The sequence below is a fragment of the Culex quinquefasciatus genome, chromosome 2 (assembly GCF_015732765.1).
Source record: "Culex quinquefasciatus strain JHB chromosome 2, VPISU_Cqui_1.0_pri_paternal, whole genome shotgun sequence".
Taxonomy (NCBI): Eukaryota; Metazoa; Arthropoda; class Insecta; order Diptera; family Culicidae; genus Culex; species Culex quinquefasciatus.
The window spans coordinates 216,050,609-216,326,385 of record NC_051862.1 but is presented as its reverse complement, the minus strand read 5'-3'; the positions used below and the strand labels follow the sequence as shown (position 1 = coordinate 216,326,385).

General features: G+C 38.3%; 14 protein-coding genes across 27 annotated transcripts; 7 read left to right on the top strand and 7 right to left on the bottom strand.

Annotated features, from left to right (window-relative positions):
- Window positions 1–34,327: 34,327 nt before the first annotated feature.
- Window positions 34,328–35,239, bottom strand: LOC6036034 (dynein regulatory complex protein 10). The gene has a single exon (XM_001846084.2). It carries the CDS (start codon window positions 35,237–35,239, stop codon window positions 34,337–34,339), a length of 903 nt encoding a protein of 300 aa, XP_001846136.2. The 3' UTR covers window positions 34,328–34,336.
- A 5,563-nt stretch (window positions 35,240–40,802) lies between these two features.
- On the top strand, window positions 40,803–42,498 carry LOC6036033. Its single transcript, XM_038255751.1, has 4 exons — window positions 40,803–41,708; window positions 41,783–41,980; window positions 42,043–42,174; window positions 42,256–42,498. The coding sequence occupies exons 1-4, from the start codon at window positions 40,848–40,850 to the stop codon at window positions 42,481–42,483; spliced, it is 1,419 nt and encodes a 472-aa protein (XP_038111679.1). The 5' UTR covers window positions 40,803–40,847; the 3' UTR covers window positions 42,484–42,498.
- A 39,723-nt stretch (window positions 42,499–82,221) lies between these two features.
- LOC119766497 lies at window positions 82,222–102,075 on the bottom strand. Its single transcript, XM_038251082.1, has 2 exons — window positions 101,363–102,075; window positions 82,222–82,378 (listed from the first exon to the last, which is right to left on the bottom strand). Exons 1-2 carry the CDS (start codon window positions 102,073–102,075, stop codon window positions 82,222–82,224), a joined length of 870 nt encoding a protein of 289 aa, XP_038107010.1.
- Window positions 102,076–127,286: 25,211 nt separating this feature from the next.
- On the bottom strand, window positions 127,287–164,838 carry LOC6036029 (UDP-glucosyltransferase 2). 3 transcript variants are annotated; one of them, XM_038252171.1, is made up of 3 exons: window positions 164,568–164,838; window positions 127,743–129,032; window positions 127,287–127,685 (listed from the first exon to the last, which is right to left on the bottom strand). In XM_038252171.1, the coding sequence occupies exons 2-3, from the start codon at window positions 129,008–129,010 to the stop codon at window positions 127,397–127,399; spliced, it is 1,557 nt and encodes a 518-aa protein (XP_038108099.1). In that variant the 5' UTR covers window positions 129,011–129,032; window positions 164,568–164,838; the 3' UTR covers window positions 127,287–127,396. The 3 variants fall into 3 exon arrangements, with proteins under 3 accessions (XP_038108099.1, XP_001846132.2, XP_038108100.1); XM_001846080.2 differs by lacking the exon at window positions 164,568–164,838 and adding an exon at window positions 145,971–146,071; XM_038252172.1 differs by lacking the exon at window positions 164,568–164,838 and adding an exon at window positions 145,976–146,057.
- LOC6036028 lies at window positions 129,817–132,170 on the top strand. The gene is made up of 3 exons (XM_038252170.1): window positions 129,817–130,293; window positions 130,350–131,476; window positions 131,541–132,170. Exons 1-3 carry the CDS (start codon window positions 129,925–129,927, stop codon window positions 131,917–131,919), a joined length of 1,875 nt encoding a protein of 624 aa, XP_038108098.1. The 5' UTR covers window positions 129,817–129,924; the 3' UTR covers window positions 131,920–132,170.
- LOC6036026 lies at window positions 137,250–160,810 on the top strand. The gene is made up of 6 exons (XM_038252165.1): window positions 137,250–138,060; window positions 153,159–154,777; window positions 154,836–154,976; window positions 157,363–157,499; window positions 157,556–157,695; window positions 157,757–160,810. The coding sequence occupies exons 1-6, from the start codon at window positions 137,601–137,603 to the stop codon at window positions 159,364–159,366; spliced, it is 4,107 nt and encodes a 1,368-aa protein (XP_038108093.1). The 5' UTR covers window positions 137,250–137,600; the 3' UTR covers window positions 159,367–160,810.
- On the top strand, window positions 163,937–167,712 carry LOC6036025 (non-specific lipid-transfer protein). Its single transcript, XM_001846077.2, has 4 exons — window positions 163,937–164,258; window positions 165,812–166,326; window positions 166,387–166,603; window positions 166,699–167,712. The coding sequence occupies exons 1-4, from the start codon at window positions 164,214–164,216 to the stop codon at window positions 167,554–167,556; spliced, it is 1,635 nt and encodes a 544-aa protein (XP_001846129.1). The 5' UTR covers window positions 163,937–164,213; the 3' UTR covers window positions 167,557–167,712.
- LOC6036024 (UDP-glycosyltransferase UGT5) lies at window positions 167,584–191,176 on the bottom strand. Its single transcript, XM_038252173.1, has 5 exons — window positions 191,029–191,176; window positions 177,222–177,487; window positions 171,894–172,686; window positions 168,421–168,527; window positions 167,584–168,357 (listed from the first exon to the last, which is right to left on the bottom strand). The coding sequence occupies exons 2-5, from the start codon at window positions 177,471–177,473 to the stop codon at window positions 167,962–167,964; spliced, it is 1,548 nt and encodes a 515-aa protein (XP_038108101.1). The 5' UTR covers window positions 177,474–177,487; window positions 191,029–191,176; the 3' UTR covers window positions 167,584–167,961.
- A 3,730-nt stretch (window positions 191,177–194,906) lies between these two features.
- On the top strand, window positions 194,907–206,957 carry LOC6036021 (transport and Golgi organization protein 1). Of its 5 annotated transcripts, none has more exons than XR_005277078.1 (10): window positions 194,907–195,083; window positions 195,290–195,852; window positions 197,382–198,258; window positions 198,457–198,809; window positions 198,932–199,896; window positions 199,956–200,057; window positions 202,975–203,177; window positions 203,237–203,833; window positions 205,727–205,845; window positions 206,330–206,957. XR_005277078.1 is itself a non-coding variant. In XM_038252167.1 (10 exons), exons 1-9 carry the CDS (start codon window positions 194,978–194,980, stop codon window positions 206,398–206,400), a joined length of 3,837 nt encoding a protein of 1,278 aa, XP_038108095.1. In that variant the 5' UTR covers window positions 194,907–194,977; the 3' UTR covers window positions 206,401–206,421; window positions 206,452–206,957. The 5 variants fall into 5 exon arrangements, 4 of the variants coding, with proteins under 4 accessions (XP_038108095.1, XP_001846125.2, XP_038108096.1 ...); XM_038252167.1 differs by lacking the exon at window positions 205,727–205,845 and having other exon boundaries at window positions 206,330–206,421; window positions 206,452–206,957; XM_001846073.2 differs by lacking the exon at window positions 205,727–205,845 and having other exon boundaries at window positions 197,406–198,258.
- A 3,790-nt stretch (window positions 206,958–210,747) lies between these two features.
- On the top strand, window positions 210,748–212,410 carry LOC119766950. Of its 2 annotated transcripts, none has more exons than XM_038253631.1 (4): window positions 210,748–211,225; window positions 211,280–211,727; window positions 211,779–212,224; window positions 212,286–212,410. In XM_038253631.1, exons 1-4 carry the CDS (start codon window positions 210,865–210,867, stop codon window positions 212,309–212,311), a joined length of 1,281 nt encoding a protein of 426 aa, XP_038109559.1. In that variant the 5' UTR covers window positions 210,748–210,864; the 3' UTR covers window positions 212,312–212,410. The 2 variants fall into 2 exon arrangements, with proteins under 2 accessions (XP_038109559.1, XP_038109558.1); XM_038253630.1 differs by having other exon boundaries at window positions 212,282–212,410.
- LOC6036020 (xanthine dehydrogenase) lies at window positions 212,391–223,407 on the bottom strand. Its single transcript, XM_038253629.1, has 3 exons — window positions 223,054–223,407; window positions 212,652–216,563; window positions 212,391–212,557 (listed from the first exon to the last, which is right to left on the bottom strand). The coding sequence occupies exons 1-3, from the start codon at window positions 223,135–223,137 to the stop codon at window positions 212,507–212,509; spliced, it is 4,047 nt and encodes a 1,348-aa protein (XP_038109557.1). The 5' UTR covers window positions 223,138–223,407; the 3' UTR covers window positions 212,391–212,506.
- Window positions 223,408–230,489: 7,082 nt separating this feature from the next.
- Window positions 230,490–233,132, bottom strand: LOC6036019. Its single transcript, XM_038256566.1, has 2 exons — window positions 231,121–233,132; window positions 230,490–231,053 (listed from the first exon to the last, which is right to left on the bottom strand). The coding sequence occupies exons 1-2, from the start codon at window positions 233,028–233,030 to the stop codon at window positions 230,618–230,620; spliced, it is 2,346 nt and encodes a 781-aa protein (XP_038112494.1). The 5' UTR covers window positions 233,031–233,132; the 3' UTR covers window positions 230,490–230,617.
- An 8,177-nt stretch (window positions 233,133–241,309) lies between these two features.
- Window positions 241,310–241,953, bottom strand: LOC6036017 (cytochrome c oxidase assembly protein COX20, mitochondrial). The gene is made up of 3 exons (XM_001846069.2): window positions 241,797–241,953; window positions 241,547–241,734; window positions 241,310–241,486 (listed from the first exon to the last, which is right to left on the bottom strand). The coding sequence occupies exons 1-3, from the start codon at window positions 241,854–241,856 to the stop codon at window positions 241,366–241,368; spliced, it is 369 nt and encodes a 122-aa protein (XP_001846121.1). The 5' UTR covers window positions 241,857–241,953; the 3' UTR covers window positions 241,310–241,365.
- A 116-nt stretch (window positions 241,954–242,069) lies between these two features.
- On the top strand, window positions 242,070–272,721 carry LOC6036016 (paired amphipathic helix protein Sin3a). 7 transcript variants are annotated; one of them, XM_038256657.1, is made up of 11 exons: window positions 242,070–242,410; window positions 258,134–258,601; window positions 258,673–261,296; window positions 261,357–261,515; window positions 261,598–261,838; window positions 261,902–262,347; window positions 262,413–262,742; window positions 262,810–263,016; window positions 265,150–265,419; window positions 271,143–271,646; window positions 271,710–272,721. In XM_038256657.1, exons 2-11 carry the CDS (start codon window positions 258,292–258,294, stop codon window positions 271,953–271,955), a joined length of 5,337 nt encoding a protein of 1,778 aa, XP_038112585.1. In that variant the 5' UTR covers window positions 242,070–242,410; window positions 258,134–258,291; the 3' UTR covers window positions 271,956–272,721. The 7 variants fall into 7 exon arrangements, with proteins under 7 accessions (XP_038112585.1, XP_038112589.1, XP_038112584.1 ...); XM_038256661.1 differs by lacking the exon at window positions 242,070–242,410 and adding an exon at window positions 247,701–247,936 and having other exon boundaries at window positions 261,357–261,500; XM_038256656.1 differs by lacking the exon at window positions 242,070–242,410 and adding an exon at window positions 247,702–247,936.
- The last annotated feature ends 3,056 nt before the right edge of the window (window positions 272,722–275,777 follow it).

Here is a 275,777-nt window from a genome sequence, read left to right as displayed (position 1 = left end):
AGATCCTCCCAATCACCCTTCTAAGCTGATCTAAGGTGTCCGACATCGGGGCTCTCTATCGATTTCGACTCAGGCCAAACTAGGGCCCACCGAAGATTCCCATCGTGCCCGCGTCGCCGTCTCTTCCAAAGTGAGGCGCTAGACTAAACTATAACATTAATTTTAAATAGATTGAAAAAGATTTATGTCTACTCGGCGATGGTTATCTAAACATAACAACAAAAAGGTACATTGTCTCTAATGATGCTGCTGCTGCTTTCTTGTTTCTTCTTTCTAATGCCCCGAAGCGCGCGCTTCTCTTCCTGAAGCTCTGGACCATGTGGCCTCGTAGCCGCGGTCGATCCTCTGGGGCTGATGTTCTTCTTTAATCGCAGCATCTCTAATATCTCCTGGTCGGTCGGCGGCGGCGGCATCGGTAGCGCTACTCTACTTCTCGGGAGTATGTTTCGGGAAAGTTGTTTATCATCGCGGATTACGGAATTAATATCTCGAAAAATTTCTTCCCTGTTGGCCGCAACGCGGCATAATAAATGATCGCCGGGCGCTTCTGGTGGGCCACCGATTGGCGCCCCGTTTTGCTGAACCTCTGGCCAATCAAACAATCGACCAAACGAACCCCCTCCCGAAACGCAGTCGGAATTGGCTTATTGAAACGTTAAAATGTGGTAGCTGCGAGCCGGCTGGAACGGAAAACGCGATTTGATTTTGATTTCTGTTTTTCTGTGAGTAGGGATTTTCTACTCTGCACGCCACCCATGAGATATGAGCTGAGTCGATGTCAATCAAAACAGAGTGTGATTTGATACTCGTAAGTGATTCATCTCAAGCTGACAAGGAATCTCTGAAAGGATATCCTCACTCAATAGTCTTTCAACTGGAAAGTGGTCAAAATTTTATAATTAAAGCGATTTTTTATGAGACAAATGAATTTTGTGTTTTATGCTTTTTCAATAAGTCGGTAACTGTTTTTTTATCAAAATGACCAAAATTACCAAATCGACCAAAACTATCAAAATAGTCTAATCGCCCATACCTGGAGTTTTTTTTAAAAAGGTCCAATAAACCAAATTTTCAGTTTTTGATTTCTTGATGTTTTTTAAAACCCCTGACTCAAGGCGATTTCAAAAACGCCCAAGAGCAAAAACTGAAAATTTGGTTTATTTGACCTTGTTTAAAAAAACTCCAGGTACGGTTAAGAGGGTAAAAATTACCAAATCAACCAAAATTACCAAATCGACCAAAATTACAAAATAGACGCAAATGACCAAAATGAAAAAATGACCAAAATAACAAAATCGACCAAAGTGATCAAAATGGCCAAAATTACTAGCAAACTAAAATTTTGAAAAATCGACTAAAACAGACAAAATGGCCTAATCGACCAAAATTACCATCAAATCGACCAAAATGTAAAAAAAAAACATAAAAAATATCAAAATTGGCCAAAATAATTAAATCGACCAAAATCGACCAAAACGTAAAAAAAAACATAATAATCGACCAAAATTGCCAAAACGATCAAAATTATTAACTCAACCAAAATGACCAACTCGACCAAAATGGCTAAATCGATCAAAATGACCATATCGACCAAAATGACTAAATCAATCAAAAGGACCATAGAGCAATTCCAGCTCAAATCAGGAATTTTTCTGAAACTTTTGTACCCGACCCTCTCCGATTTCAATGAAACTTTGTAGACATGACTACGCTTATATGAGCCATATTTGTGTATATGGAGCCAATAGTACTCGAAAATAACATTTGAGGAGGGCGTAAGATATTTAAATATTTTTGTATTTTGTAATTTAAAAATTACTGTTCTTGAAGCCGTTGCGTCGTATCAAAAAGTGGTCAAAGACAAACTTGTAGGAAATTGGACGGGCTTTTTGAAAAAAAAAATACACTGAAGCAAAAATACACGCCACATCTATGAGATTTTTTTATTTTTAAGTCTAAAACTTAAATTTAAAGGTGATGTCACAATTTTTTTTCGTTCAAAATTTTTGAGGAAATAGCCTAAAGTATAACCAAAAGACTGACGAAAAATGCAGGATGGTATGTCTCTCCTAAAAAAATACAAAAATCATTTACTAAAACTGTTTTTTTTTAAGTGGTCTAAACGTCAAAATTTTTGAAAACCGGTAGTGGGAATCGATTCTCCAGACAATTTTACATAAAGTCTCCATATTGAACATTGTCCTATGTCCAATCCTTGGGAAGATACAGCGGTTTTAAAAATGAAAATGCTGAAAAAACGAGTTTTTTGGTGGTTTTTAGAAATTTCTATATGACAGACTTGGTTTTTCAGACTCGTAAATATTTTTACCGGAAACCTCGTCCAATTTCCCATAAGTTTGGAATTGCTTCATATCGACCAAATTTTCCAAAACGAGCAAAATAATCAAATCAACCAAAACGATCAAACTGACCAAAACGATTAAAATATACAAATCGTCCAAAATTCCCAAATTAATTAATATTACAAATTCAACACAAAAGATCAAATTGATCAAAATTACTATAATGACCAAAACGACCAAAATTACTGACTCGACCGAAATGAATGATGCTTTGAATTTTTGGCATAGCGTAAGCAACTCTTTGATGTTGTTTAAACAAAAAAATGCAAAATGATTTCAATAATATTGATTTCACGCAATCGATTCAATGATTCGATGATCACAGACAAATGTGAATCAGTTCAGAGCGAATCGCCTGCCTGAGTGAATCGCAAATCAATCGATCAGAGTGAGAGGGAGAGCATTAGATTGAGTATTCAGTATAACGATTTATGTGCTAGTGATAAACGGTAGGAATTCAGATCAGATTTGCATCGCGTCCAACTTTTACTCACGAGTAAATGAGAGGGGTTATAAGTAATCAGGGCAACAGGTTCACCGAAGTTGATGCCTTGATTAGCAATTCCGTTGCACCAAAGAACTTCCATGATTGGAATTTTAAGAACATGAAACATCCTACCAAACATGAATTTTGTTGATTTGAATACAAATGTTTTTAAGATACTAAGATTTCTCTATCAAAATTGTGATTCTTTATACACCTTCCCGATACATCAACCCCCCTGTCTGTCGGATATATTCCGACTCTTTGTGTCGAAATGCCATGTCCTGCCGTCAGTCACATGCCATTTTCATCCCGATCCCGAGTTCGTGCAAAAGAAGTTTTTCATGTCGTTCGACGACGACGACGACGAGGAGCACGATCTTTTTATCCTGTCCCTTCAAACTGCTGCTACTCGCTGCCACGACCCAGAGATGTGTTTTGTCATGCCAGCCGTTCGATGGTGGAATAATACACTGCCCTGTCCTGTCCTCCGCGTTGAAGGAAAGTGTCTGACACTCATCAGAGGCGCGAGCGTGACGACAACGCGACCAAAGAAATGAAAATGTCTTGATTTTCCAAACCGTTGGCGCGTTGCCAGTTGAAGTGTGACAACCGTCAGGGGAATTTGTGACACCTGGATTTGGTGGGGGAATGTTACAAGGTGAAATTCATTTGAGACTAAATGTTTCGAGGGAGTTCAATCAGTTTCGACCATCGCTCGTTGATTGATCCTTCCAACCATCTAATTTTAATGTTTTGAAGCGCTATAAAAATAATGATTTTAAATTCCAACCGTCTATTCAATCTGCGCTCGTCTAATTTGACCGTTTTATCTCTCTCTCGCAGCGATCCTTCAATCCCGGTTGCCCCAACTGTCCGGACTCCCTGTAAGCCACTCTCGGTCTTTTAGTGGCTATTGATTTACATAAAATTGATTTCGATTAAATTACCACGTCGCATCATGCCAACCGGGGAGCCTTTTCACTGTCCATCGAAAAGGTCTTTATGAGGACTAAAACACATCAAAACCAGCTCTTGATTTGCCGGCAGAACCTGCGCGAGGGTCTGTCGATTCATCGATCCCTTTGGTCCGGCGTGTCTAGCAAAGAGACAGACAACACACATCTTGTGGGCCTGCCAACCTGCTGCTTACTGCCACCACCGGCATCCCTTCTGGTCACCTCGAGCGAAGAAGGAATTCTCCAGGAAACTCCGAAACTATAAATTGAGCCCGAAATTATTAATTTTTCTAAAATCAAGAGCTAAAAAAACAAATTTAAAAATTAATATTTTAATTTTTGAAGCAAAAATTATCACAGCATCAGACAGTTTTCCCATCATTTTCCGTTCTGTGGTATTGTTTTATGCAAATCGAGATAATGCATAGAAAATTTGTAAATTTGTACAATTTTGACTTTATATTTCAAAAAAGTTTTCAGTATTTGAGAAAACTTTTAATGTACGTTTCTAAACCTACTATGAAGAACGCATATGGGTCATTCCATCTGAAGCGGAACAGCATTTGAAAATTACCCTCTCCGATCCTGCTCAAATTTGGCAGGGCTGTTGATAATATCAAAACATGCAAGAATCCCGAATTTCATCCAAATCGGACCACCCCCTCCATTTTTGTACCTCTCCAAAAAATCGACTTTTTGGCGATTTTTGACCAAACCTCCTAGTTTCAAATGACGATAACTCAGGAACCACAAATCTTAGAGGGTCGGTCTTAGACTCAATTTTGAAGGAAATTGGACGTAGAATCCATTTCCGTGATCAAAATGTTGATTTATTTATTTATTCTACCTGTATTGCGCAATTGAAAACTATAAACGGCTGTATCTCAAAACACCCCAACTTATTTTTTTTATTTGACCTCACCATTGTGTTCCCCGGCCAATTTTACATAAGAATCACTTATCGACAGAAATGAATATGTTTCGTTCCAGAGATATCGAATTTTAAAGTTTTGTGTTTTCGAGATTACCTACATCAGCTTCATTCGCCGCATCTGCTAGAAGCACACAGGTGGGCCGATCAATAACTGCTACCTGGTCATTTATTGAAATAATATTTCATCATAAATAATCTTTATCAAATTGGGCAAAAATTAACTGTATAACACTGTAGGAAACTGAAGTTTAATCGCGAATAATCGCGAAATGTCTGCTCAAAAAAATTAATGAAATGAATTTCTGTGCTAACCCACAGGACAGAGCAATAACGACACACAGTAAAGGGCAGAATTGGATTCCGACGAAGCGAGCAGGAAAATGCAATTAATCTTGTTTGTAACACTGAACAATAAGTGCACGATACATTATTGAGTAAAAAATATGAATTAAAATGAATCAAATTTGTTGATACGTTGTACTCTAGTGAAGGACCATCACAAGGAATAGAAAAAGGATTTCTGGAAAGTATAAAATTGAAAAATGTAAGCAAATCACAAAGTTTGATCTGCTTCAAAGCGGCTAATTCCCCAAATTTAGTTGCGATGATTTCGACACCATCCGAACAACAGTGTTTTTTCTTCTATCACGGCTGCTGTCCTCACGTATGAAGATTTTTTAAAATTAAATGTATCTTGACCAAAATCATCTTTCAATCAAATCGAGCTGGCTAACAATATAAAAAATGATTTAATATGATCAATCTATTAAACCATAAATCAAATTTGTCAAATTATGTTAAAGTGTCAATAGTAAACTATAGTAATGATAATAATAATAATAAAGCAGATTTTGGGGTTTTTGCTGAATGGCACTATTTTGCTACCGCCCATGATAAAGGCCCTAGTCATGGCCTCGGAGGTACTATGAAACGGTTAGCAACACGTAAAAAACGGTTCATTCAAAATAACCCAATAAATATTCCTTTCACAAAAATAGATTGATCAAGGTGGGTATCAGCCATTTGAATAAATATTTGCGTAAATTTTTAAAATTTAAATTAAATTATTCATCTCCCAGAACATCAGGTAGCCGTTATTGATCGGCCCGCCTGTATGCTTCTAGCAGATGCGGCGAATGAAGCTGTTGTAGGTAATCTCGAAAACACAGAACTTTAAAATTCGATATCTCTGGAACGAAACATATTCATTTCTGTCGATAAGTGATTCTTATGTAAAATTGGCCGAGGAACACGATGGTGAGGTCAAATAAAAAAAATAAGTTGGGGTGTTTTGAGATACAACCATTTAAAGTTTTCAATTGCGCAATACAGGTAGAATAAATAAATAAATCGACATTTTGATCACGGAAATGGATTCTACGTCCAATTTCCTTCAAAATTGAGTCTAAGACCGACCCTCTAAGATTTGTGGTTCCTGAGTTATCATCATTTGAAACTAGGAGGTTTGGTCAAAAATCGCCAAAAAGTCGATTTTTTGGGGAGGTACAAAAATGGAGGGGGTGCTCCGATTTGGATGAAATTCGGGATTCTTGCATGTTTTGATAGTATCAACAGCCCTGCCAAATTTGAGCAGGATCGGAGAGGGTAATTTTCAAATTTGCACTTTTTCGTGCACAGTTGAGATGGAATGACCCATATAGTTTACAATTTATTGTGTAAGCTTTTCATAATTAAACTTTTATATTTTGATGTAATAATTAAAATTATTGGACTAAATTTAAATCGAAAATGTTGAAAAAAAATGTTTTGTTTACAAAATATTCATGCATCGAGTCAATTTTAAAATGTCTTAAAAATTAAAGCTAAATTGTAACGCTTAGCAAATCTTTTTTTTTTAATTGCTCTGATATCTAAAATATCAAAATCTACAAGTCATTGCATTTTGTATGTAAGTTTACCTCTTTTCATGTCATTATTTTATTAAATTTAAAAAAGTGAATTGTTTCATTTTAGAAGTTATATTAGGGGTCTATCAAAAATTACGTAAAATCAAATTTAAGGTACTTTAAGACCAAATTCCCCTCTCCCACGTAAAAATAATCCCATCGAAATAAAATCTTAAATAAATGAATTGTACAGCAGTCTTTGGATTGACATGTAGAAGGTTAAATATTTCAATACATTTAGAATTTCCGAAACACCCTGAACGTAAACCAACCCAATTTAAGGCTATGTCCGTATTTGTAAATTAAATATTCAAATAATTAAATAATTAAATTACAAATACTCTAAAATGCCTTAAAATTATCCCCTAAATCCTGACTAAAACTTTTTAACACAATTTACCTTTTTCTTAGTCCGTAAAGTTTTTAGCTAATCCAGTTTTAATTTCACAGTTAGTGAAAACACCTTAACTGGAACTGAAATTGGTAAATATAAATCATCCTGAAAGATACTAGAGACATACATTCAGCTGGGTGCTCTTATGCCCCAAGTTGAAGGTCAGTAAATGAAGTTAACCCTCTACTGCCCAAATTTTTTTTCGAAAATTTTTATTTTTCCCGTGTTCAGGAGGTCATTTTGAGCAACTTTTGTTCTACGATAAACTTTACTTCTCTTGTTTTATGTTTTTCTTGTTTTATTTTTAGTATTTTAATTTGCATTTATCTAGTTTAGTTTATGTTTGTTTTTGGTAGTACAGTCATACCTCGGTTTTACACGCCTCGGTTTTGCACTGCCCCGGTTTTGCTCCGTTCAGCTGCCTCGGTTAAGCACGGCCCAGTGCTTAACTGAAGCACAGAGCTTATGGAATTTTGGCTATATGGGAGACATTGACTTTAATCGTATAAAAAATCATGCAAAAATCAAAAAGTTATAGTGTTTTGGAATCGGGATGATGTCAGTTATCCATTATAATAATTATTTCATGAAAATTTTCACAAAAATACGTATTTTTCCTGTATTTCGAAAATGCATTTTTTTCTCTAAAGAATCCAAAAATATATTGTTATTGCAATATGGGTATCAAATGATCAGGTTTTTTCATACATTTCGGATGTAATAACAACATTTTTAGAAAATACTCCAAATTTTCACAAAACAACGTTTTTTCGAAAAAATACTCCAAATTTCAATTTTTACAATATGGGTATCAAACGATCGGGATTTTTTCATACATTTCGAATATAATAAAAACATTTTTAGAAAATACTCAAAATTTTCACAAAACTACGTATTTTCGAAAAAAATACTCAAAATTTTCGTTTTTACAATGTAGGTATCGAACGATCGGGATTTTTTTATACATTTCGAATGAAATAACAATATTCTTTGAAAATACTCCAAATTTTCACAAAACTACGTATTTTCGAAAAAATACTCAAAATTTCCGTTTTTACAATGTGGATATCAAACAATCGGGATTTTTTCATACATTTCGAATGTAATAAAAATATTTTTTGAAAGTACTTAAAAAATTTCACAAAACTACATATTTTCGAAAAAAATACTCAAAATTTCCGATTTACAAAGTAGGTATCAAACGATAGGGATTTTTTCATACATTTCGAACGTAATAACTATATTTTTTGAAAATGCTCAAAATTTTCACAAAACTACGTATTTTTGTAGAAAAATTTCAAAATTTCAGTATTCACATCATGGGTATCAAATAATCAAATCATTTTTTTCAAAAATACGTAGCTTGGGAAAATTTTGAGTATTTTCATTTTTTTTAATGACTTTCGAAATGTATGAAAAAATACCGATCGTTTGATACCCACATTGTAAAAACGGAAATTTTGAGAATTTTTTTCGAAAATACGTAGTCTTGTGAAAAATTTTAGTATTTAAAAAAAATATTGTTATTACATTCAAAATGTATGAAAAAATCCTGATCGTTTCACACCCACATTATAAAAAAGAAAATTTTGAGTATTTATTTTCGAAAATACGTAGTTTTGTGAAAATTTGGAGTATTTTCAAAAACAATTGTTTTTAAATTCGAAATGTATGAAAAAATCCCGATCGTTTCATACTAACATTGTAAAAACAGAAATTTTGAGTATTTTTTTCGAAAATACGTAGTTTTGTGAAAATTTTAAGTATTTCAAAAAATATTGTTATGAAAAAAAAATTGTATGAAAAAATCCCGATCGTTCGATACCCATATTGTAAAAACGGAAATTTTGAGTATTTTATTCGAAAATACGTAGTTTTGTGAAAATTTTGAGTATTTTCTAAAAATGTTTTTATTACATTCGAAATGTATGAAAAAATTCCGATCGTTTGATACCCATATTGTAAAAACGGAAATTTTTAGTATTTTTTCGGAAAGACGTAGTTTTGTGAAAATTTGGAGTATTTCTAAAAATGTAAAAATGTACATCCAAAATGTAAGAAAACCCTGATCATTTGATACCCATATTGCAAAAACAATATATTTTTGGTTTCTTTAAAGAAAAAAATGCATTTTCAAAATACAGAAAAAATACGTATTTTTGTGAAAATTTTCATGAAATAATAATTTTAATGGATAGCTGAAATTATCCCGATTCCAAAACACTATAATTTTTGATGTTTGCATGATTTTTCGTACGATTAAAGCCAATGTCTCCCATATAGCCAAAATCCCATATGATCTGTGCCTCGGTTGTGCACGCCTCGGTTTTGCATCCCCCATATGCGGTGCTAAACCGAGGCATGGCTGTATTTGGCCTATTCTTCCACCTCCTATCATTACATTTTGCCTATCTAATTTTTTCATGTTTTTACAGTCACTTTTCCAATTTTTTGCTTGTTTTTAACATTTTCTGCTATAGAATGGCACCATTATCATTTAAATTGTAAACAAATGCGTAGAAGCATGGCCTAGGACACTAGAAAAATTACTGCATACTTCTTTCTACTTAAAACATAGGACATGTTAGTGAAAAAACACAGCCAAAGCTGACCCCTAAAAAAATGACATTTTTAAAAACATTGGCAATTTGATCAAATCTGTAATTTTTGCGATCAAAAACATCGTTACAACTTTTTTTTTCGCGTGTTAAAAAAAATCGCCAAAAATTCCGCGGAGGCAGTCTTTTTAAAAAAGGTGGAACGATGTTTTCGGTCGCAGAAATTACAGATTTGTTCAAATCAAGTTCTGCAAAATTTTAGGATCATCTAGACATTCTTACAAATCACTGGAAACAAGAATCGTCCCGATTGGTTGAGTAATGTCCGAGAACCAGCGAGTTGAAGTTACATGCGTTGGGCGTTCCAGTGTTAAAGATCAAAAATTGGTTGAAAAATAGCTTTTTGGCGAGTTATCAAATCGAAGCCCGTCTAAAGGCGGGGTTGGGTTGAAGAGGATTAATCAGATCTGTAAGTGTATTTCGCTATGATTTGTAATAAAATGTATTTAAAATGTAGTATTATTAATTAGTATTTTTCATTAGAAGCCTAACTAATCAATTTTCTTTTGTTTACGTGGCGAGCTAAAATTGGTTCAGCCTTTCCGTAAAATCAGATTTTTGGAAAAAAAATACTGATTTTCGCGAAAATTGACAAAAAAAAACATTGTTTGGAATATTCTATTTTGAATAAGAACACCCTCTTATTTGGATATTGACTATAATAGATTGACGTGGAATCGCCGGTTATTACTCAAAGAATGGCTCTAATGTCCGGGCGGTTTAAAAATCCCTGATTTTTCATTTATCAGGAAATTCAAGATGATGAAAAAATAAAATTATTGCGCAATTTTTTCATAAAAATATGTATGCTATTATTTATACATCGTCAAAAACAAGCAAAATATCAATGAATTTATTTTTCTCTAATTCCTCAAGCCTTTTCCGATCTGTGTTCCCAAAATTCAAAATTTGTTAAAAAGCCTCTAAAAAATTTCAATGCAATTTTTTTTCGGAATATATATTTTTGCCCTACGAATTTTTGGGGAAATTTAAAAAGGAAGGAGTGGGGCAAAAATTTCAAATAAAATTGCATTAGAACAGCTGTTACATGACAAATGTTCTCACACTATATTTTGATATCTTAGATTGATTTCGGATAGAACAGATACAGATCAACTAAATTAGTGCATCAATTTCCCAATTTGAAGCTTTTCAGTGCTTTAAAAACTGCTGTCCCTTTTCAGAATACAAATGGTAAAAACTTGAAATTTCCCAGAGAATCGCTCCCCGGAGATGATGACGACGATAATGATGATGCTGATGAACCACAAAAACGTCTCTGGGCATCTCGGCTGTGGCGGTCAACCCGGGGTCTGGCCAGGGCACCACCGACCGTTGATATCAGACAGCCCGACCTGCTACTGTTTTGCAGTTTTGCTCGTCCGAAGATCTGCTCCAGGGTTGGAGGGTTGGAGTAAATGGGGGAAAGCTGTTTAGTGCCAGGCTGAGGAAATATGCATAAACGCGACGCGCCGGCAAAGTGAAGTCGAAACGTAAGGCGCGAGACGTGGACAGATTATGAATTTAAATGTGACAAGAGCCACTTGTGTTACGCTTCAACGTGAGGAAGGGTGCGGTCAGTTTAAGATGGTGACTTGGGAGCTTGGGGCAAGGACTGTCGATACTAGGATGAGTTGTTTTTTGTGTAGTTGTTTGAAATTAACCGGAGAAAATTATAGAATTCTTTAAAAAGTACATTCAAGTAAACATTTAGTGATGGCTTTTATTTCTCTAAATAGAGAAACAGGAAAAAAGGCCTTCATAAAATTAATAGAATTTAACTACCTTTTTGCAACATAAAACACCAAAAAGCATCACCTGCACCAATGTCCACCGTACATTTACCTGCCCTCACATAACGTGATCATCTCGACAGTTTCATAACTGCCAAACTGCAATTCGTTGTTGTTTCCAGTAACACGCATGCAACCAGACAACCAGCACCAGCAGGTGGCATTGGCAGTAAGTTGAAATAAAAATCGTTCCCATTTCGACTGCCAGGGTTGTGCACCTTTTTCGTTTTCACTTTTATTATTTGAAAAAAAAACTGCAAGAGAGGAATTTTTTGGTTGAGCGGGCCATCCATAAATGATGTAGTCTGCCTATTTTTTTCTAACGTGATGGACGTCAATTTAGTGCAAGCAAATCGACTTCATTTTCGGATGTTCTTAGAGTTACGTAGTGCCTAAGAAGAACCCCAAGTGGCACTCAGTCAGCGAAAATTGCCGGTATTTTGCCTAAATTGCGAAAACGTGCTTTGCGCACAAGCGCGCACTTAATTCTGCGCGTCCGACTTGCAAATGGGTCGGAACTTCGATATGCGTGATCGCTGGAATTCGGTGGCCGAACGTCGATGAACACAAAGATCCCCCCAGGGGACGGGGACCATTGGCAGCTGATAAATTCTGGTTCGGCCGATGGAGAATGATTTGAGCGGTCGCCAAGTTATTTAGGTGGATTCACAACTTGACATTTTAGAAGTTGATGTCAGTAAACGCTTCAGTTTTGGGTCTCCTGACCACGATCCAATCCACAGGATTGAATTTTAGTGAGTTCCGTGCCAATAGATAAAACTATAAATTTCGGGTATAAATTGAAATCGGTTATAATATTGAGATTGGGTCATACACATTTTCAATAATTTGTATGACCCAATGTCACACCTGCTATCGGAACTTTTAATGATAGAACAAAAACATCAAACAAGAGGAGTGAAGGTTTTCTTTGAACAGAAGATTCGCCACTTGACGCTCCTCCACCGTCTACTAAACCTAAACATCTAACGCCAGTTCACCGCTCATACCTTGCGGTCCCGCATATCAAACTCAAACGCGTGACGGTAATTAAAAGCTTCATAATTACAACTTAATTTTTACAATCTTTTGTTAATAGGCACTCTCGCACTCCCCTTTGCTGCCTAAACCCCCTTAAATCCCCTACCACCTCCCGCTCAGACGCCAAGAATTCGCTTAATTTCACCTTATCACGGCAGATTTTGTCGTTTTTTCAGCACTCCTCCAGTCCGGATCCGGTTTTAGCAACAGCCACAGCCGGCCCAAAGGAAGCCGGGGTTCAATGCATTCCATATCGCCTACAAACAACTGAGCATAATAATAAAAACACTCGGCGCGCAAAAAAAACTGGTTGAAATTAATGCTGGACTCAGTAGAAAGCCCCGGTCGTTGTCTTAAGAACCCACTAAACGGCCTCCGACTTGGCGAAAAACGGCAGCCAGCCGGGCCGCGCGGCAGCTTTCCTCGGGGCGCATTTGCGAAAACATGCTAATAACACGTTTTTCGCTGAGAGAAGCTTGCGGATTTCGAACCAGAACTTTCAAAATCCTTACCCTTTTTTATCCTGTTGAAGATTAGGGTGTCATAAAATCTTTAAAAAAATCTGTTATCAAAAACATAAAATAAAAAAAAACCGTTTCGAAAATAAACATAAATTCAAATAAGTCAAACTTGGAAAGATAAAAGTCACCCTATTCATCACTATTTATACGGCACATCTCCAGCAGGAGCAAATTCCACAATTCCAGCCTCTTTGGCCCAAAAAAATCAACCAACAAAAAACAGACCAAACCTAATAATATGTGTTCGTAACGAAAAGCTGCTCCGTCTTGGACGTCGTGATTTCGGTTTTCCAATGTAGCACCTTGGCCCCCCGAGGAAAAACAAAACAAATCAATATCACGTTTGGGCAAATATCCATCCACAAAGTGGGCAACACGTGCTACGGACTGCGAAGAAGCACTTATGGGTGATATTTAAATCCGTTTTTTTGGCCGCGAGGAGTGGTGCCAGCGATTTCCGAGGAAAATTGCTGGATCGGTTGCGTTTTTTGAGGGGTGGTTGAAGTCTGGGTTTACTTTTGGGAGATGGAATAGCAAATTTCGATAGCAAAAGAATAAATTACAATACTTGTAACAGAAAATATATAAATTTTCATTGACTTAAACCTGCTCTGCACTAAATTGATGTTTAAATTTAAATTAAAAAAAACTGCATGATTTTATTTTTTCTATAAATCAAACAAAAAATATTTAAGTGATATGTTTTGCAAAAGAATAATAAAAACTAACTTAATCCACCTATGTGGTTGGAGCCTTCCTCACTCGTTACCAACAATGGGTGATATGGTGGGGTTGGACACAAATTTCATCTATTTTTTAGATCCGATATAAAAATGTACATAAATATCACTAAAATGGACATATCTTGGGACAGGGTTGCCAAATCTTCAATGTTTTGGACTCGTTGGAAAGGTTTTTCGATAACCTAACCAACGATGGGTTCGATGATGGATCCGGACATAGTTTTCATGCATATAAGTGAGATCCGGATATATGTGAAAACACATTTGAACACTTTTGAACTACTTATCTAAATTTCAAACAATTCAATAGCGATGTATGGGACCCTAAATAAAGTCGAATGCAACCGGTTTGATCAAAATCGGTTCAGCCAGTGCAGAAAAAACTTGGCAAGAATTTTGGGAACATACACACATAAACACACACACACACACACACACACACACACACACACACACACACACACACACACACACACACACACACACACACACACACACACACACACACACATTTGTTCAGTTTTAGATTCTGAGCTGATATGAACAATGTGAACATAGGTCTACGAGCTGTTTTTCAAAAGTTTTATTTTTCGAGCAAGATTATAGCCTTACCTCAGTGAGGAAGGCAAAACTCAATTTTGATTATAAATAAGACCACACTTGGATTTTTCTTTAAATTTTATATTCTGAGCGGACGTTTTTTTCCAAATTTTAGAAATTTATATGTAACAAACGTGAAATTATATAAGAACATCACATTGATTGTTCAAAAACATTTTTTGGTTAAAAAAATAAAAATGAGCTTAAATTTTCACAACTGGATCCACTTGAAATATTATAAAATGTTTTATTTCAAATTAAAGAATAAATTTAAAATATTTAAATAATAGTTAAAGCAAAATAAAAACCTAAAAATTTCCAATGGCATTTAAACCATTTGTTGAAATATACGGCTTTCAAATGACAAATGAGTCGAAACATAAAAAAAAACAAGTATAAATTCAAATTTACAAAATATGATTCAAATGGAAATGATTGAACGAATAAACTAAGTAAAATACATTATTTCAAACCTTGTTTTTATTGTATACTATTTTCATAATTTTTTATCAGTCTAAAACGAGTTCAAAAATTTCCAACGGTTCTGGTTAAGTCTAATGTTCTAAATTTTTAAGCAAACAAATCTAATCTAATCTAATCTAACCCTAGCGCAGTTTCTACATTTTTAAGCAAACAAAATCTCAAAATAAATTCAACATTACACTGTCCTGTTATTTTAAAAATCAACAATTTCACGAGAATATTTTTTTCCTAATCAAATACCAAAATTAATTTTATGTTTTTTTATTCTTCAAATGCAATTCGGATTTGTCTTAACTAGCTAATCAAAAAACACATTCAAAATATTTTTTTATAATTTAATAATAGTTCAAAGTGATCCAATTTGATCGAAAATTAAATGTAAACAATTGAAACTTAGTTTAAATCAGTTAACAATGATTGAGTTCCTAATTAAATTTTAAAAATTCAATATCTGCTTTTTTCTTATCTTTTTTTGAAGAAAATTCTGCTTTAGCAAATTTAATAACTTTTTTGTTGCCTTCAGATTTAAATACAAACTTATTATTTTTTAAACATTGAATGTCGAAACACTACAATTTATTAAAATCATTCGAGAAAATCCAACGCATCTTTAATATTTTATAATTCTGGCAGGAATACAGCCGTTTCACATATATTCCAAATTACTTAATCAGAAAAGTAAAAAAAACATGAGGGGGAGGAGGGCAAAACAAAATAAACAGGGAGTTAAGGTAATAAATTATGATTCAGTATCATCAAATATTTGCAGCAGTCAATAAACTCAAAACAATTTTGATTTTTTTTTCGAAAATTTATCTTTTCATTACTCTTTTGTACATTTTCTTCAAAATTTGTATGCACCCCCACTACCCCCTCAAAAACAGGGGGCGCTAAAATGTTTAGCATGTTTGGGCTTGATCAAAAATATTTTGAATTTTTGTGAAATTCCGATTTATAGAAACGCAAAATTATTTTTTACTTCGATACTTAATTATTTTGAAACTAATGATTTTAAAAAAGTGCACTGAAAAAAAAACAATTCTCGAAATCGTGAATTAAATTCACGAATGCGAGAACCACGAAGGAATATATTCACGTTTATGGTGCAAATGCACCATACTCATGAATAAATTTCTTCGTGGTTCTCACATTCGTGAACTTAATTCACGATTACGAGAATTGATTTTTTTTCTGTGTGAACTATTGTAAAATGCATTTAAAAACTCCTTTTTTATTCATACACTTTAAAAAATATTTGGAACGGCCTGAACTAAAAAAAGTTGAGAAAAATGTAACTCAACACAAAAAAAAGCTTGAAAACCCAAAATTGTACTAAATTAAAATAAATTTACTATTCAACTATCAAAAAGTTAGAAAACACAACATTCCTACTCTGATAGTGATCTTCATCAAAAAGCGCAACCCAGACCCTACCAAGCGAGTGCAATACTGCGTTTTGCAATATTATTCTTTCTCTCTGCCTCTCTTTCAAACCCAATCTACAACACCCGACTCGACGGGGCAATTCCGCGAGGCACTTCTTCAGAAGCAGTATAATTAACTTCCCTCTCCTGTGAAGCCCTTTCCCCCTTTTAAAGAACTCGAATCTCCCTTGGGTGCCTCCTTTTGACGGATGCAAATTACGGTGCAGCGGCAGCCAAAGCAGCAGCAGCATTTCCAGTCAAAAGTCTTGCCTTGGATCAGCTCCGAAAGATCTGATTTTTGCGGCTGCAGCAAATTCCCTACTCGGTTTGCAAATAGGCCCGAGCGTTAAACTGCTCCCCTTTTCCAGCGCCATAATCAAGTCATAACGTTCGTTGTTTGTTCAAGCGTTGCAAGTCGTTTCGTTCTAAAGGAAGGGGGGTGCCTCATATCTCGATATAGTGCCGATTTAATGCTCTCGATTTCGCTATACGGGCCAGAAGGCGCGCGCGCGACCGGCGGCATTTTGCAGCAAATTGATTCAATAAAGTAATCGTTTTATTGAGCAAACTTTTTGATTGGCCATAAGCCGTAATTACATGCACTCTGGTGAGCATAGGGTTTTTGAAGAAGGAAAAAAACACGCTGCCTGGAAGTGCATCTAACTAAACAACATTGTAACCAATATCGCGGTGGAGCGAGCAAAAATCATGTTTCTGCGGCGTTGGATTAAGTCATAAAAAAGTGACGTTCCGGCACATCTTGAAAAAATCTTCTTGGATTCGCAAGGGTAAGGGGTGGAAGCAGAGGAATGATGTACAATAAGGTTCTCAGTTAATCGGCACCGCGGCCAAGATGCTATCGATGGAGAGATTACATTCTTGCCGATGCTGCGCGATGCTTATCGTGGCCCCAAGTGATGAGCTGAAGGGAGCTTAAGGAAGCCAGAGATGTGAAATTGTCTTTACTAAGCTTTTAGATTTTTCATATAAAACAATACGTTACCAATTTGAATTATTAAAAAAAAAATACCTCAAAAAAAGTTTTTAAAAAAGATTTTGAATTGCTGAGTCATTAGTAACTAATTTTCTAAACATTACGTTAGGAAAACTTAAAACATGAAAATCAAAGTTACATGCCTGAAAGCTAAACACAGCAATCTGGAAACAACATTTTAAAATTTACTGAAAACTTACCTTCAAATTTGAAAGAAAATTTTCAAAATTCGTAGATATTCTATGCAGCTCTTATTTAAACAGTTCTTAAATTTCATAAATCAAAATTTGAACACCTACTAGTTCAACATACATCAAAAAATTTGAAAAATAACATTCAATATTTTAATATTTTCTCTAATTTACAATACATTGTCAGATTTTTTTTAAAGACAAAAATCTTTGACAATGGACTTTCCTAAACTTGTTTAGGCAGGTACAAATATTTTTAAAAGCTTTTGTCACCCCCCCCCCCCTTCAAAATTGGCCCGAAAAATCAGGGGGCAAAAAAATATTTTTACAATAAACTTCAAAATTTCAATGAAAATTCAAGGGCAACCAGCTGAAATCAAATTAAAATACATTCTCCTGCGTTTAAAATCATTTTTAGCATGTTTGGGTTTATTTAAAAATCTTAAGATTTTTTGAAAATTCTCGATGCAAAATCTTTTTTTTAGATACAATTTTTGTTTTTGTCAGATCTTAGATTTTTTGAAAACTAATGATTGCAAAACAAACTAGTTCAGAGCATTTTAAAGCACTTTTTCATTTAAATGTGAAGATTATGGCTTGTTATTTAAATTTTTATATTTTTTTATTTTTGCCCCCTTGACCTCGGCCAGGGCCGAGGACAAAAACTTTTTTAAATATTTGCATCGGCCTTACTTTAGTTGACAATTTAAGAGCGAGTCCACGAGCAGAGCATACCCATCTCGCATCGACCTCACCAATCTGCCTGAAATTTTCAGGGGTTGTTTGTACATATAAAACTAGCATATGGACAAAATATGAGTACTCTAGGTCAACGGGAAGTGGGGCAAATCGGGACACAAAGTTTGAAGGTTCAAAAACGTCAAAAATCTTAAAAAGGCAGTAACTTAGGCAAAATTCAATTAAATTTCAAAATTCAAAATACATCTTAAAGGGCTGAAAAAATGCAACAAAATGCAGGGTAGAGCATCCCAATTGGTTAAATCTATAGGGAGTTATTGGCATTTTAGTGAAAAAATAGCATAATTTTCAAACTCAAATAAAAAAGTGTTCCATCCAGATATCAACTCGGTTCGACCTACAGCTTGTAGGGGACATCTGGGACTACCATCTGAGACTGAGAATGCTTTGGGTAAGGCAGTTAAACATATTAAATTCGAAAAACCTACAAAAAAATAAAAAATAATTTAAAAAAATAACTAGAAAACAGGATATATTTTTTATTTTTTGGCCAGTTTTCCACTAAAGTTTTTTCCAAATTGAGATTATTTTAAACGTAATCAATTTTTTAAAAGAAAATTTTACCTCAAGAAGTTTGACTAAACGCATTTGATGTTGAAATTGCACAGTGGCTAGATCGCAAAATTAAGTTAAGTTTGTTTGGTTGAAAATTAGGGTGGTTCAAGTTTTAGAGAAAAGTGATATTGGGCCTGATTTTTGATGCTTTGCTCAGATGCTTTCTTTTAATTTGGTCTTAGAAGTCGTAGATCAAGAGATAAAATTTTAGTGTCTTCGACAAAATTGCTTGAATTGGAAGCTTCACAACATTCTAGAAGACAAAACAAATCCCAATAATATTCCTGAAAAGTTAGATTTGAAGTTGCCTTTTTTTAATTTGCAACATCGCTTCTGAAGACACCAAAGCTCTAAAACAACACAATTTTTCGGAAAAAAAACATTTCCCACTTAATTTTGCTACCTGGGCCACGGTGCATTGATAAAATTAAATAAATTTTAAATTGTGTTTTGTTCATAAATTCAAAGATATTTTGAAAATTTGTGACAGTAGCATAACTAAAGCACATAGAAAACTGTTTGCTTAAATTATGCGAATTTGAAAAAAAAATAAATCTAGCTTAATTTTTTTTAAGAAAGACATAACTGAAAAAAATTGCTTCCAGGTCTTAGAAACTTAAAAAAAACTGATTTAATTCAATTTAATTTCGGAGCACTCCAAATTTGAACAAAACTGAAAAATTCATATTCTGACAAAAAAATAGTTTCATTCATTGACTGACAGCGTTAAGGATCATTAGTCGAACTGAACATTGTTTTGTCCAAACAGTGATTCTAATAATGTCCAAAATGCAATTGATATTTTCTCAAATAATATGGGCAAAACTTTTAAAAACACTAAAAAAGTTTAAAAAATTCTCCCATTTTCCGTTACTTGTTTTTGCAGTCGAGTTATTGCAAATGGAAGAATTTTTAAAACTTTTTTAGTGGTTTTTCGATGAAAAATAGGTTTTTTTTTTTTGAATTCTGAGTACGCCATCGAATCGGGCGTCTAATTTTACATAAAGTCCCTGTGACACCAAATTTCTATCTCATCACCGTTTCAGGCTGCAAATTAATGAAAAACACCTCTTTTTCACATGTTCAACAATGAAAGGGGTCGTACCGCCCCTCCGTCACGAGATATCAAAAAACGGGCCTCGGATTCGTGATCAAGGACACAAATTACCCCATAGGACAAAGTTTCACGCAAATCGAAGAGTTGGCGGAGAATTACCCATATAATTCATCAATAGATGTAAACTATCATCACTGGAAAACCATGCGGAAAGAAATTAATTTCATCTAATTTGAGGCTGCTCAATATACCAATAGATATCTTACGAAAGCTAGAGGAAGCATCACAGAACTCCCTTCGAAATAGGAAGGCTCAATAATAAGCAAACGCAACTGGCGCGAAAGAGAAAATAAATCGTGAAATCGATACCCTGTAATAATAAATTATAAATAATCATTCAATTTAATGATATTATTTATGAATACACAATAAGAACCGCTCGCCGGGTTTTGTTCGCTGCAAGCTGTGAAGCCGAAGTTGCTGGAGCTCGATTTGCGCACCCCCCTTCGACCAGCAAATAATGTTTTCAGATGAGGGAGCCACGATTAGACGGGGCTTCGGGAAAAATACACATGATTACTGGCGGGCGCGTGGCCATAAGGCCCAGCTGGGTTGGACCGTACCGGTCAATTGGGTCGTATTAGGTTTCAATTACTTCATATAGAGTTGTTCGGTTATGACATAATGGGTTTGTGGGTTTGCAAGTGCGGATGAAGCAATTTTGCACAATTATGTCACATTTGTCAGATTCTCTTTGATCACATTTTCACAAAGTTGAAAGAAAAAATGCTTTTTAGTCACTGTTCTATAACCATTATTTATGATTAGTAACAAATTACCACAAGCAACATCACATTCCACACAATCCAACGATTGCTCAGCGTGTAATTACTTCACTAATTACCATCACCAACCGCTGACAAATCAATGGCTTAGCCGGTTTCTCCGCTACGCAACCTCGGACAGACCGATTTGACGGCTGGATCTCCAGATCTAATTGAACATATCTCGGTTGACCTGGCACGCGCACGCCTCTGAACTCCATGCACCTTTCAGCACTTGGCCACAATCTGCGGGCTTCAATCTGCGTTGTAAAAATTTATATAGCCTACCAGCAGCTCGTAGACTTACTGAACTACGCCGGGGTTGACAATCGCGACTAATTATATGCACGATTCCATCCGAGGCGCAACCAAGAGATGACCATCACTCGCCATCATCTCTGCTGGTGAATCGACGAAACATGCAATACTGCAGTCTGCTGGTGATTTACAAGTGACTGTCCAAGCCCAAAGCTGGCGGCAGCAGCAGGTTCAGGTCCAGCAGAAGCACTGTGTGTGTTGAGTGATCAACTGATTTTGATCGGGAAATTGGCCCGCTCTGAACAACTCAAAAGGAAACCGCCGCCGGGGAAGGATTTGGACACGGAAGGAAATGTTTCCATGTAATGCACACTGCTTTAATATCACTTTTTTTAATTGTCGAGGTGTCTTTCAAGCTACACTGCTATGCAGTGTGCTAAAAAAAATCAAATCAAGCATTTGACTTTCAATCTTTGACTGATTTTTTTTGTCATAATAAAGCCATGTCTGTGAGTTCCCTCCGTGCGCCACCATTTAATCGCGCAAAAATAAATACAAATACGCGTTTAATTCTTGCACCGGTTCCCATCGTGACCATGTGGTGCAGGCGCGCGCGCAAGACCATCAAGTCGACCCAAAGTCGGCACCCAACATAACCTTCAAAGAGATCCGCGCCCGATAAAATCAATATTCTACCCATTCCAGACCGATTTCTGGCCGCGGCTCGTCTGTTCCTCCGCCGAGAAGGTCTCTCACCACTAACAATGGAGATTCACCACCACCAGCCTTCCCTATAACTTCTTGCACGTCTCAAGTTTTGGCCTTAAAAGCTTCTACATTTTGCCAAGAATTGAAAACGCGCCGGGATGCTTCGGCGAGCTGATAAGAGAGTCCTTCCAGCCAAATGGCGGTGGCGGGGCTTGTACAATTCAATGGATGGATATTGGATAGCGAGTACATACTGAGAGGTAGCATACCGTTTACCGCCGCGGATTCGCCGCGGGATCAAAAGAAGCTGCAGCAGCACGGAAGCCGTTTCGGAGGGCGGCTTAAATGTTTCTTTGTCGAGCAAGGCAGGCAACGCAGAATCTTATCGCGTAAAGAGGCCTTAATTCCTTTTTGGACGGGATGTGTTGTGTACTGTGGAGTAGCCGCGGCTAATGTTGAGCCATTTTGAGATGAAAATCTGTGGGAAAGTAATGTTTTAAAGCATTGATGGGAAGTGGTTTGTTTAGCGTAGCGTTGAAAAACTTGTTCGACATGGAAAAAAAATCAATAGTGGGTGGGTTACAATGCAGCAACAAGTTTAGGTACTTCATTTCAATATTAGGAAGTTAATTAAATTTGACAATGTTTATGACGTAAAATGTTGTACAGATTTTAAGTTTGTTAAAAAATCAACCGGAATTATGCAGTAATTTGTTCGATCCTGGGAATCATGAGGAAGTTCCAAACTCAGGTTCGTAACTTTTTCAAATTCCTCACTTTTCAAAATCAATATCGAACGAATTTTCTTTGAAAAAAAATCAAATTATTAAATATAAGTGTAACAAAAGAACCTTAACAACAAATTTCATTTAAAAATCCAACCATCTTACAATATTTTTAAACAATTAAAAAAATAAACTTGACAATAACAGAAAAAGTAGAATTATTTTATCAATAACAACAAATGTATAGTAAAAATATTTCATAAATCAAAGCACTTATAATGTCAATTCAGTGGAAAGATTTGAAAACATCATTAATAGTTTTAACAATACATTAAAAAAAGTGCATTCTTTGTGACACCTTTCATACCACAAGTTGCAGCTTTTTAATTTTTTTTTATGGTTTCATTTTGTTACATGATTTTCAGCTCAATAAATGACACTACCCGAACAGACGGTAATAACTAAATTCATAACATTTCAATAACAAATACTATTAAAATAACAGAAAGTGTTATGGAATATTCTTGCAAAATCCATTTTTGCATAAGAGGCTAATAACAGTTTATGTTATCATAACAAAATTTGTTATTGGTTTGATATTGATTGAAAGCCAAAACAACTTGGGAATAAAATTATTTGTTATGGAAGAATACCTCCAACTGTTATTGAGATGATCGGATTAGTTGTTAAAATAACAAAAAATAATAACAAAGATTTGTTTGTTTGTAATTCCCGAGAAATTTCAAAAATTCTCGTTAAACGGGAAATATTTTTACACGGGAAATTTCGATTAATTAGACGCTTAGAAATAAAAACCAAGATTTTACATTTATGAATTCAATGCCTCTGTGCTCTCTTACGCTAACTAGATAGGAAAACCAGCAAGCTTAGTACAAGAGCGCAAGAGGCATCGAATTATTGACGAAATTTTTATTTTTGCAAAAAAAAAACTTATTGTGGTAATTAACATCAGAATTTCACAATAATTCATAATATTTTCAATGCAGAAAAATGCATTTTAAATTGTTTTCATTTGATTAGAAATCCACTTCCACCAAAATTTGGTAGTTTTTTGAGAAAAAGAGTGTTTATGCCACCCGATTTTTTGCAGAATTAAAAAAAATATTTTCAGAGACTTTTTTGTTTGTTATTTCAAACATAAAATATCTATACAGCAATTCCCCAAAGAAACAGCATGGAAAAAAACAAAAGTCCTCGGATCGGGCACAAATTTTTTCTGGGTGTTCCTTGGCCGAAATAATTAGACCCGTATTTTTTTGTTTGGCCATTACGGTGACCAACGGCGTGTTAGGGTGGTCTGAAAAATTGCCATTTTCGTCGATTTTCGCAAAAAAACACTTTTTTCGAAAAATCATAACTCCTCGCCATTTTAACCGATTTCAATTGTCTTATACGCAAATGAAAGGATATAAGTTGGCCTTTCAAATAAAAATAGTAACAAGTTTCAAAAATCTAGCCTAACATATGAAAAGGGCGTATGAAACTTTAAAATGCCGTTTTGACGGTGTCTGGACCAAAAAGCCTATGTCTGGAAATATTTTTTTCGGATTCCCCGGACATTTTTACATAACATTTTAAAAATGGGAGGAGTTCATTTTCAGGATTCCGAGATATGATTTTTTAAAAATAAAATCCGTGTTTTTTGACGCGCCGCGCGCAAAAACCGGAATATGACGAAATTGGCAAAAAATCAACTTTTTTCACTCAAACTGCGATAACTTTAAAATTTCAGCAATGACCTATACATGTCTGGGTACCAAAAGTTGCGTCTTTTAATTACAAAAATTTTGGTACCCATACATCTATAGGTCATTGCTGAAATTTTAAACTTATCGCAGTTTTAGTGAAAAAAGTTGATTTTTTCCAATTTCGTCATTCTCCGGTTTTTGCGCGCGGCGCGTCAAAGAAAACATATTTTATTTTCAAAAAATCATATCTCGGAATCCTGTTACTGAACTCCTCCCATTTTTTGGTATGTTACGTAAAAATGTCCGGGGAATCCGATAAACATATTTCCAGACATAGACGTCCAGACACCGCCAACACGGCATTTTAAAGTTTCATACGCCCTTTTCATATGTTAGGCTAGAGTTTTGAAACTTCTAACTATTTTTCTTCGAAAGGCAAACTTATAACCTTTCATATGCGTATAAGACAATTGAAATCGGTTAAAATGGCGAGAAGTTATGTTTTTTCGAAAAAAGTGGTTTTTGCGAAAATCGACGAAAATGGCCATTTTTCAGACCACCCTAACACGCCGTAGGTCACCTCAACGGCCAAAAAAAATACGGGTCTAATTATTTCGGCCAGGGAACCCCCAGAAAAATTTTGAGCCCGATCCGAGCACTTTTGTTTTTTCCATGCTGTTTTCGTGGGGAATTGCTGTATATATAGGGGAGAGTGGGGAGACTTGATCCCCTTTTTTGTATCGCACATAACTCTGTCAATTTCTCACAAAACTATCAACTTTTTGCATGACATGAAAGCTTAAACATTCAACTATGTTTAGCTGATAACGGTATTTCACCAGATAAACTCTTCGAATCATGCCAAGCGTTTTAAAAAAATATTTTAAACCGGCATTTTCAAAATGTTGGGGGTAATTTGATAACCCTTTCAACATTTTGAAGAAATCTTAAGCACAATGTTTCTTATTCATCCAAACTTTTAATTTTCTATAAGTTACAGCAATTTTACATTAAACCTGTACGTTTGTGTTCAAAATATAACAAGTTTAGCATGCAAAATATTCAAAAACTTAAAATTTTCTTTTTTAGTCGAAAATTGAGCATGTTTACAAAAGCTGGTAATTTTTGTTTACAAAACTTTTGAAAAATGTTTCAAACTGCAGTAAGTTATGTACAACTATACTAAAGGAAACTATGTACGAAAACCCAGCCCAATTATTTAATCTTGAGGCTGATTCCATTGACTGTAAAAATGCAGGGATCAAGTCTCCCTAAACGCACTTTTTTAAAAATTGATTGTAAAAATAGTATGACGATAAATTTAACGTCAAATGCGTAAGGGTTTTGGAGTTAATATGTTTATCAAACAATTCATGTATAAAAAATATTAAATATATATTAAATATATATAAATATGTAAGTAGTGCAACACTGCAGAATGAAACATAATTTTAACTTGACTCTAGTCATAATCGTTGTAATTACGCTCACATTATGTTTTATTAGTTATGCTGTCGTTTAAATTTTACTGTAACCCTTTCATTTTGATAAACTTTGTCAAAAATAACCAAAAAAACTGATTTCTGAAAATCTATGTCAAATGCATGCCACCACAATCTTACAATATTTCAGGAATTAAATGTCGCTTAATACTCTTTTCATTCTTAAATTACTAGATTGAAATGGGGAAATGCACCTTCGATTTTAAGCTACATGCTCATAACGATTTGAACACATTCCAAACTCGATTATCCGAAGGTTTGTATGGGACTTCAGATAATCAAATCATGAACAAAAACATTTTTTAGAGAAGTTTATGTGTCATACCTAAGCTCGACAATCAAAAATAAGACAACAAAAAAGGATATTTTTTCGTGATTCGATTATCCGAAGATTTAAAAATTATTCGTACGGGAACGAATGACCCATAGGGTAGAAGTTCCCATAATAAAATCTAATAAAAACATTATTATTCAAAGTGACATATTTCCGAGGTTTTCGCATATTCGAGTCTTGACTGTATTGCCAAAGATATTACAAAATAGTTCGAGAACTAGAATATAGTTTTTCAGACTTTTCCCGACTATTTGACAAATAATAACAAATTCCAGACTTTTTCTCAATTTTTAGTGGATTATGGCAAATTCCCTACTTTTTCCCGACTTTCTCGATTTCCCGACTTGAGTGGCCACCCTAGCTAAAAGTAGTTAAAAATCTACGTTAATTTTTGTTTAAAGGGCTTTGCATGTTGTATTAACATGTAGTCGTCTATTAGTTAAATATTGAATTTTTTTTCTCAATACGGGCTTACTGCTCTGATTTGCTCTCTATCCGAACATGAACGCAATAAATTTCCCTTCGACCGATCAATAATGTATTAAAATGTTGGTCCAGCCGCCAGCCGCTTCGTCGTCACAGGGTCTCACACAGGTTTTAAATTTATAATGGCATTGTTTGCTCAGTACCGCGGTACACCCAGCACAACAGGTCCCCGGCCAAGCCAACGCGCGACGCAAGTGTCCACCTAATCCTAGCGGTCCACGACCACGTGTGTGACAGGTTACGAGCGTGCGGACAAATGCCGTGGCGATTTATCTCCGACGACCGAGGGGACACCTTTGGCCCACCATTCAGACTTTATTTTTACCCCCTTTTCAATTATTGAACCCGTAATTGATATTTTAGATCACCTCGAGGGATTTGGGACGGGTCTGGCGGGCACGGTCACCAACCAGCCAATCGATCGACGACAGCCGCGCCAATAGGTGCGAAACCGTGGCCCGAGACCTGCGAACTCACTTGAGCTGGTTTAATTGTTGCCTTTTGATTTATGGGCCCCGCGGAATGTCCCCGCGACAGTTGGTAATTTTTCTTATTTCTTACACTTCATGGTGGAGAAAAAAAACCGGCGAGAAACGATCGATCGGCTGTTGGCTGCGGAGCATTAGTGAAATAATAGCTCTTTCGCGTTGAGGGAAGGGGGTTGTGGGACCTCAACTTGAGCTATTGGAGGTCTTAGGGAAGGGTGAGTGATGCTATTTTCAACTATGACCAAAAATTGGAATAAATTTTTCTCAGTTCCTGAATAAGAACTCACATGTTTCTATGGATGTTGCACAAATCAGGAATGCTCATGGTTGCTTAAGATGGTTTCATATCATTTATACCGAAAATTTACAATTTTATTAATTGGCAGGGAATTCACTAAAATTTTATTCCATGGATTGGAGCGTGCTCAAAGAGCCCAAATCTATCATACCATTACGAAACTGAAGCGTTTACTGACATCGACTTCAAAAATATTGAGTTGTGATATTTAAGATAAAACGAGTTCCCTTTACCCTACCCATTTCCGCTCTAACTCTGGCGCCTTTCTGCACCAAATCAATGAATGAAAAATCTTCACGTGCAAATCGCTTTGCTCAGACTAATTTATTACCTGAAGGTCCTCGCGGAAGAGGCAACTTGGCACTGCTGCTCGTTGAAAATTTTGAAGAAATCACAAAACTCAGCATCATTTTTCACAGCTGATGAACTCAGAAGCGCAGGTGGGTGGAAGGCATACAATGTTCGCGCTCAAAAGTTCGAAACCATTGGCCATCAGGATAATCGATTCGCAACGGTTTAATCGAACGGAAAAATAAGACAGGAAGCTTCCGCCAAACATCAAAACAGCAAACGAAAGCGAAGACGACGGCTTGGAACAAAAGGGACGTATTTTGCCTCAATTAATGAAGCGGAAAAAGGTATCTCCAATAAATCGGAATCGAATGAATCGGGATAAAAAGGAGGAAAAGAAACGAAGAAACAAAATCACCAAACAAGTGCCCACCGAATTTATGAATGAAAGGGATTCGGAAGTTCGAGTCTGGAGCCGAAACCGTTGTGTACGAGAGGAGGTCCCTTCAAGATTCAATTTATCACACATTTAGCATCATCGCGGTAGCACTTTGGACTTGTTCGAAAATTTTCCTGGCGGCTTCATGAATGGAATTGGTGGGACCTTTGAGCATTTGCCGCTCGCAAACAACCTGTTCGAATCAATCGTGAAACGGTTGCATTTGCATTCAACTTTGTGTGTGAGTTATTTTGTTTGTAACTTTGATTTCTGCTACTTCAGGCAGCAAATATATCTTTAAACTAATTTATAAAGGTTATTTTAAAAAGTTACATATTTGGTAAATGTTGAGAAATATTCATAATAACCTAAATCTGCTCATAAAAAATTAAAAAAAGTATATAAGTCTTCTCAAAACGTTCAGCTTACATTTTAAGAATATTATACCACCAATTAAACCACTTCTTTATGACGCACACCACTTTTAAAAAGATGACGAAATGACCCATACTTACACATTTATGACGCCCAAGATGTCCAATACTCATGTTGTAATCTCTTACGCAGACGTCATAAAACGAACCACTTTGACATGACAATGCTGCAAATTAGCATCCCCGTTCATCCTGATTCCTGTGCCAAACAACGTGCTACAGTCACGAGACTTGAACGCCGCCACACCGTCATCCAGGCGACGAACCTAAATTTGTGCTCCAACGTCATCAAACTTTTTGATGTCCCACTCCAAAAAAACGAGGACAAATGACGTACCGTCGTAAAAGTGGACCCAAATTTGATGGAAATTCAGGGGGTTCGTTTACGATCCTTACAGAGACGGCGAGGATTCATTCAGAAAAAAATCAGTCGTTTCGTTACATAAAAAGGGACGTTCAAAACGGCGGCTAATTAAATTGTTTAGAACGATTGCTTGTTTTTTTTTTCAGCGAGCTGCGCTGTAAAATTACTTCGAAGGGACGATAAATTTCCCTCTCACTACCAGCACTGGGGTCCGTGTTTTGCAAGATTTATGATGATATTTGTCATTCAGTGCATTCGGGTCTGCCCGGGCAATGGTCTCTTCATTGTAGAGCAGTGTAATTTACAATCCGCCACTAAATTTAACTATCATTTTCACCTCTCGCGTTGCCCGCGTTAGAGGTCTTTTGGCGGCAAACTTCGAGCGTCGGCGACGACGAGGCAAAGTTATTGGCACCCCCCGAAGGAGACTCCTTAGGGGAAGGGGAAGAGGGAGTGGGGGATCTATTTGGTGCGCCATCTCGCGATCCCAATGAGTAATAAAACACCCAGAAGACTGAAGAATCAACGTCCCCGTCGCCGCCGACGACGCCGGGCATCGATTGGGGAAGGGTTGCCAAAAATGTTTATTTTTTGTTTTTTTGTCATTTTTGTCATTTTTGTCTTTTTTGTCATTTTTGTCATTTTTGTCATTTTTGTCATTTTTGTCATTTTTGTCATTTTTGTCATTTTTGTCATTTTTGTCATTTTTGTCATTTTTGTCATTTTTGTCATTTTTGTCATTTTTGTCATTTTTGTCATTTTTGTCATTTTTGTCATTTTTGTCATTTTGTCATTTTTGTCATTTTGTCATTTTTGTCATTTTTGTCATTTTTGTCATTTTGTCATTTTTGTCATTTTTGTCATTTTTGTCATTTTTGTCATTTTTGTCATTTTGTCATTTTGTCATTTTTGTCATTTTTGTCATTTTTGTCATTTTTGTCATTTTGTCATTTTTGTCATTTTTGTCATTTTGTCATTTTGTCATTTTTGTCATTTTTGTCATTTTTGTCATTTTGTGATTTTTGTCATTTTTGTCATTTTTGTCATTTTTGTCATTTTTGTCATTTTGTCATTTTTGTCATTTTTGTCATTTTGTCATTTTTGTCATTTTGTCATTTTTGTCATTTTTGTCATTTTTGTCATTTTGTCATTTTTGTCATTTTGTCATTTTTGTCATTTTTGTCATTTTGTCATTTTTGTCATTTTTGTCATTTTGTCATTTTTGTCATTTTTGTCATTTTTGTCATTTTGTCATTTTTGTCATTTTTGTCATTTTTGTCATTTTTGTCATTTTTGTCATTTTTGTCATTTTTGTCATTTTGTCATTTTTGTCATTTTGTCATTTTTGTCATTTTTGTCATTTTTGTCATTTTTGTCATTTTTGTCATTTTGTCATTTTTGTCATTTTTGTCATTTTGTCATTTTTGTCATTTTTGTCATTTTGTCATTTTTGTCATTTTTGTCATTTTTGTCATTTTGTCATTTTGTCATTTTTGTCATTTTTGTCATTTTGTCATTTTTGTCATTTTGTCATTTTTGTCATTTTTGTCATTTTTGTCATTTTTGTCATTTTTGTCATTTTTGTCATTTTTGTCATTTTTGTCATTTTTGTCATTTTTGTCATTTTTGTCATTTTTGTCATTTTTGTCATTTTTGTCATTTTTGTCATTTTTGTCATTTTTGTCATTTTTGTCATTTTTGTCATTTTTTTGTCATTTTTGTCATTTTTGTCATTTTTGTCATTTTTGTCATTTTTGTCATTTTTGTCATTTTTGTCATTTTTGTCATTTTTGTCATTTTTGTCATTTTTGTCATTTTTGTCATTTTTGTCATTTTTGTCATTTTTGTCATTTTTGTCATTTTTGTCATTTTTGTCATTTTTGTCATTTTTGTCATTTTGAGACTTGAATAATTTTAGAACAATTTCCCAAAATCTGGAAACCCTACCAACCCTTTACCAAATCCAATCCAAACACGCCGCCCCAGAGCCATCGACTTCGAGTGTAAAAGTATTATTACACAACACACACTCACTGCCGGGAAGATTTATGGCACTATTCCCGAACATTATTCACTCCAAACGACGACGGCGGCGTCGGTTCTTTCTCCTGATCCGGTCCTGCATCAGGCCGCGGCCTTTCACACTTGGCCACATCTTGGCAGATTTTCCTCCGATTTTCCCGACCTCCTCTCTCTCTCGAGACGGTGTCATGGCGGCTCATTGTGGCGTTTGTTTATTGAATTTATGATGATCAATATATTTGAGGTTATGTTATTATTACTCCTAACCACTTTCCGAATGCCGCCCCCTGTGTCCTGGGGGACGAGGGTTGGTGGGAAACCCTTTCTATTTATGTTGCAAGCGTTTATCGAAGCGATAAATTTTCATAAACTTTAAACGGCTCTCGGGCGCAATCTGCGTCTCGCGATGTCTTCATTAGAGGGCTCTTTATATCTACAATTTAGCTAAATTGTCATTGCGGCACCGTGGCGGTGATGGTGGCGCATCGTACTTTATTGCACGCGGTATCAACAAGGTGGACAATGTCTGGACATTCACGTGAAGTGATGCGCTTAAGATGTTACTTTAAGCTTGATGAAGGGTGAGGGTTTTATTGTGCTGTAACATTTGTGAAGAAATTCTGGCTGAGGTTATTTTACTTCAAATTATCGTGAAATGATTTTAAAAAAATTTAATATTGGAAACACACTTTTAAAATGAGTTCACGTAATCGTTAACAAAGTTAATGTGATCGGGAACCAAGAAGAAACTACTAAATTTTTATTGTGCAATTTTGAGTTTAGCACCGTTAAAATTAACAGTTTCTTTTTAAATTCTTCAAATCCCCCGGAGCTATATGGGCGTAGCCTTGGAGTACAGTATGGAAATTTACGATCTCAGATATTTTTATTACCACTGGGCAGCAATCAAATGTCTAAGAATATTGAATTGAATATTGTGTCACCCCCTACAGCGTGGTACAGAATTGTAATGCTATGCTATGCTATGCAAATTATATTTTTAAAAGGGACCGTACTTTTATTACGTAACGCAGTTGGAATTAATACATACAATTTTGTTTAATGTGTATTGAAATTTGGTTCCATACACAGCACCATTGAAACTGAGAAAACTGTCTAAATATTACAACACAACAGCATGTCATGCCAATAAAAAACAAAAGTTCACACACAAAAAAAACTCTTTCTTCCCTCAACAATCGATCATTCCACACACTGACGCACGGCGTGGATGCCATATCGCATGCCGACATCATCGCGCTCACTCTTAATTTGGTTTGCAATTTAAACATAAATATAGATTTCTGGCCACTTTATTCGATAATTACATAGGCTGGTTGGATTCGATTCGCGCACCTTCCCGCAGTAGGGTGAATTGGGGTATCTTGAAGATTTTTATCATTTTTGTTTTCAAATTTCAGTGTTTTCTAAAATGATTTTTGGATTTTTAATAATATTTTTGAAAAGGTTGACTAATTTTCTCCAACCTGACCTAAACTTTCCTTCAGTTGGTCGTTTTTATCACCTCTCCAGCATCAACAATCGGGGGAAAAAGGTCCAAAACACTAGTGCGTTCGACAACGCACTATGATGACCACCGGTTGATTGCCAGGCTGCCCGGCGGGGAGTCTATTTACAAGCGAGTGGACACGACCGCAGAACAAGTGGTCACCCCGTTCCGCTCTCTCTATTGGGCGACCCGTTGGGGTCTTTACCGAGGGGTCATTTCGGGACCGCGTGAACCACCAAATCCACCGAAATTAATAGCTTCGGCTGTACGTTTAATGATAATTTGGTGTGCGAGGTGGCCTCTCTCACTCGGGGTATGATTCCAGTAGCATTATAATAATCAGCAGTGGGGCCATCTCCATCTTGTTTTCCGAGGGGTCCTTCTTACTGAGCGAATAACAGCGATGCCTAATTTTATGTTCACGTACGTCATGGGGAGAGTTCAGTTTGGACAATCCGGCCGAGGTCGCCCGAGATATATGGGATTGATAATGACTTGGTAGCCGGTAGTTAAGGTCTTCGGGTCGTCCCTCGGAGTGTGTATTATAGAGATCGAAAAGTCGTTAGCGCGCCACCGGGTCAAATAGACTTGGAACGGGGGATGACTTTCTACATGACGAGCCTGAATCTGCTGGGAGTTTTTTTTTTTTTTTTGTGGCAGGAGATCTAATGGGTGAGATGACTTTTAGAAAACGGAGAAAAAAGAGTTCGGTTCGCCAGAAATCTTCACGTGGGTGCCCCCTAATGCTACTGATGTGGGGTGATTTTGTATGATGTTGTCTCGAATTGGATTTGAAATGGCCGGAATTAATCGCAGCGCGAGATGTTATTTTTAATAAACTTACGAGGAGCCTGAACTCAGTTTAATTTTAATCGGATAACTTTGAGCGTGGAGGGGAATTCCTCGTTTAATGAGGTTGTATTTAACGGTTATGTTGTTTGGACGGCGACGCGCTGTGGCGAATTTTCTGCCCAATTTCCGACGAAAAACGGCTGAGTATGTGATGACGATCAGCGAGAGAAGAAATGTTTGTTTTGATTCGGGAGAGAAGCCCCTGAGGGGAATGATCAGGAGATGCTGGAAGTTATATTCGGCGTGATCAGGTAGACTATATATTTGTTTCTCTATCGTGACAATTTAAAATAAATCAATTTCTTGATCAATAATTCGTAACACGATATTTTGAATTAATCTCTCAAAAACCGCTCACGTCAAATTCCACACAACAATAAATCCACCAATTCTGCGTCTAATGAGATTAATGCAAGTAAAGCTCCCCGGCACGAGGGGTTCGCTTAAGCCGTTACGAACCCACGTGTTGTTCGTACGTACGTACGAGAACAAACAACGACCTCGTCGTGCGGTGCGCGCCAACAAAAGCTTACAAGGATTAGACACGCGGTGGCCCAAGTCCCCAAAGGTCTCCCCTCGCGGAAGGGGAGCGCGGTGGCAAGTTTGTACTGACTGGCCTTTCGGGGCACAGAACCATCCAACGTGTGTTCGGACTCGTGGTTTAGGTTGAACTTAGACCACGGGATCACGCGTCGATACTGTCTGTAGATTTTCGGATAGTTTGAGTCAAATGGGCAAGATTACTTTTCTCAAATGAGTGTGTTGTCTATTGAACCCCAGCTGCCCATGCAGGAACCGCCACTTGCGGCGGGGGAACCTTCACGGACGCGGCAATGCCCGCCGCATAAGTGACCGCAGACAGTGGCGTGGGAATGTTTATTTATTTTCATTTATTTTATTTATTGATCAATTTATCTGGTCGGCACCCCGGCATCCAGAATAGGACTTTTTATTCGCTGCTTTTTTTTTTTGTTTCATCGGTTCTGCTACGGCCAGTCCGTGGTAACTGACAGTTGTTTTAGCGTGCACGATCGCCATATGAATTGAAGGATATTACCTTTTTTCCTGCCTTCTTGCGATATGTGTGTGAGTTGCTCTTTAAGGCGACTGCCGCCGAGGTGCGATAACCAATTTATCGAAATGTCTTACCTTTATTGGAGCTGTTAACTCGTAGCCGCCGGACTTTATGACAGTGGTGAATGATTTATAAAGTATTTTTGAATCCGTTTATTCAGAACATTGCAAACATTGAAGATCCTAAAATCAAATACATCATTTCTTCGACTTCTTGGCTTTCCCCTTCTTCGCTCCTTTCTTCGCTCCCTTCTTACCCTTCTTTTTCTTTCCCTTACCAAATCCCTTCCGAACCATAACCCCACGCCACCAAGCCTGAATCCTCACCGCAAATTTTTCGCACATCCGCCGATGTTCCGCTTCCTCGCTCAACGTACGCTCCCTAACCTCCAGCTGAGCCACTTCCTCCTTTCTACGCTCAACCTCCCCCTTCATCTCATCCCACTGTCTCTGCTTGGCACGTGCCTTCTGCAGTCTCGAATCAATATCGTCCTTTTCCCGGTCAAACCGTTCCATCCAATCGTTGATGTCCGTCTCGACCTTCGCCAACTGCCAGCTGTAATGGTCGTCGATCTTCCTCGCAGCATCCATCCCACTCCCAACGTAACGCTCCAGCACCTCAGTCTCCTTCCGAAACTCCAACTCACGAATCTCCATCGCCTTCACCAACTGCTCCCTTCTAGCAGGTTCCCACTTGCCAACAAACCGATTCCTACCAATCTCCAACTGTCTTCTCCCATGAAACTCCTCATTCAAATCGTTGAAAACCTCCCGCAGCACCTCCAGCTGCTTCTCCAGCGATCGCACGTCGATCAGCAGCTTCGAAAAGTGCCAATAGCTGTACGGATTGTCCTGGCCCTGGCGCGAGTCCAGCTTGCTCAACCGGCGCAGCAGCGCCGGGTCCGGTTCGTCCACCGTGAGGTATTGGACGGCGTCCAAGAAGTCCACGTGCTGGAGCAGAACTTCGCCGATGGAGTACGATTCGGACGGGTCCAACAGGTCATCGCGGCGTGCGTTAAGGTTCAGCACTTTGAACCTGGTTATGGCGTTTTGAAGCAGCAGCGATAAGGCAGTTTGTTCTGTCTTGTCGAGGGGTTCCATGGTTTGTGGGTTTGGTAAAACTGGCCTGCTGGGTTGTGTGTTTTATTGTTTAGTGTTGGTATTAGCAATTTCTTTTTTTTTTTTCAATCCGTTCCAAGGTTATTGAACACAATGTTGTGAAACGTATCTTACATCTATTCGACGAGATTTACCGAGATGAATAAATATGAAGAGTGCTAAAAAAACAAGCTTTGCAACGATTTGCAACCACATTTTTGTACATTTCCGAAAAAAATCTTTGGATGGGATGTTATGTCGAACGTCCGTGTGTAGTATTGAAATACAAGTCCTGAAAAATTCAATTTTATAGCACTCATTCAAGCGTGTTTGTTGTATCGAATAAGTAATACTTCTAGATTCTGTTCTGAAAAAGTATATAGTTTCGCAATGGAGTTGCAAAAATATAAAATTTCAACCCTCCAAAATTTAAATTTGAGACAATTGGTCCGAATCTGACTGCAACGTTATCTCATCTTTGGCCATACCAGCTCATATTCATATTCGGTTCATTTATTTAAAAAAAAATTAAAAATAAATCTATTAAAAATTATCGACACAAGGAGCCAAATTAAAATTTATTCCATCTTGGTTAAACATTGCAAATTTCATTTGCTTATAAAAAAGGTCTTGAACAATTTTGTTGTTGCACTTTTGGTGTTTTGAAAACCGCCTCGAGTCAGGGGTACTCAAAACACCCAAAAAGAAAAATACACAAATTTTGGTTTGTTGGATCTTTAAAAATAAAACTTTAGATTTGCTGCTTTACGATTCATGATGAGACAATTTAGAATGCTAGAGGTTTTTGAAGGGTTTTCTGAGTGTTTTGGAATTGAAAATAGTAGTTTATGCAACATTTTTTGCATTTCAGAAAAACACCCATTGATTGAAATTATAAATCAAATAATCATGAATTTTGTCAAACAAATCGTTTGAATCATAAAAATGTTGAAAAGTATTATTTTTCGAAACGAGTGCTAAAAAGTAGAACTTTTCAGCATTTATTTTGAAAAGTGTTTCTATTCGATTTTGTTATTTTTGGCACAGAAAAGTAGGCTATTTCGTCGTTCAAGAATGACTGGAAAAGTAAGTAGTTTCACGACGGAATTGCAAAAATATTTTTTTCTCGGTATCTGTAAATTTTGCCCTCATTTTTCAACTTGTGATTTCTCAAAAACTGTTGGTTCATTTATCAATAATAAAAAATGAAACTTTTGTGAAATTTCTGCTCAAAACTAAAACTTTTTAGAAATTTTCAAATCCAGCCAAAATTTCACAAAAGTTAACACTGCAAATAGAATCATGAAATAACGAAATATCACGAGTTGAGAAATGAAGGCTAATTAAGTGAAACTGAAACAAAATATATTTTTTACAACCAGCAGTCTGATTAACTCAAAAATATAACATTCGTTTCGGAGGGGGTGCATTTCTCCATGGAATATTTTTGAATTGCAAACAAAGGAAAAATAACAAAAAATCTTAACCCTCTACAGCCCGAATTATTTTACGAAAATTTATATTTTTCCCTTGTACAGGAGGTCTTTTTTAGCAACTTTTGTTTAACGAAAAACTTTTTTCTCTTGTTTTATGTTATTCTTATTTTATTTTAAGTATTTTATTTTGTATTAATCTTGTTTACTTTATGTTTGTTTTTAATTGTATTTGGCCAATAGCACTTAATAAAATTACAGTTGCTTATCTAAATTTTCACGTTTTAAAATCACTTTTTGCTTCACATTTTTTTGCTATAGAATGACACCATCATCATTTAAATTATAAAAAAAATGCGTAGAGACATAGTCTTGGACAGTACAAAAATTACTGCATACTTCTTTTTAGTAAAAAACTAACTTAATCCACCTATGTGGTTGGCGCCTTCCTCACTTTATCTCGAGACAGGGACAATGTTTTGGACTCATCGGAATGGTCTTTTGATTACCTAACCAACGATGAGTCAGATGGTGGATCCGGACACAGTTTACATGCATTTAAGTGAGATCCGGCATCAAAAAAGTACATAAATATCACTTAAGTGGTCATATCTCGAGACAGGGTTGCCAGATCTTCAATGTTTTGGACTCATTGGAAAGGTATTTTGGTTACCTTACTAACGATGGGTTGAATGATGGATCCGGACACAGTTTACATGCATTTAAGTGAGATCCGGCTTCAAAAAAGTACATAAATATCACTTAAGTGGTCATATCTCGAGACAGGGTTGCCAGATCTTCAATGTTTTGGACTCATTGGAAAGGTCTTTTGATTACCTAACCAACGATGGGTCGGATGATGGATCCGGACACAGTTTACATGCATTTAAGTGAGATCCGGCTTCAAAAAAGTACATAAATATCACTTAAATTGTCATAACTTGAGACAAGGTTGCCAGATCTTCAATGTTTTGGACTCATTGGAAAGATCTTTTGATAACCTAACTAACGATGGGTCGGATGATGGATCCGGACATAGTTTACATACATTTAAGTGAGATCCGCCTTTAAAAAAGTACATCAATATCACTTAAGTGGTCATATTTCGAGACAGGGTTGCCAGATCTTCAATGTTTTGGACTCATTGGAATGGTATTTTGATTACCTAACCAACGATGAGTCGGATGATGGATCCGGACACAGTTTACATGCATTTAAGTGAGATCCGGCTTCAAAAAAGTACATAAATATCACTTAAATTGTCATAACTTGAGACAAGGTTGCCAGATCTTCAATGTTTTGGACTCATTGGAAAGATCTTTTGATAACCTAACTAACGATGGGTCGGATGATGGATCCGGACATAGTTTACATACATTTAAGTGAGATCCGCCTTTAAAAAAGTACATCAATATCACTTAAGTGGTCATATTTCGAGACAGGGTTGCCAGATCTTCAATGTTTTGGACTCATTGGAATGGTATTTTGATTACCTAACCAACGATGAGTCGGATGATGGATCCGGACACAGTTTACATGCATTTAAGTGAGATCCGGCTTGAAAAAAGTACATAAATATCACTTAAATTGTTATAACTTGAGACAAGGTTGCCAGATCTTCAATGTTTTGGACTCATTGGAAAGGTCTTTTGATAACCTAACTAATGATGGGTCGGATGATGGATCCGGACATAGTTTACATACATTTAAGTGAGATCCGGCTTCAAAAAAGTACATAAATATCACTTAAATTGTCATAACTTGAGACAAGGTTGCCAGATCTTCAATGTTTTGGACTCATTGGAAAGATCTTTTGATAACCTAACTAACGATGGGTCGGATGATGGATCCGGACATAGTTTACATACATTTAAGTGAGATCCGCCTTTAAAAAAGTACATCAATATCACTTAAGTGGTCATATTTCGAGACAGGGTTGCCAGATCTTCAATGTTTTGGACTCATTGGAATGGTATTTTGATTACCTAACCAACGATGAGTCGGATGATGGATCCGGACACAGTTTACATGCATTTAAGTGAGATCCGGCTTGAAAAAAGTACATAAATATCACTTAAATTGTTATAACTTGAGACAAGGTTGCCAGATCTTCAATGTTTTGGACTCATTGGAAAGGTCTTTTGATAACCTAACTAATGATGGGTCGGATGATGGATCCGGACATAGTTTACATACATTTAAGTGAGATCCGGCTTCAAAAAAGTACATCAATATCATTTAAGTGGTCATATCTCGAGACAGGGTTGCCAGATCTTCAATGTTTTGGACTCATTGGAAAGGTATTTTGGTTACCTTACTAACGATGGGTTGAATGATGGATCCGGACATAGTTTACATACATTTAAGTGAGATCCGGCTTTAAAAAAGTACATAAATATCACTTAAGTGGTCTTATCTCGAGACAGGGTTGCCAGATCTTCAATGTTTTGGACTCATTGGAAAGGTCTTTTGATAACCTAACCAACGATGAGTCGGATGATGGATCCGGACACAGTTTACATGCATTTAAGTGAGATCCGGCTTCAAAAAAGTACATAAATATCACTTAAGTGGTCATATCTCGAGACAGGGTTGCCAGATCTTCAATGTTTTGGACTCATTGGAAAGGTCTTTTGATTACCTAACCAACGATGGGTCGGATGATGGATCCGGACATAGTTTTCATATAGATAAGTGAGATCCGGCATCAAAATTCCAGCACCTGATTCGCAACTCTGACACTTTTTATACGTAACTTTTGAACTACTTATCGGATCTTCAAACAATTCAATAGTGCAGTATGGGGCACCAAAACAAATCGAATGCAACTTGTTTGACTCAAATCGGATCAGCCAGTGCCGAGAAAACTTGGCAAGAATTTTGAGCACCAAGGGGAATACGCACACACATACACACACACACACAGACATTTGTTCAGTTTTCGATTCTAAGTCGATAGGTATACATGAATATAGGTCTACGAGCTGTTTTTCAAAAGTTCATTTTTCGAGCAGGATTATAGCCTTACCTCAGTGAGGAAGGCAAAACACAGCCAAAGTTGACCCCTAAAAAATGTCATTTTTTAAAACATTGGCAAAGTCAAATAAAACAAATTTAACTTCCAGCTCCAAAATATTGTAAAATTTTAAGAAATCTTCTTTCAAAAATGATTGAAGATAGATTTTGGGCAAATTTTTAAATCGAAGCCCCCCTAGAAGCGAGGTAAGGTTGTAGAGGGTTAAAATGCTCATAACTTGAAAAAACTTTTAAAAATATTTGTACCAGCCTCACTGATTAAACAACGTTTCGAAGTTTTAACGTTGTTTTAACAAAAAATGGATACAAATAATAAAATGCTTGTAATTTAATATTAATACAAATTACAAAATTGCCAACTGTTGCTTGGAAAAAATGTAAATTTACTCGACATGGAAATCATGAAACACATGAAAACTCGGTTGATGTGAACTTAAGATTCGGTATCTTTATCCCACGTAAAATCATGTTTTTACGTATGATTAGTTGCAAATTTACACCAAAACGTCTTTGAATTTAAATAAACAATGACGTGCAAAATTGTTACATTAATGATGTTACATTCATAATTATTTTTTTCTGTGTACACTCACTTCTTCCAGTTTATAAATACACTGGAACTTCAATCCCAAGATCTAAATATAGCCACATGCGTGTCACCGGCACCCAAAAGTGGAATGCCGTGTGTTCAAATATAGAACCACCACGCAAGTTTAGAATAACAACTAACCGAAACACCCAGCATACAACATAGGGAAGCGACCTCTACAACATTGACGACTGCCGATTCTTCCTCACGTTCGCCGGCTTCATTCGGGCCAGGCCCGTTCCGCCTGTTGTTGTCCTTTCGTTTTCGTCCCTCATTCTCCCGTACTTTCCCCTTTCACAAAAATGTGCGTTCATGTCTCGTTTTTGGGACACCGAAAAATTACGTCCCTCCCGAAACACAGTACTGCACACGGGGCGCCGTTCCTGGCCGGGCTTCTCGGGCGGTTGATCAGATGTGCGCGATCGCAGTTGGCATCTGTTTTTGTTTGGCAGTTGAAGTTTCGAAGTGCAGAGAGCGTCATGTCGTCGGCGCTAGACCGCTTCCCAGTTGAGGTGATCAATGGTTGCTTGGATTGGCGTTGAGTTTTTCTGAAATGAAACGCAATTGTTTTTCGCAGGTAATGTGCTGCATCTTCGACCAACTGTCCGGGCCGGAACGACGCCCACTGCATCTGGTGTGCCACGGCTGGTACCGGATGTTGACCACGAAACACTATCTGCTGGGGCGCCGGCTACGGTTGAACCCCGATAACGTGGAGCTGTTCGAGATGAACGGCGAGGATGTGCGCAAATTTCCGTGCGTACGCGTACGCGACGACGAATCTAGTCCAAGATCTGTGAACAGAAGGAACTTTCTCAGCCTACTGCGCAGGGTGGTGTTTGGGGAGGATGTGCTTGAAAACGTGCAAGAGCTAACGCTGGAAGGAGTTCAAAGTGATCTGCTGGCTGAGCTGTTTGGTGGTTGTTTAGTGCGATTTCCGAATCTGAAGGTGTTGGTTGTGAATTGTTTCGAGTTTGATGCGTTGCATGATGTGAGGAAGTGGAATCTCTCAACATCTCTAACATCTCTGGAGATTTCTGTTAGCAAACAAGAAGAAATTCAATTGATTGAAGCGGTAGCAGAACAGCTGACAGTGTTGTGCATTGAAACTACAAGATTAAACCTACTGCTCAAGTGCTGTGATGTTGGAAATTTCAACAAATTACGAACGTTAAAACTCAAGTCAGACACGTTCTTTCCAGAGCGATTTTCTAGTCCAAATGATATAAGTGATAATTTTAGAAAAACTTTAGCACAAATAACTACGCTTAGCATTGTGTTTCGTCACAACGACTTTCTACTTGGATATGCGCCACTTTTGCATTATTGTACAAAACTGGAGTCTTTATCAATTTTTGGAGCTGATTTGTGTGTTGCGGCCTGTAATGTGATAAGACAACTGAGTTGCTTGAAGGTGAGTGTTTGCAGCTTTCAATTTATATTGTCTTATGTTTGTAAAAAAAATCATAATTTTTCATACCATCTTAGAAACTGGAGCTTCTGGTTCGCATCGAAAAGGATGACTATCTGCTACCGTGGAACTTACCAAATCTAGCAAATCTTCACACGTATGTTGAGAATTTGGCACCCCTCGGAGAGGACCTACCAGCACTGGCAACGATTCGCATCTCAAACCACACAATCCGCGAGGGACGATTCAGCAATCGACCCGTTGAGAGATTTTATGTGAGTGACTACTTGATCGAACGTTTGATGGATTGATTTTAATTTGGTTGATTTATTTTCAGCTCAAAAGATACTTTAGTCACTTTGAATCGATTCTCAAGCTGTTTCTGTACGATGTCTATCTGGAGGAGGATTTGCTGCTCCAGTTCCCAAAGATGAAAGTTCGCGAAATCATACTGCGCTGCGTGCGAACGGTACGACTCCCTTCGAAAGCTTCAAACAAAATATCTCCACATCTTCAATCTTCAACTCGTTCCAATTCTCTCCCCCCGCAGAGCTCGCTGATCCTGGACATCATCTACGAGCGGGCACCGGCGATCTTCTATCTGCGCTTTTGGGACTGCTGCTTTCTGGTGAGCCCTCGGGCCAAAATTCCATCCTTCGAAGCCCTGGGCCGTCTGCTGCCGCACGTTCGCATCTCGCATTCCAGTAGCAAGATCATCGCCACCAGCAGCTCAACCGCCGCCCTGGACCACGACCTGCCGACCATCCTCCTCAGCTGAGGGGAAAACGCATGTCCCGGGGCGGATCGATTCATCGATTTTTAAGAGAGCGATCACAATTTTCAAGAAAAAGTTTCAGCTCCAAAAAATGTTTACAGTTATTCCCGAAAGTCCGAAATGCCTTTAGGCTGAAAATCACTGATCACGACACGGGGATCGCGATCGAGAAAGGCTCTCTGGGTTCCGATGTTCGACGGCAGCATTATCGAAAAATTAGAAAATCAATCAAGGCCTTGGAGGCGTACGGAGGGATTGATTGAAGCTAATTTAAATATTTATTAGGTGCGCTGCCGAAAGGTGTTTTTAGTGCGGGGCGCGCTACTGGATTCGGCAGGGACGCCAGCGGGACAGATCCTGCTGCACTAGAGTTGTTTCAATATTTGTGAAATATTTCACAAAAATAACTGCAAACAAAAAGAAATACAGGTATACACAAAAAAATAACAAAAAAGACAAAAATTACAAAAATGACAAAAATAACAAAAATGACAAAAATGACAAAAATGACAAAAATGACAAAAATGACAAAAATGACAAAAATGACAAAAATGACAAAAATGACAAAAATGACAAAAATGACAAAAATGACAAAAATGACAAAAATGACAAAAATGACAAAAATGACAAAAATGACAAAAATGACAAAATGACAAAAATGACAAAATGACAAAATGACAAAAATGACAAAAATGACAAAAATGACAAAATGACAAAAATGACAAAAATGACAAAAATGACAAACATGACAAAAATGACAAAAATGACAAAAATGACAAAAATGACAAAAATGACAAAAATGACAAAACTGACAAAAATGACAAAACTGACAAAAATGACAAAAATACAAAAATTACAAAAATTACAAAAATCACAAAAATTACAAAAATTACAAAAATGACAAAAAATGACAAAAATGCAAAAATTACAAAAATTACAAAAATTACAAAAATTACAAAAATTACAAAAATTACAAAAATTACAAAAATTACAAAAATTACAAAAATTACAAAAATTACAAAAAATACAAAAATTACAAAAATTTAAAAACATACAAAAATTACAAAAATTACAAAAATTACAAAAATTACAAAAATTACAAAAATTACAAAAATTACAAAAATTACAAAATTACAAAATTACAAAAATTACAAAAATTACAAAATTACAAAAATTAAAAATTACAAAATTACAAAAATTACAAAATTACAAAAATTACAAAAATTACAAAATTACAAAATTACAAAATTACAAAATTACAAAAATTACAAAAATTACAAAATTACAAAATTACAAAATTACAAAAATTACAAAATTACAAAATTACAAAATTACAAAATTACAAAAATTACAAAAATTACAAAATTACAAAATTACAAAATTACAAAATTACAAAAATTACAAAAATTACAAAAATTACAAAATTACAAAAATTACAAAAATTACAAAAATTACAAAAATTACAAAAATTACAAAAATTACAAAAATTACAAAAATTACAAAAATTACAAAAATTACAAAATTACAAAAATTACAAAATTACAAAAATTACAAAATTACAAAATTACAAAAATTACAAAAATTACAAAATTACAAAAATTACAAAAATTACAAAATTACAAAAATTACAAAAATTACAAAATCACAAAATGACAAAATTACAAAAATTACAAAAATTACAAAAATTACAAAAATTACAAAAATTACAAAAATTACAAAAATTACAAAAATTACAAAAATTACAAAAATTGCAAAAATTACCAAAATTACAAAAATTACAAAAATTACAAAAATTACAAAAATTACAAAAATTACAAAAATTACAAAAATTACAAAAATTACAAAAATTACAAAAATCACAAAAATCACAAAAATGACAAAATAAGAAAATAACAAAAAATAACTACATAAATGACAAAAATACAAATCGACAGCACTGCTTTGCAAACTTTTATCCTCGTATCGTCCGACCTATCAAAGACCTATAAAAAGTGGCCGCCACGATGGACGAACGCTGCAGCTGCCCAAAATCAAAAAATCAACCTTAAGGCTTCCAAGTTACGCACGCTATGCCAACATTCTGCACTCTTCAAACCCCCTAGCCACCTCCTTCCTAACCTCCCCAAAAAAAATCGTGCTTTAACCACTCTCCCTCTACACTAGTAGTAGATCCTTTGATTGATATGCATAATTCATTCGTCGGCGCGGTAGCTTTAAGGTCTCTCTCTTCGAGCCCACCACCGAAATTAATAGCGCAGGGTAGATCTATGCTGGAAGATGAAAAAGTGGTGCGCGTCGAATGCAAATCAGGCCGGCCCCACTTGGCTCCCCGAACCCGCAAACTTCGAAAATCGTGGTTCGGTTGGGGAAGCATTTGATTAGAAGGAAATGGGCGCTTTGTGAAGTTGGGGGGACAGACAGACAGACAGGTCCGTCCGTCAAAATTTCTGAAACGTCGAATGTCGGCCAAAACGGTAGCCGATCCTGTCCATTTTGGACCCCTTTTGGCTCTCTCTCAGTCTCTCTCGGTGAGGTAAATTGTTTCGATAAATATGTCAGAGGCACGTCGTGGAACAACGCAGAAATTGATGTTTTTGGATTTCTTTTTTTTTTTTCGACAAGGCCGAGACAAGTACTCGATCACAACGGCAATTTCCTGATGGGCTACGACGCTCACAAGGTCTCGTACGCGACCATGCCAAGGGGGTAAGATTAATGCGTGGGTCCTCCCAGTTTCCGAGGACCGTCCCGCGATGGGGGTAAGTGATGGTCCCTTCGTCATCATCAACGTCACCGGTCCTGGCCAGACACATTTGGCGTGTGACGACACTGGCTGCGCAACGACGTATCACGGTAGCGATTCTAAATTAACGCGCCGCGCCAATGTTCACCGAGGACTGGGCTGGGACCATTGGACCGGTTCTGGGCAAGTCTGTCGCTGGGGTGCGCGACTTCGCAACGGTTCAATTTTTCATGATGACGTTGGGACAATGAGGAAAAAGTATAACTTTTCAAGTTCTGAAAAGTTGATCTTTTTAACATTCAAATGGATGTTGAAATAATAGTTTATGCAACAAGTTGCAAAAAGAGGACTTTTCAGCACGAGGTTCACCGAGTTGGGTAAATACGAAGAGTGCTGAAAAAATAAAGTTTTGCACCGAGTTCCATACAACATTTTTTGCACTTCAAAAAAAACACCCATTGAGTGAAATTTGAAGTCAATTTTGTATGTATTTTGTCAATAAATCGTTTAAATCAAAAAAATGTTGAAAAGTTTTCGAAACAAGTGCTGAAAAGTAGAACCTATCAGCAATTTTTTTTTTTAAGTGTTGCTATTCGATCTTGTTATTTTTGGTACAGAAAAGTAGGCTATTTCGTCGTTCAAGAATGACAAGAAAAGTAAGTAGGGGAACTATGCCCTTTCTCAGCCTATTTCTATTATCGGCCTATCAGCACTTTGATCATGAATTACAGCTTTTATAAAGTGTTTTTGACAATTCTGAAGTAATAAATAGCTCAAATAAAAGTGAGCAAGCAACTCTCCATTGTTGATACATCTGAAAATGTTGATTTAATAGCGGAAAATGGCAAAAGTGATGAGAATGGGTCGAACGGCTTAGTGTGATTAAAATGGATATATTTCCCCTAGTTTCACGACGGAATTGCAAAAAGCATTTTTCAGTATTATGTTTGGCTATGAAAATGATCGTTTCGTCATTCGAGAATGGCAAGAAAAATAAACAGTTTCAAAACGGAATTGCAATAATATTCGTTGAAAATATATTTTTATTTCTAAAAATATCACAAAAATCTAAAATATCTTTTAAACCGACTTCTCTCCCACTGTGCTCCCCAACTCTCCACAGACAGGAAAAATCCCGTCCAATCTGCATCTCCATTACCCAGAGAATAAATCTTCATCCCAAAATCCAGCCAGCCAGCCCCAACGTAACACGACCCTGAAAAACGGTAGCACTTGTTGCAGTCGTCAGTCCGTAAAAAAGAAAAACATCGAACTGCATCGCCAATCCAACCCTAGCTTCTTCCCTCAGCTAAATTCTCCTTCTCGATTTGCAAAACGAAAGCAAAACCAAGGAAAAAAATACAATTTAAAATTTAAAACTGATAAATTATCGAAACACAGTAGCGACTTTCGACGGAGCTAAACGATTTTGAATATAAATGAGTTTATCTCTTTTTGCTCTTTCTTCGATTTCCATGCCTTATTCTTCGGAGGCAACTCCGCCACGGCCCCAGGAAGGATCCCGTCTCGGATTGCACCCAAGAACCGACTCCGAGCAGTCCCGGCAGACTAATGTATTTCATTAGGCAGAGCATTTTTCCTAGAGTGTCGTGAAATATTTCATTTTGGATCGTGAGAACTCGCGCGACTTGGCGAGACCCGCGCCGCGTTGTAATCCTTTTAGGAGGAGCTTGCGAGACTTGGAAGTTGATGAAGGTCTCGCTCTCCGTGGCGAGCAGTGCTATTAGAGGTGATGGATTAGAGCCGTTTTGATGATAAAATGTTTGACGAATACCAGTAGCAGCTGTCTGTTGTTTACGAAATATTTTTGATTGACCACTCGGAGGTTGAGTGAGCTGATGGATGGGATTAGCATTTTGGATGCCGCGGTGTTCGGTATCAAATGTTCCCGCGGGGTTCTTCGCGGGCAAATCGGTGTGTTACACATTATTCGGTTGTGAAATGTTGAGTTTCAAGCGGGAGAGAGATTAGCGCATGTCAGAAAGGTAATCAAACGCCACATCGATGGGGAAATTTCTATGTCCAGTTTTTCATTTTTGGGTATTAAGATCGTTTAAAGCTGATAGCTGGTTGAAATGTGTGTAATCCTTTATGTCAATTTATTCAAATAAGTATAAATGTCAAAATATCGGTAGTATTAAACAGCCCACGTAAGCTCTGTACATCAAAACCATCATATCTTGGGTTAGTTTGCAAAAACCTTTGACAAAAAAAAAGTTGAATTGTGGAAGGTTTTTTTGAGTAATTTTACCTAAAAAATGTGTAAAAATAAGAACCTGATGAAAATTCATCAGTTTCTGATGTAATGTCACACATTTTCTTTGACAGCTTATTTTTTTCAGTGTATAGTAGATAAATTTTCGATCAGTTTTCCATCAATTGGGGAATAGTAAATTTCAAAAATGGTTTTAATCAATCGACTGCACGTCCCGCAAACACCCTTCGCTAAAAAACAATGAAAACTTCGTTTATTGTTAAGTCATGTTGCTAAAATATCTCGAGATATTTAGAGTTTTTATTTATTAGGTCCTAAAAACATATGAAACACAATAGTTTATAGGACCTTTTCAAAACAAAACTCTAGATATCTCGATTTACTTTTCAAAAATACCTAAACGCAATTTTTTAAAACACCGTTTTTAGATAATTTCTCAACCAGTTTATAAATTATTAATGCTCTCAAAAGACAAGAAAAATTTACTAGGGCCTAGGCTCTGGTGAAGGTCGAGAGAGAACAAAAGAAATCAAATTACAATATATTGAAGTAAAACGGATAAGAGAGTGCTTGATATTTTATAAAAGTTATGCAACCACCGAAAATATTGAATTTATGAAAATATTTTTTCCTGAAGTCTTTTCCGATCTGTGGTCCCAACATTAAAAATTTGCAAAAAAGCATAAAAGTACCCCATTTGATTAAAAGACAAAAATAAACGTGCATTGTAAGTTGCTAAAAGAAGATGTTTTGATGGAAAAATCAAGTTTTTGCAACTGCCAAACAATTTTTTTTGCAACTCCAAAAAACGCGTTTTGCCTTCCTCACTGAGGTAAGGCTATAATCCTGCTCTAAAAATGAACTTTGTATAAAAACGTCGTAGACCCACCTTCATGTATACATATCGACTCAGAATCGAAAACTGAACAAATGTCTGTGTGTATGTGTGTATGTATGTGTGTGTGTATGTGTGTGTGTATGTGTGTGTGTATGTGTGTGTATGTATGTATGTGACCAGCAAACTAGCTCATGTTTCTCTGCACTGGCTGAACCGATTTGACCCGAACCTGTTGCATTCGACTTGGTTTAGGGTCCCATAGATCGAGTTTTATACAGATTGAAGTTTCGATAAGTAGTTCAAAAGTTATGTATAAAAATGTGTTTTCACATATATCCGGATCTCACTGAAATGTATGTAAACCATGTCCGGGTCCATCATCCGACCCATCGTTGGTTAGGTTATCAAAAGACTTTTCCAACGAGTTCAAAACATTAAAGATCTGGCAACCCTGTCTCGAGATATCCCGACTTAAGTGATATTGATGTACTTTTGGAAAGCCGGATCTCATTTAAATGTATGAAAACTATGTCCGGATCCACCATCCGACCTATCGTTGGTTAGGTTATCAAAAGACTTTTCCAACGAATCCGAAACATTGATGATCTGGCAACCCTGTCTCGAGATATGCCCACTTAAGTGATATTGATGTACTTTTTGGAAGCCGGATCTCACTTAAATGTATGTAAACTATGTCCGGATCCACCATCCAACCCATCGTTGGTTAGGTTATCAAAAGACCTTTCCAACGAGTGCAAAACATTGATGATCTGGCAACCCTGTCTCGAGGTATGGCCACTTAAGTGATATTTATGTACTTTTTTATTCTGGATCTTAAAAATAGATGAAATTTTTGTACAATTCCATCATATCAGCAATTGTTGGTAATAAGTGAGGAAGGCTCCAACCACATAGGTGGATTAAGTTAGTTTTTAAATGAAATTTTATGTCAAACATCCATGTGTTAAGTAAATTCCTCGTTCAAAACAAAACAAAAACATTGAAAAAGTTTACTTTACAGCATTGGTATTGAAAGATATATGTTTTCCATTCTGTTAATTTTGGTGGAGATAAATAGGCCGTTTCGATGATAGAGAATGACAGGAAAAGTCAGTAAAAAAATAAATTTTCTGCAACATTTTGTGTTTTTCCCCTAATTTTTTTTAGATAATTTTGTAAAGAGGGGAAATACAAAAACCTGAAATAAAATTTGCAATGGCCTACAAAATCGTAATGTTAGGCTCTTTTTGAAAAAAAACCAAGGTTTTTTATTATTAATAATATTATAAGAAAATCAACAACATTTGTTTTACATTTTTATTCTTTGCATTGAAATTCGAATAAAAAGTTAATAACAACCAGAATCTCATGCACTAAAAATTATCTATTTTCTGTATTTCTCTAACTACGGGATCTATTTATACATTGCCATTCCATTTTTGGCAACATGAATTTCAAACATTTCTGTTTGCCAAAAATCAAAAATACTAAAGTACCTACTGTCTACAAAATAAATCACAACAAAGTTTTACCATCAGATTTTTGCAGGTTTAAGTCCGGTAACAACTTTGGAATAAAAAACAACAACTTTCTTGGTCGCTGTGAACCTTAAAGAGTTTTTAATGTACAGATATTGTACAATAAAGTGAAATTATTTTCACGATTGATTTTATAAATTATCTGTACGGATTAATTCTTTTTTTAATGGTTTTCTCAATTTACTTTATTTTTACAGGAGGTGTTTTACAACCTGAGTTTAAAACAAGAGTTTTTAAAACATAAGTTATTTTTGATTCAAAATGAGATTTTAAATAATTGGTTTCTTTTTACTTCTTCTCAAGTGGATTTTTGTTTCAATCTCGGGTTAGTTTTCAAAACGTCGTAAAAGCCAAACCCCTCAAGTGGGGAAAACCGATGAACAAATTTTCGACCATTATTTTAATTCTTATTAATATGTAAGTGGGTTTCAAGGGCATATTTTTAGTCAAAATCATTGCTTTGACTATTAGCTATGGTTGCCATATCAAGTGAATTAAAATTTTTAACAATTAATGTGTGTTTTAGCCTTGTTTTACCACTCCAGGTTGATTCGACCTTTTACATGAGCAAATTGTTTCATACGTCCCTGTACTTGGGACTTTTTTTTTGTAAGAATGACAATACGACCATTGGCAAAATTTATTTATTTTATGACTAAACCACATTTAAATCAAACATTATTATTTTGAACATCGTTTCAACACCCCCCGCAAAGAGGGCAGTCGATGTTTTGTGTTTTTGGAGGAGATTGGGAGAAAACATCGCAGGGGAGAAAGGTCCAACTGACAGATTTTATTCTCCCTCTCTCGCGTTGGCTCATACGCTAGCTGAGAGCACGAACAAAATGACGAATTACCACTGATTTGTTTATCTTTTCGTCAGTGGTCTATAGGACCTTGAAGAACTCGGGGTTACTGGAGTTTTGATAGGGCGTTTATGCGTGATAAGATGGATGCGGTCATTATCGCTTGTTCCTAAACAGATTATGCAACTTGATTTTGTGTTGGTTTAGGCTGCCACACAAAATGATGATTTTGGGGGAAGCTAGCAGTCTCTTCCGGAATAAATGACTGAAACTGGGGTTTGCTGGCTGGCAAATTGGAAAATATTCTTCGCGCATCCTTTAAGTCATATAATCAGCGCAATGTTTTTAACGGGATAACAAATATTCATCTTTTTTCGTAAAAACTCATGTGCGCATAATCATATAGCAATTAAAACTGAACATACGTCCTTTTTCTATGAGCGTAAGTACATTTTTGAAATTATCAGTACTTACGACCTTGCATCACCAAGGACGTATGTGACTTCTCCGTATGAAAAGCACATTCGACCTTTTATATGCGGGCGATATTTTTGTTTAAATTTATTTTTTTGGAAGTTCTGCTCGAGTAGATCATTAGTAGTGCGTTAGAAGAGTGCAATCGTGCCAAAAACTCAATTTTGGACAACTGGCGCTTACGACCTTTTGAAAACTAACCCGAGCAATGTTCTTTTAACGGGAGATTTTAAAAATTTAGTTTTTCTATGAAATTGATAACTTCCAACATGGGATGCCCATTATCCATCATTGCTTTGACGGTTTTATTTTTTCTTTTTTCAACTTGACTTCTTCAACACCAAATTTAGTTTAATCTGCATTTTTTGAACTTAAGTTTTTAATTTTAGTTAAATTTTGTTACTCGCTGCAATGAAACTTTTTTCTTCTAAATTTGGCAATGATTTGTGACTGTTGCAAACTTTTCCGCCAGAAAAATGTACCCTCCCAGGGGCACATTGTCCGTGCCCGCCCCAATAAGCAACACACAACCTGGCCCCTGCTCATTACAAAGTTAGGCCCTCACCACAAATGACTCTTTCCGTGCCATAATCCCGAAATATATTTCACTCGCAACTGCTCATTTTTATATCATTATAACTACCTCTTTCGACAAAAAAAGAGCCATTGCCGCTGCTGTCTCTTCGGCCTGCGATGTTGTCCCGCCCGGGGCAACTCCAGATATTTGTGCTGACCAAGCGAGTGAGGCTGTCCAAAAGTGAAGCGAGAAAAAATGCAAAACGTGAATTAACAACGTCCTACCTTGTGGCTCCCCAAAAGAGGGCGAAAAACCAACTTCTGAATGAATGAGTACCGTGTGCGCATATGGGCTAATCTCCGGATCCCCACAAAACCCAGGTAGCCATCCGAAGTGGTTGAGCGTGATCCCGAAGAAGCCGTCCGCGCCGCAAGCACTTTTCCGTTGTCCGTTTTAAATTATATTACAATTATAATTAAAAAACCATCTACCAACCGTCCAAAAAAAAAAAACCCTGGACTAACATAGGGTTCGAGCCAGCAGCGCGTCTCATCTGGCACACACCCCAAGAACCAAGATCCGTGCGTGACTTGTCCTGGGCTGACGTCCGGATTGACCCAACACGGGTAGCCAAAATGAGCCGCGTTGAGCCGGAGCTGATCATGAAGAATGAACTCCCTAATCGATCGGTTTTGTGGTCGCGCTGTTGTTCCGGACGCAAAGGGGTCGAGCCGGGACCACATTCCTTCGACGGCGTCAGCATCAGCTACCTGAAACAAGCGAAACGAGATCGGCGGTTCATTCATGGTTTTTTTTTTCGGGATGGGGTGGCCGTGCTGCTGTCCGTCAGTTAGCCAGGTTGTCAGTGGCACTTTATCCTGTGCCAGCCGTAAACAGCATGACGGGGAGTGATTCACCTGGTTGGGGGGAGCTTGTCTGAGGAAATGCTAAAAAATAAACAAGTTGGCATTTTTAAAGTTGATGTCAGCAAACGCTTTAGTTCCACCAGGTATTATAGATTTAGGCTCCCTAAACACGTGCCAATCGACAAAAATAATTTTTAGTGAATTTCCTGCCAACACATAAAATTTTAAATTTATTGTATAAATGGTATGGAGTAACATATAAAGCAACCCTGCATTTTACGATGAAAATTCACTTAAATTTAATTCTGTCGATTGGAGCGTGTCCAGAAAACTCAAATCTATCATACCTTCTCGAAACTGAAGCGTTTGCTCACGTCAACTTAAAAATTGTCGAAATGTGTTATTTATATATGAGCAGTTCTCTCAGATTTCGATCATTCGTTTTTTTTTGCATTTTTTAATTCGACTGAAACTTTTTTGGTGCCTTTGGTATGCCCAAAGAAGCCATTTTATCTATATAATTTTCCATACAAATTTGGCAGCTGTTGATACAAAAATGATGTATGAAAGTTCAAAAATCTGAATCTTTTGAATGAACTTTTTGATCGATTAGGTGTCTTCGGCAAAGTTGTAGGTATGGATATGGACTATACTGAAACAAAATGATACACAGTGAAATTTTTTTTGATGGTTTTTTATTTAACTTTTTATCACTAAAACTTGATTTTTTTTAATGTTTTAAAGGACATCAAGTGCTAACTTTTCAGAAATTTCCAGGTTGTGCAAAAAATCTTTGGCCGAGTTATGATTTTTTTAATCAGTACTGATTTTTCCAAAAAATCCATTTTTAGGAGACTTTTTTAAAAATAGTCGCAGTTTTTCATTTTTTAAATTAGTGCACATGTTTGCCCACCCTTGAACAAAATATTTTTGAAAAGCTGAGAAAATTCCCTATATTTTGCATTTTTGAACATTGTTGATACGACCCTTATTTGCTATGATATTGCCATGCAAAGGTTAAATAAAAGGAAAATTGATGTTTTCTAAGTCTCACCCAAACAACCCACCGTTTTCTAATGTTGATATCTCAGCAACTAATTTACAATGTTAAAATATGAAACATTCGTAAAATTTTCCGATCTTTTGGAAAAAATATCTTCAACATTTTTAAACCAAGACTAATATTTTAAAAGGGCGTAATATTGAATATTTGGCCCTTTTGAAATGTTAGCCTTCATTTAAAAATTTGAAAATTCAAAAATAAAAAAAAACGTATTTTAAAAATATAACTTTTAGTGACAGAATGTTCAATAAAATAAATCGATTTTATTCCCGTGTACAGTCATCCCTCATATTCGGAACATTTTACAGATCTGCCAATGTTCAACAAATCATAGAAAATCGATAATTGAACATGATGATTTGCTTTTTCATTCATAAGAAAGCTTTTCTTACGATCTTTCGATTAAAGTAAAGCCTTGCTGTACATTTTTAGTTTTATATCAAGTTTTTAAAGAAAAAAATTGACCCTTGAAATCCACAAATTTGGAACACTTTTTTCTTACGATGTAAACAAACTTTTTTTTTCTCTCCAGGAGTACACATTTTTAACAAAAAAATACTTCACACTCAGAAACCAACAAAACTCAAGCTAAGTGATGTTTTAAACATGGTCTGATAACTTTTTTTTGTGAAAATATCAATTAAATTCAGGTATTCCACAATTGCGGGAGGCACAATAATATCCTACAATTATGGAACAGGCAATTTGGAGACAGTGTATTGCTGCTCTGGATAAAATATTCTTGAAATTAGTTTTTTTGTTCAAAAAGTACTATTTTTACTAGTGAAATAGGAAGAGAATGTTCAAACAAAGGTCCTAAAAATAGCAGGGACGACAGAAAAGTTACATTTTGCATCCTATTGACAAATTACCACAAAAAGTGTTTCGAATTTGTGGGTGTCCAGAACATGTGGGATGACTGTACCTTTTTTCCGAAAAATCCTAATAATAACCTACAATTTTACCGCAGACATCAAATCGATCAGAACATTCCATCTCAAGATGTATAATTTTATCCATTTATTTAACCATTTGGTATAAAAATTGTATTAAAAACTAACTTAATCCACCAATGTGGTTGATGCCTTCCTCACTTTTTACCAACAATGGGTAATATGAGTGGTTTGGACACATATTTCAGCTATTTTTTTGAATCCAGAAAAAAACACACATATAACTTAAGTAATCATAACTCGAGACAAGGTTGCCAGATCTTCAATGTTTTGGACTCGTTGGAAAGGTTTTCCGATTACCTAACCAACGATGGGTCGGATGGTGGATCCGGACATAGTTTACATACATTTAAGTGAGATCCGGCTTCCAAAAAGTACATAAATATCACTTAAGTGGTCATAACTCGAGACAGGGTTGCCAGATCTACAATGTCTTGAACTCATTGGAAAGGCCTTTCAATTACCTAATCAACGATGGGTCGGATGATGGATCCAGACATAGTTTACATACATTTAAGTGAGATCCGGCTTCACAAAAGTACATAAATATCACTTAAGTGGTCATAACTCGAGACAGGGTTGCCAGATCTTCAATGTCTTGGACTCATTGGAAATGCTATTCAGTTACCTAACCAACGATATGGGTCGGATGATGGATCCAGACATAGTTTACATACATTTAGGTGAGATCCGGCTTCAAAAAAGTACATAAATATCACTTAAGTGGTCATAACTCGAGACAGGGTTGCCAGATCTTCAATGTTTTGTACTCATTGGAAAGGCCTTTCAATTACCTTACCAACGATGGGTCGGATGATGGATCCGGACATAGTTTACATACATTTAAGTGAGATCCGGCTTCAAAAAAGTACATAAATATCACTTAAGTGGTCATAACTCGAAACAGGGTTGCCAGATCTTCAATGTCTTGGACTCATTGGAAAGGCCTTTCAATTACCTAATCAACGATGGGTCGGATGATGGATCCGGACAGCGTTTACATGCATATAATTGAGATCCGGGTATTTGTGAAAACACATTTTTATGCATAACTTTTGAACTACTTATCGAAACTTCAAACAATTCAATAGCGATGTATGGGACCCTAAACCAAGTCGAATGCAACTGGTTCGATCAAAATCGGTTCAGCCAGTGCTGAGAAAACTCAGTGAGAATTTTGGTCACACACATACATACACACACACATACACACACACATACACACACACAGACATTTGTTCAGTTTTCGATTCTGAGTAGATATGTATACATGAAGGTGGGTCTAGGAGCTTTTAATAGAAAGTTCATTTTTAGAGCAGGATTATAGCCTTACCTCAGTGAGGAAGGCAAAAGACTAATGATGCAAAATTACTTCTTTTAACATAGGGAATGCATGGACAAAGTACTCATCCAAACCAAAAAAAATAGTCACTTCGTGTAGTAGCGTAAGTAAAATAGCAAATGTATCAACATTTTTTACACAGAAAATACGTTTTATTTAGAATTGTTTATCCCTCTTCGGAAAATTCACATAAAAGCCCTTAAAAATATTTTTTTCCAATTTTTCCATTTCCTATTAAAAATTTATGAAAAATTGCCTAAGTTAAAACCTAGGAATTTGGGAGTGGCCACGACTTCCTGGATCTTGCTGTAGCATTACTCCTTTTGAACAGAATCACACAAAAATCAAAGAGTCGATTTTACAATGCATTTTTTAAAAGATCATAAGATTGAAAACAACACAGAAAAAATTGTAATAGTGATAGATTTTGTGTCAAAAAAGGTGGATATTTAATAGTTCAACCTAATACCGTCTAGGAACTGTTTGATTTGATTTGTATTTCGAGAGGAATTTAATTTTTTTTTTCGCCAATATAAGAAAGAACAAAAACACTAGAGGAAGTGCCCCAGAACAGAAGCATAATTTCTCGCAACGAAACAAAAAAATCGCAACTGCAATAAAAAGCCGTTCAAAAGGGTGCAATTACCCTCATCTGCAACCGCAGAAAATCAGTAACGTGTGTCCAGTTGGGTTGTGTTCTTGGTCCGGGGTAGAAATTGTTTTTGCACGAACCGTTCGACCGGTTCCTTTTTTTGACGATGGCCACATGACAGCCCAAGTTAAAGTCGACCATAAGGACTCTGGTCTTTTGGGAAAATCATAATTACCCAAAAATCGGGCTAAAAGTGAGAATAAAATACCAGTAAAACTACCCGAACGAAAGGAAATCGTTTTGCGAAACATTTATGAATAATTTAAACATTTCCTGTAGGCATCTAAATTCAGCGAAAAAGCCATAGCCCCGAGGAAGCAGCATCCCTGGCCCTGGACCGAACCCCCGTCATCATCTTCATCAGAAAATGACCACGGCAAGCAAGCAAGCAAACCTGCGCAAGTTAGGATGGTAAGATGTGCTGTGCTGTTGTTGGCTGCGAAGCTTATTAAAATGCAGAACAGTAGTGATTTCCCCCCTGCGCACACCAGCAGCAGCATCGGCAATGGCAAGTGCTGTTCAGTGCAGACCTTAAAGATATGCACCCAGGAAAGGGTCGTAATCTTGGCACATCGTATAAAGTCCCCAGACCCCGGACCGGCTACCGAAGAGCAGGACCAGCACTTTAATTCTGCAAGCAAAGGATCGCCTAGAGGCGTCTTACTTTAAAACAAACTAATAATACAGTAAACGATCAAATGACGTTTGTAAATATTATTCACCACAACCCCGGCATTCCAGCGCACATGCTGAGCTGGGCAGGCAGCTTTAAATGGTTGGTTCTGCGGCGCTCGGAACTGGAAGAGGCTAAGGAGAGTTATATGAAGTTGCTTATTGCGGGGAGACCGTAAAATTAGGTGCTTCTCTCGCTCTTGGAGGAGAAGAAGAAAAGCGGCTGTAAAACGGTCCAAACAGGAAATGAGTCTGTTTCCTGCGGTCATTCGGTCGCAGCATGGAAGGTTGAAGTCACGCATCACGGAGAAATGGCCGCTTTAAGTGGCTTGGTGACATATACTATGGCTGAGATGCTTAACTTAACTGTGAGTAATGTTTAGATTTAATTAAGTTTATTTTATGTCAATCTGGATACTTTGTACCATCATCTGATATAAATGGATGAAATTTAGCTTTAATTTTGTTTTTTTTTTTGCAATTTCAAGTTAAAACATTAGAATCATGAAAGCAATTCTCCACCAAAACCGGAAATAGATTTTATTCATATTCTTTGATTTGGTTCAAACTTTGTGGAGTACTTCCCTATGAGCAAAGAAGCCATTTTGTGTCATTGGTTCTCCCATATCACCCATTGTGTCATTGGTTCATCCATACAATTTTGGCAGGGTTCCATACAAAAATAGTACGTATTTATACGAAAATCTGTACCTACAGAAGGATTTTTCTGCTCGAGCGTTTTCGGCAAAGTTGTAGGTATTGATGAGGACTATTCTGAAAAAATGGGAACACGAATGTTTTTACGATTTTTAAAGTAACTTTTTTTTCGCAAAAATTAAATTTAAAAAAACCTATTTTTTAATTTTTGAGATTTTTTTACATGTTTAGGGGACAAAAAACTCAACTCTTGAGCCATAGAGAAGAATAGACAAAAACGTGAAATATTTTTTTTGGGAAAAAAACTTGAGTAATTTTTTTGACTTTAGTTTTTAATTGAAAATCAAATTTGCATTCGCATTTGCATTTTCACAAAAAAATGCAAATTTGCAAAGCTTGAAATGTACTGTTCAGATTTTTTGATAATGTGCACCGGTTTCAAGGTAAAGCCACTTTAAGTTCAATTTTAACTGCAAAATTCCCGTTTATCGATTTTTTTACTAAATACAAAAAAAATACAGCGAATAAAAAAAGAAACAAGAAAATTTAAGTTTTTAAGACTCATAAAAACCAAGGTTGTTAATCGATAAAATTATCGTCGATAATAATAGAACTAACGATAACGATCATGGTCAAAATCTTTCTAAAATCGATGAGTTCAACCATCTCTCGTTAAATTCTCAATGCATTCACTAAGAATATTTATCTTAAATGCAGTAAGTTTAAAAGTAAAAATACTTAGATTTGTTCACGAATTACCGTATGATTTTCGAAAGTACTCAAACTTTTCTGATTTGCAATATGGGTATCAAACGAAGCGAAATTTTGTTTGATTTTCCGCTTTGATAGAGGTTTCTTTTTTAAATACTAATATTTTCACAAAATACCGTATTTTTCAAATTGATCAGTAGTGCGGTGCCTGTGTGGACGCGCAGTCCTGTTTTTTCGTGTTATTTTCCATCTCTTTTGTGTCGCTGTTTGTGTGCATGGGGTGATTGGTCTTCTTCTTCTTCTTTTTTCTTTATTTTTAGTTCGCGCGTTCGTTGGCCAATGAGTTTATTTTTGTTCTCTTTACATAGTTTTCGATAGAAACGATCCGAATTCTTTTTTTTTCGAGACAAGCAAGTCGTATTGCTGGATTAAGTCCTTTCTATATCATCGATGATCGGAAGGCACGCCGTCGAATATGTTTTAAGGCTTATGATATAAAATCATTTTAATGAATAAAGCCCTTCTTACATCACCGTTGATCGGAAGGCACGCCGACGAAGAATTTCTGGAGGATCGCGGTCGAATTAATACTATATTTAAAATTCTAGATAGCTATCTTTCGGATTCGATTGTGAGTAGCGGGACTTCGCGGTTACTATGCCACGTATTTTTTGGAGCCTTTTTATATTTTAAATTTATAAGTCCTTCTTTTATCATCGTTGATAGGAAGGCACGCCGCCGGTTAAGTTCGCTTTAGGTATTGTTTTAATTTCATTACAATCGGTTACGTGGTGTCCTGTTTTCTTTTCGTTTATATTCGTTGATCGTAATAATTTATTCCAACTGGCAGCTTTAGTATTAACTCATCTACTATTTTTGACATTTGCTCGCGTTATCTTAATTGTACCAACAGTAAAAATATACTGATAAGTCCAGCCCATAGCACTACCGCTCGGTTGGCACGCGTTCGATTAAAACAAACTTTTAAATAATCAATTATTTATCTTTCCGCAGCCGGCTGCCTAAGATTTAAAATTTCAACCGATAAACAAAATGCTCATGGTCACATCACTGCCACTCGTGAATCCTGACCTCATACCCATCTACTAACCCCCTCAAAACTCATGTGATACTTTGTCGGAGAAGCAGTCGATTGGGCGGTCTCTATCACTCAAGTATCGGACTAACATTCCCATCCACTTCCCCGTGACCCTACCACTGGTCGTGGCCGGCGCCGGTATTGATCAGCATGATAGGGGCCTTTGAGAAGTTGCGAAGCGAGGAAAGATAGCACCCACTTATCTTCCACGGCTCGTGGATGTAACTTCTGGAGGTCCTGGTCAATAACGGAGTAGCAACTGCGGGTGGGCACCTATGCTTATGCTTATGCTATGCTTATGCTAAAATACCGTATTTTTCAAATTGCGAAATTTGTCATGCATTTTCACATTATTAGACTTTGCAATAAATTTCACGAAATACCATATTTTTAAAAGACCTCAGATTTTCATAATTTACAATATTAGTATAATACGAAGTATAGTTGTGTGCTTTTCACTTTTATCAAAGTTTTTTTTGTTGTAAAATACTCAATCTTTACAAACAACCATATTTTTTCTAAAATATTAAAATTTTCAAAATTTGCTATATGCTATATGCGTCCGAAATGTTTTATGCATCATAAAAAAATGACTCCATTTGATAACCATATTGCAAATTATGGAAATCTATATATATATATTAATAATTTCGATGGTTATGTTCGAACGCGAATCAGCTCAGTACGGAGCGTCGGATCGAGGTGATCTTTGTTGCGTTGGGTTCGTATAAGTCCAAGAAAGGTTCTTACGCTAAAAAGTGATAACTTTGACCACTCTGGAACCGATTCCGGAAAATCTGCAGATTGTATGGGAAAAGTTGCGTAAAATCAAATTTTGATCACAGGAAGCTGAATATGCAAACAAGCTAAAAACGTCAAGAAAGCTAAAAGGGCAGGACAAAGTTTGCCGGGAAAAGCTTGTTTGAGAAAAAGAAAAAAAAATGTTTGGTACCAATATTGGAAATTATGAAAATTTGAGTACTACGTACTTTGTGTACTTTGAGTACGGTACTTTGTGTCTAATAATGTGAAAATGGATAACAATTTTCACTTCGTTTGATACCCATATTGCAGATTATGAAATTTCGGGTTTTTTAGAAAAAAAATAAGGCATTTTGCGAAATTTTATATTTTTTAACAAAAAAATATTATGCATTGAAAATGCTCACAAAAAGCTTTTTTAAAAATAGTATTTGAGAAAAAAATACGATGCTTTGTGAAAATTGTAGTATTTTCGAAATATAATAAATCTAATTAAGTGGAAACATTTTGTATGCTTTTTCACTTAACTAACTTAATAGTTTTGTTTAATACCAATATTGCAAATTAGGAAAATTTGAGTACCTTTGAAAAAATACGATATTTTGTGAACAAATTTGAGTATTTATATTTTAAAACATACTATATATTCAAAAAATAACATGATACGATTGAACCAAGTCGATCTTAGAAAATATAGTCTTGATTCCAAAATTTTCGAAATATTTTTGTTTGAACAGATCATAAAATTTCACAAATGTTACATTTTCCAACATTGAAAATTAAAACAATAATTGCTGAGATATCTACACGGAGAAAAAAGAGTTACCAAAATCGTGAACAAGCGTTCATGAAATGGGAACCACGAACAAAGTGTTCAAATTTCATGGTACATTTTTCAATATCGTACCATAGGATTTGAACACTTTGCTCGAGGTTCCCATTTTCATGAACGCTTGTTCAGAATTTTGGGAACTCTTTTTTCTCCATTTAGCGTGTAGAACATAATTGTTCAACATAAGAATAAATCTCCCATAATCGATCCCCGATATCTCCGGATATCCAAAACATCACGCAGTAGTTGTTGTCCTCTGGGTTTTTAATCTGAAATTACATTTGGTGCGTGATTTGGTCACATTTTTATGCCGTTTCTTATCATGCCCGTCCTATCGCTCCGTCCCACGTGTTCCGGTTGTACTGGGGGTTTGGTTTCGCACGCATTTCGCAACGGCTCGTGCAGGTACTTGGGCAGACTTCCCGCTGGGGTCGAGGAGCCGCTGTTAAGCAGTGTTCTCAACATGGTAATTCATTCATGTTTTGGTGGATTCTTTGGCACTAAGGTTTTTTATTGTAGATCTTCAAAAGTTTTTCATGTTCAAAAGTTGATCTGGTTAGGCTGTATTGCTAGGTAATTCGATTAATCCTCTTACCCACCATTACAGGAATAAAATTGACACAAACATAGTTTACACAAATCACGAACATATCGAATTCATAATAATTATTGGTCGTATCGCCCGAAAGGACGGTTGTTTCACCACCTCAAGCGTTTCGAATCGCTTTTTACCACCACATCCAGTAGCAGCCGCGGCAGCAGCGAAAAAGAATACCTCGACAACAAAAACGACCAAGTTTACGCAGAAATAAAATATCGAAAGCCATAAAATCAAACAGATTTTATCGTGCGTGTAATTTTTTCCACCATCATCAACGTGTGTCCATTGGCAGGGGGTTGGCCCCGCAACTAGTGTCCGACTCCAACTCTGGAACTCTATCAGGTTTCGTGTCTCTGATTCTTTTTTTGTTTTTGCGCCTTTACTCGATTCTTCCTTTAGCACCGCGCGCGATGGCTGCCTTTAATTTGTCATTTAAACTGTCATATATTTATTATATATTTTACTACTTCACGACACACCAAGAAGAGCACTTTGTACTCGGCGGTGACATTTCCCGCGGACTTCGTGTGATCGCGCCAGATATGGGAAAGAGGTACAGGTAATCCGTACTGGCCATCGATCGATCGCCGCGGCTACTGACCGCGGACTTGCTGGTGCTGGTGCTGGTGGCGGTGGCTCCAGAGAGGAGCGTAAATATATCGCCAAAGGGCAGGACGAAGACGATGGCGACGACGAAATGAAATAATTAAATATACGCAGTTCATGCACGTCATTGATACCGGCTTGCGAGAGAGAGTGCTGGCCAAGTGTCTTCCTAGCGGCGGGTACCGTTTCGAGACACCGCGGGGTGGGATCCGATCCGACCGGGCCCAGGCAGGTCCTTCGGGGTAATTCGTTTTCCGGAGTCGCATCTTCTTCGCTCGCATGAGAAACGCACTACAGTCGGACTTCGCGCAGTGACTCTCAATGGATCGGGAAGAAGATGGTAGTCCTACAAGTTGATGGTAGTGTTGTTGTGTGCACGTAATATCTACCCTCTCGAGGGGTTATTTTAATTATTGCTTTTCTCTACCGTGGCATTTAACGATATTGCCTTAAACGCTCCTTCAAATTGCTGCTGTTGCTGTTGGTGCTGGAAATTGGAAATGTGAGCTAAGAAATCTCACATTTCGGTAATGATGACCGGAAACTATGTTGGTTTGGGGATAGGTTCAATTATATCGTGGTCACGTGACAGAAGGAATTTTAAAAATGGATTGACTCTTTTGAATCATTTCTAAAATAATGTGTCATTGATGAATTAGTGCTATTCATTGCCAGTTGTATTTCGATTTTTTTTTTTTACTTTTTTTTAAATGCGCTCACTAAAGTGCGATTCTTTGCAACTTTGTGCAGTTCGCTCTGGGCCGTGGAACACGGAAGCCCAAATCTGACGAAACTGAAGCGTTTACTGACATTAACTTCACAAATGTCGAGTTTAGCAATTTAAAACATTGCCAAAGACAGCAATCAAATTGTTCGAGAATTTAATTTTGAATCTAAAAATGGTTTTTGATTTTTCTTTAAATTAGAATATTCTGATTGCTATATTATATCGAACAACTTAATGTTTTTTAGAAAAAAAACATTGAGTTTTCATTGAATTAGCATAAGCATAAGCATAAGCATAGGTGCCCATCCGCAGTTGCTACTCCGTTATTGACCAGGACCCCCAGAAGTTACATCCACGAGCCGTGGAAGATAAGTGGGAGATATCTTTCCTCGCTTCGCAACTTCTCAAAGGCCCCTATCATGCTGATCAATACCGGCGCCGGCCACGACCAGTGGTAGGGTCACGGGGAAGTGGATGGGAATGTTAGTCCGATACTTGAGTGATAGAGACCGCCCAATCGACTGCATCTCCGACAAAGTATCACATGAGCTTTGAGGGGGTATGAGGTCAGGATTCACGAGTGGCAGTGATGTGACCATGAGCATTTTGTTTATCGGTTGAAAATTTTAAATCTTAGGCAGCTGACTGCGGAAAGATAGATAATTGATTATTTAAAAAGTTTTTTTTATCGAACGCGTGCCAGCCAAGCAGTATTGCTATGGGCTGGACTTATCAGTATATTTTTACTGTTTTTACAATTTAGATAACGCGAGCAAATTTCAAAAATAGTAAATAAATGACGCTTTACTCTTCATAAAATAGTTTGATAAGATAGTTTCATAAGATAGTTTGATGAGTTAATACGAAAATTTCCAGTTGGAATAAATTTTTACGACCATTTACGACGAAAATTATCGTGAAAAAACAGGACTGCGCTTTCCCAGAAGCACGGCACTTATGATGTCATTATTCAATTATAATAACCACTCACCCAAGCACACAAACAGCGACACAAAAGAAATGAAAATAAGCATGCAAAAACAAGACAGCGCGTCCTCGTGGTCAGCGCACTAATCAAAAAAAAAACATTGAGTTTTCATTGAATTAAGCAAAAAGTGCAATTTGAAGTTAAAAAAAATACAATTTTATTTAAAACGCTTTTCTCAAAAATAAAATATCGATTTATAAACTTATTACGGTAGGTACATGACACCTCATCATAAACAAAACCAAAAAAAATCTCACGCACCACTCCGATTCACCGTCATTATCCACCATCTTCCAGATCGTTGCGCAACAAAACTGTTGTTCAGTAAACCCTTAAAAACAGCCACTTCTTCCCTCGTTTCCAATCAAATAATGACCTAAAACAAATTATTTCGTCATTTATTAAACACAACGAAACCCTTACCCATGACATCGGTGACGAGTGGCGTCCGTTCTTTGAACAAAAAAAAATAAAGAAACAGAACTCGACTCAAATTTGAGCCATTCCGTCCCAGCAGTTCTAGCGTTCGTTCCATCCTAGCTTAAACGACTTCGCGGCCGCACCGGAAATGAAATTATCGTAATTACAAACGTTTTAGTTATAGCCTCTCCTCTCGCCGGCGCTGGATGATGGACGTGGCTCATAAGTTCGGGTTTTCGCGCTTGTCGTCCAAATCTCCGCAGGGCTTGACGTGGGCTTGACAGATCAACCCCGGGAAACCGGGAACCCGAGAGATAACAAAATGAGTTGATCGCTCGTACGGGGACCCCCAAATTACCGTGGACAATTTCTGGAGGCCGTTTTCTATCCCTGCTCCGAGTCTTTTGGTTTAATTTTCGAAGGCTTTTTGGTGGTGATGCGAGAGCGCCGGAATTTAAGATTTCCTGTGGCTTGTTGTAGCGGTAGTTTGTTCCGTCAATTAGTTATATTTGTCAGGGGGTTTGCGGCGGAGAACCGTACCGAGATGATGACGCCGAAATTCTGCGCACCCACTTGAAGTTCGTACGGAGTGTTCGTTAGGGTGATCTGCCTCGAGACTCAATTTCAATTTTAGTATAGATTCCGACGCAGTTTTAAAGCTTCAGACGCAGTGTCAGACATTTTATCGGATTCAGTTCACGTATCAGTCAGAGGCAGTGTCAGACGTAATTTTAGAAGCATTTTCAGAAGTAGTGTCCAACGCAGTTTCAGAGGCAGTTTCATGCACAGTTTCAAAAGAAATGTCAGAGGCAGTTGTAGAAGCAGTATCAAAGGCAGTTCCAGAAATAGCTTCAAAAGCAGTTTCAGACGTAGTTTCTAAAACTACGCCTCTAAGGCAGTTTCAGAAGCAGATCAGACGCAATGTCAAAGGCTGTTCAAGAAGCTGTTCAAACGTAGTATCAGAAGTGGTTTCTGAGGCTGTTTCAGACGCAGTGTCTGTGATGTTTATGAAGCAGTTTCAATCGCAATGTCAGAAGCAGTTTCAGAGACAGTGTCAGAGGCAGTGTCAGACGTAGTTTTAGAAGCAGTTTCATTAACAGTTCAGACTCAATGTCAGAGGCTGTTTAACAAGCAGTTTCAAACGTAGTATCAGAAGCAGTTTCAGAGGCAGTATCAGACGTAGTTTTAGAATCAGTTTCAGTAACAGTTCTGACGCAGTGTCTGAGGCTGTTTATGAAGCAGTTTTAAACGTAGTATCAGAAGCAGTTTAAGACGCAGTATCATATGCAGTTTCAGACGTAGTTTTAGATTCAGTTTCAGAAGCAGTTATGACGTAGCTAGATTCAGAAGCAGTTCATGCGCAGTGTCCAAGGCAGTTTCAGAAACAGTTTCAGACGAAGTGTGAGAGGGAGATTTAGACGTAGTTTAAGAGGCAGTTTTCAAAGACAGTTACAGATGCAATTTCAGAGACAATATCAGGTGTAGTTTTATAGGCAGTTCAGAAGCAGTTTCAGAGGCAGTGTCAGAAGCAGTTTTAAACGCAGTGCCATTTTTTTTTTGTTTGATTGCCATGAGTCCACTGCGACCATTTATTTGATCTATTGTCGACCTGCTGATCTATTTTTAGATCTGCAGAGGCTGCCAATTTGCTGTTCTTGGGAGGAAAGGTGGTGCCAAGCCATGTGGGTTTCAAACCACGACCTTCCGTTTATCAAACGACAGTGCCATAGGCTGTTTAATAAGCAGATTCAGAAGCAGTTTCAGAGGCAGTATCAGACTGAGTGTCTGAAGCTGCTTAAGAAGCAGTTTCAAACGTAGTATCAGAAGCAGTTTAAGACGCAGTGTCATATGCAGTATCAGACGTAGTTTTAGATGCAGTTTCAGAAGCAGTTATGACGTAGTTTAGAGGCAGATTTAGAAGCAGTTCATGTGCAGTGTCCAAGGCAGTTTCCGAAACAGTTTCAGACGAAGTGTCAGTGGAAGATTTAGACGTAGCGGCAGTTTCAGAGACAGTTACAGATGCAATGTCAGAGCCAATATCAGGTGTAGTTTTATAGGCAGTTCCAGAAGCAGTTTAGACGTAGTGTCAAAGAGATTGTTTAAGAAGCAGTTTCAGACGAAGTGTCAGAGGCAGATTTAGACATTTCCAGAGGGAGTTACAGAGGCAGTTACAGATGCAATGTCAGAGCCGGTAAGAGGTGTAGTTTTATAGGCAGTTTCAAAAGCAGCTTAGAAGCAGTGTCAGAGATTGCTTAAGAATCAGTTCAGATGCAGTTTCAGACGCAGAGTCAGAGGCCGTTTCAGAAGCAGCTTCAGAAGTAGTTGCGACGCAAAGTTTCTGTTATGTTTTCGTTTAATCTACATTCAGTGTGCATTATTTTTTCTCTACTGAAATTCGAATTACCCTAACGTTACAATCGTTCGAGCAGTGAAAACCCAAACCCGTGACAATTTTATGTACCGCTGCTCGGAACCACAATCGAACACGCTGGTGGACACGATTAACTCTGTTTATCGCAATCGCCGTTATAGGGTTGGTCTGTTTATGTTTTATCGTTTTTCACGAGAACTGCAAACCGTAAAAAAAAGTGTTCAAACTTGCGCGCTGATGGCCTCCTCTTCAAAAGGGACCATAACTTCGATTCGGCGGCCAAGATCTAGGCGCAAAAACGCGCAAACGATCAACTTTATGACCGGTTTTAATTTTATTGGTTCTTATCAGATTGGCGGAGCAGCATATCGACCGAGTGGATGCCATAGCGGGACCGTTTTATGGCACCGTAGCATAACGAGATGTGGTCTCGGGGCATGGAAAATGGCCGAAATGTGTCGTCCAACCGCGGGGCCAATGGCTCGTTTTGATTGGCCAGATTGGGGAGAGTTGATAAAAATGGGTTTCGGATCCATGGACCAATCACAACTCGTCACAAAATTGTAGGTTTCTAGACTTAAAATCATCATTTTTGTTCACATTAAAAATTTCTAAATTTAACATTTTGAGCAAGTTTGTTTATCTTATCAATTACCATAAAAATCCACATTCAGGAAAACTATTCCCATGAATTTAACTCCCTTCTACGAAACTCCTGGGACAACCTACACTCCACCGAGACCCATTAGAATCACTTTCCTCGAACAAATTCAATTCTCACGATTCTGCGATAGTCAAAATCGGTTCACCAACTGCGGCGTTCCGCTCAGCAGCAAAAAAAATATAGTTTACAAGTGTAATTTCGTTACACATTTCAGGCCCTCGCCGACTATCGTCGGAAATGGCCGCTTGAATAAATATTCGCATAAGCAATCAGCTTCACGCGCCTAGTAGGTGCCATATAAGACCCGGGGACTCTCTCGAGGGGGTGTCCACGCCGACCATAACCAAAGTGGAGAGGTCCAGCGCGACTCGACGCTCCGCCGCCGCCGATAGCCGTAAATGATTCAAAGAATAAAGTGCGACAATTTACACCGCTTTTAACACGTATTTGCAACATTCTTTTTGCATTCATTTGAGGCGGAACCGAAACAAGAATCGAGCTGAGCCACATGTGGCGGTGAGGTGTAGGTTGGTCAGGAAAACAAATTCGAAACTTCTTTTAAAAATAATTTAATTTTCATAAAATAAAAAAAATCTAAAAAGTACAAAATCTTATGGATGTGAACAAAATAATAACCTTTTTAATCAGTCACTATATATTTTAGATTGTTATTTATGCAAAAGAGGATTGCAAAATTCTACTTAAAATTTAACGAATGTATGAGAAATTGTCAGTAACTTTTATGTCCTATGATTTATGGCATTTGGTAAAAATTTTACTGGCATTGCTCAATTTTTACTATAGGTTAGATCACTTTGTTTGTTTTTAATAAAGAGCCTTCCCGTTTTTGGAAACATCCGATTTTATCTACTTTCGATTTTGTTCTTTTTTGGCAACACTCATAAGTTTTTTTTATTTTCAAAGCTCTTCGTGCTAGTTTAGAATTGTTAATTTATAAAATTATTTTAGTAAAATTATCATGATATTGAATTCAACAGCAACTAAGGATCTTCTTTGCGTGTGCCGTCTATAAATCATATTACTTAAATAAACATTATCTATCCTTACTTTATTAATAGTCCCCCCTTCATCTTGAAATGATTCCATCGTTTAGGAAAAAAAAACTAAAAAAAATCAATTAAAAAAAAAGTACTAAATTCCTATATTCTAGGAATGTTAATGTCCTAAAAACCCAATTACAAAAGGAAACAATATTCTTAGAATAAAGGCATTTTGTACTTTTTTTCAGTGTTTTAAATCTCATATAAATTCAACCAAACATTAATAAACATCCGTTAAAAATCTGTAAATTGGAAATATTTTAAGCAAAGGAACATTTTGCTGTGATGATTTTTCAGATTTTGTGGGGATTTACTGCTATTTTCAATTTCAATCTTTTTTGTTTGAAAATTGATGGTTCGAATGTGTATTCCCTGAAAAATGGAAAGTAAAGATCATGTGTCCTGTAACTTTAAATTTCCATTGAAAAAACTTGTGAAATCGATTATAAAGTATTTTGAATTCTTGTATAAAGTTTATTTATGCATTTTTTCAAAGTATAGTCTTTTGAATCCTTTTGTAATTATGAAATTTTGGAGTAACAGATAATTTATATTTTTTCTCTAAATTATTTGTAATTTTCCTAAATTGTGACATTAGCATAATTGCGACAATGCATAAAGCATTATGGGATATTTGTTGATTAGAATTTATGAAAATTAAGCTTAAAATTTGGTTTTAATCATTTATTCTCTTGCAGCCAAAATGTCCCTCCGGTATTTACACAACGAGCCCTCAAGCTAAGGCGAATACTAAATTTATTTTGACTAAAATTTATTTGATACCCTCTTGAAAAAAAATCAAGCTTATTTTTTAAAGTAAAAAATACTTTTAAAAAAATCGTATTCGTAATCGCACGGCGTGTTTTCTAGAACAAACTTTTCAGGAAAAAATAGTCATCGCTACTTTCAAATGTGTCTTATAGGAAATTTTCTCAGCTTTCTAATGCTTCTAAGAGCGAAATGTTTCATCGGAAAATTTCTGAGATATCTCTATTTTAAGTTTTTTGGTTTTAAATTTCTATATTATTTATTAGAAACTTTATACTAACAGTTCAGAAAACTTATCAAATTATGTGTTTCATTTGTCATTTACTAATCAAAATGTGCAAAATAAGACAAGAAACAACTTTTAGAAGGTTGCAAACCGCCAAACATTTTGAAAATTATGTTTTGTCTGAGTTTTTGAATACATGGGATTTATTCAGAAATTTTAATGATAAAACAGTGTAAAAATATATTTTTTACAAGAATTACTAAACTATTACATATTTTTGGTGTACATATATCACGTGTCTGCTCTAATTAAGCTTGTTTAAACAAAACTTTGGCAGGTTTGTGATTGTGAATGGTATCATTGAATTTTAATGAATAAATTTGATATTTTCTTTAACAAACATTAACCAGGAACAAAATACAAATATGATTTAAAATCGAAAATGTACTACATATTACTGTTGCAAGCTTCAAAAGTCATATTTTCATGAGTTTGAAATAAATATAAAATATAATATAATGTTTACTTTTGAAAATGCACTTAAAAAGTAGCAATAAAACTCGAGTCTTCCAATTCAGAATGCTGAAAACACCGTCATAAACTTTTTTTTGTTCGAACAATATTATTTATCATTTCAACAAAAAAAAATCAAACAGAAACTTCCTTTCCAAACTATTTGAATAAAAATTAGGAAATAAAACATTTTTTAAAAAGATGAGATTTAAGATGAGAGACTTAAAAAACTTCTAAAATATTGCTAATTTCTTGATTATTTAATGCAAAAAAAACTAAAACAATCATTTTATACAAATGAAAAGTATTTCTCCTAAAGCTTGCAACAGTAGTTTGCAGTTCAATTTCGAGTATTAAACATTAACATGTTTTGTATCCATGCAACTGGTTAATGTTTGGTTGAGGAAATATGATATTAGTTCATAAAAATTTTGAAAAACCCCATCAATCTCAAACCTCAAAAAACTCGGTTGTATCAGCTAATTCCAAGCTGGATCAGAGCATTTGTACACAAAAATTATGTAATAATCTATTTGTTCTTGTAAAAATAATATTTTAATGCGGTTTTATGATTTTAATTTCTGAATAAATCCCACATATAAAAAAATCAGTTAAAACTACATTTTCAAAATGTAAAGCGGTTTGCAACCTTCTAAAAGTTGTTTCTTGTCTTATTTTGCACATTTTGATGAGTAAATGACACATGAAACACATCATTTGACAAGTATAATGGACTGTTATTTAAAAGTTTCCAAAAAATGATTAAGGATTTTAAAACAAAAAACTTAAAATATAGATATCTCAGAAATTTCCCGATGAAACATTTCACTCTAAGAAGCATTAAAAAGCTGAGAAAATTTCCTATAAGACACATTTGAAAGTAGCGATGACTATTTTTTCTCCTTAAGGTTGCCCAGAAAACACGCCGTGAATCGTAAAAATAGTAAAATTTGTTGTTCAAAATTCGAGTTTTAAAAATCTCTTAAAATATAATTATTTTTTTATGTTTCAGGCTGGAACAAATTTTATTCAAAGTTTTTGTCTCCCCAACACACCCCACCCCCCTTTTATGTCAGGCCGAACAATCAGGGGTGCAAACAAATATTTTGAAACTTCAAAATTTAAATGGAAATTTAAGTGCAATCAGCTGTTTGGGTTAGTTAAGAAATCTTTTAAATTTTTGAAAGTTTTCGATGTTTAGTATCGCAAAAAGTTTGTTTTCACAAAAAAAAATTGTTTTCGTCAAATCGTGAATTATTTTTTAAACAACTGTACTAGTGTAAAATGCATTTTAAAATACTTTTTACTTTCAAATTTCACTTAAAAACAGTAAACTTTAAAGATTGCTACCAAAATTATTTTTTTCTTTTTATTACGGTCTTTTCAACCTTTTTTGGAAAACTAACATATTATATATTTTACAAAATAAAGATTGTTGTAGTTTTGTTAATTCATTTATCTTTTGGCCACCCGCTGCCCTTAGTATTGAAAATTGAGGTATAATCGTGATTCTTGATTTTAGCACTTTAAAATAGGTCAATAGCATTCAAGAATCGTCTGGCACGAACCTGGTCAAAATGAGTTTAAAGTAATGTTGCGTTAAATATTATGAATTTTAGCACATTTTTGTTAAATTTAATGCAAAATTTTTAGTAAGAAAAATCAAGGTAACATAAAATATTCATTCTCACAAAAAAATAAAAATGAGCACTAACCTAAAAAAATGAAAAATATCTAATGTTTGGATCATTCTAGTGCAATCTTCACGTTCAATCAAAGAAAGACTGCCCCATCGATTAACCACGCACCAGATACCATCACATTCATCCCGCCAAATAGTCCGGTCCTCTTTCGCAATCAACCGCGATCGCCCAATTACTCGTCGATTCTGCGAATTAATTTGATTTGATCACCCGCCAACAGCAGCAGGTGGCCTGCAGCACATCATTAAACGTTACGCGCCACCTCAAACTGATCAACGCCCCGTGCTTTCGGAAGTAACTTTCCTGCTCACGTTCAAACAATTGAATTAGACAGTCCAGACTCCAGGAGTCCACATCGATTTTGCGTGCTCCAGATTGCATCGGCGCAAAACTTCCAAACACGAAAATGAGGCCCCTCGTCAAAATGCCTCGCAGGTCACGCAAGGTACTTAGACTGCACTTTATGGGGGCATTTTCCACTGGCATGCGCAGCTAATCGCTGGGAGAAAACACAAACCGTCGGACAGGTCCGGGCAATTACCGGTCAGGAACGACACGGTATTGTTTCGGATCATCGCGAGCAGGATATTGATCGAAACGTTACGATTTCAGAACACACAGAACTTGATGACAGAGTATAGAAATTTTGCAAGCAGGGTGCGTGACGGCATGTGGGTCCCAAGGTTAGATTCCGATCTAATCCAGTGCGATAACCTAAATAGGGGGATTCTGAGCGCCCTGTAGGTAAGTGCACTTAAGGCGAATCAATTAAGTGGGTTCTGTTTGGGAAAGCAACATCTCACCGCAGCAGCGTCTCCGCGGTAGTCGCGGATAATAGCTTGTAGTTTTAAATAACCGTTTGGCGATGTGTAATTGTATCAAGATGCAAATCTGCTGCTGCTGAGGCACTGTAGAATGCTACCGGTTGGGGTTGTTATTGTTGCATCAATTAAACGGAGAAGCCCCCCCGCACTTTAATCGGGCCGATTGTATCACTTGCCCTGATGAGGCTATTAGCGAAATTGTTATGGGTATAAATTAAATCGTGTTTTGATTGCGCTGATGAAATGATTGGAAAGATGTGAAGTGAGGAAAAATATTAAAATGTAATATGCTAATTGAAAAAAATTACAGGATGAAACTATTTCTTGTTTTAAAACAAATAAAAGGCAATTTATAATTTAAAAAAAATGCTTTTAATGAACCCATAAAAGAATCTGATTCAAACTATACTTTAGCATAATTTCGTAGCCGGCCTAAATAGAAAAACTAAATTTCATGTATTTTTTCTTCAAAATTTTGAAAGAAACAGTATCACAAAATGCTTTGAATGCAAACAGTTGTGCTTCTGGTAAAAAATTACAAAAGATCAAAATTCTATTTAAATTGAGATCTTTTTTTATTTTTTTTTTTAATCTAAATTTGAAAAAAACCTGAAGATGCCATGTTTGAAAAAAAAACAAAAATATCCTTTACGCAATGTTTCTATTTTGCAATAGATTCTGTTACTTTTTTCACTATAAAATTTCATTTCAATCAATAATAACAATAATTTAGAGATCGACTGTCTGATTTTGGATCTTTTTTAACTTAATATGTTTAATAAAATCTTTAATTTGCACTATTTTGTAAACGCATTCTACCGTTTATCTAAGATACCTTCAATATTGGGGTAATTCTCCGCCAACTCACACAGCAGTTGCCCCGACCCCTCTTCGATTTGCGTGAAACTTTGTCCTAAGGGGTAACTTTTGTCCCTGATCACGAATCCGAGGTCCGTTTTTTGATATCTCGTGACGGAGGGGCGGTACGACCCCTTCCATTTTGCACATGCGAAAAAGAGGTGTTTTTCAATAATTTGCAGCCTGAAACGGTGATGAGATAGAAATTTGGTGTCAAAGGGACTTTTATGTAAAATTAGACGCCCGATTTGATGGCGTAATCAGAATTCCGAAAAAACGTATTTTCATCGAAAAAACACTAAAAGTTTTAAAATTCTCCCATTTTCCGTTACTCGACTGTAAAATTTTGGAACATGTCATTTTATGGGAAATTTAATGTACTTTTCGAATCTACATTGTCCCAGAAGGGTCATTTTTCATTTAGAACAAAATTTTTCATTTTAAAATTTCGTGTTTTTCTAACTTTGCAGGGTTATTTTTAGAGTGTAACAATGTTCTACAAAGTTGTAGAGCAGACAATTACAAAAATTTTGATATATATACATAAGGGGTTTGCTTATAAACATCACAAGTTATCACGATTTTACGAAAAAAAGTTTTAAAAAAGTTGGTCGTCATCGATCATGGCCGTTCATGGTCACCCGCGACAGACACGGACGACGAAACAAAGAGAAACGCAAAAAGTAACTTTTTCAAAACTTTTTTTCGTAAAATCGCGATAACTTGTGATGTTTATAAGCAAACCCCTTATGTCTATATATCAAAATTTTTGTAATTGTCTGCTCTACAACTTTGCAGAACATTGTTACACTCTAAAAAATAACCCTGCAAAGTAAGAAAAACACGAAATTTTAAAATGAAAATTTTGTTCTAAATGAAAAATGACCCTTCTGGGACAATGTAGATTCGAAAAGTACATTAAATTTCCCATAAAATGACATGTTCCAAAATTTTTACAGTCGAGTAACGGAAAATGGGAGAATTTTAAAACTTTTTATTGTTTTTTCGATGAAAATACGTTTTTCGGAATTCTGAGTACGTCATCAAATCGGGCGTCTAATTTTACATAAAAGTCCCTTTGATGCCAAATTTCTATCTCATCACCGTTTCAGGCTGCAAATTATTGAAAAACACCTCTTTTTCGCATGTTCAAAATGGAAGGGGTCGTACCGCCCCTCCGTCACGAGATATCAAAAAACGGACCTCGGATTCGTGATCAGGGACAAAAGTTACCCCTTAGGGCAAAGTTTCACGCAAATCGAAGAGGGGTCGGGGCAACTTTTCCCGATTTCGTGTGAGTTGGTAGAGAATTACCCATTGGCAAGTTGAGAGTCAACTGTATTGTTTTTTGGATGCTGTCAGTCGAAAAGATTCAAAATTTTAAAATATACCTAAAAACAATTTTAAAATTTGTAGCTTTGAAGTGCTCTCCAAACATTTTTTTAATTATATATTACTGGACTTTATTTAAACAAATAAAAAATCACGAAGAAATTAAAACAACACTGAAAAACTACCTTAATCCACCTATGTGGTTGATGCCTTCCTCACTTTTTACCAACAATGGGTAATATGAGTGATTTAGACACATATTTCAGCTATTTTTTTAGATCCAGAAAAATAAGTACACAGATATAACTTAAGTGGTCATAACTCGAGACAGGGTTGCCTGATCTTCTATGTTGTGGTCTTGTTGGAAAGGTCTCTTGATTATCTAACCAACGATGGGTCGGATGATGGATCCGGACATCGTTTACATACATTTAAGTGAGATCCGGCTTCAAAAAAGTACATAAATATCACTTAAGTAGTCATAACTCGAGACAGGGTTGCCAGATTTTTAATGTTGTGGACTCGTTGGAAATGTCTCTCAATTACCTATCCAACGATGGGTTGGATGATGGATCCGGACATCGTTTACATACATTTAAATGAGATCCGGCTTCAAAAAAGTACATAAATATCACTTAAGTAGTCATAACTCGAGACAGGGTTGCCAGATCGTCAATGTTGTGGACTCATTGGAAAGGTCTCTCGATTACCTATCCAACGATGGGTCGGATGATGGATCCGGACATCGTTTACATACATTTAAGTGAGATCCGGCTTCATAAAAGTACATAAATATCACTTAAGTAGTCATAACTCGAGACAGGGTTGCCAGATCGTCAATGTTGTGGACTCATTGGAAAGGTCTCTCGATTACCTATCCAACGATGGTTTGGATGATGGATCCGGACATCGTTTACATACATTTAAGTGAGATCCGGCTTCATAAAAGTACATAAATATCACTTAAGCAGTCATAACTCGAGACAGGGTTGCCAGATTTTTAATATTGTGGACTCGTTAAAAAGGTCTCTCGATTACCTATCCAACGATGGGTTGGATGATGGATCCGACATCGTTTACATACATTTAAATGAGATCCGGCTTCAGAAAAGTACATAAATATCACTTAAGTAGTCATAACTCGAGACAGGGTTGCCAGATCGTCAATGTTGTGGACTCATTGGAAAGGTCTCTCGATTACCTATCCAACGATGGTTTGGATGATGGATCCGGACATCGTTTACATACATTTAAATGAGATCCGGCTTCAAAAAAGTACATAAATATCATTTAAGTAGTCATAACTCGAGACAGGGTTGCCAGATCGTCAATGTTGTGGACTCGTTGGAAATGTCTCTCGATTACCTATCCAACGATGGGTTGGATGATGGATCCGAACATCGTTTACATACATTTAAATGAGATCCGGCTTCAAAAAAGTACATAAATATCACTTAAGTAGTCATTATTCGAGACAGGGTTGCCAGATCGTCAATGTTAAGGACTCATTGGAAAGGTCTCTCGATTACCTATCCAACGATGGTTTGGATGATGGATCCGGACATCGTTTACATACATTTAAATGAGATCCGGCTTCAAAAAAGTACATAAATATCACTTAAGTAGTCATAACTCGAGACAGGGTTGCCAGATCGTCAATGTTGTGGACTCATTGGAAAGGTCTCTCGATTACCTATCCAACGATGGGTCGGATGATGGATCCGGACATCGTTTACATGCATATAAATGAGATCCGGATATATGTGAAAACACATTTTTCTACATAACTTTTGAACTAGTTATCGAAACTTCAAACAATTCAATAGCGATGTATGGGACCCTAAACCAAGTCGAATGCAACTGGTTTGGTCAAAATCGGTTCAGCCAGTGCTGAGAAAACTCAGTGAGAATTTTGGTCACATACATACATACACACACACATACACACACACATACACACATACATACACACACACAGACATTTGTTCAGTTTTCGATTCTGAGTCGATATGTATACATGAAGGTGGGTCTTCGAGCTTTTAATAAAAAGTTCATTTTTAGAGCAGGATTATAGCCTTACCTCAGTGAGGAAGGCAAAAGTAGAAGAATTCTGATAGTAGTTTTATGCATCAAGTTGCAAAAACATTTTTTTTTCAGCACGAGTCGTACATTAATAATAATAAATACGATTAGTGCTGAAAAAATCAAGTTTTGCAACAAGTTCCATGTTGAAATGTTGAAAAGTATTACGTTTCGAAACAAGTGCTGAAAATTTGAGCTTTTTAGCATCCATTTCAGTCGTGAAAAGTAAAACTTTTCACCATTTATTTTGAAAAGTGTTACTATTCGATTTTGTTATTTTTGGTACAGAAAAGTAGGTTTTTTTCGTCGTTCAAGAATTACAGGAAAAGTATGTAGTTTCAATACAGAGTTGCAAATTTTTTATTAATAGCTCGCTTCATAAATTTTATTAAAACATTTCAAACAAATCAAAGTGTTTTATTCTTGCGTCTGAATTAGAAAAAAACCAATGGTACAAAATACAATATCAAATTATATTTTAAATTCGCATTAATTTATAATTAAAAAAATGTGTCCCTCAAGGTCAATCAAAATTAAAAACAAAATTGAACCTGCTCATTTTCATCAAAAATGGCAATTAATTTCAAATTAATGATTTTTCAAGGCAAATACTTTTTGCCTTCCTCACTGAGGTAAGGCTATAATCCTGCTCTAAAAATGAACTTTTTATTAAAAGCTCGAAGACCCACCTTCATGTATACATATCGACTCAGAATCGAAAACTGAACAAATGTCTGTGTGTGTGTATGTGTGTGTGTATGTGTGTGTGTATGTGTGTGTGTATGTGTGTGTGTATGTGTGTGTGTATGTATGTATGTGACCAAAATTCTCACTGAGTTTTCTCAGCACTGGCTGAACCGATTTTGACCAAACCAGTTGCATTCGACTTGGTTTAGGGTCCCATACATCGCTATTGAATTGTTTGAAGTTTCGATAACTAGTTCAAAAGTTATGTAGGAAAATGTGTTTTCACATATATCCGGATCTCATTTATATGCATGTAAACGATGTCCGGATCCATCATCCGACCCATCGTTGGATAGGTAATCGAGAGACCTTTCCAATGAGTCCACAACATTGACGATCTGGCAACCCTGTCTCGAGTTATGACTACTTAAGTGATATTTATGTACTTTTTTGAAGCCGGATCTCATTTAAATGTATGTAAACGATGTCCGGATCCATCATCCAAACCATCGTTGGATAGGTAATCGAGAGACCTTTCCAATGAGTCCTTAACATTGACGATCTGGCAACCCTGTCTCGAGTAATGACTACTTAAGTGATATTTATGTACTTTTTTGAAGCCGGATCTCATTTAAATGTATGTAAACGATGTCCGGATCCATCATCCAAACCATCGTTGGATAGGTAATCGAGAGACCTTTCCAATGAGTCCACAACATTGACGATCTGGCAACCCTGTCTCGAGTTATGACTACTTAAGTGATATTTATGTACTTTTCTGAAGCAGGATCTCATTTAAATGTATGTAAACGATGTCCGGATCCATCATCCAACCCATCGTTGGATAGGTAATCGAGAGACCTTTTAACGAGTCCACAATATTAAAATCTGGCAACCCTGTCTCGAGTTATGACTGCTTAAGTGATATTTATGTACTTTTATGAAGCCGGATCTCACTTAAATGTATGTAAACGATGTCCGGATCCATCATCCAAACCATCGTTGGATAGGTAATCGAGAGACCTTTCCAATGAGTCCACAACATTGACGATCTGGCAACCCTGTCTCGAGTTATGACTACTTAAGTGATATTTATGTACTTTTTTGAAGCCGGATCTCATTTAAATGTATGTAAACGATGTCCGGATCCATCATCCAAACCATCGTTGGATAGGTAATCGAGAGACCTTTCCAATGAGTCCTTAACATTGACGATCTGGCAACCCTGTCTCGAGTAATGACTACTTAAGTGATATTTATGTACTTTTTTGAAGCCGGATCTCATTTAAATGTATGTAAACGATGTCCGGATCCATCATCCAAACCATCGTTGGATAGGTAATCGAGAGACCTTTCCAATGAGTCCACAACATTGACGATCTGGCAACCCTGTCTCGAGTTATGACTACTTAAGTGATATTTATGTACTTTTCTGAAGCAGGATCTCATTTAAATGTATGTAAACGATGTCCGGATCCATCATCCAACCCATCGTTGGATAGGTAATCGAGAGACCTTTTTAACGAGTCCACAATATTAAAAATCTGGCAACCCTGTCTCGAGTTATGACTGCTTAAGTGATATTTATGTACTTTTATGAAGCCGGATCTCACTTAAATGTATGTAAACGATGTCCGGATCCATCATCCAAACCATCGTTGGATAGGTAATCGAGAGACCTTTCCAATGAGTCCACAACATTGACGATCTGGCAACCCTGTCTCGAGTTATGACTACTTAAGTGATATTTATGTACTTTTTTGAAGCCGGATCTCATTTAAATGTATGTAAACGATGTCCGGATCCATCATCCAAACCATCGTTGGATAGGTAATCGAGAGACCTTTCCAATGAGTCCTTAACATTGACGATCTGGCAACCCTGTCTCGAGTAATGACTACTTAAGTGATATTTATGTACTTTTTTGAAGCCGGATCTCATTTAAATGTATGTAAACGATGTCCGGATCCATCATCCAAACCATCGTTGGATAGGTAATCGAGAGACCTTTCCAATGAGTCCACAACATTGACGATCTGGCAACCCTGTCTCGAGTTATGACTACTTAAGTGATATTTATGTACTTTTCTGAAGCAGGATCTCATTTAAATGTATGTAAACGATGTCCGGATCCATCATCCAACCCATCGTTGGATAGGTAATCGAGAGACCTTTTTAACGAGTCCACAATATTAAAAATCTGGCAACCCTGTCTCGAGTTATGACTGCTTAAGTGATATTTATGTACTTTTATGAAGCCGGATCTCACTTAAATGTATGTAAACGATGTCCGGATCCATCATCCAACCCATCGTTGGATAGGTAATCGAGAGACATTTCCAACGAGTCCACAACATTAAAAATCTGGCAACCCTGTCTCGAGTTATGACTACTTAAGTGATATTTATGTACTTTTTTGAAGCCGGATCTCACTTAAATGTATGTAAACGATGTCCGGATCCATCATCCGACCCATCGTTGGATAGGTAATCGAGAGACCTTTCCAATGAGTCCACAACATTGACGATCTGGCAACCCTGTCTCGAGTTATGACTACTTAAGTGATATTTATGTACTTTTTTGAAGCCGGATCTCATTTAAATGTATGTAAACGATGTCCGGATCCATCATCCAACCCATCGTTGGATAGGTAATCGAGAGACATTTCCAACGAGTCCACAACATTAAAAATCTGGCAACCCTGTCTCGAGTTATGACTACTTAAGTGATATTTATGTACTTTTTTGAAGCCGGATCTCACTTAAATGTATGTAAACGATGTCCGGATCCATCATCCGACCCATCGTTGGTTAGATAATCAAGAGACCTTTCCAACAAGACCACAACATAGAAGATCTGGCAACCCTGTCTCGAGTTATGACCACTTAAGCTATATCTGTGTACTTATTTTTCTGGATCTAAAAAAATAGCTGAAATATGTGTCTAAATCACTCATATTACCCATTGTTGGTAAAAAGTGAGGAAGGCATCAACCACATAGGTGGATTAAGGTAGTTTTTCTAATAATCTTGGATAAAAATGCATGATATTTAATTCACTGATAGTATGCAGTTCGAGTAAGAATACTATTTTTAAAAGTTGTACCATTCCTTGTAAAAAAATGTTTTACCATTACTTGTCGAAATAAAAGTGGCTTTCCTATAAATAGTTTTCAAAAATATACGGTTCCACGCACATGTAAATCACATTAAGAAATATTTAAAATTCCTTAAAATGAGCACAAATTTACAACAACATGTAAAAAGAAAATATATTTTCAATGATTTTTATTTCTACTTTCATAAAGAAATACAAATTTTCTTGATTCTATGGAGGAGAAACATTTGCCTTTCAGTAAAATTTTCAAGTAGTGCAAAATGTTCAAAATAAAAAAAAAATCAAAAATTATTTCCAAAACATCAAAATTTCAGTTAAAATTTATTGAATCAAGTGAGCTCAGCAACCAAGGAAATTGTTGACTTCTTGTTCTTAAATTGTCAAACTAGCGAACCCAATCCTGTAACAATCTGATTGTAAAAATAGTCAAACTTTGTTGTACATAATTTTGTCGAAAGTACCCTTGGGGATGAATCGATATCGATAGTTTCCGTAGTTTTGAAGCTAATAAAATGTGTGTAATCCAAAAAATATTTAAAAAATATTAACTTTGTAACATTTTTTGATATTAATACAAATTGTTTTCTTTTTTAATGTCTTGAAAGCTTAGCTAAATTTAAAAAAAACACATCGAAAAACATCTATACGTTTTTGTAGAAAAAGGAATAGTTCTTCAGTTTTTTTATATAGGCTTTTATTCAAGAAACTAAACCTTGCTCAAATGAAAATTTCATAGGGGAAATTATGTAACTTTAAAGCATTTGTTGAGTATTTTTTTAAACATAATAATTCATTTTCCAATTTTAAACAGTTTTGGATTCTAATAAATTAAATAAATACTGTAACAAATCAAATCCTCGCATTTGTATTACAATCTTCCATTATTCAAATCGTTAAATTCCTGCTCATTTTTATGTTTTTTTTTAAATAAATATGCATGGTCATCAATTGAAAGAAAAACAATCAAATAAAATAATCAATTATTTACTGCCAAGTTTTTCTGCCTTCCTGCCACAAATCCCAATCACCCATTCTCTCCCCATACCTCACCCACAACCGCCCAACCAATCACAACCACGCACTCGGCACTTCATAAACCGCGCGCACAGCACATGCTTCAACATTACCGAAGTCACGATCCTCTCGCTGCGGTGCTTTACGATCACATCCCCGAGAGCGTGAGCTTTTTTCTCTCGCCTCTTGTTCGCCGTTAAAACTCGACGAAGAGAGCGGTCACCAGGCGGAGCGCGGTTCTCTCTCTTTTCCGTTCACCAACACAAGCGAGCTTGATCGCAGTGTGCGTGGTCTCCTCTCGCGGAGAAGCTTTGTCCGGCTGGCACCTGGCCAACCTGGCGCGATCCCTCGATACGGGAGCCAACAACAGGTTTAGTGGAGCCGCGAATCAGTGAGGCTCATGGGGCCTGTTTTGTTTCTACAATCGGGTCTCGTTTGCGCTGCAGAAGGTCACGGTCTTTAATGCGCCCCCGATGATCTCCCAGTAGGCGCTGATCGTTGAGCTAGTGAACGAGTCATTGGCGGCGGCACTGCCGCCGGATGCTTGATCCACGTTGGCCACGTGCTTTGACGTCCTGCTTGTTGGATCCTGATCGTGTAACGGCCTTCTTGGATCCGTTGAAGCTTGAAGGTTGTCGCGAGCGAGCGAGCAAGCTTGTTGTGCCATACCTGAACAGTTGGCGCGAAGGTTCCTTGACGTTTTTGTTGTCCGTTTCTTCACGGAGTCTTTCGACAAGTAATTTTCTCGTTAATCCAACCGGCATGACTAGGCTCGAGGCAACGTAAACAACAAGTAAAACTGCGTTGTTGAATTCCACCTGCCGCCGGCTTGTCCTTTCGACTTTATTTTTTTTTTTCGACTGCTTGGTGCAGGGTCCTCCCAAGTCGTGGTACTTTAGTGATTGATAACTGCAGCTGGATTAAGGCGCCTGGCGATGGAAACTTGCGTGTTGATCCCGCAAGAACTGGCCCCAGCTCTGACAGGTGCAGTTCTCTTAGTCCAACAATCTGGTAATTTACTCCCCCACCTGGCGGTCGATGACGTGAGCAGCCTCAAGACTCATCAAATTATTCCGTTATAATTTGCCCCAACCCTCCCGCACCTCCTACCAAGTTCTGTACAGTGATGTTTATTTTTCGACACACTTGCCTGGGCAGCGTGTGAGAGTGCAAAAGCCCCCGAAAAGAAGCCCCGCATTTTGCGTTCTTCAAGAAAGTCACCCAGGTGTGAAAGAAATAGAGTTACGGCGAAGGGGACGCACCCTCCCATGACCGTGGGAAACGCCAACTCTCCAAGACGATCCGCGGTGGTCACTCCTTGAAGACGGGTCTTTGTTCCAAGTTCTGGGGAGATCGACCGGGAGAGGAACGGGAAAATGCGATGAATTAAACATGATAATTGCACCACCGTGGACGAGGTGGTGAGGGTTATTAGGGTGTGGCAAGGGGGAGAGACTCTTCATTTTCTGGAAGGTTCAGCAAGGGATAAACCACAAAATGGGAGTCATGAATTATGCATGTCAAGTGTCTGGGAGAAGTCTTGAGAACATAGGCAAGTGCCCGTATAAGTTGCTAATGTGGTCGTTCACATAAGAAGATGTCCTTTGAGGGGGTGACCCTCGTTGATGATGATACACTTTGATGATTTTCTCACGCAGGTTACGGTGGTGGAATATGGGGGAGATGGGTATCGCATGAATCGTTGAGAATGACGAAATAACATAAATTGTTAAGAATCCAACAAATCTTTTTATCAGGGAAAAATAAAAATAACATTATTGAAATCCCAAAATTAGAAGATATGAAGCTTTTCATGGCTATTCGCTTTTAAGTGGAGCTAACAAACATATATCGATCTTACCAAGAAATCGCCCACAATAGCCCAGCGTATCACGGTAGTAAAACCAAACTCCGACGCACTGCGCACCCACTTCAAAGATCACTCAACTCCGCAGTCCCACAGCTTCGGACCACTTTTTGCTTTGTTTTTGCCCATGGAACCCATGCGCTCGGTCAGCAAACTACAAAAAAGTTCACACGCCTTTGAACTTGACCACTATCAACCGGTAAGCTCTAGTTTTACGACGACGGCTTCGAATCTCTGAAGGAAACAACACAAAAAAAAACAAAAGTGATCCCGTAAATTATGACCTAAACCCCCGAAGCCGACGACCCAGTTGCCATGGTTCCTCGGAAATCGCTCCCTAAATCAAAAGTCGATCAGTTTAATGGCTTCGAAGGACCTTTCCTAACCCAGCAGACACACCTGCGCGTTCCCCGAGTTCACCTTGATGATCCTCTTCCTTTTTCCCATCGAAGATGGATAGCGTGTCCTTTTTTTCGTAACCCTCGTCTAGGCCATCCTCCTCCGGGAAACCGAATCGATCCTCCACGGGTCATTATCGGCGCCACAGTTTCCCTTCGAAAGAGAAAAACTTTACGACTTTACAACATCCGAGACACTGCGAGCTCTCCGGTAAGGATCGTCGCACCAAAGTTACGTCGTTTCAAGTTCAAGTTTGCCGCGTTCAATGGCCTGGAGTTCGTCGCTTCTAAGCAAGCAAGCCTCTCTCGAACCAGTCGTCGTAATTGTGCCTTAATTATGTGATCTTTTTGCTCTTGTTTTTTTTTCTTGCAAAGTTCCGTGGCGGGGTGGGGCAGCAAATTCCGCCACGTAATAGCTCTGGTGGCGCGAGGTGGCGCCCGAGACGAGAGTGCATAAATTATGCATATCGAATGAAAGTGTTTTCACGCGCGCGCGTTCAAGTCTCCGGATGAGAGCGATGTATAATTAGTGACATTTTTTTTTCGCTGGTTGTTTTATGACTTAACCGATGATTAGTGTAAGCGCACGCTAATTTGTTTAGTGCTGAACTGTGTGGACGGGGAAAAGTGTTTTAATTCGATTGATTTGCGGCAAACTGGTGCGAATCATCATAAATCGTCGCGAAGAGAGCGAACACGGTGACAAGCTGGAATAACTTGTTTAACGTAAAGAGATTTATCATCTTTTAAACGAGCAATAGTTCATTAGCACTAAACAGCTGATTGTTTGATGACTTAGTTTGTGTTTGAGAAATTATTTTTTAAATCATTTTTAAACTTTTCTGAAAAATTATTGTCTCATGTATCTTTTAGATTTTTTTTTATATTTAAACATTTTCTAAAGCAAAACTATGAAAAAAAAAGATTTTTTTTTTTCATTAAAAACAAAAAACAACAGTGTTATCACATAACACGTCGAAAATCTAGTATGCTAAAATCATCGTCTCCAAAACCAGCTCCAAGTGAAGCAAAGCAAAAAATATATTTTTTTAAGTTTTGGGAAAACCGTGACAAAAAAATAAAAATTTCCGGGATTCAGAAATTCCCGGTTTTTGTTAATTTCCGGGAATTCTGTCCCGGGAAATCCCGGGATGGACGTACTAACTGGGTGCTCCTTGGCCAAAACAAAATTAGACCCTTAGTTTTGGTTTGGACTTTAGGCTGACCTATGCCATGTTAGGGCGGTCCAGAAAATTGCCATTTCCGACATATTTTTGCAAAACCACATATTTAAAAAAAATGTTACGCTACACTAAGGCTACCAACTGTACGGATATTTTCCTTACCATACGGATTTTCGAACCTCTTCGCGGATTTTTAATAGGCCGGAATTTTTGTAGGGAATTTTACGCATAATACGGATTTGTACGGAATTTTGACAACTTTTTAATCATTGAATTGCTTTTTTGATTTGGTCGAAGCTTTTATTCGCTAGAAATTTGTATTTTTCTGTGAGTTTGATTTAAAAGAGAGAGTTTTCCGGGGTTTCCTCAATTCAAACTTGATTATCAATAATTCCAGAGTTTTTGAACTATTGTCTTTCATATGTTGATAGGACTTTTAACACTGGAATGCCCAACGCATGTCCAACTTACACGGACGCCCAAGCCTCCCAAAAAAGTTGGAACGGTAACTTCAACACGCCCGTTCTCGGGCATAACTCAACCAGTCGGGACGATTCTTGTTCCCAGTGATTTGTAAGAATGTCTAGATGATCCTAAAATTTTGCAGAACTTGATTTGAACAAATCTGTAATTTCTGCGACCGAAAACATCGTTCCAACTTTTTTCAAACGACTGCCTCCGCGGAATTTTCGACGATTTTTTTTTTTACAGGCAAAAAAAAAGTTGGACCGATGTTTTTGATCGCAAAAATTACAGATTTGATCAAATTAAGTTCTGCGAAGGTCTAGAATCATCTAGACATCCTAGAAGAAGGAAGAATCATCTTGATTGGTTGAGTTATGCCCGAGAACCATTGAGTTGAAGTTACCGTTCCAACTTTTTTGGAGCCTTGGGCGTTGGAATGTTAAAAAAAAACTCAAGAATTGTTCTTTATGAAATTCCTTACTAAATATATCAAAATCAAAAAAAAAATCAAACCATCCACATTAACGACCCCCGGGTCTTTTGTGGTCTCTATTGCAAGTTTCTGCTCGAACCTAGAAGTCCGAAGGCTTGAATGGGGAGAGCACCCACACCTCTTTTTACTCCAAGGAACCTTCCACCCCAGTGTTTGAACTGACGACCTTTGGATTGCGAGTCCAACCGCCGCCAGCGATTCCACTGGAGTAGGCTTGGTTTGGTGTGTTGTTTGTACTTATGGCATGGAGACGACTACTACACCTGGAATGACTTAACGGCCTAACAACCAAGGCCGGGACCGACATTTTACTTCCTCATCCCATGGAAGGTTGCAGCAGATGGGAATCGAACCCAGAATCATCCGCTTCAAAGCGGACAGCGTAACCATTCGGTCACGCACTGCCCGCTAAATATATTTATTCATTTCCAAAGGCTTTCTAAAACTTATGAAAACATTTGAACATTTGAAATAACAAATTTAGAGTTTTTTTAAAGGTCCTATAAACTGTTGTGTTTCGCATGTTATAGGACCTTTTCAAAAAAAAAATCTGGAATAGTGTTCGTGAAAACACTTTTAACGATATTTTTCGTAAAAAACAAACTTGACATTTCGTAAACGTTTAACAAAAAAAATTGAAGAACATAATGATTTGATCCAAATCACGGTTTACTTTATGAATACTTTTAAACGTGCAAGTCATTATCACTCTGATAGCATTTTGTGAAATTTGTTTGTTTGTTTTTTTTTTTTTTTTATTTATTTAATTTAATTTAATTTATTTAATTTAATTTATTTTAATTTATTGACCTTCTAGGAAAATTTTAGAAAATTAAAGTGTCTAAACCAGATATTAGATCCGTATTTTGCCTTTTCTGACAGTTGGTTGTAATGTCGTCATCCGCGGAAAACTTTGTGAGGTGTAAGCTGCGAAAGCGAAGAACTGGACATTTCTGCAGAAAGAGTGAAGTCTTCCGAGTGTTGGTCCAGAAGGGATTTCTACTTTCTTTTCGTATGGATATCGTTGAAGACGTCGGGAAGCTGTTCCAAGGAAATTGGAATGTTGGGTTCCGAACCCTACGAAATCTACCAAGCCGATGGATCGGAATTTTGCTTGTGAAGGAGGTTTATTATGGATCGTTGAATCTGAATCTTGATTTGGTGAGATCTATCCATTTTATCTATCATTATTTGATAGAAGATTTTTTCCCTTATTTTATATAATATTCTATTGATCAAATGATATATCCATATTATCCCTTTCCCACCTTCCCTTTTTCCTATCCTCATTTCCTCCCCCAGCCAGTAGTTATTTGCAGAACATTTCAAGGAAAACTAGTTCGGAGATTAAAAAATCTAGCCTAACATTTCAAAAAGTCGTATGAAAACTAAAAATGCCGTTTTGACGGTGTCTGAACCAAAGATCATATGTCTGAAAATATTTGTATCGGATTCCTCGGGAAATTGCACTTAAGATATTTAATAATAATAAAATGTCGACCTTACGATCCTGAGATATGATTTTTAGATAATAAAATCTCGGTTTTTCGTAATTTAAAAAAATGGATTTTTTTATCCGTTACTATTTTTCAAACATAATTCTAGTTTTAACCAATACCTACAACTTGTGAAATTTTCCGCTCTTTTCTATAAAAATAATTTGGATTTTTAGAATCAAGAATAATATGTTGAAAGGGCTAAAAAACTTGTTTTGGACATTTTCTAACGTTGGCAAAACATTTTATACCTCCAAATTATTTTTATTGAAAAGTGTAGCAATTTTCAAAAACGTTTTAACATTGAAAATCGAACCTATAGTTTCCGAGATATCGAGTTGAAAAATGAGGGCTAATTAGCACCTAAAATTCCAAGCTCGAGAAAAAGGGGAAATTTCCATTCAAATTCCCCTTTTTCTCGAGCTTGCGTGTTTAGGTGTTAGATAAAACTGAGAAAAACTGATTTTTAACTAAATTTAAACATAAAAAGCTTGTGTCTCAGCAACCAGCAGTCCAAACAACAAAGTAAAAAAACGTTTGACATTTTCCCAGCATTTCGGAAATATGTATTTGGCAGGGGTGCTTTTTTGAAAAATATCATCCTAAAATGCATAACCTGAAAACGGCGCTCTTTAAAAATGGCAACTAACATTTACAGCGAAATCGAAAAAAAAATGTTGACGATTTTGAAAACATTCCATGTGGAGAATTGGAAATACACCTCAGTAGCAAGAAAGTTAAAATCAACTGTCTGACTGAATATTATCAAAGAATATTGAATAGAACTTTTGTTCAACAAGTCATTTGATAACATTTGTTCTAATTCTGTTGTTTTCTTTAACGAAACAATCAAAAATATAAAATTATTGTTCGTCCCCGTCGATATGCGAAAAGGTAGAGAATAACTCATTTACATTAATTTACAACAAATCAGTTCCGAACAACCGTATCAGCGCTGCTTTGCATACACTTTGTTCAGCATGATGGATATCAAAACGGCCCTCGAGATAATAAATTTAAATCCAGTCACACTTCACGCGAGCCAAACAAAGGAGATAGCGAGAACATATAGAACAAGTCACCCCAACAAGGCCCACAGCTGTGTAGTAAAAGGGACGTGTCGTGCGTGTGTTGTGTCCAACTCCAACTTGCCACCCTTCCCGCGAGACTCCGGGCCGTGTCCGAGAAGGTTAATCAACATTCCACACAATGTCACACACGCGTCAATCTGTTTACCACTCTGGCCGACCGTTCAGGTGAGGTATCACTGGAGTCAACTCCAGTAGCCAACAACGAAATCAACTTTTCGGTCAACCCCGGAGGCGATATTTTACCACCAACTGAACAACGGAGCCACTAAGTAGATGGACTCGATCAGGCTGAAAGGAGCGTTCGATCGACATCCCCGGGTCTTCGACCACAACAAAAACGCGATCACCCGCGTCGATCTTTATTGCACGTCAGCGAGGATCGACGATCTGCCATTTCGAAATAGATATGCCGTGGGTCTCAGCAGCACAAAAAAAGCAGAGAGATAAAGGGACCCCACGCTGGGTGCCACCACCTAATAATGTTGGGGCACGAGACACCGGCCAGCAGCAGCTGTTCAGAGAGGTGACTTCAGGAGGTTCACAGTTCGGTAGCCAATGTCTATCTCATTAAGCACGAGCGTGGAAAATTTCACCCCCTTTTCGATTGATTTTTAATTGCTTTCTGATTGGGTGATTTGATCGTATGGACACACAGAATGGGGAGCTGCAGGGTAAAACACTGCGGGGTTCGGTGATTTTAATCCCGGCTTAAATCGAAAACAAATGAAACTGTTTGAGATCCAGATATAAGCAATCGACTTTTGATTTTAGCGTTTTGTTGAGATTTTATACTTTTTCTTAATGTTATTTTTAGGTTTAAATAATTTTTCTGATATTTTTCTGGTATCCAGACTTATTAATTACTATGTTATCAAACAATTGCACACAAAAATCCAAGTTCAATGCCATTATGCAATCTATCTTACGCCATACAGTACATTTCTCCACACAACAACATCCGCCCGGAGTTCAACGGTCGCTTATCTCCCACCGTCGTTGATTAAATCATTTTTGCATAACTCGATTATTATGGAAAATTTATTCATATCACATTTCCATCACTTGCGGCAAGGAAAAAACACTGAACTCAACCGCGGTGAACCCTTTCCCCGCCCCTCTTTTCCCTACCAAGTTCCGTTCCATCATCCGACGTGAGGTGCGGTCGTTGTCATCTTCGCATAACTCCACAGCTTCATAAACCTCAACCTCAACTCGATTGCTATGCTGCGAAGAGCTCAGCATAAACGCACCAGCAGCAGCAGCAGCAGCAATTGAAGAAGGTGCACAACACGTGCTCTTGGCGCTTGAACTTGCCTCCTTCCACACTCGCACTCGCACACTTAATTGATACTGCCGGCGGTAATTTCCATTTAGAGCGAACTTGTCGGAATTTTCTCTATTATTCAATTGGCATCATAATTTCCCCGCGCACCATAAACAGCAGCAGCACCGCAGAAGTTGACTGGTGGTAGAAAGAAAAATGGGATCATGTTGTACGACTTGAAGAGGGTGTTCCAAAAAGGGTTAACTTAACCTTACTTTCAAAAGATATCCCCTTCTTTAAGAAAATGAAACTTCCTGGATTGAATTGAAGAATGCGTAATAATAAATAAAAATAATTTTTCAAAAATCTATTTCTGGAACACCCCAACTTTCTGCCAGAGGTATTCATCGGACGACGACTTTGGAGTGCTGCAAACAGCTCATTTACTGAATGGTTTTTCCCAAACTGGGAAAAAAGTGCAACCCTCCCCGCTTGCCTGGTAGATTGTTTATCTTCTCACTCTCGGTTCAAGGTTTTTGAGTGGTTATGATTTAATTGGCGTGGCAGCGGAAAACAGAAGCGGAAAAGCTCTGCGAGGTTATGCGATGTGAGCCACATGCCATTCGGTGCGGTGGAAAAACTTGGGTGATGAAACTGAGAGTTGAACGCCATGCAGTCACGTGGCTGGATTCCGCTTGTTACAGCATCAAGAATTGGCTTAAACTAGAGGTGGGCAAAAAAAGAGCGAGCTGCTCAAAGAGCCGGTTCACTAAAAAGAGCGAACGAACCATGGCTCACAAAAAAAGAACCGCGGTTCTTTTCTAAACTCTGGTCTTTTGAAAGAACCGTTCCAAGATTAAATGATTTTTAAACTTGTTATAATTATAATTTATCGAATTTCGAACAAATTGTATTTGTTTTTAAAATTGAAAATGCAACTCTCAATCCCACAATTTACTTTTAAATTTAATCCCAAAATAGCATTGCTGCCAAACACAACTTTAAAGTTTTCGAACTTATTCTCAGTTTCCTACTTTTCTTTGAAATTCCAAAAGTAAATGATTTTCTAAACAAAATGAAAAAGCCTTTCTTTATATAACTAATCGTACATTAAAGTATTATCCGAATACAAATTTTAGAATTTAAAATTGCATAGCTTGTAAAATATTACCAAAAATGTACTTAAAAGCTTGGAGATTATGGAAAAAAATTCTCTTGCCTGATTTAAGTTCACAGAAAAAAATGATGGTAATATTGATCAGGAAATGGTGACAGATTTTGTGGCAAAAAGATGATTAATTTTACCCCAGAAAATGATGAATATTCATCAGTTTTTGATGAGTATTCATCAGGTTCACATTTTTACACATTTTTTAATATAATATTACTCAAAAAAGAGGTAATATTCAACCTACCAAATTTTCAACATTCCAAAAATCAACTTTTTTTTCTGTGTTCAGTGTTTATACACAGAAAAAAAAGTTGAATTTTGGAATGTTGAAAATTTGGTAGGTTGAATATTACCTCTTTATTTGTGTAATATTACATAAAAAATGTGTAAAAATGTGAACCTGATATTCATCAAAAACTAAATATTCATCAAAAACTGATGAAAATTCATCATTTTATGGGGTAAAATTTATCATTTATTTATTCAAACGAAATCGGAAAAGTCCTGACCCTTTTAATTTCGTAACATAAGATTGAAGACAAAATTTTCAATAATTTATTCAAAAAAAAATAAACCACATCTCGTCTGTTGTGTGCTCTTGTGACAACGACCATTTCGACGTCGTCGTACTATCTTGTCGCACCCGCCATTTCGACGTTTCGAGAAAAACGCGTTTTAATGTTTGACCTTGAATATACAAAAACGAGAGCACGCAATGTAAACAATAACAAACACGTTTTGTTTGGCTGACCATTCTGTGCATTGTACCAAAGTTTGGTTTGAAGTTGGTTGCTGGAGTCCCGAGTTATAATTACAAATGTTTACGGTAGTTTAGCTTGTACGTGCGACAAACGCATCCTGACTTTCCTGACCTGAAATCCCTTTGGCCTTTTGTCGCACTTACATCAATTTTCATGGAGTGACAACATAGCACGACAAGATTGAAACTACTTTCATATATAAAGTGACAAAAATGCACGGAGTTTTTTCGGTTTTTGTTGAATATCTCAGGATTGAAATCGAATTTTGGGGATCTGTGAAGGTCTAAAGGTGAGGCATTGTGAGCTGCACAAAATGGCGTTCTTAACTCAATTTGGCCCAAAATGCACGTACGACAAGTTAGCACGATGGCGACGATTTAGTATTGTTCGAGAAAATCGATTTTTAAAGTTTGATGTTAATTTTTTAAGAACTATGCATTTTTGAAGCAATCGGTTAATCAACAAACAAACAAACGCTCCAAGTTTCAACTAATTTGGTTACACTAGTAAAAGATACAGTAAATTTTGTAAACAAAAATCTGAAAAGCGCGTGTCACAAGTGTGCTTTGAAAGTAAAATTGGACTATGTGTCACAAGTGTGCACAGAATTCCCATACAAACTAAAATAAGCTGGAATCAATGGTTTTTGATTGACTTTTAAAAAAATATGTAGCAGCACAAATTTGTAAAAAATAAGAAAAAAAAATCCACTTATTCCAGCAACATATATGATGTGTCACAAGTGTACATCATTCATCATTCACAAATTACATGAATTTTTTTTAATGCTTTTTAGCTATCATTTAATCATTCAATTAATCAGTTCTAAGTGTTCAAACATTAAACTTTAAAAATGTACTGAAAAATTATTTTTAAGACTATTTTAAAAATATCCCAAGATTCCGAGAATTCCCGAGAGGTTTACAAAATTTCCGTTTCCCGAGAAATTCGAAACCCTACATCAAATTTGACTATTGTCTTAATTTGTGCTATTTTCATATGGATCTACTGTATATTTTAAGTTACTTTCTAAATTAGGTATTTTTATTTTCTTTTTTTTATTCTTTTGGAGACAAAAATGGCATGTTTGCTGGAATTGTTTAAACAAACATTGGAAATACACACAGTTGAAATTAGCTAGGTTTTTTGCATTCCAAGATATTTATTTTTTGAAGGAAATTTTTGTCTGAATGTTTTGAAAATTATACTTAAAATATTTGTTATTTTCATTTAAGTTGTAGTATTCTACCCATAATTGAAAAATCGGCTATTTGTCACCAAATCTCCGTCAGGGCAATTTCCCATAAGAGTGGCATAATAGCCACGGCAGCCAAATCTTAACACTATTTTAGCGAAATTCAAGTTTCAGAAGATGCGTTGGAACATCCTCTAGCACCTGGTGCTAATAACTCGTTTTTGCCAAAAGTTGATATTAGCTTTTTTTCAATGGTGGGCAGTATTTCTCTAAGTGTTTTTATGCTGTACCTTTATTCTATCTTGGAATTTCACACCCAAATGTTTTTTTTTTGCCTCAAAGCATGAATCAACAACTTCGAAACCAGTTTTCCCTTCTTTCTGATTGACACCGTCTCAGCCGGGCTACCGGACAGCCGAAGCCTTTTAACGACTCACATATGCCACCGAAAACCAAGCCGGTTCATCCAAACTTCCCTCCAGAACACGCAAAAGTCTGGGTTGGTCGAAAAAAGGAACGTTTCCGAATCGTGATTAATTTATCTGCTGAATTAATAATTTATTAGTTCCACCAGACGCGACCGGTATATCAACCTCGAGGGTCGTCCAGCATCCCGACATGGTCCATCGCCAGACAAATGAGGCTAAAATTAATGTTCATCTCACCGGGCTTATCGGCCTTAATCTGCCTGCCGTTCGACGACCATCCACAACCATAAGGTGCCTCCCAGAACCAGTAGCACATGTTCCTGATTTGAAAGTCTAATGAAGCCAGGTCGCGCCCGGTCGTCGTCGTTGGGAGGAGGTGATCATTGAAAATAGATTCGTTTTTAATTAATTTGAAAACGACTTCTTCTTGGGCGCTCCTAATCCGCGGGAGCGCTCGCGTGAAAACAACATAACAGCAGCCACCAGAAGGAAAAAAAAGGTCGTGATCGGAGACCTTAAAACGGTGGACGACGGCCTGGTTTTATGCAAATTGGGTGATTGGGTTGGGGGGGGGGGTCGTCGCTTATCTAAATCTCTGTGTGGTGGGGACGCTCGCTCCCGCGTCTGTTGGACAACTGAATTCGGATCTTAATGGGTGCTCAACGATCGGCAGCTACCGTTTGGAAATTTCTCCAAGTTGTTCAGCCGAGAATGGGCTTTTCCCTCTGAGCTCCGGGTACATCTCAATTAAAAAGCGATGTAAAGGCAAAAGCTCCGTTTTAGTATCCTGGTTTTAGCTGGATTAGCTGGAGTTGCCTTAGACAGCTACGACGACGACCGAGCCGGGCCACGAGGGGCAACTTGTCCGATTGGCCGTTGATGTCTTTATTAGCGATTGAGTTGTTCAATGGATGTCCAAGTTGGCCACGACGAGACTTCTTCGGAGAAGAAGATACAGTTACAGGGCGCGCTCGGCCAGAGCCTTCTGCGATTGTCGTTCGAACAGAGGGGGTGGCGCGACGTAAAGCAAGGAACAGAATAAAAGCTTTGCCTGCTTTTTGGGACGACGAGCTTTTCCTCCTTCGATTCACTTCCTCTGATTATTTCCAACATTGTTGTTTTGCATCGTTTTCTGTTTTCGTTCGCGTTTTCGTATTCCCTCCACCTCTCCCAGCCATATTATGCATAATTAAGTAATTGTTTAATTATAATACTGCGAGTGAGGCCCCCTAAAAGGGAGGCAAAATCAGCGCCACAATTACAGCCTTTTAGGAGGCTCAATTTAGGCTTGAATTGGATCGCCGCGGCGGATCACCTTCGAAACGGAACGGCCGTCCGAAGAGAGCTGAAAATAATTAAACCGATATTTATCGGAATTTAAAGCCACGACCGGCGGCGGCGGGTGGACTTGGGCTGAACTTTCTCGTTTATTGTCGCCTTAATTAAAAGCAATGACCCACGAAAGGGGCGGCTGCTGCCGTCTGTCGACGACAACTCAATTCGGCGCGGGTCACGGAGATTTACCGTTTATTTGGGTGAGGAAAGCGAATATTTGCATATCGGAAGGCAGTTAAAAATGCAACTTTACGTGGAACCAATTATCGTAAAGAATGAAATTAAGGTGGAGGTAGTCTGGATAGAGGGTATGATCTTATCAAAGGTTAGAGAGTTCGAAAATTCATGGGTGTGGGAACTTTGTTTTGTATTGAGTCTCAGTTAACATTAATTTCTGTCAAAGTATCTATCACCAGGGTATAAGAGATCTCCTACAGACAATTTGGGATTTAAATCTAAGAATTGAAGATTTCTGAATTGTGATCTTTCAGTGATTTACTTTGCTATCAACACCTTTAGTCCTGTTGCAGCGTCACGAATTCAGCAGTTCTAAGAATTCTGCTCAGAACCCACCCATAAAATTACTACGATTTAACCACAATTGACCCTCGCGGGGCCATCTACAATCCGTGGCGCAGGAGGAGGTCAGATCTTCACCACAGCGGTAGCAGCACATTTCTCGCGCCCACGGCCTGCAATTTCCACATTAGCGTGGAACGCACACGTGCCATTCAGCGTAGCCGTTTGGAGGAAAGAACCTAAACAAATTTACAATTTACCACCGCATCAAAGCGCCTCACCACCGCGAACCGCACGCCGCAAAAGGCAAATAACATGGCTTAAGACCCCTGCCTGGTTTGGCGAGCGGGAGTGCAATACCACACTTCTTATCCTTGGCCGATCCCAGCCAAAGAAGGAGGAACAGAACTTCAACTCGCCCCGGCCCGGGAGTGCCCAGGATGGAAATTTGAAAATCGTGATCTCGCCAGCAATTGTTCCCCTAAGTGTTGGCAGTAGCAAACTCACGAAATTGGTTCACCGCGGCCGCAAGACACGCGCTCAGACCACCCCCTCCCTCTCCCTTCCACCATATCGTGAACCGCGTCTTCGACAAGTGTTGCAAGGTGATGAAAACGCATTCCTTCGTCACCTTGGCTGTCGCGAGGCGAGGAGGCTAACACGTGTCGCACCTGGCCGCACTCCTCCACGCTGAATCAGGCGGAACAAATTTATAACAAATGAGCTCTCGAAATGAATTGCACCGCGAGGTTGGTAGCGCGACACAGCCATTGGCACCTTGACGGAAACCCCCAAAGGGACAGACACCTTTTTTGGGCCCCTGCGCGGTGATCGCGTTTCGAGTAGAAGACGATACCGGCAGTAGATATTGACGGCTCCGGTTGATCCTGGTCTGTCAAAGCAAAACCACACACGGGTTGAACTTTTGCGAGAAGTGCACGAGCGCGCGTTCGATATCGGGAAACGACTCTGGAACCAGTTTTTGTTCCACTTTTCAACGATACGGGAAAGATTGGGTTTTAAGAAAGGAGACAGTGGATTCGGTTTGTCCCATTTCTTGGGTGGACTATATCTTTCTCTGAGTATGCATTCTTCATGGTGAGATCAAGTATTTTGGTTGATTAAAGAATACGCAAAATTGAACCATTAAAGAACTCTTCGGTCTTTCTTCGGGTTTGATCAGATTAGGTCTTGAACTTATTTATTTTGTTATAATAAACTCGGATTTTTGGTATGGAACCTAAGTCCGACAAAGATATGACCTCAAAAAGTATATGATATCAATTTCACTTAATTGGTTGTAACTTTCGACTAAGTTGTCCAAAATCAGTTCTTGAAAAGCGAAACTATTTTTTTTTTTTTTTCAAAGCTCTAAAAGTGCTCCAAACATCACATTTACACAAAAAATGCGCGTGAAGGTTGCACTGATTTGATAAAATAAATCGTAGAAGGCAATATAAAAATTTGGTTTCTTCGACATTGTTGCTTGAATTGGCATGTTCAACATATTTTTAAAAAGAAAAGAAATCCCAAAAATATTTCTGAGAATCTCAACCTAAATCACCACCTTTTTAATTTTCAAATGTTCCGAAACAGCACGATTTTTTTCTGTTAGAGCCTTTAAATTTCATTGATTTGTTTAAAACGTGACTTTTTCACATGTAGAAGTCATAACCAAGCATTTTTATTGTTTGTTTTAAGAGAACGGAAAATTTTATGATTGTTTCATTTTTTGACATTGAAAATCTAATAATATAGTCATAAAAGTGTGTTGCCTTTTTACATTTTTTTATAAAATAAATATGATTTTTACTAAAAATTGGCAACACTGCCAAATGAATTTTGACCAACTTGTATCATAGCTTAAAAGATGTTATTTTTTGTTATTTCAAAATTATATATTTCGAAAATGGGTATTATTCGCAGTTATTATGTTTGTGTGTGTGAGTGGCGCAGGGGTAGCGGCTTCGGCTGCCGATCCCGATGATGCTATGAGACGCGGGTTCGATTCCCGCCTTATCCACTGAGCTTCTATCGGATGGTGAAGTAAAACGTCGGTCCCGGTTTCTCCTGTCTCGTCAGAGGCGCTGGAGCAGAAATCCCACGTTAGAGGAAGGCCATGCCCCGGGGGGCGTAGTTCCAATAGTTTCGTTTCATGTTTGTGTAACGAGTCGAACAATAAAACTTTTTTTTAATCAATATTTTGCTTGAACTTTGCTTAAGACATCAACTCGATCGGAAAATTCGTCCTCAAGATACAGATTATTTTATATTTTTAAGGCCATTTTATATGAATGGTGCTGAAATCATATGGTGTACTCTCTACAACTAACCCAAGTAACATTTTTTCCAGGAGTTCTACAAGAGCTCTTCAAGATAGCTAAAGCATAGCAGTTTGGACCGCGGTAGGATAAAATTCTCTTCAAAACTTCTTCAGGAGTTTGAAAGAGTACTTGAAGAGAGTTTTATCCTACCGCGGTCCAAACTGCTATGCTGTAGCTATCTTGAAGAGCTCTTGTAGAACTCCTGGAAAAATGTTACTTGGGAATGATGCTAATATTCATCTTTGGTCATTGAAAAAGTACATAAAATCTATGAGCAAGGTAAATTAAGCAAACTAATAATGGTAGAAATGTTAAACACAATTACACTCACTTTTGGTTGGTTGGTCACTTTTTCGTTTGACACTTTTTTAACAAACGTTTGGTAGTGTGTGTGAACTCCGGGTAAAAAGGGTGTCAACCCCATTCGTTTGACAACAGTTGGTGTCAAACCATGGGGGTTTGAGTGTATTTGAAAACAGAAATATTTTATATAAAAATTCACATTCTTTTGAACAAACATAAAAAAAAACTAGCCAAGGTTGATATCCTAAACAAAGACTCGTCAGCTTATCGTCAGCTAACTTCACAAAAAGCATACATTCACCTTCGCAGAACCGATCCCGTTACTTTCCCGAAACAAACAACAAATCAGCTATTGCCCAAAAAAAGCGCTGCCTCCATCGAACGACAAGCCACAATCCCTTGGACCGGTAGCCGACCGACCGACCCCAAGAATTATTCAAAAGGACCCCGCCCGCCTGCTGCCAAAAAGGAAGCTCCAAAAGAACTCAGAACAATACACCACAAATATTACCCGAAAAGCACACTGCGCGGAGACATCTGAGCCAAGTCACGGTCTCCATAAGCACCCCCGGCTGCAGTCCTGGAGAGCGGCTCAGGATCAAAGCGAAATGGATTTTTGCGTCGTGGAGAAGCGCTGGTGGTGGTGGTGGTGGTAGGGAAATCAATCGGGGCAGCATCCGCCGTGCGGCGGAAGAATCGTCGGCGAAAAAGTGCCGCCAGATGATTGTTCAAATTCCATATATCGACAGGCCTCGCTCGAAAGGATACATAATGAAACGTAGAACGACGGGAGGACAGCGCACAAGTGTGTGGTTCAAAAGAATTGATTGCATCATTCCGGGGTCCACATATGGCCGATTCATCGTGCGGGGAGCGCGGGTCGGTTGTGGTGATCGTGAAATAATGTGGGACCAAGTCGCGCTCTTGCGCGAGATGATCGCTCAAGTCCGGTAGTCCCCCCCGACTAAAGTAGGGCTTATTTGGAGCTTATTTTTGGCTCGCGAGAAGCACTCACACGCTGCGCGACATGACGAAGAATGGGATCATGATCCGGGGATCAATTCTTGAAAGGTTTGAAGGGCGAAATATTTTTCATTTTTCAGCAGCAACGCGCTTTTTTGTCTCGGGTTTTTTTTTGCCAAGTCACAAAGGAAACAGTAATGTCTTTCGAATACATAATGCAACATATGCGCTGAGATGACGACGACGACGAAGAAGATGACGTCCAGGCTTTGTGTCGAGGTCAGCCTCAACGGAAGCCGTTGGAAGCAACATGGAACAAAATTGCAAATTACGATCATCAGTGTGATCGGTCCGCGCAGCGGCGGGTTCGTCGCTTATTGTCATCGACGTCGTTGGTGGACGAGCATTTTTCGAGATCCCGATCCCGAACGGCAATTTATTTCAACCCCGCTCATATATATTCATAAGGATCGCGAGGAGGAGGGCGGGTCGAGGGACTCGAGGTAGATGTTTGTAATTTTGATCTACATCGTGGCGACGACGACGACGATCGGTAAGAATGAAATCATTCATGGATTTGAGCGAGTTGCACGACGACAAAGACGACGGTGTACATCGTATGCAACACGCTACTTAGATATGTATCTGATGAACTTTTAACAGAAATAAGCCATGTGTAAACACATTCTTTACCAGTCGGTCCAAGCGGCGATGCTGAGCTTTTCCGCGATCGTTTACAAGCAAAGACTATGAGATATTGCGATCGGAAATCGGTCCGGACTAGATGCATACATCAATTAAGGTTGCATTTTCCCATAGAGTGCAGTTGGGCCTATTACAGCCTTGCTTGATCTAAGATTTATCTAATCGCGTTTTCTTCAGGGGGGCCCACACAGTCGGGAGCGTCTTAACCTTCTCAGACATTTAAATTTTACAAAAACATTTAACCATTTAACTGATATCTATTTCTAAAGTAAGCGAATTTTACAATTGACACTCCACATCGAATCTATATTTAACCGAATCGCGTCACAAATTTAACGACCCCGGACCCTTTCCAATCCAGTCACACTTTACTAACCCACAAAACCGTCTCAAATTATACCTTCGATAAAAAAAAAGAACCCCCATTCCATTCCAACCACGCACCACTGCTGATGGATCACTTCTCCAATCAAAAGGTCCAGCCAGCAAAGGGGGCACGAGGCACTCCGCCATCCGCCAGGTGAGTCGGGTTTCAACGCGTGATTCCCGGCCGCCGATTAGCCCGAATTGCCATAAAGATCGCGCGCTGGCCCCCTTCGCCAAGAAGCCGAGAAAAACATCTAATCCGCGGCACTTCTGCCCGATTTGGCCACGACAGGTTCCCCCCACCAGATCGTCGATAAGTGGCTGCGGCCGTTGCTGGCTGGTGGTGATTACACGCTTGTTTGGGACCACTAAAAACCTGATACTTTTTCTCCCTGCATGAGTTGGTACTGGGGATCGTTATCAGATTTGAGTATGAGGTCGCCTCGTTGGGCTCCTAAATCGGGATCCAGAAGCACTTTATTGACATTTAATCTTTATTTTATTTGACGACGCGTAGATTTTCGTTGACTGATGAGGGACCCGGCTTAAGTATGCTACGCATAGAGCTAAAAATTACAGCGATAAATATTCAGCGTGGCGTAAAATAAAAGCGTGCTGCTCAGGTCCAAGTCCCGGAGGAAGGGGGGAGTCGATAATAATGTCCGGTAGCCCGATTGAGTCTCGCTGATTACGGGCTGCCGCCATGTGATGGAAAGGTGGTATTTCTGCTTTTCAAAACCACCACCACCACAAGAGAAATATGAATGCCAATTCATCACTGAAATTGAGCCATTTCTGGCTCGGTCCCTGGTTATGGCGATCGCGGCCAAAACGCAAGTCTTGACGGTCAGCAGGCCGGCGGTGGTGTCCTACAAAGTCGTTTAAATTGAACTGGATTGTCTTTTTTTTTTGTTTTTGCTGCTCAGTGGAAACTGATACCGCAAAATTTTATGGAATGAGGACCTTTCTTTACGCTCTTTCTCCACGCTCGATATGGTTACTCCATCACTAAGTGAATCCCCGCCACAATTTAATGAATTAAAAGGCACGTGCCTTATATTAAATGAATAAATAAACAAATAATAATAATAATATGGCTTTGGTTGTGGATGATGGTGTGTAGGATTCGACAGACGTAAAAAATATGCAAAAACAACGACATTTTCTGACATTTGTCAGAGTTAGAATCAAAATCAGCATCAAAATCAGAATCAGCATCAGAATCATTAACAGGATCAGCATCAGAATCAGCATCATAATCAGCATCAGAAACAGCAACATGATCAGTATCAGAATCAGAATCAGCATCAGAATCAACATCAGAATCAGCATCATAATCAGCATCATAATCAGAATCAGAATAGGAATCAGCATCAGCATCAAAATCAGCATCAGAATCAGCATCATAATCAGCATCAGAATCAGAATCAGAATAGGAATCAGCATCAGCATCAAAATCAGCATCAGAATCAGCATCAGAATCAGCAACAGGATCATCATCAGAATCAGAATCAGAATCAGAATCAGCATCAGAATCATTAACAGGATCAGCATCAAAATCAGCATCAGAATCAGCATCAGAATCAGCAACAGGATCAGTATCAGAATCAGAATCAGCAGCAGAATCAGAATCAGAATAAGAATCAGCATCAGAATCAGAATCAGCATCAAAATCAGCATCAGAATCAGCATCAAAATCAGCATCAGAATCAGCATCAGAATCAGCATCAGAATCAGCATCATAATCAGCATCAGAATCAGAATCAGAATCAGAATAAGAATCAGCATGAGCATCAGCATCTGAACCAACATCAAAATCAGCATCGGAATCAACATCAGCATCAACATCAGAATCAACATAAAAATCAGCATCAGAATCAGCATCAGAATCAGCATCAGAATCAGCATCAGAATCGGAATCAGAATCAGCATCAGAATCAGCATCAATCAGCATCAGAATCAGAATCAGCATCAGCATCAGCATCAGCATCAGAATCAGAGTTAGAATCAGAGTCAGTCAGTCAGAATCAGACTAAAGATCTGACCACAACAATAATCCAAAGTTTTCATTCATAACATGCTTCAATTTGTAGGGGATTAATTTCATAAAAGCATGTCACTAGGCATCTTACATGTTGTACTTCAAACTGTCTCGCACACTGTCCCATCCCGCCACCACACACCATCGTCAGGGTTAATTCATAAACAAGGTCCCATTACACCCATTTCTCCTTTTAACACCAGATCGTAAACAAAGCCTCCCCGTCATCCATAACATGGGCCCGGACAAATATGGAAATCATATTTTCCACCTAATAATTTACTCGCATTCTCTTGTGGTTCACACTTTCTTTTATTACCCTTGCTTTTGAGGGCCGTATGCACCACTGCAAGTTCACAGGTGTTAATTTGAAGCCCACTTCCCAGGTTGATACCACCCTGGACACAGATCTAACACCTCTTCGCTTCGTCTAGCCCCGCAAAACTGCGCTCCGGAAAATATCGCGCAGCTTTTGTTCCGACGTGCGCGCGCGGACTAGGGCGACGACCATAAATTACGACCGGTAATTGTGCATAAATTGTCAAACAAATCGTCTGGCACGTCGACGCGGTGATCGTCACCTCTCGATACACCACCACCACAGCAGCGGCTTTGTCTAGACACGGTCTGAAGCTGGCCGAGGGATTGTGGGCCACATTCCTCGGAGAAGACTGCCACAGCCAGCCTGCTTTGATCGAGCGTGTGTGGGCGGATTCGTTATTTTTGCAAATATCTAGAAGGGGGAATTCTGACAGGTCGGTAATGAGTAATGGGGTTGACCAGTCGATGACTGCTTGGATGATTCCTTATTATTGGGACAATGTTGTCTTGCGATATTAGATTCGCCTACAGAGCCATCGGGACTAACTGTACATAACCTAAAATGTCGCTGTTTGTCTCCGTTTTGGTCTATAGTTAATTGACACCGTTGAAGACTCTAACTCCATTTCCACCATTCTTCAGAGGACACCAACAAATCACAGTCACGGCGCCACGTGCGCCACTGGAACTGGATCCGAACCTCACGTGAACGTGGCCTGGACCAAGGTGAAAGGTGATCCAATTTACGAGCTGGTGAAACCGATCAGCCCCCACACCAGAAACTGGTCACCGCCCTTATCCGAATGCGACATCACCCAACGATGGCCTCGATACCGGTAAGCACTCGAATCCCATCTACGGTACTGCTCCCGGTCGTAATTACAGCAAAAACAAAAAAAAACAGTAAGTTGATACAATTAACCACCGCAGAGTTGGCCATGACGATCGGAATCGGGCAAGTCCGGTAAAACTCGCGGCCATCTGCGATAGCATTCATTTGCCCACCGCGCCGCCGTCGCGGCCGGCCTACCTTGATCTTCCCCGCCGCAAATTCACGGACTAAATTTCGTAATAAATTAAAGAGTGATTTTATCAATAATAGCTGCAAAGAGCGGGGAATGCAGCTTTTTCTCCAGCAGCACTCATCGGAGGCATCGGAACAGGGGAAAAATTAATACACACAAATGAGTTTTGTGTTTCTTAACAAGAAAATAATTGAAATAATTCGGTAGATTTGACTTCGAGATAGAGGATGCAACGCGGCAGCAGTTAGTGCACACGGACAGTTGAAAGGGAGTCCCGAGCTTCGAGTCGGGATGTCTGGTTTTTCATCACGGTAAGTACTTTTGGTGAATTTGTAAACGGTATAAGGTCAACCGGAGGAACTGGTTAAGAGATGCGTACTCGCGGTGGGGTTGTGATCCCTTTAGTAGGGTTTCCTCATAGAAAATTGTTTCAATTTGTAAAACCAATTAAATTACAAACAAAAACAAAAGCAAAAAGCAAAAAGCAAAAAGCAAAAAGCAAAAAGCAAAAAGCAAAAAGCAAAAAGCAAAAAGCAAAAAGCAAAAAGCAAAAAGCAAAAAGCAAAAAGCAAAAGCAAAAGCAAAAGCAAAAAGCAAAAAGCAAAAAGCAAAAAGCAAAAAGCAAAAAGCAAAAAGCAAAAAGCAAAAAGCAAAAAGCAAAAAGCAAAAAGCAAAAAGCAAAAAGCAAAAAGCAAAAAGCAAAAAGCAAAAAGCAAAGAGCAAAAAAGCAAACCTGGGCAGAGGTAATAACAAAATTCATGCCATTTCAATAAAAAATACTGTCAAAATAACAAAAAGTGTTATGGAATATTCTTACATAATCCATTTTTGCATAAGAGTTTAATAACAGTTTATGTTATCCTAACAAAACTTGTTATTGGTCTGTTATGGGTTGAAAGCCAAAACAACTTTGGAATAACATTTTTTGTTATGGAAAAATAACTTCAACCGTTATTGGGATGATCGGATTAGTTGTTAAAATAACAAAAAATAATAACAAAGATTTGTTCGCAGAATAACTAAAAATTTTATTCTGTTATTACAATAAAAATTTTATTAGTCTACAATAACAATCCAATAACAAAAAAAATATAAAGACGAATAACAAATCTTGTTATAAATAACATAAAATGTTATTGGCCTAGTATTTTCAAATATCAAAAAATGTTTTTCCCAAGTTATTTCCGTCTGCTCGGGAAAAGCAATTGACAAAATTGACAAAATTGACAAAATTGACAAAATTGACAAAATTGACAAAATTGACAAAATTGACAAAATTGACAAAATTGACAAAATTGACAAAATTGACAAAATTGACAAAATTGACAAAATTGACAAAATTGACAAAATTGACAAAATTGACAAAATTGACAAAATTGACAAAATTGACAAAATTGACAAAATTGACAAAATTGACAAAATTGACAAAATTGACAAAATTGACAAAATTGACAAAATTGACAAAATTGACAAAATTGACAAAATTGACAAAATTGACAAAATTGACAAAATTGACAAAATTGACAAAATTGACAAAATTGACAAAATTGACAAAATTGACAAAATTGACAAAATTGACAAAATTGACAAAATTGACAAAATTGACAAAATTGACAAAATTGACAAAATTGACAAAATTGACAAAATTGACAAAATTGACAAAATTGACAAAATTGACAAAATTGACAAAATTGACAAAATTGACAAAATTGACAAAATTGACAAAATTGACAAAATTGACAAAATTGACAAAATTGACAAAATTGACAAAATTGACAAAATTGACAAAATTGACATAATTGACAAAATTGACAAAATTGACAAAATTCACAAAATTCACAAAATTCACAAAATTCACAAAATTCACAAAATTCACAAAATTCACAAAATTCACAAAATTCACAAAATTGACAAAATTGACAAAATTGACAAATTTCAATAAATCATATTGAATTAAACAAAGTCTATTAAAAGAACATCTATTTAATTCTGAAATAAAAAATTGATATCCGTTCGCGCAGGGACAAATAAACTGCATCGAAGCGCACCGATTCGCGCTTATCTGAGGTACTTATTTAGCTGCCAGCAGCAACAGCAGCCAACGAAACCCACTGATCGAACAAATGACCCCCGGTCAGCTTAAACCTCAAGTTGCGAACGCGCGCGCGAAAAAAAATGTCATTTGCTCGATTTGCACCTTTGGCTCCAACTTCACAGCCCTGCTGCTGGCAATGGACTCAATGGTGGTTCACATATTAATTACCACTCATTAAAACTAATCTAGTTAATTAATTTACGACGACGCGTTTTGTACTGGAGTCCAGCGATCCCATTAGCAGCTGCTGCCGCTTAAACTGTCCGACTTTGGGTTGACCAATAGCCGGTATGGTTTCGCTGGGATATGTAATCTGGCCGGGGGAATCGCGAAGGAGAAAATACCTGGCCCCATTTGTTTCCGCAACAGCTCTTTGAACTTGATTCTGGGCTTTGCGTTTAAAGATTCACGCCAACGTACAAAATACCTGCGAAGATCTTGACCGGCCAGCGGTTGAAAAATTGATTCCCTTTCCTTAAACCGAGCTGCGCCGCGATCAGCAACACGGGGAAAGGATATTAATGGTTTTGAACTCGCTTCTGAACTGACGGAGAAATCTGCGTGGCGTAATATGGAAATGAGTTCTTGGTTTAATTATTTGTGGCGGCGGTGCGCGTGACGGCGACCACAGCTACAAATGGCTTCAAGATGGTCAAATCAGGTGATGGGAAGTGTTCTGGGACCCAACGTGGTTATTAATGGTTCGGCATTAGCACCAAGTGGTACATGGGTTCAAACTTGTGGTTGTTAAGCTGGTTTTTTTTAGATGAAAAGATTTGCAACATTGAAGTTAAATGTAATAACTGAAAACCTTTAAAATAATTCTAAATTAGCTAAACCTTTGAAAATAAAATAAAAACACCGATTGACGCACGTGAAGGTAAGCCAACCCTGTCAATTAAGTCACTTACCCGTTGGACATGTTCCCCCAAAACCGTTGATCTGGTTCCAAAAACCAGAGATGACTTGCGACGAGGAGAAGGTAATTTGAAAATTTTACGACACGCCGCGGCGTCAAAAAGAATTGTCCTCCAGAATGGCGGTTTGTAGTTTCGGGAGGCTCAAACAGCTTCCCGACCTGGCCAGCAACCGGATTTTACGATTATGATGACGATTGGGACTGCCTTAATTACCACACTCACCCGAGCGGGCGGCCGGCCGGCCGGCGTTTCAGCAGAGCTCTTTCTACCAATTTAACTGTTCAAAGATGTTGATTTGAATTGCATTATATTATCAAGATCTAACTATTAAAATTTCAAAGTTACTTTCTTCTACGGTGTCCCAAAATGATCCAGATACCTCTTTGCGGGTGGAATAAAGTTCTCGTGCCGCGCGTTGACCGTTTTGTTCTTTAACTCTGATGAGACATTAAACCAAACTACACCGTTCGTCGTAAGAGTGAAATGAAAAGAAGAAAATAAACCAACAGATAATAACATCATCAAGAGGTGCAGTTCAATTTCTTAATTTTTCTACATTGCCAAATTTAAGCGATTTTATCGCTGCCGACCCGCAGACACCACTTCCAATCACTTTCATCTCCATGCAGTGACTTCTTCGCATTCGCCTCTCAATTAAAAGAATTTATGAAAAACCTAATTGGATTGCGCCAATTCCCGAGAACAAAATGCAAAAGAACCATAAAGTGACCGCGCGGTGGGGTTCGTCGCCACTTGCATTCAAGTCTCCATTTTCTCGTTTCATTTCCAATCAATGATGTGATTCGCATGAATGAACGCCCGAAATCTACAGCAGCAGCAGCATTCGTTCTTCAAAGAATTCACCTCTCGCTGGCGGTGCGACGACTCTCTCACAATATCTCAATACCATCAATCAAAGTCACTTTTAATATTGTCACTGTCAGAAAGTTGTGTGCCAGCGAGGGATATGCTTCGTTCGTAAATTGAGCTGTTTTTCCCATCAGCCACGACGACGACGATCTGAGCAGAGGGGAAAAAAGATCGTTCATGTTTGATATGGTACAACTCCATCCCCTTTCTGAAGTTTTGAACTCACTACAGTGTAAAACCGATGGTTTGATACTTTTTAAAATATTGAAAGAATGTAACTTTTCGAATTTTTACAAAAAAAAAATTTCCAATCTAGTTTGACGTCGTCAAACTACCGGGATCGCACTGTACACTACGATGGTGCCAGGCTGATGAACTCAACGACGATGGAAAGATTAAAAGCTCTCCGAGCTGCCGGGATATTGGACTAAGTGAGTATTTGTCGGCTTCTCAACTCTCTCAACTGAGTCAATTGCCGGGTGGTTTGCTTGATGGTGATTTATTAAAGGCCACGACGACGAGATTCAACTCCATTCCAGAAAGCAAAGAGATGGACACTAATCTAATCTTTCGGAAGCGCCTTCCAGCTTTTTTTTCTGAGGGGAGGAAACCACTTTGGGTTCATTGTGGCGGGTTGCAGTTGTTGTCTAGAATGGGACACCATAAAACAACTGTTTAAGTAACTGCCCCCGCGCAATCGTACTTACTTACTTTGGCTTTTCGTTAGAGTAGATGACCGCGGTGTAGGTCTCTTTACAGCCTTAAGTCATTTGGAACGCGGATTATGATGGAGTTGGTTGGTTTGAACGATGATGATGACATTGGTACCGGATTCGTACCGGTGTGGGATGGAAATTAGAGGTTATGTCAGCGATGTTTCGGTTGAGAGTTGATAAAACTTAGGTTCTAAAAATATTTAAATCTTGCTTATATTTAGATAAATCTTCTAAATCATTTTTGAATAATAAAGCCAGTGCTTATTCAATTTCAAGTTTTGCGTAAAACGTTCAATTTCCCGGTATTACAAAAATCCAAGAAAACGAGAAATTTTCAACAATTTCCCGAATTTTGCGGAATTTCCGGGGAATTTTAAATTTATTGAAAATTGTTCTGATCTTGGTTTTGATAAATATTTTACAGCAAAGTTGTATAAGAAAGCGACTTTAAAATAAGTGTAAGGATCATGATTGACTGCATGTAAAATATCAACCAACTTCAGGAAAAAAATCTTTTTTGGTTTTTGGATGTTTTTAAAACCGCCTTGGGTCAGAGCCAGAATGTTTAAAAACACCCAAAAGTGATTCTCAGGTAGTTTTTGTTGAGAAGTATTTGTTTTATAACAGTATTTGGACAGTGAGTAAAATGAATCCGTACTCCACAATCATAACATTTCTTTCAAACTTGCTTTTTGACCAGTTTGATGAAAATAAAAAAAAATCAGAAATTATGCTTTTCATTACAAAAATCTTTTCTAGAACAAGTCTTCAATTTTTTCATAACTAACCCTTTAACACCCGTGGTAGCACCTAAAAACGAAACTATTGGCACTACGCCCCCCGGGGCATGGCCTTCCTCTAACGTGGGATTTCTGCTCCAGCGCCTCTGACGAGACAGGAGAAACCGGGACCGACGTTTTACTTCACCATCCGATAGAAGCTCAGTGGCTCAGTCACCTAAAAACTGCTATTTCTTGAATACTATTGAACTTTTTCAACTAATTCATCTTGCACAATCCTATTTGAAATATTTAATGATACCATTTCAATTTTATTCCAATTTGATCAAGGTAAACAGAAAGTAAAAACAAATCATAATAAATAAGTTTTGAATGCATCATAAATTATTGTTTTCACAAAAAAAACTCGGATATACAAAAAAAAATGATCAATTCATAAGCATAAGCATAAGCATAAGCATAGGTGCCCACCCGCAGTTGCTACTCCGTTATTGACCAGGACCTCCAGAAGTTACATCCACGAGCAGTGGAAGATGAGTGGGAGCTATCTTTCCTCGCTTCGCAACTTCTCAAAGGCCCCTATCATGCTGATCAATACCGGCGCCGGCCACGACCAGTGGTAAGGTCACGGGGAAGTGGATGGGAATGTTAGTCCGATACTTGAGTGATAGAGACCGCCCAATCGACTGCTTCTCCGACAAAGTATCACATGAGTTTTGAGGGTGTTAGTAGATGGGTATGAGGTCAGGATTCACGAGTGGCAGTGATGTGACCATGAGCATTTTGTTTATCGGTTGAAAATTTTAAATCTTAGGCAGCCGGCTGCGGAAAGATAATAAATTGATTATTTAAAAAAGTTTTTTAATCGAACGCGTGCCAACCGAGCAGTAGTGCTATGGGCAGGACTTTTCAGTAAATTTTTACTGTTTGTACAATTTAGATGACGCGAGTTGGAATAAATTATTACGATCAATGAATTTAAACGTAAAGAAAACAGGACACCACGTAACCGATTGTAATGAAATTAAAACAATAACTTAAACGAACTAAACCGGCGGCGTGCCTCCAAATCAACGATGATAAATGAAGGACTTATGAAAAATAAAATATCAAATAAAAAGCTCCGAAAAACACGTTGCAGAGTAACCGCAAGGTCCCGCTTTTCACAATTGAATCAGAAAATTCAAAAACGTGCGCTAATGGTCTATCCTAAATGTCAGCGTGTCTTTCGATAAACGATTCTATAGAAATGAGTTTTCCACCGTGAAAATTTAACACATTATTTGGATTGGTTCTATCTACTGGTACAGTTGACAAACTAACGAAACGACAGCAAAATGGTCAAGAACGCGTATACTTAATAATTAAATAATGACCCTTTAACGATTATTTTCAATGAGATATGATTTGGATTTATCGACCGAAAAAACGAAACTATTGGCACTACGCCCCCCGGGGCATGGCCTTCTTCTAACGTGGGATTTCTGCTCCAGCGCCTCTGACGAGACAGGAGAAACCGGGACCGACGTTTTACTTCACCATCCGATAGAAGCTCAGTGGATAAGGCGGGAATCGAACCCGCGTCTCATAGCATCATCGGGATCGGCAGCCGAAGCCGCTACCCCTGCGCCACGAGACCGACCGCTTCTGTAGATTTTACGCGGTTTTAAATATTTATTGGGATAAATATGAAAAAAGCACAAATTCACTCATTCACACTCTCATACACACATAAACTAATTTACATTTTTAGACTTCAACATTACAGCTAGAAATATTTTTTTTTTTTTGCAATTTACCCGACGCCGTACCTTCTGATCAACGGTGATATAGGAAGGGCTTTTAAAATCACAAAACAATTAATGTAATCTTAATTAAAGCACAAAAAAACCCAATCACTGGAAAAATGACGCTCGAAACACGAATAATCCTGCAAGGCGTGCGCGCTGCCTCACCATCCAAATTTGACTCTTTAAAAGAACTTATTAAAAGTAAAAAACGCGTGAAATAAAAAAGAAAGTAGTGTTCAATTTATCAGAGTAACGAAATTAATCGAAAACGTATAGAATTTATTGATTACGATAATTACGTTTTGCGTGGTGATGTTTTGTATACTTATTAACCTTTGAAGCTAAAAATTAAAGTTATAATCAAAAAGATTTTTTCACGCAACCGTTCACTAATGAGCCGAAACAACATAAATAGATATCTTAAAAAAGCTTCTTGAAATAAAAACCTTGAACAAACATGTTTTGGCTTCCTCTCCGAGGAATGCCATATAAAATCACTTGAAAATTGGCCAAAAAATGTCACTGCGATTTCTCGGAACTGGCTGAACGGATTTGGACACTTCCGGTTGCATTCGATCCCTCTTAGCTTCCGATAAGTCGCTATTGAAAATCTTCCCCGTAGCCCTTTCCTGTCAAAAGATATTTAAGAAAAACGATTTGCAAACCTAAAACTGAAAAACAAAAAACGATGAAAATTTTTCAAAATTGCTTCATTTTTGCATAACTAGGTAGTCTGGAATGTCCTCCTTCCCGGGCTGAAACGGGACAAAAATCCATTGGAATTTGCCAAAGTTACAGCCACTTTAAGAAAACTGTTTGCATTCAGCCACCTTCAAATCGACTAAAACGAGGCCAAAATTAACCGAAATGTGGGCATGTTGCACATTTTTGGAAAGCTCTTTCAAAACCCAATCCACTGAGATACATATCTCGACGAATTATTAAGCTTAGTCGTTAATATCTGCGCTAAACTGCTATTTTTGACGATACCAATGCATTATCACATGCTGGTTCGCCCATCCGGCTAAAAAACCCACAACTATTATACTTCATTCGAAAGCATTTTTCATCGTGCTTCGAATGTCATCTTAGGAAATAAAATTCCCTTTGTGAATCGCGTCCAGCATGCAAATATTTCACCCGACCTCAAATCAGGTCCAAAATAGCCTCAAAAACGTCTTAGCCAAGCCAAGACAAGTCAAGTCATTCCGGGAAATGACAATATGTATCGCGTTCTTAGATACCTATCCTTGAGCCATCGATCGACTCCGTTAGCGATACACTTTTACCCTTTCTTAAATTTTCACTTTAGCTACGGAATGTGAGAGCGGAATGCGAGAGAGGAGAGAGTTTACGGAAATTATGACTTGTTCGAGCACTGCATTAGTTTTTACGCCGTGTCAGCATTAGACAGCTCGCATGCATTGTTCACATGGATTTTCGTCGACAGACCGTAGGCGTATTTTACTTTTACTGGGATAGAATAGCATTCAATTTAGTAAGTCTATAGACTATATACTTTATAAAGTAATATGCTTTCTGTCAAAAAGGATCGCAAAGTTATTACTTTAAATTGTTTTAAAAATCCATTTTAAATCCTTTGCGGTTGTATAAAGTGTCATGGTACCCAGAAATTTAAGCTTTATCATTGTGAATAATAATATTAGCAATTTAGTTGAATTTTAGAACTCAATCAACGAATTGTCTATATATATACAATGTATATTATACATGTACATTCTCAATATAAAAATTTGTGTATGAACCGAGAAGAGGAAGCCCCCATTCACCTAGGTGGATTAAGTAACGTTTTTTAATAAAAATAACATAACTAAATAATCACAAAAAAATATAATAACATTACATTGAATGATAATTGGCAACACTTTCTAAACAACATCTACAATCACATTCAAACATAGTTGTGTGGATCAGTAACTGTTGTTTTGGCTCAATCTCATTCACTCATGCACTCACGCTCAAACATTCGCACTTCTACATTCACAGAACAATTTCCTATTGGAATTGGCTCACCCGATTTTGTGGCGTCCCACCAGCATCAGCACCCAAAAACAAGTTTCGCAGCGTTAATATTTGGCGCGCCGCAGAGCCAAGTCATCGGCTAGCCAAAAAGCGCACACACGAACCACCGATAGTGAGAAAGAACCGCACAAAAGCATCTTCGGTCTTCTTCCTTCCTCCTCGTCACAAAGGCTCCCATTCACCACCCTTTTCGGGCCACACACACTGCACTGAAAACGCGTGAAACAGAATGGAGCATGTCGCACATTCATATTTTTCACAATTTCACAACTAATATTGCAAAACAAATTCAAATATTTAAGAGCAAAACAAACAAAAACGATACACAGTTTTTTTCTATACAAAAAAATGATCAATTCAATATTAAAAGTAAATTGGATATTTGTCCCTATTTTGGGTCTACCGAACCTAATTCAACGAAATTGTGCATTGTACCAAACCTGGCAGGAATCTGCCATTTGAGATTGATACCTGTAGTCATTATCTTCATTTTGGTGGGCAAGGATATTATTAGAAATAAAGCAAAAAAATATATCACTCTTCACATTTTTCTTGGCAAATCGCTAGGTGCCCATTAGGTCCAAAATTTTCACTACTTTTGCTTACCGCTTGGTGACACTCAGCGTCACGGTTTTCATCGCTCAGCACATGAATGAGCGCCGTCCCCCAAATTTTGCAACCACCGGCAATTTGTTTTTATTGGTGGGTTGCACAATCCCATTGCAAAAACAATCACTAAACTGCCACCAAATCAATAAAATAACTGACTAAAGTTGGTTCGTCCATATCGGAGAGAAATGGATATATTTTCGGTACATTTGACAATTCTACAAACTGTACCAGTGTGTGTGCGCTTTTCGAATGTTACAGTCTTTCTTGCATATTAAGGGCTTGTTGTTTGGCTACGCAATAAATGTTTAATTATGTTTAAACTCTTAAATGAATGATATAAATGATGTTCGTGCTTATTATGCACGTAATGCAGGTGAAATCAATCATTTTAATGTTGAATTGTGGCTTAAAACATCACAATTATTTAGCATTTTTGTCGACCGAACTTGTGCGGCTGTACTGTACGAGCTGGGGCTGAGCCGTACGTCAAAAATTCTCGCCACTTGCTTCGAGATTTCAACCAATCAGAAGGTAGGTCGAAAATATGCACATTGAAGGTCGGATCCTAGAAGCAATAGACCCATATTAGGGACAAACATGGTTTTGTTTTTCGGGCTTATACAGCGATAAATGATAATTTTATCAAATATGTGGATAAGTACGAGCATTAGCATTAACAAACCAAACTTATTTATATAGTATAAGCTAGGTTGCCTAAAGAACGCTCTACTTAGTAGGCCCAAAACAGGGACAAATACCCTTGAATAAAATCTTTTGAGCTCTTGCTTTTCCCCTGGTTCTTGATTTTTTTTTTGTACATTTTCAAAAATTGGTTCAAAAAAGTTAAGAAATTTTCGATTGATCGGAAAATCGGAGAAATTGTAAATTTCCCGGGATGCGGGATTTTTTTTAACGGGAGATCCCGGGGTCTCCACCCCCTCAAATTTTATTTCAAAATTTCAAGAGGGCTATAGGGATTTTTTTTATCAAAACAAAACCTTATAAAATCGTTTGAAAACTATTTAGGACACATTGCATAAGAGCAGTTCTCTGAGTCCTCGGAAAACAATTATTTTTTGTAATGTTTTATTTGGATGATTTTTTTTTATTTTTTTTATTTATATTTATTTAAATTTTCTTTTCCATGTACATTCATTCAGTTAAAATGTTATTGAGTGTCCAATCTTATCGATGACTTTTCACCTCAATTTTTAATACTAGCAATTGGTTAAACTTTGTGTGTACTTTTTCTTTGACCAAAGAAGTCATTTTGCATCATTTTTTCTCCCATACAAATTTTCATACAATTTTGACAACTGTCCATACAAAAAGGGTTAATTGATAATCTGTATTTTGAGAACAATTTATTTGACCTACTTGGTGTCTTCGGCAAAGTTGTAGGTTTGGTTTTTTTTTGGTTTGGACATCTCAGAATAAATAGCCTCATAAAAAAAGAACAATTTTTTTATTCAACTTTTCGCTCCAATAATTTAATTTCGAATTTTCGTTTTTTACAGTTTAAAATATTTTTACGTCTTTTTCCACGTTTGTCAAAAATCTTGATTTTTTTTTTGTAAAATTAGCAGCACTGCAAAATTTCTTCAGCAACGGAGAAGGACAACCATGGGTGGTATCTGATTGCTGCATGCATGCTCTGCTCATGCTCTAAAATTAGCAACACTGCAAAATTGTGACGAAAAGATGACATTTTTTGTCAGCTAAATTATATTCAAAAATCAGACCCTTATGTTTTTGCCTTTCTTACTATAGAAAGGTATAGGCTTTGATGAAAAATCAAGCTTCTTCATCAAATCAATTCTCGAGAAAAATTAATTGGAAAAATTTGCAAAAAATCATGGACGATTTGACAATACATTTTTTTGTGTGAAAAATAAAAGTAATAAATGAGAAATTGCCGAAGACACCGAGATCAGAAAATCAGATACAGATTTTTGAAAATTTTAATATCCTTTTGCCTTCCTCACTGAGGTAAGGCTATAATCCTGCTCTAAAAATGAACTTTCTATTAAAAGCTCCTAGGCCCACCTTCATGTATACATATCTACTCAGAATCGAAAACTGAACAAATGTCTGTGTGTGTGTGTAATACTGTGTATGTGTGTGTGTATGTGTGTGTATGTGTGTGTGTATGTGTGTGTGTGTATGTGTGTGTGTATGTATGTATGTGACCAAAATTCTCACTGAGTTTTCTCAGCACTGGCTGAACCGATTTTGATCGAACGAGTGGCATTCGACTTGGTTTGGGGTCCCATACATCGCTATTGAATTGTTTGAAGTTTCGATAAGTAGTTCAAAAGTTATGTATAAAAATGTGTTTTCACAAATACCCGGATCTCAATAATATGCATGTAAACGATGTCCGGATCCATCATCGGACCCATCGTTGATTAAATAATTGAAAGGCCTTTCCAATGAGTCCAAGACATTGAAGATCTGGCAACCCTGTCTCGAGTTATGACCACTTAAGTGATATTTATGTTCTTTTTTGAAGCCGGATCTCACTTAAATGTATGTAAACTATGACCGGATCCATCATCCGACCCATCGTTGATTAGATAATTGAAAGGCCTTTCCAATGAGTCCAAGACATTGAAGATCTGGCAACCCTGTCTCGAGTTATGACCACTTAAGTGATGTTTATGTACATTTTTTGAAGCCGGATCTCACTTAAATGTATGTAAACTATGACCGGATCCATCATCCGACCCATCGTTGGTTAGGTAATTGAAAGGCCTTTCCAATGAGCACAAAACATTGAAGATCTGGCAACCCTGTTTCGAGTTATGACCACATAAGTTATACATTGTGTTCTTTTTTTCTGGATCTAAAAAAAATGATGAAACCACTCGTATACCCATTTTTGGTAAAAAGTGAGGAAGGCATCAACCACATAGGTGGATTAAGTAAGTTTTTGTATGGACACCTGCCAAAATTTTCGATACTCGACTGACATCTGAATCAACTTGATAATTGTTTACGCAAAAGTTAGCGTAAGTTTGATTGTAGGCGAGGCTTTAGAATCAAAATCAACCACCTTTAAGACGATTTTATTTTCCAACATTACTGCTCAATTCAATGGGATTGTGCATGGTTTTTATCTCTAGACCGATTCTTCGGCTCCTTTTCAAAAAAATCCCAAGTTTTTTTCAGCGTTTTGGCTGAAGTGTCATAATTAAATAAGAAACCCCCCAATGTTATTACATATTTGGAAAGATAATTGATTTTCCAACATAGAAATGACATACATAATGAACAATATTATACCTGTACTTCTCCTGAAATGAAAATGTAGCGTGACGGGACAACATCGTAAAACTGGAATTTTAAAAGGCACACTAAAAAAATCGACACAGTTTTGCCAGATTGATTTTTTAAAACTTTTGCTCTTCTACACATTATTACAAATTGAAAAACGAATCTTTTGCTCCTTGAACTGAAAGATTTGGTTGAGATTTGAGTTTTTGCCAGCCATTTCTTTTCGTGACGGGACAACGAAAGGAGCAGATTTATGAAAAAACTCCTCTCCCATTCAATGACTTGCAGACCTTATTTGGTCAATATTTTTGGCATTTCAGACAAGAAAACGCATTTAAAGCACATTGCAATTATTATATCATAATTAAAATGAAATTTTTCATATAAAAAATCACATTGAAAATTGAAAAAAGTGACATTTTGGTGTAGCTTCGCTAAGAATCGGTCTCTACATTTATTTTAACATATTTTAATTTTGTAAAACCGTACGTCAGATATTTTCTCACATTGATCTGCTTCAAGAAGTCCCGCGAGTTGTCGGGAACATCTAAACGATATGGACTCGCCAAAGATCTTTAGGAGTAGGGGCTACCTTAACCTCAAAGGTCCTGGCATACAGGCTGCACTTGTGAGGTTTTTTTTCTGGAAAGCAGGGTGAGAAAAAATGTTTGAAAAATGAGAAAAAGTAAGTTTTTTTGGGTTAAACGGAAGCGTCACAAGATTTGAGATTAAGGTAGCCCCTTTCCTGAAGTGATAAGCGGAAACGCGCAGGAAGTTGGTTTTATTGTTACTCTAAAATCATTTTTCTTTCTTTTTTTCCCCCGACTTTTGAGGGTACGGGAGAGTCACAAAGGCGCGCAACAGTTGTTGGAGTGGCCAACAGCCAAGACAATGTGGGAAATTGGACCGTCCTCGTTGGTCGCAGCCCCGAAGAATGCAGGTACGTGAGAAAAGGACTTTCTGCTGTTTTGTTCCTTCATATTTTTTTGGAGGGGTTTCTCATCGGTTTTGGGCCAAGACAAACAGGTGCATTCTTTGGTGCAGGTTCCTCGTCTGACGCGCAGGCAAAAGACGCAATCACCAGCAGCAAAACAAAAAAAAGGTGGAAGAAGACTAAACACCAGCAGAAGATTGAAATCGCTGTTTTATACGTTTTTATTTATGGTGGTATTTTGATAGCTTTTAAGGATCGTATACGAATCATCAGCGAGGAAAAAAACAGAAAAGTGAATTTTATTGTTAAACAGCAATAATAATTAGAAAATTTGTACCCCAAAACGTTTAAAATCTACGATCGTCCGAATTTACGAGATTTTCCCCAGCACTAAATGAACTTTATGGATGTTTGATTGAACGCACTTTTCCCGAAACCCATTAGCGAGCTGCTCTCCGCTCCGAACGATCAGAACGTACGAACGAGCAAACCAAGAAAAAAAAAGTGAAGATCATCACCGATCGATCGCGTTCCTCGGAATTCTCTCACGTCAGCTCGTCGGTCGGTTGCGAGGATCAGATAAGGCCGTCCGAAAAATTGCCGAACTATGTCGAGAATGCTTTTGGTGGATTCACCGACCTTTAGAGCTCGATCGGAGAAGTGTCGTTCCTTTTGGCGGGAACCGAAAGGTTTGGGGGGACATCAAAGGCATATTTCACTAATAGCTTTGTGTGATGGTTGATTTTTAGGAATTTTTTCTGCGTCATATTTACCTTGGGAATTGTATCAAAACGAAAGTGACATATTTTGTACGGTAAGGGTTAATTTCAACATGGACAATGTCATACTCACACAACATAGAGCAATTCCAGCTCAAATCGTGAATTTTTCTAGTACTTTTGTACCCGACCCTCTCCGATTTTAATGAAACTTTTTAGACATGTTATCCTAGGCCTATATAAGCCATTTTTGTGTATATGTAGCCAATTGTACTCAAAAATGACATTTGAGAAGGGTGTAAGTTATTTAAATATTTTTGTAGGAAATATACAAATTGTAGCTTGTAGGAAATTTGATGGGCTTTCTGAAAAAAATACACTGAAAAAAAAATACACGCCAATTTTATGAGAATTTTCAATTTTTAAGTTTAAAAGTTAAATTTTAAGGTGATGTCACATTTTTTTTTGTTCAATTTTTTTGTGAAAATAGCCTAAAATGTGACAAAAAGACTCATGAAAACTGCAGGATGGTATGTCTCTCCTAAAAAATACAAAAATCATTGATTCAAACTGTTTTTTTTTTTTTGAAAAGTGGTCTAAACGTCAAATCCAGCTTTTTACGACACTGAAAAAAATATTCAATTTTCAGTTATGAGTAATGTAATAAAGCTTATATCTCTAAGCCCAAACATGCAATTGAAACGCTGTCAAAGGCAAACTTATTGGAAATTGGACGAGCTTTCCAGTAAAAATATTTACAAGACTGAAAAATCAAGTCTGTAAAATTGTCTGGGGAATTGATTCTCACTATCGGGTTTTGAAAATTTTGACGTTTAGACCACTTTTCAAAAAACAGTTTTAGTTAATGATTTTTGTATTTTTTAGGAGAGACATACCATCCTGCAGTTTCCAAGAGTCTTTTTGTCACATTTTAGGCTATTTTCACAAAAAAATTGAACAAAAAAATCGTGACATCACCTTAAAATTTAACTTTAAAACAAAAAAATTGAAAAATCTCATAAAACTGTGTCCCACTGTGCTTCCAAAAGTATCCCCCGGCATTTACCAACCATATTGATCGCGGTTCTGTGTTGCACATGGTGAGGGGAGCACCGACTACAATGATGCTGCTGAATCTCCGCGTTCCCGTTCATCTCCCCGAGAACCCCCCCAAGATGCATCATCGCGCGAGATGAAAATTGTTCCTCCTCCCTGCGGTGAAGTCTCCATCCTCCAGGTCGACTGCTTTTAATAAATGAAATAGAGTATTGTACACGAAGTCAAGAAAAGGGTGGCCCCAGGTCCATCAGGAGGCTTCCAGATTTCTGGGCGAAGATAGTGGAGGCCGCGGCGGATAATGGATGTTTGATGAGCGAAGAATAAGTGTTTCAGTGGCTTGTCTCCTCTGCGTCTTATGTTCTGTATGAAGGGGGGAAGGAAATTAACTTTAGCTGCCACCAAGTGCAAGTAAGAGGGGGAAAAGGGGGTGCTGATGAAAGGTGGTAAACCAAGAGTAGTAGCTAAAGCGATTAACTGCAGGGAGGAAAATGTTTTTTAAATGCACTTTTGTGTGGTAGAGAGACGTTTATTTGACTGCACAGTCGATTGTTCTGAACAGAGCATTATTAAAGTTCATCAATTGCTCTCCTACCTTATCCCAAAAGAAGCCAGGAAGGTCGTCATCATCACATTTTCAAAGGAGAAAAAGGACTCCTTCCTTCTGATAAAGTTCGGTAGCAGCCTGGAGCATTCTTTGCGCATATTGCGACGCTCTGTTGGCCAAACTCGATCAACGATCCTCACAATATGGGGGCCACGCCACGCAGACGCAGCAGCCAGCAATCTGGTTCGTTACGTTTCTCGTCGTGGCGGCCACAGTTTGGCTCCAGGCACAGATCAATATAATCAATCGGCCAGCACAGCACGAGGTGATTAAAATCTGGTAGCTTCTGGGTGCCCCGCTCCAAACAGGGCCACAAGACACCAGAAAAGTGATTAGCCTCGCACGAAATAACCATGAAAATTCCAAATTTCTCAATAATTGAAACTAATTTTGGTCTGGCCAAAGGAGCGAACCAGTTCCAGTTTTCGAAGGTCTGCTCGATTTCGGTCGACGCCGACCGCCAAGACCCCGCGAGGAAGCACGCTTCAAACCCGGGGAGAGCACACGCAAATGCGTTGCAAATGCGCCCTCGGAGAACCGTTTTAGCTCGTGTCCAAACAGAGCGCATTACTTTGGATGCGGTATCTTATTTAGAAGAGAATAAGACCATTTCACGCACGTGCTCTGTTGTGCGTAACTGCTTGGTGGGCGGTTTTAATTTGAAACGGTTCTCGGTTTTGGATTTTTTTTTTTGTTCCGGGATTTGGAAAACTCTTATAGAAATCTAGATAGAAACTCTTCAGGCCGCTGCAAATATTTTTCAAAATTTTCAGGTCGAATAATCAGGGGCAATAAAAATATGTTTTCAAAAAACTTCAAAATTTTAATGGAATTAGGAGTATAATCAACTGAAGTGCTGCAGTGCTGAAAAGTTCAACTTTTCGGCACTGAGCAATTCCAGTCCAAAAAATTCTAAGTGTAAATATAAGTATTCGGTGCCCTCTCCCCGTGCCCATACCTTCACACTTAGGAGACCCGGGAGGCGGAGTCTTGTCGCAAAAAGAACGATACACGCCTGTGGATCCGTTGACGAAGCCGCAAGGTTTAAGAGGGCCACATTATAAGGTGTTACGTCGATTCCGTTTTTTTTCCGCAATTCCAGTGCAAATCGGGAATTTTTCTGGTTCTTTTGTACCCGACCCTCTTCGCATTCAATGAAAATTTTTAGACATGTTATCCTAGGCCTAAATAAGCCATTTTTGTGTATATGGAGCCAATTGTACTCAAAAATGACATTTGCATTTTGTAATTTAAAAATTACTATATCTCGAAGCCGTTGCATCGTATCAAAAAGTGGACTAACTTGTAGGAAATTTGATGGGCCTTCTGAAAAAAAATACACTGAAAGAAAAATACACTCCACTTTAATGAGATTTTTCAATTTTTAAGTTAAAAAGTTACATTTTAAGGTGATGTCGCGATTGTTTTTTCGTTCAAATTTTTTGTGAAAATAGCCTAAAATGTGGTACGTCTCTCCTAAAAAAAATACAAAAATCATTTACTAAAACTGTTTTTTTTTTAATGTGGTCTAAACGTCAAAATTGTCAAAAACCGATGGTGGGAATCGATTTTCTAGACAATTTTACATAAATGTCTCCATATTTACCACTGTCTTATGTCCAACGTTGTGAAGATACAGCGGTTTCAAAAATAAAAATGTTGAAAAAATAGGGTTTTTGGTGGTTTTTGTCAATTTCTACATGACAGACTTGATTTATCAGTCTCGTAAATATTTTTACCGAAAAGTTCGTCCAATTTCCCATAAGTTTGCCTTTGACAGCTTTTCAATTTGACTCGTTTTAATATTTACGTAAGTTACTATCCAGGTTTTTACCACACTGAAAAAAATATACTATTTTCAGTTATGAGCAATGTAATATCTGTAAGCCCAAACAAGTTTAAAAAATATTTAAAGCTCAAAATATTGATTGATTGAATTTCTAAAAATATTTTAAATTGCGTTGTTTTCTATATGAATATAAAAAATAATTGAAAAAATATGATATTTTAATCCACTGTGCACCTCCACACCCGCCCCTGGTTTCGACCAAAAGGCTTCTGAAACACTCAGACAGATAAATCACGACATGCAGAGTTGAGATGGCTTCCGCCGGCTGTGTCTTCCTTTTTTTCGGTACCGATCAGATCACCCAGCAGGGCTTATAGATTTTCTTGTTCCTTATTTCGGTAAATTTTATAATGGTTTGAAATATTTATTTCAAATTATTATCAATAATTATCTGTTAATACTTAATTTTCATATGAAATTCTAAAATTGTTCAAATTTATTCAACAGTTAAATAAAGGTAGAAAAAATAATTAAATTCCAGTAGAAGTATAAAGTGGCTGGCCTCTTGATAAAGTCGTGCAGCAGCATCTTCCAACAAAGGCAAAACGCAGAAGAGGTGGATGAAATTAAAACCAAATTGTTTTCGGCTTGTTCTGGGGGCCACTCAACTTAAATCTTCTTTTATGATGTCGTTTTTTGTTTAAAGCGGAAAGTGGTGCGATATGGCACCTTCCCAGTACACGACCTTGTAATTAGTGAAAGCGTTTTAATTACTTTCAACTCTAACAAAATCATAGAAGTTTTATCTCAAATTTTGACGACTTAACTACTTCCTCAAAATCCAAATTAATCCATCAAACTAGAGCAGGAAATCTGCCTCATCACCCCAAATCTAGCTTTTTGACAGCCTTAAGGAAGTGTTCCTTTCCCATTTCAACTTTTTCTTATTTCCTCAATCATCATAGAATGGGAATATTATAATATTTTTAATATTTTTATCAATTTTTCACAGAACATTAGCAGGTTGATTTTCGTTGCTTTTTTCTTTCACCACGATTATGACTGCTCTCTTTTTTATCCCCGAGTATATCGAAAAAAACCCTCTTCGAACATATCTTAAGCTTTTAAAAGCCCAAAGAGATCCGAAGGATCTGATAGCAGCAGGATGCACTTTCAATCCACAGCGCGAAGCAGCAGGTTGCATATGCTTTTCCACCCGGAGTTCGCCCTCAATAAATTGGTTTATTGGTTTTGTTGTTGCACGACGACGACGACGACGAAGAGGGCCAAATGTTCGTTTACACGCAATATTTTCGTTGTTGGTTTCCTTGTTTCGATTCGAGACGTGGAAAGGGGGAAGCCAACGCCATGTGCATATGTCCTTAAGGGATCAGGAAAGGACGAGCCTTAAAGGTGACTTGCAGCACCCTCCGCGCACTCTCTTCTAGCCAGGCAAGGTAACTCTAATTGGAAGGATCTCGGTTTTTTTTCTGTAACAGTTTTTAAGCCACTTTCAGTAAAGAACAGGTGAACTTGTGGCGTCCTGAAAAAGAGGTATGAATGTGGTTATTGCTTTTAAGAGGGGAGAATTTTACATTTGGACTACATTCGGAATTGCATCGAAACAAATTGAGGTAAAAGAGGTCATCAGAACGCTGAAAAGGCGCGAAACTCAAATTTCAACGATCATTTTTGCTTGATTTGAATAAATTGAACAGTTCAATTTTCTTGTTTCAGATTCTGATTCGAGACAGCACGACTTGTTAATTTTTTAATTATTCCACAATATCAGCTCACTGTCACCACCCAAGAAGGTGAACTTTGCCACACATTTCCAGCTTGCAACAACTATCTCACATCGCTAATCGGATGCAAATCCAAATCCGCCCAGTCGAAATCGATCCCCTCGGTCGTTGTTTGGCGCAATTACAATCGAAGTACGTGTGAATTTTATTTATGGCGGCTGACCAATAAAACCAATCCATTAAATTATAATCACATAATTACATAAATCAACAAACTTGGAGGCGGGTTAGAGGTTGCTCCCAGTCGCGATGACAAATTAGTCGCTATCAATAAATCTCGGTACACTTCCACCCTCGAACGTGGCCTGAAGGTGATCCATTTCTTCCACAGTTCGCTGCAATTGAATAAAACTCTGATATTATTCATTGCATTCAGTTGAACTGCGTGTTTTGTGGTAATTAATGCAGCGATCTAGAATGGCGAACTGATTGATAATTTCTGAAGCTTATTTAACTTGATTGATTTCCTACAAGGTTCATTTCAGTGTTTTTTAATCATTTAAATTCCTCATTTGCTATCAATTTGCATGAGTCGTCTCGAATCTTAAATTAATAATTTCTAAAACGGACTTCAATATCAAAAGAAATAGCACGATACACTATTTTCACTCCATTATGCAAAATCGCCCACTTACTTTAAACTCCTGAAGGTAGACTTCACGCACGCCAAATTTTCTTGCATGAAAGTTGGCTACGATGCTTTTTTCATTGCTTGCAAGCTTGCAGACAGAAATAGAACGGATAACTTGAAAGTCGATTATGGGCACGGGAACGGATTCGTCGACGAAGTTCCAGAAGCTGGCGAAGCTTGGGTGGTACAAGGCACTTGCTGTGTTGGCGAGCATTACGATCTAGTTCAATAAGCAGGATAGAACGGAAAACCAATGTAATAAATGCCTTGGATGCATGGATTCCCATGGATCGTCGTGCAATACTTCACTTTTAGAACATTTTAGCAACTAAACTGTACACAGATGTTGATGGTCTACAAACCGTAAGAAGTTGCTAAAAGTCTACATCTGTGTTAGAGAAGCATCAATCAATTCAGGAGCGCTTAGCTTTTTCGAACCAGAAACACAATTTAAACCCCTTTTCTAACAGAAACCAAAGCAACTAGAATCATCGTTCCAAACACGAATATCGCATCCCATGAGTAGTACACCGCTATCGAAACCTCCTTGCCGTATGACTTCTCCAACCGCCTGGATGAAAGATCAACCGAAGAAGTACTTCAAGCTGAACGCATTGGTCAACACTTGCTGACCTTCGAAGGCGTACTCCGTAAGATTTTCATGCGTCTCGCCCAATCCTGGAAAGTAGCTAATCACTACGACTTCGTGGCCGCGATCAACCAGATCCCGCACGATCGGGTGAAACACCTTGTAGTGGCTCAGGCCAGGCCAAAGCTGGGTTGCACGAGGGCGAAAACGCCAACAGAAACACCTTCCAGGAAACTTGTGATGTCATCGTGTAGCGCAGAAAATAACTAAAGGTGTGATTTGATGAAACCTGTACTGCTAACGAAACGACACTGAGCAAGACCGCAGCGAGGAAGATTGAGACCTGATGCAAAACGTGATGATGATAGTGCAATTTTGATGAGAACTGTGCTATTAAGAGATAGTGTGTCAGCTACGTAAAGTTTTGTTTTTAATCGAAATAACGTTTTAGTAAAGGTGCAGATAATATTAAACAGAGACAGAGTCCAAGTAACGCACATCTATAACGGACGTAATATTGATGTATGAGTTATATATCGATGCACATCAAAGCGCAGAAATTCCAACTACGGATTTTTCAGCAGAGCAAAACATTAAAGTCAACGTAGATCGTAGATCTTCAACATGAAATCTTGTCGGCAATGATAAGTTTATTTACCGTACAGGATCTTCATTTCTAGGAGAATATTTATACTCTGTCCCAATTATATTCAATTTATACACTTTCACTATTTTGATGCCGGTTAAATCCTCTTTCGATGTAACAGTTTTCGTCTCCTTCTAGTGTTTATATTGAATATGTCGTTGTCTTTAGCAAGCAGAACATAACCAAACTTTTCGGCACCCTCAGCAAACGTCAAATCAATACAAACTACTGCCGGATTTTTATTTCCAGATCTCTCCCGGAAAAGATCCGGCAGCCATTTTGTATGGTTTGACGTTTGCGGTGAGTACCGAAAAAAAGGTAAACAAATCACTTCGTACATCAGCCAATAGCTTACTCAACCAACTTGCCTTCATAAAAACTGCCCCAAAGTGCTTAAATGTTATGTCGGTGTTCGATAAACATTGATTGGCAATCAAGAAAATTGGAGAACTTGTAAAAAAATTATAATTGGACTAGTCACTCTTAAAGGCATGTTTCGAAGATTGCATTGACAAATTTAAGTGGTTCAACCACAGAGTAACCCAGAGGGAGCACTGGCATTTAATTTATGGTTGCGTTACGCGGTACATCGTGGTACATCCCCCCTTCAGCAACACTGATGATTGTCTGCGAGAAAGATAACGTGTACTGCGTTACATTTTTATCGCAGCAACCAGGTTATTTAGCTGTCAAAAATTTTCACAATCTCTTAATCAACAATGTGAATTTTCAGACGACTATCGCGGACCACATCCAGTTAAATGGAAGTGTCGAAAAAGGACCAACTTAGAGCTGTCTAGGAACCCACCGGGTAGGCCAAGTTCCGCCAAAGAATATCTGTTTTGGATGTTTCATGCTGGCAACGCTGTTGCTCGAACTGACCAAGTTCTCACTGGAGTTGTGGTTTCGTGTAAAAAATTCCAAATTCCAATTCCAACAGAGTTCCAGTGGAATTTTCAGAAAAATAAGCTTTTTTCAAAGTGAAAAGTTGTGTGAAATTGTTTGGAACAGTTTCCGTGGCTGTAATATTTGTGGCCGAATGCTTGGTCAGAACAATTTCTGTGGACAGTTTTTGGGGGAACGACGTAACATACCACTAGAGAAATATGTTTAGTAGATGGAATCTTTTTACTTCTGTTTTTTACTTCTCAATTTTCATTTGTAGTCTTAATCTTGGGACTACGACTAACCTCAAGTAAATAACAAAATGATGACGCTATGGCAGTTTTTCCTGTTTTTTTCCTCTGTTTAATAAAAAACTGCGAAGAATGCATGGCATGCGTTTGTGAGTGAAGAATCCCTAAAAATAAATTGCTGTTCAGAGACAACCCCCTCCCATCTCCACCCTTTTGCCTTCTTAACACATTCATTTTCCTTCACAAACACATTTATTTGTAAGTAGTGCGGACAACCGCCAACTACTCATAAAACCATAAAACTTCGAATAGGACCATCTTCGTCAGATTGCGCTCCTGGATCTCCTGGACGTTGGGCAACCTGTCTTGGTTAGGCAATAAGATCTTGCCTAATCCACGGGCGGCAATTTGAGATAGCGCAACAAATACCCTGAAGGAAGCATAGTTTTTGTCCCACCTCATCATTTGGGTAATCCTGAGGGCACGCCTGAGGGACACTTCAGGCATATACTGGATTTTAACTTTTAACTGCTTCCCAAGGTCTTTCAAATTACAAATAAAAATCATAAAACTTGAATAGAACAAAATCACAAATCAAAGTCTTCAAAACCTGGCATTTGTCAAAACAAACAAATATGAAAAATCCTGAGTTTACTATGATTAAAAATTTTCCTCATCAAACCCGTAACGCTCAAAACATAACGCTGAAAGACACTACCTTTCCAAAGGGTATAAAAGTAACGGAGCCACAAAATTAGACTGCTTTTGTTTGGACTGTTCTCTCTGGGTTACTCTGTGGTTCAACATTCTATTATTTAAAATTTCCTAACTACGCGACAAATTCCCACAATCTACAATCTGCTGTAAGAATTATCAAAAATATATCTTGCTCGACTAATATGCTTTACGACCGCTTCACTTTGCTTCCTTGACCTCTCACATCACATTTCTTCCCGAAAACAATCTTGAAACCTTTTCTCATAGAAACCAAAACAGCTAAAATCATCGCTCCAAACACGAATATCACATCCCATGAGTAGTACACCGCCATTGACACCTCACTTCCGTACGATTTCTCCAACCTTCGGGATCCATGCGTGAGGACATTCTCGATCGACCAAACTGCTTGCTCCAAGGGGGATAACGTACGATGACGGAACGCTGCCGAAACGGCTACGGCCGAGTCGCGAACTCTGCAAGTTAGAAACACATATTAATTCACAAGAAATTTTAATTTTGTTGAAACTTACTCCTTCCGAAGACCTTCCTGGATGCAACCGTGCACGTAATCCGGATCGATCTTGTCGTAGTGCATGATGACTCCCATTCCTCGGTTGACCAACGCCATCGCATTCAAAAACTGATCACCGTAGATCGGCATAACTACAACCGGCACAGCGCAATGGACGGCTTCCGACACTCCGAGCAATCCACCGTGACTCAAAAAGAGGCGAACATTCGGATGACACAGGACATCCCTCTGAGGAAGCCACTTCCTTACGATCACGTTCTTCGGCATATCCTTCGCGTTTTCATCCTCCCATTTCCAGATAACCTTCATTGGAATCCGCTTCAGTGCACTCAACAGAGCTTCCCGTTTCGCGGCAGGAAGCGTCGATGCGCGTAGAATCGACCCGAAGGAAATAACCAAAACACCCTCTTTAGCATCGTCCAAAATGCGCTGAAGATCGTCAGGTAGCGGCTTCGACGGTCCGATATGAACTCCACCGACTTCAACGACCGCTGGAACAAGCGGTCGAGCTCCGCTCAACGTGTAGTGCTGATTAACCAACAGCAAGCTGGTATTCCGCGCAATATCCCGAACATCCGGCACTCCTTCTCCGAACCTTCCCGCCAATAATCGATTGTCGTTCCACTCCACCACCCGATACAGCAGCTTGGTCGTCCTCGTCACAAACCAATTCTCAAACCGCTCCAGGAAGCTCATACGCTCCGAAAAGGTACTAAACTCCGACGGGATGTACCCGGGACTGTCCGGAAGACCCACGCGATCGTAGTGCCACGGCATCAGAGCGCAACTGCTCATACCGACAAGCGGAAGTCGCAGCACGTGACTCAGCCCAAGCAGGCAATCCGTGGAGAAGAACTCCGTCAGCAGTAAATCGAACGGCTTCCGCCGATGTTCGGCCAGAACTTGGTCCAACGCCGGCGAAGACAGGGCAGCTTTGCAAGTCTCGTGTCCCCACATAGCCAGCGAGTAGAACTCCTTGAAGTTGTCCATGAAGGTGCGTCCGGAAAAGTCCTCCATGCTGAACGCGTTGGTCACCACTTTCTGACCCTTGAACTCGTACTCGGTGAGATTCGCGTGCGGTTCTCCCAGTCCAGGGAAGTAGCTGACAACCGTAACTTCATGGCCAGCTTCCGCGAGTCCTCGCACGATCGGGTAGAACACCTTGAAGTGACTCAGCCCGGGGTGTCCGAACAGACCTAGTATCCGATGACCGGAACCAGCTTGTACGAGAGCCGCCAGCAACACCAAGACAAGTCCCGATGCCATCGTTTAGTCGTCTAGTGGGGTTCTGTCGAATGAATAATGGGGAGGTGTTAATGCGACGAGCAGTTAAATAATACTAAGCGACTAAGCCGGCCGCGGCTGGAAGTGGTAGTCGCCCGTTGAAATCGATCAAGCTGAGTGTGTGTGACGGAGCGAAAAACGGGAGATTTGATAACGACTCGTCGGAGGGGACATGATAAGAGGCTGATGATGGGTGCAGCAGCAGAGTCATTTTGTGGGGTTTTGGGTAGGTTGGCGCCCTTCAAGGGCGGCAAATGGTTTTGATGTTCATTTTTGTCACCTTTGTCACTTTTGTCATTTTTATCATTTTTGTAATTTGTGTTTTTGTTAATTTTGTATTTTTTGTCATTTTGGTCACTTTTGTCATTTTTGTCATTTTTGTCATTTTTTGTCATTTTTGTCATTTTTGTCATTTTTGTCATTTTTGTCATTTTTGTCATTTTTGTCATTTTTGTCATTTTTGTCATTTTTGTTATTTTTGTCATTTTTGTCATTTTTGTCATTTTTGTCATTCTGTCATTTTTGTAATTTTTGTCATTTTTGTAATTTTTGTCATTTTTGTCATTTTTGTCATTTTTGTAATTTTTGTAATTTTTGTCATTTTTGTCATTTTTGTCATTGTTGTCAATTTTGTTCTGCATGAAAAAAGTTTAAAAAAAACTTGTTTGTCAGGCACTCAATTTCGAGCTCTAACGATGTACTGAAAAATTATTGTTTTATAAATTTTAGTGCCTCTGTCTAACCGTGTAGTATAACAGTTTTGTGTAAACAAAAGGACCTTCCCGACGTATCTTCTCCGCCATTTGCCACCGTGCAGGGTTCTAGGAAACCACGCGTCCTCCTCAACCTGTCCAGTAAAACCAAAGTTCCGACCGCATTACTATCACCCCTTTCGGATGTCCAGCCTCGCCTACGGTTCCTTCTGCGCCACCTGCTGCAATCTAATCCCGCCTGAAGCGGAACCGTTGGCCTGTTCCGCTTGCTCTAAACCGTGCTGCTGGAAGTGCGCCCGCGAGCCGGCGGAATCGGTGTCGCTGTTTAACGCCCCGGCCGTCATCTGCGTGGCCTGTGACGCCGCGATGGATCTTCGTGGAGGAGGGAAGATGGTGCCGAAGCCACCGTTGGAGCAGGGATTGCAACGCTGCCGGATGCATCCGGAGCGGTTCCTGAACCTGTTTTGCTTGACCTGCCAGGTGCAGATCTGCTGCGACTGTTTCGTCGTGCAGCAGGACCACAAGCGGCACACGATTGACTCGATCGAGGAGGTAGTTTCGGGTTGATTGTTTGTGATTGTGATTCATGGCTTGCTTTGTTTTGACAGGTTTACCGACAGAAGCTGCTGGAGACGGTGGAAAAGTTCCGGGAGATTCCGAAGCGGCTGAAGCTTGTGGACTGGGAGGCAGTCCGGCAGGTCGAGGAAAATTTGAAGATTATTCAGGAGATGGAGACGCGGATTTTGGGTGACATTCGGCAGCTGTTTCAGCAGCGGACGGCGATCATGCTGAACAAGACGGCCGAAAAGAAGGCGGTTCTGCAAAAGACGAAGGACTTTGTGGATCGGACGGAGATGCAGCACCGGCAGACGCTGGAGAGCATCCAGGGATTGAACACTAACGACTTTCTGCGGCTGCAGGCCGCTTTGAACGCGCGGTGCGAAAGCATCCTGAAGGATGTTGGCCAGCTGCAGGTGGAACCGGTTCGTTGGGATGACATCGATTGTGATTTGCTGCCCAGTTGTAAACTGCAGCCGATCTCGCTGAATCTCCCGAACGGTGATGCTGCCAAGGAAAAACACGTCCAAATCCAGCTGATTGACGATTGTGGAATAGTTTGGAACACGACCTTCTTCATCGGCGGCCAATCGTTGGCCCTGGAGATGAAGCCGAACCGGCAGTTGGACGAGTTTCACTTCAAAGCCATCGTAGAAATGTCCCACTCGAGTCAGATCAAGGTTTCCGGCAAGAGCTTCAGCTTCAAAGGTTTCCTCGCTAAAAACGAGCTAATCTCGCTGCCCAAGCTGACCTCGGGTGGGTACCTGACCGACACCGGAGACCTGGTCATGCGGCTCGGAATTCGCCCGGAAAACATCCTAGAGGAATCGGACCTGCTGAAGGCACTGCTTGTGCAGCAGCGGAAGCTAAACAGCCAGCTCAAAGTGGAAAACGCCACCCTAAAAGATCAGAACTTTGTCCTCCGCGGAGACATGCTTCGTGTGAGCAGTGAGTCCCAGCAGAACAAAGAAACGCTCGAAACACAAGTGGTCGCCCTCACCCGGCGGCTCAAAATGTTCCAGCACAACTCGTACGTCCACCACCAGACGCTGCAGGTGCGTCCCCAAACGCCCATCAGTCCGGTGAGCCAACCGGAAGACGACAAGGAAAAACTCAGCTCGGACATGCAAATGTTGCGCACGAAGCTGGACGAGATGAAAACTTCCATGAAGGCCATGTAATACTCCGGTCGTGAGCGTCCTATCACCAACCAGTAGCTAACATTTCCGCCCCCTTTTCAGGAACCCCTTCGCGATCGGCAGCTTCGAGATCTACCGCTGGTCGAAGGACTCCAAGTTCTACTCGCCGCAGGTCGCATCCCACGTCGGCGTCACGATCTACATCATCGTGCAGCCCAACTTTGCCTGCGAAAAGTCCTCGGACGTGAACGCGTACGTGTGCTGGGCCAAGGGACCAAAGTTGCGGTGCCAGATCTTCATCGAGGTGGTGAACGAGTTCGAGGACGAGTGCGTGCGCGAAGATCGCGTGTTTGACTTCTCCAAGGGGACTAGCTTCACCTGGAAGAGCGTCATCTCGCACTACAATCTGTTCCGCAGCGACGGATTTCTCAGTGACGATCACCTGAAGATCAAGTTCGGCGTTCGACCCGCCGTTGAATAGTTGTTTTCTTTTTTTTTTGTATTTTGTTGACCAGCAGTGGCAATTGAGGAAATTGCAATCGAACTGCGAGTCTTTTTTTTTGTTAATTATTTTCTTTGACTTGATTTATTCACGTTCGAGACTGTGAATTGTTCTTGTGAATTGATAATACTGGAAATAGTCGATATTTCCTTTCGTGAAGATGTTTTATGTTCCCTTGACGAAATAACAAAATAAAACCGTAATCTGTACATTGATCGGACGAGAAGAAAGTGAGAGTATTTAATTTAATTTGTCCGAGGAGGTTAGCCTTAAAATGTGATGGTTTAATTATAAATTATAATCAAACTTTTTTTATTTTGTAAGAATCGGGGATGAAATGTGTACCGTTCACAGAATCCTCTCCGCGGTAAACACAACGCTGTAGGGCTGGCCGCATTAATTTTTGCAATACATTTTCGTTTTCGGATGTACTACAATTATTAATAATGACAAGAAAAGTGCTTTTGGCGTAATCTAATCACAAGACTTTCTAGCATGCTTTCATCGGACTGGCTGCGTTTGTGTTAGTTTAGATTAGATTAGATTAGTAAGAATTGGGGATCTAAGAATGTATTTTGCTTGACAGCTCATTCCAAGCTTAATCCATAGTAAAATATGGCGCTGTATTTTCATTTAAAAAAAAAAATAAAAAAAACTAAACCAGAAATGGAAATTTTGAAACACTATCATTTTTAAATTGTAAATTTGTGATTGTGCGAAAAAAAATAATATTTTTTTTTGAAAAGATTTAATTTTTAAATTCTTTAATATTAAAATTCAACAAAAAATATATTTTAAAAGATGAGAACTCAAAATTTGTGATACATACACTCAAATTTTAACATTCTTATTCTTAAATTATTGAATTTTTCAATAAAATAAACACTAAAATTGACAATATATTTGAAATCCTTAAATTTTATAGCTCTAACATTTTTAAATTCTTACATTTCAACATTTTAAAATTTCAAAATCATTAAATTTCAATAATCATTTATTTCAACATTCTTCTTCTCTTTTGAAATTCAAAAATTCCTAAATTCTTTAAAAAAAAAATAATTTCTGAATTCTAAAAATAGAGAACTAAAACAATCCTTTAATTTTATAACTCTAAAATTTGAAATTTCTTACATTTCAACATTCAAAAATTTTGAAATTTTTAAACAATAAAACTTAAAAATAAAAATAAAACTAAAATCTTAAATTAAAAAAAACTTCCATTTAAATATTGTTCATTTGAAAAATTTTAATTCTAAAACAAAAAAAAACTTCAATTCTAAAACTCTAACACTCTAATATTCCGAACACCAAAATTATGACACTCTAGAATTTAAGTATTCTATAATTCTTAAATTCTTTAATTTTAGAGTTATTTAATTATAAAATTATTTAATTCTTGAATAAAAAATCTAAAATTGTCAAATTTTAAAATTGTGAAATTTAAAAATTCTTAAACCCTATTTAAATATTTTAAATTTATGAATTCTCAAAATCGAGAACTGATTTTTTTTCCAAATTCAATCTTTAGGACGCGTTGGAAAGATCTTTTGATTACGCATCCAACAATGCCTCGCATGATTTCCGGTCCGGACATCATGTTCATGTTCAAATATCTGAGATCCGCCTTCAAAAAAGTGTAAAATAACGCTTAAGTGGTTATAACTTTAGATAGGGTTTTCAGATCTCAAATATTTTGGACGCATTGAAAAGGTATTTTTATGCAGAAAGATTTTTCAAGTTTAAGAATTTTAAAAATTTTAATTCTTTTAATCTAAAATTATTATAATTTTAAAATTTTGATATCTTCAAATTTCAATTTCTATTGAAATCTTGAAATTTTTCTACATTTCTGGAGTTTTTTTTTTTTAAAAAAAAGGTCATATAAACCATATTTATAGGTTTATAGGACCTTTTAAAAAAAACTCTGGATTTGAATTTTAAAATGTTTGATCTGAATTTTGGCAAGAGATAATGTTTCTCTCTGGTTTATTTTATGTATTCTGAACAAAAATAAACAAAAATCGACCTTTTGATTTTCGGCCATCAAGATCCCGCGTTTTGAGATTCGGCTTTATGAGGCACCTCTGGATTATCACAATAAAAAAATCAAATCAAATTATTCGCTCTACAGCATTGCCTTGGCGTTCTCGATTGCGTGATTCCTACTCGAAACTAGGTGTCCGAAGGCTTGATTGTTGAGGCAATTGCAAACCTCTTTATACACATTAGCTTCCATCCACCCCGGGATTCGAACTGATTACCTTTGGATTGTTAGTCCAACTGCCTACCAGTGACTACACCGAGACAGGACCCAGGGAGACGACTCCTACACCTGGATTGAGCTAACGACCTAACCCTCTAGGTTAAGACCGGGGCCAACATTTACTTCCCCGTCCGACGGAAGGCGTGGTCAGACAAATCTCGTCTCGAAAAATGCCACAGGGACCGTCTGGGATCGAACCCAAGCCGACTGGGTGAGAGGCAATCACGCTTACCCCTACACCACGGTTCCCGGTATCACCATAAGTACATTGAATAAAAACAGTTCGATCAAATTAAGGGAACTATACCCTTTCTCAGCCTATTTTTATTATCGGCCTATCAGCACTTTGATCATGAATTACAGCTTAAATAAAATGTTTTTGACTGTTCCAAAGTAATAAATAGCTCAAAAAGAAAAATGAGCAAGCAACTCATCATTGTTGATACACCTGAAAATGTTGATTTAATAGCGGGAAACGGCACAAGTGATGAGAATTGGTCGAACGGCTTAGGGCATCTCCACCGCAGGGACCTAATTGCGTTGCAAAACTAATTTGGCACCCGCGTCAAGCCCACCGCGGTACTTGTGCGAGAGCTAATTTAGGTTCGAGTTCATCCGTGTTCATCCGAATCTAAACAAAACTCAGGTTAGCTCCGGGATCTACCGGGAGCAAATCGTCTGACGGATGGTTTTTTCAAGCAAAACAATGTGATTGGGCCAATGTGAGTTTGTAAACATAGAGTTTATCCTGCTCACGTCAGTAAATGTTTACATTAGGAGTGATGATTGATTTTTCGATATCAATTATTCGAGTTTGGAGATATTTTCCCTTCCGTGCTGCAAATTTACGCATGAAAAATGACTTTTGGTAATTTGGGGTGATGCAGTTTAGTTTTTTAGGTCAGCTTGGGGCTGTGTTTGTTTAATTTTGGTCAACGCATTGTCGATCTACTACCGGACATGCAAGAGACAAGTCATTTGTATTGAGTAAAAAGCAAAATTCAAGCATAACATTTTAAATAAGCCAATACGGATTTGAAAACAAGCAATCCCAGCAATCCTGTTCTTAATTTCTTGAATTCTTAAATTCTTAAATTCTTAAATTCTTAAATTCTTAAATTCTTAAATTCTTAAATTCTTAAATTCTTAAATTCTTAAATTCTTAAATTCTTAAATTTTTAAATTCTTAAATTCTCAAATTCTTAAGTTTTTAAATTCACAAATTCTTAAATTCATACATTTTTGAAAGCCTGATTATGAATTCAATTTTTGATAAAAATGGTGTTTTTGAATATTAGAATTTCGGGTTTTCGTAAATTTATATTTTGGAATTCCTTAATTTCAGATTTTGTAGCATTTGTTATTTCGACATGTAATTTCTGAATAAATTAAATACTTTAATATTAAAATTATTATTCAATTCTGCATACTTTTTATTTAGAATTTCCAAATTATTTTTTTTTACTATTGAGTTTTTCAGTCAGTTAATAGATATTTGTATGATAACTTTTAAGTTTGTTTTCACTCACTTCATTTCGATCCGTGTGGATCAATAGGACAGCACACTGGACTCACAATCCAGAGGTTGCTGGTTGGTACTAGAAATAGTTGCCGACAGCTATAAAGACAACTTCTGTTTTTACTCATTTCGACCAAAAAACTATATCTGTCCATTTAATTTCAAAATTCTGCATGAGATTCGGCGGGGATTTTCAATATTATTATATCGAATACAATATTATTAAAACGTTTGTGAGTTTCAGTCGCATACAAAAAGGAAAATTCTTGAAATATATTTGAATTTTAATACATAATTCAAAAATGTTTAAATTTTCTGTGATGATTTGCTTATATCAAATATAGGTGGTTGATTATTTTTTATTTATAAAATACTAAAAAATGGTAAATATCACAATTTTTCAATTTAATAAATTCGTTTTGAACCAAATTACTGATTTCTTGAATATCCATTCAAATTTGATAATCAAAATAAATTCAACTTCAACCAAACAGAGACAAATAATTCTAAAATCTCAGAAAACATTAACCACCGGCAGCTCGGGGACTTCTCGAGCACCTATCTTGGCTACTCGACGGATCCCCGATGAACTTTTTCTTCGCCGAATGAACTCGAAGGCTAATTTAGCTTTAGCTTTGCTACCCGCGGTGCGAAAGTTGGGGTGCAAACATGTCGGGAGCAAATCGGATGAACTCTTTTAAAAATTTGAAAATGATATTTTATTGATGTAAGTAAACAATTAGGACATATAATGCAACTGGAAGCATGTTCTATCATGCTAGAATGTAGTTTTATTGATTTCGATAAATAAAACGGCTAGAATTTGAAAATAAATAAATTAGATCCCCGCGGTGGGCTTGATTCGGTAGCCAAATTAGCTCCCAGCGGTGCGAAAACGTGTATTAGCTACGGAGCAAAGCTAAAAATGGGGATCCAACCGATAGGTTTGCCACGTAATTAGATCTCTGCGGTGGAGATGCCCTTAGTGTGATTAAAATGGGTATATTTCCCCTAGGGACCACCCGTAAACCACGTGAACACTTAGGGGAGGGAGGGGGGGAGCGTATGGTGATTGACAAGCGCTCCATACAAAAATGAGTTTTTTTGTATGGACAATTGTCCACGAGGGGGGAGGGGGGGTCAGATTACCAAAAAAAAGTAGTGTCCACGTGGTTTGTGGATGGTCCCCTATGTGATTTTTTCATGAAACGATCCGCTTCTTGAGCGTTTTTATATGAAGTTTTGCGTTCTTTCCGAGTTGCGTGCCTTTCCAACATCCCATAATGTAAAATTTAATTATTGATTTAAATCAATTGAATTTATATTCGCAAATCATTTTGAAATAAACAAAACAGAAATGTTTGCACCTATCGCTTCTTGGCCCAACCCAGCAGTCGTATAACACTTTGCAGCGAGCCCAGCAGTTTTCCGCAAGCGCCGCCGCCGCCGCGCAACTGTCCTACACGCTTTCTTCTTTTGACATTTTGTCAAATTGCGTCTTGGCCCGCACTTTGCCCCAGGCGCGCTCACACCCACTGGGCACTCTCGCGCTGGTTCTCCGCTAAATCGCTCTCGCGCGGGTCGTCGGCCATTACACATTCGGGTTTGTTCTATTTGCGAGAAAAATATTAAACTTTTGTAATCTTTCCGCGCGCTGGTGAAATCTGAACCTGGGGAAAGCCGCGTCGCGTTCCGGATTGTGCGTTGTTTGGCGAGCGGGGGGCGAGTGATGTTGTTTTGAAGTGCGTTTCCAAAAGAAAAAGGGGGCCCACAAAAAAGTGCGTGAAATTTCTCGGTGGTGAAGCGAAAAAAAAAGAAGGAGTGTTTGTGTGTCTCTTCCGAATTTGTAAATCCCCCCGCAGAAGAGAGGAGGATGCCATGAAATCGGTCACGGTGACGGCGACGACGATGAAACACGGAGGAGGAGGCCCCGACGGAAGTGGCCAACCAGCGGACCAGAAATTGGTGGCACTGGTGAAAAAAAACGGCGAAGAAAACTGCGGTAAATATTGTTCCCCGGAGGAACAGCCCAAACAGAGGCAGCAGCAGGGGGACAAGGCGTCGAAAAATCACGTAGACAGTGCCGCGAAAATCGCGACGACGACGACGAAAACGACGTCCGTACACCCCTGCACCTCCTCCTCATCCTCCACTTCGTCGACGACGACGACCGCATTTGCTAAAAATAATGATAAATGCGAAACAACACCGGCGAAGAAGGATAACATCGGCAATAGTTTGGTCAACAGCAGCGGCAGCTCCTCGGTCAATTCGACGGGGAAATCCGTGGCACCGACGACGACGACGCCAGCGGTGGCCCCCATCCGGAGTGATAATGGTAAATGCTTTCACCTGTTTAGAAACAACTAGAACAGTCAAGAATGATCCAAACCTAGCAATTCATCCGGATCTGATCCGGGAATCGACGGCAAAAAGGGGTAAATGTTGTCTTTGTTGTGGTTTGAACTTCCCACCCCTCGTACAAGAAATGGCGCTCTTCTTGCGGATATCGATCTTTCTAAACATTCCGGTATTGATTTTGTGGCTGCTTCCGGAAGCAAAAGCTACGTTTGTGGGTTGCGATTTCATTAAATATTAAAGGGCGTAATGAGTTAAAAATGGGGTGATTACGGGTTAAAATGTCATAAAGTTGGGAATGAGGATCAAATTGGGTTGAAAGGGTTAAAAGATCGAGGGGAAGACTTTTGCTATTTTAGTGCTTGGTAATTTTGATTTTTAGTTTATATATTAGCACTTTCACGTACTTATCGCTTCTTAAATCTGGAATCATTAGATAAGACAGACAGTAGAACTGAAGTTGGAGACTCCAAACTTTTAGAAGCCGGATTTGAAGTCACTGAAAAAATTACATGAATCCGCACTGCGGATTCCGTTAAATTGTTGTTAAATTTCAAATTGCGCCATTGTTCAAACTTTGCTCTTCAATATTTATCGTAAAGAATGACATTGTCTAAGATTTTTGTGTTGCAAATATTCAGTTCAAATGATCGAAAAGTTGATTTTCACAACATTTACAACATGCTCAAATTCAATGAATCCCCTCTTCGGTAAAATTTGCGCAAAAGGCCTGGCCATTTTAAATTACGTTATTTTGACAATTTCTTTGAGATCAGTTGTTTTCATCTGATTAGTTCAAAGTTGGCATGAAGTTTGCTGGTTTTTGGTGGTATTCCATAGCCGGAAACATTGATTGCAAATTAAGCACCACTCACACCTAAGACAATGAGACAGTTTCCAATTTTCCAAAAAAAGTTTGCGATGTTTTTTTTTTAGAAACTCATACACTTTTGTTTCATTAAAAATTTAAGAAATTGTTTTCAAAATAGACTCAACAACAATAATGTTTCCATTCCTTGCCTAACTTTAAAGTCGATTAATCTAACAAAAAGGAAATACAAAAATATGGTGTCTGGTAAATGTTTGCTCGGAAACTTGCAAAATGCTTAAGAAACAAGAAAACTGTCCAAAACGTCCGAGCTATGAGTCTTGTTGAGTTAACAAACAAAGTTTCTTATACAAGGTCAACGATGCCAGATTACCACACCAGCACTCAATCTGAAGACTTTAAAATTGCACATATTCAATGTTTATAGGAAAATGGAAAATGGTGACGGTGGGTCTAGGAAGTCAAATTAAGAAGTTAATTTTTTGAGTGATTTTACAGCCTTTCCTCAGTGAGGCGAAGCGGGCAAAAAGAACAACAAGCACGCAAATAGCAGACGTAAAGTGCGTGAACTGTGGTGAGAAAAACATAGCAAAGGTTCGTGGCTTCAAATGCGAGCTCTCAGAGAGCTCTGACGATGCAACACATTTACAGCAGTCAAGCTTTCGGAATCTGAAGTTTATTTTAAAAGCACCGCGGTCTTAACCGGTCCACATTTGCCGTCCACAAATGCCGTTAGAGCAAGTCAAACTGTCCTTTTCAAATATATATATTGGCTTTTTTATCCTATTTAATTTATCTTGAAACGCAAAAAAAAATAATTCAGGTTATTTCCAGCAAATAAACAATCTGTCAAGTTTAGAGATATCCTTTAACGGTTAAAATCTATATATCAATCAAAAGACTCTGATCATCCGGAATCCTTTTTCGATTTTTTGTTACTCGTAACGGTAACTCAACTATACCTCTTGGGATACATGTTGGAGAAATTTAATACACTTTTGGAATCTGTTAAACTTAAATCTAAAACAATTCTAACTCATTTTAACTAAAAATATAATTTTAATGATGTTGTTTTGTTACGTTTTAAGAACATTTTTTTAGAATGTAATAATATTTCAAAAAAAAAAGTTGTAAACAGGCAAAAAAAACAAAAATAAATAAATAAAAAGTTACTGTAACATCAAGAGTTACTATATACCATGCCAAATGCATCTTTTCTGACGACCCCACTATTTTTAGGACCTTTATTTGGACATTCTTGTTCTATTGCACAAGTGAAAAAGTTAAAAAAATACTGCCCCCGGGCCTTTTGTGGTCTCTGTTGCAAGTTTCTGCTCATTTCTAGGCGTCCGAAGGTGCAAATGGACCGACGTTTTTACTTCCGATAAAAGGCCAGGAGGATGAGACCCATAGCAACTTAGGGATCGGCAGTCGAAGCCGCTAACCACCGCGCCACGAGGCCCTCATTTTAACCCATTCTAATCTCAGCCAGTCTGATGAAAGCATGCTGGAAAGTCTTGTGATTCGATTACGCCCCAAGCATTTTCGTTGTCATTATTAATAATCGCAGTACATCCGAGAACACCTAATACGTACAAATTTAAGCGAACAGCCCTACTGCTTTGTGTTTACCGCAGGGAGGATTCTAAGCACGGATCACATTTCACAGTATCTACAGGGGAGGAAGGATGCGTGGACATACCGTACCAAACGCTCCGAATCAGTTGTGATTGGGTGTGTAAGTCAATGCTGGAAAAGGGATCTATCACTGAATGGGATTGCTCGAGATATTTGACAGGCGCTTTCTGTCAGCGATCGTTTCCGAAAACGAAATTTGATCGCTGACACACAGCGCGTATCAGGATCGTCATTGCTTGGCGACGGTCGTTAAACCACCACTCAAGCAGCCGCCCGAACGAGACAACGTGGTCTTTCTCTTTCTCTCATTTTTGTCTCTCTCTTTCTTGTTTTTGCTGTATGGTGACAGATGTCATATGATTGCGATCACTGGAGAGATGATCGGAATCTCGGTAGAATGTCAAACGACCGTTCTCTGAGTGAATGTTTTTTTTTTCTAGAGGGAAGTCAATGACTGTGTGAGAGACTTTGTGCGTGGCACTCATTCGTTTGTGTTTGATACGAACGAAAGTAGAATGTCAAAAAATCAGGTTGTCGTGGTGAAGACGATTTTAGTGTTCTGTCACCTATACAATCAAAGTCGAAATTTCGTAAGCGTTTAACTCTTGAGTTTTTTTTTTTAAAAAAAAAGGTCCAATAAACCAAATTTTCAGTTTTTGCTTTTGTTTTGTTGAGTTTAGCAAAACGTCATTCGTGGACACTCGTGGAAATACAATGTCCAGGGTTGTTACGGACGGCGCAGATCTGGCGCGGATTTGCTGGCTAATTTTGCTCAGGCGCAGATTTCGCGCGGATGGCAATTTTGATAAATACATTAATTGAGAGAGATAGAATTACTTTCAAGTTATTAAGAAAAAACTTATCAGAAATTACGATACTTTGTTTTTTCCTTTGAGTGCAAGAATTTCACAATTTTTATTAATTGAATTTTGTTCTGAAAATGTTTGTTTGTATTTTCTTAGTACTAAACTGCCGTTCTACGCATAATTGTCCCATGTTCAAAAAAGTGCAACTGAGAAAAACGCGATTGAAATTTTTCGACCGATTTCTGTGTTTCTACGCATAATTGTCCCGTGGGTTCCTATTCGCCCTATGTGTCCCTAATCGCCTCAGTTAGAAGTTTATCACCCTTATTTGTGATCCTCTTGCTATACAACAAATAAACAAGACATAATGCTTAGTAAAACTAATGATTCCGTGTAAGAAAAAACTTGGTGGGACAATTATGCGTAGAAGTTTAACGATGGGACAAACAGACTTGGTGTTGTTGTTAATGAGTTTCCGAACAAAGTATCAGATTTTATGTGTTTTTCTTAAAGTACACATCAGACTAAACTTAAAAATGTCATAAAGTCAAAATTGTCCAAAACTGACATGGGACAATTATGCGTAGAACGGCAGTAAACGTCGAAGAATGACGATGAAGATTTTGTAGAAATTATTTTTAATATGTTTCTTGTCATTTCTAAACATCTCCGGCTCTGTATATTTAATTTCTTTTGAGTTTTGAGTCATGATTTTTAACCTTATTTATTTTTAATGTTATACTGGATTTATTAAATTTTTAATTTTGTAAATCAAATATTACAATTTTTTCCCGAAGATATATACATTAGAATGTGTAACAAAAACTATTATTGGGGCTTGTTCTGGTGGGCGCCAAATATGAGCTTGATTGGACGTAACAGAAGCTGGCCTCCACTTTCGAATTTTGGAATGGTATTTAATCGGTAGAAATAATTTTTTTCTAAATTTAAACATTCTTGGTGAAAATAAAAAGATCAGAACATTCCAAATTCAAAGCTTCAGAAATTCAAAAATTCGAAAAAAAAATGTTTTAATAGTTTTCATTATAACAAAAAAAAAATCAAAATACATATTATTATTTTTTCGAAATTTCTAAAATCGTAATTTAAAAAATCTGAAATTTCGAAATTCAAAATTTAAGCAAACTGAAATTCAAAATGCCAAAAATTTGGGTAATCGAAAATATGAAGATTTAAAAACAATAAAAATTAAAAAGTCAAAATTTAAAAACTAAAAAAAAACAATGTAGAACAAAAAATTCTTAAATCTAAGATAATCTTAGTAATCTTTAGCTTATAAATGCTAAAATTCTTAAATGCTGAAATGCTTAAATTCTAAAATTCTAAAATTCAAAATTTTTAAATTTTTGAATTTTTAAATTCTTTAATTCTTTAATTCTTTAATTCTTTAATTCTTTAATTCTTTAATTCTTTAATTCTTTAATTCTTTAATTCTTTAATTCTTTAATTCTTTAATTCTTTAATTCTTTAATTCTTTAATTCTTTAATTCTTTAATTCTTTATTTCTTGAATTCTTGAATTCTTGAATTCTTGAATTCTTGAATTCTTAAATTCTTAAATTCTTAAATTCTTAAATTCTTAAATTCTTAAATTCTTAAATTCTTAAATTCTAAATTTTTAAATTCTTAAATTCTTAAATTCTTAAATTCTTAAATTCTTAAATTCTTAAATTCTTAAATTCTTAAATTCTTAAATTCTTAAATTCTTCAATTCTTCAATTCTTCAATTCTTAAATTCTTAAATTCTTAAATTCTTAAATTCCTAAATTCTTAAATTCTTAAATTCTTAAATTCTTAAATTCTTAAATTCTTGAACTCTTAAATTCTTAAATTCTTATATTCTTAAATTCTTAAATTCTTAAATTCTTAAGTTCTTCAATTCTTCAATTCTTTAATTCCTAAATTCCCAATATCTTAAATTCCTAAATTCCCAAATTCTTAAATTCGTAAATTCTTAATTTTTTTTAATTTTTAAATTCTTAGTTCTTTAATTCTTAAATTCTTGAATTCCACAATTTTTGAAGTCCTATTTTATGTAAGAGATTTTGAAATTATGAGAAGACATTATTTTAAATATCGGAAATTAAATTTCTTTCAGAGTGAAATTTTAGCGAGGATTTTGGATTACAAACTGTATAAAAATTCTTAGATTTTGAATGTTTAGACTTTCGAAATTTAAAATTTTATCATATTATAATTTTAGATTTAGATTTTATTTTGAGGTTATATTTTTTTAGTTAAATTTTTAGGTTTTTAAATATTGTATTTTCTATTTTGAAGATTTTTTTCATGACCCTTGCCTTGACCGCCTCTTGAGGATTTTGCCTTCCTCAGGTTACTGAGGAAAGGCTATAAAATCACTCGAAAAATGAACTTCTCAATTAGACCTCCTAGACCCACCTTCATGTATACCTATCGACTCAGAATCAAATTCTGAGCAAATGTCTGTGTGTGTGGTGGGATGTTGATCAAAAAGTTGTCACTCGTCATTCGATTCGTCTTGAGGTTCCATAAGTCGCTATTAAAAATTATGCAGTTTAGTTAAGTACTTCAAAAGTTATGCTGCAAAAACGATTTTAGCAAAAGTCCGGAAAATTGTAAAAAGGGTGGTTTTTGTAAGAAAACCCGTCATGCTATACATTTTCAGAAAGGTATTTAAAAGACCTTTCCAACGCGTCCAAGACAACCCTATCAAAAGTTATAAGCACTTAAGTGTTATTTACGCACTTTTTGCATTTTGGATAGCACCCTTTAAATGTGAGGAAGGCGCCAACCACTTAAGGGTGGATTAAGTAACGTTTTTTTAAATGGATTTATTGCTTTCATTCTTTTGGAGCCTTTAAACATAAAACGAGTTTTTTTAATCAAATACTTTCTGAATTAGTTTTTCTTCATTAAAAAAAAATTTCTGAGATGTTGGTCGCGATATTTTTTATATGGCGTAGATTTCGCGTGGTTTCGGATTTTAGGTCGGCGCAATTTGGCGCGGATTTTTTTTCGACTCTCCCGTAACAACACTGAATGTCCCATCCCAAAGGGTCCCGGAATACCAAAACACCTACCAAGTTGCGCTGCTATGGGAAGGGCTAACGCAGCAATTTTTTTTTTGTAGAGATTTTCTCTATTTTAAAATTACCTACAATTTTCTTCTAAAAAAATCTTAAACAGTTTGCAAAATATTTCAAATATAGACATTGATACATAAGAGAGCTACTGTTTGTAAACAAAAACAACTCTTCACAATGCACACTATGGCTTTATCCCCCACAACTCGGCGTAAACACAACACACACTGATTAACGAGAAAATAATCATCAGGTCGGTCTCGGAAACCGGTCTCTGCTGACTGCTAACTGCCTGACCACCGACCGACCGATGATGGCAATTCTTGTTGCGGAAGGGCGCGCACGTTCGGCGAGAGAGCGAAAGAGTGGAAAATTTTTCATGACTCAATTCACCGCCACCTTTCCGCTGACCGACCCCGTATCATCGATCATCACCCTCTAACAGCTATACACTTTTTGCTGCAGACACAGACTCGAGCGTTTTTGCGAGCGTGAAACAACTCGGTTCAGCTCGCATGTTCTGGGCGCGTTTGATATACTTTCCAGCACCGCCAACGAAATACTGGTTGCAGTTTTACACTTTTTTCTTCTTTATTCTCGGTGATTTTTTCGCTAGTGCTACTCGCGATTCTCCAACCAACGACGTCATCGAATTTCTTGTGTTTGGTACACTTTTAGGGTAGATGGTGCTGTATTTGGACGTGGTGAAATTATGGAAAACGAATTTGTATTAGTGTTGACTTACAGTACAGCAAAAACTGTATTTGCTTTGTTGTTGGTTTGCCATAGTCTAATACCTCCTTTATCAATCATGTTAAAAAGAATGTGACACCCACACAAATTGATTCAAAACAATCCTTTGTACGAAAAAAAAAGAAATGGTTGATCAAGCTTGCCACTCTTTACCCTACAGGAAGAGCGTAATTCCCTTAGCAATTAAATTGTCTTATGAAATCCTTTCGATTCTTGCTCGTGGGACGAAAAGCAGAGCTTCACTCCTCCAATGCATTGCGTAACCAATGTTTACATTTCCCAAACCCTCGAATTGACCCACCCCGCCAAAAAATAAGGTTTCATTTCGTGCCATTTGGACATATTTCGAGTCCTCCCTTCCGGGCACCAAAAAAAAGCGTCATTGGACGTTAACCATTGCGTGTCACCACACTCCACCCTAATGTTCCCAAGGCAAAAAAAACACACAAAAACAGCTCTGACCTTCAAATGGACTTTTCCTGCTTGCGCGTTTCGTTTCGTGTCCGCGGGCGGCGTTGATGCCCTTTGGTCCCTTTCTAACTCACACCACAACCTCTCATCCTCTCTGGAGCCACCCCCGCAGTTCGCAATTCTCTTCTGCACGGTTCATCTAATTCCCAGGGGTTCGTGGGAGGACTTTCACTCAGATTGATATGGCGTGTGATGGCTTTGCTTGATGAGGTTTTAGGGGAATGAGATTTTGGGAAATCTTGCGTAGATTTTTGTTCAAGTTGAGTTCATGAATAAATAAATGTTCTTTAATAAAAAACTAAACTAACCTTACATGAAATTATACAACGAATAGCTTCTTCACCACCCACACGATACCTCACTCATTTACTCTCTTCCTTCCTCACCCCTAAACTCACAGTAGTGACAAAGATGATGCTGTTGTGCTGTTTATATACATTGGGCCCGAGCCGGTCAGGTGTTTAATCAATACTTTGGCTGCTCTCGCTCCCGGTCACCCCATACTGATGTCTCTCGAAGCTACTGCCCCCTGGTATAAGAGTGTTTCGTGTTTTGGGACATCATCAACAGCAGAGGAGGATGCCATTAAGTGTGGGGTTTTTTTTTTCGAACTCTAGAAAAGACCGGTGATCGATTGATTGTTTTGTACGTGCAAATTTCATCTTTGTCTAGATGAGGACTCTGTTTGCTAAAGCATACAAATGTTGACATTTTTCTTTCCATTTCGTCATCATTTTAATTATAATGTTCTCTATTTTCCAAAACTAGTTGGAACCCAATTTCCCTTAACATGTTTGGCAAAAGTCATACTCTAAAAATCATTTTGTCGAATGAATTCTAGCATTTATTTACCTTTACAAAACAACATAAAAATCTTCTGACAACATTAAACCTATTCTAGAACCTCTTAACATTATCTTTGAATTAGAGGTGGGCAAAAAAAGAGCGAGCCGCTCAAAGAGCCGGATCACTAAAAAGAGCGACTGAACCGTGGAAACTCCGGTCTTTTGAAAATACCGTTCCAAAAGGGTATAATTTCGAAAACTTGTGTTTAATTTTATGTTTATAAATATAGTTCATACAATTTCCAACAGATTGTAGCTACAAATTTGTTTTTAAGAATTGAAAATAACCGTATTACCCGAATATGGATTTGAGCTTCTCAAATCGCGTTGCTTGGAAAATCTTACCAAAATATAATAAATAGCCTACAAGATTTTAGAAAATCCGATTAAACTTCAGCATTTATCGACTTTATCGATATAATCAGAATGAGCAATTTTTTTCCAAATCCTAGATTATGGGTGTCATTTAATTCTCGCTTATTTTATACATGGGAAACCCATGGCGCTTTGGTTGTTTTAAAAATGTAATCTAGAATTATTCGAACGTTTTGGTTTGATTAGAAATCATCACTTAGAGACCGCCAAGATTTTTGTTTCCAAGCGCATTTTCTCGTCTCAGTTTTTTTTTCAGATAATCAAAATATTCAAAGAATCACACGATTCTTGAAATAGAATTTTTATCATTCTTTTTAAAAATGAGCGAAAAAGTCGTTCAAAAGAGCCGCTCTTTTTAATGAGCGAACGAAAATTAGCGGCTCCTTAAAAAAAAGAGCGGTTTTGCCCACCTCTACTTTCAATTGTTCCAGCTCAGACCATTCTTTTCGTCAGGTACAGCCGACTCTCTGATCGTCGGTCCTCTCGATCTCAATTCTGCTCCATCCATCCTCCATCCAGATTGAAGGAGGTATTAAACCAACAAACAAACTCGCACATTTTGACAGTTTGCCAGTTTGTCTGCGAGTTTGGCAAACTGTCAAACGCGAAAAAGTGCGAGTTTGTTTGTTTGTTTGCCATAGACTAATACCTCCCTGAGTCGGTCTCTACGATTACGCAAATCGACTTTTCTTTGTATTTTTGCCTTCCTCACCTTACTGAGAAAAGGCTTAAAAATCGCTCGAAAAGTGAACTTCTTAATTCGACCTCGTAGACCCACCTTCACGTATACCTATCGACTCAGAATCATGTTCTGAGCAAATGTCTGTGTGGATGTGTGTAGGTGGGTGGACAAAAAAATTGTCACTCGATTATCTCCGGACTGGATAAACGGATTGTGACCGTATTAGTCTCATTCGATCCGTCTTGGGATCCCATAGGTCTCTATTTAAAATCAGCTAGTTTAGTTAAGTACTTCAAAAGTTATGCTAAAAAAATGATTTTGGCGTATGTCCGGAAGATTGTAAAAAGAGTGGTTTTTGCAAGAAACCCTATCATGTTATACATTTTCAGAAAGGTATTAAAAAGACCTTTCCAATGAGCCCAAAACATTGAAGATCTGACAACCCTATCAAAAGTTATTAGCACTTAAGTGTTTTTTATATACTTTCTGGAGGCCGGATCTGAGATATTGTGATAAAAATATTGTCTGAAAGTGTTATTTATACACTTTTTGGAGGCCGGATCTCAGATATTTCAGTAAAAATTATGTCTGGGTCCATCATGCGACCCATCGTTAGTAAGATAATTGAAAGACCTTTCAAATGAGCATAAAACATCAAGGATCTGACAACCCTATCAAAAGTTATTGGCACTTAAGTATTATTTATATACTTTCTGGAGGCCGGATCTCAGATATTTCAGTAAAAATTATGTCTGGGTCCATCATGCGACCCATCGTTAGTTAGATAATTGAAAGACCTTTCAAATGAGCATAAAACATCAAGGATCTGACAACCCTATCAAAAGTTATTGGCACTTAAGTATTATTTATATACTTTCTGGAGGCCGGATCTGAGATATTGTGATAAAAATATTGTCTGAATCTTCCATGTGAACTTTCGTTGGATAGGTTTTTTTTATCAGACCTTGCCAAAATTGATTTTTTAAACATGTAAAGGAAATGTTGCTATTTTTACTGAATGTATTGACTTTATAAATGTGAGGAAGGCACCAACCACCTAAAGGTGGATTAAGTATCGTTTTTTTATTTGAGTCAACCTTCGTCCATGTCAAAAGACGTCATTTTGCATCATTAGATTTTCCATACAAGTCTCCATACAATTTTGGGGGTTGGTCATACAAAATAAGTATGTAAATGTATAAAATACTGGATTTTGAAAAGAGAAATTCTCTTGGAACTTCTGATAAACTATTTCCCCCTTGTGACGTAGTTCTGATCTTCCACTATCTACATCCAATCTCCGCCATTACAGCATACCGCCCGCTGCCCTTATGCTCCCTCCCAATTCCCGGCTTTGATTCTAACTACTCATAAAAAGGAAAATCATAGTTGAGAAAAGGTCAATGCGGATGGAGAGCAAGCAAAGCTCAGTATCTCCTCACAATGACTGGTAGTAAGTGTGAAAAAAGCAATGAAAAATATAAAGAAAGCCAAGCAGAAAATTGAAAAGATAGTAATGTCTATGAGGATGTCTATGACAGATAATAGGGATGACAGATAATAGGGACAGCAAAAGAAGAACAGAAAATTAGGAATTGGAAATAGTCAATGCGGATGGAGAGCAAATTGAGCTCTGTATCCCCAAACAAATTAAATACTTTAATTAATGTATTTAAAGTATTTAATTTGTTTGGGGATACTCAGCTAATTGAAATACTTTAAATAATTTGAATACTTGAAAAAATTTAAATACTTTACATAATTTAAAAACTTTAAATACTTTAAATAACTTTAATACTTCACCTAAAGTTAAAGAACGAGAGGATAGTACTCACGAAAAGAAACGTGAGGAAAGTGCTATTTTGCGAGAGTATAGCCCTCTCGCGTGTTCATTCGTTCATTGGAACAGTTCATCCTATTGAGTGGCTTATATGGACAAATGACCACCATTTAGTCACCGAACCATGGTGGCCCATACGGAAAAGGCACGGTTCAATATGCCGAAGGTCTTGGGTTCGAGTCTCGGTACCAGTACTTTTTTTTTGATAGATGAACTTTTTTTGAAGATGAACCCATGAGTAAAGTACTCTCGGTAATTTCGGGATTTATCCTCTCAGTCCGCACACAGTACCATTTTACTACCGAATAGTGCTCTTTATCCTCTCGTATGCCGATGTCCAGTTCTGGGTGTTTAAGTAATTTAAATACTTTAAATAATTTAAAATATTGGTAATATTTTTAGGTGTTTTAACACCATTAACATTCGTGAAATTTTCTGATCTTTTCAATAAAAATAATTTCAAAATCATGCAAAAAAAAAATCATGCATAACTATTGAAAAGGTCTAAACGTAGATAATTTTCCTCATTTCATATTTTAGACCAAATTATACATTTTTTTAAATATTTATTTTGAAAAGATCAAAGAATTCGCAAAAGTTTCTATTTTGAACATTGAAAGTCGGGCCAACAGTTTACAAGATATCGTCTGTTGAAAATTACACACTTATTAGGTGACACATAGAGAAATTCATTTTCATCAATTCGAATTCATTGTAAGGCTGTATCTCGGAAACTAATTACCCGATTTTCAAAGTTTAAGAGGAACATTTTTAAGGAAATATTCTCAGCTTTTCGAAAATATTTTTTTCAGATTTGCTTTTCTTTCAACAATTATTTTTTATGCTCGAAAAACCTGAAAAAAATCGAAATTTATACATGAAAGTAGTTAAAACTATTTTTTTCTAAAAAGTCCTTATCACAACTTACTTATGTTCAGTAATTTGTACAGTACACCCATGCATTTTGGAGGGTATGTAGACATATACATTAGGGTGGGTACGGATTTTAAAAAGTTCTCAGATCAAGTTCTGGTGTGGTTCCCCTTGTAGGGCATACCTAAAGAGACTCTCACACCAAATTTCAGCTCATTTGGTTGAAAACTGGCTTGTCTCAAGCGGGTTCAATTTTACATGGAAATTACTATGGGAAATTTTGAATTTTCGTTCATTCGCTCCTACAGGCCTGGGGAAAACATGTAGAAACTTCTAGGATGGCCAGAAATGAGCGGAATCGTCTGGAGAACAACTTTCCCTAAGAGACCAGGTCGATTCGTTCAACCCCATCGAGCTCAACGGCAATACATCCGGGGTTTTCGGAACCAACGGTTTTCCCCAGAAAAGCAACAAATTTTCCTTAGCATGCTATGAATGCTTGATGAACACCGCGACGCCACATGTCAAACAATTACCACGTGGACCAGCATCGCCTATAAAAAAATACTTTTTATTACTTTTTGAACCGTAGAATTAAAATTTATGGTGATCCTGATACTATTTAACTGTATTCTAAACCTTCAACTAAGAAAAAAAATGTTATGGTGCAAATTTTACAATCACGTGGTAGCTGTTTGACATGTGGCGTCGCGGTTTTCATCAAGCATTCATAGCATGCTAAGGAAAATTTGTTGCTTTTCTGGGGAAAACCGTTGGTTCCGAAAACCCCGGATGTATTGCCGTTGAGCTCGATGGGGGTTGAACGAATCGACCTGGTCTCTTAGGGAAAGTTGTTCTCCAGACGATTCCGCTCATTTCTGGCCATCCTAGAAGTTTCTTCATGTTTTCCCCAGGCCTGTAGGAGCGAATGAACGAAAATTCAAAATTTCCCATAGTAATTTCCATGTAAAATTGAACCCGCTTGAGACAAGCCAGTTTTCAACCAAATGAGCTGAAATTTGGTGTGAGAGTCTCTTTGGGTATGCCCTACAAGGGGAACCACACCAGAACTTGATCTGAGAACTTTTTAAAATCCGTACCCACCCTAATATACATATTCTAAGGGAATACATGGACAAAACTTTAAACAAATCAAAAAATAAAATTTTTGAAAGCGCGGAAAAAGAAACTTGCCAAATCTACTTCTCTACTTTGTTCTTGATGTCTTCTCTTGTTTAATGAATCTTTTCCTTGGTGGTCTCCTGGGTTTCATTTGCTTCAAAAATCTCTTCCATTTGTCAATATTGTAGTCTTTCTAATGGCTGGCTTTAAGGTATTTTTCAATCGAGTCTTCGTTTTGCATTTTGCATTGGTTTTGCATTTTGCATTGCTCTGTCAACTCGCTTCCTCGATGGTACTTTTGGATATTGAAAACCAGAGAGTCGACTGTACTTATGATTGTACATAGAAGTTCGGATAATCAATTCATCGGATACGCGGGGTTTAGGATAATCGAGAACGTACTTACGTATTAAAAACTAAATCGAAATCATATCAATGCTGGGTTTACTATAATTGAGCATATACTTTATTATTTCAACAAAGAAAAATCTCCGCATATTCAAGTGAAAAAAGTAGGAATAAATGTGGTATACAAACTATGTTTGCCGGGACCCGTGGTGTAGGGGTAAGCGTGATTTCCTCTCACCCAGTCGGCCTGGGTTCAATCCCAGAAGGTCCCGGTGGCATTTTTCGAGACGAGATTTGTCTGATCACGCCTTCCGTCGGACGGGGAAGTAAATGTTGGCCCCGGTCTAACCACGAGGGTTACACAGAAAAAAATCAATTCTCGTAACCGTGAATAAAGTTCACAAATGTGAGAACCACGAAGGAATTTATTCATGAGTATGGTGCATTTGCACTATAAACGTGAATATATTCCTTCGTGGTTCTCGCATTCGTGAATTTAATTCACGATTTCGAGAATCGATTTTTTCCGTGCAGGTCGTTAGCCCAGTCCAGGTGTAGGATTTGCTCCCTGGGTCCTGCCTCGGTGGATTCGCTGGTAGGCAGTTGGACTCATAATCCAAAGGTCGTCAGTTCGAATCCCCGAGTGGATGGAAGCTTAAGTGTAAAAAGAGGTTTGCAATTGCCTTAACAATCAAGCCTTCGGACACCTAGTTTCGAGTAGAAATCTAGCAATCGAGAACGCCAAGGCAATGCTGTAGAGCGAATAATTTGATTTGATTTTTGACAAACTATGTTTGAGCAGCAGATAAAATTTTTAAAAATTGTATATGATTTTTTAGCCTTTATTATTTTGTTAATTGCTCTTCCCATAGCACTGCAGATCGGAAGGCATGACGGCAGTTGTGTAGAAACTTTAGAAAGTATTACGCAACGTGATTTATTACCAAAGCATTGTGTTTCTTTCTATCTGTTCAAAATATTAAATGTTTATCAAAATTGCAACGACAGGCATGAGATTGCTGTTCTCATGTCAGTTTTCGTATTTTCGCGATTCACTTAGAATGTATACTACTACAGTGCACACTAATCCCTGTGTATGCACACCAAAAGCTATCACTGAGCACACACCTTCTCTGCTCAAAGCGGTCGATGGTGGCCTGCCTGACTCCGAGCACGTCAACTTCCACCCGCCGAGAGAGAACCAACTACGTCTAATTGGGGGACCAAAACAAGAAAGGCAAAAATAGAACGCAAAAAAAAATGTGAACACAAAACAACATTCCTCCACTTTTGCATGCTTTGCGACGAGGAGCAGCAGTTGCTGAATGAATCATATTTGAGTTGTTGAATTATATCATTTTCGCGAGCACATGTTAATCTCGTGTTTTTCGTTGTTTGTTTTCGTTCACAGACATTTCCCGGAGTCACAAGAAGAAGAAAAGCAAGGACAAGGATCGGGACCGGGATCGCGATCGAGAGCACAAGAAGCGTCGCCACTCGGAGCACGCCGGGTCAACGCACGGTAGTTCCGGATCGTCATCCCACAACAGTAGCACCAGTGCAAGCAGCAGCAGTTCCAGCTCAAAGGACAAGTCTTCGTCGGCCACGTCCTCGTCATCCGCGTCGTCGCTGTCCAGCAATTCTTCCTCGAGTCAGAACAAGGAAAACCATCACGTGGGAGCGATCGTCGCGGTCGGGACGACGCCGGTTGTCGTACCAAAGCAGGTTGAAAAACAGGTCGAGCAGAAGCAGGCTCCGGTTCCATCGGATTTTCCCGCCCAGATAAAGCAGGAATTGACGATCGAAACCAACTTGACGGTGACGGCGACGCCGACGGGCCCGGGATGTTTGCTTTTGAACGCCGGCGTAACGGCGGCTGCTGCGGCCGCGGCCGTTGTAGGTGGAGGGACTCCCATTTCTCCGATCAACTTGCTGCTGAACCTGGAGAGGAGCAACAACGAAAACAGTACCGTCAAGAAGCAGGACGTCTTCATCAAGAAGGAATACAAACCACTGAAACAGGACAAAACGAGGGACGATGTGACGAGGGCGTTGACCTTTACCGGTGATTCCAACGGAAGTGTTGGCGGCGGAGCAGGTCCAATCGGCAGCAGCAGCACTGGCAACAGTACAACTAACTTAACTAGTAATAAGAACTCCAACATATTGATAAAGCTCGAGTCGCCCAAGAACATCGTGGACGACAAGGCGGCGATCGCTGCCATCGTGAAGAAGGAGATCGTGGTCGAGCCTGTGACGGCAGCTACTGCCATCGCGCCGGCCGCCACTCCCGACAAGCTGGTCAACGGAGGTACGAACGTCGTTGCACCAGTTCTAACGAGTACCTCAACCGTAACAACGTCAGCAGTACACATCAAACAGGAACCCCCCGCAGAGAAGAGTAGCAACGATCATCACAGTCACAGCAGCAGCAGCAAGTCTTCATCGTCGTCGTCCAAGCTGTCCAGCGCGTCCTCTTCGTCGACGTCGTTGCACAAAAGCGGTAGCAGCAGTGGCGGAAGCAGTTCTCGGGAATGTTCCCGCTGCTACAAGCGGTCCAAAATCAAGCGGGCCAACATCGGGATTCAGTGCAAACGGGGGGAAAAAGCGGAGACCGCAATCGGAGTCGGAGTCATCCCACAGGAACCGTGCTCGAGGATAGCCACCGCCAACCGGGACACCAACTGTCACCGCCGGGGTCTCGATCATCTCAAGTACGGCCGCTTCATGCGCATCGAGGTCCACCCGAACGGGGGCGCTTCCGTGGTGCACATGTACCAGGACGAAATCAACGTCCTGCCGGAAACGGAGATGGAAGAGCTGGTGAACGAGTTCTTCCAGGTGTGCTTCGCCGAGGACGAGGAAGGGTACGCCGATCACGTCATGGGAATCGTCCACAACGCGGCCACCTATCTGCCCGACCTGCTCGAGCACATGGCGGAGAACTATGCGAATTTGACGGTCAAGGCGGGAGTGCTTGGGCGCAACTCGGACATTGAAACGTGCACGATGGCGCAGTACAACGAGCAGGTGCGTTTATTTTTGAGTGGACAAAGCAAACGGAGACTAACTTTACTGCTTCTTTTAGGTCGTCAAAAACTACTCGCACGGAACGGTCCGGTACGGACCGCTGCATCAGATCAGCTTGGTCGGGAAGGTGCACGAAGAGGTCGGCGGGTACTTTCCCGATCTGCTGAAGCGGCTCGAGGATAATCCGTTCTTGAACAAGGTAAGATCTTGAAATATAAACGGCGAAAAGTCTGGGAACATTATTTTTTTCTGAAACGTTGAGACTGAAACATTGCGTTTATGTTTTATTTCGAACACACTCCTTTAAAAAAATATATTTTTCTCTGGTACCGAAATCAGGGTTGCCAGATTTTAAAACTGTAAGATCCTTGGGAAAATTTGTAACTATGCATAATAAGATGGCTTTGGAAACAATTTGTTATAAGAAAAACAAATTTCTATAAAATGCTGCAAAAATTCTACGAAAGTGCAAACGTGTTTTTACAGTGTTGCCAGTTCTTCAAACAAGTCTACTTAAGAAGGAGAATAAATTACAATTCATACAGTATTTTTTCAAAACAACCAATTTGGTCAATAATAGAGTAGTAACTACTTATGCTTTTGCTTAGTATAAAAAAAACCAATGCGCCATGGGTTTTCACAGAACAGAACGAAGCCCGTTGAAAGCTAGGGTTGGGCTGTAGAAGGTTAAGTATCCACCTTTTATTAACCTTGAACTCCATTACTAGCAAATGAGTGTAAAATAACGCCAATCCGTAACAATGTGATAATAGGGCGTTAAGGAGCTATTAGAATATGGCAAACAAACAAAAAACAAACAAAGTCGTACTTTTTGTGTTTGACAGTTTGCCAAATGTATGCAGGCAAACAAACAGAGCTGGAAACCTGCCAACTTATCAAAAAGTGTGTTCGTTCGCGAGTTAATTTGTTTGTTTGTCGTAGTCTAATGCGTCCTTTACCATAATCTGAATTGTGTAAACAAACAGTGTAACTTGCTTACGTCATTTGATGATTTGATGATCATGAGGAACGCGCAGGATGCACTGAATATTTTGTGAAATCAAATTACTTTTCAAATTGTGTTTTCCTGTAATAAAAAATACCCTGCAATAAAGGTTCGGTGTGTTATGTTACAGACATGACCAAAATGATAAAGAAGCTCCTTGAAATATTATCTCTTAAAACTCTTTCATGCCTGAATTTTTCTGAGCTGTGTAAGCCACAATGTTATTACAGCAGTTTGGTTTTAGTAACTAAAGGAGCTATTACACCACCGCAAACAAACAAACTCGCACTTTTTTTTGTTTGACAGTTTGCCAAAATCGCAAACATAGCAAAAATGTATGCAGGCTGACAAATATTTTTTCCTTTTTTGTTACATCTTCTGGGTTGTACGCCATGACAGATGGTGATTATTATTGCAAATCAATGCATCTAAAATAAATCTTCGTGGAAGGGTAGCTTAAGGGGTTCTTTTCAAATATGACCTAGAAAACATTTTACCTTGGGATTTTTCATTTAGTCCAATTTAAAGTTCTTCATATATGTTGATGGAGGCGCACAATCATTCACGAAGCTTCGTTTAAGGGTAAGATTCAAGAAATATCGTGCGCCTCCTTTTGAACATATTTTTTTTCAAATTGCAGTAAATCAAAAATCCCTAGGTAAAATATTATCTGGGTCACGAATATTTGAAAACGACCCCCAAAGCGTCCTTTCCACGAATTTTTTTTAGGTACATTGTTTTGCAATTATAATCTCCTTCAGCCATAAACTTAAAAAGCAGTCAAGCGTCAAAAAACAATAACAGGGGTTAGTGGATTCAAAAATCTATTTTACCAAATTAATATTCCTTTTTATGTTTTGTGATAATTTATGTCACATACATAGCCATTTTAAATAGTAAGTTCTAGAAACAGTTTTGAGTTACTTTTATTTTTCTGTTTGAATCGAGTCGAGACCGGTGGTGTAGTTGAAAGCATGCTTGCCTCTCACCCCAGTTGGACTGGGTTTGAACCCAGACTGTCCTGGTGGCATTGTTCGAGATGAGATTTGTATGATCACGCCTTCCGTCGGACGGTGTAGTAAATGTTGGCCCCGGTCTAACCTAGAGGTTAGGTCGTTAGCTCAGTCGTCTCCCTGAGTCCTGTCAATCCAAAAGTCGTCAGTTCGAATCGCTGGGTGGATGGAAGCTAGTTGCGAGTAGGAATCTCGCATTCGAGAACGCCAAGGCAATGCTGTAGCTGTAGCTAATTTTATTTGATTTTTGATAATTTGAAAAAGCTTTGTTTGGGAATTGTTATGGAAAATGTATGATTATTATTTGTTTGAAAAGTGTTTCATGCTATTCGATGAGATGTTAGCTTTCTGGCAACCCTGTTTTGATTCATCAGCACTTGAGAAAAGTTTTTTTTTAATGTTCAAGTGCGAGATGAAAAAAACTTTATGAAAATGTAACTTCAGTGTTTATACAGAGATTATTCGCAATCTGTGATTCTGGGAACACTGCCAAAACATGTCGACACATTGCTGCGTTGACTGGTGAAAACTTTTAGTATATCAATTCTGTATCCGTCACAATGCAGGCAATGCCCTGGGGCGAGCTGTCGATCGTACAAATGGACCCGCGCCTCTCGAACGACGGCCCCATCCTCTGGATCCGACCGGGCGAGCAGCTCGTACCGACGGCCGAACTCAGCAAGACCCCGATGAAGCGGCAAAGGTAAGCCACTAACTTTTTTATGAGTGAAATTTTGAGTTAACGAATTTCGCTTTCAGGACACGCATCAACGAGCTGCGCAACTTGCAATACCTACCGCGGCTTTCGGAGGCGCGCGAGACGATGATCGACGACCGTACGAAGGCGCACGCCGACCACGTTGGCCACGGCCACGACCGGATGACGACGGCTGCCGTTGGTGAGTTCACCCCTCAATTGCGTATTTTGAATTAACAGCTGATGAGGATGTTTGGTTTTAGGTGTGTTGAAGGCGGTCCGCTGTGGCATTCCGGACGGGTTGAACCGCATCACAAAGGACGTGGTGGCGTTCGATGCGCACTGCTTTCCGCACCTGGTGGAGAAGCTGCAGCTGGACCTGCACGAACCGCCGATCTCGCAGTGCGTCCAGTGGGTGGAGGACGCCAAGCTGAACCAGCTGAGGAGGGAAGGCATCCGGTACTCGCGGATATCGCTGTACGATAATGATATCTACTTCCTGCCGCGCAACATCATCCACCAGTTCCGGACGGTGACGGCCGTCACGAGCATAGCGTGGCACCTGCGGCTCAAGCAGTACTATCCGGACCAGGAGATTGTGCAGGAGATTGCCAACGGGTACGAGGTGGATCCGCCGCACTACAAGGAGAAGCAAACCATCCTGCCCCATCCGGTGTCGCTGGAGGTGGAGAAGAAGCACACGCCGGTGAAGCGAACGCACGAGGGCAAACCAAAGAAGAGCGAGAAGAAGGAGTTGAATGCGGGGCCACCGCCGCCGCCGCTTCCCGTGGATGAGAAGGAGCCGGCAACGCCGGAACCGAAGAAGGTCATGGTGGTGGACGTTGAGAAGCAGGTTAAGGAGGCGAAGATCGACATGAGGAAGCTGGTGCGGGACGATAAACCGCTGAAGGATGGCAAGAAGAGCAGTAGCAGTTCAAGCCATAAGCACTCGTCGTCGTCTTCGTCGTCTCACAAGTACCACAGCAGTAGTGGTGGAAGTAGCAGCAGCAGTAAGAAGGACAAGCATCGGTCGAATGGCGAGCGGGACAAGAATAAGGACCGAGACCGGCACTCGGATCGGGATCGAGAGAGGGAGAAGGACCGTCACCGGCACAAGCACAGCTCTTCGTCGGGAAAATCGTCGAGTTCGTCATCCTCGAAGCACCACCACGAGGAACGTCATCGGAAGTTGTCCCACTCGTCATCGTCCTCGGATCGGCATCCGCACAGCGGATCAAGTAGCCGGCGGGAATCAACCTCGAGCGTGACAAAGGACAAGGAGGTCGGCGGCGGCGGTGTCGTGAGCGTTCCAGCTCCGATGGTTCCGCCCGTCGCGGCCGAGATCGAAATCGAGGAGAACGTCCCGGAAGCGGCCGTAGACGTGGTGGTCGTCGATGGCCAAGCCATCATCGAGGAAGTCGTCACCACGGAGGAGGTAACCGCGAGCAGCAATTACGAGTCTGTGATAAACTGCAACGACGAAGTCGTCGCAATGGAAACGACCATCTCGGCCGACGGGGACGAGATCAGTACGGAGACGCTGCTCCCGTTGCCACCGGCGCCCGAAGAGGTGGCCCAGCCACCTCCACCGCTACCGCCGATGCCGCCACTTCCTCCGTTGCCACCGACTGCGGCACCTGCAACGCCCACGAAGCAGTCTCCGCCTCCGCCACCAACCTGTCCATCGTCGGATCCCTCCCCGAAGCTACCCAAGAAGCCCAGCGTTCCAACGCCGCAAAAAGTGGTTCCGCCGGCGACGAAGGTCATCAACAGCGGCAACGTCGCGACGCCCGCCAAATCATCCAGTGATCTGTTAAGTTCAATTATGGCAAGTATGGAGAGCACACCGAATCGAAACGCAAACAACTTTTAATTTTCGTCCTCTCCCCCGTCCTCGTGTCCTCTGCTGTGTCTTCTATGGGTCCCTTTCTCGATTGTCCTTTCGCCGCTCGTCTCATTGTCAAAGTTTCTTGTTTATTTTTCCCAATTTTCCCCCCACAAAATTTCTGCTTTCCACGCATCACACTGCCATTGCTCTTGAAAAGTTTCACAAATTTTTAAAAACTAAACACGGTAAATGTGCTCTCAGCGCTTAATCACGATCTCTGCTCCATTTTTTCCGTTTCCCAAATGGCTGCACGAAAGTTAAAGATTATTATTTTAGAGAAAAAAAAAACACGGAACTTTACGACGTTCCCGTGTGCATTGTTATTCCCAAAATTCCCACATCCTCCAGACAACAACAACAACAAAAACAAGTGTGAAAGGAAGAAGAAAACAACAAATAAAACATATTTTGAGAGCTGCTCCCAAGGAGCGAGCAGCCAAACTTTAATATCTAAGCAAATAATTAAATAGAACGTAAGTTTAATGAGAAAGGTAGTTTAAAAAAAACATAGATTCAGGAGCAAACAAAACAAACAGTTAAGTAACAAACCAACTAACAATTCAAACAAAACAAAAAATCGAACGGAACGATAGAGACAAACACACACACAAACAAAAAAACTGTTGGGTTTCCTTGTTGATATGATCTGTTAAAAACCGGCTATAATTTATCATTTGAACAGCGCGGCAGAGAGAGAGAGCGAGAGAGTTAGAAAGGGGACAAACCTGGGGAGGGAAACGAAAAAGGCGTGCTTGTAATGTCGCTTGATCGTTTATTTTTTCTTTCGTATGTGTAATAAAAAGTGTCCCAGAGAAGAAAAAAAAACAGTTGAGAGGAATGCGCGCGAAGTTATGATTAAGATGTAACTTATTAATTAAACTGTTATTCTACGCAGTAACTTATTCAACAAAAAAAAAAACACACACACACACCTTGGTCTCATGCAACCACACAAAACAAACACACACTATCGATTTTAGCACCCCTGCCACGATCACACACTGAGAAAAGTGTAGAAATTTCTTGCTTCTCGCGCTGGGCATTGCGCTTTATTTTAAAAGAGAAAAAAAAGGTAATTTAAAAACACGCAGCGCAATGATAAAAAAGAACTTAGTTTTGAACTATTTTGAGTAGCTCTTCCGTTTTTTTTATAATTATTTTTATAAAATATAATTATTTATCTTGAACACGCGCGCAGACATGCGAACACGCACACACGTAAAGTAGCGTGTAGAATACACACATTCTACATTGCGCCAACGCGTGTGTCGTGTAGCGTCGTATGTATATTTTATAAATGATTAAAACAAGAAGAAGAAGAAAAAACTTTAACTCTATCCAATCGATTACACACATCTGTATATTTTAAGAGAGAAAATCAATAAAACAATACTGTTCACGGTATTAATGGTGTAAGACAAAAAATCAACAAAACATTTGTTGCGATTAAGTATTTTTTTGAAAGAAAGCCCTTTTGAAAAAATTCCCTGATTATATGCTAAAGTGGACAGAATTGATTCAGCGTGTACTCACGAAAACAACCGTGGTGACAGTAAAAAAATATTGAAATTTAAAAATATTGATAAAAAATAAAGTTTTGAACACATTTGAATTTTTTTTTAATTTTTTTTGCAGTCTTAAAAATTTTAAAAACAAAAAAAAATGTTAGAACAAATGTAAATTTTATTTTTTTAGTTTTTGAATCAATTTTTAAATTTTAGAAATGTAAAAATTATGAGCCTTTAAATTTGAGAATTTAAGAATCTTTGAATTTTTAGCTTTGAACCTTTTTTAGCTGTGGATATTCTGAATTAAAAAAAATATTTTTTTTTTGATGATCTTCTGAAATTTTACGTTTTTTTTAATTTTCTGATATTTTTTGTTTCGATTTATGAATTCTAATTGCTTTTTTCAAAACAACTAATGCGCTATGGGTTTCCTACACACAGGACATTTTGAGAAAGTAAGCGAGAATTTTAGAATTTTGTAATTCAAGAATTTTATAATTCATTTTTTTTTTATTGAAGATTTTTTTAATTTAAGAATTAGAATAAAAAAAATGAATTTTTGAATAACAGAATTTTTTTCTTTGTATCCGTAAATTTTTAAATTTTTGATTGTTTAAAATTTTTAAACTTTTGTTTCTTTTTTTTAATTCAACATTTTTAAATTTTAATTTTTGATTTTTAGAATTGAAATTTTAGAAAAGAAAATGGAATTATTAAATTAAGTTTTTTGTTTATTGTAATTTTTTGAAAACAAAAAATATCTCTAGATTTAAATTTTTAATTTTTTTGGATTTTTTTCTATTTTTCAATTATTCTTTTTTTGAATTATAGAATTATTGTTTTATGAATTTTTGATTTTAAAATTTCTTAATTTTTAATTGCTCTATTTTTTTATTTTTCCTTTTTTTTAATTTTTGAATTTTTGAAATTTTATTTTATTTTTGCTTTGATTTTTGTTTTGAATTTTTATATTTTTAATTTTTTGATTTTTTGATTTTTTAATTATCCTCGTATGTTTGAATTACAGAATTCTAAAAAAAATATTTGTTTTTGAATTTTGAAATCAATGAATTTTTAAACTCTCTGAATTTAAAAATATCTTGATTTTAAAATTTTTAAATTTAAAAATAATGAAGAATTTTTAAATCGTGCCATTCTTTGATTCTTGAAGTTTAGAGTTTTAGAATTTCAGAAATTAAAAATCTTCAAATATTTAAATTTTCTAATCTTTAAAATTATAAAATTTTTGATTTTTTGAATCACTTTTTTTATTTTCTTTTTGAAGTTTTGAAGTTTTTGATTTTTGAACTTTTGATTTTAGAGTTTTACAGTTTAAATGTTTTTTAAATCACCAAATTTTCAAATTTTCAAATTTTCATTGAAATTTTTAAATGTTTAAATTTTTAAATATTTGATTTAGGCTGGTACAAATATTTTTAAAAGTTTTTGTCACCCCCCCCCCCCCCCCCCCCCTTCAAAATTGGCCCAAAAAATCAGGGGGCAAAAAAATATTTTTAGAATAAACTTCAAAATTTCAATGAAAATTCAAGTGCAACCAGCTGAAATCAAATTAAAATACATTCTTCCGCGTTAAAAATCATTTTTAGCATGTTTGGGTTTATTAAAAAATCTTAAGATTTTTTGAAAATTTTCGATGCAAACTCTTTTTTTTCGATAAAATTTTTGTTTTTGTCAGATCTTAGATTTTTTGAAACCTAATGATTGCAAAACAACTGAACTAGTGTAAAATGCATTTTAAAACACTTTTTTCATTTAAATGTGAAGACTCGCTTGTTATTTAATTTTTTATATTTTTATTTCCCCCTTGACCTCGGCCAGGGCCGAGGGACAAAACTTTTTAAATATTTGCATCGGTCTTATTGAATTTTAGAACTTTAGAATACAAGAGTTTCAAAATTTTTGGATTTTTAGATTTTTAAAATCCTTGAATTTAAGAAAAAGAAAAAAAAACCTAAATGTAAAAAAATCTATTTTTTTTATTGTTGAAATTTTCTAGTTTTTTTGAAATTATTGTGATTTTTGAATTTCTGAAATTTTTAAAATTGCTATTAAAAATTACGATTGTAATTTCTCGGTAAGTTGTAATTTGTAGATCGAAATCTTACTCGAGTCTAGAAACTACGGTCGAGTAATAATAATCACCACGGATATCTTCGTCGACCTGTCAAACAGAAGCAGCCGTTGCACAAAAAACATCAAAATAGGCTCATCGTGACTTCTTCTTCTGAAATCGGTTGTCAAGCTCAAGTACCTAGGTATTAGACTACGACTACCAAACAAACAAAATCGCAAAAACATCAGTTTTTCTATTTAAAAAATTGTGTCCATTTCTAAAACAATTCAATTTTTTCTCTTTTACTTGCAAGTCAAATGTTGACAAATGTTTTGACATTTGGGCAGAGACCATGACTTGCTCTCGTAAGAGTTTAAAAAAGCCTTTACCGACTGAAGTTGAAGAAGAATCCAGTTTATGTATGTCTGTTTGGAGTAAATTGCTGAAGCTTGAACTACCAGGCGTCCTAGAGCAGCGAATGACCAATAAGGTTAAAGCTGCCAGAAATAAATGAATTAACAACAACAAAAACCAGGCATCCGTTCCAACTTGCAACGGACCAACTGCCAACTATTCTAAGTCAATTGATTTACTTAAGGTATAAACACAGAGCTGCTTCCTGCTTGCTAGGATAACAAATTTCTTCGAAACCAGCTTATTCTCACGATTCGACGGGGACGTTGGACGGGCCTACAGGTTAGTGATGATCTCATAATTAATTCCTTTGAAGATCAGAAGTCATGTCCTATCTTCTATAAGTCTACCATTCATGTAATGTCTGTAACAAAACATTAACGCTCAACAACCCTGTCGTTGACCAACGGTCAAGTTAAATACATTACGTACAGCACACTTGGGCAGTCCGTATAACACCAAGACGATAACTGCCCAGGTATCTACCGACCACTACAAGACATCGAGTACGTGACAGGTCGTGCCGCTTTGCGTCGGTATTCGTGCCAGCAGCCAGCCAGCCTACTGCGACGAGTCGTGTTTTCATTACTTTTTTACGCTGGAAGTTGTTCCAGCGACTCATTGCTCGACCTGATCTCGGCTTAGCGCAGTCAGCAGCGGATCCGTACGCGACTTGAGCCCACCGAACGACTTTAGCGAGCAGAGTGATTGTGCTGTTTTGTGTGATTAACTGTCGTCGTCGTGGCCTACTTTGCGGGGAGTAGTCCTAGAATCGCGGTGATAAGAATCGTTTAGGAAGTTTTCGGTTCGGAAAGTGCAGAGGAGTCGTCGGCAAAATGGGCGTCCCAAAGGTCTACGTCGTTGGAGTCGGAATGACCAAGGTAATTAGTGGTGTGCACCTTCTAGAAGGAGATACTGCTTGTTGGTGGGGTGGTTTTTTTAACTTGGTATTGTGGGTTGAACGTGCAGGTAATTGTGTAATACACATTACCTACACGTTCAGCCGAAGGCCACATAAAGAAAGATGTGTGGGAACTTGGAGAATGATACGAAGATAGCTGGGTAATGCTGAAATTTTATGGAAGTCTACGCAAGACTCACGTAAATGCTAATACTTTCGCGATTTAGTCAGTTTAACTGAGCTATTTTCCATAATAACTGAAATCAACAGTAATCAAAGCAGTACTCACGCTTAAATTAGTTCCGGTAATCTACCACCACAATCGGCGATGATCTTTAACCCCGGGTTAGGATCAAGTGCAATATCTCAGTCTCACTACACCGTCTTGATCACTTCATGTTCAAAAGTTTCATCGCTGAACTGTTTCGAGTTCCGATTCAGCACTTTTCGCTTTACGCTCAGTTGTTGTGACGTGACGTACAAGCAGACACTTATTCAACTTTGAACCGCTTCTTCACTCGACACTGAGAATGACTGGACAACGAGTCGTCGATCAATGCACTAGCAAAACTGACCTTTCATCTCTTGTCGCACTTTTGATGAATTGACGAATATCGGCTTTGCCCACAGCTGTGGTCCCGTACGTATAGCGTATATGCAAAGTGAGACGACAAACCGTCTTGAATTACGTGCAAGTGCAATCTGGAGAATATCGTCTTGGGCTGTTTAGAAGTTGGGTTGTAAGGTTTCCTGGTCATGCAATTGTGCCGGTAAAATTGCATAACCGCAAGCATTGTACTCAATGGGTATAATCAGAGCCATTTATTTTGCTGAACTGTACAGTTCCCCTTAAACCGGTTTCAGTTTTAATGAATCTCTCGAGAGAAGCAATAAAAATGGCCTAAAATCTCATACGTAATGACGTAGCGGCTCTCAAATATGAGGCTTTTTTGCAGCGAACTAAGTCAGTTGGGTCATCAAGCTGGACATTGTTTCAAATCTGTCTCCAGCATGATGTTAAGACAAATGTTTTCTCTTGTGTACCCCATACCGAGTTCTATTATTACCTTAAGGTTGATAACCATTCCCCGCTCACGATAGCCAGAACGCTTGAACTTTCATCCGTTCATTAGCCTTATCGGGAGATGATTTGCGCGTTTCTTGTCTTATCAACAAGTTTATTGTTGTTTTGTGTGTAGCCTGAATATCTCGGCGGCGGCGGCTGCTGCAGCTGGAGGACTGTTGCTTTCAACCGACTAAAGCATTACATTTATTGGAACCCTTTGCTATTCGAGTTGAAAGGAGCATACTCGAATTCAGCACGAATTTGACATACAGAAATTCATTTTAAATACAAGTACATACTTGAATTCGTTGCGAACTTTTAGCATCTCACGTTGAAAAATAGTTCATACTAGAGTTCGCCATGAATTTTCAAGTTATTGTGTTAAATTCAGCCTGAATCCTGGTATGTTTTAAAAGAAAAAGATATCTTCAATACATGTCTAATTCTGTCTCCTTCACCCCACAAAGTTCGAGAAACCCGGCCGCCGGGAGGACTTCGACTATCCGCAGATGGCCAAGGAAGCGGTCACGAAGGCGCTGAACGATGCCCGCATCAAGTACCAGGACGTGCAGCAGGCCACCGTCGGCTACGTGTACGGTGACTCTACCTGTGGCCAGCGCGCCCTCTACGAGATCGGCTTCACCGGAATCCCCGTGTACAACGTGAACAACAACTGCTCGACCGGATCGACGGCCCTGCTGCTGGCGAAGCAGCTCATCGAAACGGGCAACAACGACTGTGTGCTGGCGTTGGGATTCGAGAAGATGGAACGCGGTTCGCTGACCTCCAAGTACATGGACCGGACGAATCCGGTTGAGCTGCTGGTGACGGCCATGGCCGAGAAGCACGATATCACAGGGGCGCCGATTTCCGCCCAGCTGTTTGGTAACGCCGGCGTAGAGCACATGAAGAAGTACGGAACCAAGCCGGAGCACTTTGCCAAGATCGCGTACAAGAACCACAAACATTCCACCAACAATCCGTAAGTCCACCCTCGAAAAATGGTCAAGTTACGAATCTAATCTCTTCGACTCTCGTGTAGCTACTCGCAGTTCCAGGACGAGTACTCGTTTGATCAGATTGTCAAGTCCACCCAGGTGCACGAGTTCCTGACCAAGCTGCAGTGCTGCCCAACCAGCGACGGTTCCGCCTGCTGCATCCTGGCCAGCGAAAGCTTCGTCAAGCGGCACGGACTGGAGGCGCAAGCCGTCGAGATTCTGGCGATGGAGATGTCCACCGATTTGCCGTCTTCGTTTGGCGTAAGTAATTGCGCTAGGGCCCGCTAGGGTGCTCTGCTATTTTGGGTTGCTTGTTCAAGAAACTACGATTATAATTTGGAATTTCTCAATTTTAGGAAGGAAGCGCCATGAAGATCGTCGGCTACGACATGACCAAGAATGCCGCGGATAAGGTCTTCGCCAAGACCAACTTCAAGCCCCAGGACGTCGATGTGGTGGAGCTGCACGACTGCTTCTCGGCGAACGAACTGATCACGTACGAGGCGCTTGGACTGTGCCAACCCGGCAAGGCAGGGGAGTTCATCGATCGGGGTGACAACACGTACGGAGGTCGCGTCGTGGTCAACCCAAGCGGTGGACTGATCTCGAAGGGTCATCCTCTGGGTGCAACGGGACTGGCTCAGTGCTCCGAGCTGTGCTGGCAGCTGCGAGGTGAAGCCGACAAGCGTCAAGTTAAGGGTGCTAAGCTGGCTCTTCAGCACAACATTGGACTGGGAGGTGCCGCCGTGGTTGCGCTGTACCGTCTAGGATTCCCGTACATCAAGAATCCGGTCAACAAGAACTTGACGGCTGCCGGCAAGCTGAAGGATACTCCGGACGGCTTCCTGGTCGCTCCGTACATGAAACTGCTGGAGGAAGCCATGGCAGACGACAAAGACAACCTGATCGAGAAGGTTCGAGGCATTTATGGGTTCAAGGTGACCAACGGTCCGGATGGTGCCGAGGGTTACTGGGTTATCAACGCAAAGACTGGCAAGGGATCCGTCGCCTACAAGGGAACCGACAAACCCGACGTGACCTTCATCATCAACGACATCGACGTGGTGGACTTGATCTCCGGCAAGCTTAACCCTCAAAAGGCCTTCTTCCAGGGTAAGGTTAAGGTGCAAGGTAACATGGGACTGGCCATGAAGCTGATCGACCTGCAAAAGAGTGCAAACAAGCGCATCGAGGAGCTTCGAGCGAAGCTGTAAAGTCATCGTTTTATAAAAACGCATGTATTTTTCGTATTGTTTTTATTCTTTTGGTTCCATCGCGGCATTCTAAAATGTGGTGATTTTTACAAACTATATCAGATATTTTTTTATACCATAAAAACAAAAACACAACACTGGTGATAGTTTATTCTAGCTGGTCGAGTTTTACTCTATCCGACAGTCCTTGGCTAGAGGAAGGTGTGCGCGAATCGTACTAAAAAAATGTACATCTAATCACGGGAAACAAGTTGAGCCTGCTTGCGTGCAATTTTGAACTTTTGTTGTGTCGCCATCTGGTGACCGATAGAAGAACTATGACCTGTTTTGTCCAATCTTGCACGCAACTTAACCCCCTTCTCCGCTACCTAACACAGTCTAAATTTGAGTACATCCAACCAACCTCTAGTTGGTTTTCACCTTTTCGTCCTTGAACCCACTCACGCCGCGGCAGCACACCCGCTTGAACAGCCAAACCCAGCACCAAACGTACACCGTCAGGAAGGCGTAGATGCAAATCTGAAGATCGACCATCTGGTACGCGTACCAGGGCATCTCCGTCGAGTGGCTCTTGGCCAGCGGCAGTCCCCCGGTGGCGACCACGTGCTCGCACCACCAAACCGCCGTCTCAACGGCCGATTGGGGCCGGTTGCGGTACGAGTACGATACCCGCTTGGCGTTCTCCATCGTGGTCGGTTCCAGAGCCTTGCGCAGCGCCTCCATCACGCTGTCCTTGGTGATCTGCTCGTACGGCAGTACGACACCCATGCCGCGATGCGCCAGCGCCGCGGCATTGTTGTACTGGAAGTTGAGAAAGGTCCATGGTTAGATGGTATCTTTTTCTAAAATTGTCGTCAAACTCACCTGATCTCCGTACATTGGTGTGGCTACAACTGGAACTCCGCAGTACGCGGTTTCAGAACTTCCCAGCAATCCACCGTGGCTCATGAAGACACGAACCTTTGGATGACCTGTAAAAATTAAAAGTAATCGAAAATTACAGTCCACGCCCGATTATCCGAAGCCTCGCCGGGCTGTTGCCCCAAAAATGCTCAAAAGTTTCTAATCTAAGATGGCGGCCAATATGGCGTTGATGAAACAATAACAATGATGAATCGCTCGAATTTCACTAAATTCACTATGGTCACTGAACTCCGCTAGGCAGCAAAAATTAACATAACCGACTGCACATGTTCGATTCGAGTCATTAACTTTGGGGTCCCTGGAAACACTAGCAATTTGAATTTTTCAAAAATATTTTGACAGTGCCCAAGTTTTCTAGGAAAGAGCGTTATGACCCTATAGCTGAGTACGGAGCTCGCAAGGAATTTGGAAAAGAAAAGTAGCGCATTCTTTTCGTGATTCTCTCAAGAAAATTCGACAGTTCGGTTCAAGCCGCATGCAGGACTACTTTTTGGGGAAAAAATCTTCCGAAATTGAAAATAATCTTAAATTCAAGAATGAAACTTTAGTGGCCTAAAATTTAAATCAAAAAAATAAATAAAATAAAATAAAAAATGCCAAAATTATAAATCTACAAAAACTAAAAATCCAAACATTTCACTGAATGAAAATTCAAAAATCATAAATTAAAAAAATGTATAATTTACAGATTGAAATTCCAAAAATTTAAATATTCAAATTTAATATTCAAAAATTAAAAATATACACAGTCCAGAATCAATTATCCTAAGGCCTTGAAAAAGTGTCAATTTGAATATTTGAATTTGAATTTTTGGCCCAATTGTGGTCACATGAAGTGCAGGCTCTTTCATCACCTTACAAAGGTGTAAAAAGAGGTTAAGATTGCCTGCCGAATTCAATCCTTCGGACACCTGGTTTCGAGTAGGAATCCCAAGGCCATGCAGCAGATTGAACATTTTTTAATTTATTTTTAGCGCATATTTCATCAAAGTAAGGCCTTTTTGAACATGACCATGGTCATACACCTACATTAAATTTTTATCAAAACAGCTTTGTGTGCGGTGTTTGATTTTTCACCAGCTGGTTTTGACAGAAGCTTTACATTTCTCGGCATTTTTGACCGGACGCAACCCGTTTTGGCTGCGTTGCTATAAAATTGAATGCAACTTTGCACCGGTTCGGAACCGGCTTGACAAGAATTCAGCAGCAAGAAACAAGAATTCAGGAGTTATGAAAATGGACCCATAGAGTCTGGATTGTATCAAAAATTCAAAAATTAATATTCCAACATTTTTTATTCAGATATTCAAAAACATAATGAAGTTATTTTTCAACGTTTTTGTAATTATTTGAAATTAAACAGTCTATACTCAATTAACCGAAACATCCATTATTCAAAAATTTGATTATCCAACATTAAAAAAAACAAGATAACAAAATCCCAAAATTAAAATAAATCATAAATTTAAGAATCTTCAAATTTTAAAATTTAGCAGCTTAAAAAAACAGCGATATTAAATAAATAAATAAAATAAAAAAAGTTAAATTTTAAATTCTCAAAAATTCTAAAACCCAAAAATTTAAACAAATAAAAATTCTTAAATTTAATTCAAGAATCAAACATTGAAAAAATACATAATTCACAAATTTAAACATTCAAAATTAAGTAAAAATAAATATAGTCCAGACTTGAATATCCGAAGCCTTGGAAAAAAATTACTTTGGATAATCGAAAGTTCGAATTCGAATTATCGAGCCTGGACTATATCAAAAATCCCAAAATAATAATTCGAAAATTTTTAAATTCAAGTATTCAAAAATACAACTAAGCTGTCGCAAATATTTTTCAATGCTTGTATAATTATGTAGAACTTACAGTCTGTACTCCATTATCCGAAACTTTCATTATACAAATATTTGATGATCAAAAATTCAAAAGTAACAAGATAACAAAATCCCGAAATTTTAAAAAATATGAATTCAAAAATCTAGAAATTTAAAAAATTTGCAACTTGAAATAAAAAAAACAGAGATTAAATAAATAAATAAAACAAAATAAATGTTAAATTTTAAATTCTCAAAAACTTAAGACCCAAAAAAATTAATTAAAAAAATCTATAATTCTAATCAAAAATCATGCATTTTAAAATTCCAAAATTCTCAAATTGAAGTTCCACAAATTCAAATATTCAAAATTAATATTCAAACTTTAAAACTAAATACAGTCCAGACTCGATTATCCGAAGGATACTAGTATGCAACTACTTCACTTTGGATGATCGAAACATCGTATAATCGAGTCAGGACTGAATTAAAAATCCCAATTTTCTTTAAAAAATATTCAAAAATTAAATTGCTGTTGCAGAGAAAAATGTTTTTTTTTTTTGTAATTATTTGGAATTACAATCTGTACTTTATTATCCGAAACTTCCATTATTTGATTATCCAAAATTCAATTATCCGATGGTGTTTGTAGAGACTTCGCATAATCGAATAATTAAAAAAAAATCTTAATTTTTATTTTTGAAGTGAAAATTGAGTCCAGCAACCCAAAACTAGTTGAATTTGATCTGTTGGTTTCTTAATACATATTTTTAACAATATCCTAATGCCGCCATTTTACAAGAAAAAAATCAGATTACTTTGGAGTCATATTTTTTGGCGAGGACGAAGATTCTTGAGGGTACTTACTGAAAATTAAGTACGGACTGTATTTAAATTGTTTAAACTTTTTTTTCAAAAGACTGCAATAATGTTCGACCTCTTCTTAAAATTTTAATGCAATTTCTAACACCGTTCCAAGAAAATCTATTCTAAAACTATATTCTACAAACTAACGTGACTTGAAGCTTACATTTTTGGAAATTTTCCTTCCGCAAACAAGTGAGTTAGTCATTTCTAAATTTATACCGCGAACAAAAAAAACTAATTTTAATTCGGCTCAACATTTGCATTTAAAACAAAAATAAATTCCACAGATTTAATGGGGGCCATCGCACGATGCTGCGGTTGTTGGTCTATCTCGCAACCCCATGTGGCGTTGTTTTTGGACTGTTTTTCAAAGTTGTGTCTGGTCTAAATTTGGAAAACATTTAGCATGACCCTAAAAACTCCTATCGAGTTCGTAGCAAAATGAGAATACGAGAATACCATCGCAACGATGATTTGCATATTTTTGTTGAAGTGGTGTTTGGATGAATTTCAAACAAATTTTTTCACGTGCTTTCCTGAGTGTGAAGACAATCAATTTCACACGTAGGCCTCATGCTAATCTAGAAAGATAGCTTCGAAATGCAAAACTAGTTTTCGAGTGCGTTGAACTATTTTGAAAAAAAAAACCTCTCAATAAAACGATCATTAACTTGAGCGCAACACGCAAAAATTGGCCGAAAATTGCTCTTCTAATTACTCACACAGAATTTCCCGCTGAGGCAGCCACTTCCTGATGTAAACGTTCGACGGCTGGTTCGGCAGCGTGTCGTTGCCCCACTTCCAGATGACGCGCTGCTTCAGCGTTCCAAGGGCGGCCAAAATCGCGTTGCGCTTCTCCTCGGGCAGCGTCTCCGGCCGGATCATCGAGCCCCAGCTGATGTAGATTACGCCATGATCGGCGCTGTCCAGCAGGCTCTTCAACTCCGGGTCCAACTCCTTAAAGTCCTGGATGTGAATGCCTCCAACCTCAACCACGGCCGGCGTCAACGGCTTCGGTCCGCTCAACGCGTAGTGCTGGTTGACGAACATCATGCTGGTCCGCTTCTGCAGATCCTTGACGTCCGGAATAGTGTCCCCGAAGCGCTGTCTCAACAGGGCGTTCGCAGCGTTGTCGTTGAACCAGCTGTACATGGCCTTGAACGCATAAGCGGAAATGTAATTGCCCAGTCGTTCCTTGAAGCTCATCTTTTCCGAGTAGCCCATAAACAGGGACGGAATGTACGACGGAGTGATCGGATTGCCCACGCGGTCATAGTGCCACGGCATCAACGGGCAACTGCTCAGGCCAATGTACGGCGCGTTCAAAAGGTGGGCCACTCCGAGCATGCAATCGTTGTTGAATTGTTCCGTTAGGACCAGATCGTACTGGACCTTGGACTCTAGCAGGGTTTTGATGGCTGCTGAATTCAGTGCGTTTTCACACGCCTGTTTTCCCCACTCGTACAGCATGAAGAACTCCATAAAGTGCGAGAAGGAGGGACGGTTCTCGAAGAGCTGTGGAAGGAAAATTAAAATGTTGGTACATTTTTAGGCTTAACAAATCAGGAGTACTAATAGCTTTTTGTCTTAAGGGCACTGTCTACGAAGTCAATCCAAAATTTCGCGAAGCGAAAGTGTAACGATATTATGTAATCGTTAAAACGCTTATACCTTGAACCCCTTTCAAGCAAACTTTAAATTTTAAGAGCTATCTGCAAAGTGCTTTGTCATATTGGTCATGCGTAACATACCCTCCTGCACCTTTTTCTTTTTTACTATACAGTTCAGACACAAAAATGTCACTTTGAACAATCGAATCACGAAAAGAAAATTAGTCGCCTTTTTTCTAGTTTGTTGAGTTCAAATTTGGCCAAAAAATGCTCCAAAGTGTTATGGATAAATTTAATCCAAGATGGCGGCCAACATGGCGGAAATGGACTATTGAGAATGTCATATTTACTTGATAAAAAATCAGGCAATACGCCGCTCAAATTTAAAAAGTTTTTGGTCACTGTGTTCGAATTTGACTTTTATAGAGAAGATCAAAATGATATTTTTTTTTTGGTTTTAATAAACGAAGTATTTTTAGAGTGCTTCGGATAATCAAACAGTGTATATTTCCAACTTTTTTTTTTCAAATTGTTTCATATTGTTCTCACGCGTAAACCACAATTTATCACTAATTCAAATTTATTTGTTAAAAGATTTTTATTTATATTTTGATTCTCTCATAATTTAAAAAATAAGGTGTCTATTTTTTTTTTTTGCTTTTGTTTTGGCTTTAGCTTATAATTTTTATTTATTATCTCTTATTTTCATTCTTTGTTTTTACATTTTGTCATCCACAAAACCGAGTTATTTTTCTTACCATATTTTTAAATTACCTGTGTTAAACATAAATGAAAAAAATATTTGCAATATATTTGCTGGCCTAACAACAAATCAAAATAATTGTTGCTGCATTGTTTGCATCTTTTGTTAAAGAAAGTTTTTTTTTGTAGAAAAGCATTTATGTGGAAACTTACATTTTTTGAAAACTAATAATGCACACTATTTTACAAAGTAGCCATCTTCCACAATTTTTTGGAAAATATCAGATCGCTATGTCAAAAATTATGTTATCAATAGTTTTGAAATTTGTCTTGAAATGGAGATTTTTTTCGCCCGACCAGTATTTAAGCAAAAAACAAAATTTGAAAATATTGTTAAGCTGCATGCTCAATCTACACTAATAAAAAGCAAAGTTATGCTAATTTTAACTATACAGTGTCCTATTTGATTAAAAATAAAAAAAAAATCGTTTTTAAATGTAGTAAATTTTACCTGAAATAGTAGTTTATGCAACAAGTTGCAAAAAGAGGATTCACCGAGGTTCACCGAGTTGGATAAATACGAAGAGTGCTGAAAAAATCAAGTTTTGCAACGAGTTCCATACAACATTTTTTGCAATTCCAAAAAACACACACTGAGTGAAATTTTAAGTCAAATTTTCATGTATTTTGTCAATAAATCGTTTAAATCAAAAAATGTTGAAAAGTGTTACTTTTCGAAACAAGTGCTGAAAAGTTCAACTTTTCAGCACCCTTTTGAGTGCTGAAAAGTAGAACTTTTCAGCATTTATTTTGAAAAGTGTTGCTATTCGATTCTTTTATTTTTGGTACAGAAAAGTAGGCTATTTCGTCGTTCAAGAATGACAGGAAAAGTGAGTAGTTTCACGACGGAATTGCAAAAATGTATATTTTTGGGAAAAATATTTTTTTGCACCTCATTTTTTTGAATATTTTTGAAGGGTTAGATTTATATTTCAACATCACCCAAATTTAAATTAATGTAGTAAACAACTTGTTTTCCTATTTAATAATCTAGCAGGTTTTATGAACATTTTAACTGAATTAGCTTTTCCAATTTCTGATTAAAAAACTAACTTAATCCACCTATGTGGTTGGAGCCTTCCTCACAACAATGGCTGTACACAAGTTTCATCTATTTTTTTATATCCGGCTTCCAAAAAGTACATCGATATCACTTGAGTGGCCATGTCTCGAGACAGGGTTGCCAGATCTTCAATGTTTTGGACTCGTTGGAAAGGTCTTTTGATAACCTAACCAACGATGGGTCAGATGATGGACCCGGACATAGTTTACATACATTTAAGTGAGATCCGGCTTCAAAAAAGTACATCAATATCACTTAAGTGGCCATATCTCGAGACAGGGCTGCCAGATCTTCAATGTTTTAGACTCGTTGGAAAGGTATTTTGATAACCTAACCAACGTTGGGTTGGATGGTGGATCCGGACATAGAGTACATACATTGAAGTGAGATCCGGCTTCAAAAAAGTACATCAATATCACTTAAGTGGCCATATCTCGAGACAGGGCTGCCAGATCTTCAATGTTTTAGACTCGTTGGAAAGGTCTTTTGATAATCTAACCAACGATGGGTCGGATGATGGACCCAGACATAGTTTACATACATTTAAGTGAGATCCGGCTTCAAAAAAGTACATCAATATCACTTAAGTGGCCATATCTCGAGACAGGGTTGCCAGATCTTCAATGTTTTGGACTCGTTAGAAAGGTCTTTTGATAACATAACCAACGATGGGTCGGATGATGGACCCGGACATAGTTCACATACAGTTAAGTGAGATCCAAATATATGTGAAAACACATTTTTATACATAACTTTTGAACTACTTATCGAAACTTCAATCTGTATAAAACTCGATCTATGGGACCCTAAGCCAAGTCGAATGCAACAAGTTCGGGTCAAATCGGTTCAGCCAGTGCCGAGAAACATGAGCTAGTTTGTTGGTCACATACATACATACTCACACACATACACACACACATACACACAGACATTTGTTCAGTTTTCGATTCTGAGTCGATATGTATACATGAAGGTGGGTCTACGACGTTTTTATACGAAGTTCATTTTTAGAGCAGGATTATAGCAGGGGTGCTCAAAGTTTTTGAAGGTCGGGCCAAATTTGAAGCTCAAATGAGCTTGCGGGCCAAATTTACAAAAAAAATGGTTGTTAAAAAAATAAATTACGTTATTTTAAGGTAAATGATCGGACATTTCTGTTATTAAAAAAAATAGAAACCTCAAAATAACGAGTTTCTGTCGGTATTGTTGTTTCTGGTATTTGAAAAAAAAAGTTCTTAGCTGAATGTACTTGTGTTTCCAAAAAAACAAATGTTTTGTTTTTATATTTCGAAAATTGTGGTGACATTACATGTTGAACAATTCTTCTATAAGTTAAGTGTGGCTAATGAAAAATCGTTGAGATCCAGAATTTCAACATTTCAATGAAAATTTTTTTTGGAAAATGTTTTAAGCTTCCATATAGTTAACCTGCAATCATTATTTTCAAAAAAAAACGCAACAGCATTTATTTATTTCATCGAAAATTCATTAAAATTCAAATTATTTTTAATAAACCCAAACATGCTCAAATGATTTTAAATGCATATTTAATTAATTTCAGCTGAATGCTCTTAAATTTCATTTTTTTTTAGTTTTTTGAAAATATATTTTTGCACCTGGTTTTTCGAGTAAATTTTTTAATAATGGTGGAGGGGTGAGTTGATCGACGAAAGCTTTGTAAAATATTTGCTGCAAACTTGATCCTCCGATTTCCACATTTTGTCTGCCTGAATCAGTTGATAGTCAATCAGATTCGTTATCTAACTGTAATGAGTTCGAATCCCTAATGAAGTGCAATGTAAGTTTGGGGGTGACTTGCAAATTAATAAAGAAAACTTTTATTTTTGCAACTATTACAGAATTCTACCTAAATCAAACTTGAACATCTTTTTGATATTTCTAAAAATGTTTGATGAAAGTTTTGACGACATTTACTAGTTTCACTCACATTGAAACGTGTGAAATGGTTTTAATTATAAAATATTTTGAACATTTTATTTGTATCCTAAATATTGATAAATCATAAGTTTTTTTATTAACAAAAAAAAATAAAAAAGATAAGCATATAAAAGCATAAAATAAACCATAATTTTGAAAAAGTATAAAATCACTTTACAAGTGGTCAACGGGCCATTTTACATGATCATTCAAAATGGGTCCGCGGGCCACAAAATATCACCTCGCGGGCCACGTTTGGCCCGCGGGCCATACTTTGGGCACCCCTGGATTATAGCCTTACCTCAGTGAGGAAGGCAAAAAAGGAAATAAAGTATTTTCTCGATGTATTTTCTTATTATTATTTTTATCAAAATTCGAGAATTTGACTAGATGAAGTATAAAAAAAAACTTGTTAATTTATTTCGTCACTTTTGTTCTAGCTTGTCTTGGTCCTATCCAAAATACGCTTGTTCATTTAATATATTTAAATATTCAATGGCTTCATCGATACAAGAAGGTTAACCTTTGTTGAATCAAAATGTAGTTTTTTTTTTGCAATTATTTTTTTCCCCCACGTCTGGATCGAATTCCCTTCCTACATCTCATGTCCATGTTCCAGTTTTTGCTTCCTCCATATCAAATTCAGTCCTCCACCACACCTGTTCAGCTCAACTCACCTCAAAGCTAACCGAGTCCGAAAGCAGCTTCATCCCTTCCAGCGGCAGGTCCACATAGTTTGGCGGTGGATTCGCGTTCGGGAAGTGACTAACGACGGTCACCTCGTGGCCAGCCGCCGCCAGGCCCTTCAGAATCGGCTCGAAAAAGTGAAAATGGCTCAGCCCGGGGTGGGGAAACAGTCCCAGGATCTTGTAGGACCACGTGGGACCCGTTGCCAACAGGAGCAGCACGGTGACCACCGTCAGCTTCATCTCGGTCTTGGTTTCTAGAATTTGAGAGAAACAGAAAAAATGAGCCAAATTAAGATTCGAAACTAGTTTTCTAACGTGAAAACAGGAATCGAAAATCGGACACCAAGCGATCGCTGCTGGAGAGGGGAATGAAAAAAAAAGTTCATTGATATTCAAAAAAGTCGTCCCAAGACTTTCGTGGGGATCATAAATTAGCGTCAAGGTCTGGCGCGATTCGAGCGCCGTTCAACGACTTGAATCTCTTAAATCAAGTTGTTCTAAAGCACCAAAGTGGCCAACAAGCAACAAATTGAGAAAGATCAGTGATGCTGAGGCTCAAGTCGGTCTGTGGCTTCAGGTTTTGACGCTAATGCGAATCTCAACAATCATTTGGGTTTATTGTCGAAAATTTATGACCGCATACAAAACCGTTGAACAAGTTAGTCTAACTGTGACAGCCTGAACACATTTTGAATGCGAGGAGTGCAATTTTAACCTAATCTAGATGTCATCGCCTCATTTTAATCCAGTGAGTGACTCGGCAAATCTGCTTACTAGTTGTGTTTTGATGAGACATTAATTTGGACGGTCATTAAGGTCCGTATTACGAGCACTTTGGATGACACGCGTGAGTGCAATTTTTCCTGGATTTCACTTACCAGTTTCCAGGTGGGTAATAGGGGGAGACCAAAGGTTGCAAAAACAGCTGTTAGGATTTAAATCTTTCCTAAAACACGTGTTAAACTGAAGAGGTTATCAAAAAGGTATTTTGAAATGGTATGTTTTAGGAAGAGCACAGTTTGAACTCAAGTCAACTGGGGAGAGAGGCAACTGTGCTCTCCACTAAACCAACGACCCTTAAGTTTCCTAAATTTTCAAGTATTGACGAATTTTTTTTTTCAAAATATTTTTAAACGGGCTCAAACATGCTAAATATGATTATCAATGCAGAATAGGACATTCTAGATTGTTTTCATTGAAAAAAAAAATAAAAAAAATTGCAACTGCCTAATTTGTGTAATTTAAATAAAAATACCTACTAATAAAACAAGAAAAACATAAAAAAGAGATATAAAGTTTTTGTAGACTAATAGGGGAACAGCATCTAATTCCAGCGTGCCTCTAATGTTGGCAGGTCAGAACTTTGACATTCAATTAAAGCTAATTAAAAGCGTTTTCAACTGAACTCGATTGATAAATAGCTCAATAAGAAGTGAGCAAGCAAGTTTCTATTGAAAGTTTTGCAAAATTAGTTGATTAAATATGAAAATCAGCAAATTGGATGGAGTTACGTGCGAGTGATTAACCTGCCAAACATACGAGAATTTCCCCTGGTTGCTCAAAATGGCCTCCTAACACGGGAAAAATAAAAATTCTTCAAAAAAATTACATGGTAAATAAGTTGACAATTTTGTTTTCGTGTAATTTTCCCAAAGTTGATTTGTAAAAAAAAATCATAATATAGAAAATGAGTAAAATTTTGTCATGCTTCCATCGGAAAAAGATGCCCCCACCCCTCTTCGTTTTTCGTGAAACTTTGCTCTAAGGGGTTGTTTTAGTTCCTGATCATGAATCCGAGGTCCATTTTTTGATATTTCGTGACGGTGGGGCGGTACGACCCCTTTCATTTTTCTGTTTTTTTTTACTAAGACACGTTTTTCAGTGATTTGTAGCTCGCAACCGTGAAGAGATAGAAATTTGGCGTCAAATTGACTTTTGTGTAAAATTAGACGCCCGATTTGATGGCGTACTCAAAATTCCGAAAAAAAACGTATTTTTCATCAAAATAAGTTAAAAAAATAGTTTTAAAATCATGAGACATGTCATTTTATGGAAAATTTAATGTTCTTTTCGAATCTGAAATAACCCAGAAGGGTCATTTTTTCATTTAGAACAAACATTTTCATTTTAAAATTACGTATTTTTTTACTTGGCAGGGTTACATTTTAGAGTGTAACAATGTTCTAAAAAGTTGTAGAGCAAACAAAAAATTTGATATGTAGACATAAGGGGTTTGCATGTATTCTTCACGAGTTATCAGAATTTTACAAAAAAGTTTTTTGAAAAAGTTATTATTTTGACCATTTTTGACCAGTTTTTCGAATTTTTAACACCAAAAACTCAATTGTGTGCTTTTGAAAGTATTTTTTTCGGAAAGCTCAGCTAATTTTGCATAAGAATGATCCCTAGGGCGAATGTTGTGGCTTGTGCACTGCTTGTATGAGGGGATTTTTAGAAAATAAAAATAAAACAAACCGGATACACTCACTCATCACAAAAATATTTTTTTTTTGACAACAAATTCTGATTCTCGCAATGCCCGAGTCACAACAATCGTCCAAGGGGTCATTCTTATGCAAAATTAGCTGAGCTTTCCGAAAAATAAATACGCCATCAAATCGGGCGTCTAATTTTACACAAAAGTCCCTTTGACACCAAATTTCTACCTCTTCACGGTTGCGAGCTACAAATCACTAAAAAACGTGTCTTAGTAAAAAAAAACAGAAAAATAAAAGGGTTTCGTCCCGCCCGTGTGGATCAATCGGACCGCGCACTGGACTCACAACCCAGAGGTCGCCGGTTCGAATCCCGCGGCGGGCGCTCTAAAATTCTTTGTGTAAATATGGGTATTCGGCGCCGTCGCTCCGTGCCATACTTTCATACACTTAGAAGCCCAGGGCGGCGAAGTCCTTGTAGATAAAAGGAAGACACTAGTGGTTGGTACTAGCAATGGTGGCCGACAGCTATAAAGTCAACTTCGTTTTTTCGTCGTTTCGTACCGCCCCACCGTCACGAAATATCGAAAAATGGACCTCGGATTCGTGATCAGGAACCAAAATAACCCCTTAGAGCAAAGTTTCACGCAAATCGAAGAGGGATCGGGGCAACTGCTGTGTGAGTTGGCGGAGAATGACCCACATTTGTTCTCGAAAAAATGTGTAATTTTACATCAGAAACGGGTGCAATTTGCATGTTTTCAAATGTATTTTTTTTTGCGATTTCATGTCAAATCAACAGGTTTCAGATCAAAAGTGCTCCGATTGGGCTCAAATTTGGTTATGAGAGCTAACATTATTATACCTGTATATATTTTTTTATTGGTGATTATGATTACCGTGGTCCTATTCGAAATGGGGTGGTCCACATAATTACGTTTTTGATGATTTTCGTAAAATACACATATTTCGACAAATCATATTCACGGATCGGCTTAACCAATTTTAGCTGGCCACGTTTCAAAAGAAAGGTGAAAGGTTGATGAAAAATACTAAGACATTTTAAAAACATAACTGAATACACCTACAGATCAAACGAAAACTTTGTTTGCCGACCAAAGATGTCACAGCAGATAATATTTTTTTATGATTTTTCAAAATGATTTACGTATCATATATAAAAGGTGAATATTCATTTACCGGATTTTAAGATACTATTAAAAACAATAAATATTTGAATTCGGTACATGAACATAAACCACCATGCGTCTCCAGCAAAGTGTACTGGGAAATCATTTCTATGGAGAAGCATGGTATTTTTAGTTAAATTGACAAACCGAAATCCGATCTTTTAAAAAAAATCATGTCTCAGAATGTTGTTACTTTTGAAATGAGGCAATTTTCTTTTAATTTTTTGAAAAATAACAGTCTTGGACCACCAAAGATAGGGTTGATCTGGAAATACATTTCGACCCAACCATTTCATTAGGGCACAAAACCAAAACGTAAACAATCGGGATTATTACACTATTCCATTCATTAGTACACTCCCTACATGCCCTCCAAGCATCAGATTGATAACAAACAATTTCCTATTGATAAAATCAAAAACACAAAAGGGCACATAACCATGTTCACTGCAAACCAAAAAAAAGTTCAAATTTGCCCTTTTATTTTTCGTTAGGTTCTCGTACTTGAGGAACTTTTTGTGTTATAAAGTGAACTTTTCATACATTCATAACACTAATTCACTACAAAAAAAAGTTTGGTTTACTTTTCACCAAGGATTTCTGCAGAGAAAAACTTCGTCAAAAACAATATTTAATACCGTCCCGCGGCTGCTGTTCAGTACACTTTTGAAGAATTTTTATGTTTCACATACCTTATCTACACTATTCAATCACAAAACTTCACCAATTATCAAAATTTCTACTGAATTCTTCATTATTTCTAACTAAACAAAAGGGCCCGTAAACATCATTCAAAACAACAATCCGGTGACAGCGCTTTAGTGCCCTTTCAGCTCTCTTCGAAATTGCATTTAGAAAGGGCCCATTATGAACAACAGTTGGAAAGTTAAAAGGGCCCAATAACGATGATTTTTTTTTTAAATTATGAGTTTTATTGCGCAAATCAACAAAAATTAAAAAGCATTAATGCAGAGTTGCGGATAATGATGTGTTTTATCGTATCATCAGTAAAATTACCACCAGTCAAGCTTCTTTTTAAAATAGGAATTGAAACAAGTTGTCCACTTTTTTGTTAAACTTCTTTAAACATGAGACAATTTTACAAATACTTGCACTAGTTTTTCAAAGAATATTTAAAATATTTCCCTCCAATATAAAAAAAGTATTGCCGGAATAAAAACTTGAAAATAAATGTAATTACCTTTCATATACTTAGAATATCTCGGAATGAACCAGCCGTCTTGTTTGAGCTTATTTATAAACTGTTTTCAAAAGTGCGTCAAACGTTAGTCAAACAGTTTTTTTTTTGTCAGAACCGGTTTGATTGTTTCTACCTCCCCACCTGTTGGGATCGGAAAAATTCCTAGCCTGCTTTTCAAAAAATAAACTTAAGGGGATTTTTTTGTTTTTTTTTTTTTTTACTCAACAGCTACACAAATGTGTTTTTTTTGTGTTGTTTGTTTAGTTCAACAGCAATGAATTCTGTACTTTTCTGAGCGAGTCATTGATTCTGGCTATAAAATGATCAGGATCAGGATTAATTAAGGAAAAAGTGGTGGATTTACGTCATTTTTGTTTCAACCCTTGAGTGACCACTTTTTTCGATATTTTTTTCGCTTTTATATTTTGAGCTTTATTAAAAGTTTTTGACAACATTGTTTTTAACAGCCACCTACTTAAGAAATAAATTGTTTAAGTTTATTTTCACTGTTACAACTTCACCTTACATTGAAGAGTGTATATTTCTACCAACGTTGTGATGATTTTACGACAATGTTTTGACGTCAGTGATTTGTGTGCCTATTTCTCTCTTTTCAGACTCGAACAAGACTACTGAGATTAAACTCATGTCTTGCTGAAGTCAGTTATGTAAGACTTCAACATTGCTTAAGTTCAATCCATAATCTGCCCAATCTGTGTCAATTTTATGAACTTTCATTTGGTCACGGTGACGCGAGCTATTTCTGGAAATTCTAGTATCTTATCATTTTGGAACAGACTAGGCCGGTCTGTCGCGCTTATCGCGTTCCAAATACCAATAAATTTACGTTGAGCACACATTTCGGTGTACACTTGCTGCTGCCTCTTCACCAATCACGCGAGTGATTGCTGATGGTGCACGTTTCCAGAAGTTCAACCAAAAAAATAGCTGAGTCAGATCCGCGATTGATTAAATTATGCTTCTTCATTGTTCTGATTCTGGCCGAAGCATTTACTGAATAAAGCTAGTCAAAACATACTTAATCTCGTTACTTTATGAGCAATTCTCTACGAAATCGGTCTTTTTTCTTCAATTTTAATTTTTGTATTTTTTAATCCGGCTGAAACTTTTTTGGTGCCTTCGGTATGCCCAAAGAAGCCATTTTGCATCATTAGTTTGTCCATATAATTTTCCATACAAATTCGGCAGCTGTCCATACAAAAATGATGTATGAAAATTCAAAATCTGTATCTTTTGAAGGAATTTTTGATCGATTTGGTGTCTTCGGCAAAGTTGTAGGTATGGATACGGACTACACTGGAAAAATAATACACGGTAAAAAAATTTGGTGATTTTTTATTTAACTTTTATCACTAAAACTTGATTTACAAAAAACACTATTTTTAATTTTTTTATTTTTGATATGTTTTAGAAGACATAAAATGCCAACTTTTCAGAAATTTCCAGGTTGTGCAAAAATCACTGACCGAGTTATGAATTTTTAATCAATACTGATTTTTCAAAAATCGAAATTTTGGTCGTAAAATTTTTCAACTTCATTTTTCGATGTAAAATCAAATTTGCAATCAAAAAGTACTTTACTAAAATTTTGATAAAGTGCACCGTTTTCAAGTTATAGCCATATTTAAGTGACTTTTTGAAAATAGTCGCAGTTTTCATTTTTAAATTAGTGCACATGTTTGCCCAGTTTTGAAAAAATATTTTGAAAAGCTGAGAAAATTCTCTATATTTTGCTTATTCGACTATGTTGATACGACCTTTAGTTGCTGAGATATTGCAATGCAAAGGTTTAAAAACAGGAAAATTGATGTTTTCTAAGTTTCACCCAAACAACCCACCATTTTCTATCGTCAATATCTCAGCAACTAATGGTCCGATTTTCAATGTTAATATATGAAACAATTGTGAAATTTTCCGATCTTTTCGAAAAATATTTTTGGAATTTTCAAATCAAGACAAACATTTTAAAAGGGCGTAATATTGAATGTTTGGCCTTTGTGAAATGTTAGTCTTGATTTGAAAATTCCAAAATATTTTTTCGAAGAGATCGGAAAATTTCACAAATGTTTCATATATTAACATTGAAAATCGGACCATTAGTTGCTGAGATATTGACGATAGAAAATGGTGGGTTGTTTGGGTGAAACTTAGAAAACATCAATTTTCCTGTTTTTAAACCTTTGCATTGCAATATCTCAGCAACTAAAGGTCGTATCAACAAAGTCCAGATAAGCAAAATATAGAGAATTTTCTCAGCTTTTCAAAAATATTTTTTTCAAAACTGGGCAAACATGTGCACTAATTTAAAAAAATGAAAAACTGCGACTATTTTCAAAAAAGTCACTTAAATATGGCTATAACTTGAAAACGGTGCACTTTATCAAAATTTCAGTAATGTACTTTTTGATTGCAAATTTGATTTTACATCGAAAAATGAAGTTGAAAATTTTACGACCAAAATTTCGATTTTTGAAAAATCAGTATTGATTAAAAATTCATAACTCGGTCAGTGATTTTTGCACAACCTGAAATTTCTGAAAAGTTGGCATTTTATGCCTTCTAAAACATATCAAAAATAAAAAAATTAAAAATAGTGTTTTTTGTAAATCAAGTTTTAGTGATAAAAGTTAAATAAAAAATCACCAAATTTTTTTACCGTGTATTATTTTTTCCAGTGTAGTCCGTATCCATACCTACAACTTTGCCGAAGACACCAAATCGATCAAAAATTCCTTCAAAAGATACAGATTTTTGAATTTTCATACATCATTTTTGTATGGACAGCTGCCGAATTTGTATGGAAAATTATATGGACAAACTAATGATGCAAAATGGCTTCTTTGGGCATACCGAAGGCACCAAAAAAGTTTCAGTCGGATTAAAAAATACAAAAAAAATCGAATGACCGAAATCCTAGAGAACTGCTCTTATGCTACTAAATGAAGAACGCCAGACCTGAGCTTAGTAAACTTTCACTCACGACAAACTGTTTACGACCTTCTCTTATATGAAACCAAACCTTAAGTGCAGGTTTTCCCCGATTCCCTATCGTGTTTGGCGCTCGAACGACGTCTCTATGACGGTTCAGCGAATGCGTGATTGATCCGTTGATTCAAATTACCCCGTCACTCGTGCGCACCAACACACAATTATCCGGCCATTCCACCTGCCATATTTGCCTTGCGGACTTAAAGTCCACCAACAAGTCGGCAAGTCATTCCGTCTCTTTTCTGGGCCACATATGCATATCGAATATTGCTTGAGGGAAACAAAGGCCGCCAAGTCCCTTATGATCCGGAAATCGGTCAGTTGCAACGCAGAGTGCGAACAAAAACTGCAAGTCCACGTTTGGACTTTGACTTGATTGTTCGATTAGGGTGGATCACCGCTCGTCAAACACTTGTTTTACAAAATCAAAAGCGTTCAACTATTGGCAAATTGCCCTTTCGAAAAAAAGTGCAGCATATATAAGTGACCTTTTCCGTTTATGTTTCTCCGCGAAGCTTAAACGACGCCGTTCAACCGGCTTAGAGTGGAGCAATTTCGTACCGTTTGTTTGTTTGCGGGCTTTTTTAGAAGGAACGGCACATGGCGGAACGTCGAAGAAAACAGCTGAGCAGAAATGGCAACATCCACAATGTGTGTGTGTTTCTATAATTGGATGAGAAACGGAGTGGTTTATGGAAAAGATGGTCAGCTGATGTATTGTTGATTGAAATTTTGAATTTGTAAAAAATAACTCATACAAAATATGATTACAAGTATAAACAAAAAATCTGCACAACATTCTTAAAGAACTTAACCTTGCAATCACTCAGCTTCTGGGCGATCCGTCATGCAACGTGAGATCGTGAGAAACTGTAAGACAAGTCTTGAGTCGAGAAGCCCCATTCGTGCCACTCTTGGGATCGTTATGCGCTGCTATCCCCTCACAAATCACCCTATACTACATAATATCTCAATTAAGTTCAAGGCAAAAGGTATGGCTCGCGTGAAAATAGTCCAACAATACCCACTTGTTTACTTGCTGAATCCTTCGCCCTTGGCGTATTTACTTAAAAATCAAGGTTTTAGGAATTGCTCTCATTTTGCGCGTGCGTAAAACAGGTTCTCATTGACTACTTCCTCGGTTTGGTGATTCATCAGTGCGAGCACGGTTTCCTGATTCCCCCGGTTGTAAACATTGCCAAATCATGGGGGGAAAGGAAGGATATGTTTTTGTCAAGTTTATTTATGTTTTTTTTGGGCTCTTGTATCCCTGTTACTAGAAACACAATTGATATTCAAACATTCCAAAAATTTCGATTTATTTATTTATGTGAGACTAAATTGATACAGAGAAACATAATTTTGAGTTGTTGACTGCACTGAAACTCCGATGGTTTGACACTGATTTTGTCAAACTACGATAACAATAATCATTTAATTTCCTGGCAAAAAAATCATTATTTTTTATTTACAAAAATGTTAAATGTAGTATAAAAAATGTAAAACTCAATAAAATAGTTACAGTTTCAAAAATTAGGAAATTCAAACCTCAAAAAAAATAGAAAACTAAAAAACAATATTAAAAAATACATAAAAAATATCAGATTTTAAAATTCGGAAAATCTGAAAATTGAAAAATATAAACACAGTTCGTACTCGATCATCTAAAATCCTCCTCAAAATATCAATCCGGATAGCTGAAATCCTCGTCAGAAAATCAATTCGGATAATTGAATCGCGAAATTTTTATTTTTCTTAAAGTTTCGGTCTCTAACCGAAAATATGATTCACAAAATGCTCCAATATTTTCTGATTTTCTGTAAATTAAGATGGTGGCAAAAATGGCGGCATTTTATTTTAAATTATAAGAATTTTATAATTTGAGATATTTAGAATTTAATAATCAATGAATTTATATTTTGTTTTTAAATGTTATTTATAATTTTCTTATCTTTGTTTTTTTTTTGTTTATAATTTTTTATGATTACGTTCCTTCGGACTGAACCATTCAAAAATGCATTTTCCTACGTTGATAATAATATCTGACATATTTAATCTCGTCTAAAAATACTTTAAACTTGTGTAAAATTCCGATGCACAGTAGAAGAAAAGAAATTGCTGGCAAAAAAAATCGGTTAAAATATTTTTTAAACAAATGATTGCAAAACATATGATCTGCTGTATAGTGCATTTTAAATCATTTTTTCATTCAATTGTTGAAACCAAAGCTTGTAATTTGATTTTTTTTTTTTTTTTTGCTTTTTCAGTTTTAGTAATATTTTTTCAGATTTTATAGTTAATTGATTACAATTACAGTCCAGACACTCGATTATCCGAAGATTTTTATAAAACTTCGGATAATCGATTCATAACCATAAAAAGGTTTTAAATATATTTATTTATTTTTTACTTGAAGACAAATTTTAATTCTGCGACTCCATTTTAGTCAAATTTGAATGGTTAAAAACAAAATATTTTTTTTATATAAAATCAGCGCCATTTTGGCCGCCATCTTGGATTTAAAAAAATCTAAATCACTTTAAGGTAGTTTATGGGTAGTTTCAACAAAGCCAGATTATTTTATGGGAGATCTGTATTTTTTTTTGAAAAAAAAACTGTACTGTATCATGTCAAATTAGGGCTGAATTTTCAAAAAAATATTATTTTATTCAATGATGGGAAAATGATTCGTTTGACCATACGAAAATTATAGGCTAGTTTTGGAAATTTTCATATTTCGGTCATATATGACCCATCAGGCCTGAAAGGTTTAAAATATAATACAATAACTAAATTGCTGAAATTTTTAAATCAAATCATTTAAAAAAATACAGATACAGATTTTTGAGATTTTTGTGATCGAAAAATCTGTACAAAAAAATATGAATAAATAAAACAAAAATATCTGGAGTTTTTTTTGAAAAGGACCAATAAACCAAATTTTCAGTTTTTGCTTTTTGGGTGTTTTTTAATACCCCGACTCAAGGCGGTTCTAAAAACACCCAAAAAGCAAAAACTGGAAATTTGGTTTATTGGACCTTTTAAAAAAAAACTCCAGATATAAATAATATAAATTTATAATTAATAAATAAATATATACAGACTTACCTGTAGGTACAGTATGTAAAAAATGTATTTACACCCTTGGGCACCATGTACATTTTGTGATGAAACATGTAAACAATTTAAAGTTTGACAGGAACCTACCCAGTCACGAAATATTCTAGCAGAGCTGGTTCTGTCAGAATCCTGCTAGAACCATGGAACGTTTCTGCTAGAATGCTGTTAGAATATCCACCTCTGTTAGAACTCTGCTAGAATCCTGCTAGAACGCCGTGACTGGGTAGTACTACGTTTTGTTCAGAAACTCATGCCAAACATTTTGCTACAAAAAGTTCATGAAAAGATGATTTCTATAAAAAGTTATATAACAAATACTATTACGAAAAAAAAGGTGCAAAAAAAGTTTGTACACCTTTCGAAAAATTAACATAAATAATGTTATTTGTTATTGTCTCCCAACTCCAAATAGGCATCCTTGATTGATTAAAAAAATAATTTGGACTGAATATAAAGTTTACTAACTACTTAGTATAAAAGTTTATATAACTCTGGAAATTCTATGTAAAACTTATCTAAACTTAATTTTGCAAACTTTTAATTCAACTAAATGTCAATATATTACCGATATTATCATAGAATTGCTAAATAAACATTTTGGAGTGGGTATAACACAGTTTTGGGGGTATTAGTATCGATAGAATAGATTTTTCGTTGGAAATTCGTACCAACCCGGAATTACGTCGTAGGAAAATCCACCAGCTTCCGAACCGGTACACGATTCACAAGTCAACTTTTTATAGAAATCATCTTTTCATGAGCTTTTTGTAGCAAAATGTCTGGCATGAGTTTCTGAACAAAAAGTAGTACTAGGTTTCTGTCAACATTAAATTGTTTAGATATTTCATCACAATATGTGCATAGTGCCCAAGGAGTGTAAATACTTATTTTACATACTGTATATCTGGCATGGCTGGGTAGTTTAACAATCAAAAATCAGAAAGTGAGAAAAAAATATATTTTTCGTGATTCGATTATCCGAACTGAAATTTTTCCAAAACCTTCGGATAATCGAGTCTGGACTGTATTGCTAGCTTGACAAAATTTTTAAACATTAGATTTCAAATAATAAAAATCAAAATTTCACCGAAGTAACGTCATGTTTCTTAAAAAGTTTTTGCTATTTTGTGTCTATACAGCTTTGGCCACTCTGGAACCGATTCCGGAAAATCTGCAGATTGTTTGAGAAAAGTTACGTAAAATCAAATTTAGATCACAGGAGGCTGAAGAAGCAAAAAAGTTAAAAACGTCAACAAATGAAAAAAGGCAGAACGAAGTTTGTCGGGTTTGGCTTAATATTCTGGAAAATTTATATAATGAAACGCCTTCATTATATAAATTTTCAGAATATTAAGCCAATTATGGCAAAACATGCACTGTCAATTACAATTGCATATCAGAAGTTTGTAGAAGTTATAAAAATATCATCAATATTTTAATAAAATTAAATTTTATGAAAACTTCAATATAACTTCAAAAAGCTGTGCACCTTGATTTTTTTTATATCGAAAATAGTTTTTTGAATTACCTAAACTAATTTCAACTTTTTCCGAAAATGCAGTCCGCTTTCCGATTAGAACTTATTTTCCGTGAGAAACACATGACACTTTGACAACCCCATCTATCAATGCTCTTAAAATGATAGGTTACTAACTTTAAAAACTTTTCAAATTCTTTTGAAAACTACTTCTTAACGTACTTTGAACATTTTTCTACCGAGCCAGTATGGTTCCATACCATTCCATCTGTATTCAATTCGTATTTTTAATTTTGCAAAAACAAATCATCAGACTGTCAATGTAACCCAGGTTCATGGTAATTAATGTTATTACTTTAATTTAATTCATATTTTTTTAAACTAAAACTTTTCCAAAACATGTCGCCGCACCTTAACCGCGTTTATGAGTATCTTCACCACCCAAACAGTTAATAAATCCGCACATGCCAAATATTTTGCAAACTTTGATTTCTTCATACTAGACCACCGTACCCATCATAAAAAGCACCGACAACACCTTTTTGCCGTTAATAGCCGTTGATGAAACAGCTCACTTTCAGCTAATACACATATTTGCTCGTTCCGAAGGAAGTAAACCATCACCGAATTGTGCAACTCGAACTTGAAAATAGTTGTTGTTTCTATATTGCACAGAACAAAACTATTTACCTTACAGCGATATTTAGCGAATTGTTTCAAAATCAGTTGCGTTCTATTCTGTTCTGAAGGACTTATTGGAAAACGATATTCAACGAATCGACGCTCAATTTCACAACAAGCTAATTTCACCATAGTGTAATCTCATTAACCGGCTAATTTAAACTTTTGTCAACGTGCCAACAAACTCTTAGCGCGGACTTTCACGATCGGCGACATTGACATTGGCGTCCCTTCTCCTCATTTCCCACACTCTATTATTAGGGGCACTGACTTAAGCCAAACGTGCTAACCCAAATAGAAACGCATGCAAGTCGAAGCAAATTAAGTCACCGAAACTGTATCACGCGCATCGCAAGCAATTAAATTCTGTCGAAAATGCGAGCCTCACTTTGTTGGCAAAACAGTTTTTTTTTCTGGGGTGCAATGTTCGTTCACTAATCTTTCTCTTTTACATAATGTGATGGCAAGCCTTTTTCGACTTAACTGCTGGCCGGTTACGAAACCGCCTATGCTCTGCCACCGCGTGGACCGCAAATTTTAAAAAAGGTATCTTTCCTCTCAGCAAGACAGACACGTTCACTAAACGACCAATTCCGTCCAATTTGTCTGCGATCGTCTGGCTTCTTTCTTTCGATCGTTTTTGCAATCTCAAATGATATCAATCAAACTCGTTATTCCGTACCAGTTTCCGGTTGGAGACGCCGTCCAAAACCCGGGTCAAAAATCCGATTTACGAACTCACGCGATGCCGAAAAACCAACAAAAAAAAAAGATCGAAAAACTTAAACCAAACCGCGAACAGTATCCTGACCTCTGTCGCGTGCTTACGCCTCGACGTTGAACGAGCAACTGACTGAGAGGAGACCGCGGCTCCCCAAACGCAAACAGCTGGTTTCGTTTCGCGGTGGTTTTTGAGTTGAGTTGAGTGTTGAGCATGACCCGGCGCCGGTATTTAAGATTCTCAGCGCCAAATTGACGCTGCTCCTGAGAATACTACGATGCGCATGCGGTGAAGGCGTCGCGACGTCTTTGTTTGCTAGTCGCACGTGTGATTTTGTTTGGAATTTTACAGTTTTTTTTTTTGATTAACTAAATTAACGAACCTAAAGTTGAGACAAAAAAAATTTGGTACCCTGAAAAATAGAGGTCATTTTTTTAATTTTTGAGTTCGATTTCGAGTTATTTTCAAAAAATTATACCTCGGAATCCTGTTAATAAAGTCCTCCCATTTTTTATGTTGCGTGAAATTTTCGTATGCTCTTTGGTCCAAACACGGTCAAAACACCATTTCAAACTTTCGTAAGACTTTTTGTTAATTTAGGCTACATTTTTGGGACGTTAAACTATTTTTCCTTAAAAGTCCAACCAATAACCTTTTGTTTGCGTTCAAGAGAGCACAAATTGGTTGAAACGGCTCGGAGTTATGATTTATTTTGTGAAAATCTGGTTTTTGCGAAAATGACCATTTTTAGGACCACCCTTACACGGCGTAGGTCATCTAAATGGCCAAATTTTTTTCCTTGCAAAGAACAATAGATGAGAAAATTTACATTTTTTGAATGTTTTCAATTTTTTGCCTTAATTTTTTAACTGACGATATCTCGTCTACTATTTGAACGATTTTGAATGTTGAAAAATCTGTCTCTGAAATGTTTTTGTTTTTCTAGACTTAGGGGAAATTCTCGTATCTTTGGCAGGTTAATCACTCGCGCCTAATTCCATCCAATTTGCTGATTTTCACTATTTAAACAACTAAATTTGCAAAACTTTTGATATAAACTTGCTTACTCACTTCTTATTGAGCTATTTATCACTCGATTTCCTTTGAAAACGCTTTTAATTAGCTTTAATTGAATGTCAAAGTTCTTACCTGCCAACATTAGAGGCACGCTGGAATTAGATGCTGTTCCCCTACGTATCAAAAGACCTGACCTAAGTGGTGCGAGCTGCCAGTTATGGCCAAGGTTTCGAAAAAATCCGGGCATGCTTAACATAATACAATAAAAATATTATAATATTTATTTATATTAGTTTACAGATCGGCCAATGTTCAACAAATCATATAAAATCGATAAATGAACATAATTATTTGCTCTTACCTTCATGTGAAAGCTTTTCTTGCGATCTTTCGATTGATGTATAGACCGGCTGTACATTTTTACGTTTTATATTAAGTTTTCAAAGAAAAACATTGACCCTTGAAATCCACAAATTCGGAACACTTTTTTCTTACAATGTAAACAAACTTTTTTTTCTCTCCGAGAGTACATATTTTTTTCAAAATAATGACTTTGCGCTCTGAAACCAATAAAACTCATGCTTAGTAATGTTTTATGAATGGTTTGATAACTTTTTTGTGAAAATATCAGGTAAATTCAGGTGTTCCACAATTGTGGGAGACACAATAACATCCCACAATCATGAAACAGGCAATTTGGAGGCAGTGTTTTGCTGCTCTGGATATAATAGTCTTGAAATGCAGTTTTTGTTTAAAAAGTATTACTTTTACTAGTGAAATAGCAAGAGAATGTCCGAATAAAGGCCCTAAAAATAGCAGGGTCGCCAGAAAAGTTGCATTTTGCATTCTATTGACAAATTACCACAAAAGTGTTCCGAATTTGTGGGTGTTCCGAATATGTGGGATGACTGTACACCCTCTTTACACAGCGCTTACACTTACTACCAAACGTTTGGTTTGATAGTAGGTGTGAGTCCCGTGTAAAAAGTGACAGTTCGTCACTTTTTAGTTTGACTTTGACCAACCAACGGGGTACAAACTAAAAAAGTGTCAAACGAAAAAGTGACCAACCACCGGGGGTTGAGTGTATCTTAATGATCAGAAATAATTAATTTTTAAATTTATTTTTCCTCGAGTTGTAATGCTTTCCGCAAAGTTGAACGAATTTGACACAATTACAACTGATTTCAACTTGAAAACATGCGGGTTTCGACTAGCGGCGTGCTGGATCTTCAATCCAGAGGTCGCGAGTTCGATTCTCGTACCGGGATGATAAAGAAGTTTTAAGAAAAATAAAATAAAAAATTAATAAATAAAATAAAATTGACTGCGCAGATTCAACTCGAGGGGAAGCATGATGTTTAAGGTCCTCAGAAACACGTGCACTTTGAATTTTTCAGAAATATTTAGGCAGGGCCGAATGGTTTTTCTCCAAAGTTTGTATGGAGAAACAGGTCGGTTCTTCGCTGTTGCATACAAGCAAAAAATTGCATGCGACAGAACGCACACCAAACAGGACCTGACCATAAATTTTGGTCTTTAAAATCTTGAAAAATATTTTTTCACTTTCTATTCTTTGCATTGCAGAAAAATATTTTTAAAAAATCATAAAACATATTCTGTGTTCTACCTGCAATTAACCACAAATGGCTTCAACGGTACGTTTCATCTAGAAATAAATGTTGAGTTCTTTTGTTGCTGATGCTTGATTTTGCTTTCAAACTGATTTATTTTTTTTTTAGAATATTTTTCTATTATAGTCCCTTGGAAAACAACATTCTGCGGCTTAAAAAATGCTTTTTCCAACTTCCTTTAAAAAAAGTAAAAATAGTTTTTTAAAAACAAAACAAAAAATCAAATCTGTGGCAATCCATAATCCACGTGAATATGGGGGGTCCTGTTTATCTTAAAATTAGCTCAGATGCTTAACTTTGCCAAAGGAATCGAGACAAAAGGTGTCCCTACAATACATTTTTTTGTTCAACTGACCCATGAAAAAAGAGTTTTTTTATTGGATTTTTTTTTGGTCAATTTTATTTACTGTTTTGTTACTTTTTTCAATAAAGGTGTGTAAAATATGCGAGAAAAAATTGTATTTTAATGCATTTTTCCGATTGATATACATTTCTGATCGGGTTGCAGTTGTCGTCGAAAAAAGAGATGCGAGCAGTATAAAACTTTTTAATCGACTCGAGGGGTCAACACATGTTCGCCGATGAACTTACGAGTAACTCGTGAGCGATTAAATAAATCTTATTTCTTTAAAAAAAATTAACTTTACAAGTGTTAAGCAAGCACATTTTTTTTGTACTCTAGCATATACAAATATAGCAAATTTTAATATTTAGTTCGAAATTGTTAAAAACAACGTGAAACGCGCTGCGGTAATGACTTGAGGAATTTGTTCAGTATTTACGGTATTTACCAAAATAAGTACACTGAAAACCCAACCATGGTAGTTGCTACCATATTGTAGGGTTAAATTGAGAACACGCACCGACGTATTTTTGCTAAAAACATTCCGTGCTTGGATTGACTGATTAACGCAGTCAGTTTTACTATGTCGAGAGCGGTATGGTAATTGTAACCCTCGATTATGGAGAGAATGATAATGATTTCGTATTTGCTACCATGCAATTTTCTGGAAGCATGGTTCATTTTACCATATTTGCGTTTACTTTCACCAAAAAGCCACAGTTAATTTAATAAGCAGCATTTTTAGCAAATTTTCTTAAAACTACCATGGTCGGGCTTTCAGTGTACCGTAATCTCCATCGCGCGTCCCCCCGGCTGCCAACCTTCATTTTTGACAGCTCGCGATCGCAGAAAATAGTGTGTGTGAAAGGAGTGATGTGGCTTTACGGGCAGAGCAGCAGCAGCGACAGAAATAATCATGAAAAAGTTAAATTTTGCTAGTTTTGTACATATTAGCTGTTTAGTTTTAGTGCTGAACGCCGCCGGAAGTGGCGCCCGGGAGTGCGGCGATGCGGAATGCAAGAGTAAGTGCCGGGATTGCGGGTTGATTCGGGGCGGTCGAAACTTTCGAACGAAAAGTTGGCACTTTTCTCTGTACAGTAGAGGCTGGGGAGATTGAAGTCTCGATGCACTATGAAGAGGAAAGTGAAAACTAGGCCACTGTGTGCGGCGGTTCGTTGGGGATCTGTAACACGGACCAGACCAAGTTTGATAACGGGTTTACTTTCAGCTCCGATTGCCAATGCGTACGCCACGCTCGGTTACAAGGGCGGCGGCGAGGGGAAGGTCGATCTTGTGCACGGCGAAAAGGTGGTGATTCTGGCCCGGAACGTTGGCAAGGAGCGGCACTTTCTGGTCAGGAAGGCGAACGGTGCCGTCGGGTTGGCCAACAAGAGCTTCATCCGGGACACGAACATACTGGTTAAGTCGAAAGACTTGATTTTACTGCCGGACGAGGAGGTTGTTGGGGAGAAGATTGAACCGTCCGGAACGGTTCAGCCGGACGTGGTTGATGGGACGACGCTGAACGCGGCAGAGGTGGCCAAAGGAACGGCTGCTGAAGCTACGCCGGTGGAGACGAAACCGGCTCCGGTAGAGGAGAAAACTCCAGAACTGGGAGTGGTTCCGTCGGGTGGTGAGGCTATCAAACAGGAACCGATCGAATCAAACAGTCTTCCAGATGCGACGACCGTAGAAGCCGATGTGGCAGCCGTTAAGGAGCCGGAAGTGGCGTTGAAAGACTCCCAGTCGGATACGGAAGACGAGGCCGAGGATGAGGAAGGAGATGAAGAGGTACGTTGACTCAGGACAAGGTAGTGTTGTCACATGCATAACCGGAATGGGGAGAATTGTTGAATTAGGTGGACACAAATCTGCCAATTTCTCGGGATATTTTTCTGAAATTTTTTGTTAATTAAAAATACAAATATTTGAGAATTCAAAAATTTAAGGATTTAGAAATTGAAAGTTTTCAAAAGCCTAATTTTCTTAGGAATTAAAAAAAATAAAATTTTGAGATTCAAAATTATATGAATTTATAAGTTTAATAATTTAGAAAGTTATAAATTCAAAACTAAATTTAACATCAAAAACGAAATCTTGAATTTTAAAATATCTTAAAATATCAAAAATTCTAAAGTTTAAATATGCAAAAAAAACTTTCAAAAATTCAAAAACAGATAAATTTTGTTTTGAAAAATTAATTTTTTTTTTTCAAGAATTTAAAATTATAAAATTTGGTGAAAAAATCAATTACAAAATCCAAGATCTAAAATATTCTGTAATTTAAAAATTTACATATTATATGTTTTAGAAACTTTTTTTTTCTAAATAAAGAACTTCAGGTTTGAAGATTTTTTTTTAGAATTTAAGAATTTTAGGATCAATGAATTAAATAATTTAAGAATTGAAAAATAAAAAGACTACAAAATTTAAAAAAACTAACTAAACTAGAGAAAATTGAAAAAAAAACTAACAAAACTAAAAAAAATATTTTCCTGAGGACTGAATTCAAAAATTTTAAATTGTATTAATTGAAAAAGTCAATATTCCAAATTTTAAGAATATTATAATATTTTAGAAAATAAGAAATTAAAAAAATATATTAAAAAACGTAAAAAAATTAAAAGCATTTCTTTTTCTTAAATTTTGAAAAATCTGATGTTTAAGAGTTTATAAATATTAAGAATCAAAAAATTTAATTCAAAATTCAAAAATTTGAAAAACAAAAAAAAAACTAATTTTAAGATAAAAAAAATAAAATTCTATCACTACAAAAAAATAAATTGCAAGCATTAAAAAAACATAATTCGCAATGATTTTTTTTTTTTTTTGAAATTCAATAATTTGGAAACTTCAAATTCTCCTAGAATTTAAAAATTCTATTTATTCAAAAAATATATTAAAATTGCAGGAATTCAAAAAAAAATCTGAAAATTTAATTATACTGCGACAAAATATTTTATTAAGAAACTTAATATTTTCCAGAATAAAGAATTTAAGATTGTTGAAGAATTTAAAAAATATATGAAAACATTTAAGAATTTAAGAATAAAATAATTGGAGGATTAGAGAATAATAGAATTTCAGGATTTAAAAAATAGGCATTGAATTTTAAAATTCTTGAATTAGGAAATTTGTGGTATAATTATATAAAAAATCATGTTTTAAAATTAATTCAGCATATTTCAAGTCTGATACAAATCATACTTTCCAATATTTTTGCTGCCGGCCAGCAAGTATTGGATGTCCAACACATACAACTAGAATATACACGAAGAAATGCTCTGTTGTTTTGGGTCATGTAACTAATCTTACTCTAGAACTTTTTTTCGCTACTTTTCAAGGATTCCGACCCTGCTGACGAAGAAGAGGAGGATGACGCAGAGGACGAAGAAGGCGAAGATGAGCAGAAAGTTGTTAAGGAAATTCCAGAGACAAAACCAACGGAGCAACCCACTGAAGAAATAGTTAAGGACAAAGTTCCAGAACCAGTTGCCCAAGTCGTGGAGCCCACTGAAGAAATCAAAAAGCCAGAAGAGTTGGGAAAGGTTGACGAAGAGGTTCCAGTAGAGCAAACATCAACCGAGGCACCACCAGCTCAGCTGGTCGACACTGCGACGACCCCCGTTCCAATCCTGGAAGAACCCGAAGTCCCAACTCCGATCGCAGTTGAAGTCACCACAGCGACTCCCGTCGTTGACCAGCCAACTGCAGCGGAAGCCGACGTTCAGAACGAAACGGTCGAAAAGGTCGCCGAGGTTCCTCCGGCTCCAATCATCGACATCATCGTGGACGATCCGCGCCAGGAGATTCCCGTCACGGAGGAGCCAGAACTTCCGCTGGAGGTTCCCCCGGTGGTGGCGTCAAACGCCAACGTGATCCAAGAGAAGCCGGAACCAGATTCGGCACTGCCAAAGCCGCCCCACGGTTTGCTACGGGGAGGGTTGGGTAGTTTGCTGTCGCACAGTCATCACCATCATCATCACGGTCACCACCACCACCACGGGCATCACGGTCATGGGCACGATCACTCGGGGCATAGTCACGATCACGGGTCGCACGAACACGAAGAGGTTCCGTTCATTGCTGGACTGGGCTCGGTTGATCCGATTCCGCACAGAGAACCTCTGCAACAGCAGCAACCACAACAACAAGAACCGCAACAACCTCAACAGCAGCAGCAGCAGCAAGACGAAGGTAGGTGAAAGGCGAAAGAGAACGTCTGCTGAACTCTACGCGGCAGACAGAGCACATAACGCGAAATCAACCGAAAATATTTTTAGACGCTTTTTGTTTTCATCATCGCCGTCGCATCGTCATTCACTCAGTTTGTGTTGTTTTGGGCGATTTTTCCGCGACGCAGTTATTAACCAACCAACCGTGCTTTCATTACAGTCGTTCCGGAGAACGGATTTTGTGATTCGGTGTCGTGTCCGAACCCCGGACAAGCCTCCTCGCAGCATCAACACGCCAATGGCTTTCACCATCCGATGGTGAGTTCGCCGCAAGTTACGGAAGATACGGTCAGTACGCCTGAGCCAAAGATGGTTGAGGAAGTTGGCTCGGATGAGGGCATCGTAACGCCTAGTGAGGAGGAGGTGGACTACGCCGAGATGTTTATCGCGGAGCTGTTCAAGCTGAGCGATTTGATTATGCTGCTGGCGATTACCTCGTTCACGTTGATCGTGTTTTCGCTGGGACATTACCTGATCAACAAGAACCGCAAGGAGAAGCCGCTTATTTACAAGGTGAGTTAGAGCCTGGTTGACGCCGTAGCAGCGCATAGATGTGAAATGTCATTTTAAAGTGTTGTTACAATGTTGGTTGATTGCTTCGTTGTTCGTGAATAAATGTTGTTTAAATTTTCCAGCTGAACATGATCGAGCGTGACCTGATGGCGTCCCACAAGGAGAACGCCATGTTGAAAGCAGATCTGGCGGAAACGCGCCACAAGCTGACCAGCATCGAAAACAACTCGTTCGGCTCGAACGACATGGTCATCGCGTTGCGCCAGGACCTGGACGACGCCGAGCAGACCAAGCTGGAGCTGCAGGAGCAGATCGCCTCCCTGGAAAAGGAACTGGAAAATGCCGCCGAAGCCGGGCTCGAACTGAACAAGATGGTCGCCGAGCTGTTGAACCAAAGCGGCAGCGACTCGATCGCCCTCACCGTCGACGAACTGCAGAAGCAGCTGAACGAACAGCAGCAAACGATCCTCTCGATGAACACGACCCTGGCCGACAAGAGTCGCGAAAACAGCGAGCTTCAAATTACGCTCGCCAACCAGTCCGCCAAGTACGGCCAGGAATTCGACGAACTGCAGCAAGCGTTCAACGACCTTAAGCTCGAAAAGAGCAACATCGAAATCGAACTGACGAACCTAAAGACCGGCCAAAGCTCCCAGCTTGAATCCCTCCGCAAGGAAACCAGCACCGAAATCGCCAAACTCAACAAGGAGGTCAAATCCTTCCAATCCAAGTGGGAAGACTCCAAAAAGGCGCAAAACTCCGCCGAAGCCAAGGTCGAAGCCCTCGAAGAGTGCATCAAGGACATCAAGCGGGGCAACACGAACGGAACCGTCGACGGGCTGATCGATTCCGCCGAACTCAAAGCGCAGCTTGCCGTACTTAAGAAGGAAAAGAACAACCTGCAGGATCGCCTGCAGGGCGAAGTGGTCGCGCGCCAGCTCCTGGACGACCACGTCAAGATCATCAACGACGAGATTTCCAACCTCAAGAAAGAATACAGCCAGGCGGAGAAGGACAAGCTGGAGGCGGAGACGCGACTTGAGGTGTTGTCCTCCTACTTCAAGGACAAGGAAACGCAACTGCAAAAGTAGGATTCAAAAATCTCAAACCAAGCTAGAAAGTGATAAAATTTAATTATTTTTTTAGGGAATTGAGCATCAAGGAAGCGATGTGGATGCAGCAGCAGGGTGAAACGACCAGCACCGTCGAGCGGATACGGTTCCTGCAGGACGAGGTGCAGCAGTTGAAGTGAGTACCATCTACTCGTGTAGATTGTTGATGTTCGTTGATGTGCTCATCTGTTTTTATCTTGCTTTGTTTATGCAGCCCAGTGCATTCGCTCATTAAGAAGTTTGAAGAACGGTATTTTTTTGGGTTTCTTTTTTTCCATTTGACTGAGCTGTAGAACTTGTGTTGATGCTTGTTTTTTGCGCTATATTTTCAAAAATAAGTTGAAAATCTGTATTAGTAATTCAGCTACATTTTTAGGAAATTTCCTCCGTGACATTGCAACGTTGCCTTTTTTTCAAAACGGTACAAAATTATTTGATTTTACGAAAATGTGAGAGTCGAGACGGTGAAAAGGAAGGGGCGCGCCAATGTGGGAATTGGAAGTATTTTGAGATTGTAGACGGTATTGTTTTGATTCGCATCATGTTGAAGCAACTGTTGTGGATGTATTTGGATCATCGCAATACGGGGCTTCTCTTCTATCTCATTTAATTATTTATTTTCTTATTTATAACTTGTTATTAATTTAATCTGAAGTATTTTTTTCGCAAATTAAAAATCTTGAGTTTTTAAAAAAAAACACAATAGCTTATATGAGCTTTAAAAAACTCTACAAATACTTATAAATAATGAATTAAAAGCACCCAATTTGTGTGAATTTTGCTGTTTTTTCTATATATTTTTTCTTAATTGAAAAGCACAAAATTTTAAAACGTCCAAAATAAGGACGTTGCAAATATATATCAAAGTTTATGTCGCCGCTCCCTTCAAAATTGGTCGAAAAATCAGGGGGCGAATTTTCTGTTTTTTTTTTGTTTTGTTTTTTTTTTCAAAAAACTTCAAAATTTTAATGAAAATAGAAGTCAAATCAACTGAAAACAATCTAAAATGCATTTTTCTGCATTGATAATCATATTTACCATGTTTGTCCTGCATTAAAAAATATTTTTTTTATTTTTATGGAATTCCAATGCACAGCATCGCAAAACCTTTTTTTCGCAAAAAATAACCTGTTCGTCAATAATAAGATATTTTGGCAACTAATTATTGCAAAACAACTGGACAGGTGTAAAATGCATTTTAAAACACTTTTTCAATTCAAATGTTCAAATCATTTCTGTTTTCTTTCATTAAAACGGAACGGAATCGACGTAACACCTTATTATGTGGCCCTCTTAAAATTTGCGGTTTCGTCAACGGTTCCACAGGTGTGTATCGTTCTTTTTGCGACAAGACTCCGCCTCCCGGGTCTCCTAAGTGTGAAGGTATGGCACGGGGAGAGGGCACCGAATACCTATATTTACACTTAGAATTTTTTTGCGTCCGCCTCGGGATTCGAACCAGCGACCTCTGGATAGTGAGTCCAGTGCGCGGTCCGATTGATCCACACAGGCAGGCAGTTTTCTTTCATTAAGTGTTTTTAAATTGCAAAAAAACACTTCGAAAAAAATAAAATTTTCAAATTTTAAATAGCATAAAAACGGTGCACTTTATTTATCAGAAAAATGGTAAAGTTATTTTCGATTAAAATTTTATTTTGCATCTGAAAATGGTTAATTCAATTTTGTTTCCCATTTTTTGCTTTTTTTATTTACATCAAAATAAAAAAAATATTACTTTGGCACAGGATTTGGCACCATCCTAAACCCTGGAGGAAAAAAATCAGTAGCAAACAAACCAACAAATTTCTAGAATAAAAAAAACGTATTTTGGGAATCCAAATTCAAGTGATGGGATTTTTTCGCGTAACATTGTTTTTGAAAAAAGAAAAAAGAGGGCCTCGTGGCGCGGTGGTTAGCGGCTTCGGCGGCCGATCCCTAAGTTGCTGTAGGGCGCGGGTTCGATTCTCGTCTTATCCTCCTGGCCTTCTATCGGATGGGGAAGTAAAACGTCGGTCCATTTGCGTAAAAGAGGTTTTGGGTGACTCACCACACATAACCTTCGGACGCCTAGAAATTAGCAGAAACTTGCAACAGAGCCCACAAAAGACCCGGGGGTCGTTAAAGTATATAGCTTTGCTTTTTTTTGTTTTTGAAAAGTCCTAAGCATAACCTACAACTTTGTGGAAGACACCAAATCGATCAGAAAATAATTTCTAGATGTACGAATGACTCTTTATCGAGATTCGGCCTTTTAAAGTTTTCTCATTTGTTTTTTTTTTTAATAATGCACTGCCGTTCTACGCATAATTGTCCCATGTTCAAAAAAGTGCAACTGATTAAAACGCGATTGAAATTTTTCGACCGATTTCGGTGTTTCTACGCATAGTTGTCCCGTGGATTCCTATTCGCCCTATGTGTCCCTAATCACCCCAGTTAGCAAGTTATCACCCTTATTTTATCCTCCTGTTACACTACAGGTAAACAAGACACAATGCTTCGTAAAACTAATGATTCTGTGTAAGAAAATACTTGGTGGGACAATTATGCGTAGAAATACAACGATGGGACAAACAGACTTGGTGTTATTTTTAATGAGTTTCCGAACAAAGTACCAGATTTTACGTGTTTTTCTTAAAGTACACATCAGACTAAACTTAAAAATGTCATAAAGTCAAAATCGTCCAAAACTGACATGGGACAATTATGCGTAGAACGGCAGTGCATTAATTAAAACATTTTTTATTTGCAGGCAGTTAAACTAAAAAAAATGTATCAATATTTCAAATCAAATTTATAATCATTAAAATTAAAGAAAATAATAAATTTCTAAACAAGATAGTAAGCAAGAGAGCAACTCTCTCTCTCTCTCCGTCATTCTCCTCTTGTTTTCTCTTCACTTCTCTCGTTTACTCCGGAACAAAGGGAAACAAACAAGGCTAGAAGTATTAAAAGCATCAACCCGTATTCTTATTTGCTTTACTTTTCAGCTTTTGTCCTAATCAAGAACTCTTCTAAAATCAGTTATAATTAAAATTAAACATTCTTTCCCGCAGATCGCAAAACGAGAAGCTGCGCGCCGAAATCCAAACCCTGGACACGGCCCACAAGGCGCAGTACACGAAGCTGGAGACACAGTCACACGACGCCTGGCTGGCGGCCCGCCAGGCTGAACGCCGCCTCGAGGAGTCCCGCAACGAGGCTAGCACGCTACGCCGGAAGCTGACCGTGCTCGTTGACGGTGGCGTTGGCACGACTGGTGAGGTTTTCGCGGGATTCTTGGTTTGAATTTATTTGACACTTTTTTTTTTGTTGTAGACGGCCTAATCCCGGGACCGGTTCCCCCGCCGGCAGATCTGAGCATGACCGCTCCGTCCCCGATCCGGGTCGAATCGCCGAACGCGCCTCCTCCTCCGCTGATGGGTCTTCCGCCGCCACCGTTTTTGCCACCGCCGTTCGGGGCACCGTTCATGCCACCCTTTATGCCGCCACCGGGTCCCGGCGAGATGCGTCCGGCACCGCTGGGTAGGCTCATGTCCCCGCCGCCGAACCGGTACAGCCCCAGCATGGATCGCGACCGGGACCGAGACCACCGGTACAGTCCGGATCGCGACCGCGGCCGGTACTCGCCGGACAGTCGGTACGACTACTCTGTGATGTCCAACTACGAAACGGAGACGGACTTTAGCCCGCCGCGGTCACCTTCGCCGCACTCACACTCGCGACGGTCCAACTATGACCACCGGGATCGGGACCATCGGAGGGACGGTCGCACCAGCGGCAGCGGTGGAGATCGCAACGCTGGTTCCGGAGGAGGAGGAGGAGGTGGCGGCGGCTACCCGAAGGCGTTCTCCCCGCCCAGCATGAGGACCACCTCGCCGCCCATCCAGGACCCTAGGAATAAAAAGTATCAAGGTAGTAGCAATCACTTCTCTGACGATTCCGATGAGTGTGGTAGACCATATCTGTAAAAACAAAAACCCTGAATCGAATCTCACTCATGCAACGTGAATTGGATTTAATCTTTTACGCTTTTTCAATCCGCGCGCTCTCAGCTGTGGACACAGTAACCTAAAGTCGTTCAAACCATCACACCACATTTCGTTGGTTTTCGTTGTTGAAGTTATTCTTCCCTCACCCCCACAGCAAATACGCTTATTTAGATGCAAAAACAAAAAAAAAATCATAACTCACGCCACGCAACGCATTATCTAACTGCCGAATACTGCCACGGGTACTGGTAGAAATCATCCTCCACCGCTTAGTTCGTCCCTCCCCCCCATATTATGTGATGCCTTGACCTTGGAACTTACTAGTACTAGATAGCGGATTCCAAATTATGAAATTCTCATAAAAACAAACAGTGTAGTAATCATTCTCTAAAAAAACGGGCTCTAAACTTATATCGTGATCGTGTGTTCATGACTGCAAAAGAAAACTCATTTATCGTCTCATCACAGTAGATTTAAAAAAACGGGTCGCAATTGCAGAATTCTCAATTTTATTTTCACTCTTGGAACTCTGATTGAGTGGAGAAAGATAGCGCAAAAGAGAATGACCAGAAAAAGGTTGAGAGCGCAATTTTGTCCAAGAGAGTTTTTCGTTTGCTTGCTTTCTCTCTCTTTCTCTCTCTGAATATATACAAAAGTAATTGTTTCAAAATCGGTAAAATAATAAAAATATTGCTTATTAGTATTTGTAGATTCTTCAGAGAAAAGCAACGATTGAAAAATATTTTTTGTCATTTAGCCCTCGTTTCAGAATTTGAACAAAAAAAACTTGTAAAATGCAGTTGTCTTGAATTTCGGAAAAATCTCAGTTCTAGCGGAATCATCTTTTTATTCGCTAAATAGTGAACACATAATTTTTTGGTACATGGAATTTTACTGAAATGAAAACTATTCTTATACGAACCCAAACAAATTCAAGGATTTTGATGAAGGGCGATACAAAATTAAAAATAACTAGACAATTTTTTAATTTTTAAACGCTTAAAAAAATATTTAATTTTTTATTGAAATTGAAAGAAATTTTTCACATAATTTCCGAAACTTAAAAAAATATAAGCGCTGCAAAATCAAATGATTTTTTTTTTTTTGAAGGTATCTGAAGAAAGTTTTCCCATAATTCCCGAGGCTTTAAAAAATATAAGCGCTGCAAAATCAATTAAAATTTTAAAATCTCATTACCATCTACTTTTTTTTATTATTTTCGAAAATGGGCTCATCTCCCTAATTAAAAATTGTTTCAAAATTAGTATCTTAACTCTTTTTTTATTTGTCAAAGCCGATAAAAAAAACAATTTTAAGTATATGAGAATTATTTCAAAAGCAAAATCGAATTGCTTGTCATTGGTCGTAGCGCTTGCTCAGGGCGTATCCTAAACCTTCCACCTCCTTAACTCAGAGAGAAACATATTTGGGGATGCTAAATTTTAAATTTTAAATGCTAAATTAAATTTATGGTCAGTTTTTGAGGATAATTTTTTTAATTTAAAAAAAATTGATAGTTGAACTTAAAAAATCAAAAATCTCTTATAGTGGATTTTGAACATACTTAGTTTTGTTGATATTTCTTCTTACAAAATCTCAACTAATTTTTAGAGTGCAACTTTTCTCTGAATAGTTCTCATCAAAACATACAAAAAAATTATTAATAATTTAACAAAAATCCTTATCAGATTTTAAGAGGACTTGTTTACATAATAATAAAATTCTGCAATTGTAACCATATCTCAAATCTCCGTCAAAACTTAACAAAGCTTCTGAGATTAAGCAACTAACACGATTTCCCCCCTACAAAAAGCAGCGGAAAAGCACTTTAAAGAACTGAAAAATTACTGGAAATCTTTGGAGGAGTAGTAAACTAACAACCAAACAAAACTAACCTACAGTTTCTGTTTCGTCCTCGTCTTCAAAAGTCGTTCTGTACGTATCTGTTTGTAAATACTTTATTTCGTTACACGTTCATCAAAATGAAACAAAATCGACTAAAAAGAACATCATTCCGCGCGAGCTTCTTTTGCTTTCGCTTCTCTCACAAAAATCGCTCACTCTCACTCTCTTGGTTTATTTCCGTACTTGTCGTCGGGCTCTCTTCGGACATTTCTCTCTTTGAGGGAGTTTGGCCGATTAAGCTCAAGGAAAAAAGGAGAGTTCAAAGCTTGCAGAAAAGTACAGAAGCGCGATTCTGACGGAGAGAGTGTTTCTACATTTTTGGCAATAATACGGAACTAAATCACGCTTCGTAGTTTCAATTGTGTTACACTTTTAGAAATGTTTTCTTAATCAATATTTATTTATTCCTTTTTCTGTAATCTTTCTCTCTGTCCAAACTGTTTTATACCGAATATACAACACACACACAATCTTCTCACCACAAACCAACATACCCAACACAACACAACCAAAGGTGGTTTCAGTTCCGGCTCACAAGACTCGGTCGCGACGCGGAAGAGTGGCAAACAGTATAAACAGACGTAGAGAAGCTACTACTGAGTGTGGGTCCGTCAACCTCTAAGTTGTGGTGGAACCAACCAACCAATCATCCTAAACCTCTAGTGTAAATGTTTTTTTTTCTCTGTTTTCTCTGTACGATATATATAAACCAGTAAAAAAACAAAACAAACAATTTAAATAGTGCAACGATAGTGGTTATTCAAGAGTAGTTAAAACATGTTTTTTCCGGATTTATTGGCCTTGATTGGACGTGGGTGTGAAAAGTTGCTCGGGATGATTCGAATGGAGGCAATTTCTTGTTAGGTTAGGCATTTAATCTTGCGTGAAAAACAGGTAATTGGAACAGCATCCGGGAATCGAATTTTGCGTTAGTTTAACAAATATAAAACTTTTTTGTACAAATAATAGTACACAACACCTCAATAAAAGAACAACAGCAACACATCAATTGATTTGTACATTTAAATTTAGGAAAAGTGCAGTTAACGATTGGTGAGCACACGTGTATGATGAAACAAATTTCCAGACCGAAATCAACAGGTTATTGTTGCGAATAATCAAAATCATATTTATACAACAAAGTAAACGAAGATTTTAGTTCGATGACATCCCTACGCGCCACAAACACATTCGTATTGTTGTGTCGCCAGTCGTCTAGTAAACCGATCATAATATTTTCCTATTTTGACATTATTGGCTAATATTACACACTGGATCTATATTTTTTTTAAAGTTGCAACAGATAGGATGCAAACCCAGCATCAACAGTACGGACTGGCGCTTTAGCCCGCTCGGCCATCAGATCGATGAAAAATGGAAAGGATAAACGCATATATGAGCTTGACATTTCGGTCAAGTAGGTTTACCATACTGCTACATATTTCAGGGTGTAATATTACATAAAATTTATTATAATAATACAGATTACTACTGGCAAAAAAGTTGAATATTCTGATTAGGGGAACTAAACCCTTTCTCAGCCTATTTCTATTATCGGCCTATCAGCACTTTGATCATGAATTACAGCTTTCATAAAGTGTTTTTGACTGTTCCAAAGAAATAAATAGCTCAAATAATAGTAAGCAAGCAACTCTCGATTGTTGATACATCTGAAAATATTGATTTAATAGCGGAAAACGGCAAAAGTGATGAGAATTGGTCGAACGGCTTAAGGTGATTAAAATGGGTATATTTCCCCTATATTATTAATATCAGCTTTGAGCAGGTTGCACCATTATTTTGTTTTTTTTTTTTTGCTAATAATTTTCTTTTAAAATGTTTTTTCATTGCTGTACTTTTGATAATAACAAAATAAAATAATTTTTTTCCATATTTCCGGAGCAACTCAAGAAAAGGATAAGCATTTGCACAATTTGAAATTCAAAATACTTAAATGAAAACCAAAACACAGATTCAAAAATTTCAGGATTTAAAAAAATTAAAATTCTGTTATCAGGGGTGACATTGGGACTGAGGGGTGAGATCGGTTCATACAAATTTCAGCATTTTTGTTTAATTCAATTCCATTCCCAGAGCCAATATCACCCTTGATGACGGTTAACGAATTTAGGAATTCAAAAAATAAAAACTTACTAGGAAAATACGAAAAACAAAACTTCCTTAACTCTAAAATTGTAAAACTTTCAAATTCTGAAATTCAAAATTAAAAAAAAAAACTTAAATTTGGTAATTTTACAAATCCGTTATTTATTTATTACAAAATTCTTAAATTTCGAAATTCAAAAATCCTTTATTTTTTGAAATTCTTGAATTTTTTAAGTTCATATTTTTTTTCAAATACTTGATTGACGCAATTTTTGCCGCCATCTGAAATTACAAAAAAAAAATAAATGAATCATATTTTAGGTTGGAACCAAAATTTTGAGAAAAAAAAATTCTTGATTGGATTGGAAATTTTGCCGAGGAATTTAGACAATGGAGTACAAACTGTTTTATTTATTTATAGCCCGAGCAATTCCATGTCAAATAGGGAATCGGTTGTACCCGACCCTCTCCGCTTTCAATGAAACTTTGTAGACTTGTTATCCTAAGCTTATATAAGCCATTTTTGTGTATATGGAGCCAGTTACACTCGATAATGACATTTGAGAAGGGCGTAAGTGTTTTAATTATTTTTATTTCGCAATTTATATATTGCTGTACCTCGAAGCCGTTGCTTCGTATCAAAAAGTGGTCAAAGACAAACTTGTAGGAAATTTGACGGCTTTCCGAAAAAAATACTCTGAAACAAAAAAAAAACACTCAACTTTTATGAGATTTTTTGATTTTTATGTTTAAAAGTCCAATTTGAAGGTGAACCCACGATGTTTTTTCGTCAATTTTTTTGTGAAAATAGCCTAAGATGTTACAAAAAGACTCACGAAAAATACAGGATGGAGCAACTCACCTAAAAAAAAACAAAAATCATTTACTGAAACTGTTTTTTTTTTCAAAAGTACTCTAAACATCAAACTTTGCAAAAACCGATAGTGAGAATTGATTCTCCAGACAATTTTACATAAAAGTCTTCATATTGACCATTGTGTTAAGCCCAATCCTTGTGAAGTTACAGCGGTTTTAAAAATAAAAATGTTGAAAACATTGTTTTTTTTAATGGTTTTGGCAATTTCTATATGACAGACTTGATTTTTCAGTCTCAAAAAATGTTTTACCGGAAAGCTCGTCCAATTTCCCATTAGTTTGTCTTTGACCACATTCAATTGGATGTATGGGCTTACAGCTTACAGTCTTTTTGTAACATCTTAGGCTATTTTCACAAAAAAATTGAACGAAAAAAAAATCGTGGGCTCACCTTCAAATTTGACTTTTAAACATAAAAATCAAAAATTCTCATAAAAGTTGAGTGTTTTTTTGTCTCAGTGTATTTTTTTCGGAAAGCCCGTCAAATTTCCTACAAGTTTGTCTTTGACCACTTTTTGATACGAAGCAACGGCTTCGAGATACAGCAATATTTAAATTACGAATTACAAAAATATTTAAAACACTTACGCCCTTCTCAAATGTCATTATCAAGTGAAACTGACTCCATATACACAAAAATGGCTTATATAGGCCTAGGATAACATGTCTACAAAGTTTCATTGAAATCGGAGAGGGTCGAGAAAAAAGCACCTAAAAAATCCTGTTTTGGGCTGGAATTGCTCTTCCTAGATTTTGAATTGAGAATTTTGTAGTTTAAAAAAAAAGATTTTTTAAATTTTTTGATGTTATGATTTGTTTGAGTGGCGAGTTATTTTCAAGTTTTTAATTTGTTTTTTTTGTGTAAATTTTTTTAATTTTAGAGTTGGAGTATTTTTCAATTATTATTCATTTTTTTTAGTATCACATTTGTTTTTTATATTTTCAAATTTGAATTTTTTGTCGATTTGTTTTCTCAAATTTCTTAATTTCAGTGTTTTAGAATTTTTGAGATTTTAGCTTATTTTTTGGAAGAAGAGTAATGGCCTATCTACAATCACTTAGCTTAGAACATCTAAGTAAAGTAGTTACTTAGGAAAGTCTGCAACTTACGTTCGTCATCCACAATCAACTTAGAAAACTTGCTGGGCTGATATACGTTGCTATGCAGTTGTTTGTTTACCTTTGATATGGAAACGTCAACTTACCGTAGATTTTGAAATTTTCCAAACCAAACGTCAGTTTCTAATTTGATTACTTTTCCATTGTAGAAACTCAGATTCATTTCCATTGATTCAAATTCCTAAGCTAAGTGAAATTTTCTAAGCTAAGTGATTGTACACTGAAAACCCAACCATGGTAGTTGCTACCATATTGTAGGGTTAAATTGAGAACACGCACCGACGTATTTTTGCTAAAAACATTCCGTGCTTGGATTGACTGATTAACGCAGTCAGTTTTACTATGTCGAGAGCGGTATGGTAATTGTAACCCTCGATTATGGAGAGAATGATAATGATTTCGTATTTGCTACCATGCAATTTTCTGGAAGCATGGTTCATTTTACCATATTTGCGTTTACTTTCACCAAAAAGCCACAGTTAATTTAATAAGCAGCATTTTTAGCAAATTTTCTTAAAACTACCATGGTCGGGCTTTCAGTGTAGATAGGCCATAACGTGTTGTATCGGAATTTGTCAAAATGTTGCAGCTGTCAGAATGCTTAGGCGCCCTTTTTAAATGTTGCTCCAGATTTATTATTGTAAGTTTGCTTCTAATATGATATTCGTTGGCTATCAGCGAAATAATGGGTTTAAATTGTATTAGACTTGGAATATGGTGATCTTATCTTACTTCAATGGGCAGATAAAAAAAACTCGATCTTTATTTATACTTCTTCCAAATCCCTTCAGACAAATCAGGGATCGGCACTTATTTACCTAACGTGAAAAGATGACAAGGTTCAAAAGTTCAGAGACTACTACGATGGTTGAAACAGCCTTCCCATCATCCCAGTAGTCACTGCGAAGATCTGACAGCTGGGCCCGCACTTCAACGAATCAACCAAGCATGACTTCCGTCAGTCATCAGCCCGCTTCCGTTGATCCTGCCATTTCCACCCGAAGGACACCATCCCGTAAAGCTCCGTCCCCTTATCGACCTTCGGTGCCGAGCAAAACCCATTACAGCAACGCAAATATCAACTCTCCAAACAAATTAACCCGTAATAATACGTTTATTGCGGAATCCGGAAAGTCTTACAGAAATGGAAATGGTGGTGAGCACCAGGAACAGGACGATTCCGGCGAGGGGCGACTCGGTCCGAAAACGAAAAGTTCGAGCGCCGGTGCCTTGGAGGATCTGCGCCAGCGGGAAAGTGACGACGGTCAGCTGGTGGACATCTTCAAGGGGGATGACATCATTTTTACGGGTATGGGATCGCAGATGGCAAGCTAGACGAATTTCAAGAACTTGTTTGTTTCAGGATCGGAAGAAGATCGCCAGCAAGCGCTGGAAGAGTCGGTCCCACTTCCGGCGATGCCTCCGGTAGTGAGCAAAAAGTCTTCCAAACGGACGTCACTTCCGGTGAAGACAAATTCCTCGCTTGGTCGTCCGCTTCGTTCCCAGCGGAGCGTAATCAACGGATGCGACTCCAAAACGATTCGGAACCTGCTCAAGTTGATCACGCGAAGCTACTTCGAGAGTCTCAAGTACGAGATCGATCGTATGAAGGACAACGACCGGAGGCTGCAAGAGTTGGCTGGTTCGCATGGGAATTCGATCGTGGCGCTGATCAGTCGCGATGCGGAGTACGATCGTAGAATTGAGGAGTTGCGGGAGCAGAACGTGAGATTGCTGATTGAAACTCGCGAGAAGGACAAGGCCCAGCAGACGACGGTCAACACGATAACCGCTGAGCTGAATGAGTTGAAGTAGGTTTGCGTTGCAGATCTTAAGTTTGACCTAACCTGGATTCTTTTCAGATCTGTCTGCAACCTGCTTTTGAAGAACATCGAAAAGGACTACGAGCTGGACCTGCTGGCTCGGAAGCTCCGCAAATCCAAGCAGTTCGACTCCAACACGTACAAAATGCTCAAAACGCAACTCCGCAAACCTATCCGCACCAAATCGGTCCAATCTCCGGAGAAGTCCTGCTCCCGAGCGAAGCTCCAGCACAAACAGGAAGTGCTATCGCTTCCGTCCAAGGCGAAAAGTGAAGCCGTGCTAAAGTCGTCCAAATCCAAAGTGTCGCGCAGTTCCGCCGTGGCGAAGGTAGTGACGAAGCCGACACCGCCGTCGCAGAAGCTCAAGAGCGACTGGTCCTCGCTGTCCAGCATGTCGTCGATCTCTACCCGGACCGACATGCTGTCCGACATCGAGCTGACGTCGGACAAGAGTCGGGCCGATTCGAGCAAATCGGCTGGGAACGGTGAGTGATTTTTTTAGCTTTGTCTTTTTAAAACAAGAAATAATTAATCGGATTCAGACAGCGAGACGGCGAAGCAAACGGCACTGAAAAGCCACAAGCCGAGCATTCTCAAGATATTCTGCTGTGGGGGACGTTCGAAGAAAGCGAAGAAAAGCGCCAAGACGAATTAATTTTTTAACGAATTTTATTTTTATAATTCTACGGGTTCCGCAAGCAATGATTATATTTTTTACGTATTGAAAATTGTTGATGTCTGTGTTCAGAAAACAATAAACTTCTCGATTATGGCATAACATTCCATGGCGTGATCGTTTCTGGAGCAGCTTCTACGAACTGGAAAGAGAAAAATTTTTAGAACCATTTTACCAATGTTTTATCACCTCAAAAAAGAGCAGGCGTAACCTAAAATAAGATTAAATCTTCCTACCTTTTTCGTAATGCTGTCCTGGCATGCCATTCGAATCCGAGACGAGGTCGCCGGCGATACCAGGTTAAAGTCGTCGTCCAGGTTCTCCTCCTTGCGGGCGGCGGAAATGGCCTCTCGAATGGCGAAGAACGTCGACGAGGCCAGGAACACCGGTGGCTCTCCGACGGCCTTTGACGAATAAACCGCCCGCGGGTTAGGTGCTCCGGTCAACAGAGACACGTTAAACTCGCCGGGAATGTCGGCAAAGCCCGGGATCTTGTAAACTCCCGGGCCGCGAGAGTAGACGGTTCCGGTTGGAGAGTAGACCATCTCCTCCAGGGTAAACAGACCGTACCCTTGCATGAATCCACCCTCGATTTGGCCAATGTCGATGGCCGGGTTGAGACTCGACCCAAGGTCCATCACGATGTCCGTCCGGATGACCTGGTGGTCTCCGGTTAGACAGTCAATCTCGACCTCGGAAACGGATGCTCCAAACGTAAAGTAGTTGAAGGGATTTCCCGAGTTGGTTCCAAAGTCGTACCCGATTCCAGGGGTCGCGTAAAATCCGGTTGCCGAAAGCGAAACCCGATCGAAGTACGCCTTGTTGACCCAGAAGTTCCAATCCTTATCGGGGAACTGCTTCTTGTACGGTTCCAACCTTTCGTTGATAACCTTGCAAGCATTCAGCACGGCCATTCCGTTCAAATCAGACCCAGCACTGGCCGCAGTTGGTGAAGTGTTCGGTACCTTATCCGTCGAAGTCTCGGAAATGTGGATCTTCTCGAATGGAACCTTGAGCGTCGTTGCCGCCACCTGAATCATCTTGGTATGGAGTCCTTGTCCCATCTCGGTACCACCGTGAGACAACAACACCGCACCGTCGGAATACACGTGGATCAACGCTCCCGACTGGTTCAGATGAACTGCCGTGAAGGCGATACCGAACGTGGTCGGAACCAAGCTGATTCCTCGCTTGCGCCAACGGTTCTGCTGGTTGAACTGCTCCACCTCGGCACGACGTTCTTGGAAGCGCGAAGACTTGATGACTTCTTCCCAGCACTTCTTAACGTTGCAGTTTTCGATCGGTTCGTTGTAGTGCGTCTTGTCCCCTTCCTTGTACAGGTTCAGCTCGACCAGTTCAACGTAGTCCCTGCCAAGCGCTCGTGCCACGTGGTGCATCATAGTTTCCGCGGCGAGCATTCCCTGCGGACCTCCAAATCCTCGGAACGCCGTATTCGAGGGTAGATTCGTCTTGCAGACCCATCCTTGTACGCGCAGATTAGGCACCTTGTACGAGTTTTGAATGTGGAACATGGCACGCTCGAGCACCGAAAAGGACAAGTCCATCGAATAGCCAGCGTTGTTGTACGCCTTGAAGTCGGCCGCCAGCAGACGACCGTCCTTGTCCACTCCGACCTTGTACGTAAAGTAGAACGGATGACGCGTTCCCGTTATGGCCATATCTTCATCCCGGTCCAGCATACAACGAACCGGTCGTTGCAGCTTGTAAGCTGCCAGCGCAACGGGAACCGCCAACATAGCTGCCCGCGATTCCTTACCTCCAAAACCACCCCCGAGACGCTTCACCCGCGAAACGACCTTGCAAGACGGAATTCCCAGCGCCTTTGCGACATGCTGCTGAACCTCCGTCGGATGCTGCGAAGAGCTAAAAACTTCAATCTCGTCGGAGTCCTTTGGTACGGCCACGCAAGCCTGCGTCTCCAGGTAAAAGTGTTCCTGTCCTCCCAACCGGCAGTCTCCTTCGACGATCTTGTAGGCCTGCTTGAAGCCTTGCTCGATATCACCCTGCACGATCGACTTGGGATATCCCGGGTAGTACGACCCCTTGGTAATGGCGTCCTCGATCGTTACAATAATCGGCGTCAGTTCTTCATACGCGATCTTAACCTTACGAGCAGCCTTTTGGGCGATCGATTGGTTCTCGGCTACGATCGCACCCAACAGTTGACCTTGACTGGTGACCACGTCTTTCCAGAACACAAACTCATCGTGAAACACTGGTCCGCAGGTGTTTCCTTCACTGCAAAGATCGTCAGCGGAGAAGAAGCGATGAACGCCCTCCATGGCAAGTGCTTCAGTTGGATCGATCGAGAAAACCTTGGCGTGCGCCTTGGAACTGATCACCAAAGCGAGGTAAAGCTCGTTGCTGTACTTTGGTATGTCGTCGCAATAGACGGCTTCGCCGGTGACCTGTTTAAACGCTGAAGCGTGAACCTGAGGTCGTCGAATGGGATCCGTGATCGGTTGATCATTTGCTACCTTCTCGAACAGCTGGGCACTCTTGGGAACCAAAGTATGGAAGGTATTCGCTCCGCTCTTTTCACGATCCTGAATTGGTTCACGACCTGCAACGGTCTTTCCGAGCACCTCACTGATGGCAAGATACGCCTTAAAGAACAAGCTTAGCGTCAACGATCGACGATACGGGATCATTCCACCAGGAGCACTCGGACTCAGTGGAAGTTCTTCCACCATAAGATCATTCGCCTTCTCAACCAACGCCTTGTCCCACTTCTGGCCAACTAAGGCAGCTGCCGTCTTCTTCGTCAGCACCGTTGTCGGAGCCATTCCACCAAACGCCAAGTGAATCTGCTCCACAATGTCCGTACCCTGCTTGAACAGCACCTGGAACGCCCCGTTCACAATGGCAATATCATCATCCCGACGCTTCGCTTGCTTGTACGCAATGAAATGCAAGTCCTGGTTCGTCTTCGGGATAAACAGCGAAACCAGAACCTCATCCGGTCGGATCACGTTCTTCCGGTAACCGGTGAAGAACCCATCGCCCATGCGCACCTTTCGAACGCCTCCGTCCAGGCTCGCCACTTCCAACTCGATCGCGGCCGCGGTAAAAATGGGATTTAGATCGGAGATTGGACTCCCAGTCATGATGTTGCCCCCGACTGAAGCCATGTTCCGGATCTGCTTGCCGGCAAAGTAGTGCAGCATGTCTACGATCGCTCGGTACAGCCGAGTCTCACTCTCGGGAAGTTTGTCGATCTCCTCCCTCATCACGCGTTCCATCTCCACCAACGTCACCGAAGATCCCACCTTCAGCCCGCCGTCAACACGCTCCAACTGGGTCAGCTCAGCGATCTGCGTTGGATACACCAGCACTGGATACTCAAAGTGCTTGAACTTAACCTCAACGCCGACTTCCGTATTTCCCACGATGATCTTCGCATCGGGATGCTTCTTCTTGAGAGTCAGCAAGTGGTCCAGCTTCGTCGGGCGATACCAACTGGTCTTGGACGATCGGAACACCAACGATTCCACGTCCAAACTATCCGAGAGTTTCAACTCCGGCGGGAAGATCGGCTCTTGCGTCGGATCAAACGGCTTGAACTCGCTAACGTCAAACAGCTTATCGTCCACCTCAACCCCACATCCGTTCGAAGTTCCGTTCTGGTTCTTGCAGCACTTGTCACCCATGGCACATCCAAACTCCTTCGTAAACGTCTTGTATCCCTCCAAAATCGGTCTGTACCCCGTGCAACGGCACAAATTACCCTGGAACGCAACTTCCAGCTCCTTCATCGACGGCACCGCCGAGTTCCGCAACAACGCATACATCGACATCACAATCCCCGGCGTACAGAACCCACACTGCGATCCGTGCGCCTTGGCCAACCGCTCCTGGACCGGATGAAGTCGCGTCCGAGTACTCCCAATTCCCTCAACCGTCGTAACGGCCATTCCATGCACCGAACATACCGGCGTAAGGCACGCGTTGGCCGCCAGATTGTGCACCCGGCCGCAGGTTCCGGCGGTGCGATCGATCCGCGAGATCATCACCGTACAAGCGCCACAACCGCCCTCGGCACAGCCCAGTTTGGTGCCGCACAGGCGCAGCTTGTCGCGCAGATAGACTAGCAGGGTGCATTCCGGGTCCGGGTTTGGTTCGATGACCTGGGGGGAAGATTTGAAGACCTTTTAGAAAAATTTACTTTCTTAAGGAATGACATAATTCTGTCTAACTCAAAAAAATATTAAAAAACAAAAATTCAAATCAGCATGAAGACATAAAAAACTGTAAACATATAAAAATCTGAATATTTTTTTTATATTGTGGGAACCAAAAACTAAAAAAAATTAAATTTTAAAAATTTCTTTTTTTTATTTTCACATTTCTGAATTTTAAAATTTTTAACATTGTTTTTTTACATTTTTACATTTGTCAATTTTGAAATTTTCAACTTTTCAGATTTCTAATTTTTCAAGTTTTTAAATTTTGACATTTCTCATTTCATTTCATTTATTGGATCATTTTGACATTTTTAAATTTTTGATTTTTATAATCTTGAAATTTTAAATTTTCAGAAATTTTGAAATTTGTTATTTTAAATTTTTAATCTTTCAAGTTTTTAGATTTTGAAGTTTTTTGTAATTTTTAAATTCCATAAGTTCTAAATATTAAAATTCATAATTTTTAAAGTTCTTAAATTTTCAATTTTTGAATAAGGTCGTTACAAATATTTTTCAAAGTTTATGTTGCCCCGCTCTCCCACCCCTCCTCCTTTAAATTGGTCAGAAAAAAATATATTTAATTTTTAAGAAATTTCAATGTATAGCATCGCATTGACTTTGGTCAGAGCCGAGGAATATAAACTTCAAAAAATATTTGGAACGACCTAAGATTAAGAAATAAAAAAAAAATGCATATAAATCAAATGGTTTTTTTATATTTTTGGATCCTAAAATTCCTGAATTTTATATTTTTGAAATTTTGTGTGTTTTTAAATTTGTGAATTTTCAGATTTTTATTTTTTTTTGAAAATTTGGATTTCTCTTTCATTTTCAAATTTTAAAACTTTTAATTTTTTAATTTTTATACTTTGAAGTTTTTGGATTCTTTTGTTTTTTATTCATTTTTAAATTCTAAAATTTAAAAAATCTAAATTTTGAATTATTAAATTTTTAAGATTTTAAATTTTGAAAAAAAATAATGCATTTTTCATTATTTTTTGGCATGTTTAAATTTTTATGTTTTTTGATTTTTACATTTTTACATTCACAATTCAATTTAAAATTCTGTTTTTTTTATCTGTGATTTTTTAATTTTTAACCTCTTAAGTTTTAAATTTTCAAACCAATTTTTTTTTCTATTTCAAGTTTTTAGATATTTAAAACTTTGAAATTTATAAATTTTAAAATTCTTAAAAAATTTACTTTTACGTTTTTCAGTTTTCAGATTTTGAATTTTTTTTTTTGCGATTTTATGATTTTAAATTACTGTTAATTATACAACTTTTACTATACAATGATACATCTCATTTTAAGGGGTTACATACATGTAAATCGGCAAAAATGTCAAGGGTTGGTATTGGCACACACTCAAACTTTTTTTTAAATTTGTTTTCAGGACATTAACATAAACATTTTTAGCTATTACCAACATAAATTTGAAGACATTTGGTTGCATCATTGCGAGATATAGCTATTTGAAGTTAGCAGTTTCAAATAACGGGTGCCACGATATCTCAACACTGCTTCGGCTCAAAATTTTTGTGAAGACTCATTAAACTGGTCCCGTGTGCATGACGAAGGCCGATTATTAAAAAGTTCATTTTAAAAAAAGATAAAAATATTTTTGTGTTTTTCATATTAAAAATCGTCCGTTTTCGATTTTTGTATTTTTTAAAAAAGCAAAATTTCAAAATCGGGCTTCGTCATGCACACGGGATATGTCTTGAGAGTCTTCACCCCTAATTTCAGCCAATTTGGTCCATCCAATCTCGAGATATCGTGGCACCCGTAAATCAACTCGGTGTTCCGAGAAAAACGCTCACAAAGTTTGACAGTCCGCTTTGCAAATGGCAGAACTTTAAACTTAAATCGTCTTCTACTCACTTAAATCATGACATATCTTCAGGAAACTTTCAGGAGTGATTGGAATTCATTTTTTTAAAGGATTTAATAAATATTCGGAAATATGAACAATTTAGATTTTCTACATGTATGTAACCCCTTAATAGAACAAAATTATTGTCATTTCTGAAACAATTGATTGAAATGAAAATGCTAAACTTTAATTTTTATCCCTTTTCGATACAACGAAATGTTTATTTTGAAAGAATGGAAAAACTCACTGAAATGTTACAGAAACAAGAATGATGTATTTTGAAAAGAATAAAAGTTCATTAAAAAATGTTTGAATTAAAAAAGACGCGACTCGTATATTCATGAAATATCTGCTCACATTTGAAAAAAAAATAATGGAATAATCACAAAAACATGGCCAAAAAATATTTGATTTTAAGATATCAAAAAAAAATATTTTTTATGGAGCTATTTGCAGTAGTGTACACTGTAAAAGAATGGAAAAACTCAAAACAATTATTACTGAAAAAATAAAAGAATTCAGTTCTTTCTCACAGAATGCTTTTTAAGATCTGCTTAATTTTGATATGTTGCATTTTCCTTTTCTTACTTTCGACATTTTGTCCTTTTGACCTGTTGTCTCTCATTATTTTAGCCATAGAGAAGTCCTCCACAAAGTTTTAACCAACCGAAAAAAAAAACAAAAAATAACATCTTTTGAATGCCAATTTCGTAGAAAATTGCCCAGCCCAGTTTCTAAAACTGGCGAATCTTGCAAAAACATGGTGTCAATTTCTGGAAAAGTCAGGGAAAACCTGGAATTGTCAGGGAATTTTATTTGACCTGGAAAAGTCAGGGAAAGTCAGGGAATTTTAAGCTGGGTCAGGGAATTTCGATGATCTTAAAAATATTACTACAAAATTTAATTTCTTTTTGAAAATTCGCCCTTGATGATGTATTTGAATGTCATCCAGGCCAAACTTTACAACATTGATAATATTTAATTTTGTATATTGGTCAGTCCGGAAGGAACGGTGAACTCCATATAAAAAAATGCTTAAGAAAAGGGTCATGATGAAAAACGCGTAGCTTGTTTGCAATATGTTTAGGTTTAAAAATCAAATAATTTGTATTTGATTTGGATTTCCGTTCAACTGAATATTACAAATTACCAACAAATTACTAGCGCACACAGGGTGGAACAATATGAGGCAGTTGCCCCACCATCCTCAGAGATTTGTTCTAAAATTGGTTGTTTGCTTAGCATATCGGGACCGTAGAGAAAATCATACATTTTGTCAGAAAAAATTAATGATTTAAAAAGTCAAAAGTTAAGCATAAAGATTCTAAATTTTTAAAATTTTTAAATTCTGATATTTTGGAATTGTTGATTTCTTAATTTTTGAATTCTTATTCTAAAATTCTAAAAAAAATATAAGGTTAGAAAATTTTCCAAAATTTCACTTTAGTATTCGTTATCTAAATTTTTATTTTTCTCAAAATTAAGCTGAACTATGATTTTAAAATGATCCAAAGAAGTCTAATTTTGTGTAATCTAAAATGTAAGCAAAAAAGTGATGGTGAAATGGAATTAAAAATTAAAGAAATAATTTCAAGAATTAAAGCAATAAAACAAAAATTTATGCAAAAACAGGGTTGTTACGGACTACACTCAACTCATTTAAAAACATACTGACTCTGAACATTTAATTTCTTTTAAGCTTTTAGTAATGTTTTTTACCCTTATTTATTGTTCTTTTATACTGGATACATTCAATTTTAATCTTGTGAATCTTAATCATATTTCAAACTTTTCCTGAAGATAAAGACATTTGGATGTAACAAAAATTATTATTGGGCATGTTCCAGTGGGTTTACTGTGCTTCTATCCCAAATATGAGCTTGATTGGACGTAACAGAAGCTTCCCACCTTTGAAGTTTAGATGGGATTCAACCACTAGATTTTTTTTATTTGGACATTCTTGAAGAAAAATAAAAAAAATCAAAACATTCAAAAATTAAATCTCCAACATTTTAAATTGGATTATTCTGAAATTAGGAAATAAAATTAGGAAAAATATTATTTAAAACCCCAAAAAAATTAATTCATATTAAAAAAATAAAAGATCCGAAATTTTTAAATCTTTTTAAAAAAATCTGAAAACAAAACTCAAAGGTATCAATATTCAAATATAAAAAATAAAATAAAAACAATCAAGCGAACAAAAAAAAATATTTTTGAATTCTTAAATTCTGAAGTTCTTAAATTCTTAAATTCTTAAATTCTTTCATTTTTGTTACCATCTTAGATTGCAGAAAACCTGATAAAATTTGAAGTGTTTTTAGAGTTTTTTTGGTTAAAGAAATTTTGAGAAGAAGATGTAGGAAAATTTGCTTCGATTTTTCTAAGTGACGCTTTGGTTAGATCAAAGAGTATGTATTCTCTCTGGTAAGATCATCGAGTATGAACTGTATCTTAAATTTAAAACCTCAAACATCGAGAATTTATTATAATTTTTAAATTTTATCATTTTTTATTAAGATTTCACATTTCTAAATGTTGAAATTTTTGTTTTTTTTTAGCAAAAATACATTTTCAGCGTTTCAAGATGTTGCGTTCTGAGATTTCAAAATTGAATTTATTATGAAACTCTTTTGTATGTTTATCGCAAAATTATTTTTCTTAAAATGACGCGGATTTTGCGCGGATTGGGTTTTGGGATGGCGCGGATTTTTTTCGATTTCTTCGTAACAATTCTGAGTAAAGGAATTTGAGAGTTCAAGAATTTATAAAATATGGTCTCCCCGTAAATTTGTCAGCATCAGAGATTTTATAGGGATTGTACAACTACATTTCACATATTTTCCCCAAAAAACATTCAAGGGGTTACAAGGAGGAGTTCCTGTAATCAGATCGAGCTTAAATTTGGAATCTATTCTAAAACAACCAAATATCTAAGTTTGATAAATAATGACTATTTGAAAAGCTCGAGCAGGTTGTATTTTGTTTATATTTTTATAAAATGTATTAATCGTGTGTATGATCGTCTGTAGGCTCTAGTCAAGGTATAAACCATTTTTTTAAGTTTATAGCAAAAATATTTTTTTTGTAAAATTATTTAATTGATTTATTTTATAGCAAAAATATTTTTTTTGTAAAATTATTTTAGAAGATTTTTTTCTCAAATATCCAGAAAACCCTTTACTTTAAATACATTCATTGTTAAAAAATACCTAGATCTTTTTTAAACCCGTAAACATTTACTTGAAAAATTTTCATTTAGTTGTAAATTTTCTTAGTTTTTCAATTTTGTTTTAAACTTTCTTAAGGTTCTACAAAATTACATATTTTTTCAAGTTTTTGTCACCAAAACCTTAATTTTTTTTAATAAAAAAACACAATCAAAAATGGCATCGGCCTAATTCGTTTGAAAATTCCGCAAAATGTCAACAATTTTAAAATGAAACATGACTTCTTACTTAAATTCAAATTTTCAATTGTTTTTTTTTTTAACATTTAATTTGAAATTTTCTTTAGGAAATGAAGTGAAACTAACTAATCGCAATTTGAAATTTGCAACAATTGTAATTATTAATTATTTCAAGAGTTTTTTTTAAAGGTCCTGTAAGCTATTGTGTTTCATGTTTTTTTTTGAGTGGGTCCTATACTCAAAAAAAAAAATAGATTTTTTGGTAAAGGGCAACATTTAAAATTGCATCACCAGATAAAAAAAAATATGACAATTTTATGGTTGCACATTTTGGATGTTCAATTAGAAAAAAATGATTGACAAAATAAAAAAAAAGTTTTTAGGTTTTTGCAGAATCCATCGTTAAAAAAATAAAATAAAAAAGTCTTTGATTTTTCTCTATATCTTAAATTTGCAATGTTCAAAAAGGAAAATGCATGAAATCATAAAAAACGCTCCAAACAATATGTTAGTGAAAAATAGAAAACAAAAAATTTGGTGGTCTGGAGGGGTCAGGGAAAATTCAGGGAATTTTATTTTAGGATTTGGATCGACACCATGAAAAATGTTGATAGATTACACTTTTTTTTAAGCTGGATAGTGGCATGCTTTTGGTCTTTTTATGTTAATTCTTTAAGAAACATGCAGCAAAATCATTATTTTCCCTCTTGAAACTATCGCCCACAGAAACAAACATGTTTTCTTGCTGAACTATATTTTTTTCTGTTATGCCTTCGCACACTTCTAGTAAATAAAGTCGGAAGGACTAATCAAAACATCATCATTTTATTTCGTTCGTCGCGAGATACCTACAACCATCACCGCGGCGTTCGCATGGCAATAAATGAGCCTCCAAGCGCGACTTGGAACATCACAGCGCGCAGGACAGACTCACTTTCGCGTCAAGATAGTGTGTTTTGCAAAAACGGCTTCAAAAAAATAAAGAAGAAGCAGCAACCTGGAGCTGATAACAAAATTGATGGAGCTCGTCGGGGTAAATATTGGGGATTTGCAGAGGTTTGTTCTTATTTTGATTAGTATCTTAATGAAGTTTGACAACTTTCCCGTTTTTTGATATACTGTTACGTGGTCTTATCAGAATTTATTACCTTTTTACCATTCACAAAAAACACTAGCGGTTGCTGATCGTTGAACTCAGCCAGAACTTCACCGTTGGTCGATGGCAAAGCCATAATTGTAAAGTTATCCAACAACTTAAAACAAAAACAAACTTAATCTCCTCTTTCCACTTTTAATCCTTTAACCTCAAATTCACTTGTTGCCAGGGTATGTGGATTAATTCGCTTGGTGGCCACCAGCACTAACTAACGACACACCGATTTGTGACTTTCTTCTATCTCGTACGAGAGCTGCCAAAAGACTGGTTTTACGAATCTTAGCTGATCGAGCTGAGCTGAGAGTTCAAGTTGTCTGTCGTGCTGGAGAGGCACCACCTTCGACCGCGTGAGCGTTGATTGTGTGTGGTGGAAGAATCGGCGATAATAAACGTGCTGGTCATTTTTATATTTATTAGGGTAACGGGTGGTTATTTGGGCTTACACAAAAAATACCCTTTGCATTTGAAACAGGTTGAATTTCTATTAAACAAATTTCGAATTCTTTAAAATTTCAAAATAACCTTTCATTCATTGAAATAATTATGTAGGGGCAGGGGGGCAGAATGGCCCGCCTAAGTAAAATGCGTCAAAAACCATAGAAAAACATACAAATTTATGAATTCAGTGTAGTAGGCTTATGCTTTGGGATGTTCTCTTCAATGTTAGCTTAAAACTATTTTTGAGCCACTTTAAAAAAAAGTTTTTTTTCGGCTACTTTTCCTGGGTGCGGAGCAGAATGGGCCACCCTGCGGGGCAAAGAGGGCCACCTTAGAAAACAAGCCAATTTGTCTAATAAAACGTTGAAGGGAGATAATAAATCTGGAGTTTTTTTTTTAAAGGTCCAATAAACCAAATTTCCAGTTTTTGCTTTTTGGGTGTTTTTAGAACCGCCTTGAGTCAGGGGTACTAAAAAACACCCAAAAAGCAAAAACTGAAAATTTGGTTTATTGGTCCTTTTCAAAAAAAAAACTCCAGAAATGACTTAATGGACCTTTCTAACATAGTTTTTTTAACCAAAATTTCATAACTTTTGATTGTTTTGATAAGGCAGGAAAAGGGTGGTCCATTCTGCCCCCAAGTGGATTTTAATTTAACACTTTCATCACCAAGCCTCTAAATTGATTTGAGGTTCCGTTGTTGTTTGATTACCTTCGTAATAGCTCCTGGTAACATTATAAACATTGAACAAACTTTTTCAAACAATCTAACTTTCTAGAAAGCTTAATTAAGAACCTCGAAATAAACAACATTTGCGTGGTTTTGTCAATAAATTTACATTTTTGCTCATAATTAGAAAAATACAATGAATTCAAACGTGGTTTTCGGTGTGGTGGTGTTATTTAACGTCCTTTATAAAACCGTTGCCTTACTTTTGGTTTAAATCCATTCTAAAGCCCAAAACCAAAGGTGGCCCATTCTGCCCCCCCTCCTGCCCCTATTGGTAGAACAACGATTAGATTGAAATGTTCGTGTGGCAATTCATTAGAACGGTTTAGTTTGCTCCTTTTTGACTTTCTGGCACAAAAATGCGAGATTTGCAATTTTAAGTCAACAGTTTTTTTTTACATTTTGGGAGAATTTTGATACGATGATCCATCCATTAATCTCGTAAACACTTAATTTTTATATGTATTTCCGAAATAAGTTTTTTAAGCCCTTTTAAAATGTTGAGCTTGGTTTTTAAATTTTTAAATAGTTTTTTGAAGAGAGTAGAAAGTTTAAAAATATTTTCATTTTCAACATTGTACATTGATAGTTTTCGAGATAATGCATAGTTCAAACAGTTTACGTTGCCATTTTTTTTAAATTTTGAAATTCTAAAAATTATCAACTTAGACATTCAAAAAGTAAGTATTCAAAAATTTTAAATTTCAAAAATTATTAAAATTAAAATTAGAATTTTCAAAATTTTAAGATTCTCAAGATATAAAGATTTGGAAAAAAATCAAAAATACAAAAAAATCCAGAATCTTAAAATTGAACAATTTAACTTTTTTTTTAATTTTTGAAATTTTTAAATTCCAAAATAAAAAAAACTGTGAATTTGAGAAATTTGAATACGTACAGTTCGTTCTCGATTATCCGAAGTCCTCGCAAATACTTCACTCCAGATGGTCGAAATACTAAATGTCTATTTTTCTCAAAATTTCGGTCTCTAACCTAAAATATGACTCTAAAAAGGCTAAAGAATTGAGGAATTGAGGAATTAAAGAATTTAAGAATTTAAGAATTAAAGAATTTAAGAATTTAAGAATTTAAGAATTTAAGAATTTAAGAATTTAAGAATTTAAGAATTTAAGAATTTAAAAATTTAAGAATTTAAGAATTTAAGAATTTAAGAATTTAAATTTAAGAATTTAAAATTTAAGAATTTAAGAATTTAAATTTAAGAATTTAAGAATTTAAGAATTTAAGAATTTAAGAATTTAAGAATTTAAGAATTTAAGAATTTAAGAATTTAAGAATTTAAGAATTTAAGAATTTAAGAATTTAAGAATTTCAGAATTTAAGAATTTAAGAATTTAAGAATTTAAGAATTTGAGAATTTAAGAATTTAAGTCTAGAGAGAGCGAGGGAAAACACGACTGGTTGTGGGGAAAGTTAAATGTGGAATGAAGTTTTATTGAACGGAAAACTTAAAGTTAATGATCACCGATTGCATTGATTACTTCGATCTTCATCACTCCTCCTCAATCAGTGATCTTGAAGTCCCATAGCAGCGCGATGTAACTCCAGTTTCTGCTTCTGTAAAGGCTTGGTCAATCCATCGGCTACCTGCACTTCGGTGTTGATATAGGTAATCTCGACATCGCCACGATCTAGTGTGTCCCGTATAAAGTGGTGACGAATGTCAATGTGTTTCGTTCTGGAGTGGAAACCACCGTTCTTCGATACGGCAATAGCGCTCTGGTTGTCGCAGTAGATGACGATCTCCTCATTCTTCTCGATCCGGGCACGTAGACGTTTCCACCACAGAGCTTCCTGTACTGTGGCAGACAAGGCCATGTACTCCGCCTCGCAGGTTGACAACGCCACGGTTTGTTGTCGCTTGCTGCACCACGAAATAGCTCCACCTTGCGCGATGAATACGTATCCCGTTACAGACTTCCGGCCCTCGCAGTCTGCGGCCCAATCAGCATCCGTGTACCCTTGATGTCTGCGTTACCGTCCTTCCGATACGTCAACTTGAACTTCGATGTCCCTCGCAGGTACCGCATCAGGTGTTTGACGGCGTTCCAGTGCTTGTCTCCGGGGTTGTCGTTGAAGCGGCACAGAACGTTCACGGCGTGGCATATATCTGGACGGGTGCACTGTCCCAGATACATCAGGCAGCCCACTGCCTCCTTGTAGGGTACGTTCGCCATCCGCTTGGCTTCTTCAGGATCGGTTGGTTCCATCGACTTGGTCAGATTTTCGGCGGCGTTCATCGGTGTGGCAACCGGCTTGCAGTTGGACATCTGGAAACGAGCCAACACAGACTCAACGTACGCCTCTTGGTCTAGTGAAACGGAGTCCTTGGTCCTTGAAACACGAATGCCCAAGACGTGCTTAGCTGGGCCAATATTCTTCATCCGAAATTCACCACAAAGTTGATCCTTGACCTCCTTCCTCCAGCGCTTGCAGTTGCTGAAGATCAGCAAGTCATCCACGTACAGCGCAAGAAACAGAACCTTCTCTCCGACGACCTTGTAGTATACGCACGGGTCGTAGTCGGCACAAGTCAGACCAAACTTCTTCAACGCAGCATCCAGCTTGAGGTTCCACACGCGGCTGGACTGCTTCAAGCCGTAGAGTGCCTTCTTGAGTCGGCAAACCTTCGTCTTGTCTTGGTCGTCAAAACAGGGCGGCTGTTCCATATAGATTTCCTCGGTCAGCTCACCTTGGAGGAAAGCGGTGATGGCATCCATCTGGTCGATCTGGAGATTCATCCTGGCAGCGAGCGCAAAGAGGTATCGCAGGGAACTATGACGAACCACGGGGAATAGGTTTCTTCATAATCCACCTTTCGCTGAGAGTACCCTTTGATCACCAGCCTTGCCTTGTATCGATCCACCTTGCCGTCAGCGTCAACCTTCGTCTTGTACACCCATTTGCATCGAATCGCCTTCCGATCAGCTGGTAGTTCCGTCATCTCCCAGGTCCCGTTGCTGATGAGAGCATCGTACTCCTCCTGCATCGCACGTCTCCAGCGGTCGGAATCGTCACGTGTCAATGCTTCTTGGTGTGTACACGGATCATCGAGATTGCGCTGTGAACAGTTGGAACCAGTATCGCCATCGTGGACATCAACATGGGAATACTTGCCGTGGGTGGGCACCCCTATCGTTGAGCATCAACCCATGTTGGAAAACGTCGTCAACTGGTCTTTGATTTGATGACGACGGGGGTGCAGTGCTGGCAGCATTCTCTCGTCGGGCAGCTGAAGTGGACGGTCCGTCCATCATCGGGGCATCTGAAACACGCGAAGAGCGCTTACCACTGCACTGGACATTGAAATCTTTATACTTGCCAGGGATTGCGCGCTCCTTACCGCTGCGCCTCAACGCCTGTGACTGGGGCGGATGTGAAGATTGTCGCGGCGGGAGCGCAGGAAGTGTCACGGAGTCATCAGCATCCTCGAACTCGTCCGAACTTGTATCTTCTTCCACTTGCTCGAATTCTTGAGCAGGTTCCGGTTCTTGAACAGGTTCCGGCTCTCGAACAGGTTCCGGCTCTTGAACAGGTTCTGGTTCTTGAACAAGTTCTTCAAAGTCCAACCTCACGTACGTCGATTGTGGCCCGTTGGTTACTTTGAGAGTTGTCCTTCCGTCGCGATCCGCCAATCCTTCATCGAGGAAAGTCACGTCCCGGCTCATGAAGATCTGCTTCGATTTCGTCCCAAACACTCGCAAATTGGACAGATCCGGTTTACGACCAGTCCAGGCTTCTTCTGGTGTCGTCTGAATCCCCGTGCACGGAGATCGGTTGATCAAATACACGGCAACAGCAGCTGCTTCCGCCCAAAACGTCTTCGGCAAGTTGGCCTCGAATAGCAAGCAACGTGCCTTCTCGACGATCGTCCGGTTGGCCCTCTCCGCTAGACCGTTTTGCTCGGTGTGTACTCAACGGTGGTCTGGTGGCGAATCCCCAGCTGACTCAGGAGCTTCTCGAAACCCTTGTTTTTGTACTCCGTCCCGTTGTCCGTACGCAAAACCTTCAGCTTGTGTCCTGTCTGCCTCTCTGCCATGCTGTGAAAGTCCTTGAAGCAGCGAGTCACCTCTTCTTCGGATTTGTGACGCAGGAAGTAGATGAACATCTTCCTCGTCCGATCGTCGATAAAAGTGATGTAATATCGACTTCCACCGATGGATACCTGCTCCATTGGTCCGCAGATATCGGAATGCACCAACTCAAGCACCTCGGTCGCTCTGGTTCCACTCTTGTTGAACGGCAGCCTGGTCTGTCGCCCCATGATTTTGCAGCCAGCAGCACTATCAGCCTCCAGGAATTGGACTCCAGTCACCATGCCGTTGCGCAATCTGGTCAAGTTCTTGATTGACAAATGACCGGTACGCTTGTGCCACAGCTCAACGGTTGTCGGCTGACACACCAGCACCTTGGGTACGTCCTGTTCCAGCTTGAATAGTCCGTTCGAGCGACTTCCGGTCGCGATGCACGTGCCCTCGAGATCGAGCACTTCACAGCCCTTCTGGCCGAAAACAACGGTGTGGCCACTATCGACAATTTTACCTACCGACAGTAGATTGACTACCAGTTCCGGAATCAGCTGCACTCCGTTGACGTCAATCTCTTCTCCACAGGTCGGATGTAGCACGGCAGTGCCCTCCGCGACGACCTGCATTTCGCCTTTGTTTGCGGCGAACATCTTCCCATCTGCTTGATGAGCGTCACGCAGCAACGACTTCGTCCGGGTGAGATGGCAAGTGGCTCCGGAATCGAAGAACCAGTCCTCAGTCTTCATCTCGTCCATCGTCGTCAGCACGGCACCAAAAGCACGACCTGGCTTGCTACCACCTTTTCTCTCCGGCGGTTTCGACGACGACTTGGCGGGACAATCCCGCGCGATGTGTCCAAACTTGTGACAGGAATGGCACTTTGGACCCTTGGACTGCGGCTTACCAATATTCTCCTGCTTGTAGCTCGGCTTGCCCTTCACCGCAAACGCTGGTTCGATGGTCTCCGTCGGCTCGTGATCCTCCTGCAGCAACTTTGTCTTGATCAGGTCGCCCGTAATCTTCGAGCCAGAGTTTTGTAGCGCCATCACCATCGGCTTGTAGCTTTGAGGCAGGCCAGCAAGCAGCAGCATTCCAACCCATTCTTCCGAAATCGGGAATCCGACACCACCGAGTTGGTTTGCGGTAGCAACCATTCTCGTCACGTACGCCTCCATGGATACGGAGTTGGCCAAGTTCGTTGTCATCAGCTTGTGCAGGAGACCCCAGCGACGCGTCAATCCGTTGTCTTCGTAGGTCTGCTCCAGCTTGTCCCAAGCGCCTTTGGCCGTTGTTGTCCCCTGGACATGGACGTACAACGAAGGGTCGAGGCCAAGAATAATCTTTCCTCGAGCTTTACGGTCCTTCGCCTTCGGAATTGCTTCAGGCGTACCGTCATCCTTCAGGTTCGGTTCCACAGCTTCCCACAGCTCCTCCGTTTCCAAGTAGGTCTGCATACCGAATTTCCACGTGCACCAATTCTCCCTGCCGAGCAATCGTTCGACGACCGGAGATGGTCCCGTAGCGTGCGCCATTCTTGAGGAAAACGGTTCTTCAGGAAAACTGCTTGCGTGAACTTCTTGTTTAAAATTCTTGAAGAAAACTTCTTGCGAAAATTTTCAATCTTCTAGAAGCTTAGACACTTTCCACCCACACCTGGGCCCATAACCTCTAGAGAGAGCGAGGGAAAACACGACTGGTTGTGGGGAAAGTTAAATGTGGAATGAAGTTTTATTGAACGGAAAACTTAAAGTTAATGATCACCGATTGCATTGATTACTTCGATCTTCATCATTAAGAATTTAAGAATTTCAGAATTTAAGAATTTAAGAATTTAAGAATTTGAGAATTTAAGAATTTAAGAATTTAAGAATTTAAGAATTTTAGTATTTTAGAATTTGAAGAATTTAAAATTTTTAAGAATTTCAAAATTTTTGAATTTGTAAGCATTTTATTTGGGAATGCAGGAATTTTCAGAATTTTAGTATTTTTGAATTATAGAATGTTGAGTTTCAGAGTTTTAGAATCTTGGATTTAATCTTTTATTTTCTTAATTTTTCAAATTATTTAATTCTTGAGTTATTTTTTTATTTCAGACTTTTTAAATTTGAGTTTTTTCCAGAGTTTTTTTTTTTTTTTTGTTAAAAGGTCCAATGTTTAGGACATGTCTTGGAATTCTAGGTAACATGTCTTTGGTACAATTTTAGAAAACTATTTTTTTTATTGATTTTTCATAAATGTATTTATTGTAGCACTTGTAGAAAACACCACTGCTCTATCAACTAAACATTCAATAAATAATCACTAGAATAAAAGCGTCGAGTTCAGAGACACCGCGAACTCTACTCCGGTGCACCAGTCACGTACAAATACCCCCCTCCCGGCTGCGGAATTATCTCCGGATGCTGCTGCGTCGCCGGTCGCTTCTGGGGCCTCGCCCGCGGCTTCCTACTCCCGCCACTTCCACCAGCCTTCGGTTCCGGCCGCGGCGCAAACATCACCTTCAGATCCTTCGTCCGGCGCCAGTAAAAGGCAAAACTTCCCGGCTTGTCGTTGCCGAGGGCGGCCTGCCGTTTCACGTGCACGTTGTACAGCTTCTTGGGCGTCCACTCGGTTGCGGTCAGATCGAGGCGGCCACTCTCCTGCTGCTCGGCGCTAAAGTGCGACAGAATGTCGTCATCGACCAGATTGCGGAGGGTTCGGTCGCGGGCAAACTTGCCGCGCTTGTCGCTGATGGCCACGCTAAGTTCTACCTGATGGGCGCGGTAGATTACGTTGCTGGAAGTGGGGGAATGAAGTTGTTAGGCTGATGGTATCTCGGTGGTCAATTTTTTTTTCAACTTACCCGGAACCGATGCCAAATCCGAGCGTGTTGAGGAAGAATTGGCAGCACACGCTCTGATACTGGCCGCTGCTGTCGGTTAGTTTGTACGAGTACGTGTAACCCTTCCTGGCGGGACCTTCTTCCTTGGCCTTGGCCCGCCTGCGTTTGATCGAGTGCCGTTCGGTGTGCTCAAGCATAAACAACCGCTGGTCGCAATAGCCCATGTCCCAGTACTGGCCGTTGATCTGTTCCTGCTGTTCGAGGCTGATTTTGTCCTTGCAGTTCCAGATGCAGTTACAGTCCAGCTGCATCACGGGGTGAGATTGGCGCCGGCGTGCTTTGTTGCTGACTCGAGCAATGAAGCGCTTGGTTCGCTTGACCGGCGGGTAACCTTCCGGTAGGATTGCTGGAAGTGGTTCTGATGGTCGTTTGGGGCGCTTCTGCTTGGACGGAACTTTCTGGGCAGGTTCTTCCGGCGGTTCGGATAGCATCGTTGGCGGTTGATCGGATGGACCTTGAGACTCGTAGTCGTGGCTTTCTTCGTACGAATCCGGACACGCGGCGTACTCCTCGTGGATAATTTCGATCTTGGGCTCTTCCGGATTGATCACGTTACCGGCCGTGTCGTGGTAGCTAGATTCGACGGAATAACCGTGCCCTTCGACCATGTTGGAGTACGATTCCGAGTAGTCGTCACGGTCGTCGTGTTCAGCATAGTGTGACTCATGCGAGGGCATCGAATGCATGTGTGCTCCGTAGTATGACGGTTCCTGCTTCACGACATGTATGTGATAGTTTTGAGGAACATCCAGGTGCGGCGGAATGCTTGTATAATGCTGCACCACAGCCGGCTTGTGCTCTATCTGATACGGATGATGAAGCGGTGCCACCGCTGAAGGATGATGGTACGGGTGTACTGGCCCAGGAGGACACTGCTCGTACTGCTGAACCATCGCTGAACCGTCTACATCAGGAACATGTTCAACTGAAGGCTCTTCTTCTTTGGGTTTAACCATCACCGGAATCGGTTTCCTGTCCGGAATTTCAAAATCATCCATTTCCACAAAGTGGACGTCCATCTCTCGCAGAACCGAACAGTAATAGCTTCCACTCCCGCCCTTCCGTCCAAACGCCTCCTGTCTCTGCTTGAATTCCGCGTGCATCATCTTGGCGTTTAGCTGCGTGGGCAAATACAACGCCGTCGCACTGTATTTGGACCCTTTGTGGTAGGTCCGCGGCGCATACGAAAGAATATCGTCCCAAACGGCGTCGTGCAGCGTTCGATCCCGCTCGTACTTCCCCCTCTTGTCCTGCGTAATGTCCTTCATGTGCGTCCGATAGATCGTATTCCCACAACCCTGCCGAAACCCAATCGTGTTCAGGAAAAACGTACAGCAAACCGACAGCAACAAGCCCTCCGGGTTTGGCAGGCGAAAAGAGTACGTGAACGCCTTCTTCACCTCCGCTCCCCCGCCCAACGGATCAATCGGCGCCCGACGCCTCTTGACCTGACCCGGCTCCGAGTGCGCCTTAACAAACGCCTTTTGCTCCTTCAGGTCCATCGCCCAGTACTTTTCGTTCAGCACCTTCCGATGTTCCTCGGAGATCTTCTCCCCGCAGGAAAGATGGCAGGCGCACTTTTCGTTGATGACCTGTCGACCCTGGCGGCGCCGTTCCCGGGCTGCTTGCCTGGCCGCCTCCCGCCGCGTTATCTGCACTCGCTTCTTGCGGGACTTCTTGGTCGGTTTGCCATCTGGATTTGCTGATGGACCGGGTTGGATGCTCGATGTCGGAGGAACGGGATTGATGATCGATATCGATTCCACTGTCAGGTTCTCTACGTGCTGTTGATGTTGCTGGTGTTCTAGATCAGGTTCCACTTTCAGTGTAGTCTTGTAGTCAGGAACGAAATCCAGCGATTGGCCAGACATCCTGGCCACTTATTTTTTAATCAAAATTTTATCAAATTGATTTTCAGACAGAACTTTTACGACCTTTTGTTGATGTTTACGACTGCAAGGGTTGTCATGGTACACGATAAAATCGGCTTGCTTTGATTTTAAGTAAAAGGTTAAGGACACAGATTCAATCAAACAGCACAGTTCCAACCAGGGATGGAATAATCGTGAAAAAATCAATTTCGCTTGCGAACTTTTTTCACCCGCGAAAGAGAGAGGAGGAAAATCACGCAAAAGAAAATCGCTCCCGAAATTCTCCCTGAAAATCAATCTGCTGATGATTTTTTTGTGATTTTCCTTGTCAGCACCACTCAAAATTATTTTTTGTTTACACACATTGCCCATCTACAAAATGTTACAGGACAATTTCCGACGTGTAACATTACAGTTGCAAGTGTAGTAGTGAAAGAGATGTTCTGCCGAATAATCAAGATGATGTTTTTTTTAGATTCTTTTTACCAATCTTTCGTGCGCGAGAGAGGAGAGCATGCTCCCTTCGGATTTTTTCTCTTGATGAACATCCAATGATTTTCTTTTGATGATGATTATTCCATCGCTGGTTCCAACAAATCTTCGAAATAAATCAAAATAATAATAAATAATATTTAATTTTTTTAAATGGGTACTAAAGCCCTATGTCAATTTTTATGTACAATGGTAAAAAACACGATTAAAAACAATTTCTGATAACTTTTTTTTTTATTTTAAAGCGGTGTATGCACTTCGGAAGAAATCGGTCAAGAAAAAATTCAAATGGGCAGCAGCGGCAGCGAAAGCAAGCCAGAGAGGGTGAAGAAAAGCCCCAAGAAAACGCTCTCTTTCCTTTGTTTTGCTGTTCGTAAAGCTGTTTCTTGACCCCTTTCCTTCCGATCTCCATACTAGCCTTAATGCAAAAAAAAATATTGGTACGACAACAATTTTTCGATGGATTAACTATGGTCCTCTTGGAACGAGCTGTCAAGTAGGAGCTTTTCTGTCAAGAAGGACCGAGAGGTTAATTTTTTAAAATTGATTTAAAAATCTATTTTAAATTCTATGTGGTCGTACAAAGGGTCATTGTACTCAGAAAAATAAGCTTTATCACTGTAAACAATAATATCATCAATCTAAGCTTTATTTTAGGACCCAATTTCAAAATAAAATTAAAATTTTAGAATAAAAATTAATTATCAAATCCAAAAATTTAATTAAAAAAAAAAACAAATTCAAAATGTAATCCAATTAAAGCATTCCTAAAAATCCGAATTAGCGAATTTCAAAATTTACAAAATAACAAAAACAATTCATTAAACTGTTAAGTTCCTCATAAATATAAAATACCCTCCGCACGGCTGGGACCTTGCCCCCATGGAAAGCATGGGACGGTCGGAGGGCTTGTAATGCACTTTACCAATACGGAAAGAGCAGGGGAGCATTTGTTCCCCATACTAGCGCCAGTCAAAGATGTTACACATCGATCTTTGCCGAGTGGTGTCTGGAAATATTAATAGTTCTTTATTAGTTAGGGTAGAGTAGTCATCAATGAGACACGGGGAACAATGATAAAATGGCTCTCACAAGTCGTAGTTTCAACCAATCAGGCTCATATTCAACCAATCAGGCTCATATTTGGGGGAAAGGTGTGTCTACTGGATACACGTCTGCCATATTAGTGGCTTTGGTTATGGACGCTCCCTTGAAAAGTTATTCATAAATGTTTGATTCTGGGGTGTAAAAGTAAATTAGGGACAAAAATTACTTTTTCGCTCGTAGGCTGCCATTTACACCAAAACTAATATTTCTTCAAATTTCTTTCGACGTTCCATAGGGATTAAGTTGGGCTACAATGTCCTTTCATTAGATTTGGCCAAAATTTAGAATAAACTCAGAATCCAGGGCTGTCTCATTGTTCCCCACTCATTTCAGCCCATGGGTAACAATGAGACACTTTGATTTTTCTTCAATAAACTTTTCAAAATCGATGGAAATCTTTCAAAACATGAATTAATAGTGATTTTTGGCATATTTATAGAGTTTAAACTTCATTAAACCAAAAATACAAAGTTATTTGGTATTAATATATGGATTTTACAAAATTGAAATACTTTTTAGTGTAACTTTTGTTATTAAAAGTTTCATGTTGGCAAAATTGCTCTAAAATGTTCAAGGCAAGTCACCTGCAATGGAACAATACAAAAACATGATGTTTTGCTAGAAAAATGTTGATTTTCGTAGAGTGTCTCATTGTTCGCCACCTGTCTCATTGTTCCTGCCAAGTGCGTCTACAATGAGACAGTTGAATAATGGCCTATCTACAATCACTTAGCTTAGAATAGTTAAGTAAAGTAAAACTTAGAAAATGTACACAACTTACGGCCGTCATCCACAATCAACTTAGAAAATTTGCTGGGCTGATATACGTTGCTATGCAGTTGTTTGTTTACCTTTGATATGGAAACGTCAACTAACCGTAGATTTTGAAATTTTCCAAACCATACGTCAAGTTTCTAATTTTATTCCTTTTCATTGTAGAAGATCAGATTCATTTCCATTGATTCAAACTCCTAAGCTAAGTGAAATTTTCTAAGTTAAGTGATTGTAGATAGGCCATAACTCTGGCTGTAGATGTCGGATCGATCTCATATTTTTGTCAATGTTAGGACACATTAAAATAATGATAATGCAACTAAAAGCTCATTAAAACATGCTGATGAAAAAATTAGAAAAATCGTTGAAAGTTGAAAACCAAAAGTGTCTCATTGATGACTACCCTACCCTATTTGAAGAATATTTACAGTGCCACAGTTTTTAAGAATAAATCCAGACGGAACCGAATGATCGAATGCTTCCTGTCGTCGGAAAATTCGAAGCAACTGGAGCGTACCTAGCGGCCGGGTTGTGTAGCGTAATGTAACTCCGATTTCGATATGATGGTACCCACGGCGGAGCTGGTCAAAGGACAAGCAGGACAAACTCGTTACTGGCCAATTGCGACTTATGCTGGCGAAGGTGATCGAGGACATCTGACGGCGGTTGCGGAGTCGTCCTTTTTAAAGCTAAGTACTCATGCATGATAATCGTATTACAGGCCTACCTTTTCTGGTCATGTTGAATACGATTAACTGCAACTCTAACCACTTTAATTTTCAGCAAAATTGACAAGACTTTTGACGAACGTGACAGGACAGGGGACTGTAAAACATTTTATACAAGTTCCGACTTTTTTATGTGGGAAAATTTTGCCCGACGTGTGTTTCTTTGCATTTGTTAAATAATTACCTTTGGTGATTGAGTTTAAACCTCAACATATGAATTCATTTTAATAACTTTGCCTTTGTTGGAACAGTTAAGGGTCACGTAGTAAAAGTCCGTTGGTGTGTGGATAGTATACCCCGTTCGCTCGAGTTCCTTGGGGTCAGTTCTGTAGGTTTTAACAGTCTCGACAATTAAAACCTACAGTACTGATTTTGGGAAGCTTGTGCGAATGGGGTTTTTAATGAACATTGGGGGCGGCGATTGAGCACGAAGTTTCGATTTAGCTTATTTACATCATTACACGATTACATACTCTCACAAACACAATCTCATTTTAACCTACCCAATCATGTCCTCAATCCCCGCTCCCATGGAGTGCGAGCGATCCGCATTTGATTGACACGACCATTACCGTTCCTTTACACAACCGGACTTGGACTGACTTGATCCTGGCTATCCCACCTCGATCCGCAAAAAAAAAAAAAAGTTCCTCATAAATATAAAATAGAATATTTAGATAATATAATTTTCAGTATAAAAAATCGTAAGTTTATTTATTAATTTAAAAAAAACATGTAAAAATAAAAAAATCAAAACTTAAGGTTCTAATAAAAAAAAACTTTAATCTGAAATTCTAAAATACTGAAATTCTAGAGTTTTTTTTATTAGGTCCTATAAACATATGAAAGACAAAAACTTATAGGACCTTTAAAAAAAACTTTGAATTCTAAAAATTCTTAAATATTAAAATTCTTTTTTTTAATATAAAACAGAATATTTAAATTTTTTAACTAAAAAAAATGTTGGAGGCCACATTTTTTATTAAAAAAATTATGAAAAAACAAGTTTTATGAACTGAAAACAATTAGAAATGCATTATCCTGCGTTTACACTCAAACCCCGATGGTTTGACACCAACTGTTGTCAAACGAACGGAGTATAACTTGTTTAGCAATATTTACTTTTTGTTTGTTTCCTGGGTCTCGTGGCGCAGGGGTAGCGGCTTCGGCTGCCGATCCCGATGATGCTATGAGACGCGGGTTCGATTCCCGCCTTATCCACTGAGCTTCTATCGGATGGTGAAGTAAAACGTCGGTCCCGGTTTCTCCTGTCTCGTCAGAGGCGCTGGAGCAGAAATCCCACGTTAGAGGAAGGCCATGCCCCGGGGGGCGTAGTGCCAATAGTTTCGTTTTTTGTTTCCTATGTAGAGTAACGCAAAAAAAAATCAAGTTTTTTATGTCAATGCTCAATTTTTTTTAAATCTCATGATTGCAGAACAACTCTGGTGTTTTTTTTTTATAAAAAAGGTCCAATAATCAAAATTTTGATTTTTTCCTTTTTTGTTTTTTTGAATACCATTGGTTTAAGGCGGTTTTAAAAACACTCAAAAAGCAATTAAACGCGGCTTGTAATTTATTTTTTTTATATATTTATTTTTTAATGTTTTGTCGAGAGGGAGTCTGTGCGGTGTTGAGCGACATAAACTTCAAGAAATATTTGCAACGGCATAAACTGGGTCCTAAAATGAAGTTTGAATTTGTTATATTGTTGCTCATAACGATAATGCTTATTTTTCTGAGTACAATGACCCATTGATCGACGGCAAAAGATTGAAAATGGATTTTAAATTGAATTCTAAAAAATATCTTAACGGTCCTTCTTGACAGAAAAGGTCCTACTTGACAGCTCGTTCCAAGGGGACCATAGTTGATCCATCAAAAAAATGTTGTCTTGTCAATTTTTTTTTGGCATTAAGGCCGTTACAAATATTTTTCAAATTTGATGTCCCCCCCCCCCCTTTTCTTTTAAATTGGCCTGAAAAATCAGGGAGCAACAAAAAATTTTCCTAAAAAATTCCAAAATAGAAGTCTAATCAACTGAAAACAACCTAAAATGCATTTTCTGCATTGATAATCATATGGAACCATCCATAAACCACGTGGACACTTTAGGGGGTATGGCGATTGTCCACGCTCCATACAAAAAAGTTTTTTTTTTGTATGGACAATTGTCCACGAGTCCACGAGGTTTGGTTGAGATTTCCAAAAAAGTGTCCACGATCAATTTTGAATCCTTTGCGGTCGTACAGAGGGTCAATGTACTAAAAAACAAGCTTTATCGTTGTGAACAAAACGATAAGTTTAATTTTAGAACCCAATTATGGAATTTAAGAATTTACTAAGGAAATTAAGATTTTTATTAAGATTTTCGAACTTATTAATTTATGGGTTTAAGAAATTATAAATTTAGGAATTGGCTACTAAAACTTATGTAAATTTTTATGTACAAGATTAAAAACCATTTCCGATCACTTCTTTTCATTTTAACGCAAAAAAATATTGACCAGACAACATTTTTTGATGGATCAACTATGGTCCCCTTGGAACGAACTGTCAAGTAGGACCTTTTCTGTCAAGAAGGGCCGTGAAGTATTTTTTTCAAAATTGAATTGAAAATCCATTTTAAATCCTTTGCGGTCGCCTAAAGGGTCATTGTACTCAGAAAAATAAGCTCTATTGCTGTAATCAATAATACATATCAGCAATCTAAGCTTCATTTTAGGACCCAATTGAGGTATTAAACTGTAGCAAATATGCTCTTACGTAGAGAGGGCGTTTTTGAGGCTTTTTTTCATCCTTTACAAATTAATCTGAGCCAAAATTTCAGCCTCGATCTGAGCATTTTTTTTTTTTTAACCCGGACTAGTTTTGCTTAATCTGTTCATCTTTGCCACAAATTCTGTGTTTTTTTTTCAATCGAAGCAAGTCGAATTTAGCGTGTAATACAAAAATGACAGTTTTCTGAATATGTAAACATAAACAGTTCAAGCTAAAAAGTTCGAAAATTGCAATCAAGAATTTTCTAAAACAATCAGTTTTAATGTAGGGCATAACGATTCAACAATGTCTACTCACCTGGATTTTCTAAGAGATTACTCAACCGCTCAAATTCCATACGAAGATCACCGCGAACCTGCAGCCAGCGAATCCGTCGCTGTTCCAGCGATCCTCCCTAATCCCGATGTACCGAACCCAGCTGTTCCCGCGGTCAAAAGGCGCCGTCGCCAGAACAAACCCCGCCGTGACGGGCCTCCATCGCAGGTTATTAAACGTAAAGAGGCCCGCGAGAAACGCATCCAGAAACGCGGTGTCGTGGAGGAAAAGTGCCGAAACTGTTACTTTGGCTGTCCGGCGAAAATTTCCGACGAGCAGCGGCAGGTGCTTAATGCGGCGTATTGGGCCATGAAGTACAGCGAGCAGCGGGAGTACGTGAAGGCGCATACGGTGCAGGGGAAGGTGAAGCGGCGGAGGGTGAAGGGCGATCCGTTGGGGGATGAGCCGGCCGATTTGAAGCGGGCGTTTACGTACAAGTTTTATTTGGCGGATGGGGGCGGGGAATTGGCCGCGGTTTGCTGTGCGTTCTTCCTGGGGACGTTGGGGTATAAGAATAAGAGCAGCACTTTGATTTATCGAGCCCACTTGCCGCAGAAGAAGGTTGACCGGAGTGGGAAGCGCGAACGGCCGTTGTTTGATGCGATTTGGGAGGATATTTTGTCGTACGCGCCGCGAACCTACCATAGAGGGGCCAAGTACGGGCCGACGGCGCTTTATTTGCCGACGCAGTTGACGGTCAAGATTATGCACGCCGATTTTAAGATTAAACAGGAGAGAAAGGGAGGCAAAGCATGCAGTTACGGGTTTTACTACCAGGTTCTGAACGAGATGGATGTTCATTTCGTGGAGATGGATGATTTCGAGCTGCCGGAGCGACCGTGTCCGTTGTCGTCGGCTCCGCCGGTACAACCCACAGAAGCAGAGGTTGTCAGCGAGGTGAGGGAGCTGTATCAGCCACCACCAACTCTGCCGTACTATCCAGTGGAGTACAAACCGATTGTGGAGCCTTTTCCGAGTGATCCGTATCAAATGGACTACAATTTCGTACCGGTCAAGCAGGAGCCTCAACCGGAAGTCGTTGACTACTCACATGAAGAGCAGGACGGCGATTATCCGGAGGAATACCTCGAACAGTACTCTCATTCAAGTGGCCATGAAGAAAGCGAAGGTATTTTGGAGGAGCCAAAGGTAGAAATTATCCACGAGGAATATTTGGGACCGTACCCTCAGGAACCTCAACCTAGTCAGTCGATCAACGTCGCAGAGCCGACAAAGGAGCCAGTGAAGCGAAAAAATGTTAAACGACCCGCAGAACCCGGAGTTCAAGCGCTACCTGAGGGATATCCTCCCGTAAAGTACCCGAAAAGGTTCATCCAGCGGGTCAGCAACAAAATTAAACGCCGCCAATCTCACCCCGTGATGCAAACCGACTGCAAGTGCATGTTCAACTGCAACGCGAAGCTAACCCAGGAGCGACGCCAGCGCATTAACGAGGAGTACTGGTCCGCGGGATTCTGCGACCAGCGGATGTTTGTCCTGGCGCACACCGAGCGGCACTCGGTCAAGCGGAGGCGCACCAAAAGCGAGGAAAAACGAAAGGATTGCACCTACTCGTACCGGCTGATGGACAGCTCTGGCCAGTATCACCAGGTCTGCGCCCACTTCTTCCTCAACACCATCGGGTACGAGGCCAAGAGCAGCTCCATCATCTACCGCGCGCACCAGCTCGAGCTCGGCGAGGCCATCTACGACAGGCGGGGCCGGGGACGGGAGCAGACGGCGCGGGAGATTGAACTGCGCGAGTCCGTCGACAGCGACCTGCTGTCGTACTTTGCGCCGGAACACGTCGAGAGTGGCGGGGCGTTGGATCTGTCCGCGACGGATTTGAGCAGGAAGAAGATGCATATTGAATATCTGCGGCGGCAGGCCGAGCTGGGCGTTGCCAAGCCGGCCAGTTTGTCGTATTACTACCAGCGGGTGAAAGAGTTGAAGATTGTGTTTGCGCCCAAGCCGGAACCGAAGCCGAGGAAGCGACCGAAGGCGGAGTATTTCCCGGGTTGATGGTGAAACTGTTGATTAATGTATAATAATTTATAACAAAGCTGCAATAAAACTAGTAAGTCGTCAACTTTTGCCTAATTAAAGTATATTAAAAGAAAATCTACAATTTTTAACACAAACTAGGCTCGTTCCGCCTTCTGGTCCAGTTCGCGCTCCTTTGCCGAACCCTCGTACATTGCTTGCTGTTGCATTAAATGCTGCAGCATGTCCGCTTCGCGTTGCTGCTTGGACCAGTTGTATCTGCAAAATTAAACTCATTTAGAACTAAGTCTTGAAGTCACATTAAATTTAATAAAATACCGGCACGGAAACCAATAGCACAGCGTCGTGCCCACGAACGTCCCGAACCCAATGTGGGTGGACATCTGCGGCCGAGACGTCTTCATAAAGGCCAGAAAGCCTACCGCCATGCCCAAGCTGATGCCGTACAGGAAGCTGTTCCGAAAGCAGGGCATCTGGCTCAGGTCGCGCCCAAACAGGGTCAACGACTTAAAGAAAAGAAAATTGCTTTAAATTTCTCTCAAAATCAACGCAGTCCTCAGTAACTCACCCGTGCCGGTGGCGAATCCGCCTGGAGGGCGTCGAAATCAACCTTCTTTTTGTCCGTCATCGTGCTCGGGGATTGTGCAACTTTGTGTAACGGGGAGCCACGATGTAAACACCAGCTGATTGTGTTGTGACAGCTGTGTTAACGGGATTGTTTGTATTTGTGTTGTGTGGGTGAGCCCCGCTGCAAAAAAGATGACAGTCATCTTACAGATTTTCTGGAATGACACGCGTACAGACTTTTCCTCCGCCAAAGTTGGCGCATCGCATTTCCCGCACTCTTCATTTCACAAAGCCACAAACAGCACGATTTGACCGCCTACTGTGGTTGTGAATGGAGTGGAAAAAGTGTTGATCTCGCGGAAGTTTGGAAGTTTCTGGTGTCGAACCGTGTCCAGCCCGTGCGTGACAGTGAAAAGTGCCCGCCGGAAGGCGGTGACGTTGGGAGTGAAATCGGAAATTCGCTGTGCAAAAAGTTATTTTTCTTGGTGCGAGAAAAAAAAAATATTTTGCTTGAAGGTTAGGTGTGACAATCTGAAAAATTCGGCTTGGGACCGTGCAAAACATGTGAAAAAGTGGCGTAAAACGCGTGGTTCGCGATTCTTGCTTTGTTTGGAGGTGAGTACGTTTCATCATTCAATCAAATTCAAACAAAAATCGAATTTTCCACCCAAAATTCAACCTTTGCGTGAAGCGACGATTCCATTTGGGGAAGGGTGGAATGAAAGAGAGCGAGGGGGTGGCAGGCAAATGAGTGAGAGGCATTCACCACTGCTGCTTTGGATTTTTTCGCTTTCAAGCGCTCGCGCCATTTTGTTTTTTCTCGTTCGTTCGTCGGTCGCGCTCGCGGTGGGCGCGCAAGAAAGATCTTTCGCTCGCACCTCACTCACCAGCACATGCAACAACAACAAAAACAACAACAGGGCACCAACACCACCACCACGGCGGCGTTTCGTGTGCTTTGCAGGTGTGGGACTTTGTTTTGGGATTCTACGCGGAGTCACCTGTGAGTTGTACAAATTTGAAAATAATAAAGTTGTATAAAAGTTGCTTAAGTTTTTGTCTACTGCGCCAATCAACGTTCTATTATACATTCTTCAATATCAGAACAAAAAATAAAATAGTAAAAATTTAAATATTTCTTTAAAAACAAAAGACGTTGCAAATATTTCCGGAAGTTTATGTTCCTCGACTCTGACCAAAACCAAAAAAAAAAAAATTGAAAAATTTACATAACAGTCTATTCAAATGAAATAAAAAAAGGTTGTAAAATGCATTGTATACTAGTACTAGCAGTTATAAAGTTTTTTTTTCTAAAAGCTTTAAAATTGTCTGTATTTATAGTACCTTCTAAAATAAAATCTCTAGAGTTGTTTTACAATCATTAATTAAAAAAAAATCGATGTATTGAAGAAATTTGTTTTTTTTTTTGTGAAAAAATGCTTAATTTTTACTATTTCTCGGAATTCGACAAAAATAATAATATTTTAACGAGCTACGCTTCATACAAAATTACTATTGTTTTTATCAAGCAGTGTTTCTCAACCTTTATTGATCCATTCCCCCCTTGGCTGAATGTAAAGAACTTCATTCCCCCCCAATTGGACAAACGTCATAACTTTGGCATTAATGTTTGCAGAAAGTTTAAATACTTACCTACAGCAATTTTATGACCTGCTTATATTCAATGGAGTTCAAAACCTCATGAAAAATCTTGACTGGTATTTTTTATATTATTTGATACTCGATTATTTTCAAAATAATTGAAATTTACTCAAAAAGGTGCAAAAACTCCCAGAAATTAATGTAAATAATTTTCGCAAAAAAGTATCATCGCCAAACTTCACAAATATATTTTTTTTTCAAAAGCTGCCCAGTTAAACAAAATTTGGTTTTGTTTTATTTTCACAAAATAAGACTGATGCAAATATTTTTTGAAGTTTTTGTCTCTCGACTCTAGCCGGGGTCAAGGGGGGACGCAAAAAAAAAAATAAAATTGAAATAACAAGCCATAGTCTCAACATAGCCTAAAAAAACTTTTTGCGATACTAAACACAGAAAATTTCCAAAAAATAATTTTTAAAGTCAACCAAAACATTATAGAAATGATTCTCAACGCAGGAGAGTGCATTTTTTTTTATTAATTTCAGCTGATTGCACATAAATTTCCATTGAAATTTAGAAGATTTTTTGAAAAAATACTTTCTTTTGCCCCCTGATTTTTCGGACCAACTTTGAAGCGGGGAGTGACAAAAACTTTAAAATAAAATACCAGCCTTATGATAAAAAAAAAATCATTCTTTTCGATTAACATTTTTGAATTCTAGTTTTCGTCAGCTATATTTTTAAAATACACATAGGTATATTTCTAATATATTGTAAGCTTTGAAGGTTAAAAATTACGAATAAAGATATCTCGCTTACTTTTTCAAAAGGACCTATGTGCATAGGAAACCCATGGCTCATTGGTTGTTTTGAAAAAGTATTCTAGATATATCCAATTCAATCCAATTCATTTTATTTATCGAAATAACAATTTTACAACTTGTGTGAATGGCTGGTTCATAGAGATTTGGGGTTTCTTGCAACTATTTCCTTTTCATTAACCACTTGGTAACAGAAGGTTCTTCAAATGCAATTAAACAAAAACTAGGGAAAATTTGGCTAAAAAACCTAGTGAGATCGAAAAAAAAGATATATATTTTTACAAAAACGCATCGGATTTCTATTGCATAGTCATTCCCCCCTAAGAATGGTCAAATTCCCCCCCAGGGGGGAATTCCTCACCGGTTGAGAAACACTGTATCTAGTCTATATTGAGTGTCTACGTGGTTTATGCTATTTCTGTTAAAAATGTTAAGTTTTTGAAAAAAACGTTGTCCCTTGTTTTTCTGGCCGATTTTGAATTAGACTTGAAAAATATTGTAACTATAAACTCAACATTCAGAAAGGATTTGAGAAAAAAAAAATTAAGCAGAACTAGAAGCAGAATTACCACGAATTATTTAACCATGATTTCACTATTTTAAAAAAAAAACCTAATTTTTCGGCATGTTTTTGAGTATTAAAAAGCAACTATGGAGCATTGAACCAACAAAGACATAAATATTTAGCAATAGGTATTTTTCTAACGTCGCATTTAAATGTTAAATCCGGTTTAGAATCAAGATGCACTTAAGCAATTCTCTACGAAATCGGCCGATTTCGCACATTTTTATTTTCTTTGTTTTTTTTTTTTTTTTTTGAGGGCCTTTCCTATGACCGAAGGAGTCATGTTGGGTTCATCCATAAAAGTCTCCATACAATTTAAATAAATTTTGAAGAATTTCCTGATCGATTTGGTGTCTTCAGCAAAGTTGCAGGTGATGAGGGCTATTAGGAAAAAATAATATTGCCGTTTTTGTTAACTTTTTTTTACACAAAAACAATTTTCAAACCCCGTTGTTTGAAAAAAGTATGGAAAAAAATTGCCGCTAAGTCATGATATTCTAAAAAAAATTAGCCTAAAATATTTGTTTTACTTCCGTTTTGCCTTCCTCACCTTACTGAGGGAAGGCTATCGAGCTGTCAAATCTGCAACATGGAGTTAAACTTTCTGTGAAGTTGCTGTGAAGTTTGCCATGACACATCGAAAAGTTAAACTCCATGTTGGACCCCCCCCCCCCCCCCATCAAAGTTAATCCGAAAAATCAGGGAGCAAAAACAATTTTTTTTTCAAAAAAAACTTCAAAATTTCAATGGAAATTTAGGTGCAATCAACTGAAATCAATTTAAAATGCATTTCACTGCGTTTAGAATCAATTTTAACATGTTGGGATTGATTTAAAAATCTTTAGAGTTTTTGAAAATATTCGATGCTTATGTTTTTTTTTCGCTCAAATTTTTCATTTTTGAAAATTTATGACTGCAAAACAACTGAACTAGTGTAAAGTGCATTTCGAATGGAAATATTTGCATCGGCTTAAGAGACACAGCCAAAGTTGACTTCAATTTTTTTTTAAACATTGGCAATGTCACATGAAACAAGTCACACTTCCAACATTATAATTTTCTTAAATTTTAAGAGTTCTCTTTCCAATGCTTTTTAAAGATCAAAAATTGGATGCAGAAGTGTCCGCGGGGTTTATGGATGGTCCCGAATGACCTTGTTACAAAAATAAATATATTTATTTGAAATTACAAGGCAGAATTTCAACACTCCAATAAAAACATAAATCATTGGAAAAATTAACATTTACACATCCGGACAGTTATCATTAGTTTTCAAAAAATGTAATATTTGACGAAACATTTTTTTTTCGAAATAAAAAATACATTTCGTGAGTTTCTTTTTAAAAGTTCCTATACACATATTAAACACAATAGCTTACAGTTCCTTTAACAAAACTCTAGATTTTGTGGTTTTGTACACCAAAGATTCACTATAACTCAAGATTTTCGAATTAACTCACACATGCCAAAATTGATTCTGCACGTAGATAAAAAAAAAATCAGTTGGTTGCCATTGCAAATTTAAACTTTTGAGAAAATATTTGTTATGCCTCGTGTTACAAGTACAGTTATTGCGTGGTAAAATAATGCGCCCTAACCTAATAAAACATTAAGAAGTGTTAATATAAGATTTATAGTCCAGTCAATGGAGCACCCGCAGTCGAGCAGTTTTTGACAGTTCGCTCCATAAGAAATACATTGTAGAAAAAAGCAAAAACTGCTCGAATGGAAGTGCTCCATTTAGATCATTTTAATCAATTTTATTTTTTATGTGCGAAAAACAGCCTTTTTTGATACGATATTCAAAGTTTCGAAAGAGGAAAAGTCAATTCGTCTAACCTTGAGCTAATATACTGCCGTTCTACGCATAATTGTCCCATGTTCAAAAAAGTGCAACTGAGAAAAACGCGATTGAAATTTTTCGACCGATTTCTGTGTTTCTACGCATAAGACTGGTTGCAACGCGAAGTTTTATAATTGTTTCAAATTGCGAGCAGTTTTAAATTTTTAGAACTGGCGGAAATGAAACTAGAACACGGTGCTCGCAACGCGCTGATCTAAATGTTGTTTCAAAAAAATGCTTTTAATTGTGTGCGTATGATTATCAACACAGCATCATAGTGTGTGTGTAAGAATACGTGGACATCTCTATATATCTGATTTTTTTTGAAACTGAGTTCTATTCCAGTTCCAAATCGTCTCACGTTTGAAACAAACTCGTCGAGCAGTTTTATTCCGGTTTCAAAATACTGCTCGAAAAATAAAACTGCAACTCCGCGTTGCGGGTGGTCTGTTTCAGTTCTATTTGAAAAATGAAACAGCTAGAACAAAGTAGAGCCGCGTTGCAACCAGTCTAACTGTCCCGTGGGTTCCTATTCGCCCAATGTGTCCCTAATCGCCCCAGTTGGCAGTTTATCACCCTTATTTGTGGTTCTCTTGCTATAAAGCAAGTAAACAAGACATAATGCTTAGTAAAACTAATGATTCCGTGTAAGAAAATACTTGGTGGGACAATTATGCGTAGAAGTTCAACGATGGGACAAACAGACTTGGTGTTGTTTTTGATGAGTTTCCGAACAAAGTACCAGATTTGATGTGTTTTTCTTAAAGTACACATCAGACTAAACTTAAAAATGGCATAAAGTCAAAATCGTCAAAAACTGACATGGGACAATTATGCGTAGAACGGCAGTATAACTAGTTCAAATTATCATCGAAATCTTACAATTTTTTTTTTACTTGTTTCCACCATTGATTAAAACCTTGCTACTAAAACCCCATGACGTCACCATGCTCGCGCACCAACACCAACGCCACCACGTTCCACTGCTCACCTTCCGGGATACGAAATTTCATCATCCCTCCCATCATCGCATCGCAGCCAGCGTTGAACCACCATCAGCCAGCCAACTTCGGGTCGGTCGGTCAGTCTTCATCCGGTTGTTGGAAAAGTGAGTCTTGCCAAAGTGAAGTTTCTTTCCGCTTGTGCGTTTTTTTTTCTCTCCTCTTCTCTCGGTCCACTTTTTCGGGACTGCCCCTTGGAGGCCAATTTTCAGTGCTTTTCCGTGGGTGAAAGTGCGTTTTTCTTGGTGAAAAGTGTTCCCGGGTGTGGTGGTCAGAGGTCTTCGGGGTTTTCCCGGCGGAAAAGTCCAGGTGAGTGGCTGAAAATTGGGCAAAACTTGAGCAAGATCCGCGGGGGGACGCACTCCGGAGTGTGTGTGTCAAATTGGGCCTCGAAATTGGTCCGGTTTTCCCCGTTTGGGGGTCATTTTGAACTTGTGAGGGGGCGTGACAAGTGGTGAAAAGTGAAATTGGGAAAAGTGAGACAGGTTTTGATAAGAATTCGAGACCTTTTTTAGAAATTGGTGCAATTCTATTTGCTAACTTATTTTTCTTCACCACCAAAGTCTCTTTCTCGCCCAGTCTCTCTCTATCTCTCTCGGCAACATGGTACCAATACAAGCGCAAGTTCGTGCCTGGCGGCCGCTGAGCGAAGTGAGAGAGATTGGGTGTGTGAGTGCGATGGTGGGTAATATTTATAAATAAATATACGTGTGGGGTGTGATGGGTTGTGTGGCGACCGCGCACACACAAACACATTCTCACTCTCAGCTGGCCGCGATTAAACCGTACTCTGGCCGAGCAAAAGGGGGAGCAGTTGGTGGTGCATAGGGTGGTTCTGTTTAACCGAGTTCGATTCAATTTTGTATTGTGCAGATTCGATTATCCGTAGTCTAGACAACCCATAAAATTTTAGATTTTAGATTTTTACCTAGCAACTAGCATAACTTTGCTTCAAACGAAAATGCCATCTAGAACAAGCTGAGTGCCGTTAAAAAGAGCTCATAGTGCCGATGCATGTCTATTTGTATGTAGTTTTAGAGCTTTTTTGATAGGTCTTATAAACATGAAAAACAATAGCTTATAGGACCTTATTAAAAAAAACTCTGGATGTATAATCTGTATAATAATTAAGATTGAATAGCAAAAAAAGCTAGAAACTTAGCCAAACTATGCTGGTTTGCAGTTGAATAAATAAATAAACAAAAACATGGTACAGTCCAGATTCGATTATCCGAAGGTTTGTATGGGACTTCGGATAATCGAATCACGACCAATTTTTTTTCTACCTCATTTTAGTCAAATTTGAATGGCCCGCAAAATTAAAAAAATGCTTTTTTTTTCAATATTTCTCGGATTAGTTTTCAAAAAGCCGTTAGAGCCATTGTTAAACAAAGTCCTTTTTGCATCGGTATTCGACCTACTTACGAAAAACCAAAATCAAAAATGTTCATCTAAACGTCCTTCAAGTGCTCAAACTAAAAATAAATTAAATTTTGTTTCATTTTGGAGAAAAACGAAAATTAGTGTCAGATGTCACGGTGGCTCTTACGGCTTTTTGAAAACTCATCCGAGATTTCATCATCGCCATTTTGGCCGCTATCTTGGAGTTAAAAATTTTAAATCACTTTGGAGTAGTTTATGGGTCAACAGTGATTCGATTATCCGAAGTGAATTTTTGCCAAGGCCTTCGGATAATCGAGTTTGGATTCAGATTCAGATTTAATCTTCTCAACCCAATTCGAGTGGTAAAAATGGCAGATCTCCCATAGGGGATGTATTGTAGTTCTATTATAAACATGAACAGTTACTGACGTGAGCAAGATACTGTACTGTTTTGACTTAAAACGACAAAATAAGCATTCTGGAATAATTTTCTTTAAAAACATGTTCAGAAATACGCCACGTTCAAATATTAGTCTAGAACAGTTGAAGTGAGCATGCCGCAAACGCCGTTACCAAAAAAAAAAAATCTATGCAAATTTTGAGTTGCGTATTTGTTGGGCGGACTCCGACGAGGTCCACTTGCCATCTGTCGGTGAATATGCGCAACTCACGAAAACTGTCATCTTAGGGTTGGGTTGCTTATGTCTTTTTGAAAACTAATCCGAGAATTTGTCCTTTTAATTTCTTTTCTCCCAGTTTATCACACTTATCTATAATCCTCTCGGTATAGTAGTGGAAAAACAAGATATTCATTTCGCATAAAAATAAAGATTTCATAAAAGAATATACTTAAGGAGGTGTTATTTAACCCTCTCTCCCCCATTTTTTTCAAAACAAATATTTTTCCCGTTTGAGCCACTTTTGTTCTACGAGAAACATTACTTCTCTTGTTTTATGTTTTTCTTGTTTCATTTTTATTATTTATAATTGCATTTATCTTGTTAAAATTATGTTGTTTTATGGTATCAGGCTAATTCTACCACCACCTATCAATACCTTTTGTCTATAGAGCAATTCCAGCTCAAATCAGGATTTTTTCTGGTACTTTTGTACCCGACCCTCTCCGATTTCAATGAAACTTTTGAGACATGTTATCCTAGGCCTATATAAGCCATTTTTGTGTATATGGAGCCAATTGTACTCGAAAATGACACTTGGGAAGGGCGTGAGGTTTTTAAATATTTTTGTATTTTGCAATTTAAAAATTACTGTATCTCGAAGCCGTTGCATCGTATCAAAAAGTGGTCAAAGACAAACTTGTAGGTAATTGGACGGGCTTTCTGGAAAAAATACACTTAAACAAAAAAACACGCCACTTATATGAGATTTTTTGATTTTTAAGTTTAAAAGATAATTTTCGAGGTGTGGGGTATGATTGGTTCCTACTTTTCATCTGTGGTCCACGGAGCAATTTTTGGGGGTCCTGGTCAATAACGAAGTAGCAGCTACGGGTAGACACCAATGCTATGCTATGCTTAAAAGATAAATTTCGAGGTGATGTCACGATTTTTTTTCGTTCAAAATTTTTGAGGAAATAGCCTAAAATGTTACAAAATGACTCACGAAAAATGCAGGATGGTATGCCTCTCCTAAAAAAATACAAAAATCATTTACTAAAACTGTTTTTTTTTTTGAAAAGTGGTCTAAACGTCAAAAATTTCAAAAGCCAATAGTGGGAATCGATTCCCCAGACATTTTACATAAATGTCTCCATATTGACCATTGTCCTAAGTCCAATCCTTGAGAAGATACAGCGATTTTAAAAATAAAAATGATTGAAAAAACTGGTTTTTTGGTGGTTTTTGACAATTTCTATATGACAGACTTGGTTTTTTAGTCTCGAAAATATTTTTACCGGAAAGCTCGTCCAATTTCCCATAAGTTTGCCTCTGACAGCTTTTCAATTTGACTCGTTTTAATATTTACGTAACCTTATTTACTATCCAGGTTGTGTGGTAGACACACTGCAAAAAATATTCTATTTACAGTTATGAGCAATGTAATTTATCTTATATTTGTAAGGCAATACATCCAATTGAAATGCTGTCAAAGACAAACTTATGGGAAATTGGACGAGCTTTCCGGTAAAAATATTTACGAGACTAAAAAACTAAGTCTCTCGTATAGAAATTGCCAAAAACCACAAAAAAAAAACAGTTTTTTCACCATTTTTATTTAAAAAACCGAAAATTATCTTTTCAAGGATTGGACTTAGGACAATGGTCAATATGGAGACTTTAATGTAAAATTGTCAGGGGAATCGATTCCCACTATCGATTTTTGAAAATTTTGACGTTTAGATCACTCTTCCAAAAAAAAAAACAGTTTTAGTAAATGATTTTTGTATTTTTTTAGGAGAGACATACCATCCTGCATTTTTCGTGAGTCTTTTTGAAACATTTTAGGCTATTTCCTCAACAATTTTGAGCGAAAAAAAAAATGTGACATCACCTCGAAATTTATCTTTTAAACTTAAAAATCAAAAAATCTCATAGAAGTGGCGTGTATTTCTGTTTCAGTGTATTTTTTCCAGAAAGCCCGTCCAATTTCCTACAAGTTTGTCTTGGACCACTTTTTGATACGATGCAACGGCTTCGAGATACAGTAATTTTTAAATAGAAAAATACAAAAAAAAATTAAAAACCTTACAACCTTTTCAAATGTTATTTTCGAGTACTGTTGGCTCCATATACACAAAAATGGCTTATATAGGCCTAGGATAACATGTCTCAAAAGTTTCATTGAAATCGGAGAGGGTCGGGTACAAAAGTACCAGAAAAAATACTGATTTGAGCTGGAATTGCTCTATATAGTTTTTTCATGTTTTTACTGCCATTTTTCGTTGCTTTTTTCACATTTTTTGCCTTCCTCACTTTACTGAGGAAAGGCTATAAAATCACTCGAAAAACGAACTTTTTAGTTAGACCTCCTCGACCTACCTTCATTTGTACATATCGACTCAGAATCACCAGCTGAGCAAATGTCTGTGTGTTTGGCTGTATGTAGACATGTGTACTAAAGCAATGTCACTGGAATATCTTGTCACAGGCTCAACCTATTTTGGCCGGAATGGTTTTAATCGATCCGTCTTAACGTCCCCTAAGTTGCTATTTAAATTCATGCAGTTTTATCATGTATTTAAAAAGTTATGTTAAAAAAACTGTTTCATATTAAATTAAAATTATGGTAAAAAGGGTGTTTTTTTCATGAAACCCTCACATGTTATATATTTTTAGAAAGCATATGAGAAGACCTTTCTTGTGGATTAAGAATTTTCAAGATCTGACTTACCTATCTAAAATTACAAGCTGTTTAAAAAATGGTCTGAATTTACATAACCTCAAATGGCCCCGTCTGATCGCCACGAAAAAAGCCTTGTAGAGGGATGCCATTTTCCTGAAAGGCGGTGTCTGTATAATCTTGACAAAAAGTCTGTAGGAAGTCTGTTTTTTTACCCGTCACTTATTTTTATTAGGACCTCTTAGGTGCTGCGATCACGTTAGGGGAGATCCATAAACCATGGACACTTTAAAGGATTGTAATCACTCTATAAATGAGAGGAAGGCACCAACCACCTAAAGGTGGATTAAGTTACGTTTTTAACTATAGAATGATACCATTATCATTCAAATTGTTACAAATTACGTAGAGGCACAGTATAGGACAATACAAAAATTTCTGCATAAAGTATAGGAAATATTAGTGAAAAACACTGCCAAAGTTGACCACAGAAAAAATCATTTTTTTTAAACATTGACAAAGTTACATACAGCAAGTCACTTCCAAACCTATTTTTTTCTAAAAATTTAAAGAGTTCTTCGTTCCGATGCTTTTTAAATATCAAAAATTGGTTCAAAATTGATTTTTATTGAATTTGTAGATCGAAACTCGTCTAGAGCTAAGTCTGAGGCTAACTTAACGCAGTATGCCTGGCCAGTTTAATGTACCGATTCGCTTATATTTGATTAGATAGAGCAACATGGTTTGTAGATCCTAAACCACCCTATCCCAACTGTGTGTGTGTGTGTGTGTTTGCGTGCACTCCGTGATATCACCCCCTCGATTACTTCGCACTGTTGGTCCCGTTGCAGAGATATTGAGTGAGAGAGAGAGAGAGCACGACTCGCTCCCTCTCTTTTTCTCAATTCAAGAGAAAGAGAGCAATATTGAAAAATGTAAACGTAAATAAAAAGTATAGCAAAATAGGACCTGTCTCATAACTTTGTGGAGTTGGGTCGAGTTGGTTGGTCGGTCGGTCGGTCGGTTTGAAAAATTAGGTCTACCGTGAGGACGTGGCTTGGTTGGAGGACACACAGAGCAGTGCAGTGCAGGATTCCCAGTGTGTGTACTGTTCGAGTTCAGGTACAGTAGATTCTTAGGTGCGTGATAAGTTGGAGGAGGTTTTTGTGCAACGTTTGAAAATTGGTAGTGTCGTTTGGAGATTCCTCTGTAAAGGGTGTTGAATAAGGTTGTTCCGTTCTACGGTGTCGGCGGGGGTTGGACGGGGCGGTTAGTGGGGGAGAGCGGGGTGCAAGCAGCAGTGGGGGGAATTGCGATTCAGAGAAAACATTCGGCTTGTGAGGAATACAGGGAGTACATGTAAATTTTCAAGCCTGTTTGAGCTATTTTTAAGATGGCACCAATACCGGAACGAACTTTACAGGGTTGTCCGTCGGTGTTGGTTGGCCACATCCCACCAATACGGGCAAACCGGTTGATGGTATTGGTGGCTGATAGCTGTACGGTTCAATGTTTTACTACGTCAGTATCCGTGTCTACCGTGTCTTCATTCACAGAGCTTCCTCTATACGACGACGATGTTCAAGTCCGATGTGCGATGTGTACGTTTTTCCTTCGACAAGTCTCTGAGTCTGAGAGTGTGAGGCCAGGAAAAAATCTTCACTTTTTCCTCAGCAGTGGCGAGTGCGAGATACGCGCAACAAAGCCGATCGGAAAAGTGGAAATTTTCGCAACCATTTCGGTTGCAACTGGTTCCAAAAAGTGATCTAAAGCTGACTAGTGCAGTGGCAAGTCCGTTTCGAGTGACATTCTGTGGTATTTCTTTGGTGAAGATTAGGTCTGAGCAAAACTTGAAACTTTGTAGTGCTGAAAATCTGCATGCGTGGTAATCGCGTTGTGAAAAAAGATCTGAGCAAATTTTACGAACAATATTTGTCGTGACTTGAATTTGGAATCGTCTCCAGTCATGTGAATACAGGTTGGTACACGAAAATCCAGAACCGTCCGTGTCAGTTCCCCCCACACCCTGTGCGACGTGACGCAGTGGCCGCGAGGCTTGCGTCTGGTGCCAGTCCGAAAAAGTGTTGTCCGAAAAAAGTGGATAAAAAAGTCGAAAAATCAGTTGGGCGGGGCGTCATTTTACTAAATTTGGCCCAACAGTTATTGGTTCTTCTCTTGTGAAACAAGTTTTAGCCGTTTTCTTTAGACATGTAATCGAGTTAACCCTCGTCCTCATTCGTGGCACACGTGAAGGGTGATAATTTCTTGGTTTAACAGCAGCTCGAAATTCCTGCAGTGCAAAATGGTTGCGTGTTGAAAAAAAACTTTATACCCAGCTCAGCATGACTTGATTATGAATACCAATCTATACGGTTCGATCAAGCTGCTCCGATTTTGCTTCCTGTAATTACTTTCATTGAACTTTTACATTTTTTTCTTCATCGCACAACGCACTCCTCTTCTTTTTACCCCCTTCCCCCTCTAGGTGTGCTTTTCATTCCCATACCCCGTTGTTGCCGTGCACCACCTTGATGAAAAATCAGAATACCGGCCAGGCACCATCACCGTCGACGTCGAGGCAAGATACTTTCTCTTTTGCACCCGCCAAAGACCCCATCGCTGCTGCCTGCCTGCCCCCCTTCCTGTCCAAGCCCAGCAGCCAACATTCCCAAAAAGCGCGTTGATTAAGGTTCACCCAATGTCGCGTTTTTTGCGCGTTTTTTTTCTGCACTCCGAAATCGTTTGCAAACGTTCTCTTCTTGGGATATTATGTCACCACATCAGGCCGCAGCAGCAACAGCAACACCACATGCACGACACGGAGGAATGAAGGTATGGCACCGACGACGATGACGACGATCCTCGGTGTTGGCCGTCGCCAGTCAGTGCCGCGAGAGAGTGAGTTGATTCGTTCATTCCAGTCACAACCAAAACCAGCTCGCGAGCACTTTTTCAAATGCGACGAGACGACCAGATCACACGGCATTGAATGTGCGCGGTACGTGTAATTGGGAATAATTTCAAGCTCACAGCCGCCAGAGCCATATGACTTGCGGCGAATCTTCGCCAGAGTGACGTCCGTCGATGATGCGTACGATACGTAATGTTTTCACTGTGGCTTGGTCGGCGAAATGACTCGAAAAAGTTTTCGAAAAGTCAATACAGCCACTGAAAAGAGCAAAGAAGATAATTTGCCAATACCCGTCGTCGTCGTCGTCGTCGAAGGAGGTACAGTCACACGAGCAAGCAAGCAAACGAGCGCAAGCACTTTGCGTTTTGAACGACGATGGCACGAATACAGTTTCACACGCCTGAGCGAGTTGCCACCAAGACGAATGCGAAACACGAAGAGCGCGCGCGAGACTACTACGAAGCTTGTAGGAGACTACATTGCTGACTGTTCTGCTGCTCAACAACATACGCGTTGGGAACGACGATGAAGGCAGCAGAAAAGAGCGCATATCGCGTCGAAACAGCAGCATAGCAGAACATACTGGCCAGTCAGGCAGTGCATATCATTGCGATGATGGTGTACTACGCACACGAGCGCACCATGTTTCACCTTAAACACGCACACAACGATTACGGTGTTGGCCTCGCTTCGGCGAAATAAACACGGACGGAGGATGCCGAGTTTCTGAGTTCGGATGGAGCAAATGTTGGATGGAGTCGCTTTGAAACGTTCTAATCATTCCGGAACCGCTTTTGGAAGTGGTCAACGTCACACAAATGACATATCGAATATAACTAAACAATTCAACAAGATGCAAGAAACACAGATGGAGCATGCCGAGATTCAGAGTTCAGCTGGAACAAATGTTGCATGGAGTCGTTTTGAAACGTTCTAATCAATCCAGAACAGCTTGGAAAAAGTGGTCAACGTCTCATCGAATATAACTAAACAATTCATCATGAAAGATAAACTGACGATGCAAAGTTACTCTGAGAAGATGCAAGAAGCACAAATGAAAATGCAGGAGAAAATGTTGGTCAGAACAGCTTGAAGAAGGCAATCAACTTAATATAAATGACATATCGAATATAACTAAACTATTCAACATGAATGAAAAACGGAGGATGGAATGTTACTCTGAGAAGAAGCAGAAAACATGTTGTTCAGATGGAGACAATGTTTGATGGAGTTGCTTTGAAACGTTCTAATCATTCCAGATCAGCTTGAAAAGGTGGTCAACGTCATACAAATGACATATCGAATATAACTAAACAATTTAACAAGATGCAAGAAATAGATAGAAAATGCAAGATTTCAGCAGGAGCACACGTAATGAAGCGCTTGTCCATGAATACAAGCTTTGCACGTCCTTGTTAGGGAAATGCCTTCAGCGCACAATTGTTATACAACTAAAAATATGCTGGGAATCATAACCCGATTCTTGCGTCCGTGTTAGGGAAACTGTGTGCTCGTTAGCTGTTGATTGTTGTACATACAGACTTTTTTATTAGCAAGTTTCCTCAGTTTATAACCAGATTATAAAACCATAATAACAACAAATCATTCCAACATTATTGCATTATATTTTAACTAACCATTTGTCAATGTTGAGACCTCCAAGACAGAGGCCGCGCGCACAAGATTGTGTGCGGGGACCATTCGCGACCGCCACCAATAATCTGGTGCGCGCACACACACACCGTCACACCCGTTGCCCTTTCGCCGTGCGTGTGTGTGTGTTTGCGCCACATTTGTGTACATTTTATAATATTATGGTGCTTACATAAAAGAGCGAGCAGAGCAGCGCCCCTTCTCGTCGCTTTGCCCCACCAACTTCGCCGTTGAAACCAACCAGACCGGACTTGTTTTCTTGCCTCGGTTTTTTTTTTCTCTCGCTCCCCCCAACTCTGTGATGACCGTGTTCAGAGTCATCCAAATTCAACGACGACGATGACTGTTGATGTTGTTGTTCTGCGCTGCATTCGCGCGCGTCCGAATCTTTGGATGCTTGGGCTTTTTTTTTTGAGGGGGGCTGTGGTGGACGCGCACAAGCCTCCCAGAAAAACAGCGCGCTCCACGCCATAGTGGATGCTGCGTAGTGTTTGAAGATTTTCAAAGACTCACGCACAAAGAGGCTTGGTTTCGTCGAGGTCGTTGAAAGGATTTCAAGAGCATAGTAGGAATGCCAAGCGAGCACTAGTCGTGTGTCTAGTCTGGTTGTAATTGCTTTCGGAAAGACACTTCTTGCTCGACCGGTACCGCCGTGACGATGCAAAGTGCCAGATGTAGCGGCGCGATAACGAAGTTGTGCAACTTTTTGCTTTTCGAATGCGCCGCTACACGGTAAAATAACAACAAACATGGCAACACTCGGTGACGTTGAAAATACCGGTTTAATCTTTCCTCCGTTTGCAAAACCGACGCTTCTTTTTCGTCGTCGTCAAACTGCACTCGCATCGCGGAGATATTCGAGGAACCGGGCGTAGCTTCCCGGTTTTGGCAAAAAAGAAAAACGCAAAACGCTCACACAAACACGGAGAAACTCGGTGAGGCTTATCGGCCGCGCGACTACGGATTGTTTGCGTGCAGCAGCTCGGGGTGGGTGCCACGACTGCGCATGTCCGCATTATCGATCGGTGTGCTACGCGCGCGAGATATACCAATAAAACAGATGTTTTCAGGCCAGCAAACACACGCAGACACGCGCGCTAGTTTGCATTGTGTACATGTTGGCACCTTCCACCAGCCCCTCGGGAAACTTGCCTCGCTTTTCTCTTCCACTGTTATCGGCGCAAAAGTAGAACAAAGAACTTTTGATTGAGTATCTAATTTTGGTGTTTTTTTCTTCTCTCGATTCCTATCTCTTCCAGATCTATCTACGAAGGACAACTCGGTGAACGTTTTTGAGTGCATTGAAGAAAGAACTAGAAACTAAGGAAAAAAGCAGCATAAGATAATAGACAATTTCGTGTGTGAAACCCGTGTGTGCGTGTCAGATTGAAACCGAGATGAAAATGAGTCCCCGACGATGAAGCGCGGACGTACGGAAGAGATTCAGTTTGGGCAGCCCCCGCCGCGGGTTGGTGGGACTGCCCCACATCAGCGTATGATTACGACCACCATCCAGCCGCATAATGCTGGACCGACGATCCAGTACCAGATCGCGTCGTCGGCCGCGTCTCCGGTCAGCGTGGTTGGTGGCGGCAAGACGACCACGACCACGCCCGCCGATGTGGCGGCCAACCTAAGCCAACAGCAGGTCGTGCAATCGTCCCAGCAGGTTCCGCAGCAATCGCTAGCGCCGTCGCAACCGAGCAGTGTCCAGTACACGACGACCTGTAAGTATTTTCTTTCTCTTGACCTGAAGAGACTCGATTGACAATGTTGTTCTCCCCCCCACTCTCTGCAGCTTACACCACCGGAATCGCAGGCACGAACCTGGTCAAGACAACTGGCCATGCGCAACCGTCGGCACCGCAGCCGGCCCAGCAGATTCACGTCGTCAACACGACGAGCGGGCAGGTACGGGGTGGCAAGGTAACACCCAGCACGGGAGTACCCCAGGGAACTGTCGGGGCGGGCGGAGGAGGAGGAGCGAGTGTAGTCGGTGGAGGTGGCCAAGTGATAACCACCCTGGCGACGAATGTTATTTCGAATGCGCAGCCGCAACCGCCGCCGCCACCACCCCAAGGGCAGGCCCAGTTCCAGCGGCTCAAGGTCGAAGATGCGCTCAGCTATCTGGACCAGGTAAAGTTCCGGTTCGGCAACCAGCCCCAAGTGTACAACGATTTCCTCGACATTATGAAAGAGTTCAAATCTCAAAGCATCGACACGCCCGGCGTCATCCAGCGGGTGTCGAACCTCTTCAAGGGCCATCCGGAGCTGATCGTGGGCTTCAACACCTTTCTCCCGCCGGGGTACAAGATTGAGGTGCAAGCCAACGACCAGGGCTACGCCTTCCAGGTGTCCGTCTCAGTGCCATCGACCTCGGCCGGAACGGCGGTGGCACCGCAGCCGTCACCCCACAAGTACAGCACCATCTTCCAAGGTGGTGGCCAGATAGTTCAAACCGGAAATTCGGCCGTCAATTTAATGACCTACGGTCACTCGACCGGTTCGGTGCACACAACCACGATACAACCGGTCGGCCCGAGCGGTCCCGGCTCCAACGCCAACGCAACGAGTATTTCAACAATTCCTCAATCGCCGCAAAACTTTAGCCGCGATCGCGAACGCACCATCTCCGGCGGCAGCGGAGGACCAACTCTACCGGCGAACTCCGTCGGCGGGGGCACCACCACCGTCAACGCCGTCGCACCCGACTCGAGTGTCATTGCAAGTCAACAGCAGCAAAATCTCCATCGAATGATCTCCCAGCAAGTGATTCCTCATCCTCCACCCCAGCAGCAACAGCAGCAGCAGCAACCCCAACAAGCTCCTCCCCAGCAACAGCAGCAAGCTCCGGCGGAACCACAGGGCGGCGGTGCGACCCCGAATCAACCAGTTGAATTTAACCATGCCATCACCTATGTAAACAAGATTAAAAATCGCTTCCACTCGCAACCGGAAAAGTACAAGCGTTTCCTCGAGATTCTGCACACCTACCAGAAGGAGCAGAAGATCTATAAGGAAGGTCCGCAGGGCGGCTGCAACGCCGGAGCGAAGCAGCTGACCGAGGCCGAGGTGTACACCCAGGTCGCTAAGCTGTTCGACAACCAGGAGGACCTGCTCCGTGAGTTTGGCCAGTTCCTGCCGGACGCCACCAGCCATGCACCGTCCTCGCTACACGCCGGTGGTGCCAACAAGAACCACACTTTGCATGAGCAGTCGTCGCAACCGCCGGTGCCACCGCAACCGCACAGCAAAAAGATGTCCGGAAGTGTGATGAACGCGAGTGGCGTGAAAGCCTTCAACAGCTCGCACGCGGCGAACCTGTCCCGGCTGCAGGAACGCGACTACGGCCAGAGTGAAAAGGACTTTGCGTCCGGTGGTCCTGGGAATGGAGGTGGTCGGGGAAGTAACGCCGGAATCGAGAAGGAGCCCCGAAATCACGTGAGCAATCAAAAGTACGCGCACAACGCCGCAGCCATGCAGGGAAGTGGCCTCGGCGGAGGAAACGCCACGAAACGTTCGCCATCGTACCAGTCCGTAGCGCCGATGGGTGGCCACGGCATGCCGCCCCGGGAACGGGAAGGTCCACCCACGAAACGGTACAAACCCACCTGTCGGGACATTACGATCGCCGAAGCGTCCAAGTTTGGTACGTTGAACGATTACGCGTTCTTCGACAAGGTGCGGAAAGCGCTGCGAAGTCCGGACGTGTACGAAAACTTTTTGCGCTGCCTAACGCTGTTCAACCAGGAGATTGTGTCCAAGTCGGAGCTGCAAACGCTCGTTACGCCATTCCTGAGCCGGTTCCCCGATCTGCTCAAGTGGTTCCAGGACTTCCTCGGACCGCCGACGGCGACGACCGAGTGCGTCCCGTTGGCTTCGGCGCAACGGCAGGACCGGTCCCAGAGCGAGATTGCCACCGATATCGATTTGTCCACGTGCAAGCGGCTCGGCGCCAGCTACTGCGCCCTGCCCAAGTCGCACGAAAACGTGAAATGCTCCGGCCGGACGAGCCTCTGCAAGGACGTACTGAACGACACCTGGGTCTCGTTCCCGACGTGGGCCGAAGATTCCACCTTTGTCACGTCGCGAAAAACGCAGTACGAAGAGTTCATCTACCGGTGCGAGGACGAACGGTTCGAGCTGGACGTGGTGATAGAAACCAACAGCGCAACGATACGAGTGCTGGAGGGAGTGCAGAAGAAGCTCAGCCGGATGTCGCCGGACGAGGTGAGCCGGTTCCGGCTGGACGAGTGTCTCGGCGGAACGTCGCCGACGATCCACCAACGTGCGCTGCGGCGGATATACGGCGACAAGGCGGCGGACATTATCCAGGGGTTGAAGAAGAACCCGGTGGTGGCGGTGCCCGTCGTGCTGCGGAGACTCAAGACCAAGGAGGAGGAGTGGCGCGAAGCGCAAAAGGTGGGTTGACTCGCTTTTTGACAGGGTTTGACTTATTTTTGACGATTTCTCATTTTGCAGGGCTTCAACAAGCAGTGGCGCGAACAGAACGAAAAGTACTATCTCAAGTCGCTGGACCACCAGGGCATCAACTTCAAGCAGAACGACATCAAATCGCTTCGGTCGAAAAGTTTGTTCAACGAGATTGAAACACTTCTTGACGAGGTGAGTTACATGAAGGTAAACACGCGCGCGACAGCGCACTTGAACCCGACGGCGCGGACTCGATGATTACCTGGAACTCTTTGTTTATCTTTTGTAGCGCCACGAGCAGCACGAGGACGGCGTCACGAACCCGTTGATAAGCGGTCCGCATCTGGTGCTGCCGTACAAGGACAAGACGATACTGGACGACGCGGCGAACCTGTTGATTCACCACGTGAAGCGCCAGACGGGCATCCAGAAGCAGGAGAAGGCCCGCATCAAGCACATCCTGCGGCAGTTTGTGCCGGATCTGTTCTTTGCGCCGCGGCAGCAGCTCAGCGACGACGAGCGGGAAGAAGGTTTGTGGTTCTTTTCTAGCTTGACACTCGCAACGTTTGACTAATGTTGGTTTGCTTTTGCAGCGGAAGATAAGGACATGGACGTGGACGGGGACAACGAGGAAGAGAATAGATCTTCGAAGAACGGAAACAAGAACAACGGGAGCAACGGTTCGTCGACGAACAGCAGCAGTGCGGCGAGTAGTAGTGCCGGCCAGGATGGGAAGGAGGCCGCGGCGGCGACTTCCTCAAGTACCGCGATAAAGGAAGAAACGGAGGGTGCGGCCAAGGCGACGACGACGACGACAAGTACAACGGAGGGAACTCCGGCGGCGGACGCCGCGAAGCGATCTTCGACGGAGGAAAGTGGCAAAGACAGTGCTTCCGAGGCAGCCGCCATCAAGACGGAGATCAAGCAGGAGAACGATCCGGATCAACCGGCGAGTAGTACGTCCGCGACGACACCGGCGGCAGGTTCTTCGCAACCAGCGAATCCCGCACTTCCAGCGCATGCAATTAGTAAACATTTGGTAAGTTTTGCGAAGATTTCGTTGTGCCATTCATGTGGCTAACATCTCGTTTCATTTCTTTTCAGGAGGAAGCGTACACGCTGTTCTTCACGAACAACAACTGGTATCTGTTCCTGCGGCTGCACGCGATCCTGTGCGAGCGGTTACGGACGATCTACGAGCGGGCGCAGATCATCGCGACGGAGGAGAAGGCCTACCAGAGCACGCGCACCAACAGCACGGCAACGGCCCTGCGGTTGAAGCCCAAGAGCGAAATTAAGGTGGAGGAGTTTTACGCCACCTTCCTGGACATGCTGAAGAACGTGCTGGACGGGAACATGGAGGCCGGCAACTACGAGGACTCGCTCCGGGAGATGTTTGGCATCCACGCGTACATTGCGTTCACGCTGGACAGGGTACGGAATCAACCTTGGTTGAAATTTGAGCGTAGATTGTAATGAATTCCTCTTTTGTTTTTGGTAGGTTGTTCAAAACGCTGTCCGGCAGCTGCAGCACTGCGTTACGGAGCGGGGTGCGCTCGAGTGTGTCGAGTTGTTCCAGCTGGAGCAGCGCAAGGGCGGTGCCGGTGGTCTGTGTCGGACCGCGAACCGGCGCGTCAACAACGAGCTCGCGTACCAGCGGAAGGCCGAGGCGGCCCTCCAGGACGAGAACTGCTTCAAGGTGTACATTGTAAGTAGAGAAGATAGGGCAGGGTGGGCACTCAAGGCGGGAATATCGGGATTTCGCAAAAATCCTCGAAAAAAGTCAGGAATCGTCAATTGTTCAATACTTCAATTCTATTTTTTTTTATTTCCATCTTTTTAATTATTTTAAGTCTTATATATTATTTTTTAATTTTTTAATTCTATTTTTTTTTTGTTAACTTTTCATTTTTTTATTCTAAAATTTTTAAATTTGTAATTTTTTTAGCTCTTAATTTAAATTTTTCGAATTTCTAAATTTTTAAATATTAAATTATAAATAAATTTTATATTTACATTTTTTTTTATTTTCAATTAATTCAAAATGAATTTTGAATTAATTTTAATTTTTTCAGTTTTGATGTATGACTAAATGTTTATATTTGAAGCTTTTAATTTTTAAGCTTTTATTTTTTTTTTTATTCATAACTTTTTTGAATTTAAAATTTTCAATCTTTTTTATTTTTAGATTGGTAAAGTTTTAAATTAAAAAAAATTTAAACCTCGAACTTTTATATTTTGAAGTTTTTAAATTCGGAAATTTGTAGATTGCAAATTCTTTAATACTTTTTTTCTTATTTTTTAAGTTTCAATTTAAAATGTTAAACTTTTTTCAAAGTTTAAAATTTTCAAAGCTTAAGATTAAAAAAAAAATAAGTCTATTTTTTTTAGTTTTTGAATTATTAAATTTGTAGATTTTAATTTCTTAAATTCTTAAATTCTTGTTTTTTTTTATTTTAATTTATAATAGATTCAAAAATTGTGTCACATTTTTGTTTAGAAACCCATTTTTTTGAAAGATTATTCTGAAACTTCTTGAATGAGTGTGAAATTTAGACGAGGACTTCGGACAATCGTGTAAATCGTTTTCCAATTCCTGATTTATTTGAATTAATATTACAATTCTAGAGTCCTTTTTATAAAAGTTTTTTATAAACTTATAAAACACAACAGTCTTAAAAAAAATCGTTAATTTTAATTTTTTTTTTTAACATTTGAGTTTATAAATTTTATTTTTTTTTTATTTTACAGTTTTGCGAGTTTTGTTATATTTTTTTTATAAATTTAGGACCTTTTTTTAAAAAAAAGTCTAGATTGCTTTTTTTAAATTTCTAAATATCGGATTTAGTTTTTTTAATTCTCTTTTTTTATTTCTTTATTTATATTTTTTATTTTCTAAATGTCTGAAATTTTAAATTTATTTCATTCAACACTTTTGTTTTTTCAAAAATATTTAAAAAAATTTTAAACAGTCCAGACTCGATTATCCGAAGTTCGATTATTCGATGGTTTGTATGGGACTTCGAATAATAGAATCATGAAACAAAAAGTTTTTGATTTTTATTTTCTAACTTTAGTCAAATTTGAATGATTGATTGCCTGTAAAATTAAAAAAATGTATTTTTCATCATCGCATTTTGTCTGCCATCCTGGATTTAAAAATTCTGAATCACTATAGAGTTGTTTAAGGGTCATACAAAGTTCAACAATCAAAAATAAGACAACGAAAAAATAATGTTTTTCGTTATTCGATTATCCAAAGTGAAATTTTGCCAAGACCTTCGGATAATCGAGTCTGGACTGTAGACTTTGTTTACGTTTTGAAAATATGAAAAAAATATTTAAATTGCAAAAAAAAAAAATCAAATTTTTTTGGTTTAATTAATTACAAATTTGTAAAAGGAATTTGTCTCTTCAAACTTTTCGCATAAAATTAATGTTAAAAAATAAAGTTTTAAGGAGCTATTAGACTATGGCAAACAAACTCGCATTTTTTTGTTTGCAAGCTTGTTTGCGGCAAACAAAGCCAAATGTATGCAGGCTAACGTTTCTGCAAACAAATGCAAACTGTCAAAAAGTTTGTTTGTTGCCATAGTCTAATAGCTTCTTTATCAAACTGGATTTTTCATTGAAATCTGAATGTTTACTAAAATTGTTAATTGGTTTAAAAAATTTTTTTAAAGAGGTTTTTAATCTAAAATATTTTTTTTGAAAATGAAATTTTTTTTGAGGTTCTGGAAATGTTGTAAAAAAGTCGGAAATTTGAAATTAGCATTTGAGTGGTCACCCTGGCAAGTGATTCTTCGAGTGATTTTTCACTAATATCTAACTCTTTCAACAGTACAAAATCGACTGCCGGGTGACGATCGAGCTGCTCGAGACGGACACCGAGGACACGGCGCAGAACTTTGCCAGCGCGCAACAGTTTAGCAACTACGTGGACCGGCTATCGAACCCGGCGGCCACCGGCACGGGCAGTGAAAGTGGGGCCAGCACGGCCGGCGGAGGCGGAGGAACCGTCCCAGGTTCCACCACCACCACAGCCGGCCCGAACGCCGCCAACAGCGCCACCAGCGTGGAAATAAAAACCGAGAAACCGGACGAAGAAACGGTAAGTAGCGCTGGTTAGAGTGTGACAGAGCAAGCAAGCAAGCAGGCAGATTATTACGCGTTTGTCTCGCAAAACCCCGCCGGAACATGCGCCGTCAACCCCCTTTTTTTGTTTTCATCTTGTTTTTTTTTTTAGTATTTCTCTGATTGGTTCCTACTTTGTCTCTAATCACCCTGAGTTTGTGATTCCGTTGTTTTTTTTTTTCGTTTCACTCAAAATTTAATCCGTTTCCCTCTTTATTTGTGTTACGAATTTCCTTGATTTTACTCTCCTTTTACGGATCGTCGCAAAACCTTCCGCGCGCTCACAGCCAAAAACATAATCCACTAATTTGAGCTTTTCTCTTCACATCGATCTTTTTTTTTTCTCCGTGCCAGGTCAAACAAGAATGAATGAATGAAAATCACTCACACACAAACAAACAAACACAGAAATAAGACAAATGTATTTAACTTTACCTAGCAGACAAAAAACGAGCAAGCAAGCATTAGCGAAACACACTAAAAAGTGATGATAACTGGCAATTTCCCCCTTCCAACTAGAAACAAACAGCAAAAAAAGCGAGAAATTGATAAAACAAAAGTTGTAAATAAGTCCACAGTCTTGAACGAACTCTCGTGTAGCAACAACGCGCGCAACACACAATTACAGAAGGAAGCCACCCCACAAAAATTGAGCGATCAACAATCCACTCCACACCATTACAACCGCGCGCGCACGCCCACAAGCAAGCAAGTAATTACTTGTCGATACTAACAGCTGAGAGGGAAGAGATCGCCGCGCGTAATTCAGCAACAACAAAAAAAAAAAAAAAAACGGAAGAAAATAACGTAATCGTAATCGTGCGGTCGCGTGAAGGTTTTTTTTTTTTGTTGCTCTCGCAGTTTTGTTTCGTCTTTTTTTTTTCGTTTAGTTTTTTTTTATTAAGTGGAAAAAAGTGAGGAAAGAATGAGTTGGACGAGGGCGCCTTCGGCGCGAGGAGGGTGTGTGAATATTGTGGATTTTACTACTTTTGCTAGCAGAGCGAGCGAGCGATTCTTGAAAGTTGTGTCAATTTTTGCATGAGGATGAAAGTGGTTCGTTCCAGTTGTGATGAAGGTGGGAAGGACGAAGGAGAGGTTCGCAAATGTTCCTTAAACGAAATTTGAGTGTTGTGTTGGTTTTTTTTTTGCGATAAGGGGAGGAAGATAAATTGCACAGTTTGTTCAGTTTCTTTTTTAAGCGTGTCATAACAGTTTCTATGAGATTGTGAAATAAAATAGCATTTGTACATAAAACAGTGGATGATGTTAAGTAAAAAGTGAAGTTTTTAATTTAATTTATTGAACGATCCAACGATGTTGAAGAGTGATCTGGGTGAAAGGATAAAGTGGGGGTTTGGACAAGATATTTTTAAAAAATTTCCAGTTATATATTAAATTTTTCAACTACAACAAAACAGTCTAAACTAATACGTGCAAAATATCTACTAACAATAATAAACCGAATTCATTTCAAACCAACAAAAAAAGAATTGAAATTGATTACACCAAACCCTAATTTAAATTAAAACAACCTTTCCTGATTTGAGAATTTATTTGCTTTTTGATCAATTAACATTTAAATTTCAAATCGAAAAGAGACCTTACAGAAACATTGATAACCGGGCCATTTTTAGTTATTTAAAGATTATTTTTTTTGGAAAAGATTATTTTAGTCAAATTTGAATATTTGATTCCCTTTTAAATAAAATAAATTGCATTGAAAAAATCGCCAACCTGGATTTAATTTTTTTATCATTTTAAAGTAGTTTATGGGTCAAACAATATTTTTGGTGATTCCATTATCCGATGTAACATTTTTCCGAGGTCTCGGATAATCGAGTCCGGACTGTGTTGAGAAAATTATTTTGGTAAAGCTATGAACGAAACGAGCTGAAGGAACGCGGTCATGAAAATTTGCACATTCTTTTAATTTCTCTAAATTCCTCAATTCTAGACTAAATTTTCTAAACAACCTATCCCTCATGGGTTTCCTGGACCTTTTGAAAATTTAATCTAGAATTCTCAAAAATCTTGCATTTTTTTTCAGTTTTTAATTTTCAACATTTAGGCTGGTACAAATATTTTTAAAAGTTTTTGTCACCCCCCCCCCCCCCTCCCCCCACCTTCAAAATTGGCCCGAAAAATCAGGGGGCAAAAAAAATATTTTTACAATAAACTTCACAATTTCAATGAAAATTCAAGTGCAACCTGCTGAAATCAAATTAAAATATATTCTCCTGCGTTTAAAATCATTTTTAGCATATTTGGGTTTATTAAAAAATCTTAAGATTTTTTGAATATTTTCGATGCAAAATCTTTTTTTTCGATACAATTTTTGTTTTTGTCAGATCTTAGATTTTTTGAAAACTAATGATTGCAAAACAACTGAACTAGTGTAAAATGCATTTTTAAACACTTTTTTCATTTAAATGTGAAGACTATGGCTTGTTATTTAAATTTTTATATTTTTTTATTTTTTTGCCCCCCCTTTGACTTCGCCAAGGCCTAAGGACAAAAACTTTTTTTAATATAAATGTATTAATTTTAATTAAACAAAAAAATCTTTTTTCGATTTTTAAAAATTTCACTGTTTTTTTTTTTTTTGCATTTCTGGATTTGTAAATTTTACAAATAAAATATTTTTTGACTCCATGATTTTGTTTGCATTTTATATTTATTTTTTTTTCAAATCTTTTAACTTTTTTTTATTTCTAGATTTTTAATTTATTTATTTAGTTTAAAAGTTATAAAATTATGTTTTATGTCCGTGCACAATTTTAAATTTCTTAATTTCCTGAATTTCTGGATTTTCTAAATTTTAAATTTTCTGAATTTTTAAGTTTTTGAATACAGAGAAACCTCTTTTTACACGGTGGCGTTACGCTTTTTTCCATTAAACATTCTCTTGGTGCCCTTTTCCAGGCCGTTTCTTCCGAGTTTCATTTTATATGGAATTTTGTGTTCCTTCCGAGCTCCGTACTAGCCTTAACCCTCTACTGACCAAATTTTTTTTCGAATGTTTTTATTTTTCCCGTGTTCAGGAAGTCATTTTGAGCAACTTTTGTTCTACGAAAAAAAATACTTCTCTTGCTGTATGTTTTTCTTGTTTCATTTTTAGTATTTTAATTTGCATTTATATTGTTCAGTTTATGTTTGTTTTTGGTAGTATTTGGCCTATTCTACCACCTCCTTTCATTACATTTTGCCTATCTAATTTTTCATGTTCTTAACATTAAAATTGTAAAAAAAAATGCATAGAGGCATAGTCTGGGACACTAGAAAAATTACTGCATACTTTTTTTACATAAAATATAGGAAATGGTAGTAAAAAAACAAAGCCAAAGTTGACTCCTAAAAAAATTATATTTTTAAAAACATTGGCAAAGTTACATTAAACAAGTAAAACTTCCAACCTATAAATGTTCGAAAATGTTAAGAGTTCTTCCTTCCAATGCTTTTTAAAGGTCAAAAATTGGTTAAAAAATTGATTTTTGGTGATTTTTTTTAAATCGAAACCTGTCTAAAGGCGGGGTTGGGTTGTAGAGGACAATCAACCATTCAAATTTGACAAAAAAGCAGAACTCAAACTGTCAAAAGTGAAAAAAAATATGGAAAAGCTGTCTGTCCATGATTCGTTTTTTTCCATAGCTACTTCACTGTAATAAACCTTATAACAATCGATTTTAGAGTGTTTCTCAATTTTTGCACTTATCAATCTATTAAAAAAAATCTTAGCAATTTTGTATCCCAATTTTATCAACGGCTCAATTGTTTAACTATTAAAATATGCTAAGTTTTAAAAGATTTTCAAAATGCTTAAAATGCGCTTCCCCAACGCTGACGTGAACTTCTTGAAGTACCCAAAATGCATGGAATCGGCCACCAGAAAAAATCTTCCCTAACACGGACGGGAACTTCAACAACCTTAAATGAATATTTTTTTTGCCTTTATTCAACTTTAATGGATTCTGTTTTGCAACATTGGTTGACCAAGGATTCCCAGAAAAAGTTGTTTCCTTTCTATTTTTGCCTTGTTTATTATTGATTTTGTTTCAATTGTTTTCCATTCTGAATTAGACTTTTTTCAAATTATCTTGTCTGAACACGATCCACTTTACCCCGTTCCTCCCAAATAGTAGCTCAACATTGATGCCATTTTGCAGAACACGTTGAACGGAACACCGAGCAAGCAGTTTGCTCATTTTATTAAGCAGGTATTGGACTATGACAAACAAGCTATCAAATTTTATTTTTTTTAAAAAAAGGTGCTTTTTGGGCAATTTCAAAAAACACTTAAAAAGCAAAAACTGGAAATTTGGTTTATTGGACCTTCTAAAAAAAACAAACTCCAGAAATATGAAAAGTGCGAGTTTGTTTGTTTGTCATAGTCTAATACCTGCTTTAGTGACATAAATGTTGTTATTTGAACATTCCTTGTACATACCAAAACAAAACAAAAAGTAATCGTTTCATTTCATTGAATCGTTAAAGAAAATCATAAGCAAATAATAAGGCAAACTAACTATTACTTCTAGCACTACTAGCAGGTATTGAAAATACTTGCAAGCAGTTTAATAATAGAATAGATTGATATTTATAACCGGACAGCAATTTCATGTTTCTAGACGTGTATTAGACAAACAAAAACTCACAAAACTAAAAAAAAGGCAAAATTCTCGACGTGAGCAAAAGAAAAACGAAGCAAAAAAAAACAAAACACTATTTATGAAATTCTCAACCCACAGCAAGCAAAAACAAAAAAGAAAACATGTAAACTGTAATTATATTAGAGCAAAACAAAACCCGTTTTTAAAACAAATAAAGATGAAAAATTTGACAAATCGGAACAACTGCCGCCGTGCAACGGACTTTTTTTTTATTCACATTTAATTTCACACTAAACACACAAGAAGAGAGAAAGAGAAGGCTTAATTCGAAAAAAAAATAAACACGCAAAGCAAATCAGGAGGAAGTCACATTCTAAAAGGCTAAGCAGTAGGTATGGTTTAGATTATTTCGTTCATTTTAATACTAAATTTTCTACATGCTGTTTATGATTTTCGAGAGTTAAATTAAAGGTGTTGTTCAGGTTGCTCGGGGAATACCTTTTTCCTTCCAAGTATTTTTGTCTCTATGTCAACGTTTCCTGTTTTTTACTTTTGAAACTTAAATTTTTAGTTTACGTACGTTATTTTAGTCTTTTTTTTTCTTGTAACTTGTTTTTAGCTCAACTCATCAAAAGTGTTGCTGAATTGAGCTGAAGGCACTTTAGTTTGATTATTTTTTCTGTAGGCGATTTTCGAGCGCATTTTATTATTCGTGTCCTATTTCTTTCTGAACGGTGTTTTTGTTGTCGATAGAGAGGAGCCGCAGTGCATTTAGCTTAAGGTTTGACCTGGTACCTGGAAAAGAATAACAATAATAATAGCTGGAACGTGTCGTGCAAAGTCGTTCGAACCGAACTGCGAAAAATGTTACGATAAATAGTTTTTTTAAACGATGTTTACGCCATGTCATTCTGTTTTTGCTTCTTCTGAGTAGGATTTTATGTTTTTCTTTTCTTTTTTAAATTGGCATGATTTCTTTTTTTATTACCGTTTTCATTTGCATGTCACTTTTCCGTACTTTTTTTTAAGCTCAATGTCTCGTGCGATTCCAACGAAGCCATTCCTAACGCAACTCTTCCCTCAACCATTGCAGCCCACCACCGGTGGACCACGGAAAGCCCTGTTCCTTCAGCGCAACATGCGCCGGTGTAAAACGGGCTGTCCATCGCCGTCGCCCCCACCGGAAAAGACAACCTCCGCGGCAGCTACGACGACGACGACCGCTACCACCACGGCCAAGTCGGCAGTCAAGAAGGAATCCGCGGCGGTGACCCCGGCGGAAAAGAGCAAAACGCCACTGGCCAAGGTCGCCGACGCAAGTCCGCCCGTCGTCAACAACAACAACATCAGCGGCAGCAAAAAGGACGTCGACGGCGGCGTTACGACGGCACCACCCCATCCTCCCCCCGTGGTGTGGAACAGCACGGGCAAGGTCAAAACGCCGCCGGAGCGGTTACCGAGCAGCAACGGGGACCAGAACTACTTTGTCGACGACCGGGAGCAGTTCCGGTTGAACGTCAACAACTACAAAATTTGCTACGTCCTGAACAAGGACCACATCTTCTACAAGCGCAAGTCGCTGCTGCGGGCCAAGGAGGTAAGTTGATCAGCAAAACCGCATTAGTCCAACCCCTAACCAATCCCCCACTCTTCCTTTCAGACCCACCCCAAGGTGACGCAGGAGATGCACGCCCGGTTCGAGGGGGTCGTCCAGCGGTGGCTCGATCGGCACGTGACGGACGCGCAGCGCGCCGACTGCAAAGACTGGCTGATGGGCGTCAACTCGGATCTGCCCAAGGGGCTGGCCACGGTCGTGAAGCGGAACAATGACGTGGCGCGGACGCCGTACATGACGTACAGCCGGTACCGGGTGGAGAAGGTCGCGCCGGATCATCACCTGAGCTAGGGTTGATTGGGCGTGGAGGGACACTCTGCGGGAGAGAGAGAAAGTATTAAGCGTAGAAAGAGTGAGGAATGCTTTGTTAAGAAAGCAGCGCCTGTAATTAATAATGGTTGAAAACATTTTTTTTTTTTTTCATTTTTGTGTTTTAAAAACCGTTTTACGTCAAATCCTTTTTATAAAATTGATTATTCGATAAGCAGAGTTTTTAATTGCTTGGATAGTAGAAAAAAGAGAGTAAGTTGTAAGCAGACAAACATGTGTACAATGGAGTAATTTATAAAACACACAATTCAAACCGTTGAATAAAAAATACTACAACTGTGTTGGGTGAAACCTGCAGCGAGTTGTTGTTAAATTCGCTCGTTGAATCGATTTATTTAAAACTAACGATTGCACGTTAAAGAAGTGCATCCAGGATTAAGCAAAACAAACACACACAAATTCACACCTAGAATGCGTAGTTTATTTAATTAAGGCACACACACAAACCAGCGTCCGCAAGTTAAATGATCCGTAAGGTTGTGTAGACATAAGCAGCATCCCCCCCACTCGAAACGGAAGAACGACAGCAAGTCGTAAATCTCATTTTTTTCTGTTTACATAAAAAACCGTTAATTATTCCTTGGCAGAGCTCTAGCGTTAAGAGAAAGATTTAAAATTTAGGAGGTAAGTAAACAAACGCAAGCGACAGAAAATATCGATAAAACAGCAGCAGCAGCAAAAAAGAATCGTTCAAAATGCAGTTAGTGAGACACAGACACACAAAAAAGTTGAACTATTTTCCACTGTGAATACAAGCATTACAGAAAATAAGTATATTTAAAAATATAAAAGAGAAAGCAGAGAGAATCCGCAAAATGTCAATAAAATGTAAAGTTATTTGAAAAAAAAAAGCATAATAATCTATTCAAGTCTTCGAAATGTTCAATCGATTAGTTGCCAGTGGAGTTTATCAGTTGAGCAATTCCCAATTCAATTCTGAATACTCGTTGTGTCGATATCAAAGGTATCATTGAGAAAGGGAGGTTTCAACTGGGTTGGAAACTTGAAAAAAATCTCAAAAATGATCAAAACTAGCCGAGGGTGCTGATCTTCTTGTTTTAGCTGTCACTCGCAATTTTAAAGGGCTAATGTCAAGTTTGGTCACAAGGAATTCTATTTGAATTAAAACAATTCAAAAATTTAAGAAACAAAAAAAATTACAATTCAAAAAACTTAAATTCCTTAATTCTTAAATAATATTAAATTCTTAAAATACTACATTTCTTTAATACGTTAGTTTATAACTGCTTAAATTATAAAATTATAGAAGGATTTCGCTTCGCTAGGGACGGTGATTTTAGCGGATTGCAGCCAGGATTTTCGCCATGTGATGTGATGATTGTGTAAGCCCAAGTTGCCTAGGAATCGATAATTGGGAATAGAATCAATTCCACCCGAACTAGATTCTCACCACCATGGCAGCCGTCCATTGCTGACCGCTCCCATCTCCACCGCGCACCAGGGACAAGGAAAGGGATTTGGAAGACGAGAAGTGTAACACTGCCGCTCTAATCGTGTCCGTCCCATATGTAAAAACAGCAAGCCGAGAAAAACGCGTGTCAAAGTTGTCCCGCCCATAAGGCTACGTGTTAGAATTTCACGAAAAAGTGGACTTTCTCCGGCTTTCTAGAACAAAGTACTACATTTTATTGGTTTTTCTGATAGTTTACAAGACTTTGAACCAAACTGCATCATTACCTCAAAATTGACGAAATTACATATGGGACGGACTAGCTTAGAGCGGCAGTGTTGATGCTCCACTTTTTTCAGAGTATTAAGGGAAAATCTCCATGGTATCCTCAAGTAAGTTTCGCTTGGAGTTGGACGGTTTTTGGGAAGGTGAACAGTCTGAGGAGCCACCCTAGACGAGTGGTAACGACCGTTTTTGCATTGTTGTTCGAATTCTTCGTGTGTTCTCATTTCTAAGGGGAAAACTTTCAATTCTGCTCATCTTGAATTCTATCAGTCGCCCAGGCTATTTTTAGCGAGGGATTTTTAGATTCAATTTCAACTGCGCTTGCAATTTTGTTTGAGTTCTGATATTCAACTTGCATTTAATTTGATTCTTTGTCCGACTCTTCAACTATATCAGTCTCAGTCCTCCTTAAGCTACCAATGCTCCACGGTTAAGTTGAAAGCATTTTGCTTGCTAATCCTAAGGACAGGGGATCGAACCCCGCCGTGAGCTTCATGTTTTTCATTTAATTCAACTTTTAATAAGCCCAGAACTTTCTCGTTGGGAACAGATGGGTTCGAACCCAGGACCATTCGCTTATAAAGCGAGCATCGTAACCATTCAGCCACGACCGCTCCCTTATAAAATTATAGAAGGATATTTTAAATAAAAAATCATTGATTTTCAATATTTAAAATTTTAGTATTTGAATAATTGTAGATTATTTTTTTTAAATTAAATATGAAATTGAAAAATTAATATATTAAATTCTAAAATTGAAGAAGTAAGAAAAATTTTCATTTTTTGCTTTGCACCTGACTCAAGGTGGTTTCAAAAACACCCAAAAAGCAAAGAATGAAAATTTTCTAGAGTTGCAATATTCAATATTCAAAATGCATAAAATTTAAAAATGCAATATGTCTTCTTTTTAAAATATCAAGAAATTGAAAAATTCAAAATAAATAAATTCAATAGTTTAAAAAATAATATAATGAAAAACAACAAAATATAAAACCAATGAACTCAAATTAAAATTGGAAATCCATGAATTTTTTTAATTCTTTAATTCAAAAATATTTTTTTTAGTTTTCAATAATGGAGCACCCGCAGTCGAGCAGTTTTTGACAGTTTGTTCCATAAGAAATACATTGTAGAAAAAAGCAAAAACTGCTCGAATGGAAGTGCTCCTTTGTTCTTTTTTATTAATTCTTCAATATTCAAAATTCTTAAAATTCAAAATTAAAAAAAACCAAAATTCTTAATTAGCCGCCATCTCGAATAATAGAAAGTTTAACATCTTTGGAACATTTTTAAAGTCATATTTTAGGTCAAATGTCGAAATTCGATTATCCGGAGTGGCATTTTTGCGGGGGTAGATAATCGAATACGAGCTGTATTAAAATTTTTAAGAGTCCGTAGATTTTTGAAAATTCGTATTTTTATGTTTGCGATTATAGGCCCCAAAACCAAAGCTAAACACTCAAAAACTCGATTCGCCACCTACATTCGAGTAGAAGAACTTTGGTGCAAGGTTACGTTTTTGCGCGATAAGCGCAAAGGCGAGTGAAAACTATAGGCAATCAAACGTCAAAATTACCCCCCACTAGAGGGCGCTCAATCTTGGGGTGATGTTTTCATTATAACCTACAGCGAGTAAATTGGTTTGAAATTTGAAATTGTTTTATTTCATCATAAAATCGACATTAATAGCAAATTATACCATTTTCAGGTAAGAAATAAATAGCCTAATTGATATAAACGAAAATATTTTTGTGATGGCCGATTTAACCTGTTCATTATCTGATTCAAAATAAGGGAATATTTTTGTGGCACCCTGGTTGGGCCTGGCCACATCGGATTCCCCGGACTATCCTTTCCGGGACCTCCGCTCTGCTGCTCTCGCACACGCTTACTTCCCAGATGACAGTTCTCCACTCTCCCGTCAACCGAACTACCCGTCACTGACCACACGGGTGACTACCCGACCAGAATGCTACGGAGATTACCCGATCAGAATACTGTGTGTCTGTTAGAGCACCACATCTCGTTTTTTCTACAGAGAGATAATTTCTCCATTACGTGATATCGAAGTGAGCATCTTTGCATTT

Coding starts and splice junctions, on each gene's coding strand:
- LOC6036033 (XM_038255751.1), top strand. CDS start 40,848: ATGAAACGCAATTGTTTTTCGCAGGTAATGTGCTGCATCTTCGACCAA. Junction 41,981..42,042: donor GACCCGTTGAGAGATTTTAT/GTGAGTGACTAC, acceptor ATTTATTTTCAG/CTCAAAAGATACTTTAGTCA. Junction 42,175..42,255: donor TACTGCGCTGCGTGCGAACG/GTACGACTCCCT, acceptor CTCCCCCCGCAG/AGCTCGCTGATCCTGGACAT.
- LOC119766950 (XM_038253630.1), top strand. CDS start 210,865: ATGACTTCCGTCAGTCATCAGCCCGCTTCCGTTGATCCTGCCATTTCC. Junction 211,728..211,778: donor GCTGAGCTGAATGAGTTGAA/GTAGGTTTGCGT, acceptor GATTCTTTTCAG/ATCTGTCTGCAACCTGCTTT. Junction 212,225..212,281: donor GAGCAAATCGGCTGGGAACG/GTGAGTGATTTT, acceptor AATCGGATTCAG/ACAGCGAGACGGCGAAGCAA.
- LOC6036025 (XM_001846077.2), top strand. CDS start 164,214: ATGGGCGTCCCAAAGGTCTACGTCGTTGGAGTCGGAATGACCAAG. Junction 164,259..165,811: donor TTGGAGTCGGAATGACCAAG/GTAATTAGTGGT, acceptor CACCCCACAAAG/TTCGAGAAACCCGGCCGCCG. Junction 166,604..166,698: donor ATTTGCCGTCTTCGTTTGGC/GTAAGTAATTGC, acceptor TCTCAATTTTAG/GAAGGAAGCGCCATGAAGAT.
- LOC6036034 (XM_001846084.2), bottom strand. CDS start 35,239: ATGGAACCCCTCGACAAGACAGAACAAACTGCCTTATCGCTGCTGCTT.
- LOC6036021 (XM_038252167.1), top strand. CDS start 194,978: ATGAAAAAGTTAAATTTTGCTAGTTTTGTACATATTAGCTGTTTAGTT. Junction 195,853..197,381: donor ATGAGGAAGGAGATGAAGAG/GTACGTTGACTC, acceptor ATCTTACTCTAG/AACTTTTTTTCGCTACTTTT. Junction 199,897..199,955: donor AAGGAAACGCAACTGCAAAA/GTAGGATTCAAA, acceptor TTATTTTTTTAG/GGAATTGAGCATCAAGGAAG.
- LOC6036020 (XM_038253629.1), bottom strand. CDS start 223,137: ATGGCTTTGCCATCGACCAACGGTGAAGTTCTGGCTGAGTTCAACGAT. Junction 216,564..223,053: donor TTTTTGTGAATGGTAAAAAG/GTAATAAATTCT, acceptor TCTTCCCCCCAG/GTCATCGAACCAAACCCGGA. Junction 212,558..212,651: donor AGGACAGCATTACGAAAAAG/GTAGGAAGATTT, acceptor TTCTCTTTCCAG/TTCGTAGAAGCTGCTCCAGA.
- LOC6036029 (XM_038252171.1), bottom strand. CDS start 129,010: ATGGCATCGGGACTTGTCTTGGTGTTGCTGGCGGCTCTCGTACAAGCT. Junction 127,686..127,742: donor CAGGAAGGTCTTCGGAAGGA/GTAAGTTTCAAC, acceptor TCTAACTTGCAG/AGTTCGCGACTCGGCCGTAG.
- LOC119766497 (XM_038251082.1), bottom strand. CDS start 102,075: ATGCTGATTCTGATGCTGATTCTGATTCCGATTCTGATGCTGATTCTG. Junction 82,379..101,362: donor CTGATTCTGATGCTGATCCT/GTTAATGATTCT, acceptor TCCAACAAGCAG/GACGTCAAAGCACGTGGCCA.
- LOC6036016 (XM_038256657.1), top strand. CDS start 258,292: ATGAAGCGCGGACGTACGGAAGAGATTCAGTTTGGGCAGCCCCCGCCG. Junction 261,297..261,356: donor AGTGGCGCGAAGCGCAAAAG/GTGGGTTGACTC, acceptor CTCATTTTGCAG/GGCTTCAACAAGCAGTGGCG. Junction 265,420..271,142: donor AGAAACCGGACGAAGAAACG/GTAAGTAGCGCT, acceptor CAACCATTGCAG/CCCACCACCGGTGGACCACG.
- LOC6036017 (XM_001846069.2), bottom strand. CDS start 241,856: ATGACGGACAAAAAGAAGGTTGATTTCGACGCCCTCCAGGCGGATTCG. Junction 241,735..241,796: donor CGGATTCGCCACCGGCACGG/GTGAGTTACTGA, acceptor CTTTTCTTTAAG/TCGTTGACCCTGTTTGGGCG. Junction 241,487..241,546: donor TGCTATTGGTTTCCGTGCCG/GTATTTTATTAA, acceptor TTAATTTTGCAG/ATACAACTGGTCCAAGCAGC.
- LOC6036019 (XM_038256566.1), bottom strand. CDS start 233,030: ATGTCTGGCCAATCGCTGGATTTCGTTCCTGACTACAAGACTACACTG. Junction 231,054..231,120: donor GGATTTGGCATCGGTTCCGG/GTAAGTTGAAAA, acceptor CCCCACTTCCAG/CAACGTAATCTACCGCGCCC.
- LOC6036028 (XM_038252170.1), top strand. CDS start 129,925: ATGTCCAGCCTCGCCTACGGTTCCTTCTGCGCCACCTGCTGCAATCTA. Junction 130,294..130,349: donor CGATTGACTCGATCGAGGAG/GTAGTTTCGGGT, acceptor TTGTTTTGACAG/GTTTACCGACAGAAGCTGCT. Junction 131,477..131,540: donor AAAACTTCCATGAAGGCCAT/GTAATACTCCGG, acceptor CCCCCTTTTCAG/GAACCCCTTCGCGATCGGCA.
- LOC6036026 (XM_038252165.1), top strand. CDS start 137,601: ATGAAATCGGTCACGGTGACGGCGACGACGATGAAACACGGAGGAGGA. Junction 154,977..157,362: donor ATAATCCGTTCTTGAACAAG/GTAAGATCTTGA, acceptor GTCACAATGCAG/GCAATGCCCTGGGGCGAGCT. Junction 157,696..157,756: donor GATGACGACGGCTGCCGTTG/GTGAGTTCACCC, acceptor GTTTGGTTTTAG/GTGTGTTGAAGGCGGTCCGC.
- LOC6036024 (XM_038252173.1), bottom strand. CDS start 177,473: ATGAAGCTGACGGTGGTCACCGTGCTGCTCCTGTTGGCAACGGGTCCC. Junction 172,687..177,221: donor CGGACTCGGTTAGCTTTGAG/GTGAGTTGAGCT, acceptor TTCCTTCCACAG/CTCTTCGAGAACCGTCCCTC. Junction 168,528..171,893: donor GCCTCAGCGGGAAATTCTGT/GTGAGTAATTAG, acceptor TAATTTTTACAG/GTCATCCAAAGGTTCGTGTC.